The 243,793-nt window shown below is 39.6% G+C and overlaps 3 protein-coding genes across 4 annotated transcripts; all 3 read right to left on the bottom strand.

Annotated features, from left to right (window-relative positions):
- Positions 1-336: 336 nt before the first annotated feature.
- On the bottom strand, positions 337-126,513 carry samd12 (sterile alpha motif domain containing 12). 2 transcript variants are annotated; one of them, XM_065470570.1, is made up of 5 exons: positions 126,357-126,513; positions 100,348-100,556; positions 89,520-89,649; positions 72,792-72,932; positions 337-4,885 (listed from the first exon to the last, which is right to left on the bottom strand). In XM_065470570.1, the coding sequence occupies exons 1-5, from the start codon at positions 126,367-126,369 to the stop codon at positions 4,854-4,856; spliced, it is 525 nt and encodes a 174-aa protein (XP_065326642.1). In that variant the 5' UTR covers positions 126,370-126,513; the 3' UTR covers positions 337-4,853. The 2 variants fall into 2 exon arrangements, with proteins under 2 accessions (XP_065326642.1, XP_065326641.1); XM_065470569.1 differs by lacking the exon at positions 126,357-126,513 and adding an exon at positions 125,582-126,149.
- Positions 126,514-131,994: 5,481 nt separating this feature from the next.
- abrab (actin binding Rho activating protein b) lies at positions 131,995-133,690 on the bottom strand. The gene is made up of 2 exons (XM_065471859.1): positions 132,930-133,690; positions 131,995-132,478 (listed from the first exon to the last, which is right to left on the bottom strand). Exons 1-2 carry the CDS (start codon positions 133,688-133,690, stop codon positions 131,995-131,997), a joined length of 1,245 nt encoding a protein of 414 aa, XP_065327931.1.
- Positions 133,691-147,248: 13,558 nt separating this feature from the next.
- Positions 147,249-204,366, bottom strand: angpt1 (angiopoietin 1). The gene is made up of 9 exons (XM_065470568.1): positions 203,524-204,366; positions 182,120-182,275; positions 181,330-181,451; positions 179,881-180,113; positions 172,660-172,787; positions 170,808-170,909; positions 166,135-166,301; positions 153,277-153,407; positions 147,249-149,145 (listed from the first exon to the last, which is right to left on the bottom strand). Exons 1-9 carry the CDS (start codon positions 203,917-203,919, stop codon positions 148,982-148,984), a joined length of 1,599 nt encoding a protein of 532 aa, XP_065326640.1. The 5' UTR covers positions 203,920-204,366; the 3' UTR covers positions 147,249-148,981.
- Between the last annotated feature and the right edge of the window lie 39,427 nt (positions 204,367-243,793).

Genomic DNA, 243,793 nt, shown 5'->3' with positions numbered 1-243,793 from the left:
CAAGTGAGCAGTGGGGCTATTTTCTCATAAACCTCTGTACAGTTTGACCAGAGGAGTCGCCTCCTGGTGGCCATCACAAAGAATGCAGGTTTAAGAAACTACATTGGTTTCTTTTTTAAGACTTGGAGGCAGTGCTTTTCTTTTATAGCCAATATATAGCAACGTCCCATCAGTCAGCCCACAACAGTAACAAAAGGATCACTAAACCTAAAGCGCATGAGCTGTACACACTCACAAAAACACCCAACCTTGCACAGTGTAAATCAGTTTTTTAGAGGATGTGTAATACAGTAGGCGGAATAAACAGAGAACACATATACATGAAGATTAATCTCTTTATTATGTACACTTATTACGATATCAATTCCATTATCATCCATCATTAGGCACCTTATATGTAGATAGATTTGGGGAAGAGACTTCGCTCATATGCCTGTTACAAAAGCACTCGGAGCAGAATTGAAACATGCTATCAGCTGGGCAGAAAACAAATCTGAGATTTGTCCTCTGTTTAAATTCTGTTTGAGGTGTCATTTGTTTACATGTATTTACGCATGACTAATGTGAAAGATGTCAGCGGCTGTGACTACGCTTCCTGTTAACTGATGTGTGCGCTGCTTGCATTGTCACTCTGTGTATGTGCTTGTGCATTTGTTTACACGCAAAGTCTGTGTCCTTGAATGGATTTTACACGTGTGTCGGCATGTGTGAAAGTGCTTGTGCAATAACTGTGTGTGAGGTTTGCACTGGGGATCTCTTGTGTAAAAGTGCACTGTGTATCAGTGTCTGTGAGTGTGTGCCAAAACTCTTAGGGGCACTAGAAGTCTGTAAGGCCAGTTCAGGCAAGTTCCTAGACACCTTGGTACAGGTGCCACAACTCAAGCTGGTTATACCTGGAATATTAGAGCCAGCAAAAACTGTGGAAACTTTCCCTTCATGCCTCTGGAGTTGAATCTATTCCATTGCTTCCCTCCCTGCAAGTAGGGAACACACCCTCTGGAGAATATCAATACAAAATCAATATTTTACTCCCTACACCCTGGGTTATCATAGTGCTGCAGTCTGGCATATGGATCACTAAGACACAGTGCTACATTTGTTATGCAGTGGAATGCCTGCAAGCAAATTGACCCCATTTTTTTTTTAATTTGGGAAAATTCATTTCAAAGACACTTTGGAAGGAAATATATTTTGATATGAATGCTCTGAATAATCCTTTACAGCCACACTGAAGTGCTGAGCTGAAAGCGAGTTAGAAAGCAGAGTGCTTTCTTTACTGGACTACCATCGAAAATGATGAAATTCTATGCAACTGTTTCATATACTGGAAGATCAGAGAAGTCAGGGTTGATTTCGTTTCCTACTAAATTTTAAGAATGCCTGGACATTTGCCTTGTCAGGTTCTTGTGTGCTTTTGACCATATCCAAACATGCTTTTCCTTTCTTGCCAAGAGTTCTTGCCATTTCCTTCTCCTTTTTCAATTCAGGGCTGCGGGGGGAGCTGGAGCCTATCCCAGCTGTCGTGGCACAAGAAGCAGGGTACACCCTGGATGGGTCACCAGTCTATCGCAGGGATAACACAGAGAGACAGCTAACCATTCACACTCACATTCCCACCTACAACCAGTTTGGAATTACCCAAATGTACATGTCTTTGGACTGTGGGAGGAAGCTGGAGTACTAGGACATGAGTGCTCCCCATGAAAAACTCCACTCAGTGGTTTCAAACCCAGGACCCTCTTGCTGTGATGTGATAGTGCTAACCACCACACCACCGTGCTTCTCCCAGTATGACTCCTATGTCCAATAAAGATTAGCAAACTGGTTGGAAACTGGTACAGCTAGCTTTGGTCTGTGTGAACATAACAAGACCCACCTTCTTTCTCTTTTCTACAGATTTCAAAGTTTTTGAAGTGCTGGTATATAGATTCTGTTGTATGCCAAGCTAAGCTAACAGATTGCTGCATGAAACCTTCTACAGGTAGACATGAGAGTTAAACTGATACAATAGTTTAACTTTTTAAACACAATAAGATATGTTTTTTACAATTTCAAGACTTTATTCTGATCTTATGCTGTCATCTAGTCTTAATCTTATTACAAGAAAACTCCTTAACTTAAAATGTAACCTCTTAGATTGACACCAGTTAGATGTTTAATTGACTGGTACCGCTTTTTTAGTTTTTTTGCTATGCTGAGCTAGAGCTAGATTTGTACATCAATATGTGCTATGACAAAGATATCAGAGATGCCTAGTAACAGGTTTGGTGATGCCCGTTTGATGCTGCTCACAAATGACTAATGATTATAGTATCATGAACACCCAATACTTCTCTAAGCTAACATGCTAGCCCAGAGCCAGTGCTACAAATTAGCCACATGTTTCTAGCTTTCCACTGACACAACAAGACCTTACATGTTGTACAGCTTGTTTTCTTTAGGTCTTCTAATCCCAAAATTGGTGATCTGTTTCAATGAATAACACCTCCATGAATATATCACCCTTCACTGATTCTTTGACACATGGTGGCAGATCTGGACTTTTTAACGCACACCTCTATTCAGCAACTCTTTACCAATTCAAACCATTCCTTCAAGTTTGTTTATGGACATTTTCCAAAGAAAAGGAAATCAAGTAGTAAAGAAATCAAACTTAAAGGAAGCTTCAGCCCTCCTCCTCTTCCCTGCTGTAGCCTTGACAGCCATGGACACAGCACCACCACCCAACCGTGAAATAACCACTTGTGTTTTAGCCTGAACAACTCCATTCCTCTTGACTGTCAGCATCCCCCCCCCCGTGGTTTTTGTAATCCTGGAGGACCAACTGTATGTCCCGAAGAGGTGATCAATACTATTCAATCTGCTTGCAAGTCTGTGCTGCATTAAGCCGCGGCTGCTATACAAACCATGCATGGGTGGACACAGAAGGACCGGTGTGCAAATGGAATTCCACTAAAATGTGATGGCTCTCAGGGGTCGCCCCTGTTTTTGTTTTTTTCCCACCCCGTATTCTCCTCCAACTGCAGCTGCTATTTTTTTTAATGTGCCTTTGATTGACAGATCCCGTCCAGGAAAGAAAAAGATGTTGCCGTGACAACAGCTCCTGCTACACCAGCGTGGATACGAGCTTTTGATAAATATCACTCTGATACACTGAAATCAGCGGCTAACACTGAGAGGTCATTATATTGGCTACAGATTTTTATAATGTCTTTACACTCACAGACATAATGAAGTGCTCCAAGTTACAGCTGTTTTGTTTCATTACAGACAAATGTGCTTTTAAGTGCTGTTAAAACGTCTATAATATCAACAGTGAATGGCCATTATTCACATTGACAGCAGAGATTTGAGTTTCCCATCTGACATAAATAGGATGCGGTGTATGTTCCCAATATGACTGAGAGAAAACATTTCCATGTTGAGCTTTTGCACACAGCACGTCTTCTTACTACACTATTTTCAATATATCTCATCTAAAAATAGTTTCAAGCAGTGAGATGGAAAGCAGACAAAGCAATAAAGAGTTGGTGAAACAGAGGGGAGGAAATGAAAAAGGCTCCTCTTTTGTTATCTCTGATGTATTTTCTTCTTTTTTTCTCTCTCCTCATTAGAGTAAAGAATTTCAAGTCAAAGCCCCTCTTTGTTCAAGGAGCCCTTTTGCTTTGCCTTATTCTTCTTTTTTTCTTTCAGCCAACCCCCCTTTGGGTTGCCAAATTAGTTTACCTACTAGCACCACGCTTTCAGTGACACCGAGGGACTTTCCTCCTTGCAGTTCATCTCCGTTTCAGGCTCTGCTTCATCTCCATTGGATTGCTTTTCGCAACAGTGTCACTCGTTTCAGGGAGCCAACTTAAGCGTACCTAATGTGATGCCAGGTTCAGTCTTTATTCTCCTACTAAATGTTGTTTGTTTTCACAGTGAAATTCTCTCAGGCTTACTGTCTACCCGTAGATATATACAATATAGAGGGCAGAGGGAGACACAATGGACACTTCACCGGGTGTTGTCAAACACTGTTCACAGGATCTATGCATAGAATGAGAAAGAGGAAGGACACTAAAGCACATACATGGTTGTGTGTGTTTTGGTGTTCCCCTCTTATGTTTGAGGAAGTACAATCTGGAAATATGGAGGAAGAAAGGTAAAAAGGGAAGTATAGAGTAGTATAATAGCAGTCCTATGGACAGTCTTTTTTGCTGCTTTTCTGAGAGTCCTCAGCGGGGTAGAACCAGGATTGGTAATACAGCACAAGAGTACGCACGGGAGAAAACACACATTAAAGTGCTACGATGAAGGAGCTAACATGCCACAAACAGTTCAGGACTTGTGTTTGAGTGATTGGAAAGTGGGTTATACTGTAGATGTCACTTTTTACTGTAGGGATAGATGGGCGGCGGTGGCCTTTAAAGAGCCTTAAAAGCACAGACAAAGCAGAAATTATGTCTGTGCTCAAATACTTTTTGGAAACCTTGTTAGGCTAGAGTTTTGGGAGAAGGAGTGAAGAGAGCTATGAGAGAAGTCAATGCGTGAGAGGTCTGGTGAAGGTTTGGCTGCAAAGGTCAGGAATGACTGGGGATGGGGCACCTGCAATGGAAAATATTGGTCAGGCTCCGAGAAGCTGCGAGCAATTGTTTGAACTGCGAGGAAACAGCGAGTCAGAACTTGTGAGAGTTCACAGGAGTGGCTGGGACGAAGGCATGGTTTCTATCCAGATTGGTCTTTGGAGAAATAGAGGTTGGACACTGAAGAGATGGAGAGCTGTGATAGGTCCAGGAAGAAGTGTAGGTGGGTGTCGACAAGGCGATGCGTGTCAGCGTCCTTTTGCGGTTGGGAAGCCCTTCTCCATCAATCTACGGTGAAGATGGAGTGCACTCCAGAGAGGCTGCAGAAAATGAGAAAAAAAAGAACATTGGAAAAAGTTTATGAGAAAAAAAATCTTCAGAAAACACAGTCCCAGCTGAGACGAGGTTGAGAAAAATCAGAAATGGCAAGAAGGAGAAAAATAAGATAAAAACAGAAGAGCAAAAACAGAAACGATGAGGACCATCTCTGGAGGAGCGGGGAGAAGGGTTCAAAACGAAACCAAGCAAAGTGACGTAGATGAGAGAGGAAATTAAGAAGTTGAGATCAAACAGAGAAGAAAAAAAACAGAAAGGGCTGAGATAACAAGCATGGGCACAGTAAGGCATAAAAATGGATCTGGTGGGGTGGTGGCGGTGGGATGGGTGGAATTAGAAAAATAGAAGAGAGAGGCGCGAGATAAGAGAGACAGGATAAAAGAGAGAAAGCAGGAGAGCGAGCGAGGGGGAGGACGAATGAAAAGAGGAGACATAATTATAAAATGGCACGAGAAAATCAATGCAGTGGGCATCATTGTGCTTGCAGGAGCCGTACAAAGGGAGGTGGAGAGCAGCAGTGTGTCCATCAAACAAGTACACACCAGCACATGGTAGTGTCTCTGTCTCACACAGACACACACACAGACACACACACACACACACACACACACACACACACACACACACACACACACACACACACACACACACACACACACACAAGCACTTCAAATGCAGAGTGAAGACAAGGAGGATGAGTCAGGCAGATGAAGCGGAGAGAGACAAGTGACATTTAGAGCTCACTCGGAGCATGTGAAGACAAGGCATAAAGATACATGCCAACCCTGCCTCTGACAACAGCTTTTGTACGTGTCTGTGTGTGTGTGTGTGTGCATGTGTGTGAGAGAGTGTGAGTGTGAATGCAGAGCTTGGTGCAACAGATTTGTGACTTTATACGCTACTCTTTTCAACAGTGACAGCTGAAGCTCAGGGCAAATAGCTAACACAAAGCTGAGATGTATTTTTAAAACTTTTAAAAGTACAGTTCAGCTCTTTAAAGTACAAAAGCCAGTACTTTGATGTACCTTGACAGTACTCCATTACAATTAGAACCCGTGGATTATAATCCACTTTAAACAAATGAAAAAAGCAAAATGTAAGCAAAAGTACTCAATTTTTCACTTCTAACTATAAAATATAATTAGACAGTCGATTATATGTGACTAATCCTTTACTTTAATAAAATATAAGAAGTCTTGTTATTTTGTGATCATTTAAAAACTAAAGATCTTCTGACTTGAGTGTTTTTGGCTTAAAAGAAAAAAAGTTGAATAAATGCTCGGATCAGACTCTTTCCAAAGGTCACCTATTACTTATATTTCTAACTCAATATTTTTTTTAGATGCTTTGCATGATTCACAGGTTAAAATGAATCGAATGATCTGATACTGGCTCTTTGTGCATCCACTAAGTTCATCACTGAGAAACAAGGCAGTGTTTCTCCACTTTGTTCTGATTGGCTGTTCCTCACGCACAGACGGCTGGAGCCGTTTACCTCAGATAACCATATAAAGGAATAGCCTCTGTCTTTGACATCATAAACATCCAAGAATAAAAAAAAACGGTCTTAAACAGAGCAGTCTAAAGCCTGAGCGTTTGGCTCATAAGGAATACTCGTTCATATGCTGACACCAAAAATGTGAAAATCTGGCAATGTGTAATATGAGCATCCATCACTGTAACAGTATGCATAAGGCAGATTTTTTTTAAAAAAGGGAAAAGTATCAAAGATCTGCTTTAAAGAAACAAGATTAACACATCAGCAGACTTCCCAGTGTGCGCTGTTTGACATTTGGATCTCTATTGAGAGTTTTCTTTTCCTTGTTTAATATGTTACTTACAATAGAACACACATCAGATGTTAAAAGTGGTTACAATTTTACCATTTCATGAAAAATTATTAGTTCATATAATATTTGACATTTAATAGCAGCAGCACATCTCAAAAAAGCTGGGAAGTGAGCAACAACAGGCTGGAGAAGTAAGTGGCACTAAAAGGAAACAGCTGGAAAAACATTTTGAAACTAATCAGGTTAATTGGCAGCGGGTCAGAAACATGATTGGGTATAAAAAGAGCATCTGAGAGAGGCAGCGTTACTCAGAAGTAAAGATGGGCACAGGTTCACCAATCTGCAAATAACTATGTCTGTGACAAATTGCGGAAACATTTCAGAGTAATGTTCCTCGGTGTGAAGTTATGAAGACTCTGAATATCTCATCTCTGAGATATTCAGATATATCTCGAATATCTCCAATATCTCGAATCTCTGTGTGCAGGGGACGAGGTCAAAAATCAGTATTGGACGCCCATGATCTTTGGGGCCTAAGGCAGAACTGGACTGGATGTATCAGTGCCTAAAGAATTGTCAGCTTGCACATCTGCAAAGGCGCCATCAGTGCTGAAAGGCATATCCAGGTTTTAAAGTGAAATAAGCTCATCGAGACGGCATCTTTTTTAGGGAAAGCCTTGCATATTTCAGCAAGACAATGTTAAACCTCATACTACTGCTATTACAACAACATGGCTTCAGAGTAGAAGAGTTCAGTTGGTTAACTGGTCTGCCTGGAGTCCACATCTTTTACCATCTGAAAACATTTGTCTGATTATGAAATGAAAACTACAACAAAGAAGATCTAGGACTGTTAAGCAGCTCGAATCAGGCGAGAATGGGACAAAATTCCTCTCCAGCAACTGGTTCCCTTAAGTTCCCAGATGTTTACGGGCTGTATTTAAAAGAAGACGGGATGATACAAAGTGGGGAAACATGGCCCTGTCTTAACTTTTTTAAGATGCGTCTCTGCCAGTGCAACAAAAGCAGAGATGAGATTCTTATCCTTATCACGATGGAGGGGGTAGACTTCCCTAGTGAACTCTGGAGCTATGTTGTCAGGGGCAACATGGCTGCTGGTATTGGCTCTACTGGCTGGGTGACAAGCTAAACTAAGTATATTTCATAAGGCCTCTATGGAAACAACAACAACAACCTTGCTACCTGTATCTGGGTTCCAGGGACCCCACCCAAGATCCAGACCTGGGGGAGGGGTGAACTGCTACTGGTCGGGCATTAGTTCATGAAGTCAGGGTTGGCTCAACTCCAGTGAGCCACATGTGTCGGCCCTACTGCAGACCCACCACCCAAAGGATCATGCAGCTGTGGAAGTTGAAGGCTTTTGCTTCCAATACCTGGTTACTTAAAGTCTTAGGTTCAAAGTTTTTTTTTTCCTTCTCCCACATACTGAGTTTTAACATGCTACTAATCTAACCCTCAGCCATATAAATAAAAGCACTGCAGCGTTAAATACTGTTAGAAATACACTTGAGACTGTCCGGCAATGATTAGCTCGTTTAAGGAGTGTAGGAGTTGAGTGATGCATGCTCAGAAGCATGTATACATCATGTCAGACGGTGCACACACAACTGGGCGCACACTCTTACTCCTTGTTAACTGCATTAGTGCCAGGGCTTATCGGTGCAGCAGGACCACACACCACAAAAGGCTGAAATTCATTACAGTCGTAGGAGGGCCCTGACAAGCTGTCAGCATGTTCAAAATGTTCTTCAAATCCCGCCCTCCCTTTAGAGGTTCGCTCTGTCTTCTGAGGATCGGGAGAGTACTCAGAGCTATCTGTTTACCCACACACACTCACGCATGCACACGCGCACACACACACACACAGACACTCACGCATGCACACGCGCGCACACACACACGTACACGTCTCCTGGTCTACATCTTAATTTCAAGGATAGTTTGCATTGTCACACGCAGAAGCAAACGTCTATATTCACAAAACAAAACGAAAAAAAACCCCTCTTAATTTCATGGGTAGTTTACATTGGCTATCACACACAGAAACACACACACACACACACACACACACACACACACACACACACACACACACGCACACAAATAGAGCACACGGCGTATGCAAACACATTACTGTGACATAGTGCTAAATGGAGAGCAGGCCCAGAGGTGCAGTTCAATGACATACTCTGTATTTCCAATTTATGTTGGTGTCACTGCGTCTCTATTGGCTGCCACCACACACACACACACACACACACACACACACACACACACACACACACACACACACTCATACGCTGCATCTTAGTATAAAGGATAGTTTGCAGTTATGACTAGAAAAACATTTCCCTGAATGCCACAGAGATTACTGTTGCCATAAAACCACGCAAAACAATAAAACCATAACTCCTTGTAGATCCTTTATTTTAATATATTTTCCAATCTACTTGAACCAGTAGATGAGGAACCTTTAGCTAGCACTGTTTCAGTCTTCAAGGACAGAAAAGGGCAAAGTACTTTGAAAAATCTTTTCTTTAACATAATTACTATAATCTGCCAAACCGAAATTAAACTGAGCAGCGTGTGAATGCCTCCCTGACATAAGTGTGGAGCATGTCTGTGTGTGTGTGTGTGTGTGTGCGCACCAGCATCTGACAGAAAATTATGATTTCGGCATGCGTCTGTGGTGTGTAATCGCAAGTGTGTGTGCATGTGTGAGTGAATGAGAGGCAGAGAACAGTTGGTTTGTCTCCAGTTAAACTCACCAATTACAAAACCCACTTTTCATGTTTACGGCCATACGTAGGGAAAACTGATATATTACTAATGTTCAGTTTCACAGTGTAATTCACACGGATTCCATCTCATGCCCATATGTTTGTATGTTCAAACATAAATGCTTGCAGGCCTACAGCACATGCACACAAACTCTCTTGTATCCACAGCGGCTCGCTCTTCTGTGCCACCGGTATGAATGATCAACGTGATTTGCCTCTATTAACACATGAGCAGCTTTATAGAAACAAGGAGTTAAATGTCCAGATCATCAAATTTTCCTCGTCTGTCTTCCTGCCATACTTCACTCACGCTGTCATTGCCGTCTTTTTCTCTCCCCCCCCCTCCTTCGTCTCCTCTGCAGCTCGCACCCATGCATTTGTAATCAGAGCTGTCCTGCTTGTTCAATCAAAGCACACCTCAGTGTGCGGCTTCATCTGCCGGCTCTCTGCTGCGTGCCACGTCTCGATGTGAAAATGTAAACGAGGACGCGGTTGCGCTGATTCTGTCCGCCCTGCTTTGAACTATCTGCTCCATACGGGCTGGATCCTGCACCTGGTGGTGGTGTCCTGCTGCTGGGTCACATTAAGATGAGTTTTCAAAGGATTGCTCTTCATTATCGACAAATCCCACGGAAAGACGAATCCACAGCATCAAGTGTCATCTATGCAGTAAAAGTCTGCCGAGACAGGAGCTCCATTTATGTCCGCAAAAAAAAAAAAAAAAAATACAACTGAGCCATGGCGTTGCACTGACTAACAGGTTCCTTCATTGCAATGAATGTGGGCACTGTAGTTTATTTTGAGCCAGTCCCACACACAGATTATTATTGCAACAAATGTGCATAAATGTGTGGCTGAATGTAGTCCAATGAATACACAAATACGCCAACAAATTTAACTCAGTTTACTCTTGTTGGAGTTATTTTTGCTACAATATAATTAGTGTCATGCACTCTATACCAAACACACAATCATGGTTAACCACATTTAGCTGAACATCTGTCTTCTGTGGCCTTCAACTGAACACCTTTGGGAATCAGATGTTTTAGATGTCCACCGCAAGCAAAGCATCGAGTGAGGGAAAATCATTTGGAAGAATGGTGTTCACTCCCTCCAGCATAATCCGAGAGACTTTTAGATCAATGCTGGGGATATATAAGGAGTTTGGTGGCATCTTACTAAGAGAGTTGATTGTGTTTTGCTTGAATTTATAACTCATTAATTTTTGTGACCTGTTAAAAGTACCAATAGATGATTTTGTTATTTAAGATATGTAGATACTCGAGCCTCCGTCGTGCTCAGATAAGCTTTATGGAGCCTCGTCTTCCAGCATCTGTTTAAAATAGGTCATCTTATTCTGCGAGTCAGAGCAAGCATGCCTGCTTCTCTTCCTGCCCTGATTTCAACAACATAAACAACTGACGGGATGTTTCCCCTTCTCCGTCTCTCCATCTATCTCTATAAAGCAGAGCTCCTCATCAGCGTAACCCAGAGAGGTTAAATAAATAAGTTTATTTTATGCAGAGCGAGCGAGAGGGGAACGGAAGTCCTCAAAGTGCTTGTATTTTGGTTTTCGAACTCGTGTCAAGTTGAATTTGTTTGCTACTGTGCCTTTTCCAGTGCCACCTGCCAACACATACAGTGACACACACTTGCACTTTGCACATGCACAGACCTTGCCTCCATGGTTCGGCTTCCTTTAGTTGCTCAGCAGGGCACTGTCAAACTGAGCTCAGCACTGTGCTGCTCTATCATGCAGGATATCTCTACCGAAACGAAGCTGTCACATCGTCAGGGCTTTAAAAAAAAAAACAGTCATACAAAGAAGCAAAAAGTGAAACAGTAAAAACAAGCTTTTCATTTATTTCAGAACATCTATGCTGACATTTGTTTGTATCTATATTTTTAAGCAGGTCTATGTGGGGAAGTCTGTGTAGATATGCTTTTAGATCACTGACTCCCAAAGTGTGGTCCACAGCCCCCTAGTGAATCATTAAGGCACAGCAGGTGGGCCACGAGATGCCTTTTACAATAAATAATTAAACAGAACCAATGAAACAAAGCAATGGAATTTAAATGTTAAACATTATTCTGGATTTTCTGATATTAAAGAAAGTAGGTTTGGGGATCTCTACAGCACATCATCCACATGGACCCCAGTATGATGGTCCTAATGTTTGGTTTTGTGTATTTTTGCAACCTCTTCAGGCAGGGCTACATCTAAAATTTGCTTGTTTACTTGCTAAAATGAGACTCAAGTAAGAGTAGATCATTATGATAAAAGAAAAATGACATATAACTCTGAATGTTATATTCCAGTTCTTGAAATGGTTTCAATTGACTGAATCAAGGCGGAAACACAACAGCCACTCGACAGTTTGTTACTTCTAGAGCTAAAACAACAATGAGATTAAACAACTGGGTTAACATTTGGTTGTTATGATTAATACCAACTCAGGATGCTTACTGCAAATGGTAAGTAACATTACTTATCTTCAATTTTGCAAATAAAAACATTTGCAAAATTCAAATTTGTCTCAATTAGTGGATGCTGACACGGATCCCTTTCATATCTAAAGTTATTTTTTTGAGCATTGCAGGCTGTGCTGCAAATTAGTGAGCAGATCTTCATTATCTATTAAATTGGATTCAGAAGATTGAAGATGTTGGTACTTATTTTGTACACGAGAAATATTCAAACTGCAGTTTTGTTTTAAAAAAATTGCAAACTTCTTCAGAAATGCAGCTATAGACTGTAACAGAAAATCTCAAGTAACTTTTCAGGGGATTTCATTCACATCTTCATCAGAGTTTTGCAGTTCGATACTTGAGGCTTAGATAACAACTGAACAAATGTCATACATACCAAGGAGGTTTGCCTTTAAAACCTACACATTTTGGTTGAAAGCTGAACAGCTTAAGTCTCTTAGTCTGCCAGTCTGGTCAAACGTGGTTAAACGTTGCTGCTTTTGCTAGTCAGCCCCAGACAGAAGGTACTAGTTGATTATTTTTATTTCATTATTGCACAGTGAGCTTGCTCCCCCTGTGAACAGACGTTGTAAATGAGTAGATTTGGAAATTAAACAACTGTGCTAACTAGCGTTGTTCTGTAATTCTTTCATGTAATGTTAAAAAAAGTCAAGTTTGTCAGAATAAACTGGAACATAACAAGTCAGATGAAGCCAGAGGTAACAATATTCTTCTTGGTGTGTTCATGCTAGCATGGAAGAAACCAAGGCTACTGCTGCTAGCATTGCTAAGGTTAGCCAAACCCTGGAAACTCCCAACACTGTGTTTGCAACATCACGTATAGCACAAACTGCTGCAACATTTAAAGCAGGATTTTATTAATGAGGAATGTGATATAGCACTTAATGTATTTGTTTGCAGGACATTTTCCATCCTATCCATGAATTTGAAAATCATCCCAAACAACATAAAACATACATTTAAGTTTGTATGTTTGTATCATTGTAAATTACACTCGTTCTGAGAAAAAGTGCAAACCTAGTTGCTGAAGACGTGATTTCGTTGATACATGTATCTTGATTGTTATTTTTTTTAAATTAACATACTTCAAAGAACAGTAACTATGCACTGAAAGTTGTGTCCCACAACATATGTACCATGCTGTCATTAAATATATTTAACTTGGAAAAGGAAGGGACAAATCCATGAGATCACACGAACAAAGAGGAAGGGACATAACCGAGCGATATGCTAACACCACAGGTAGACTAAAGATCAGTCCTCTTTGTATTTTTTAAAATTGTTTCTGTCACTCTAACCAACACAACTTTTGACTAACTTTTTACATATAAATGTTTTTGTTAGGTCACAAGGGTTACATCTATTGCCCTTGCAATAGTTTTAATTATTATATGAATAGATTTTAAAATAAATATATAAAATAAATATTTGTGTCTATTGAAAAGTTGGGCAAGTTAGATTTTGAAAATTCTGAAATTGAATTAGTATCCAGTATGATGCTGATTATCTTTAACTTAAATGTCAATGAAACAATATTTTAAACAGAGTTGTGCCAAGCAAAGCACAAAGCAGCTAATATATCTCTCACAAAGTATGCCTTTAATGCCTGAGCTGGGCGAATCTAATGATTTATTATCTGTTTTTCTTAAATACAAAAAATAAAATGAAATACAAAATGACAGATAAAGTATATGGTGACAAATAATTTTATCCATTCTGCGCTCTATTTACACAGTTTGGTATATTTCTGTTTTTCTTAAGTGATTTACTCAAAAGCCGACCCCTGAGGAGAAAGGTAAAGGAAAAAAGAAAGGCTCTAGCGCTGTGGACTAAAAAAGAAAAGCTTAAGACATGTGGGTAGAGTCAATGAGAGAACTATATGAAGTACCCTCAGCTCACAGGTTTCTGCTGACACTGATAAATACCTGAGGAATGGGACACAGTCGAGAGGTTGGCTATGCCGTCATTAACCTTGTAAAACCTCAGCTTGTGCTCATGATTAACGATGCCCCATTATATGCTGCTAAACAGCAGCAGAGGAGGGTTTCTTCCCCCATACCAAAACACCACAATACTGCTTTTCAGGCAAAGTCTTCCTGGGCTTGACAACGTTGTCCTGCAGGGAGCTGAGGGTTTAAAAAAAAGGCCTAGCATTTTAGCATCAGCTAAAAAAGATTAGTTGGCAAGTTACAGAATGACCCACTGTGTCCTAATATCCTCTGACTGCTTCTTCTTTGCGTGCCACTTACATGTTTCCCCTCCCAGTCTTGTTCAAAGGTCTGTTATTGTTTATTACAATAGACCTCAGTGGAGTCCCCATAGAAAGCTCAGTGATAAGCAAAATACTCTGACACAGGAAAGAGGCTTTTACCATATGAAAGGCAGGGAGAAGAAAAAGGAGAGAGAGAAACAGGAAACAGATAAAGTGAGAACAGATAGAGGTGCTGGGATGGGGCGAAAATGTGCGGAGTGAAGGATGCATGTGGGTGAGAGAGTAAAAGAAAGAGGGAAGAGAGTGTGTGGCGGGCGGGATGGGGAAGATAAAGGCAGAGCTGTATTCCCCGATGTGGTTTCTGTGCGTTGCTCTTCGCAGCTCCTGCTCCAAGGATTACTGCATTTACACTTCAACTTAAAAATAGCCCCCGTGATAATTTATTTAGCTTGAGCACGCCATCCAGCATTGTGTTTCCTGAGAATAGACTTTTCCCTATCCGAGTCTCTATGAGATTCTTCCTCACTTTTTTCCCCCCTTTAGTATAGCGATGATATTCTTTTTATCTCCAATTCCCTAAGAAAGTATCTCTCTCTAAAAAACAATATTTAAAAAAAAATCACAAATAAACACACTGGCAAGGGTTTGCCCGCACAAAACTTTAAACTAGCTATACAATACTTTTACATAAACCTTAGATATACTGACTCAGTGCAGTGGATCAATACCTCTTAGCTACACCTTAGCAGGTACCATTCAGCTCTGTGTTTGTGAGTTTGTGGACACATTTTTTTAAATATTATCCCTGCAAAACATGACAACTGATTGATTACAAGAGTCTCGTCACGAGCCACAGACCTTACATTACAATGTCCAATAATAGCGGATGCCACTCATATCACCATCCTTTGAGTCTTCATGCATTTGATCTTGGTGTTACTGGATATACATGTTGTGCAGTGACACGAGACTCCAGACTTTGCACCCAACATGCACCTAACTTTGTTTTTCCCACTTTATTATATTCTTTAAGCAGGAGAGAGACAGAAGTAAGTGAAACAATAGAAACAAACAAGAAAATAGACCGAGCCCAAGATGCCGATTTGGACACAATACAATATAATCACTATTATTACCCATTTTGTTTGCCTGCGTTTATTTTCAAAATTAAAGACATGACAGAGCTGCAAAGGATTAAGATACAAGTAATACAAATTACGCGAGGTCCCAACGTAACACTAGAGCTTTGGTTGACAAAGCGATACATAACCTTTATTACACAATAATTTCTAGCAATTTCAAAATAGATTTGGCTACTTTAGCTCTTCAACCCAAAGTATAAGCAATGAAAGCAGCATAAATAGTTTGTAACCCAAAGAGTAACCCCTGTATGCTTACAAAAGCAAACAAAGAGGCTAAAAAGTGTAATATAATGTAAAACTGTACATTTTTTGATAAATGGGCCTTTGCCTGGCAGATTAAAGATTTCTTTTGAGATAAATTCAGTTTAATAATCTAATGTAATACAATAACCTTTAATATCACTGCATCTTTTAAAACTCTGCTTCTGAGGTGTCCGTGTGTCTTCATTAATAAATATCTGGTTATGGCATCTTTCTAAGGTCAGGTTCTGAGAGGGTTATACATGACTTTATCTCAGCTATTGTAATGGCCTTTTTATTGGTGCAACTGGTCCAGAAAATGCTGCTGCACGCCTCCTTACTGTAACCAGTAAAAGCAAGATCACATCTCCCCTGTTCTGACCTCCCTTCACTGGCTCTTTGCACACTTCAAGATTGATTTTAACATTTTATCGTATGTTTTAAAATTTCTTAATGGGATAACACTGCAATATCTTACCTCTTAACACTTTATGTCCCGTCAAGGTCACAGAGGTCTACAGACCAGTTACCGCTATCATTCTGTTCTTATTGTCTGACCCTTTTATTTTATGAATGTCATTTTGGTTAGCTCTGCCATTTTAAATGTGCTTTATAAATAAAGTTAGACTGCAACAGTATTTTTTACTGAAATTCAGCTGTTATACGTGTGGTTTCCCAATATTGCGGTGTATCCCATGCTTAACTCTCTCAGTCCCACCATGCTATCACAGCTCGATGTGTAGCTATGTGAAAATTCTCCATGGAGTGTAACCAAAGCCAATGGACATGAGAGAAATTAGCGTTACCACAACAATTCTGATTCTAGGACAAGCCCCTAAGCCAATGATATACTGCTCAAGTGAAGAAAGCAATACTATTACCACAGTGCTATCCAATTTGCCCTTGGGGTACGCCTTAAAATGTACTTTGAGAATACTTGAAGGAAATGATCCCACTCAAGCTTCTCAGTTGATGCGGCGCCTATCTAGACTCAAACAGGGCATGTTCAAAGTCAACAGCACTTAAATATAAGATATGGGAGGGGGGCTTCAAATAGCACAGACAAAAAGGCTTGGTTGCTATTTTCGAACGGGGAAAGTGCTTCAGTAGCCGAGGTTAAAGGGGATCATCAGTCTTCGTGGCACAGTGAATCTCATTTTCCACAGAAATTTGATGACTCGACAACAGGGAGGACGGCCATGATGTAGACAGAGGGAGCAGGGAAGTGGTGCTCAAAATAAGGAAAAAACTGCAATGTGTTTCACTCAGCATTTTCTCTTTTCTGTCTGTCTCTCTCTCTCACCTTCTGCCTCTCACTACAGAAACCCTGAGAGCTGTTGGTGAATAATGATGACCTCACATCACCATGGCTCTGAAACACTGGCAACTCTTGTTTCCCTTTGTCACTGGAGTAATGGGATCTTATTTCTCACTATCAGGTCTCTGCTCTTCTACTAACTGTGAACAGTTGTGTTGAAGATGGCACCGCTTGTTGCCTTCTGTTCAAAGTGACCGCCAATGATTGAAAACAAATTAGGCAAAGGAAAACAAAGAGGCATTCGAAATGCTTTAGCTAGCTACATCACCTTGTGGCCCAAATATGAAAAAAAAAAGTAAAACAGACTCGAGAGGTTTGACCATTGTTAGTTATTGTTATGCTGACAGTGTTCCCATTATTGCACGGTACATAAGGCAATCTGTCAATCTGTAAGCTAGAATAATGGCTACTGCTTGTGTTTGAGTTGTGCTAGCTGTGCTATGCTAGCTTGGTCCAAGCATTTTCCTGTGATTGACTTTTAAAGTTATTGACCTGCTTTAAAATGCCACACTTTGAACAAAACTGGAACAAGATGATGATGAAGAAGAGACCTAATAGAAACACAACATTGTTCTTGTACTGCGGTGATGAACTAGGTTTAGCTTGTTAGCCTACATACATACTAAATAGGAGAGAATTCCAATCATTAGAGTTTATGGTAATGGAAAAGCTTTTAGGGTTGGAAGACTACTGCAGCCAAATAATGGTATTTGAAAGGACTAATTCAGTGAGTAGATAGTAGAGGTGGGATGTAACCAAGCACAAATACTAACTGTACTCAAGTGGATTTTAAAAATGTTATTTACTTTTCTTGAGTATTTTTATCTCTACTTTCTACTCAACAGACGTAAGCAGGAGGGAAGAATAACACAAAAAAAGCATGCTTACCTTAAGTAAACCTCTAGTGTGAACTCCATACATCCTACTTTGAGCCAGTTCATAACAGTGAAGTCAATAATCTACAATTTAGGCAACAGCAAATACAGCTTTTTTTCTTTTTATTTCTGTTTGTTTTTCTGTTTTTCTCTGTTTGTGTTCTACATAACAGATGGTCAGGCTGACTCCACTAATTACAGTTATAATTTAAGTTGAAATAACATTTTTATTTCCTTGTATTGTATGTTGTTGTATTGTATGTGGTTTTTCTATGTTAATTTGGCACATGGTTCAGTTTCCTGTGGACCAAAATGCCTGTTACAAACACCCTCCAACAAATTACTTTTTACCTTTTAAAACTTATATTTCAAATATACATTTCAAAGTCTGTATCTTCACTTTTACATAAGACATTAACGTACTTCAGCTTCTACCAAAGTATTTTTTTAAGTGAAGAACATTTGTACTTTAGCCACCTCTGTTTTGATTGGTGTAGATGCTAATAAATATAGCCTTTGTCTTTTTTTTAATTTAAATTATTGTTTTTTAAACAACAATTAATTTTTTACCTTTACCCAAGAAGGGTAAAAAATATCTTAAGAACAAGAGTACAATGAGAACAGTTAGAGTGGCCTTGTCAGGCTCTAGATGTATGAACTAAATGAATGAAGCCTATATCTTGAAATGGCTACATTATGCTAAAAGATGTTATTTTCATGCAAGGCTAAAAAATGCCTGAGAAAATGACTTAATATAATATGAAGTGTATTTTGCGGTGTAATAATGTTTATCTAATGTAATTGCGCATTTTTTATTGTTGCAAGCATTCTGTCAGTTTCATATAACAACAAAATGACTTGCATGAAATTATCATAAGCAAACTGCTGAAAAGCACAACCAAAGACATTTTCTTTGTGTTTTCCTCAATTTCCATTTAATCTGACTCATGCATCCATTTTGTCCCTGAAGGCACCATTTCCACTGATGGGATCATTATCCTCTTTCACGCAGTGACAACGTAAAGAAACAATGTTCAGCATTTGGTTGCAGTTACCAAAGGTGCACTATTGAAAATATACATTCTCTTGTCAATTTAGCCAGTGGAAGAGATACATTAAAGAAGTGATGAAGCTCTCACTATTCTCTTCGGAGAGGTCGCTGTGTATACTCGGTAGATAAATCGGTGTGGTAGCGCAATAAAGCTTTCCTCTCAGCGACATAACCAATCACCATGAAAGAAAATTTCATTTTCCTCTCTACTGAAAACTTTTGGAAGCACTTTAATTCCTCTTGAGTGGCTCTGGGATTTCAAGTTTAAACTAATTTGCCTGTCTTGTAATTAAATAAGAAATCAATTCTACAAACAATTAGTTCCGCTGGCGCATCCAAGCCAGTTGAGTGTACAAATGCTCATGTGTGTGTGCATACAGTAGTGTTCATGCACATTTCTCAGGGTGTTTGCTGTGTGGGCGGAAGAAAATCTTTTTCTGTGAGAGTGATTGCTTTCTTTGCTTTGTGAATCTGAAAAATGCAGGCATACCTTAGCACGTCGTCACGTTAAGAACTCTGTAATTCATCAGTACGAGACATCTGTAACAAACATGAATCCTGCAGACTGCTATCGATGTTGCTGACTACCTAAACGAACTACCCGGTTTAGACTTTACCGCTGCTCTTGCAATATTCTAGCAATAACGCTGAGCACCTGAATCGAGTGTCATCAGGCACACAATTGTGAGGTATTTTATACAAAATAAATTTTGCATAGGCTGCTTTGCTCCCACAATGTATTTGAACAACCTGCAGACAACAGGTATGCATTCAGTTCGAGTGGGAGGAGAGAGCAATACAGATAATGATAGGAACATTATAGCAACTGCTATAAAACAAGTATCTTCAGGCAAAAAGAGGGAGCGCTACTTCCCCTACTAATTTTTGGCTGCATTTCCATGAGACATGTTTACTGTGAGCGGCAAATTAGCATCTGCACTCTCTTGCAGGGTTATCCCTGCACAATTGTTGCACGTCAGCACATAATGCTGAGCGTTCTTTTGCCTTAAAGCTGCACTAATTAATATTTTAAACAAACAAAATCTTCACGCGCAATGTACTCTTTACAATGCCTGCTGAAAAGCTAATGTCAGACACATAATTTTTGCAGATATCTGGAGAGATTTGTATAAGAGTTCTTGTACAAGCATGGAAACGCAAACAACTCAAAATACATGCAAATGTAGCACCTTAGGGCTGTTTGTTGTCGTTCTAATGTTGTGTTTCTGCCACATACGGGCTTTGTTTTACAAATTTCTGATATCCAAATTAGTAATTCAACACAAGCCATAACTGCAATGCAAGCAAACGAGTTAATTTTGTTCTTGTTATACTTTTGATTGATGCAACTAATTACAGCAGAAGACAGCTCAAACCCATTTTTCACTCTTGTAATAACTGATATCAAAATAATGCAAAAACTGCTTCCACTGAGCTCTTAACAGGCCACTGTGGATTTTCCTGTATTGTAAGGCAGTGCTCAGTCTTCATGTGCTGACACCGAAATCTTCCCACCAGTCCCTCACACCCTCCCTGCTTCAAGATAAATCACCTGAAGTAATTGTGTATTCTGGGTACGCCGCCTGCCCCGCCTGACTCTGTAGCATTAAACGTGTATTTACCAGCTAGGGGTCTGAATACGTGACGAAGCTCCTGGTTTCCCAGCGGGGACATACCTGCCACGACTACACCGCATCGCCCTTGAGCGAGACACTTTTAACCTTAGCAGAGCACACAGGCACATCATGTCGAGTAGACTATGTATAAATGGATATAATGTTGGTGTCAGGGTGTGCGGGTCCCAGCGGATACAGAGGGGGCCATCTGCAGGCAATGAAGGAACCATATGATGAATATTAATCATCAAATGTGCAGCATATCTGGGGAGGCTGTTGTAAAGAAATACATCAGGGTGGGAATTGAACATATACATTCATTACCAATCAATAGTGCCGTACCTGCTGTTGCAACGAGGCAGTGTGCTCTAGCATGGCCTCCAGTCAGAGAACTGTAGTTAGAGCTTTATGTGTTTGTGCGCGCCCAAGTGTGTTCAAATTACACGCACATTACACCGCCTGTGACAATGGTGGTCCTACTGTGAAAGGGGCTAGCGCTGCTCTCTGGTGTGTGTCTTTTTTGAGGCACACACATCTCCTGATAACACACTCTCCAGTGTCTACCTGTAGCTTCATAATATGTCTGGGTCAACAGACACTGGTAACGCAGAGGGAGGTTAATGTGAAGCAGACAGTGTATCTGCTTCACTGCTGGCAACCATCAGCATTGTTTGCTAGATGTATTAGACACAGTTGGTGAACAGCGCTAGCAGAGCTGCACCCATTTGGATACAGTTTGAGGAATCTTACAAACTTGAGATGTGATCACCAACACAGAAAAATGCATTACAACAACCCCCTGAGCTTTGAACGTTTGATTTTTGTTGATTTTTTTCAAATGGGCAAGCAGAAAAAAGTGAATATTAAATTATTATTAAGTCTAATTTGTTATTTTTCAGGGTTTTGCATGAGAAATATTATGCATTGGCGTTATGCATGCATGCAACCCCAGACCCCAGACCTCACAATATTACAAAGAAATGCCCCCTACGAGTAAGCACTTGGTGACAGTGGAAAGAAAAAACTCCCTTTTGACAGGAAGAAACCTCCAGCAGAACTTCATGTTTTATTATGTGTGAAACATTGATTCCCCCCCCCCCCCCCCCCCATCCCCCCATTTTTTTTTGCATTGTTTTGTCTGCTGATGGCTTAGAATGTAAAATATTAGAAGATTGTGCCAAAGGGCCCGTTGCATTCTCTCAGAGCCCTCTGTGGCTTCAGAAAAGAATTTGGTTTGCACACGTTTAGCATATTTGAAGGCAGATACTGTATTGCAAAATTAGGAGCGCTAATGAATCAACTGATGGCATAAAGAATACATTTGACCCATCAAATTCACTTTTAAACAGGCTCATTAGAAGACTGTACAAGTTGTCCTCCAAAGATAAAAGCAATACTCAAGTAGGCAGAGGATTACTGCAGGGTATGATGGAGTCTACTATTGTACAAGCGAAACCGACTGCTTATGCTGAAGAACTTAAGTGCAATAGGTGTCCACTGTTTTTTTTTTGTTTTTTTTAAAATTTTTTTTTAAATTTTTTGAAACTGAAACTGGTCTCTTCGGGAAGTGAAAGTGAAAAGAGGGAACATTTGCACAAATGATGACTAATCGCCAAAGCCTTGTTTGCACACGCCCCCCACAAATAAACGTGTCACCTGTTTTCACCGCCTACTTGACACTGAGTAATCACACAGTGAGAGACATCTGCCATGTTACTGGATGGCAGTGTTTCATCCCACATCACTCCTAGCCAGTTTGAAGAGAGAAAATAAGTGCCACAGGAAGCACTGTGGGCTTGGGACTGACCCCTTAACACCAAGGGCCTATATCAAGGCTTTTCTTAGCAGTGTATTAATAGGCAAGCTATAAAGGGTTTTCTTAGAAAGTATTCAAGATATTGGGTGTGAACTCATACAGAAGAATACCTGCTATGGCCAGAAATAATATACTAACTGCTTATACTAAATCTGAAAAAGTAACAGCACAAAAACGGTGTTGCAGATGGAAGCAAAGGAGAAAGGAACAACCTAAAAACATGGAAACTATGGCTGGAACAAAGTACTAAATGAATGTGGCAAAGTGGGAGGTATACAAAGCACTTGAACAAGAGAAGAGTCGGAATAGCTTTTGAAAATGTCTTTGGCTAATATGTGTGGCAGATGGTTAGGGGAGAATTAAAACACAAGCAAAACACCAAACAGTAAAGTGAATCAAAGAAAAGCATTTCATAGTCTAGTTACTGCGTGTCCCTGCGTCTTCTTCTACAATACCTCTACCTAACCACACTATGTAGGTTCAAATAAACACTGAATAATTTAGAAACGCTATTTGACCCTGGTTTGCAGCGACGTAGGCTATATCAATAGGATCAGATGAAATTCAGGTACGCTGGATATGAGCCAGTACTCTAATGAAGGGCTATTACATATCCTTCTGATAACAAGCCTGGCTTTTCTGCTTCTTCAAGTGTAAGGGTAAGACTGGGGAGAAATGACTGAAGTACAGAAAGAAATGCAAATTGGGGTTTTTTTCCTCAAGCATCCACTTTATGATAATCACATCTCTACATGAAATGAGATGATTTGAGAAAACTTGGGGATGCCTAATTACCAACCTGAGAAGAAAGATTAATTTATTTCAGAGGCCATGAGTGTGTGTGTGTCTGTGACACAGGTTACTGGAGACGTGCTATTTTCTTTCATTGAAATACATCTCGACACACTCTCTCGTGTCTTTTGCCATTTGGGGTTGAGCAGTTAACACAACACTGACACAATTATCTTGAGAATTTGATGCGATGAACGTGTCGCCTGTTTATACATTCAGCAGGCACGCAGACGCATTTGCATTTATTTGAGGCTGTGCTTGTAAGAAAAACGTAATTCAAATATTCACCTCACTTTTAGCTGTTTTTTTTGTTTTTTTCTTTTGGTTTCCAGCAATTCCTGAGGGAAATATCAGATTCTAAATGCTGCACTTCACAGACTAGATGCTAAGCTTGTCTACTGTGCTGAAAACTGTTCCATGCTGAGGTGAGACTAATCCAAAACTCTGCCGCAATGCTATTTTGAAATATTCTAACAAACATATCTAAAATACAAAAGTATGTTTCTGCTGTTTCCCCCAAAATTTACTGTATGGTAAGTTACTCAATTTTAATTAAAAAAACAACAGGAAATCACATTCATATAATACAAGATGTGTAAATGGTGCAGTATATTAACAGCTAGTAATCTATATTGGTAATTACTGAGAGTATAACAGTTGAAGCACTTTCCATATAAATAGTGATACCATGTAAATACTGCAATAAAAGTATAATCTGTTTTCAGAAAGAACACCATCACTAGATTCTATCAGTTAGGCCCCACTCACACGGCCCTAGAGACAGGTTGGTAATCAACTGGCAACCACAGGTCACAAGGGGAAAATGTGTACTGTATTCTCCGACTGGTTGTTAGTAATTACTGTAAGTTGCCCTAAAACTGACTGCTAAAGCAGCCCAATTCACACACACCTTTAGACCGATCAGTGATCCCCTGGTAACTGCCCTGAACTGGAGAAAAAAAGTGTATTTTGCAACCAGTTGGCAAGTGGTCATTGGAGGTTGCTGGCAGTCTCTAGCTTGAAAACACAGTGTCGCACCGAAAACCTCCTTGCACGTGTTTGGTTGCTAGCAGTTGAAGCAGCTGCTAGTAGTGATGACTTATCTACCAATCCCTTCTCCAAGATGTTATAAAAGTGTGAAAAAAACAGAATGTTCGCCATCAAAGTAAAAGTTAACCCTTTTAAAATGTGTTGGATTGCACAAGTTTTACTTTACAGGCAAATGATTGGCTATTTCCCATTTGATTGATTGATCATACTTTATTCATCCCGAGGGAAATTGGGTTAAGGCTGCCAGCCGTGCCAGCGCCGTCTTACCCTTCCGACCATACATACATTACACATTTGTGTCCCAAGTTTCACTAGTTTGGGGACAAGTGAAGCCAAATAGGCGTCTTTTGTGCAAACTATGAGGAACCGCAGCAATCTGCAAGTGACCAAAGCAATCACAAGGAGGTTTTTGGTGTAGCTCCCTCTTTATGATACTTTTGTCTGGGAACATTGCGCAGATGCTGTGCTAACTTTTACAATTTTTAAAGTTCTCAACAAAAATGAAACAGCTTACAGGTTTGAGGAGGCACACTCTGTTGACTGATTTGAGAAGAGCAGCCTGGTCCTTAAAACCAACAAGCCCAAAGAGTTAATCTAAGGCTTCAGGAGAACTGGAAGTAACTTCACATACATGGACAAGCAGTTGAGAGTAGAGAAACTACAGTTTCTTGGACACACCTTATCCAACCTCCTGACATAGACCTTCAACACTAGTAAAAAAAAAGAAAAAGCCCACCAGAAGCTGCACACCTGCTGAGCTGAAGGATCAACACCGAATGGTGAAGACTGCACAGTGTGTAGTAGGGCTGGAGCTCCCACGCCTAGAGGATGCCTACAACAACCGTCTGAGGGAGAAGACAGCTTCATTTCAGACATGTCACACCCCGGTCACCCTCTATTTGAACTTTTGCCATCAGACAAATGATACAGACTTACACAATCACACACAAACAGACTGAGGAACAGCTTTTTCCCCAGCGCTGTAGCCTCCATCACCTCTCACCCAACACACATACACTACAATAACTTGCACTGATCTCATTCCATCCTATGTAATGATTGGATTAATACACATTTTATCTGCCTAAATATTGTTATTATAGTCTATTTATTGCTTTTTGTACTATTTGCAGATACCAGTCAAAATTTTGTTGTACTTGAATAATGACAATAAAGATTATTCTATTCTGTTTTTGTGTAGTTAGGCTGTTTTAGTTGCTTTTGCCTCTTATATGGTATATGTAGTTTTTCATGAGCTGGGAACCAGTAACACCCTCCTGAGTAATGGGTCATATTTCAAATAGCAAATAACATGAAGTGCCCAAGACTTCTGGAAAGTGTCCAACATTCATGTAGCTGTCCATGTGGTTTGTGGTATCAAAGTTTGCATGTTTTTGTAAATAAGCACATCAATGTGCACGTGCTCAGACTAGCAGCCATAGGGTAGTGTATCAAAGGCAGCAAGCTAACAATGTATGCTTCAGTGCCTCTTTAAATGAATCATCTGTCTCACTGAGAGAGCACAAGGCACTTCAGAAAAATCTACTTGACCTGCTCTATAAGAGCACGCAGGAGTAAAGACAATTGCGCTAAACCCCACTGCTGCTGAACAAAAGGATTTCATTCTTCATTACCGGCGGAGGAGAAAATTAGTTTGTCTTCATGCACCAGTGGTGGCGAAGCAAGCAGGTAGAGTACAAACCGCCTTGCACCTCAGTTTGACAACCAAATAACCAGAATGGCTTCAGAAACTGAACCAAATAACACAGATCCTACACAACAAAAGGCCATCACTGGCAAGCTAACTGTGATTCAGACAGTTAGTCAGTTGGAGGGAGTTGATAGACAAATAAGCACTGCCGCCCTCGTCTCTTTATCTCCTTGTTCTGTTTAAGACTGCAGTTGTGTGATTGATGGCTGAATGCAGGCCTTAATTTGTAGGAGGTGAAAAGATGGGGATTACAATGCCTGACAAAACAGGAACAAAGGAAGTGGAGATATAGATTGAAGGCAGGAGGAAAATGGAGATGTGAAGATCCATTGTTAATCTTCAGCACAGATAGAGTGACATTTGTTGGCGCAGAAGAACAGCGACGCCTGGTTAAATGCTTAATGTTAAAGCTACGTAAAAAAAAACATTTTCAGCTTGTCACGATCGGCTAATATTTGAGATAGCAAGGCGTATATTAGGGTTGATGCAAATGCTAGTTGCCATGGTAATCAATGCCAAAAATCTGCATTCAAATGCTTCCTTTTATTGTTCAAGATTACGCCCGAGTTGTTTGACGTTTTGCCCTTTACTTTAAGACCCTTGCATTCATGCATCCAGGATGATGACCATAAACAGTACTGTTTATGGTCATCATCCTGGGCGCATGTATATTATGCGCATGTATATTATATATTTACAGCAGAAAGTGCAGAAAAGAAAAGGCTTTCTCCAGTTAAGTTCTATATTCTTCATACTTTTTTTTGAGACATTTAACAGCCTTTTTTCTGTCACAAACGAAGCATACCTCAAAGAGATAAGTCTCATAACTCGGAAAATAGAGAAATGGACTTGTCAGAGGAGACTCATTGTCATCAGTTCCTACCTTCCATTGTAACTCCTCCATCCTCCATTGACTCTAGACTACCTTCAGTTTCTGTTTGCAATTCCCTCTTTCCCCTTCATTAAAGACTTAATTGTTGGCCTTGTTTTAGCCCACATTTCACTAGAACGTCAATAACAGCTGTTTTGTGAAAGCCGCTGGCATCTCACAGATACGTAGAAGGTGTTCTTTGGCGTTTGGCTTTATGGCTGTGATCGTGGCAATGAAATTAGACACACTGGGCGAGCGTAATTCCTCAACGCACTGGATTACTGATTTGAAGTGCCGTACTTCAGTGATCCTCCTCTAAACCTAACCAAGTAGTTTGTAGTACTTTTTTCTCTCTTGGTTAAATATTTTCCCTGCTGATTCATCAATGGAAACTGCTCTTTTCTATGATGGCAATCCCTTCTGATTCTGATTGATAGAATGGCAACTTTTTGATCTCTGCTATAAGAATATACTGTTCCAAACACTATTAAACATTCTCCTCAAGCTTCCCTCCTCCCTTCTTTGCCGTACATTTAAGAGGAGTAGCTGGCAGGTAATTACATTCGCCTAAAGATCTTTATCCTGGTGTAAGTGCGATAGAGTCTCAAGTTAAGGTGGCTGTTTAAAGATCATTTACGACACACTTCTCATGTCACCACCGCAGAATCCGTGAACATAATTTGTTACACAAATGTGTAATTTTTTTCAATTTTTTTTTTTTTGTGCGGACAAGCTCAGTCTTCAACACACGCATAATCACTTGCACTTTGCTTCACCCGACAATTACAGAAACAGCCACTTCAGGCAATTTGAAAGCAGCCACAATAAACGAAGGTGTTTACATCATCAGAACGCTTTTCCCCTTCAGGAGAAAAGAAGAGAGGAAATTAGTGTCGTTCTACACATGTCAAGATTAAAGAGCGCTGACTTGAGTAAACACTGCCTTCTCATGTGATACTGATGGAGACCCTCTTTGGGCTTACTAAGGGCATGTTATCACACGTAAACAAGTTAAGTCAGTGGATACTCGGTAAGTGTGCGTTAAGAAACAAACAGTGGGTTTTGGCTTGTTCGACATGACAGGCCTGCGTAGGGAGAATAAAGGGAAAACTCTGTGCAACAGTGTGGTAAAGCAGACCAGACAAATGGCAAATTACTGCATGTTCGGCTGTATATCACCTGAAACGCAGTACAGACAAACACTGCTGCAGCAAGGGTGTGCTGTTAACTGGCTTCTGTTTAGTTGCAAAGCTTTACACCGAATTTGATTCAACAAAGCTTTGAATTTTTGGCTTGCTTTTCATTTCTCCCAGCACTGAAAAACAAACAGTGTATGCTGCATTGTTCCCGTGTAACACTGGCCTGCCAGCACCCCTGTTTTATTTACAGCTATAAAAAAAACCCCATATGTTCTCCAGAAACCGATAGCAACTGGGACTGGTTTACTTACATTTGAAGATATTAGTGCAAACTACCTTCGTTAGTCATCAGAGTATATTCTTAATCTTCTAAAGAGCAGCTCATATACCTGGCTGTCTAGAAGCTTCCACTCATATCATATACCTAAATGGACTAGTTGGCATAAATTTGTGGACGTTTGGCTCCCACATACTTTTATACCAATGTGGGTAAAATATGCTTGGAAAAAATGGATGTGAACATCGATGCAAAGTGATAGAAAAGAGGTCTGACAATGTTGACAAGAATGAAATGAATATTCAGGTGAGATTGTTTTCTCTTCAACATTTCACACAAACTGAACGCTGACACGTTATCATATTACTATTTAAGATGATATTTAAGATGAGTCTCCACCAACAGCTTAGGGAGATATCTGCCTTTTTAGCTGCTACTTGTTCACTATAATTTTGCTGCTTAAATCACCCATTTCTGAAGCTTTTGGAATATTTGCCATCCACTGACCAAATCTGGCTGTTGGGGTGGATTACTGAGCCATCATCTATAGATCTACCGACTGAAAAGGTGCACTTACATGTAGAGCTGTGAAATAGGGTTTATTTGCAGTAAAAACATCTTATTGTGTATTAACTGCATTAAATACGTTCCAGAGTGCATACCACAAACACGTTTGAGAATGTTTAACTCTTCGACACGGCCTGAACTTTCTTATATAAACCTTTGTCACTCCACAAGACCTGCTGCAACAGATTTTCGGTGCATTGTATCATTTGACATACCTCAGCCTTTTTTGACTTTATCCTTGTCTTTTATCCTGCAAGATCAGCTTCTTGACAGCCACTCTTCCACTGAGATCATTTCGGCCAACACTACGTGGTCCGACTGAAGGGTCACATGCATCTTTCAGGTCCTGTGTCAGCAGTTTGCTCGTTTTTTTTCTTCCTATTTCTTAAGGACATGACAATACTAGCAGTATTTCAGATACCGTTCATCTGCTGTTTATATATTCTTTTCTGTCACCTCTTCTTTTGTCCTCCACTTGCACAGTGTTGGGTCCAAACTCAGACCCCGCTGTCTCCAGGACTTATTCCCATGAAAGAAAAGCAAGGCAAACAGTGTTCGATCGATCGCTTGCGCAAGGGAGGCCTCTCATCTGTGTCCAGCACGACAATGACGCTCGATGATGGCCTCCTCTCGCTGCCTTTTATTGACAAACTTCAAACAATAGTTTACAAAACACCTCCCCTTGCAACCCCATTTGGTTACAAAGACAAGGCACCTCAAAGTAAATGTATATACAAGAGTGTGTGTGTGTGTGTGTGTGTGTGTGTTCCTGCTGATCAAAGGGTCATAAAACCTAAAAGCAGGAGCCAACATCCTTAGTCATAAAGAGGGTAGTCTCTCCCACACCCAATGTATGGTTTACCATAGGTAACACAGTGAAACCATACAAAGGGCAGGAAGTTCTACCACATCAGACCTTCATAAGGATGTTTGCCTGTGATAAAACACTTCAACCTCGCACCCAGAACCTCGAGAATCTGGAGATGGGAGGAAAGAAAGAATTCCTTTCACAGAGTTAAAACAATGGACAAATGGTAAACATAAAGATGACAAATGTTTAACTATTCACTCTAACACACAGATTCCTCAAAATTTTAAGAATGCACTACACACCATGCCATGAAATACCATGCCAAATTTCTGACTAATATCTCTTCAGGAATCACCCTGTTAGTGCACAAATACAATACTGTAAAACCGTTAAATCTTTGGCATTTTTGTATATTCAACTAAAGAAGTGGGAACAAATGATGAGTTTCTGTGACAGGCTGATAGTTACAAAGTGCCTAAAGATACCGTTTTGCTCGTCTCTTACGCGTAGACGCAAGACAGCTTCAGTCCTTGAGTTAGGTGCCTTTTTTCTGCTTGAATGATTCATGGGTGAATGCTAAGTGGCTTGACAAGCAAACAGCAACAAGAAAAAAAAAGAGCATTCTTCTAAAATGGTCAGGTACAAGGACTGAAAGGGAAATGAGTAAAAAGGCATTTAATGTCTAAAGAAAACCTTTGAAAGGCCTTCAGAAACCCTGGAGAACTATTGCTCAAGACCACTTTAAAAAAAACTACAAAAATTCAGGCTCCTTGGACACAAGATATAAAGAAATTAAGGATAGCTCAAGACCTTTCCACAGTATTGTATACCCATGTGGTGCTTGAAGAGGCCACATCCTTTGTCAAGTATAACTTTAAGTCTTAATACAATTGAAACGAGTGAGATCATCATCACAAGTGACCGCTTTCCACTTACAGCCCTTTGGACTACCTGCTGAAAAATGCTTTATTATGTGTGTGAGGAAGCGTCCGTGCTCACTTTGCTGTTCATTATAACGGAATAAAAGTTAGCACGTCTCTCCTCCACTGCTAGTCAGTAAATTTCTATGTAAATCACCTCATTACTTCAGTAAATCCCAAATCCTTTGCTTTAAAGAAACTTGTGCCAAAATATAGCACCACGAGAATTATTACACTTACTTTTGTGTGCTAAACATTAGACTTAGTTTATGACCTCAAGAGAGAAATAGCGTCAGTGCTGATGCCATGCAAGAATCATGCAAACTCTCAGCCTAAGAACATTTGTTCCCTGGGAGATGGTGAACCGATGTCGCACGACAGTGACATTTTGTACACTCTCTGAGGAATAAGCGGGCAAAAATGAGATGCCACTATGATTAATAACCCTAAAAATTTATGCACACAGTAGACTTCAGGTGGCAACAATATGGATTCTATCAAGCGAACAATGACAAAGTTTAGCAATTTTGGCTCCAAGGGTGCAGTCATGCACAACGTGAGGTAGCCAATTTTTATAAAATGTAATTTGCAGCAAATGCATGTATAGGCATTCGACTCCCAGTAATCATGTAGAGCTTCCTTCAAAACAAAACTGCAATCAAAGAGGATTCATAAGTGTGTGCAAGACAGTCATCATTTGTGCGTGTGTGTGTGTTTACTTGCAGACTGATGACTGTGTGTGTTTTTGTGTGTGCGGTACCTGCCTGCCTCCTTCACTATTTTCCATCAGGCTGTGTGCTGTCAAGCTGTGTTGTATAGCGTGGAACCATTCGATCAGTCTCAGGGAATAGAGTGTGTGTCTGCAGCGCGGCGATGGCCACCACTCTTCTCCCAGGAGTCAGTTCACTTTAATTGAAACTCCACTGAAACACAAGCCCGGGCAGTACAGTAGCTCACACAACACTGTTATCTGCAGCATCTCTGTCTCCCCATAGAAATAGAATTAGACTGACAGCCCCTGGCCTGGAGACCTGCTTTGTGACCGGCACACACACAGACAAACACACACACACACACACACTGACAAAAACCACTCTGTCTTGCACCAAAATAAATTCACATACAAAACACAGTAACACAGTAACAAAGACAAAGGTGAAAGTGCACATACACACACACATGCGCACACACCATCATATAAACACACACACAAATACAGTGTGCTGGAGTGGCTGTGGCTCTCTATCAACCAAGAAATCTCATATTGGTCTGCACTATATTGGTCTGAGCTGCCACGGAGGAGAAAAGAGAACACGGAGGAGGAGATGATGGAAAATAGAAGGATGAATTGAAGCAGAGTGAGCGATGGGAATGAGACAAGAGAGCAGAAACAGAGGAGAGAAAGAAGGCGACATTAGAGGAGACCAGAGATGGGAAACGAGTATACAGATGGCGGGTGTGTGGAGAGAAAATGAATAGTTACATTCTTTCTGGGCTTGCTATGCCTCCTTGTTTGAATTGGGTTTAGGCTAAAGTTTAAGAGCTAATGACTGTTTAAGCCTGTTAATGAAACTATGGGATGCAGATTTCTCTCACAATATAAGTAACTGAATGAATAAATGAATAATGTCAGGAAGAACCTTGAACTACCAAGATCTGCCCAGGAAATATGTAATTCATAAATAGATAATTATGTGTATAGGAAATATCTTTGCTGTGTTTTTAACCGTCTCGTAGCAGGAATCTGTATATTATATATGCAGCAACAAGGAACTCATGCTTTGCAAATCTATTCTGTTAATAGAAACCTCTGATAACACTATTTGTTTTGCTTGCAAATAATTGTCACGGTTATTGAGGATAAACTGGTGTCTGCATAAGTTCTGTAGGGATCAACAGTAAAATAAGCATTGTCCTTGGAAATAATTACCAGAATACTACTGCAAACTGTGTTTTTGACTGACCTTTCAAGTTCAAATCAGAATCAGAATATTTTATTAATCCCTAAGGTAATATGTATGTAATTTCAAGATATGATGCACATTAAGAAGTAAGTACTTTAGATTTGGCGTTCAGAAGCTTTTTCATTACATACAACTAGAACTGCCTTAATTCTTTCTGGCATGAATTCAAAAAAGTGCTGGAAACATCTGTCAAATTCTGACCCTACCATTTAAATGTTGCAGCAGACCTAACAAATCATCAGACCAGGCAACGTTTTTCAAGTTTTCTATTGCCCAATTTTGATGAGCCCTTGTGAACTGCAGCTTCAGTTTCCTCTTCTTATCTGACATTAAGGGCGGTCTTCTGTTGCTTCACAATACCACATGTTGTGCATTTAGAGATGCTCTTCCGTAGACCTTGTTCGTAATGAGTGGTTATCTGAGTTGTTGTCGTCATATCACCTTGAAGTGGTCTTGTCTGGCCTCTGAACTGACACTGGATATTTTTTCCTTTCTCAGAGCATTTTGTGCAAACCCTAGAGATGATTGTGGAGGAAAATTCAATCCCAGTAGATCAGCAGTTTCTGTAACACTCCAAACAAAACCATGACACGTTCAAAGTCAGTTTGAGCTGCAGGTCTTCTCGATCATGTCTACATGTCTAGAAGCATTGAGATGATGCTGATTAGAATTCTGTATTAATAAGTAGTAGAACAGGTGTACCTAAGAAAATGGCAGTTGAGTACAGGTGCAAAAATACCCACAAAACACACACAGACACACACAACAGTCAGTGTTGTGATTGCAGTGGAGAATGCACAGTCTCCTCTTCTCCTCAGATGCAGTCCACATGAAATCAGGTTAATGACCACAGAGAGGCCAGAAGAAGTTGACGTCGGACGACCAATTATTAGGACAAAAAAAGTTTTTCAGCTTTCAAATTGTTCTTTGCTGACTAATCTTAAAAGCAGGATGTATTTCCCTTTGCACGTTTATGGACGGGTATACTCTTTTTAAACCCCCGTAATCAATAAATTATGTATTCTGATATTTAAATTAAAAAAAAAATCTACTATGTGGGGCTGTTACATTACTGTAAGATCTCCATCCAGTCACTGCATCAGTTGAAGTGACTGGATGGCTACCTATCTATCTACCTTCATCCCTGCCTATTAGCTTGAACACTCATCATCATCACGGGGGTTTCTTTGTAATCTCGAAACACAGATGTGTGTAGTTTGGCTTGAATGTGCAGACGTACTTTAATCTACTACTGGTAATGTAGCAATGATGTGAGAAGAAAAAGGTGCGTTTCTTGGCCGGCATTTCGCCATAGCTAAAAATTGAATGAAAATTTTCCATAATTTTATTATATTTAGACTGAAAAATTGGTCATGAAACAAAGGCTAAATGCGTATAAATATAATCCTATTAGAATATGTGGGCTGACTTATATCATGATGAATATGTGGATAAACAATGGCTTTTGGTAAATGTTTCCTTTGTTAAAAAGGAAAGCAGAGTTCGCTACATTGTTATCCACTTTTCTAAACAACATGTAGAAATGTTACAGATTTGTGGGCATGTTTTGCTCATGGTAGATCAGCTTTCATTGATTTGTTATGCTTTTTGATTCCTCTGTAAAAAAAAAAAAGCAATACAAAAAAGAAAAAAAGAAGAAGTGAACTATCAAATATTAATTCGCCTCTAAACCCTTTACCAGTTGTCTTGATCCACACCATGATCTGAGCTTCTGCAAGGCAGGGTCGCATGGTACCAAGCAGCAACAACATTTTGAGAGGGTACTTCATCACCCTTCCCCAATTTAAAATTTCACACCGTTTGCTAATGCATCCCCACCATTAAGGACCGCATAATGAGCAGCAGGACACTGTTTAGCATGCAGTAAACACCTGCTTGGCCCCAAATCATATTTCACTCTTTCTCATCGTCAGCAGCTCTTACAGAGATAGTGTAGGAGCTGAGATGTAGAGGACAGGAGGAGCAAGAGGGGCTATTTGTATTCTACTAATCCTCCAGTACAGTGCTGCAGAGGGTAATGGGGGTTAACAGGACTTTCACTTAAACACACGCTGGACTCCCTGCTCTCAGGGAGATTCTTAGGGGCGAGAGGAAGGTGCACCTCCAGATACGAACCCCTCCAGCGACATGCTCACCTGAGGACTGCCTAAACTCTTTGATGGGGTCGTGAAACTAGGTGAATTCGCCCATCGGAGACAGTGGATGGCAAAAGTCAAGACAAGGGGAAATTACAGTGGAAGGGGAAGGGCACATGTGGTCATGGTAAACCATAATTGTGTCATTGGTCTGTTAATGATGCTTTCGTGAAGGCACTAGAGCATAAGCACACACGTAAGCAAATGTTTCCAGCAACACACGCAAATCTAACATTGCTATAGTTCAGTATTTGTGTAATGGGAGTAACTACAAACAGTGAGGTTTCTTGTGTTTTTTGTTGAGTTAAGCACACATTTTAACTACATGTTTAAGTCTTTTTAAATGTATCTCACAGCTATATAATATGTTGGCTACTACATTTTACTACTAATGACACAGTATAAACTGCTCCCTCAGTCACAAGGGGTCACCATAGTAGAAGGAGGTGCAAATTTGATTTGGTTGAGATTTTTTCGCTGGATGCTCTTACTGATCCAACATTTCGTGGGATTTGTGTCTCTTCCCAGTCTCAAATTGGGAATCCCTTGCATGCTAGGTAAATGTGTTAACCACTACACTCTGAGCAGACCATTCTCACTCCCGAAGCGTAATATACCGATGATTTGTCACGTCCCGAGGTGTTCCATGGGAATGCAAAAGTTGACCTTCCGCGTTCCTATGCTACGCAGCGGGTTGTGGATGAAGTCCAGTAGAATGACGGTCCCGCGGTAATAGACGTTCCAGCCATGTATTACCGCCCTAACCCTAACCCTAACCCTAACCTTATACCTAACCTTAACCACCACTTTAATGACGTTGGATCGTGTTTTCCCAAGCGATTTAAGTAAAATAAACATACATGTGTAGATTCATTCCAAACGGTTCTCATGTTTCCTCATTTTTCCAATCTCGTAATATAGGGACGTGTTGGGCCGATTATACTGCGGATTTGTCACCTAGCGTAAAATGTTACGCTTTAGGAGTGAGAACGTGTTGCTCTGAGCCCTCTTCACGATCCCTCTTCTACACGTGTCCAAACAATCTGAGCCTTGTCTCTCGAACTTTTTCTCCAAAACGCTCAACCCGAGCTGTCCCTCTGACGTCTTCATTTTAAATCTCGTCAATTCTGCTCGCTCCCAATAAAGTCTTTGCCTGCCATGTCCAGCTTGGCCTCCTTTTGTCAGTGCCACTGAGTAACATCACCTCCCCAGCTATATGAAGATGCTGCTTAAACATACTGTATATATGTTTGTGTATTTACTTCATCCATTTTTTCAGTCAAAGCAGAATGCTTCTCTTCTTTTTGTTACAGGGTGCTTCTACACTGTGCTTCTACATTTCCCTAACTAAATTTTGAATGTGCCTTCAAACATTGCTCACATGTGGTCCTTGGTGCTTCCCGATCCTGTCTGAGTCTATATACAATATTTACACAGTGAGGTCTTCATCAATTAATCATCAATCCGCTCATCTATTTCATGACTGTTTTTTCATGTTTTGCCTATTCTGCTCATAGCTGCAGGACACTGTCTCAGCATGAACTCTGCCTGGTCGCCAGGCAGAGTTCATGCATACTTAGAGGTATGTTAAGCATTTTCAATTCATCTATTCATTTGTATTATATCTAGTACCTATAGTGAGGGCACTGCATTCATTATATCTTTTATTAAATATAAAGTAATATGAGATGCAAAAGCATGACTGTAGCAGAGACCAAAATCGAGATGAATGCAGAAAAAGCACCTGTTGCTGCACATACATTTGTAAATTACTAATGCTGAATGCATAGGACATTTTCTCTCTAAATCATATATTAGTCTTACATTTGCACATTCCATTTGCAGATCATACAGCAGCTTTACATTCTGAATCCATTGAGTGGAAAAAGATTTGACCTGAGGCTTGCAGTGCATCCATAAGGCTCATAAAGAAAACATTATCTCTAAGAGAACATGAAGTTCCAGTGCTTTAACTGAAAAGATGTGTTCACATGTTAATGCAGTCTGGTTTTTTGAGGCGTTTCAAGGCAGTTATGCTGTAAAATATCATTGTAACCACCAATTATTAATGGATATTATTCAAAAATATTTTCAAAATATATTTTTGCTAGAGTATATCAACTGAAGCTACACATTTCAAACTACACACTTCTTCTTTCTCCTCCATTTTTTGACATCAGCACCTCTTTGTTGTCCAATAAAAGTGGACAGAATCCAGAAAAAAAATACAAGAGGAGGAAAGTGTGTCAATTCCCTTTTAAATCCACTATGTGGGAAGAGAGGTGGCAGAGGGAGCGTGAGTACTATTCTCTAACTGGAGGACAAGAGGTCAGGCCCCATGGTTTGTAAGCATTCACTCTGCTGAAGTGTCCTTGAGCAAAGCAGTTAGCAGCTTATATTCTCTGTGTTACCCTGGACTCTGACAGTGTTGAGTGAAAATGATTTTACTAAAAAATATAAGCCAAAAAAATCTAAAACATTAATGTGCACTAAGCACTTTTATTCACTGACTTCTATTTAAGGTGACTGGACATCTGGCACAAGATATTTCTAACAAATAAACTAATGTTATCTGCTTTGCAAGATCAATGTATTTCGAATAGGTCACTAATCACCACACACAACCTTTAAAGATAATTTCCAACTCCATATTTTTATTCCGGAATCTTGCTTTTTGTGATCTACAAAGTTCAAAGTAATTTTTATTTATGTCCTTTAAGTCAACTTTTTATCTCATTGCCTGCTTCTCTAAACCACATGTGTGTGGGGTTTCTCTGCTCACAGTCAAAGCTGGGTGACTGACATTATATTAGGAAAACCTAATAGGAACAAAATTAGCAGCTCTGACTTGGCCTTTTGATAAAGTTGCACATCACCCCAGTCCGTATTAGCTGAGAGTGTTTCATTTGCCAAACAAAGAGTCTTAACGTTAGATTAACTGGTGATTCTGGTTTGGCTATAGGTGGGTGTTTCTCTCTCTGTTAGCCCTGCAACACACTGGTGAACTGACCATGGTGTATCCTACCTCTCGCCCCATGGGAGCTGGGACCTCATCCTCATCCTAGATGCTGGTTATTTGGTTAGAAGTGAAAACATACTCTTTGAACATATAATAAGTGTGTTAGCTAAAGGTTCAAACAGCTGGGGCTTATGAAAGATGAAACAAGTTTCCTTAATGGGGAAAAAAACACAGGAGCAAATTCTTTATTTTATTAAATTACATGTCTGCTACACTGATCATTAACTGGTGCAGACTTTTTGACAAGACCTCATTTACAAAAGTAACAGTTTTATACAACTGAGCTGTAAATGCCTGCACTTTTCAGCAAACCTTTTATATTCTAATTAGGTAGCTATGCTGTAACTTAGCACTTCTGATAAAATCTCACAGTCTTTGGGCAAGGAGAATTAATTTTGTTAATTAATGGTAATGGAAATTTACTAAAAAAGAAAAAGTTTTTGGTGATAAATCGCATCTGTTATCCCCTCAGACCATCTGTAGTCTGTTATAATGTAAGATGTGCTGTGTTACAAATGTGTTCCAACAGTAAGGAGGGATAGTAGAGTTGCTGAGTATATGACAGAAAGATAAATATAATCTGTGATTTCATGCACATATACTGTATGCTTAGTGTGCCAGTTTTGCACACTGACTTTACTTCATCATTTGAGCAGTTCTTATTGGGAAAAGAACAATAAAGCAGTTACACAAGCAAAGGCTGAACTTTCTTTAACCTTTCTCCACTTGATTGCTTAGACCATAGAAAAATAAAATGAGGACCATAGTGGACTATGCGGCCTCAAAGAGCCCTCAGGAGGGTTTAAGAAACTTTTTAAATTAAACATTGTCTGCGGACATTCATTAAAATGAGAGCAATGTTAAAAGAACAAGGTAACTGATGTGACTGAAAGACTGAAAACGTTGTTTTCAGAGTGTCAGGTTGGCTTCAAAGAGACATACATTTAAAAAACGGTTAGTGAGAAGGTTTAAATGAGAAGAAAAAATATTCTCCTTCCCAAAAATGAAGAACACAAAAAGTATTCCACTTAGAACTATGAACCAACTTCTCAGATAAATGGCACCATAGTTTAAAAATACCGAGCATCCACATGGAGCCTTTTATTCCTACTTTCTGCGACTCAGGATGCCACCGGGGAAAGTATCTGCAGGTATTTTCCTCAATGCTTCATCTTCTTCACTCTCTGTGGTCTGGTGAACCCCTAAGGTGCGCAAAAGTAGTCGTATGTCAGGCAATTTTCCGACAGACTTTGTGAAACCACCAGGTATAAATGAACAACATCTTCTGGAACAACATTTAAACTGAGGTTAAACTGAAAACTCAACTTTCTATTGAACTTTTCTGTTCTCATAGCAAGGAATCATTTGCTTGCATTGTTTCTTTTATTCCTCATCCAATCTTCAAACATACAGGTAATTCTTTATTCTATAAGTTTGTGCCTGTAGATCAGCTGCAAGCTCTGCAGAAGTTCTGCAAAGTAAACGCAAGATACGTACTTTGGCCACCTTCTTCACTTGGGAACGTCAGCATATTCTAATTATGTTAGCCCGCTCTGCCTAGTTGCATGGCCTTGCTTTCCAATAAGTCACTGTTAATCCCATTTTTTGGTACTTAAATATATATATAAAAAAATCTGTCTCTAGCATGCAGCCTGAAAAATAGCAGGGGATCTGCGCTCAATATCTTTGTCCAATAGTATTGTAATTGTGTGGGGCTAAGGTGGCGGGAGCACAGTGCCTTGGTTTGGATATTGCCTGGTTAGATTTCCCTTGAGCCTGATGCAGTGTAAGTAGTCTCTCAAGGTCTCTCTTGCTCACATCTGTCTGTCCCCTCCTCTCTATTTAACTGTCTCTCTGCCTCCGTCTGGCTGTCGCACCCACTACGCTATGGGAGAGAAAAAAAGCATGTCCCACCTCTCTGTCACAAAGCAAAAGGAAGAGAGACAGTAGCACAAAACAAAAAAAGTGTGAAACCATGTGAAGGTAATGATTTGACTTTAGTAATCTGGTTCATGGACAGCTCTGTAACCAGTTTAATCACTCACTTCCCACACCTTGATATCTCCCCTCTTTTTGCCTTTTTGCCACTGGGTTTCTCTTCTTGTCTTGGCCTCTTTACTTTTCTCCCTCTCTGACTCTCTGTTCATTTACACTTGGCAGGAGAGCGAACGGATGGCCCTTAATTCTTCTGCTGCAGCCTGGACGAGCTGGCTAGAGACACGGGGCCATTTTGAGAAATAGGATTAAGGGGGAAAAAGTTCAAAAGTACAAGAGGGGAATAGGACAGCGAGTGACAGCGAGAGGGAGAAAGCCGAGGAAGGGGATTATGAAAAAGAGATGGAATGCGTGGGAAGTCTGACACGTCATCTCGTGTTCTTTCGCAGAAGGTGAAAAATGTTGTGTAAAGATGGGAGAGTGTGACAGACTGGCTTTAAATCCCTGCGCTGCACTGCCTGTGCTGCAAATATGGAGGTGATGAATAAGCCAGCGTTGTTGGCTGCTAGTCAGAATTAAACTATGCAGTTGGAAACTTTAATTTTGACACAGGCCACATATTTGATAAGCCCAACTTTTGATTGGCTAATGCATCTTAATAGCTTTAGAAGTATAAAAGGTTGGGTTATGTTTGTAGTATGAGAAAGACAATGTATATGTGTGTGTGTGTGTGTGTGTGTGTGTGTGTGTGTGTGTGTGTGTGTGTGTGTGTGTGTGTGTATAAATGATGACCTCTTGTCGTAAAATGGTTCACTGCGATGAACTTTGAAGCATCTGTCTGACATTTTCCCAGCGTTCCCATGTGATGGTAAACAAGAATGGATAGCATCCAGGGCTGAACATAATAACAGCAGATGACTGCCATCTTTCTCGGTGGCGTGTGAGAGATGTGCGTTTCCGTTGCTCAATTTGTCAAACGATCGCATTCCCATTCTGGTAAAAATGACTAAAAATAGTTCAGTTCAAGTCATCAATAACATTAAAAACTCAGTGACAAAAAGTGAAAATGAGGAAATATGATTAAAGCCCGACAGCTTCATTAAAACAATCATTCAAGTCTACATCCATCCATCCAGTTGTGCAGACGAATGTACAGAGAGGAGCATCTGTGTTGTTAAATATGTAAACGTTTGAAATGTAGTTACACTGTAAAATGTAATATTGTGTTTAATTAAAAATATTAAATAGGTTGAACTCAATTTTTATCAATTTGTTATTAGAACTCAATTTAAATAACTTACCAGTACTTTTTATGCAAAAACGCTGATAAACTCGATTAATTTGAGTTGTCCTAACTTAGAAAAACTAAGTAAGCTGGAAGTTTTGCTTCTCTGGGCGGAAGGATGAAAGATGTGTTTTGAAAATGCCACGTGACTACCGTCCTCCTCCCTCACGGATCAGTCCGCATGTTCACGGTGCCAGCATTTGTTATGGAATATGTTGAGGAAACCCGGAGAAGCGTCAGCTCAAGAGACTATTGTTGTCATTACTGTGGATCTTTACTGACTTGGTGAGTAAATGTTTACTCTTATTCAAACTGATTTTGTGGCTTCTCTTAGTTTAGCACCAGGTTTAAATCTTGCTAGCTAGTTAGTGTTAGCCTAGCATTGCTGCTGCCGCTGGGCTCATGTTACTTAAAAATTAACACCACAGCCTTAAAAACCTTACATAAAACTATGTCGGTGAAATTTTCTGTTGATCGTTTGAAATAAATAAGTGAGATAAGAGCCCAGACAAAATTCTTTGGGAGGTGCAGCCGTTAGGGGTGGGATAGGTGTGGGGGGTGGATAACAGAGCTCTCCGAAAACGTGGAAGCACTTTTGCAAATATGTGATATTTTGATAAATTAAGTAGATATTTGAGCATTACATAGCTACATTCTCCCCTGAAAATATCTTAAAAGGTTATTTTGTAACCCAGAAAGGGTAGTCTGGGGAAAAGGAGGATCGCATTTGTCGGCCACGGTTGTCGGAGCCTGTGCGTACTTGTAAGCGCGGCAATGGCGGAGGAGCGCGGCTAAAAAACTTATTACTTTTTCTGGGTCACAAAATAAACTTTTAAGATATTTTCAGGCGAGAATGTAGCTGTGTAAATTTCAAATATCTGCTCGATTTATCAAGACATCACATATTTGCAAAAATGCTCCGACGTTTTCAGAGACGTCTATTTTTTTTATGCTTTGTGGCAGCTTTAGAACATCTGTGGCATCTATTAATGCCAAATCTAGCCTTTATTTAACAACATAAGCAAACTCTATGTTACAATGATTGCACAGCCATTAAGGATCAAATCAGCTTCTAAACAATGTTCTGTTTTTTCTCCCTCTGCTTGCTTCTTACTGTCTTTGAGGCTCGGGACCAGCACTCCTGTTGTTGGACAGAAAGACATCAGTAAGTATTTTGGTTTTCCAATATATTAGCAACTGTCAGTGACATTTATATTAATCAGGCTGAACTTTAATCATACTTTAGATCAGCCTGTTTTACTTATTGTTTTGTTTGTGCTTTGGTTTGGAGAAGTTGTTTCTTTACTGATCTTTTCCTGTCTTCTGTTATTAGACTTGAGATATGACTGCACTATGCTGTTGCTGTGACTCCAGTTAATTCTACAAGACATGCTGTGTAAGTAAACAAACAACAACAGTTTGGTCTGCATTTCTTCAAACTTAGTTTAGAGGGTCTACACTGTATATAGTGAAGTATGCAAGTTTTCGAACAGCAAAATTTGTTTTGTGCCCAAATCATTTTGCACATCATTAGAATGAAAGTTATTGCCCATGTTTGCAGAGCCCTTTTTAAAATGATGCTTTCATGACATTATTGTGTGTTGCGTGGTGGTCAGGGCTATCCAGACTGACAATTGGGACATTGAATGTCATCTCTCCTGTGGGGAGGGAGCCTGAGATTGTCTAAATTGGAGTCTGTTTTATACCAAATGCAGAAAAAAATGTTTTAAGAAAGCAATTAAGTTCATGTTCCAAAAATATGATTGTTTGCTTGCAGGACAACAGGAGAGATGAGTCCTCCGTCACAGATGGTGTGGTCAGTGAAGATGGTCGCCTGCAGGTTCAAGCTCATTGCATCTCCAACCCACATCCACTGCCACTGTACTTAAGGGAAGTTAAAGACTTTCTTCTGCACCTACATTTGGATCACCTCGATCCATGATAGTCATTCAGGCAGTAATGCCTGGACTGGAAACAAGCCATCCTTAAAATATTACAACATTCCAGCTCCTGTGTTGGAATGAAAAACAAATGTGTTGTTTAAATTAGAGACTGCACTTGTGACAGAACAACAAATATTTTATTTTGATTATATAAGTAATGTAAGTACAAAACAAACTTGTGGTAGACCTAAACTTATTTTCAGAATAATTACATCTGAGACTTTGTTTCATTGTAAGATTATAACAGTGATGGCAATATAATTTTTTGTTGTTCAGCAGAACAGTGTCCAGTATGTTGGCTGTTGTACTTTGTTGTGTTTGAAAATAAAAGTTGGGCTCATTTTAACATCATTACAAAAATTGTTGTTAATTATTTTTAATCATATTCAGGTTACCACAAATTGTTTTTTCATTTAGTTGAACTTGAAATGTTTGTCAGTAGGTAAACAATTAGTATTGTCAGAAAGTCAGAAATATCAAGTTATTCTTAGTACTGCAGACTTGCAATGTATAAGTTGTCCTAACAGTCATCTTAAGTAAGCTTTACTTAGTTTTTTTGAGGCAACGAGTTTCCATAATTTTTTTGAGTTCTGGGAACTAACAAGGCTGTACAGTGTACTCAAAATGAGTAAGTTGCCCTAACTTGGTCATCTTACGTAAACTTGATCCAATTTTTTTGAGTTCTGGGAACAAATAAGCTTGTACAGAGTACTCAAAATAAATAAGTTGTCCTAACTTAGTCATTTTTAGCTAAGCTTTACTCAATTTTTTTGAGGCAACGAGTTTCCATAATTTTTTTGAGTTCTGGGAACTAATTAGATTTTACAGTGTATTAGAAACAACATCATCCGTCAGTTATTGGTTCAGTGTTTGAAATTCAGTCTTGCACTGATATTACAGAGGATTATTTTTTTTCTTTTTTCTGCTCTTCTCCAGAGCTTTTAACAAGGTGGGAGTAAAGCAAACCACTTTCCTCCACCTCCCACTCTCTTCTCCTACATTACTTTCCTTCCTTTTGAGACAAATAACCAGATTAATATTTCAGAATAAAGAAAATCTAACAATCTCGATATGAAAACTTATTTTATGTTTAATTATTTTGTGACAATAAATCCGTATAGAATTAGCGATGCTTACAGGATGCGTGAGGCGGGTGGGCAATCTTTATCCAAAGACCTTCATCACCTCTCATATTCCAGTGGACCAGCAAATGTGGGTGCAGCTGGGCAATGATAATATCCCATGTAGCCACAATCATTAGATAAGCAATTGCACTTACACAGCACATTTTAATTTTGAATTACAATAAACCCGCCTGTAAGTCTCACCTTTTAATAACCTGGGAAATTATGAGTGAGAGAATCATAACCAGTTTTTCAGTCCAACACCTTAATTACACCAGCCTTGCTTTTCCATCATCTGTCAGAGACACTACCAGAGGGCACACACACACACGCATACGCACACACGCGCGCACACACACACACACACACTCACAGACGATGCAAAATATAATTGTGAGGCACTAGATAGGACTCAGCAGACGTGTTTAAAATGTGTAAGAATAGTATCATGTGGTTGAATGCAGGGTCTCTGTTTATCTGATGTAAATATCATTTAATTTACAGCCAACTGTTAAGAACAGGACAAGTATAAATTTCATGAGCATCACCACTACAGTCTCAAACCAGCACTGCGGCAACAAATTTTGAAGCATGTTACATTTAGAAATGTATGAAACAGAAGATCAGCACGGAGCACAGATAATGTGTTTCAAAGACTGGGAAAGAAAACGTGTATTTTGTTCATGTTTTTCATGAAAATATGACCAAAATAGTTTTTGTGAAAATCTGTGAACAAAAAAATGACAGTGTTATTCTGTAGCAGTTGTTTAAGGAGTTTCCACTTGGTACCAATATTAAGTGCACTGCAGCAGGAACTGTTCAAAGCCATTTTTAAAGCTCACAGGAGGAAGCATATGGATGTCACTTACTTCTTTTACAGCTAAATACCCTTTATGCAAATGTGGAGGTTCTTGCATTAATTTTAGAGAAAACAGGATTAGAGCCAGGCACCACTCCCACACTGACAATCTTGAAGGGCCGCTATCAAATGATAGATTCATTGTTATTATTGTTGTTGTAAATACATGGTTTGCAAAAGAATTTTGGAAATAACATGCAATATGCTTCATTATGGCTGAGGGGTACATAAAACGAGGATTAGCTATGAAATGTAGCCAGTTTTTATTTATTCAGAAAATACAAAACTAAATATAAACTAGACAAAATGTGAAATTGTTATATCCCCACGGAGAGGAAACCAGGTCAGCAGTCTAAGATTAACATTCTTATTCAGAAAAACTGAAAGCCTACTGCTGTGGGTCCACTTCTCCCCCCCACAAAAAAACAGATGCACAGATAAACAATGCACTCAACAAAGCAAACGGTGACTCACTCACACCCACATGTCAGTTACCTTCGCGCAGTTCATGTGACGGGGCGGCATCGTTGCTTCAGAGGAACCTTTTACTCTGCAAGGGTTAGCGAGTGTGATGTAGGTGTAAAAACAGATGATGCTGCACCAGTGAAGTTTGTGTCAAACACTTAGCAAACAGAGCATCTTGTGTGCCAGTCAATATGAAACTTGCACAGGTCAAACTGATGTTGGGAGATATTTATGCGATCTCAGCCTGTGCTGCTAATTCCCATAAAAGCAGGATAGAGCATCTCTTCTGGGTACCAGGAAGCAATGTGTGATGTCTAACAGATGGATAAAAGTCACCATGCCCTTCTTTGTGTTTTTTCCCCCCCATGCAAAAAATTCAAAGTTGCAATGCCCTGTAACTTCTGTCACACTGATGACGCTAAGCCTGTTCTGGTTTAAACAGTAGTCTATTTAATAATGATGATGTCCTCCTTCATGTAGTCAACACAAAAAAAACAGAATGCCCCCGAAAGATCACATAGCAGTTATGGCCTGAGAAAAGCTGCATATTTTCTATTGCAAAGTTTGTTAAAGTTAAATAGACAGTGCTGAAGTTAAAGGAACTTACATGGGAACTACTTTCAAGTTATAATAGTTAATAATAGGCAAAAAAAAGCAAAACCAAGAGTTATTATGAATGTTTTCAGCCTCCAGGGTCAAATCACACTGATGGGGAAAAAAAACGTGCATTTGCCCTAATATTTCAACTGATGATTTAATGTGTGCATAATGAAAAATAATATATCCCCCATAAATATCTTCTGGGTAGATTTGGTGTCATGCGCCCCAAGTGTGCAGTGTATCATGATATTGCCGTGCCAGGGCAGTAAATGGCTGGCATAGCAGAGCATGGCCTGCCTCATTCTGCGTCTTATGGTTTCTCCGCGCCCATTTTATAGTGGCAGCACTTAAAACAGTGACGTGCCATAATTCTGCACTTTCTGCAGCCAAACGCTATAGCGTTTTCTACACAGTGTTATATATAACACTGTGTAGAGAAGGTGGAGGTGGAGATGGGGTTGAGCAAAGCACAGAGGGGAGGAAAACTGTATAAAGAATGAGGGAACGGGCGCAAAGGGTGTGTATGTGTATGCATGCATACACGTGTGCTGTACATTTGTTTTACATCCAAATGCCTTTGTTATAAGCTCACTGCCCGAGGCGGAACAAATTACTGTAAATGGAACTATTAGTGAAACACGGAGGGTGAAAGGAGGAATTCAAATTAAAGTGTTGCTCGCTAGCCACTTGCTTTCCTTCAATCTGCATAATTACGGTTAGGACACCAAGCACTTGTGTATGCGTGTGTGTGTACATTTGTACATTCAACCAGGCATTAGGGGTCACAGAGGTTTCCTTTGATTTGCCAAGGTTATAAACACCAAGCATGTTTCCTTTCATTATCATCACAGGAGCTGTTTTAATTACAAAGGAGGGAAAGCTGATGTGTCTCTGCACATGGAAGCTATTCTTTCATGTTTAGTGCCTTCATCGTGCAGCTGCGCAGATTTACAATCAATATAGAACAATGATGGTATTTAAATTAGAAATTACACCTGTGCTAAAATTAGGGATTTGTATCAGCTCAATAAAAAGAAATCACTACATAAATGCATAAATGTGGATTCAGAGTGCTGTGAAAAAGTATTTTCCCCCTTCCTGATTTCTCTTTTTACTGTTATTATTCTTTTTTTTGGTTGGATTTCCTTAATTAAGGGAGAAAAAGCTGTCCAAACCAAGCCCTATGTGAAAAACCATAAATTAACTGTCATTAATCAAAAGTTTTGGAAAGCTGAGTTTAGTTAGTTCACCCCCGAATGCTGCAGAAATGTGGTCAGGTCATTTTAAATAAATTATTGGAATTAAAGTTAAAATGATGCTGTTTCTTGTTTCAGGAACTCAGTCTGAACTATGATGTCTCACCACTATGTCACAATGTGTCAGAGTAATGGAACAAACTTGAGGTAGGTGGTAAAACCGAATTTCCCAGAGGAACCCACCCGAGGGATTAATAAAGTTTTATCTTATCTTATCTTAAAACATGAAAACAGACACATTTTTTCTATCTGATTTAAATGTTGACTTTCAGCTTTAATTCCAAGGGTTTGACAAAAATATTGAAACTGTTTAGAAATTACAGCCATTATTGTACACACTCCCCTATTTTTAAAGTTTCAAAACTAATTGGATGGTTGACTGACAAGCAGTTTCATGGCTAGTTGAGGCCCGTTTCCTTGTTATTTCATGACAAGTTGGTGTAATAAAACTGTCATCCATATTGATCCTAAGTGTAGAACTTGCATTTGGTAGCTGTTCACTGGAACTCTTAATGAGGTCCAAAGAGATGAGGCCATCATTAGAGTGAAAAACTAAATAAAGTTATCAGAGAAACAACAAAAAATTTAACATTCTAAAAAAGAAGGAACGCACTGACCAACTCATTAAAGCTGAAAGTTCACGGATGACACCTAAAGTGAACAATGACATAATCATTAACATGGTTAAGAAAAAAAACAACAACTCCACAACATCTAACGAAGAAGTAAAAAAACCTCCAAAACAGGCAGGTGTATTATTATCATGGTCTAAAATCAGCAGATGTGTAAATACAATTTACAACAAGGTGCAAACCACTGGTTCCACTCAAGAAGACGGAGGCCAGATTGGATTTAGCCTCTAAAAGAGGCTGCACAGCTCTGAAATAAAATTCTTTGGACAGATGAAACCAAAGTTAACTTGACTGATGGGAGGAGAAAAGCATACCGCATCATCGGTCAAACATGGAAGAGGCAATGTTATGGCATGGGCATGTATGGCTGCCAGGGTCTAGCGTTTATTGACGACATGACTGCTGAAGGAACAGTTATGAAGTCTACACAGTTAAAATGCTCAGATTCAGCCAAATGCTGCAAAACGGGTTTAACTGCACTTCCTAGTGCAAATGGATAATGACCCGAAGCAAACTGCAAAAGTAACCTAACAGTTTCTCAAGGTAAAGAAACAGGATATATAGCCAAGACAGTCACCTGATCTCAACCCAACAGAGCATGCTTTTCGCTTACAAAAGACAGAACTGAAGGCCGAGAGAAGCTGCTGCAACAAAAGTCTGGCAGTCACAGACTATGAAGAATCTTCATCCAAGTATTATGGCCAATCCTTATTTTTAAAATGACGTTAGTTTGTCCAGTTAACTTTGAGACTCTCAAAATGCAGGATTATGTATAGTAATGAGTATAATTCTTAAACCAGTGATGCAATACTTTTTGTACAGGATCAATTTTTTATTGTATAAAAGATGAAATATCCTCTTCTCCCTCGCTTCTCTTTCACCTCAAATACGTGGGGATGATGGCTTACCCCTCCATGAGTCTGGTTCAGCCAGAGGTCTCATCCAGTTAAAAAGGGAGTTTTTCCTCTTCGAGTTACCTAGGGCATCATCTCATCTCCGAGTCTTCTATCTATGTTTTATGCTTTACCTTATAATACTTGCCTTGAGATGACTATCATTGCCATTTCATGGTACATGAAAAACTGAATATAAACTTTTGAACCTGTAAATGTATCACAGTTCTGCAGTGAAGCTACCATTTGTCATCTGATTATTTAGCTTAACTCTGACAAACTTTAGCCATGTATTTTGATCTTCGGAGAGTGACACAGATCTCCGAAGATCTATGTGTTTTAATGCAGAATGAGATGCTGACGTAAAGGCAATTTCCACATGAGAGTTTACGGTATACACCTAGCATGGCGTCACAGCTCGAGTTGTGCTGCTGCTTAGCATTAGCGTGCTTGTCAGTAAGAAACAAAAAGGACAGGTACAGCACTCGCAGAGTAAACTTATTATTTACTGTTTCCTAATGCACAGGAATGCAGCCGCAGGTATGAGATGACTGAAACAATAAATCAAGGTGCCAGCCAGCAGTGGGAAATACTAGGTGTCCCTCATTAACTGAAGCAGTAGCAGCGGCTGGCAGACTAGCTGCACTGGGGCCAGGCCATCCTCGGGTCAGTCTGGACGATAATCAAAAACTATGATTGTATCAGCAATGCCCCTGAAGCACAGTGACTGGCAGGAGGCAAAGGAACACCGAACAGTATCAGGCACAAAATGCAGAAGATTCACTGACAGAAACACTGAGAAAGACAAAAAATACATAAATAGAGAGAAAAAAGGGAATAAAGTAAAGAGAAAACAGCTTTAAGAAATCACAGATCTCCAGAGGGGCAGACAATAAAAGATGTGAAACGCTGATGTGTACACAGAAAGTGTGAAGAGAAAAGAGTGAGAGAAGGAATGAGCGACAAGGAGTTTGGCATTCATAGCTGGTGTATGAAAGAGCGATGGGGGTGAAAGGTTGGGGGGTGGAGGAAGATCAATCATGTGGAATAGCAAAAAGACCTTTCAACAAACTGGCTTTAATCTTCTGACAATGAAACAAACTGGTCTTGATTTGAAACGTCTTCCTGGGGCGCGAGGGCCCCCGCTTCTAATAGCTCCCCTCTGTGAACAAGCTAAATCTTCAGCGGAGGGCAAGTTCAGCCCAGAACTCGTCTCTTGCTGCACGTACATAACACAGCAGAGGCATGGGAAAGCAAGAAGAAAACCCTACCTGTTCCAAAGAGAGCTTAGTGGGAACATGACCATTTATAATCAGGGCACTTAATGCTCATATTACTCATGTAGCACCTAAAACACCAAAGTGAAATCAACATAGAGAAAAAAAGATTACATAATAAGAGAGTTCTAAAAAAGCCTCATTTATATTTCATCCCTTAGGCAGCCTTTCCTCTAAATATTTATTAAGTAATTAAAATAAAAGTTAAAAGCATCTGAAGCTTTAAGTCCTCTGGTGGTGTTGTGGATAAAAAGCTCACTTACAATTAGTTCTTTTGAAAATTCTAAGCTAAAACCAATGCCATCTAAAACATATCTGAGGAGTAAAGTACTCTGAAAAAGGGAGCCAGCTATCATGGGATCAATTAATGCTTTGCTTTAATGCTAATGGTGCCAGTGGCCACCTTCTACCAATATATAATATACATATATACCCAGAATTGTGGCTGGGTTGTAGGGGGACAATTACTTATTACACTCAATGACTCCAAATCAATTCATAACTTTTCTATAATGTGTTTTTGGTTTTTTTGGTGATATTCTGTATTTCATCATTAAAGTGAAATGACCATAAAAATTGAGACTGCCATCTACAATCCAGTTTTTAGATCCCTTCCCAGACGCCTTAATGCCTACTCACATCCTGGACCTTTTGACCTCAGGAAATCACATGATAGGGTGGGGCTAGGTTTCAAAATGAGTTCAACTGAAACCATTGCTACATCCGTTTTCACACCTTGGCTTGTGTGATTAGGTAGAGGATCAATAGGGGGTCCATGTCCCTCTTGGGAGACACTCTTATAGGGCTTGAATCTGGGACTGTCCACCATTTGAGCTTAGAACTGAAGAAGCTTCTCAGATGAGAGGTGAAAGGATTCAAGCAACTTAAAGAAATCCAGACGCTTTTCTTTCCAAGCTCCTTAGACTACAATGACCTGGATAACTGAGAACCTTCACAGAAATGTTCCTTTATAAGTAAGCAAACTTCTAAATTCAGCGAGTGAAATAATTATTATCTCCACTGTACATAAATAAAGTTATCGATAGTTTAGGAGTATCTTTTCTGTTATAAACCTTAATATTGGACAAATTAAGATGTTTAAATGATGATAGGCCCAGATGAAATGCTAAAGGACCCTGCAGGCAACTTTCATGCAACTCATGCCACTTAAAAAAATACATGCACAAACTAACATTAGCATCTCTGTGATGAAATAAAGTTTATATTTTATGCAGTGACACACTCACTGTATGAATAAAATCAGATAATATCCATTTTAGTTGTTTTGTACTTAGTGTTGCTCGTCTGTACCATTTGCTGCAGACCTTATGGGTCTTTTAGGGTCCAAGCAGCAAAGCTATTGTAATGATTATTTTCTTTCCTCTTCTTCTCCTCCCTTATGTTTGCTTTTATGTCCTTACAGTCTTTGTGAGCATGAAACTTAATCACATCGTCCCAAATTGGAATGTGTGATATCTAACACCCAAACTTATCTTTGGTTAGAATAGAAACACTTTGGCTGTTTTAAAGTTGAAAATCAAACTGTGAAAGACACCCCCAAAAATGAACATATGACATCATCGCCTCAGTTTATGAAAAGGTGTGCAGACAGCCAAGCCTCCCTGATAGCGTGGTGAACCACCTTCTCTGGCGATACAAATGATGCAAAGACCCAGGGTTTAAACCTTCTCACTAATAATACAGCAGTTTATGCATGTGGTTTACTTTCAAGCACGCACTAAGATCATCAAATGCTAATAGTTCCAATTCCTGCATTCTGTTGGGATGCTGCTGATTGTTGCCTGTGGCAATTGCTTTCATCATGACCCAAAGTTCAGAAAACGTGCAATGCACAGGATGGTGCATGTGATGATGTGCTCCGCATTTGGAAGTACAGCTTTCTAGACCTTCCATCAACAGGTAAAATGAAAAAAATATATTTTTAAGTTTCAAAGTTTCCACTGAAACGAGTACACAATTACTTTTAATTACTCTGCTCAGAACAAAAAAAAAAAAATGACAAGAGGGAAATAGATAGGCTGACATTTTGGCCCGCAATCAAGCATGAAAAGACTAATGGCACCAATTACAAGTGACGTAGGGTGGGCTGATCACTGTTTCTTACTAAAGCGTTTGATTTAAACTTTTTTTACTGTGCGTTTTAAAGTGGATTACTGTCACTTTTGAGGGGAAAAAGAAGAAGATCAAGTGAAGCACTCTATGGGTGCAACAGCAGTATGCATAAAATCTGTTCCTACAGAAACATATCAGATCACATGCATGCATGCTACGAGGCATTTGTACTGTACATTATGCATACTTTCAAAGAAATTGGTACACCACAATGCACATTTTCTGAGTGCATTTATATTTCAAAGCATGCAAAAAAAAAGAGACCAAAGTCAAGTCGGGCATATTATAAAAGTTTGCTTATTCTTCCACGTGTCCTCCTCCCATTTTAGTAGTAATAGTTTGATAAATGACTGTCTTCTTTTCAGATAATGTCCAATTGCAAACAACACCTTTTTAAAATACTTTTTGTCACTTTTGTGGTAATAACAATTTCAACCCAAAGTCATTAACAGCTTGCCATCAATCATATCTGCCCCCAGAGTGAGAGATGTTACAATAATAATGGATGATCAGTTGTGATGCTGTACTCTTGCTAAGTACGCCGTCATAAATCCTTGATACACTAACCACGATCCTGTACTGGCGTAATATACATCATTTCCTTTTATGTACCTGCTCGTTGCACCCCATTTCCCTCCAAATGTCCTTGGTATCTCGCTTCCTTTTCACTTGACACCATTCTCTCGATCTCCTTTATGCCTGATGATTTTTCTTTGCATGTCTTTCAGTCTCAGTCCTGGCTTTGCTGTCTATAGACGTTTTCATAAATACACCGCAGCTCTGAACTGTTCTAGACATAACCTGACGAAGATGTATGTGGGAATGCAAACGTCAAACATAGCTGGAGCAGACATTAAAAACTCTTTAAGGTCCCAGTCACACAGTGACACACTAGAGACCAGTCAGCAACCATCTGGCAACCACAGTTTCTGACGGAAAAATGTTCATTCCATGACCTGTTGGCGAGCAGTTTCTGGAAGTTACTGCACCAATAACCTCCTTGATTGATGACAAATACTGATTTTTTTCATAGTGACCAGGTGGATGCTGACAGATCTCTTAGCTTTCGTGATTGAGGCCTAACCTGCCAGTTCCTCAGTACAAACACTGTGGGCTGTTTACAGTAGCTGTGCCCTAATGAGAATATCACAGGTAATAGTGCATTGAATTCACAGCAGAGGAGGGGGTGTCATGTATTTCCCCCCACCTCCATGGTCTACTCAGATACTCAGATGTCAAGCTCAGTATTTCCAGAAATAAGTGCATGTCAGAAGTGAACTTTCTGCTGTTGTGTACAATGAAAAACAAAGGACAACCTCAAACAATGTCACCTTCTGATTCTCCCATCATCTTCCAGAGTTTGCATGTTAAAATATTTCGTGTATGCTTGATGCTCAAATACATGGACAGCAATGAGATGCAAGGCAGCAAGCTTTCCAACGATTCCAGCGAATACAACATGAGAACCTCCAACTTTAAAATATTTTAAATGAACATATAAAGCTCTAGATGGTCAGACCCCTGCTTATAGAGCAACTGAGACCTTATCATTGCAACTGACTGTTGTTTGCTTCAGTTTGCATGAATTGACGTGTTGTATGTTAGTATGAATTAGGGCTGCCACGATTACGTTGACTATCAAAATTGTCGACGACTAATTTAATAGTCGACGCGTCGTTTGAAGCTTTGTAAGATACCAAAAGACGCAGGGATAAGAAGTAGGATTTAAGAGTGTAATAACGGACTGAAACAGAAGATGGCAGCACTGCATGTACAAGGATGCCAGCTGCCGTTAAACCCCGAAGGACAAAAAGCAGTGTCCGGTATCGTAGCTGTGTCCAAATTCAGGAACGGCATCCTCCTGTGCCCGCATTTGTAGGCCGATTACGTTGCAGCGACAAGACGAAGACTGTCCAAATTCGAAGACTCCGACAAATGCTGCCGACTAATGCGCCCTTCATTTCCCCAGATTTGAAGGATGGGTCGGGTGTATACTTCGTGGCCCAACCTATCCCAGAATTCATAGCGCGGCCCAGCTCAGATTCCAACAATGGCGGCAGCTAGTTAGTTTTAAGATTACTCTTATTATTCTTTCTGGGTCACAAAATAAATGTTTAACATATTTTCAGGCGAGAATGTAACTGTGTAAACCTCAAATATCTGCTCAGTTTATCAAGACACCACATATTTTCAAAAGCGCCCCAACGTTTTCGGATATGTCTGTTACCCACCAGCTTGATAGCTAGCCAGGGTTCAAGGCTTACTAGAGCCGGTGAGATCGTTTTCAAACCCACCGCCGTCTTTCGATACTCACGTTAAACATGATATATGATTATCAGAAGTGTGAGATGCTCGAGAATATACTCCGGTGTCCTGTTATATTTTAGATAGCAAGGAGCAGACGGCTGCGTTTATTAAACTTCACCGAAACAATCTGCAAATTTCATTAAAATTTAATAAACTATCATCTTGTCTTTGTTTTTAGTTAGCACATACCTTAAACACTTAAAGCTGTAAGCTAATGATAGTTATATAAGAGCAGATGCATGCTGGTGCAATAAGCTGTACGTTTTACGTCCAGTGGATGCATGATCTGATTAGTCGACTAATCGCAAAAATAATCGGTGGCTAGTCAACTATCAAAATAATCGTTTGTGGCAGCCCTAGTATGAATGTCTGACTATATTATTGTATGATTGTGAGTCTGTATGCTAGAACGTGTACACTTATCTTGGCTTTTATTTTCAAACTGTGAAGCATTTTGCAAGTCTCTGTGTTTTGAAAAGTGCTATGCAAATAAAGTTCATATGTTCATACAAATCTCCATATTAGAAACATTTTCAGTATTCCCAATATTTCAGCAGTACTTTGAAAAAGTTACTCTACTACCAGTATAAAGTGCTTAAACCAGAGCACAGGTAAATGGAATAGCCCTTTCCTACCAAGCTGCTGCTAATGGACCCATTAACCCAAACAGCCATTTATGCTACATAATTTTAATTCAAGCATAGTTCTAATGCATTATGCGCTATCCTCTAAGTAGGCTGGAGACTTTCAACACTGCAGATTCATCTTATTAATAAATTATCACAATTAAAGTACCATGGCACAGAAATACATTAACACATTGTGGTGTCTGTTCTTATAATGCATTAACCAATGGGCTTAACACCACACTACCTCAAAGCTGCATAATGGTTGCCTTGACAAACAGTGGGCAAAACAGCTTCTTGAGTGCCATTTTCCTCTTCTCCATTACACATACGCACAGTAAGTCTGGAGCCAGTACTTGGGCATGTTTATGGGTAATGGCTAGTCTCAGAGTAAAGTACGTGTCCTATAGCTATTGATCCAGGTTACTAAGATCATGAGCAAATGCTGGGAAGCTGAAGGCGTGTGCTCAGGAGTCTGGTCTGTCCACGCTGTCTGGGCTCCTGGATGTCCGGAGGTGGTCAGGGAGGCTGGAGGCAGCTGCAGACTAAGTGGAACCAGCCAATGCTGCCAGGCGACCAGTACGATGACTTCCTAATGGCTTCTCATTTTGCTTTAAACTAATGACTGCGGCTGTGCACAGTGAAACCTTACCCGCTACTTCTGGTTTAAAAGGGCATATAAAAGCAAACTATTGAGTGCTTGGGATTCATCATCTGCGGATGTCATTTTTATATAGAGTGCAAGTTGTGATTTCCCACCATCATAGAGTTTACAGAGTACTTTTGCAAGATGCACCAACTTCATTGAGTTTGCGTAACTGCTGGCATCCAGACTCTGACAACATTTGGCCTTTGTGGTGCAAGGCCACATCTATACAAATGATATAATGATGGATTAACTCTCTGTAAATTTTCCCTTACAGCAGTCACGTTACGGGGCAAAAACTACCATAATGCATTCAAGCCTTACTGGACGTTCGGCAGCCCAGGACTCTCTGGAGACTCTGTCAAAAGTGCAGATCATATCATATGATGTCAGTGGACCTGTCAAAGCAATCTGTTTCCCTCTGCCATGGGTCAGATGGCAGGACACTGAGACACAGACAAGTGCACACACCACATTTGACAAGTGCTGATGCTGTTCCTCGGGCTATTCCACCTTTTCCACCCTTTCCCAATGTCTTCCTTTGGTTCTGGGTACATCTTTCTTTATTATCTCTCTTTATTCCTTTTCATTTTCTCTTGGTTTCATCTGTTTCCTCACATAATTTGGAATTCCAGCAGTGCCCTCTTTCCTTCAGCTTCATTAAGAGATCTGCACATGTTGTTCATACTTGGCTGCATCCTGCTCTGGTGTCCTTGTGAGCCGGAGTTGGAGGTAAGAGCGGGCTTGGTGCATTTATGCATCTCTTGCTTCTCCGAGGGTAAAACTAGATGAAATGTGTTTTGCCTAACCTTGATTCTGCTCAGCTATCTGTGCTTTTTTCCTCACCCCCCCAAAAAAGAAGAAAAAAAAGAAAATGGCCGACTACCAGTCCAGTTTGAAGCGCTTCGAGGGAGGTGAAAAGGGAAAGTATGTAATTGGGGCCCTGAAAAGGAAGATTTCACTGCATGCCAAAGAGAATTATAGCTTGAGGTTATAAAAATACTTTGAGGAAAATAGGCTGCACTGGCTGTCTTTTTTGTTTTTTCTTCTTCTTCTTTGCTTTTTCCTATCAAAATACAACTGAGCACTACTTGCTATGAGATCTCTGCTATACCTTGATTACACAACAGCCCGGTTGCTTTTCTAACAGGGGAGGCATTTACTCTCTGAGGTGTATTGCTATACAGTGGATGTCTGCCGCTGGGCTTTGTATCCCTGAGACCAATGGCATTAATGGCCAAGGTTAGGTTGCTGTCTGAATGGTGAAACCATTTGCTTCTAAATGACATTTCCCTTGTATGAGCTCAAAATGGCTTTTAATGTGGAGTCACCCAAGGCATCAAATTAATATTCAGAGAAGAGTAAAAATGAGTCTGCGAGACTTTATTAAGAGCGATATTGCCATACGCTCCATATATCTATATGAAAAAGGAAAAAACATGGCTCACTTTGTCAGACATAGGTATTCACTTTGTCTGCACTTTAATCACATCTTTCAGGCACCGCACCATAGATGGAGTCTCTGAGGGAGGAATCTGGGTGACAGGAAATTAAGGAAAAGAATTAATTTGACCTTCGCTTGTGGCAGGAAAAAGAGAGGGAGAATAGGCAAGCAAGCAAGAGAGAAAGCAAGACAGAAAGAAAGCAAGAAGAAAGAAATGGATGGCATCAAGGGAGGTTTAAGGAGGAAGCGCCTCCACAGAGGGCAGAAGCCTGAGGAGAAAACTTGTATAATGAGAGCTCTCAGCTCTCCACACACTCTTGCAAGACATCTGATTTGCTAAAAAGCCCAAAGGAAGGACAGTAGTCACCCTGAGCTCCTTAACTCTTCAGAGTGAGTGGTTTCAATAAAGGCTTTGGAGCGAGGATATTTTGTTCACTTATGATGGCCAACGGGACACACAGATAACCTATGCTGCTGGCCATCCTTCACCAAAAGCCCTGGATGTGTTGAATTTGGCAGATCAAGGTCGTAGAATAAAGACGTTTTGTTCAGTTTTTAATTAAAATTGTCTACATTTTTACACGGTTTCACCTAAGAAAATGTGCAAAACATCCAGAGTTAAATGCAGCAGACTTTGAAAAGTGCAATTATCATAGAAAGATGGACACTGCTCTGGGACTTTAAGAGTTAAAAGCATAAATGTCAGTTACTGTTTTTCGATGAAAATCTTGTTTTTGGCCCATGGACTTGGAAAAAAAGTTAAAAACTTTTCAGGCCATTTTTATTTAGTTCTATTCGAACATAACTGGCAACAAAAATATGTCCAGACGTTTATAACTGCACTTTTAGAGTTGTTCGTAACTGCATGGTGATGATACAAAGCCTAGACTTCATGTATTAAATATTGAGGTCAGCCCATGTACAAGTAATTCCTGACTTCATTCTACTTGACAGTTTTTGCTGCTCTAATATCGTTATTATTTTATCGTTAACTCAGTTTCCCTGGGTCTTTTCCCGTGTGTTATGAATAAATCTTCTTTTTTTTGGTATTGGTACGGGTTTTATTTTGTTGTATTTATCCGCGACACCTTAAAGGCCGGTCTGTGTCGGACATAAACCGGTCCGTGGCGCAAAAAAGGTTGGGGACCGCTGGTTTAATGTGGTCATCTTAGGCAGATGTCTTGCAAGCGTGTGGAGTTCTTTCCTCTGTACTTAAGCCAAAAATTTATATATTTGTACTTGAGTATTTATTTTTTGGACAACTTTCTACTTTTACTCCCTACATTTTTAAACAAATATAAGTGCTTTCTACTCCTTACATTTTGAAAACGGACTCGTTATTTTTGGTTCATTTAACAGGTCAAGAGGAGGAAGGGTGAAGGGAGTGACTGGTAATTTAAAATTAAATGTTTCTATCAGCTCAACAAACAGCAAGCACACACATGCTGTTGCCAGCTAAAGGTTAAGCTGTCCGGTTAAGTAGTGTCAGTGTTGGGGGAATAAATCATCATTTTTGTGTTCTCGTGTACTAATATCATTTTATTATATTAATACAGCTAAATCTTCAGCTACCTTTGTACAAAAACAGTTAGTAGAATTGTCCTTCAAGGAATTCCTTTTTACTTTGAGTACATTTCTGAGTTTGTACTTTTTCACTTTTACTTTAGTAAAAAAGTTGCTTCAGTAATTTAGGTTTTTTTAAACTCAGGTATTTGTACTTCTACTTTAGTAAAGAAAGTCTGTACTTTTTACCACCTCTGATCTTAGGCTCACAGCACTGGTATTGAGCACAGCAGCCACAACCACCTGCCGAAATCACTGTAAAGGAGGGCAAGAGGACAAAGGGAGCTATAAAGGACAGTATAAGGTAAAGAAGGATTATTTTAAACTGTCACTCACATAGAGAGTCAAGAAAAACGAATGGACCTGGAAATTAGCAGACAGGTCCAGGAGTACAGCTTGGAAGCAAAAAATCTAAAAGATCTCTTAATCTTGTACATGATCACAGTGTCTTACCACTTCTGAGCCAACCTCACAGTGTTCCCACTTTGTGGTTGTAAGCATTAATGTTATTGATTTGACTGCTTGTTATCCCACAATCACTGGACTGTAAAATGATGCAGTAATTTACTAGAGGGGGAATATGTGAAATTTGTTTTATTTATGGTTAGTAAAGTGTCTCTAGTTACTTGGAATCTTCATTTCGGCACAGTGTGCATGTCGAACAAGTTTAAAAAAACATGGAAAAAAAGCTGGAGAGGGGTATCCTGTTACTGAAGAGATTTCCTCTATAAACCCATGAAGCAGGGGGAGATCATTCATTAAGGGGCCTGAAGCAAAGGAAACATAGGTCTACTAAATCACAACAGAAAAACTTTCTTCATTTACTGCCCCCGGGCCATAGTACTTTACAAAAGCTGTCAGACTGGGAAAGGAATAAGAAATTCAGGCCATAGTTTCAGAGATTTAAGCAAAGAAAAGAGACAGTAGCTCTTGTTATCTGGAAGGAATCACAAACAGCACTAACATTAAGGGATGTCTAAGATTTATTTGTTTACTTACTTTTGAATGTTCGCGTGCATATATTATGTCACTGATAAAGTATGGGAGCTGAAACTACATTTAACATCTTTTTAAAAAGTGTTTTATACTGTTGATTCAAGCAAACAAACGTGTCAACAACTGAAGAACAAATGTCACGAATCCAGTGGACAATAACAGGCACAAGTGCACAAAGTGAAAGAAAGTGAAACTGTCAAGCAGCTATGTATAATTTCTTCAAAGTTGTCCTCATCTTCTCTTTTAAATGAGTCTCTGTTACAGTAAATGAAGCATAAGCAGTGAGCCTGTGTCTACATTCACAGATTAGCACTATGTACTCAGAAAACCACTTTCATAGAGCTCTGTCAGCTGTGTAATTCAAGTTTCTTTTAAGAGTGATGATTTCACAAGCCAGTAATAGCATATTTACTGGCATAGGGCTGTTATTGAAAACTCTGAAATGGTTATAAGCATGAAATTGAATACAGAAGAAGAGTAAAATGAGATTTCTTTTTTTAAGAGGAGAAAGACGATGGCTTAACAGCTTCCAATCTTTGTATTTGGAGTTAATTCGTGGAGATTCAGTGCACTCACTAGAGGGTTTTACACACAACTATCTGAATGGCTAAATGGCATTATAAAGAAAACAACCTAATTAATCATAACAATCTCATTCCCTCTTCCATTGTCTCAGAGTTTGACTTTTTAAGGTGTCAGAAGAGTTAATGTGAAGCCATAACTCACTTTAATTTGCTAGAGAAGGGCAGATATTTTTGTTTTTCATCCAGTCCTCCTCACTTTGCCTCAAACAGGGACAGATCTTTTGATTCTCTCTTAATGCCCAAAGTATGTCAGGGGAAAATATCAAGGATTTATACCTTAGATGAAGACATTTACGTTAACATGAATAGATGGGAGTTGTTCGGCTAATTGAATCTGTACCTGTCACAGTTCTGCTGAACATTTACCATCTTTCCAGTGCTTTTTTCTGTTTTTGTGTAGATCCAACACGAACATTTAATAAACCCTCAAATAAAATGTGACACTTAAAAGGAAAAGCAACCTCTGTTAACACAAAAACATATCTGCCCTCTTGGTTGGTAAATCTGGTGCACTGATAAGTGCTTGCAGCTGGACTAGAAACACCCAACTCTGATTACAAACAGTCCTGCAAAGTCAAATCATTTATTCAGTAGGTCTTTCTCAGAAGAACAAAGTTGGCTACAAGGTCTCACCAGAAGAACACAATGCAAGAAATGCAACAGAAATGCATCAAACATGGTAGAGCCAATGTTATGCAATGGGATTGTTTCCCTGCTTTCATGAGCAAAGTTACTTTTGAGCTGCTGAAAATGGGGAACAACAGTGCATCTCTCAGAAGTGGCTGGACTTCCACAAATCCTCCAACAATGTTGCAATAAGTTCTACAGAAAACATCCAAGAAATTGCACCTCAAAGTTTTCATGACTACAACATCTGAAAAATCCCTTTTAAAAAAAGCATCCATGGAAATAGTTGGTAAACCACAAGAAGATAAACGGCATCAAGTCATCACAACTTTTTGGCAAAATGGTGTACAAACTGATAAGTTGAATATTGAACTCTGTGGTAGACAGATAGCGTAAACTGGGCACAACTAAACAGAAAGAACACAATCGAGGCCAGAGCAATTTATAATTATAATTCAGAGTAAATTAATTTATGCTCACTAGTTCTCAAGTAGCAATGTTTTGCTTTTATGAAACAGTGAAAGATGAATGTTACCAAATTATTTTTAACTTAAGCATATCTAGATTTAAAGTGATTTTCATTCATGTATTACAAAACCCCCCCACAGTTACTATATAGTTTTTTTTCTTGCTGCTGTTACAACCAAATTTCCCCTTGTGGGACAATTAAAGGATTATTCTATTCTATTCTATTCTACATGTTTTTAGGCTCTGAACATAATTTGCTGTTAAGTACACAGCACTGACAAAGCAAGTAATATTACTTTCTTAAAGGTTGCAGTATTACCACATATTTACTTCATTTATAATTTAGTGTGAATTGTTATTTACAGTTTATACCTTGTTTAATTTAAGATTAAATTGAGATTACATAACCAAAAAGGGAGGAAAGCCATATGTAGGCCTTTATGTATTTATCTGCAGTTTATATAACCTGTTGTTAATTGTCAGAAATTATAAATCTGGTCGTGGAAGCATATTTATTCAAACATTGCAAGTTATACATTAAATGTGTGTGACAATAGTGACAGCATTAAATATATCATGAAATTAATTTCAGTGAATATTTGCAGGAAAAATATAACCAGAAATATAAATAGAAAACTTCAGAATTACTATTAAATGCATTCGGCATGACAGTTTTTCTGGGTGTCTTGTTCTTACTATCCTGGTGCATCTGGCATCATTTATTTGGCTTCTGAGGGGGGCAGCTCATAAAAATATGAGACAATCAGTGAAAATTTCCCCTCAAGTTACTGATTTGTGTATATATATATATATATAAACACTAAGGAAAGATTTCATTAGCACATATACTTTTTTTCCTTCTGTTTAGGGGAGCAGCTGTTTCACAAGCATCACAAAAGCACTGCCAGGTCTATCACGACAAAGATAGTGTGTGGGAACAATGAAGCCAACACTACTTTCTCTGGTTTTCATGCCAGCCCCACTGAGGCTCACTGTGGGCAAACAAAAACACGTGAAGCCATTTCAAAATGTTTCTACTGGCCACGAATGTCAGTAGACATCGATAACTGGGTGGGTACTCCAAAATAATATAACTGTTTTTTTAAAACGAGGCTAAAAGTCATTTGTTAGAACTTTCTAATTAACAAAGGTGTTCATTTATTAAATTTCAATTAAACCTCAATCGGGATTTTTTACTTAAGTATTTTTATTCATCTTTTTATGCCTAAAGATGAATACAAACACTTGAGAAAAAAATCCTGATTAAGGTTGTCATAATTCATGCATGAAAGGGTTAAAGTATTTTAAGTATCTTAATTTCACCAACATGTTTCATCTGACAGAAGTTAATATTAACGTTTGGGGGTGGTCCAGCTCGAGTCTTGACTTGATGATGATACAGAATCTGTGAAGGCAGGTGAAGGTTTGGGTGATAATAAAAAGGCATATCGAACTTAAAGGTCTTTGAGCTAAAACATGAATCCTCAAATTACTGGGTGAAGGTGACCAGTAGTTATAGGAAGGGCTTAATCATTGCAATGCCATTTTTTCTATTGATTATTGATGACATAAATAATTTTTATTATATTTTGAAAGATGGCTATGTCATCTCCTGTCCAAACAAAGTTTTTGATTTAATGAATATAATTTTTGAATAGAACTGTATATTGCTTTTCAGGTTACAGTTCAACAGAACCATTATCCTGGTATTGATAACTTTGTGTGTGACATTTGTATGACTGGTATATGTTTTAACTCTTACTGTAATGCATTTCTATTTGCACTATGCTTGAAATTTTGTTTTTGTAAAGAGACTAAAACCAGTGCGTTTTATATATTATTGCAGCTCAGCAAAACGGTGTGTGAAATGTTGAATATATATTAGAAAAAAAAAAATCAGTGTTTGCCCCGTCATCTGCAAACAAACGCTGTCAGAGACTTCTTTAAAATTTTCGGTGACCACCCAGGAACATGGGTTGACTATATTGATGCCGTGATATTTGGGGTTCGAACAAAAAAGAAGCAGATGACCACCAAGTACTCACTTTGGCAGGGAGGCTCGTTAACCATCCAAATTTCCCGAACAGTATATGGTTGTTATTTTTATCTTTCTGTCTGTGACAAACTACTCGACAATCAAACACGATGCATCTCAATAAGAATCCAAGCTTCCTGCAGAACTACTTCAATGCGTGCTATAGCACCACCATAACAACACCAACACAAGGAATGTTTTGATGAATAGAAAAGTTGCCTCCTTGTACATTAAATACAATCATAGACACTGATGTTAGTTTCTATATTCTTTTATCTCAAATATGTTTTGTTATATCCAAATTAGAGATTTCTGATTGAAGACAAAAATGCATGGAAAGTCACAGAATATTGCAAAACCTAAACAGCTGTTGGAACTAGTGAAAGAGCACAGGAAAAGACAAAAATCAGAATAAAAAGGACGACAACTAATGTTGCCTTCAAAGTCAGTGACAAGGTTTAAAGAGCCAACATAAGCAGCCAGCAGAGGAAAGGAGGAAAGCAGGAAGCAAATTATTTAGGACCATATGTTGTAACGGCTATCCAGGACAAAAGCGCCGACCTTCAGGTTTGCACTGGGGTTATAATTTCAAAAGTAAACATCGACCATCTGAAGCTAAGTACAGAACCCACACCAAGAGTGCCACAAACATCTGGGGACTATCATCTTCAGCCATGTCACCTCAACCTGAAGACCCATTACCAGCCACAGCCGGCCCACATTTAGTTCCTACACCACAACCACCATTACCTGATGCTGCTCACAATGTGCAAGCAACACCTGGCACATCAAAAGCTCAACGATAGCTGCTGCAGAAAGAAAAGATCAGAAGATCACGAAGTTCATCGTAATTTAAGATTTTAGGGTTCAAGCAGGCGTGGTCAGTGATTATTGGCAAGAAAGACAAGAATGATCAAAATGTGGATTAATCACAATTGATATCATCATCACAATATTCCACAATATTGTAAATCCATGTTTTACTAGCGTTGTGCACCTTTTCTGAGATACAGACTCTATAAATTTTAAATAAGCTACAGTGTAAACCTTTGGTGTGACCACTTTTAGTACTCGGCACAGTCTGACCTCTTGACCACGTTGTTTATCTAATGTGAAGGACACACTGTACACTATGCTGAGAAATGCAAAATTTCATATGAATCAGAATCACTATATAAAAAATACTATCTGTCTGCCAATTTATATAAAATTCATTAGCTAATTAGTTTGTGTTCAGGTTATAAGGTAGTTATTAACATACCACATTAGATCAGGCCAATGGAGTATGATGTCATTGTGGGAATAGTGAACGAACATCATCACTAGACCTTAGTGGCAAATAACAAATTCATTTTAAATATTCATTTAAATCATTTAACCAAGACAAATGCTTGGCATGTGGATACATGGATTTTTAAGGGAAACATTTCTTTAACATTTGAGGTCATACAGCCACAACAAAACAAGTCTCTGTAACTGGATCCATTAGGAGAAACAAAACAGGACATTCAGAGATGTCTAGAAACAACAAGGCAAGGACAACAGCCCAAATGTTATTCTGTTATCCCTTCTTATATGAATACGTATTATAAAAAATATACTTATGTTATTATTATTTTGTTATTATGAAACAATTTATATAATTCTGGCACCACAAAAGTTTCATTTTTTTATAGTTTTTAAAAAAAATAATTTATTGGTATGGGTATTCCTTATAGCTTTTAAAATACCTGTCCCTGTTTCTCTTAGTGTTTATTTCTACCCTTATGTCTGTGTCTGATGATTCTTTCACAAAAGACAATACGGCAGAATCTACACTGTTGTTAAGGTGCAGCAGTAATGCATCACACCATTTTAACTTACCTTTGTTACACCAGTGTGTTTTGCTTTTAGCTCCCTCTCTTTGCTTCTGAAGTGTAATATGTAATATATTGACTTCTATATCACAGATGAGGGCTAGATGTGAGAACCACAAAATTGCAGTGAAAAACTACTAACAACAACAGTGCTTTAGATGTTTAAAAAAGAACCTAATTTGATAATTCACACAGAGATCGAGGAGAACTTTTGTAGATTTTAATGGATTGATTTTGATACATTTGAGTTGACACTGGTACCAGACAAAGATTAAATTACCTAATCTTTTAATTAGAGAGAGAGATAAACCTTTATTCGTTCCACACGTGGGAATTCGTTTTGGTCAATTACAATTGGTTTTCAGGGCATTTGTGTGAAGAAAGGCATGCAACCTCTCCAGGTGGACTTGCGACACAGTGAAACATCCCAAACAAGTGGATGCTACATCGTGTAGAGTTCGCTTTAAGTATGTGTCCTAATCCTCATAACCTTCATATATCTATCTATCCAACCATCCATCTGAAAAGATATGAGTATGAAAAATGCTATTTTTCAATTAATATACCATTTACATTTTGAGTAGAAAATATATATATTTTTTAAAAGGGACAGTATCTTTTCTATTGTCAAAAGAAGCCATTAACAAACACAGGCTGCAAACTGCCACCACTCTCCTTCTTAATACACGTATGTAACACATCACCATTCGAATTTCTGACATTCCTAATATTTCCTTTTTAACTACTGCTGAAATTAACTGTAGTAATAAATATATCTTTGGCTGTGTATGGGGTATTTTTTTGTTTCTTCTACAGATGACCATGTCACTACTGTGGATAGAAAGAGCATAACACTGATGACAGCTGTAAACTTAATCAGAAACACTTGTTGTCAAATGATTACAAGACATCCCCGGAAATTCTAGAAATTCCTCTCTGCATTTAACCCATTCAGTCAGTGAAGCAGTGGGCAGCCACCAATCCAGCGCCCAGGGAGCAGTGGGTAGGGATTTTACCTTGCTCAGGGGTACCTCAGGGTAGTCTTTCAGTGGATTTAAACCCTGACCTTCCGATCATAGGACCACCACTCTACCTACTGAGCTATTTCTGCCTGCACTGAGCTATCCCTGCCCACAGTAATATCCCTGCCCGCAAATGGCAGTAATAGAAAAGTCACACAATGTGTGATGTAGCCCCATAGTTCTTGTGGTGAAGAAAGATGGAGAAAACGGCAGCCATTGCATCCTGCATGCTTCCCAGTGACCAAAAAAGAGGTGAGATGGTTCTTGGGCCAGTTTTTACTGCAATTGCAGTTAATTTTACAAATGCATGATACAAACATATACGTTTCAGTGCATAATATAGTCGGATTCTCTGATCACAACCTGATGTAGGTAAACTGTTATTAATAAGCGTTTTAGTGGGTATAAAAGCGCTTAATATCTGGAAGGTAGGTACCCCAATCATGATGTTCTGTTAGTAATACTCCTGTATCTTTTGCCTGATGGGAGAAGACTGAAGGTGACTAGCTTTCCTGGTGGCATAGTATGATGGTATGGAAGGCGGAATGCAACCAATGATCTTGGAGCCTCTATATACTACTTCGTTCAAGCTTTTGTTTGTTGTGACTGGCTGTTCTAGTCAGGATGGAGAAAATAAGGACTCTCTGTAACAGCTTTGTAAAATTGGGTCATACCTTCCCGACTGACCTGTATTTTCTCAGCTACTGGAAGAAGTCTCTGGTGGGCTTTACTCACTGGTGTTTAATTCCCATGATAGACTGGTGTATAGTGGTGCCTAGGAAGTGCTTGAAGAAGGAGACACTCTCAACAACCTGGCCAACATCATTACTAGAATTCCCACTGCTATAAAATTCAGAGGAAGAACATCATTCTTTAAGTTGAAAACTCAAATGAAGTTATGCAGCAGGACAGCAACCTAGCATAAGACTAAATCTACCTTTGAAAGGAGAAAAAAAACGACTTTGGAGTGGCCTAGTCAACGAACACATCTGAAATGCACTGAAATTGGCTTGGGACATTAAAACAGGAAATAAGGCATGGTGGAAATTCCACCATAGAGATGTTGGAGACTCGCCTCAGGCCACTTTGTAACAGTGGTTACTGCTAAAGCGTGGCACAACTCCGACCTTTGTCATCAATGCATTGGATAAACAGTTTGGTTCAATTTATATAAAAATTCTTACAAAACTTGCATTACAGGTTATTTTGTGTTAAATCTGACACAGCACAAATGCACATAAAAACAGGACAGGTCAAAATGCTAATTCATGCTAGCTTGGCACCAAGAAGTGTGGACATCCTTGAAAAACAGAAAAGCAACTGGTAAAAGTAATGCTGAAATGATGCTTCATCTAGTTGTGACAATATGGTGTACTGAATCACCTTATGATATTCAGTTTTATTGGTTTTCGGTCATGGATTCACCTTAATGTCCTTCCTATTCCATATCTGACCCATTCATATGTTTAGACACTGAGGAAAAGCTGTCATTTGTTGATTTTATCTTTTATTCATTTCCTCCCTGCTGAAGCTGAAATATTAGCAGCTGTATTTGACAGGTGTTCTCAAACTGACAAAAAAAAAAAAAGAAGCCTTATTTATTTATTCATTCATTCATTCATTTTTGAGGTGATATACTGAGGGCTTCCATACTGTTATACTAGTTTAGTAGTAGTTTTACTTCAGCTAAAGGAGGAAAAGTTCTTTTCTCAGCTCTTTCAGCATGCTCACCCTTCAAGCATCAGAAATGAGGGGACTAAAATTTTCAGCAACACAAATTATTCTTTTGTTTACTCTCCACACAAGTGCTGGAATAATCTTGCCAATGTAAAAGACACGAGGTTGCACAACATTAATCAGATTCCTTCAGCTCCAGTGCTGCTCCACATTTCTCAGTCTGAACATACAGTGCACACCCCTGCTTTGCTTTTTTGCTACCACTGGTATCATGCACCACACCACTTTAGATCAGTGTTATTCTGAACCCTGTTCTTATTCCAAAGCGTCTCTACCAGGTTGTACACTCTAAGGCTGCTATTAAAAGGCTGGATATACCACTGGATATCACTTTCCATTTGGAGGACTTCAGCCCATCTCTGATGACTGTAGGGAATAAGTGGTCGTGAGCTTCCGCTGTCCTCGTGGCAAAGAGAGAAAGGGAGAGACAAAGAGAGGGGAGAAATCTAATTATTTCTCTCCCATGGCCCAGCAAGCCTTAAAGGTTAATCACTGTCCGTTGAGCTAATTCTGTCTGGGTACACTGCAGTAATTACAACACCTGTCTCTCGCTCTGCCTCTCCTGCTTCCTCTAATGCCTTATTCTGTCTGTTTGTCTATCTGTGTGTCTGTCTGTGTCTCTGTCTGTGTCAGTATTTAGACAAGGGCATAACTGTTCTAATTTAGCATCTGTACACCACTACAGTGGACTTCAAATTATGCAATTAAGATATGATTAAACCGCAGATGTGTCAAGTTCAAGACAACACTTCTTACTGCACAACAAAAAAAGCTCAGGCAACAGGACAAACAGCCTCAGGTGTTGACCCGGCTTCCAACCTCTTAATATCTCAGTCGAATGAAGTATATATTTGACAGACATAAACCGATAGAGAGCGGCATGGTGGTTAACACAGTTGCTTCCTGAAGGTCCTGGGTCTGAAACCGCTCCCCAGCTGGGGCCTTTCTCTTTGCATTTTGTCACTGGTTTCTTTCCAGGTACTCCGGGCTTCCTCCTGCAGTCCAAATATATACACGGGGTTAGGTTAAATGGTGAGTCTAAATTGACCGTAGGTGTGAATGTGAGCATGAATTGCCTGTCTCTATGTGTTAGTCCTGTGACAGACTGGCGAACTGTCCGGGCTGTATTCCGCCTCGCATGCTATGACAGCTAGGATAAGCTCCAGCCCAACCGTGGCACTGAATTGAAGTGGATAGAGAGATGTGTTTATATAGGTACAGAAGGAGAGATGTATTCATATCTTGCATCACATCTCTAAGTGAGGAGGGTTTCCTTTTCTCACTCCCTCTCTTTCTCACATTCCTCACTCATTCTTTCTTCTCACCGCCTTTTCTCTCTCATCCTACCTTCTCGTCACCTACTGTCTCCCTCCCTCCCCACTACTCTCAACGCTTCTCTTCCTCCTCCTTTCTTCCTCTTCATTATCTCAACAGCACTCAACCACCGTCTCTTTCTCACCTAATTTCTCTCTGTCACTGGCTCGGCTTCTAACTGTGTACAGCTGTATCTCACTTTAGCAACAGCTGAAGGAACTTCACCCAGGGCCTAGAAATACTGCACCATCTCTTCTCCTTCCATTTTTTCCCCTTTTACTACCAAAAGTATGTCCAGAAGCAACAGCTTAAGAGTACCTCTCACTTCCCACCAAAGTTCAGTGATATAAAGTGCCTTAGATGCACCGCCTATGACTGCTGAATAGAAGTTGAAGCATGACCGGTGTTCTTGATATTACTGTGAATAAAAATTGCTTATACATACTTTAGAAAACTTAAAATTTATGCTTAGTAGACCTTAGAAGACCCTATTCTTATTAATTTCTTATCACACTGCCATACACAAAAAGACATTTTCTACATCCCCTATCATCCTCTACTTCTTCTTTCTGTTTCCAAATTTCCTACAGTTATCAAATTAGTATTTTTGGTCGTTCTGTTTTTTCTCCCTGAGGCCCAGATAGGCTTCTCTAACAGGCTGCTCCCTGCTGAGGCCAGTGGCCTGATGCTGCTGCGGCTGGTGGGCTGTCATTTCCCATATCATCAATACAAAACAGAGAAGAATGAGAGAAAGAGTGAAAAAAAGAAGAAGACTGGGGAAGATGAGACACAAATCGTGACAAAGAAGCTAAGAGTAGCCCTTAGCAAAGTGTCATCACTCAGACAATCTCCTTCCCTTCCACTCTGTCTTTATGTTTTCTACGTGCTAAGGGACCAAAACAGAAGCGGGGGATAGTGCCAGCTTTATCACATTCCAAATGTTTTCCAAGAATTTTGCAAAGTGACAAAGATCCCTAGAATTTGTTTCTTGGCCCCTGAGGCGAAGCTCTGCTTGAGAGTCTGTGCAGATGGGTGCTGATGGAAGCAGTGATGATGAGGAGTGCTGCTGGTAGCTGGTGGAGGGAAGCTAGAATTGCTGAGAAAGAGACGAGGGATGCTGAGAATTCACAGGGTGAGGAGGAGAGAGCGAGAGGGGAGAAGATGGAAAACAACAGCACCTGGCTGGCTGTTATGCCTTCGCCAAGGAAAGAGTGGAGGCGGATGTATGTTTCCAGTGATGTTTATTTGTTTCTCTGTATGTTTGTTTGTCTGCAAGATTAAGTCAAAAGTACCGAGCCGAATTTGATTAAACTTGTTAAAAAGGTGGGGTTAGAGCAACAGACAAACCCAATCATTTTGGATCACTTTAGAATGTATTGAAGAATGTATTGTGGAAAGTCAGATGAGGCTGAAGGACAAACTGCATGTATTATTATTGTGCATGAACATAAATGGAGGAAAATGGTGAGCTTTTTGTAAGGCTGTTTGCCACACTTCTCAATTTCTTCAGTCTGTTTCGTGTAATCCCCAGAGACTGTATATGAAAGAAAGCCATAGCCACCATGAAGAGCCACTGGTCTGAGCTTTGATGCTGCAACATTAGCATTTTTGAAGCCAGATGGAGTGCTAAGTAATCAGCAATTAACTGCACAATGAGCTGTATTATTTGTCATATAACTGCATTCAAATTATGCATTTGTGGATGACATGTACCATTATCCACTTCAAGAGTGCATCAACGAGGTCACAGATTAAACCAGAATGACATGTAAAGGACTGCAAGCCTCACTTGTCTCAATTAAAGTCAGAGTTCATGATTCAAGAATAAGATAGACAATGGGCAAAAATGGCATCCACATGAGAGATCCAAGGAGAAAACAGTCCCATTCTGTGGACTGATGGGACAAAACATGGACTTTTTGTGTGCTGTTACATCTGGTGTAAAACTAATACAAGCAGTTCATATAATGAACATCATAGCAACAGTCAAATATAGCGGTGCTAGTGTGATAGTCTGACACTGTTTTGCTGCTTCTGGACCTGAATGACTAGCTATAATTGATGGAACCATGAAATCTGCTTTCTGCGAGAAAATCCTGAAGGAGAACGTCCGGCCATCAGTTTGTGCCCTAAAGCTCAAGCACACTCGGATTATGCAGAGGAACAATGATCTGAAACAGGTCAGGAAGTCCACCTCTGAATGGCTCCAAAAAGAACAAAAAACAAAAACAAATTGAAACTTTTGGAGTAGCCAAAACAAAATCTAAACTTAAATCCCTCTGAGCTGCTTTGGCATGACCTAAATATGGAGTCGTCATTTTTATACCCGCTGTATTGCTCCTACACTGCATATTTCTAAAGTGTGTTTGTTAACAGTACATTTACTGCTACATGCATTTCGAGTAAGCTAATGCAGGTAAAGTAAGACAAAAACAGTTAAACCTTGGCTGTCAAAGTTATTAGAGAAAGCAATATGTTTAGTAGTTAAAACAGTCTAAGTTTATTTAATACTGCAATGTTACTTCTTAAGAACATATTCTGAATTCAGACAGCTCTACAGTATGCAGATAAACTGTCCACTTACAATTAAAATCATTCCTTTTCCTTTAGTGTTAATAAACTCAACATATTGCCCGCAAAACTGAAGGTATTTTGTTCTTCTGTCAGCACACGAGCATTGATCCTATGTCTGTGCTTGCGTTGGAGTGTAGCAGCACCCACACATATTGCTGAGATGAATGTCTGGCATACAGGTAGACTCTTTATAGCTATTCTGAAATGTTTTGTCAAACAACCTAACAGTGTAACCATATAAGTTATCACAGCCTGACCTGTGTAGGCAGGTAAAGTCGTAAATCTTAAAAGGCAGCGACGTCTGTGCGCATCTCTCTTTAGAGCCGTACATGCTGTAAGCGTAGTTAATATATTTTTTAAGATGTAAAGCATATATAACGTTCCAGAGAAGCTTGCAAAAATCACACCGTCTTAAAGGGTTTTACACGCTGATGTTGCATCTGGCCTTAAAGAGATATATACACTTATCATGCTCCACCAGGTAAATGTGGAGCAGGATAGCTCTAAACTACGCCTTTAACATCAACAAGTCATCATGTTTACCACTCTGAGCTTTCTGTGATCACAGTACACCAAAAGATACCAAAAGAAACAATTTGTGCATGACTCTCTCAGTTGCATAATCATTTATGATTCACCACTTCCTGCAGGCTTTAAAAGATGCAGTGATTGCCATGACTACAGATGGCATGTGCATAAATGCTGCACATTAAATGATTTGAATATTTATCAAAATGTGACATGCTGGGTTTATTGAGAAGAATTTTACATTGCTGACAGGCAGATAAAATATGTGCGCTTAAAACCTAGATGCTGATGAAGATTGACAGCATTATGGTCCACTACATACATACATACACCGTGTGCAAAGGGTTCTGCTTAGAAGACCCAGCCACAGGGAGGCCAGTGAAATCCTAGTGCCAGAACCAAGCCTGGATAAAGGGGGCGGGTGGGGTTGAAAGATTCATGGATGTAGTGAAGGAGGATATGCAGAGGGTTGATGCTAGGGATGGAATGAAATACAGGCAGATGAAGAAGAACATGTTCTGCCTAAAAGTTACCTTGTGTGAGAAGCTGAAGAGTCCGGACTTCCTCCCGGACACGAAGCTGCAGGACCTGCTGCAGGATGTGCTGCCTCTGCGCTTCCTGCATGATGCCCATTCTTTCCAGCTTTCTGTCCGTCAATCTCATCAGAGCCCGCCCTGAACAAAACACGCAAAATGAATATGAAGATTAAAGGTCAGACGCCTGGGTGAAATTTAACATGCACAGCTGGAGACACTCCAAAAAGGGCTACCGATAACGTATTCGTGCCTGTGGAAGAGCAGAGTGTAAACGGCATTCAAGTACAAATTCCTAAAGCTGTTCAAGGGCGCAATATTTTCTTTTATAAAAGCATAAAGAGAAACTGTTTTACGACTCGTTCTTTTTTATGCGACCGTCACTTAGCCTGAAATTTCCAATTAAGCCCAGTGCAACTCACTGCAAAGCAGATTCGTCTCTGCATAAATATCAGTACTGTGTATCCCTTGAGCAAGGATCCCTCACAGCTCTTTCCTTAATTGCAAATCCTTGTATAAAAATCCATAATTTAATCATGCAATCAGTTTGTATGAAGGGGATTTAGGCTGCTGATAAAAAGCCATGCAGAATATGGTGTAATTATTAACGCTTGTTATGAGTGCCTTTGTAACATGTGGGATGGTAAGCAGATAGGATAATAATGCAGAGCAATTACTAGGCATTAAAGTTTGTCCCCAGCAGCTCCCTTTCCTCTTTCGCCCTGATGGCTGTCTGGACAAGAAAATCTGATTGGTTTGAGTGCCAAGAGAGTAGCTCGGTCCTGAAAGCCTGATGGATGCTGGTTTCTCATATTCGTCCCCATCTTCTTCTTTTTGTTCTTGTTTCCTCTGTTCCACAACTATTTGTGGTTTGATCAATCAAATGCGAAGCCTCAATGATAAAGATTTAATATAAAAATGTTTGCTTTTATTCAAATTCAGCCTGCCAGCAAAATAAAAGGCAGACTTTACAATTTCATGTCTCTTGACTTTCTTGGACTATCTGTTGTAGATTGTTTGGGCATGCTACCCCATGCTACCACTTAGCTACCACAGCACAAAAGGGAGTTTGCTTGGAAAGCTAAGCACCCTTAAGTGTTATTGGTAAAATGTTGACTGTGTTAGGTCAATTTTCTTCTGCCTTAACAAAAGAAGCTCTTGACTCAGCCCTACGGCCAGATGGGGGTAAAATGCCTAATATAGTTAAGACGCCTCAACTTAGAGTCGCACTGAAAGACTGTAGACATTACAAAAACACTGGGGAACTAAGTAGAGTCATAAAGACTCAGAAGTAAGAGGAGCATATTAAATGGGAAGATGGAAAGACAAAGATTACTGATATGAAAAAAGAGAGTGGAACCGGACGCTGAGAGTGGAAAGTCAGGAAAGAAGAGTGAGACATACAAACTGACAGAATGAAAAAAAAAAGGATGCGCACATAAAGCATGCTGTTATGAGTCTATAAATATTGACCAGCCATCACCTGGCACCTGATCTTGTAACTCAAGATAGATTGGCATGGCAACAGAGGTTCGCTTTTTCTGTGCTTCTGTAAAGTCTACCTTAAACAACAGCAGAAACAACAAAGAAAACACGGCACACTTTAATAATGCATGCTTAGAATCTTGATATGTTATTATTATCATCTTGATACTGTGAATTTGGAAAATTAAAATAAAACTATAGAGCACTTGTGTCAAACTCCAGTCAACTTTTAAATGTGTCCCTGCTGCAACACACCTGAATAAGATTAGTAGGCCATTAGCAAGACTCTATAGACTGCATGCTAAGGTGGCAACCCCTAAGCCTACTCAAGTAAATGTAAATAAATGTAAGTAAATGCAAGTGTTTGGAAAAATGTACTTCTAAAAGTACTTTTGTTGCACCATGTTCATTCGCTTCGCTTCATTGCAACATGAATCAAATTGCTGAATGCCACCTCAGCTTAAAAGTTTCAGGACAGCAATATTGGCAATACTTAAAAAGTAAGTAGCAGTGAAACTAATAAAAACTAAACTACAATGAAACATTTTTCAAACAATAAAAACTGGAAACACTCTGGAAAAAAATTAATTAAAAAAAACAAACTAAAACTAATAAAGAAAAATAGAAGTATAATAACTATGTTCTCCGCAACTCTAGTACCCACCCGTCATTGTTTATTTGCCCACACATTGTGTGATCACCACAGACAGAAGATTAGGATACTTAAAAGAATCAAGGTAAGCTAAACCTCACATATCTTATTTCAGGTCAATAAGTTTAAGGAAGAACTCTGATGGTGAAAGGAGGGCTTCATTATTATTTTCATTCAACCATATGTTCTTACTTTGTAACGTTCCCTTGTTTTCACCTGTTTGTGTGCCAGCTGAGGCTCTTAGTGTACAATCTGAAGGACAGGCTTACAGTCTTTTCCTCTGTTGCCATTATTATGTGCTGAAACTGCTCTCATTGGACCCTGACATTATTTTGTTTGTAGAAGGCTTGTGACTCATATGGCATAGTAAGTGGACCTTGGCATGATGTTTTTAAATGTCTTTTTCCTCTTCTTTCTCTACAATGTCACCATCGCGAATGAATGATTCACCTGCTGAAGCCAGTCCAACATATAAGCTGAACAGTTACGTGATTGGTTTTGATCTGTTCCACCCAGACTTACAGTTTCCCTGTTTGCTTATGCTAAGGACAGCTTCAACCCTTATTTATTTATCTTTACCTTATTTATCTTTACTCCCAGATTTTTTTTTTATTATTATTATCTGATTGTATTTTTAACAGATTTTTATCATGAGGCATGACAACAGCATGCACTGTATTGTATGCAGATATCCCCCCCTCCCGGTTCTTTGCAGAATTCAGAACTTCTAAACTGATTCTACTTTAAAATCTTTGAATATATAAAGTGTTCCAGTTAGAACCCCTGTACACACTGGTAGCGATTTGTGGTGTGTCACTTTGAAGACGATGGCCTGTCACTTGCATATGTCTATTGCTTCGGTTGCCTAGGTAACTCTCTAATGTATTTACTTTCAAGTCACATGTCAATCAGAGGCATCCTGTCCCCTCGTCTGCAGTCACTTCAGTCTCCCACCTTGAGTTTATCTCTGGACCCCCCATTTGGTTAATTCACCCGTAGTCGCTTTAAGTTGCTCCGTGTCTTTAGCTTTCAACTTTGCTGCAAATCACTTCCAATCTGAACATCTTGTTAAATGGAAAATGTGCAGGATTGAACTCCTTTCATTCTAGAAATGTAAAGTTTAAATTCAACCATAAGCTGCACAGTTGCGATTTGAGTAAAAGTCGAGCTTTTTATAATCTCACAAGTCTAGTGGAATATTGTGAATGCCTGCAACATGACAAGCTCTGCAATTATCATGAACAAGCTGCCAGTTCTCAGCGGTGAATGCCAACGCGCCGCTTCTTCCGGTCAGTGAGGCAGCATTAGCGGGGTGGAACAGCTTCTGTAAGGCATCCAGGCTTTCACTCTGCTTTCCTGCAGTTCTGAGCCATTTGCTTTGACAATCCCACCAAGACTCAGCTGGGAGTTTTTCATACCACAATTAATACACTGTGCACTGTAGCGTGGTCGTGAGGAGAGGAAGAAGGGGAGAAGGAGGAGGTGGACAGAAGAGGAAATTGGTCAAGAGGAAATAAATGAGGTAAGGGAAGGAGAAGATTTAAGAAAGGCTGAACGTAAGGAAGCGAAAGAAAAACAGTGAATCAGCAGTAAAAGGCCCCAGAAATGCAGAGGTGAGAAGAAAAATGAGAAAGGGCCTGGGCTGTGTGGACAGTGGTGCGAACGAAATATTATGTCGGACTGGTGTTCTGCTGCTTGGCAAAGACAGTTATAGCACTATGATATAGCATGGCCTAAGTTCATTTAACAGGCCAACGCATAAAGATCATGGCAAAAAGACAACATGACAGAAAACCATTAAGTCATCATTTACTTAAAACATATAGTTTACACACTCACACTGTGACACTGTCATCCTTTCCTAAAAGCGGAACGTTTGGTCATGAATCTAGTTCTCAACATGTGCATAATGACTGTCCTGTTACTGTAGGCAAGAAAGAAAAATGCTGGCTGTGATCCAGTTGCCACAGCTCGTTCTCTTTCAGAATATTGATTAGACAAGAAATTTCATCCATCTCTGAAAACCGAAAGGGTTTACCCTCTTTCTTTTTTTCACTATCATTCTTTTCCATTCATTCCCCCTTCTCGCTCATTCCATTTAAATGCTACTTCAGAGTTTTTATTTATGAAATTTAGGCAAAGATGACAACCCTTCGACTTTCCAATTTTGGCCGTTGAGGTGTTAAAGCTCTAGTCTATTTTCCTGTCCTCATTAATCAAACAGCAAAAACTGATGAATTGTGGCAAGTCATTGTTGCAGACGCGCCGTTGGTGTTTATCCAGTTAATTCATTTGTAGGCTGTGGCGATAAAGTGGACACATGAACCACCCATCTGGACAAAACTGGGGACATCACACACACCCCTGTTTCAACTATGAGTGTTGGACATTTACCATATTTTTCGGACCATAAGGCGCACCGTGTTATAAGGCGCATTAAGTGAAACAAATCAGTCAGGTAAGTCAAACTTTACTCAACTCATTCTTCTTGCTTCCTCCACTTCCGTACCATTGATTCATTAATGTTGAATTCTATCACAGCTGCTCTATTCCCGTGTTGTTGCAGTATATTAATGACTAACCTCGTATTGTTGATGGATTATTTAAGTTGTTCTCCTGACTGAAATTTGGTCCGTTTACAGCATCCTGCCATGCGATCGCATTTATCCCTAACAGTGTTGCCAACTCCTCAGTAAGGAAAATCACTATTGGCTGTCCTAAAAGTCGCTAGAAGTCGCTAAATGACGTCATGGCCTAATTTGCATAATTGGTCATGCTAATGTAATTGTAACCTACGAGAGAGAAATAACATCGTGGAACAGACATAAAGAAGAGACTTATTTATGACGTCAAAAAGTTGTCATAAATAAGTCTCCAATAACACCAGAAAAAGTCGCCAGATTTGTCGCTAGTCGCTTTTTAGAAAAAAAGTCGCTAAGGGGGTCTGAAAACTCGATAAATATAGCGACAAAGTCGCTGAGTTGACAACACTGGTCCCTAAACATCGGGAACTCTCACGTTAACTTTTATTGAGTGGAAAAAAGTTAGCATTCATCCTCCAGCTTCACTGTTTGTTATGCTAACATAGCTGTGTCGCTGTAACGTAGCACATCATTATATACCAGCTAGTCCAACTTCTGTAACCCTACAAAAGTCACTGCTGTTTAGTTTTCTGTCGTCATTTATGTTGGAAGTGATAGCAGAGCTGTACGTTTTAATTTTTTCAGAAATCTCTCAGTCAGAACATGCTATACCATGTTTAGGTGGAAACTAGCGAGCTAACGCCTGCTAACTTCTAACTCCATTAAAGTTAAAAAATTCTGTTTTCATGGATGCCTGGATGTTAAACTTAATTGTTACACCTGGTAAAGCAGCAACGCTGATCAGTTTAAAGGTGAAAGAATTTAGACAGTTTTGAACTCTCAGTGATGCTGCAGTTTGTTTGACTTTGGGACCTCACTTTGGGTCCGCGAGGCTCCCGACTACAGTAGCCGTAATGCTCCGACAATCCATCAAGCAGTGCGGCTTGGTAGCTTACCAAAGTCGTACCAAAACATTTTTGACAGATTTTTCAGCGCCGTGTACCATATAAAATCAGTTAGAGGTCAATAATCACAACTAGAATTCATACATAAGGTGCACCGGATTATAAGGCACACTGTCCATTTTTGAGAAAATTAAAGGATTTTAATTGCGCCTTATAGTGAGGAAAATACGGTAATCTACTTTAAGTGTCCAATAAGAAAGTCATGGATCTGAAACAGAAATTCAGAAGCTGCTCCACAAATAGCAGTTAAGTTGCAGCGGGAGGGCGATTTAACTGAAAAAGGACAAAGGCCCTTGGCAACTTTGCTTTTATATAGGAATATAACAAAAAAAACAACCAATTGTTACCGACAAGGATTGCAAAGTGTTGGCAATCAGCTGTCTGCAATTAGAAATTTGCCTCATCTGTCTGGGAGTGAATGCAGTGAGTGTGAGACAGACTGCATTTATTTGGAGACAGGCTGTCTCCCATCAGGCAACCTGTGGGCAATGACCTGGTTGCTGTAAATCACCAGGCAACTAGAGGTTGCCATCTTATTTTTACTTTGGTGTAACTAAGCCATTAAACTAGTCGCCTGAGGCCTATAAGGAGAGACCCAACCCACCACCATCCAAAAAAATAAATACAAATATAAACAACCACCCAACTCATTCAGGTCAACCATGTAGTGAATTAAATGTTGAGAGGATTGAGATGATACCCTTGTCACTGAACTATTTTCCACAGAAACAGAGTTTGTTCTACTCTGGTGTTTTTACACACAATTTGAAAATGCATCTATCAGTCGTGTCTGTAGGATGTTAAAAGGAAACATGAGGGTGTATATGTGCTGCTGCACATGTTCTACCTGCAACACAAATGTCTGAATTTCAAGTATTTTACAGCAGGGAGATGAGGTGCTCTATTTTCATTATACTCTGTGTATTTTAACACACAAACCAAATATGGGTACACATGTTGTGCACACATACTTCCTAGAAACACACTGACGTACACACAAACACATTGTCCCTGGGAATTAGATTAATGAGTGGTGGGTGAGCAGCAGTGTTGGGCTGAAGCAGATTAATCTGCAGCTATAGCGTGGCATAGTCAGTGATGAATGGGAGCTTAAAGTGCATCTGTACACACGCACGCACAAACACAAATACATATACAGACAAAGCACTCACACCCAGACACTGATCCTGCAGGAGCCCACTTCATTTTGCAGGTGGAGCTAAAACGCCATACTAATTATGGCTGTGTGTGAGGCAGCCATGTGTAAGGACAGGAGTACAAAGGCAGCAAATTAACAGTCCTCTGCCTCCAATTTCCAAAATGGCACTTTTCAGCCCTGACAATTTTTGGCAGCTGTGCTCAAAGCTTTCGATACGGAGCAGCAATGTAAGACTTTTCCTCAGGTAAGTCTTCCATACCAGTCACTCATCTCAAATCTCCTTCTCAGCTGTGCCCATATGGGTGTCCTCTGGGGATGAATGTCACCGAGCTGCATCTGGAAAACTGCACTCCAAACCCGCACGACACTCTGTCAAGCGCAGAATAACAAGCCATGCAAGTGTTGAACGCTGGATATCCAGTACACTTCTTGCTGCCATATGTGATAGGATGCCCCTCAAGAATAAAACCAAGATAACAGAATTGGATTCAACTAGCGTGCAGTGACAAAACTGTGGAGGCGCTGGGCATATCCTTCACTGGTATTCACTGTGATGTGGCGCAGCTTGAAGTCCTTAAAGTCAATGGCAACTGATTGTCTCAGTCACGCAGCTGCCTGTAGCCCTGGAGCTAAAAGGCTACTAGAGCTACCGAGCACCTGTGATCCAATGCTAATGCTAATGCAGAGTGTAGGAGAAAAGCCCAGTTATAATCCTAGAGAGAACAAGGTTCAGTCTAAGTAATGAAGACAGTCCCACCAGAGATGGAGAGACACACAATTACACACACCCAGACAGATAATAAGCCGCCTCAATCCTCGACTTGTCACATCAGTAGTAGCCTCATGCTGATTTCACCATTACTGATGTATTCTAAGTTTGCTGATCATTATACTGCAACTCTGTTGGGTAGCCACAGCTAACAACATGCAGACAGCTCACTTGGACTCTAACACTGTGGAATCCATCTAAATTACTGAGATGACTTTAAGTTTGCCGTTGCAATAACTAGCCGTCTTTCGATGGTCATTATGGAAGGACGATCGCTTGTCATTTTAGATAACTATCATTCTGCGAGATGAAGTAGATTGCTGGACTTGTTGTGAGCCAGAGGGGTTGTGATGACTCAGGTGAAACCTGCTTTGAATCTGTCATACCAACCATGAATTCACCTACACTATCAAGTTACCTATTGCTGTAGTAGGAAGAAGAAAGATATTATTCTAGCAACCTAGCAGAATTATATTTGGGTAATATTTACTTTTTTGGTGGAATACTGTAGATTTTCTGGGCCTCTGATGTTTCTATATTGCATTTATTTATATGTGGAGCATGGTCATGCTGCACTTAAAATGCACTGTGAAGTCGTAGTTCCTAAAATAACATTTTAGGTATTAAAAATGTGGCAAGCAAAATATGTAAACACATATACAGTCCTATGTGCATGGCGTTGAGGAAACCTTGTGAGACTAGTTTTACTGATGCAGGAAACGTTTAGGAGAATCAGATGTCTTACACAAAAATATTTATTGCAGAGAGCTTGGCCCTGCTGAATAGATCACAGCAATACAGGCTGACACGCAAAAAAAGCCACCATCCACTTAAGTGGCCATTATGATAACAGCCCATATTTACCTACACAAAAATAAACCATTCACAAGTATTGCACATTCCTCTCCATACACCACTTTGTGAACGAGATATTATATATGGGCAGGCGTTACTTGGAAGGGAAAACATGTAAACTATTCAAGGCGTTTCTAGTGAAGCCATAAAGATGGAGGACGGTAGGAAGGTGTGATTGGTTAGTTGGTCTGCTGAACTACCTATGAGAGACCCCATCTTTTTTCTCTGGCATACCTCAGCCTCTTCTTCCTGAATGGCTTCAGATAGCCTGGAGGACTATTTCTTAAGACCACTTCGAAATATTACAAGAAAGTCTAGCTCCTCTGAAGTAGAATGTAAAGAAAAACGGGGTATCACAAGAGTTTTGTACAGTTGTGGAACATAAAGATTAAATACGGTATCACGGATTCATGGGTAGCGCGTTTTCACGGGCAACGCGTTTTCACGGGTAGCGCGGTTTAACGGGTAGCGCGGTTTCACGGGTAGCGCGGTTTCACAGGTACTGCAGTTTCACATGTAGTGTGGTTTGTCACACCTGTCACACTGTGCTGCTTGACGTAACTATGCACTGTCTATGAGTGGGTATGTTGTTCGTGTGAACTGACCATGTGAGATGGTCCGCCAGATGTACAGATAGGAAACGGAAGCTGTTCACTCTTTCCACAGCAGCGCCGTTGATGGTGATGGGGGTATGTGCTCTTCTACACCTCCAGTAGTCCATTATCATCTCTTCTGTCTTTGTGACATTGAGAGTGAGATGGTTCTCTTAGCAATAAAGTTTAAAGGCACTGAGATCCTCCTTGTAACCGTCACCAACCACTGTTGTGTCATCCTCAAACTTCACAATGAAACAGGAGATACTAGTGGCCGTGCAGTCGCAGGTGTAGAGTGAGGACAGGAGAGAGCTCAGTATACAACCCTGACGTAACACCACGCTGCCCTCTGCGAAGGCTGCGTGACTTCACACCGCGCAGCCGTCACACCAGTCGCACCGTGCTGCCATCACATCCGAGTATCACCTTTGATGATAAGACACACCACTGTTGTATCGTCCGCAAACCCCACAATGAAATTGGAGATACCAGTGGCCGTGCAGTCGAAGGTGTAGAGTGAGTACAGGAGAGAGCTCAGTATACACCCCTGGCATAACACCGCGCTGCCTTCTGCACATGCTGCATGACATAACAACGCGCTGCCGTCATGAAAGGCTGCATAACGTCACACCAGTGACATCGGATACATAGGTCACACCGCGCTGCCGTCACACCGGTCACGCCCGGTATCACCTTTGGTGATAAGACCGACCACTGTTGAATTGTCCATAAAGTTCACAATGAAATTGGAGATTCTAGTGGACGTGCAGTCGAAGGTGTTGAGTGAGGACAGGAGAGAGCTCATTATACACCCCTGACGTAACACCGACCTGCTGTCTGCGATGGCTGTATGACGTCACTCAAGAAGAGATGATAGTGGACTTCTGGAGTTGTAGAAGAGCACATACCCCCATCACCATCAACGGCGCTGCTGTGGAAAGAGTGAACAGCTTCTTCCGTTTCCTAGGTGTACATCTGGCGGACCATCTCACATGGTCAGTTCACACAAACAGCATACACCTTCATAGACAGCACAGTGTTACGTCATGCAGCGCGGTGTGACCGGTGTCACAGCAGCACGGTGTCACGGGTGTGACAGCAGCGTGGTGTGGCCGGTGTGACATCACCCAGCCTTTGCAGAGGGCACCGCATTGTTACGACATGCAGCATTTGCAGAAGGCAGCGCGGTATTACATCAGGGGTGTATACTGAGCTCTCTCCTGTCCTCACGCAACACCTTCGACTGCGCGGCCACTAGTATCTCCAATTTCATTGTGAAGTTTGAGGACCATACAACAATGGCGGGTCTTATCACCAAAGGTGAAACCCGGGTGACCGGTGTGATGCAGCGCGGTGTGACCTGTGTATCCGACATGGCTGGCATGAAGTTATGCAGCCTTTCATGACGGCACTGCATTGTTACGACATGCAGCATTCGCAGAAGGCAGCGCGGTGTTATGTCAGGGGTGTATACTGAGCTCTCTCCTGTCCTCACTCTACACCTACAACTGCACAGTCACTAGCATCTCCAATTTCATTGTGAAGTTTGCGGACGACACAACAGTGGTGGGTCTTATACCCGGGTGTGACAGCAGTGCGGTGTGACCTGTGTATCCAATGTCACTTCTGTGACATTACACAGACTTTGCAGACAGCAGCTCGTTGTTACATCATGCAGCCTTTGCAGACGGCAGCGTGGTGTTATGTCAGGGGTGTATATTGAACTCTCATGTACTCACTCTACACCTACAACTGCACGGCCACTAGCATCTCCAATTTCATTGTGAAGTTTGAGGATGACACAACAGTGGTTGGTGACGGTTACAAGGAGGATCTCAGTGCCTTTAAAATTTATTGCTAAGAGAGCAATCTCACCCTCAATGTCACAAAAACAGAAGAGATGATAGTGGACTTCTAGAGGTGTAGTAAAGCACATACCCCGATCACCATCAACGGCGCTGCTGTGGAAAGAGTGAACAGCTTCCGTTTCCTATCTGTACATCTGGCGGAGGATTTCAAATAGTCAGTTCACACTAACAACATAACCATTCATAGACAGCGCAGTGTGACGGGAGTGACAAACCTCGCTACCCGTGAAACCGCGCTACCCGTGAAACCGCGCTACCCGTGAAACCGCGTTGCCAGTTAAACCTCGCAGCCAGCATGGTGTGACGGCAGCGCATTTCTAATCTGTGTGACTCATGTGATGTCATACAACCTTCGCAGACAGCCGCAAGGTGCGACTGGTGTGACTGGTGTGGCGTGGTGTAACGTCATGCAGACGGCAGCGTGGTGTTACGTCAGGGGTGTATACTGAACTTGTATACGTCCCGCAGCATGCTTCACAATGAAATTGGAGATGCTAGTGGCCGTGCAGTTGTAGGTGTAGAGTGAGTACATGAGAGTTCAATATACACCCCTGACATAACACCACGCTGCCGTCTGCAACGGCTGAATGACGTAACAACGAGCTGCTGTCTGCAAAGTCTGTGTAACGTCACAGAAGTGACATTGGATACACAGGTCACACCGCACTGCTGTCACACCGGTCACACCCTGGTATAAGACCCACCACTGTTGTGTCGTCCGCAAACTTCACAATGAAATTGGAGATGCTAGTGACTGTGCAGTTGTAGGTGTAGAGTGAGGACAGGAGAAAGCTCAGTATACACCCCTGACATAACACCGCGCTGCCTTCTGCGAATGCTGCATGTCGTAACAACGCGGTGCCGTCATGAAAGGCTGCGTAACGTCACGCCAGCCACATCGGATACACAGGTCACACCGCGCTGCCATCACACCGGTCACATCCGGTATCACCTTTGGTGATAAGACCCACCATTGTTGTATGGTAGGCAAACTTCACAATGAAATTGGAGATAATAGTGGCCGTGCAGTCGAAGGTGTTGAGTGAGGACAGGAGAGAGCTCAGTATACAACGCTGACGTAACACCACGCTGCCGTCTGTGAATGCTGCGTGACTTCACACTGGTCACACCGTGCTGCCGTCACACCACTCTGCGTGACGTAACAAGGCGCTGCTGTCTGCGAAGGTTGCATGAAGTCACATCGGTCATACAGATTAGAAACGCGCTGCCGTCACAACCGTCACACTGCCCATCACACCGTGCTGCCTGCGCAGTTTGACTGGCAACACAGTTTAAGGCCAGTGTTCCAGCAATTCTATTAATAAAACTAATAACAGGTATAGATTCAACTTCACTGTTAAACAATCAAACTATTTTAACTTTAAAACTCTGCTCTGTAAGATGGGCGCTCTGTACTTTTGTCTAAAAACCCAAGTTAACATTATTCAAGAGAAGTAAATTGATATGAATTCCAATCACGTTGCCTACTCCTCATCATAACTCACAGGTAGGCTAAAGCAGTGGAAGCAATTTGGAACCAGGGTTCTTAATTCGTGTATATAATTAATGCATGTCATTTAAAAAAAAGGACAAAAATTGAAGAAAAAATTAAAATAAAATAAGAACATTTGAAAAAATTAAAAAAGCATGCACATGCCTTCAGGCTTCTCTAAGGCACTGCCTGCTTTCAGTCTTTGCTTCCATTGCTGAATCATACTAGTAAAATACTTAGGAGACATAAGCAGAACAGTGTGACACGATTACTGTGCTTGAGACTGTAATCATATGAACACACAGTGGCAATGAGATAAGTTGCCTTTGAATAAATGTCCCATTTTAACAAAATCGTTACAAAAGCCTCACTGGTACACGAGCTGCAATCACTTGGATATCTGCGCTTCTCTTTTGGGCCGAGACATTATTTTTTTTCTCTTTTCATCAATAAACGGATATCTCTTTTCAGTTTATTATTACATCAATATTTAATGACAAGTCATTCACAGTCTCTACAGATTAATTTTTAATTCTCTATATGAAGAAAATTAAGAACACCATTTTCTAAACATGCAATTGGCAGGACAGTAATTAATTACATGTAACACACTGACATGTAATCGCCTTGCTAATGGTTTCATTAACCATGATTCCTTCTGCCTGTGGATCAGATTGTCCCCCTAAGAGCTCATCAGCAGTGAGCTGTGCAATTTCCCTTTTGGAAATTGCACAAAACAACAACCACCGATGGATCTTTTATGTGGCTCGCCACTTGATTTGGAGCCATGTTAGTCCCTTTGACTCATTTGCTGTGTGCATTCTCATCCATTACCTGGAAGCAGTCTCTAGAAATCACTGCATTCATGAAACAAATGCTCTTTAGCTTATGAGTTACATTTATATGATGTTTTTTTTTTGTCCTGATGACGATTCAAAGTGCTTTTCACTGCAAGATACATTCACATTTTTTAAAAGTATCAAACTATAACTATAAATAGATGGTAACTTTTTTTTTAAGTGCATAATCATGATATTTTGATATTTTGCTGGTTTAGTCCTCTGCCTCCTCGAGAATTAAAAAAAAGCACCCTGTGAGTAACCCTGAGGCACACAAACACCACCACAAATACCCTGGCATATGCTGGTGTGACAGCGACCGGTTGGAAATTTTTACCATCTCATCCAATCCTAACTTGAAAACTGTTGTATAAATGTGGTTGATCCTAAAAAAACTGCACTCAAATCTGGATCCCCATCTTCGACAGTTTTCTAAAAGCAGCCCCTGCAGCCAGCCTCCACAGCTGCTTCTAATTCAGTCACTGTATGCCCTTAGAGACGTTCTGAATTTCCACACTGTGATGTAATGGTCTCCTCTGACAGAAAATATAAGTTAATAGCGACTCGCCCATTTTTCCTCCTTCATCCTCTTTGCTTCTGATTACCTATGTCATCGCACCTTTTATGCTGATAACATCTAAAGTATCGGAAACGGTGTGTTTAACTAATTTACCATGCCAAGCTATTCTCTCAACCAAAAGAGCTTTGTCTTTGTAATTACAACGGATTAGGGACTAATATCTAATTATGCCTTAATATGCTTTAATGCATTTTTAATGGCAGCTGGGTGTTAAAGTCAAATTTGCTGCCGTCTCTGTTGGGGGTGGGAGGTGAAGATTGAGGAAGGGAAAGGGTTTCTTGGCAGCAGAGGCTGGAGGGAGGATAGGAAACATTGATTTCTTTGGCAGAGGTTAGAGGAGCCTAGAAGGAAGCCAGCTGCTGCATACTGAAGTCGCTCAACGTTAAAATGTTGCACCAGTCCTGATCCGCAGTAAAATGCATTTCCCTCGCCGCTGTTTTATGTCAGGAGCGGGAGGACACAAATGCCTGTTTGAATTATGATCTGAAATAGAGACCGTTTATTGATTTGCTACTTTATGAAGGGACGACTACGTTGCCAAGACAAGTGAGATTGAGTACCGCTGGCAGCCAAAAAGAGGGCTGACTTTTCTGTCAGAAAATACAGTCAAGAATTGCTACGGTCTGGAGACTCCGATGCTAAAAAGCCAAAAATCTATTCATGCACACACACGTGTGCGCGCACACACACACACACACACACACACACACACACACACACACACACACACACACACACACACACGCATGGTTCTGATTTTCAAGGGTCACAGCTCATGGCTGACAAGCACACTGAACAAATAGATATTCTCAGACGCACGCCTGCATGCTCTTATAAATGTATTCATACTCACTGTTTGTTTGTCTACGCATGATTGTTTTCCACAACAATATTCCATCATTTGTTTCCCCCTTGTTTATTCTAATAGAGTGTAGGAACAGAAAAATATCTGCATAATATTTCAAAGATTGATTGGGATGCAAATTGCCTCGTGAGCCCAATTGGTGTGGCTTGGCCTGTTTTAATTGGGCTCTGTTAATTAATGCTCAATGTGAAGACAAACTGAATTACTTGCAGGTTTTGCGCATGTCATTATCTCCTAATTGTGCCAGCGTGAATGCGTATGAATGTGTGTGTGTGCGTGTGTACAATATGCGCATGAGTTTTCATTTGGTTAACCCTTTCCACACCTGGTAGAGCCCGCAAACATTATTACACCTTAATAACAAACACAGGTCATTAAGTTAATACACTATTAGGAAGCTAGGTTCCAGGGTTTTATTAACTGGGAGACTAAAAGTGTAATTAATTTACAGACTAACTGGATGCACTAGAATTGTTAGGCACACAGAGGTGTTTAATCTTAAAGTTAGATTAATTTTTCCGTATTCAGATATGGACCTCATGAGAAATTTCAAATGAGTGGATGGATAAGCGCTCTAACTGCGTGATTAAGAGTGTTTTCAGAGGCAAGCCCTTTAAATCGTCCTTTTATATTTGCCTTGTAAGTCATCTGAATCTGCAAATATTTTATTTAGCACACGAGCTCCGAATCAGTCCACAGAAACCAGAAGCTAATGTTTCACAAGTGACTCGTCAATACATCACTTTTAGCTTTTACCTTGAGTGAAAAGAAAACAAAATAAAATCTGCTGAAATGCCTTCGCTTGAAAACGGATTAAAAAAAACAACAACGCAGCAGTGGTTCAGCAAGCGTGCAATGAACTGTGGATCTCTCAGACCTCTATGCTAGTGATGAGATATATCTGCAACTTGAGCTGCAAAGCGGCGAGATTCATATTTTCAGACCATTAAACAGAAGATGCTAAATCTCAAAATCCTCTATGCAGACGTATAACAGAACAAATGCATCAACGGGTGAAATGGGAGCATGAGTCATTACACCACTCATCATGACCACCAAGTGATTTATCCTGCCAGCCAGTCACTGAGTCGAGGAGGTCCTCGACAGCAACAAATAAACATATTAATGCGATCATTCGTGCTCTGAGAGGTAGAGTGCGCGGCAATTAGCGCTCGTCTGTTGCCACGCGGGCTGGAGTGTCGTTAGCGTCAGAGTGACCTTGAGTAGCCTCGTTAGGATGATGATTGACATGGCCGGCTGTTTTCGGCGGGAATGCTGAAAGTGGGAAGCGAGGGATGTAGGCCGGGTGGCAGGTGGCAGACAGTGGGTGCAAAGACGGCAGAGAGCACCTGGGATGTTATGAATGAGATCTGGTTTTGTCAAGAGCAGATGTGATAAATGTACCAGTTTCATGAACTTGACTCCAAACCTCATTTAAAGAGAGATATTCAGTGATTTAACGTTGTGATATTTGTTGCATCGTGGTCAATATCATGTTACTTGCACTTTAGCACTTTTTCAGGAGCAAAACAGATATGCTTTGTTTTTTCTTACTTTCTTTAATTAGTTAGCACAGGTCTGACAAAGGTGGCTGCAAATATATCTAAACTATTCACACATGCATGTCGCACCTTTTCTAAATAAGCCGGTAATAAAAAATTGGAGTTTACCAGGCAGGAAATGCTAAATCTTTAAATTCTACAGTTAGCTTAACCTCTGTGATTGCACAGAGCTCTCAGGAAGTGAGTATCTCAGAAGTGCACTTATTTAATTACTGATATCATATAGAAACATGTTTGTAATGTTATGTTAAAAGCCTCCACTATGAGTTCTTCTAAACTGTCAATATGTCGATATAGCAGTTCAGTATCTATACATCCATTTCGTCTTATCCTATTGATCATGAATGTGAATGGAAAAAAAAATCAACCAGGTTTTAAAATAGCGACAAGCTACTAGAAACCCATGGATAATAAACCATAAACCTTCTCAAATGAAGCCACTGTACAGGTGCCAAAAACTACCTGTGATGTCGTGCTGTTTGAATGAATCGCTGTAGATCTGGTGCTGATTGGGACAGTGTTTCTTCAGCCATTTGCACACGTCCTGTTGGGTCCACAGGGCCACTGGCTTAGACAGCTTCACATATCCTGTCTGTATAAGATGCAAACATAATAATAAAAAATAAGAACTCCTTCTTTTAAAAGCTTTTTACACAGTCATCATTTATAACAATTAATAAATCCTGTTCATGACGTTTATGGACTACCACTTACTTTTTTTGGTCAAATCGTTTGATCTCGAAGATGCAGGTAAAATAATGTTATGTGTCAGTGTTTTCCGTTATTTTGACCTGGTGGGATCATGCCACTTTCACTTCTTAACTGTATTTTAGTGTATCTGAATCTTTACAGGCTGCTTTGTGACATTTTCCCTTCTGCATCAGTGATCAATGACTAATAAGTGATTTTTTACACTATAACTCCAGAAAAATGTTTAAAAAGACAGTCATGCAATCTACAGCTGGGAGCTCAGCACAAAGTAAAATATTTAATCTTGAATTACACACACTGTTATGTATGAATTAAACATATGTTCTCAACATATGTTCACATTGTACAGCTCAGAGAAACGTATTGCTTGCGTTAAAGTTAAACACTAAATGGCTCATTTTTCCTCAACAACAAAAAAAATCTGTACCTAAACAAACAAGAAAAAAATGGTGACTAATTGAGAAAGGTGGTGTTAATTTGTGCAAATCAAATCTGTGAGGGGAAAAATGAGAAGCACAAAGGGATCAAAAACATGGACTCGAAATAAGCAGATAGAAGATGAACACCTTGTGATGTCGTCTCTTTACATGTGCGGAGATTTGGCCCCTGAATTATAACAGGAAGCTTAGAGGATAACTTTAAGTTTTCTATTTTGATTATTTGCTTTAACGCCTGATAAGCACGTTAATCAAAATTACAGATGTCAAGAATGCATGCAAGCTCTGAGCGCTGCAAATGCACCAAACCAGTATAAGAATATTTCCACACAAGCGGTAGACCAGCCAACATCAACACCACCAAATGTCTCTGCACATATTGAACATATGTTATTCTGTGTATATCTTATTATTTATTGTGATTTGCTAGGCTTTCTTTTAGCGCCGATGTGGGACAGTACCACACTTTCATTGTACTACGTGTAATGGCAATGCAGAGTTAAACTATTAGTGCACTTTTGAGGGAAATTAAAAGTATGCCCCTTCAATTTTCCTGTTAGTTTTCTTGTTGACTGACTTTTGCTGTATGCTGGGAAGTCTTTTATTTTTCCTGTATGGGCATCTGAAATAAAAAAGAATAAACTAGACCATAAGAAAGACAGATATCATACTGTAAAAGCACAAGAGGACCAACGCTTACTGCTCTCCAGGGCCAATAGTAGCCAAAACCTATAATATTGTAGCTGCAGCTAGCTTTGATAGAGAACTATGAACGAGTGCATGCATACACTTCTCTGTTTTGCATTGCAGTCTTGCTGCAAGACACCCTTCTTATTTAAATGCACTACTTCAACAGCGGGCCATGCAGTAGACTGCCAGCGGATTGTTCTTGAAAGTGCTGGCAATGGATTTGATTTTGATTGAGGGGGCTACTAAAATTACAAACACAGAGAGGTGATTAAAATTTCACATCCACTCCCCTCCACTTCAGCCTGCTCTCTGGCTGCCGTGTGGTGCGGCATAGCAATGGAAGCCCCCTCTTTCCTCCACCCAAAGAAAGCAGAACAGCAGGTACTGGCAGCATTTCTCCCGGCTTGTGCCTTCTCGCTCCTTCCTTCTATCCCGTCTCATCTCTCCCCCACGTTCAATCTCACGCAGGCCCTGTCAGATCTATCGCGTTGTCTTTCTCACTTCTTCTCCCCGCATATTGTAGCCCTCGTCTCTCCCATCGCCCTTCTCTCACCTGTTTCTTATTATATGGTGCTACCTCACTCTTGCCTTTTCGGTGTCTTTTCACCGTTCCTTCCCACTCATCACGCGGCTTCCCAGAGAGAAAGAGAAATTGAGGGATGTGTACATGCTGATTTGGGCATATGGTCTGTATCCCCTGTAGGTAGGCGAAGTGACAGACAGCCAAAGAAAGCAGGTATGCATGTACGCAGAAAGGCGAGGCCGCCTCTCTTAATACGATTGCTTGGCAGCCTGCAAAGGATAGGTGTAGAAACTGCAGAGAGGGGAGGGTGTGGCATTACAGGAAGAAACCACATTAACCATTAAACACAGCTCAACTCAATGCTAATTAACCCCGACTATAAGCCTGAGGCGACAAAAGAGAGAGGGAGGCCAGGATGTCGTAAGAGTGAAAGATGGAGAAGAAAAGAAGAGAAAGAGGGAGGAGTGTGTTTGAGTGTGTTGAAAGCATGTGAGAAAGTAGAGTGTAGAAAAGGAGGAAAAAGAAAAAAGAGAGGAGGCTGGGAGTGTGAAGGATGGCCGGACTGACAGATGATCCAGAGGAATGAAAAGCAAAAAGCCTGGTGCTCCATGGTAGACTCAGCAGAGTTTGACACAGGAGACTCTCTCATTTTCCATGAACCCATTTGTGAGTCAATGGCCATCTGTGTTTTACATTCTGCACTGATTTAGCCCATAGCTGTGTTCCCTGGGCCTGTACAATAGGTGAGCCGGTGCCTTTCTGCCTGCCAGCCAGCCTGCAGAGCCAAAGGGCGGGGAGAAAACAGAACAGAGAAGAAAACAAGAGTACAATCATGCTCAAAGAGCCGTGTTCAAGAGACTCCAGGCCAATTAGAGTTTTGAGTGACAGCACAGGGGTGAGAGAGGAAGCCCGCTTTATTTCTAAGTGGAATACGTCTGGGAACGAGCACACAAAGACGCACGCATTTATCCACATGTGCAGCCCGTTCGCACAAACGCGTTCACACTGGAAGGAATGCGCATAAATGCAATGCATACGCGCGCACGCAGCACATTTATATGACCGCCATCTGTGCCGACATGCGTACAGTGTTGTGCTGTCCTTGGATTTAATTGATATCTGAAAGCCCAGTAGAGCTCCCAGTATTCTTCACGTTACCTTAGCAACAGAGCAAGGACAACCTCAAAAATTAAAAGACGAGGAATAAAGCCTTTTTTTGGGGGGGGGAGAGAGACGACACGTACAACCCTAACATGAACCAGAGTCTGCGATAAACATACATTTCCAATCACACTGGAAAAAAAACCAACTATTACATACATAATGAAGCATGTAATCCCACTAACACTGATAAGCATTTAAAGATCCAATATGAATGCACTCAGCTAAATTAATCAAGAGGCAATCACATGGCCCCTTTGTGAGGACAGTATTGGAATACAAAAAAGAGCTGGGAATTAAAAAGCGCTGAAAAGCATTCCAGAGACAAACACCATGTGACTGAGAGAGTGAATTTGGCAGTGGTGTTGTACGCCAATAATTGTTTCTGAGGAGAACTGCAAACCCCCCTCCTCTCCGTGCCGCGGTTTTCATTTTGCCTCCAAGATTGTCGGGCTGATTGCAGGGTCAAATGGCTTTTCACTCAATTAAAAATGTTAACTACAGCAGCAATTAGCTCATGTAAGGACATTGTCTTGTCAATAATTTGAATTTAGTGCTAAACTGACCACAAGGAGCTTATAAAGTGAAACAGATTTATTAGTTCGTCTGAGTTTTGCTTACTTACCAGAAATAACTCAAATTCAACCTCGGCTCTATATTGTCCAGGGAAATATCCAAAGTGGCAGAGTTCATTTATTGAGCAAATGCATACAAGGGCAGAACAAATACTCAATAGCTATTTGATAGCAAAGTGCTGTTCCTTTTATTTAAAACCGTTATAGTTGTCTAGTAGCCTTCATTAGGCGCAGCGGTGTTTGTTGAATAAATCGTGGCTGATTCCTTTTTGTCCTAAACAGGTATGAAAAAAAGTGGAAGTAATGTTCACACAGTACCAAAAGTTGCGTGTAAAAGTCAGCGTTTCTTAATATTTTGCTTCTAAACAACCAGACTTTGTTGTAATTTTTGTTGTCTTTAGGCTTTCTGAAGGTCTTTCAAAGTATTTTTTTGGACATTGGCTGCTTTTGCACTGATTTTCCAGCCTTTGTACTTGATCATTTTTAAAGGAATGGTTTTCTCTTTTCTTTGCTAAGCCACTTAACAGCACTGACCTATGAATCACTCAAGCATAAAAATGGCACTTTACTCAAGGGATGAACCAGTGTTGACACAAAACAGATAAGACAACTAAGCAAAAACACAATTTTAACTATTGTAACAGCAGACAAAAAACCAAAAAACCAAAACATAATTTCTGACAGGCATATTGAATTCATGATAACAATTCCCAAAGAGCTATTGGGTTTTTTTTCTATGTGAAGTGACTGGCCTAGGTAAACAGTATCTGAAAGTCGTGTCCTTTTGCACATTACTATAAATGTAGGACACAAAATCAGAATCATGTAATTTTAGAGAGTTTTTCAGTTGTTTTGTTTTGTATAAATGCTTATTTAATGTGCTAGCAATTCACATCAAATAAATAATTAGGAAGACTAGAAGATTGAAAAAAAAATCCCACACTGGCTCATACACTTTTATAGACAATACAAGGTCCTGACAGCCAATCTGAACTTATTTTCATAAAATTATGGACGCCTCTAGTAGAAAGAAGAGAGCCTGTTATCAGTGCTCATTTCAAAAGTCACCAACACACCACAGTCACACATTCATTCATACAGAGGTTTATTCTATGTCTTTAAGAGCTTTCTAACTATTATACACAGACACACAAACTCTGATGTTTGATTGCACAGTATCAGCAAAATACTCAGTTTAGTATTCAGTATTTTGCCCAAGGACATGCAACATGCAGACTGGAGGAGCTAGAGAATGATCTTTCAATTGGTGGATGATCCACTTTAACTCCTGAACCATTCATGGTGGTGCATGAGTGCACACGGAAACCTTGAACTACTGTGAAAACACCATTAATGCTATCCAGACATCTTTTTTTTCAGGAAAAGGCTTTGCTTATTTTAGCAAGATGATGGAAACCTACGACAACTGGGATAGGATACCCTACAACCCACAGCTGGACAATAGATGGGTGGATGAATTAAGCTAAATATATGATAAACTAGGTCCTAAAATGTTAAACAGTGCTGATTGTACATCAGTAAAAGGACGGGAAAATGTATCATTTGAAAATATAATTATCAAAACTACTGAAATGCTTAAAGTGTTAAAAATGGATCAGGATGCAAGACAGTGGTTCTCTTAAATGTGCTGCTGACATAAAATTCAACGTGAGTGTAAACAAGTCAACATTAAAACCACTGTCTATAATACTGTGTGCAGTATTTCTTTTTAAAACGGCCCTGCTGGGGGTAGTTTGCATCTCAGCAACAACAGGTGGTCCGAGTAAAAACTAAATGAATGCCAGGAATTGAATTTCCCAAGCAGAAAATTGCATTGTAATAAAATTATTGGTGTTATTCACATGGCTAATCAGTGTATATTAAAAAAAAACTCATTAGTTTCAACATTTCGATTGTTTTTTTATTTTTACTTTCAATTAAATCTAGAGATTAAATCAACTGCAAACTTGCAAAATTGTATTTTGGTTTTTATTCTAGACAGCATTACAGCTTATTTGGAAACACTGTTATAGCTAAATATACCAATATACTCACAGCTTCTCAAAAATGCAATCCTGTTTTTACAGCACTTTGTTTTAAGGTCTTAAAACAAAGTGCTACCACATTATATCTCATTCTTTATACAAGTTATAATTTTAGATCCAACTTCTCAGTAGTCAAATTTGAATCTAATCCTGATTTTACCTTTTAATTCCATCCCTCAGTTCTCAACAGCAGCGGGGAAACTGAAAGGTTGTATTAGACGCTTCCTTCTTCCTCCATCCTGAACTTCCTTATGTTACACGAGTCACATTCCCTGTTATATACTACCCTCTAGTGTCACCACTAAACACTGCCTCCACGTTTAACTGCAGACTGACGGAGAAGCACTAAGAAGAGCAAGGCAGCTGCCATTAATGTCATGTTGACTGAGTGAATGGGTGTCTGAGACACGGAGCCCTGTGTCGCCTGCCCTATCTCCACTGCACAGCTAATTAACAGCTCTGGCATGTTCTCTCTCGCTTTCTTTTCTTTCTGCCTCGCTCCATTTCTCTCGGCAAGAGCTGGCAGGAGATGAAAATTCCCTGTATTAATTAATCTGTTACATACAGGAATTGGGATGAAACCGTGATACGGGTGCGTGTATGTGTGCGTGGACAGGGTAGAGAGGAGTCCAGAGAGCTGTGGATAGCTGACAGAATAACACGCTGTGCTGGAAAAATTAATAAGCCTTAATAAGGAGCCTCTGTTTGAAATTGGATTTACAGGCGATGCCAACTTTACTCAGGCACATCAAAGAAAGTACACCAGATCCCTTCAGAGCACCTGACCTTGGGATTCAGCGGGGTCCATAAAGCATAGCAGGGCGTGTTAACACCAAACAAGATATATTCACCTTGGGCTTCATATTGATTACGACTGAGATGAGGTTATTTGCTATGGATGTTATAGCTATCCACAGAGTCTAAATGGCTGTTTTATGCTTCATGTTTAATCTATGGCTGAGCCTTGACTCGATTATAAATCCGAGCAGGCGCATGATTCAACTTTAATCCAATATTTAAAAATTAACGCCGCTGATGTGATGAACTGAAATGACCTGCTGTATGCTGTTCCACAGAATGGCACAAAGGTCTGGATTTATTATGTCTTCACATTTATTCAGCGCTAATTGATGGATCATTAAAACAGGTACTTACACTCCACATGAAAAATGAGACAAATGAGCCCTAGCATCAAACTCTCCCTCTTAGTCAGCAATCCTGACAAAATGTTTCTCACCTGAAAAGCCAATGAAGCTTGGTAACGTTTCTCTTCTATCAACTGAAATGTGTCTTTAGGGCTGAAAAAGCACTCGAATGTGGCACCAGGAAGTTTCAGTTAAACAGGATTTAGATTTCTCGGGGCGAGGTATCAATCACGAGTACTGTGTTGACTCTAGAATTAATACAGATTCTCAGTTTCATCTGCGTGGCTGCTGTTATTTAACAGCCAACAACATTTGATTAGAATTTCTATTTGCAAGATATATAGTCCCTGGACTCATATGCATATACACGGACAAGCCAAAACATTAAGACTGCTCACAGATGTAGTGAATAACATTGATTATACAATGATGCATTTCAAGGTCTGGGATTAATTAGACTATAACTGAACATTTGGCTGTTAAAGCTGCACAAATGGGCAGCAGTAAAGAACTAAGTGACTGGCAAGGGTGAAGTAGTTGCAGCCAGATGACTGGATGGGAACATATCTGAAAGAGCAACACTTATCAAGTGGCCCCGTTTGGCACTGTTGAGTACAAACTCGCAGCGGTCTGAGGAGAGATAAGGCATGAACTGATGGCAAGATGTTTTAACTGTTCCCAGTTAAACTTGAGAGGCTTGATGCACCCCGGGCAGCAACATTTGTTGGTGCAACACTCCACACGGCACCTTCAAAGGTCGTGCCTTGATGGGTCCATTGATTTGGCACCACACAAAGACCAACAAGCAAATGAGTTGAGACATTGTAATGAAGGGACATGACAATCAGGGGAAAATGCTGTAACAGAGGAGCCAAGGAGCCAATCAACAGTGTAACCTGGGAACATATGAGCCACTGACGCCTGCACACAGCACAAATGTTGTTGTTAAGATTGTTGTAAAGATGTAGGAAAGTGTACTCTTCTTGGCTTTTCACCCATAATATTATTAATTATAGCATTAGTAAAACACTCTGGTGGGATCAGCTAAAGACATTGATGCTAAGGTGCTCAAACCTTATTTTGCAGCAAATAAACATCAAACTTTTTAAGTATCACAGTACAGGATTTGGCTGCAGTTGCAGTTTCTATGCTCTGTGCTTTTAAGATGATCACCTACTGCACATATAACTGCCAGGAGGCATTCCCTAGATGACAGCCGAGTGGTGAGAGTTGCACTTATGAGGACTTTGATACGAGGGAACGGGAGGTTTTGAAGCATCACCGTGATTTAGACTTGGTAGTGCACGCATATTTATGAAATCAAAAGTAATATGCCGAGCCATACAGAATGTGAAAGAATGTAGTCATATAATAGCACACATATGTAATATTAATTGAAGTTGAACACCATTTAATTAACCTCAAATCCTGTAAGTACTAATAAATACTATCTGTCCTGTGTCTTCAAAGCTTGATAGTACAGATTACTATGAGACATAATTAAACTCTTTATAGACTAGTCTACTTAGATTTTTCCAAAGATAGGAGATATTAAATCCAGCGCACAGGGACATGTGACATTGAGGCTGAAAGTTGTCAAATAATTTCTGCAACTTTCTGTTTGCACTAATTCAACCAGGCCAGGCTGCAGGTCTGGTATTTCAAAGAGGTTTACACAGAAGCTGTCTGACTCAAAGTACTTTAATCTTCTTTCATTGTCGTAACTGATGATCAGCAAAGTAAAAGAGCATATGGCAGTTTGCATACGTTGGAAGTAAACACTACTCTCCCAATCCGTCTATTTCTGGAGAGGAAACAACTTATGAGTCTTCACTGCTGTTGATGGGTCCTTTCATCTATTATCAGGGACACCAAGGAAAACAACAGCTTGTCTGTCACTGCTTATTCCACATTAAAGTTATTGTTGGTGCTTACAAGGTGGACAGAAACATAAGGGGTTAATTTATTTACATGACTGGCATACTATTTTGTGCGTGGAAAGCAAAAGGATGTGTGCCTTCCACATAATGTGACAGCAAATACAATCAATGTAGCATCAAATAAGAGTAATAAGTGCAGTTATATCGCCACAGTGCAGTTAAGCATGCTATGCGAATTCCTTGTGAGATCTGAGAACTTGTGCTACAGTGTTTAGAGTGCTATAATTTTGTTTAGATACAGTGGAGCATTTCATTAACTTGGTTTAGCCTGTTAGCATTCCAGCATTTGCTAATTAGCACTTAAGAAAACACAGTAATTACGCTTTTATCCAAAACAAAGCAGCTAATTAGAGGGGTCACAAGTGTAAATCTAATACTAAGACTTTCATCATTTCAGTTATTAGTGCGCTCGAGGTGGCCTATATTTATTTTGGGCAAAAACAAAAGAATTCATTCAACTATTTGGACACAGACCAAGTTATTAATTTTTAAAGCAAATTGGACAACCTGAAGCTTGCTGTCAAGCCAGAATGTAGAAGAAACATGTTTGCAGCTAATCAGCCATAAAGCAATAAAAACTGAAATAACAGTCACCCCCAAAGCAGGTTTTATTTCCAGGTTTATTGTTTATTTTACTGTAGATTTGATTGATTTACAACATTATGCTGAAAGGAAAAAAGATCAGAAAATAGCAGCTGAGACCATAACTAAGCAAAATGTTTAAGTTTTAGTCAAATGAGGGTTAGGGTCCTTTTTCTCATAGACTTCTATACAATCACACTTTTTGCAACCAGAAGAGTTGGCCCATGCTGGCTTTTAAAATGAATATATATTTATGACACACTGAGAGCTTATATCCAACTTTTATGCACAATCTGTGGGCTTGATGGATTTTTCAAAGGCATTAAAAACCTTTTGAAAATTTCACAGTTAAAGATCAAACTACAACTCCCTCGACAAATGCAAAGAGACATTCTTTTTTAAAATGCACCTAGCAGCCCCGAATTTTTCAAAACACTACGCATCAAAAGACATTAAACCGTCTTTACCCCCCAAATAACATAAAAGATTATACATGTAACAGTTCAGTGTATTTAGTATTTACTAGCAACTGGTCATTCAGCATGCTGCCACCTGCAATACTCACACAGCACCGTCACCCAAATCATTCCAGTAGTGAGAACACACTCCCCCTCACTATTTCAATTCTAAACTCATGTGTCACAGACTTAATGGACATACATGTAATATAAATATTAGCCATTAGTCACCTGTTTTCATTTTTTTTTATCCAAGCTTCTCTTACAGTTACCATGAGTCTGAAAATTGCTGACTCTGGCGCCCCTTAGCTGCAGTTTAATAGAAAACACTATGAAGACACTACAGCAGCGGTCCCCAACCCCCGGGACACGGACTGGTACCAGTCTGTGAGTCGTTTGGTTCCGGGCCGCGACAGTTGAGGCTCAGGTGTGAAATTTATGGTTTTCAGGGGTTTTTTTTATCGTTAACTCGGTTTCCCTGGGTCTTTTCCCGTGTTGTAGTTGTATGTCTTATTTTCAAAGAAATATTTACACGTTACCATAGTGACCAGAGAGCATTAAGGGACAGAGAGGAGGATGTTACTCTCAATTTGTTGGTCATTGTAAGAGGATGCTGCCAATAAAGTCAGGCAATTACGCAGTGAATTCGCATTTATTATTACATTTGAAAAATACCCCAGTTTTTGTCTTGCTGGTATCATTTTATTTTGTTGTATTTATCCGCGCCGCCTTAAAGGCAGGTCTGTGAAAATATTGTCTGACATTAAACCGGTCGGTGGCGCAAAAAAGGTTGGGGACCGCTGCCCTATGGCACTATGGCAACACAGAGAGTACAGATTTGCAAAGAAAAAGAGGAGTTGGAGTTGTTATATGCTTGAAATAACAGGAGATTAAATAATTAATAATTGGAAAATTAAAAATTGAAAAACAAAACCAATACGCCAATGCTCTCTGGATTAAAAGAAAAATACTTCTGTTGTGTTGACTACTGTGCTGTGATAGATGTGGCAGAACAACTCTTACCCGGGTCAGCTCAGACTCGGAGACAGATCGGTGTGGCGGGGAGCGCCGCTGGTACCTAGGAGGGCTGACATCCTGATAGCTTGGGCTGTCGTCATCCAGCAGGACAGACCCCACGTCCACAGACTCTTCCTCCTCCTCCAGCTGTGACGTCATATTCTCCTGGCACATCTGGTGGTCGATGCCATTCTGGCTCAGGTTGCAGTGAACAGCTGAGTGTGTCAGAGGGCAAACATTTCCAAGTGATTAGCAAAGGGTAACAGCAGACATTTGTCATAAATAGGACGAAAGTGTAGTATTGCAATTTTAACTGGAGGTGCTTTACATTACATTTGTATCACTTAGGTTCAGGTATGTACTCTAGTTAATAAATTAAGATTGCAGTTTTCTATAAATGGGCCTTTCAATGCTTGTGTAGTACACAAGAGTGCTACATCATTTATGTAATAGTATAACATCTTTTTTAAATTGTCTCTTTTTACAGTGCTCTTAAATGTTAGATTATTAGACTTCCTGGTGAAATTCCAAACTGTGAGCAACACATGTTGAATAACCCAGTCCTCACACACTGAACGCTACACTTCAGAAATTCCACAAGATGGCAGCAGAGAGTGACTTATGGTGAGTAAGCCAGTGAAAGTCTCAGTAGTTCATTGTAATGCAACCTGTCTCCTACTACCAGACAGTTCTTAATACAGTGGACTGTTTGCAGACAGTTATCCAAAATCTGTATTAGAACATAAATGATAACAGCAAAGTTTCAGGAAAAAGCTAAGTGTTATCTATTATTCACTAACATTAGAGAGACAAGTCCCAGAATGATTCTACATGATGAGAACAACCCAAATGTAAGTCACAAAAATATCTTCTGCAAACAAGAAGATGAGCATGTTAAACAGGAGATGATATGCCCCCACAGAGATAATCTGGAATTTACATAAACAGGCAGACATCCACAGAAGAACCATGGCAAGTTCTCCAAAAAGACAACTTACTGAAAACTGTGGAAAAGCACAACAGCAAAGGAGTTGTCTCATACATCAGCAATTTAGTTTTTCTATCCATAATGTAATGACCCTTCTATGAATCTCATACTCTTAAAAGTAAAGAAGACAAAGAGAATTTTGTTAGTGTGGAACTACCAGCAAAGCCAGCGTTCAGGCATCCATAAGTTGAAAATTCCAACAAGTTCAGGCAGGCTACAAAGTCGAGCTCAGCTGCCGGCCTGGCAGATCAGATGATATCAGTGCCAGCACAGATCAGCTAGTCTCTCAGCAAACTGGCACATCTCATTACGTGTGTGCTATTGAATCTTCTGTAGCCTGCCAACAGTTTCTGTAACAACTGCAAGCCACTCAGCAACCCACCTGACTTCATCTCGACTCTGTTGCCACTGATGCCTGCTGTGCTAGATCATTTTGTTGCCATGCCACGAAATATAAATTACTCCAGACGGAAAGAAAAATTTTCTTTGGACTTCAGTGGACCATACTAAATTTTCTACGTGTTACACTTGCCTAGGACTTTCAGTTTTTATGGAAAAATATTGCATTGTAAATTGCCGACATTCTCAAGACTGGCTGAGCACTACAGCAGGAGAGTTTATCTTTAGCCAGAAAAGCCTTTTTTCTTCTGTTTTTTTCCCCTCAAACATCCTGCACAGTCGATTGCCTTGATAAGAAAACAACTGGGAATCTGTGTAAAAACTTGTGTTATGACTGCCACAAATTGGCATTCAAGGACATGTCTCAGGCAGATGACTTAAAAAAGAAAACAGAAAAAGCAATTCCTGTGAATCAATTTGCATGCATGTAAGAGATGAATGATAATAGTCACATATTGGCAGAAGGCTTGTATTACTCTGGGTAAAACCGTATCGTACTACTCTGTCATTTCCTCCATGAAGGGCTTATTTTTAGTTGTGTTTTTCAGGAGGTGTCAGACTCGAACACTATTTTAGTCTCATCAGGCAGTGATGCAGGAGCAGAAGTGACAGCTAGCAGTGAGTTGTTAGGTGTCACTAAAATAGGCCATTTGTCATCATAAAACCTGGGCACTTGTTCTAAAAACACCAGCGTCTCATTCATGTGGAATAGAAGTCAAAAACCCTTTTCATCACACCTGAAGTCTGCTTGGATAAAAGGTCAAAAAACATGTTTTTCGAAAGCCGCACATTCGGCTTTACTTAAAGGTCTAAAAAGAGTAACAGAATGAACTTGAAAAAAGAAGAGGAAAAAAAAAGCACAACCATGCAATGTGTCTCATATAATTGCCTGCAATAAATACATATTTGAATGTCCTTGATATCTCGGATAGACACATAGGCTTTGGGGAGGGTATAAAAGGATGACAGCTATGTACTGGCCAAACAAAAATGCCAGTCTGCTTGTTGGCAGACAAGCACGGCCAGGAAAATTGCCAATTAGCGACTTATTTGAGACCACTGTCAGAGAGCAATTACAAGTCTGACACAGTTCAGACTGGACTGAAACAAAACAGCAACAATATCCGTGCTGCCATTCAACATACCAGCGGGGCCACCTACAGTAGATTTCACTACTATAGTTCCTGCTCATACTGTAACATGCTATACATCTGGGAAATAGAGTGTGAACACATTTAAAATCAGGGAGAAAATGCACTAAGTTTGTTCAAATATCTGACCTAGAATCACACCCTCAGTGAAAAATTTATTAAGAAGATACTCCTTTTTACAGGGGGACAGATTTGTTTTATACATATATATATATATATTACTAATATATATTTTGTAATATATCTATATCATGGCTAAAGCACTTCTGGATGGATGCAAACTGCATTTCGTTGCCTTGCACTTGTGACATGTGCAATGACAATAAAGTCTATTCTATTCTATTCTATATAGTCACAGAGCACTTGAGCTAATACAAAAGTTGCCTGAATGTCTCAGATTTTGTTCAGATTACTGTTACACTGTCCAAATGCCAGAATACAAAGACCACTTAGTGCTTTACTTGCTTTTAAAATATTACAATCTTTTTGAGGACCTATGAAGTCACAATAAGATTCTTATTAATAATTTAAGTAACTTATATTTGGCAGTATAGCTCTCTTTATGTGCAACAGAAGAAAAGTTAGAGCCAGAGAACAAAGCTGACACCACAGCTAACAACAGATCCAATATTTATTGAGCTGTACACAGAATGGAAAGAAAAAACTGGGGCAGGGGTGGTTTGCAAAGCAGCTTACAGATGATTATGCTCAATACATTGAATGCATGATATAGCTGTTGTGATGAGCCTGATGATAATTTGTTGTAATGTTAAAATAAAGGGTGCCACGCTGGAGGCATTACTTCTAAAAAGTTAATATATTCAATATTCAATAATAGATTCAGTAATTCCACAGGTTACATAAGTCATTTAGATAATATCAAATTAAAAACGTAAAAGCAGAGCTGTTCATATCGTATTTCACCCCCAATAATATCAGTACAAATTTGTACACAATATAAAAGTGTCCTATCATGATACTGATGATATATATAATATGCATTTATGTTCGCTAGTGCACAAATCCAGACTGCTAGAAAGCTGTTACAGCTAAAGGTGGGAAAAAAACAACTTGAGGCAAAACCATCAGTACAAAGAGGAGACAAGGCGGTTGAAGTGAAACCAAAAAGTAATCAAATGACTCAACCGAGCATCTCACTAGTTAGACTCTACATGACAGGAGGACTAAGTGGTGGATGGAAATTTGTGATGCAGTTACATGGCTTTAATCAACTGCTTAAAAGGTCTGAGCCAAGATATAACATCTCAGGTGGAAGATATTAATCAATTCAAGTTCTATTATTTGATAGTAATGTGCAGGCTCTATAAGAGTTTCAAGGTTACATCACTTTACTTGTTAATATTATTGTTATTTTTGTTGTTATTATTATTTATTTAAATGTTTGACATTTGGAAAACACTGACTAAGCTGCTTTTGGATTTGCCTTTGATGTATTGCAGTATAATGCTGCTGCACCTTGTGGTAATGGATTCACACTGTGAATTAGGTAGTCTGTCATCAGTGACACTAGTTCATTGGAAAAGAAGGAAAAGGAAAAAGGTCGCTCATGTTGTTTGCACCAATAAGTAAATGCTCCTGCCTGCAAGCTGCAATGTCTGACTGAATGTTATTTAGTATTTGTTTTTCCTTATATTGACAGAAAAATAATTATTGGAGATTTTCTTGAAATGTTGTGATATCATTTTGCTTTATCAACCACCTGTAATTAAAATAATTAAAATCTTTCATTTGTGATTTAACCCCTACATTAGGAATCATTGGAGTGAGTTACCTATTCTAAAGCAAGATGAACCATGCCTTAAATAGCCTTAAAATAATACGCATGCTGTGATACGTCACCGTTAACTACCTCTGCTACTTTTATGATTTAAATTTTGTTTAAGCAAAGCTTTTAATATATAACTATATATGAACTATTCCTCTCCCACATGCGTCTTTTCTTAGTTGTGTTTTTTGATACCTGTACTCAAAGTGTGAGGCAGTCTACTGATTGTTTAAGGATCACTCTACACTTGATTAACACTGACTGACTCTTTGTGTGACATCTTTAACCAGCTTTCTTCGTTTTCTAATAGGACAAAAGGCAAGTTGCTCTAAAATATGCCACATTAACTAACAAGGCTTACTTATAGATGGATGGACTACAAACGCTGATCAGGTTTAATATTATGACACCTGCCCAATATTCTGTTGGTCTCCTTTTCGGTGCGAAAACGGCCCGGACCCACTGAGGCACGGACTCCACTTGACCACTTGAAGCTGTGCTGTGGAATCTGGTACCAAATTGTCACCAACAGATCCTTGAAGTCTTGTAAGTTCCGAGGTGGGGCCTCCATGGATCAGACTTGTTTGTCCAGCACATCCCACACATGCTGAGCGTATGAACCACGTGCATCGGTGAGCCTTGGCCACCCGTGACACTATCACTGGTTCACCACTCTTTCTGACTTCGACCACCTTCGATAGATTCTAATCACTGCAGACTGGGAACACCCTACAAGAGCTGCAGTGTTGGAGATGCTCTGAAACAGTCATCTAGGCATCACAGTTTAGTCCTTATTAAACCCACTCAAATCCTTACAATTGTCCATTTCTCTGACTTTAAACACATCAATATTGAGGACAAAACGTTCACTTGCTCCCTAATATATCCCACCCATTAACAGGTGCCATGATGAAGAGATAATCAGTGTTATTCACCTGTCAGCGGTTATTATGTTATGCCTGATCGGTGTATTACTACTTTAAAGAAAAATGTCAAACATGACACAGCTATAGTCTTGCTGTTTGATTCCTGATTAAAGAACAGAGCCCCGTGAAGCCCCATTTAAACCATACAAAGATCATACATGAGCGGGCCATGTTTTAAACAAAGCCAAATTGAGATGCGTGGCACGATGCATTGCTCCCTCTCACTGCCTCTTTATTCTTTCCTCCCAGCTCACTCCTTCCCCTTCCCCTCCTCACCCTGACTAAATTCATGACTGGTGTGCAACCACTCTGGAGGAGAAATGAATTATACATCCTCTGCTAAGAGCATCTGAACAATGGTACAAGTAGACTAAATGGATGGACGGGTGAGAAGATGGTGAGAGGAGTTAGGCAAAGGGGGAGGACCACAGCAAAAAGAGAAAGGACAGCCGCACTGGCTTGTCATCGTTTCTGTGGAAGAAGGGTGAGTGGATAGAGGGCTAAAAGATAGAAAAAAAAAGAAAAGAAAATCTTTCTTTTTTTTAAATAGCAACAGTTGCTATAAATAGCACCATTACATTCTTCCCTCTCTCCTCGCTGACATGCGCCGTGAAAGCTTCGCGAGGGAAGAGAGATAGATGAGGGAGGATATCCGCCTCCATTCTCCCACTCCTTTCTTTTTCTATCAATGGAACTCGGTGTAACGGGTTGGGAAATAAGGAGAGAAAATGAATGGAGCACACTTACGTAGAATTGTTACCGAAAACTGCCATCGCTTCAAAGCCAAATGCATTTCTATTTTCTAGAGGAGGATAAAGTAAGAATTAGATTAGTCTTACGTAACTCTGGTTCTCTTAATTACTGTATATGACTTTTAAACGAGCAGCCATTATCAATTGAATCTGAAAAGGACCAACCAGCAGGAATCTGTTTGTATGCCTGCCATGAAAAATTGTAGGCACACTGAATATACTGACTGCTATAATAAGAATTTTAAGGGTTTTGGACCTGACAAGTTCATGCCGACAAAAAATATATACAGTGATTCAGATCATCAAACAAAGATTAGACACAGATAACCTGATAAGCACAAAATGCACTGATTTCATTTTTTAAGGGAAAGAACATTCAAACTCTTCTGGCCCTATGTGAGAAAGTAATTGCTCACTAAACCTAATAACTGCTTGTGTACAGTTGGCAGCAAGAACTGCAATCGAGCGCTGGCAATGAGTCTTTCACATCACTGTGGAGCAACCTTGGCCCACTCTTCCTTGCGGAACTGTTTTAATTTAGCCACATTGGAGGGTTTATGAGCATGAACGGCCCATTTAAGGTCATGCCAAAGCATCCCAATCAGAGGTCTTTGACTTTGACTAGGCTGCTTTGAGCCATTTGAGTGGACTTGCTGGTGTCCAAGCACTTGAGCTTCAGAGCACAAACTTATGGCTGAACAGTCTCCTTTAGGATTTTCTGGTGAAAGCAAAATTCATGGTTCCATTAAATATGGCAAGTCATCCAGGCCCTGAAGCAGTAAAGCATCCCCAGACTATCACACTACCACCGCCATGTTTGACTGTTGGTATGATGTTCTCTTTATGAAATGTTGTTGTAGTTTTACAACAGATCTAATGGGACTCAAAACCTTCAAAAAGCTAAACTTTTTCTCATCATTTCACAAAATGTTGTGGATATTCAAGATGTTTTTTGTCAAATGTGACACAGGACTTTGTATCCTTTTTGGTCACCAGTGGTTTTCTTATTGGAACTCTCCCATTTGGGCCCAGTCATTTTATTTTTGTTGAATACTGAACACTGACTTTGTGAGGCCTGCAGTTCTTTAGATGTTGTTCTGGGGTCTTTTGTGACCTCCTGGATTAATCATCAGTGCAGTCTTGGAGTCATTATATTCCTGAGAAGGTTTAAAAATGGCTTAGAAATGTCTTTGCAATCATTTCCTCACTGATATATGTCAATGATTTTGTTTCACTTCACGCTTTTGAGATTATTTACCCTGCTTCACTTTGTCAGACAGCTTCTATTTAAGTGATTTCTTGATTCATCAGGTCTGCCAGTAATCAGGCCAAGGCGTGGCTAGCAAAGCTAAACTCGTCAAACTCATCAAAAAAAATATGCATATGGAGTTTTGTATGCATTTCTTTTCCTTAACATTTATTTAGTCTAGAAGGCTTTTCGGGGCTGTTTGCAGAGAAGCCCAGTCATGTCATATTTGACCAGAGATAGTCAGGATCTTTGTATTCTCAGACTGTGCACTCTTGAAGAGACAGGCAGCTGTGTCTTATCTTTGCCAGAAACTGAAGTCCAACTTCTGTGACCGCAGGGTAACCCCCTCTCAGGCAGAAGTTCACAGACGTTGAAAAACTGGAATTCATAATTGTGATGTGAGCTGTTAGGTTTAAGAAACGACAACTGCAACAGCTGCAGCTTTTGTTCCATTTTAAATTTGGATGACTGTTTTCAGTGTAATAGCAAAAAAAAAAAGAAAAAAAAAGTCAAACAGTCTTTTTAAGTTTAATAAGTACTTTACATCAATGTGGAGTCCTGTTCACGTCCCCTCATTCTTAAAAAAAGCATCTTGGTGACACTGCTGATACGTTGGCCATGAACTGGCTCCTCTGCAGCACTATAGTGGTAAAGGTGCAACAAGCCAAATTTAGAACTACTCAATATTGCATCAGAGTACCAGTGAACACTGAGATTTGACACACCTCTTGAAATTTTACAGTAGAGCATCAGGGCTGCAGTCCATGACTTCAAAGTTAGGTGATGTAACAAGACAGTAACCCAGACTACACCAGTAAATCAACAAGAAGTCATTCAGAATTCCCAGCGCTTTCCTTAACATTACTGAGATCCCATGGTATGACCTAAATCAGGACATCCTACAAATATCAACGAACTGAAACAGTAATGTCAGGTCCAAAAATAGCTTCTTATTTGAGTAAAGTCCCTGAGGCTGCTATAAAATGTCTAATGGAAGTTTTTGCTGCTAGAGCTGGTACAAAGAGTTACTAAATTCACATATTAACTTTCCTTTTTCAGCATTGTGAGTCATTACTAGGTGTGTTCAATAAAGACAGAAATGACTAAAGTTAGTGTTTTGTTAGCTCAAATAATGTTTGAATAGTCTACAACTATGAATAAGATAAAGATCAGAATATTTTTTTACCTTCTTGAAAATATATTTTGTGTGTATAAAAAGAGTTAAAGTAAGCACAGTGTGGAAAACCAGTTTAAATAAAAAGCACTCAAGAAATTATTTACAGATGGTTGCAAATGTCAACAACTGCAGTTTAAAACAGAGTATTGGAGATCTCATGGAAGATTAGGTATATCTAATGGGTAAGTTTGAATGTATTTATTAAATGAATATTTAATATTTTACGTGATTGGACAGTTATTGGGTAAGATTTTAATTGATTAGTGTGATGCTTAATAGATAGGGACATTGTCTGTAGCTGTAATACAATCTGAAATGGTGTAATATTACATACAGTACTTTGCAAAAGAGCAATAGTTATTCAGGCTTTTATCTTTCACATTTTTTCTTTGGATGTTGTCCCTTTTCACTCATTTTTAGTCGAATCCTTATACCGGTCCATTTTCAGAGATATATTTTTGGTTTCTTAAGCCACTTAACTCTGACCATTCAAATATAAAAAGGGCACGTAACTCAAGGGACGTACCAGACAATTTAGCAAATAACCCATTTTGAATTATATCATTAGACACTTTGTTGCAAGAAGCCTAACGCAAAAACACAATTTGTTCCCATTTCTTTAGGTGAATCTATGAAAACTTCTAAAGACAGCAAAATATAACAAAAATACAGTAACACTGTGATTCCCAGGAAGCTATTGGCCCAAAAGTTGGCATATCATGGCATGCTGTACAGTCTGCTATAAAAGTTTTAGGAAAATGGACAAGTGGAGGAAAAAATAAGATGTGGCAGACCTTAAAAACTATCTACAGCAGATAAACAGTATCTGGAGGTCATGTCCTTAACAAATGGGGAAAAAGGTACAGCGAAGACCAGACAGAACCTGAGAGACACATGTGATGCATCATCAGTTCATTAATATACTGTTCACTGAAGCTCAAAAGAAGTGGAAGGTTGGGAAAGGAAATGGCGAGAAAAGACTGAGATATGCCAAATTACACAAGAACTAGACTGAAAATCTGGGACAACACATCTTATGGAGTCATTAATCCAACTTAGAAATTTGTGGTGTAGACCATCATGGTCAGAGGTCAGGCGAGATGTACAATAATGACTCTCTACAGCCATCTGTAAAATATGCTGTTATGGTTTGGGGCTGGATTCCAGCCTGTGGTGTTGGGGATCTTTTCAAAACTGATAGAATGATGAACACAGAAAACTATTCAATTCAATTCAGTCTTACTTACAGTATAAAGCACCAAAACACAGCAACAGTCGCTTCAAGGCACTTTAAATTGTAAGGTAAAGACTTTACAGTAATACACAGAAACCCCAACAATCAGACGACCACTTATAATCCAGCACTTGGTGACAGTGGGAAGGAAAAACTCCCTTTTAACAAGGGGCCGTTATCTTTTACAGCAGGTTGGGAGTGAGGGGAGAAAGACAAAAAGACACATGTCTAAATACTGACTTCCATTAGAAACATTATGCTGTATTTCCATTTATGTTTGCATCATTCAGTAAAACACCGTATTTCCATTGTCCTACCAATTTATAAAAAAACGAGCGGTAGCTTAAGACTTGGACAGGACTGTATGTTGCATATTTACCCACTTAAACAACTGTGTAAATGGCATTTTTGTGCACTTAACGTTCAGACTCTTCCAGGGGTTTGGGTATTTTATGTTCAGAATTAAATTGGAGATATTTAAATATAAATGCAGTCCCCCAGCCCACTGCATCAGCTGTACAACATGGTTGTAGCCTGACATTTATGGTTTCTCTTCAGCAATAAAAGCTTTCAATAAATCTAATGACTGAATGACCAAGTGAATTCCTATAATTGAACACTTAACTGAGCTAACAGAGGGTGAGATGATTTAAAAGTATGTACCGAGGCTGACGTGTTTCCCTATCTCCCCATAAAACAACAACCATACAAGAAACCCAGTTGAAAGAAAAAGCACATTTCCAAGAGGGGAAATGGGAGAAGCCAGACAGCAAATTTCTGCACTAACTTTAGAGCCAGTGTTTCACAGCACGAGCTGGTTCAAAGTGAAACCAGTAGTGGGTCCATAATCAAAAGTGATGTTTGCTCTGTGTGGGCGCTCAGGCTCATAGTGATCTCTTTGGCTGACTCCCAGGGTGTAGCAGAATGAAATGTTTGTGAATAGAATCAACTGTTATGACCCAGAAACAAAGCCTAGAGAAAGAGGCCAGGGCGAGCCAGATGACTGGAGACTGTACAAACTGCACTGCTGCTTTGAGACCTTGAGTTTGTTTTTTTCCTGCTTCCAGAACTTTTAGTGAAACAAGTTAATATGTAATAAGCTAACAGGCATGTACACAGGACAGGAAGGACGTGGGTGCCTTCATTCCAGAGCAATTGCGCCAGCAGACACTCTAGGGGAATTTGAAGAGGTTTTCTGGCACCCAAACTGACAGGATGTAGAGAACATGGCATTTCAGTCAACTGCGCAGCTGTTACTCTTTTTATATGTTAACAGTAGCTTAGAGCTGAATCAGAAATCAGTCTCTGTCACATGGCTGGAAACATGCAAAACTCTACATCTAAAATAACTAAGGCATTTGGGAGTAAATGTGCGGATTTGCACATATTTTTCAAGCACATCATCAGTTGCCCCCATCTGTTATCTCTCTCCTGTTAGCTCCCACACGTTCATGTGTGCCCAGGCGAACACTGCATGCATTCAGAGTGATGTGCAGACGTTACACAACCCTGCATGTATATATGCAGACAAAGATGTACGCACAAGCTGTGAAGACACCTTCCAAACACTGTGCGCGTTTGTAATTCTCGCCCAGTCTGCTCGGAGGAAGTGAGCAAACCTAGCAAATCTACTTGTGGTGTCCATCCTCTGCTTTCCAAATTAGAAAAGAAAATGTGAGAAGAGTGTGTGAACGTGTGAGAGGAGTGTGTCTGCTCAGTTGTCTGCCCCCGAGGACCTTGGAAAGAGCATCTCCATCAGTCAGGGACAGCAGACAGTTATATCCTTGTTACATGCTAACTAAAGTACTAATTAGAATGTATCTGAAAACTAGAAGGCGACAGGAAATGAAGCTCATGGCCTCCAGTATCGGATGTTCTGGACAGGAGCCTGTAGGATAAGCTCGCTGCCCAGAGAGACAAAAAAAGTTACATGTACGTGATCGCTTTACTTATTCTTTTGCAAAGCTCTTTAAGATTAAAAAGCATTTCAAAGGCTCTTCTATCAGAATTAAACAAGATAAAGATATTCTTTGAGTTTGACAACCATATGTACAATTTAAGCATTTTCTACTCAGTAACAAAATTTAATTGGCAGTGTTTAATAAGAGACTGCAGCAAGTTTTTTCAAAGTATTTAAAGTGCCTTACAGAAGAGGTGCTGCTGCTTTGAGTAGAAGGAGAACACATGGTTATGTAAACCATTTGCTCTGTGGTATTTGACTTCAAGCTGTGCATAGTTTAGGTTTTTATGCTTCTGAACACTGAAAAAGTAGGGCACCCTTCTTTTACACTAACTGATCCATGAGTTATTAATACACCTACTGTTAAAGCCTTCTCCGGCTACATTAACATTCATGAGCTGGCTCTGCAATCTGGGACTCAGGTGAGCTCAGGTAACAGTCACAGAACATGACGTTCAGTGGGTCAGCTCTGTTGTTGTCATTACCAGATTTGAAGTCAAACATGCCCCTTTTCTGCACACTTGAAATCGAATCAGCTCACTTAAGTTTGTGTGGCAGAAGAAACAAAAAAACTAGTGGAGTGGTCTACAATATTTGAGGAGTCCAAATATAAATGCTCACTTTAATTTTTATTTCACGAAAAGACAAAAATGTGATGATAAAGTCAAAACTGTGCCCATGCCACAAACAACTACCCACTATCTCTATCGGAAGATCAGCTCTTTCTGCAAGCATCATGACAATATGCTTAACTCTGTTACACACAATAATGCACAACCCTGGACCCCGGTTGATGTTAATGCTGAGTGCATGCCGACCAACAACAAGCCGCCAGAGCCTGACCTTCAACAGGTAACAAATTCAATGATCAGCAGTTAGGCCTGCAGCATCCAAAAGGATCGCTGTGCGCACGAGATTTTTCTGTAAAGTGCTGCGATGTGTTTTTGCCAACTTTTTGTCAGTTTGTTAATACTCCTGTGCCTTCATTAGAACAGAGATTTGTGCCAGTGTGTACACAGGTGGCCTAAGGCTCATATTGTTAAATCTCAAATATGCAACAGTGCATCAGAAGCACAGTATTGCAAAAGTAATGCAAAAGTAATATGCCCCATGGTGCAATAAATTTTACATTTTACATACATACATGTTTGTTTGTTTTTCCTGTTTGTGAGCAGGTAGGTGCGCCAAGGATTAAGATCAGGCTGACTGTGCATGGAAACCCGAGCACGGAATGTTATATTTAGGTTCGGTGGCTTCAGTGATTCGGTTAAGCAGTAAAAAGTTATAATATGTAAGATTTCCACATTTATATGTCAGTGATTTTTTTTTAGTTAGCAACAGTGCTGTCCCCAAGAAGCTATCAGGTTTTGGGCTCCTTTCACAAAATACTGGTTTCAGGAGGAGGGCCGGTTACAGGCTATGAAAAAGTTGGTAAATCCTGCAATAAAGTCATTAAATTGGACACGGTAACCAGAGTGGAGAATGAGCTTCCAAGCTTAAATTGTAGCTACATATGCCCACATTTTATAAAAGAATATCAGAATATTCTGATATGAAAAATTGAACATCCATGCAACAAAAAAATTGATTTCCTAATAGGAATCAATATTTTCATTAGTAATCTGTGGCTGTTTAATTAGACTGAAATGGCACAATATGAATACATCTTAAACAATTACAGCACAATAATTAAGGATTTTTAAGATTGATGCAGATATTTTCATCCGTACATCCATTTTCTCTCACATATCCAATTCAGGATTGTGGTGGCGCTGGAACTTATCCCAGGGTAAAAGGCGTGGTAGACCCTGGACAGGTTGCCATTCTGTCGGCGGGATAACTTAGACACACACAAAATCCACACAGAAAGGCACCAGCCAGGTGGTGGATTCAAATTCTTCTTGCTGTGAGGCAACAGTGCTAACCACTGTTCCACGGTGCTGCTCCAATACGGATTTTATTTTTTCCCTTTCAGACACACGAAACATTGGTGAGTAAGGAGTTATTTAAGAGTTCTTACTGGGGAAAATATGACAATGGAGTTCAAAAATGAACTTACAAGTCATGAATTACTTGTTTACGCTCTAAACATTAACACTAATTACAGTTGCAGAGTGCCCTCTGTTGGACAAACTATGTAATATCAACACTCCTAACATGGTTGAAGGGTGTTTCTCATATCTATTCCTTATTTCTTAAATTTATCAGTCATTTTAATGCAAATATATTGAAAATATTGTCTTATTTTCTGGGGGAGCCCAGAGATCAATTAACAGACCTCCATAAGCAGCGGTGAGGTCAACAACTACGCTACTTCTTGATTTCATTTCAATATGCTTTTGGTTATTTTTGTGATTAAGAGAGCCCCTTGCAGCTTAATTTATAAACTGTGCATTTAATACGTAGAAAGCAAAGAGAGAATCTCACTACTCTGAAATGATTAGATGGAATTTTAAACAGGATACTCAGATGACTAAGTCAGCCTTAAAAGAAGCTTTTTGGAATCATTGCCATTAATTTTGCTCATGCACACTCATAAGGCTGTGGTTATGTTCATATGTCAGCTGCTGAGACAATGAGGATTGACTGCATGACTAACTATCAAAGTGAAACCATGTAATGAGTTAGCCAGCCAGCTAGACTCTACGGGCTCTTAATTCACCCTGACATCCCATCAAAAGTTAACTGCATTCAAACTTCATAGACTGCCCTCTACAACCCCAGGGCTCCATCAGCCATGGCTGCTTGGGACTGTGTCAAGCAGGCGCAGATGTGCTCAGCTTTGAATATTTCTTAGGTGCAGAGTGTGAGGGAGGATAAAAAGAGAGAGAGAATGATGGATTGAGAGACGGTGGAAAAAAAAAAAAAAGTTGGATGGAGACTTAAAGTAAAAATCCGAAAGACAGACACAATGAGTCAGTGAGACAGAGCTGGAAAGAAAAAGACAGACAGAAATGACCCACTTTGCAAATACATATGAGCTAAATATAACTGCTTTTCACTTTGGCTTGCTGTGATGCTGCTTTATGCCTGTATCCCAGGCATAAAGCTGTTAGCATGCTCTGCTTCAAAGGCAGACAGTAAAAGAGTGAAAAAAATAGAGTGTCTTAATTTAGAACTGAGTAACAACTATTAATATTTAATGAAACTCAAACTTCCTCCATTTGCCCAAAACAACAGAAAATATTACATATTAATAGCAAAAGTTTTTGACTGGATCAAATCTCATCAGTTACCCGGTACGGTATACAAGACATGCTTTGAACCTTTCACTTGTTTTATTTGAAGAAGTTTGAAGCTGCTTTACCAATATAGCAATCCTAGACACCGTATATGTTTATATGTGTAATATATTTCAATATCAACTAGCTTTTACTGCCTTAAGATACACATAGTGCTTACAATGCAGAGTCATGATTCGGCCAAAATATCACACTGTCACTCATGATGATTAAAAAAGCAGAATTCATATTGAGACACAAACTGTTTACATTCTTCTGCTTTAAGGAGGGACCGGCTGATTAAACAGCCATCGGGCATGATGTGACCAATGCAATTTCTCCATTAGTTCCAGTCATATTCGATCAAGCCATGGTTGGTCAACCAACATGGTAATGAAAGAAACCCAACACTACAGCTCTGTGTGGCCATATGTTAACTTGGAAAAAAGAATGACTGTATGTAAGCCTCACGCGGCACTCATACAGTTTACTATGCAGATATTAAAGACAACCCACTAGATAGAAGATTTAAATACTGGAAAGGCGCTTGAAGAGAAAAAGTCTGTCCTTCTATTTCTATGGTGCAACACCACCTCTACCCACCTTTGCCAAACACTTTGCCTGACTTTCATATCTACTTCCCAATCTGTCCCTAAAAGATATACAGTAAACCAACCCCTGCCTGTCTGTTTTAGAAAAACATGTTGACTTCTGAATCATTAATTTTAGTCCTCCATCCATCCATCCAGTCGCCTATCCTTTTTCAGGGTTGAGGGATAGCTGGAGCCTATCCCAGCTGGGCACACCCTGGACAGGTCGCCAGTCTGTCGCAGGGCTAACACATAGGCAATTTAGCGTTTCCAATTAACCTACTAACCCCACTAACTGCATGTCTTTGGACTGTGGGAGGAAGCCGTAGTACCCGGGGAGAACCCACGCAAACACGGGGAGAACATGCAAACTCCACACAGAAAGACCCCGGCCTGATGGTGGAACTGAACTCAGGACTTTCTTGCTACGAGGCAACAGTGCTAACCACTGGATTTTAGTCCTTTAATTGATAATTATAGGATATTATATCTAACCTATTTTAAAAAAACCAAAAAAAACCCAAATTGAATTTCCCACTGTAAGGCACATCTAAAAGTGCTCCCCTGATGTTTTCAGCAATGGAGTCTCTCTGAGCTCATTGTACCCCAGCACACTGCTGTTCTTCAACGGCCTGATTAAATTAGTAGTGTTCTAATTAGCTCTGTTGCCACCTCCCTGCAAAACACTTCAACTGAATTACAATTAACATTTTGTCCATTTTTGGCCTTCACTGTGGAGTACTGCTGTAAGTTTCTGTTACCATCTGCCTTTGTTCATATTGTTTATCAGAGTACTTCTGAAAGTACAACTACTAGAAAAGTTGCATTTTAAAAATGTAATTTTACAGTTATCCATCTTGTTATGGGCCAGATTCACACACACTTCCTAACTGAACCAAAGCTCCTGTTTATTCCACCTTAAGAGAACTTAAAAGAATCAGCTTCACAGCACTGCTAAAAATGCCACATAACGATTGTCTTCACCTGACAATGACTCTCCATCTGTGCCCACTATATCATCAGTGACACCCAAACTCTCAGATCAGCAGCTTCAATCAGTCAGCAGAATGGAACACAGATGACTTCATGGTCACCAGGGACTGAAGCTGACACAAAGCCAAGTTTTTGCACTTGACACACCGGGGTGCCAAATATTCACAAAAAGCATAAAGGGCATCCTTTTGGAAAGAGACAAGAAGTGCACAAAGGCCCGGGAGCGCTTTGCAAGGGTGAAATAAGCAAAGAATGACTGGAACATTCAGCAAAATTTGTCTCCTCCCCTGGGCTTAATTTCCCTGATGCTCACACTTCATAAAGGTCGATAAAGTTACTGTATACAGTAAATTTTTGTTCTGCCCTGTTTTGCGGTACAGACAAGAACCCATGCAATCAGCCAGGTATTTTTACAATGCATTTTTAAGAAGGCCTTCACAGAAGTTAGACAGAAGCTATCTGCATAAAACAACATTATTGTCTTCATTAATTTGCATATTCATCACTTCTAAATGTGGAAAATTGACACTTTTTCTCCCTCTCATCGCTATAATTCTGAGAACAAAATTAGCATATGGCTCGTGATTCAAGTTGATTGAGCTGTACCACGAAGCATCCCGAGGCTACAGATGACACTTTAAACACAATGAGTGGGAAGTATTAATGCAGGTGTGATAGGAATAGAGATATGAATAGAACAAAAACTACAATTTGTAATGGCGCTTTTAAATTAGAGAGCTGGTTAATGGTTACATCATTTTTTTCAAATGCTAAGGATGTAGTTTTGTAGAACGAGTTTCATTATTCTTGAATCATCTGTACATAAATTGTGTTAAACAATGTAGTTTGAAAAGTGACACTGGGCATGCAAAAAAATCTTTTTGAAAGGTGAAATGATTATTTTTTTTATGTATTTATTAAGTACAATTAGGATATTTTGTTTTGGATCTATGGTACTGATGTACCCTTTAAACTTCTAAAGCAAATCATGTTGTTCCTGCAACAAGAAACAATATTGACACACATCCTAAATTTTCCTCATAAGATGCAGGCTTAATATCTTAACTAATATAGTATTTCTACCAAGTGAAAATAGGCTCATTTGTTATTAATATACTTAACTGAAAGATGCCAGTTGTACCTTTTGATGTAAAGTGAACCAAACAATACCTAGTTAATGCTTGCCATTCTCAAACTCATGCTATGGAAGTCACCAGAATCAATATTTTCAATTTATGTACTCTAGGCACAGTATGCTGCTCATGTACAAATGCTGCAGTTCTTCCAGAACTACCAGGGGCATCATATGCCTCCAAGTGTTTTAGTCTGCTGAAGAAAAGAAGAGGAAAAAGAGGACATCCAGAAGCAGCTAGCGCAGCTGCTCTGACTATATGATAAGAATAGCATAGTTGGGTATGGTACTTTGGCTTCAGGTGGATTGCCAAGGGGTGATGACTGATTTATTAAGCGCAATATGCAAACAATGCTCTCTGGCTTATTTCAGACCAAGCGAGAGAATACTTCCAATTTAGCAAAGCACCTAAAAGACCAGCATCCAGAACTTAATAAAGAATTCAAGGTGAATGAGTTTCAATTTGACATCAATTCAAAGTATTATCCTTCTTATGTTACCATTTTTTAGACAGATGGTCTTGTATTGTGAAATTCATTATGTCCCTGTAGGCCAAAATGTTTGCAATGGTTTACATGAATTAGCGTTAATATTGGTTATGCAAAATATAATGTTGACATTTCAAATAAACAGTCTGTCACCAACATTTAGGTACATGGAATATTCACTTTGTAGGAATAGAAAATTGTGTAATTTTGCTGGTACTGGTGCCAACTACTACATTTCATGGTATCGCTGCATCCCTAGCTCACACGTTAGTGTCACTTTGGTTTGGTTTGTTGTGCACCTCTTGATTTTGTAACATGGTCAGGTGGAAGACATGAGTGTTTGAGTGTGTCTATACTCAGTACAGGAGCTCAAAGATTCCCAGAGGACTGAGAGCAAGATGCTGCAATAGTCTTTAAACATGAGAAAAAAACTCTACAAGCACACCCAGTCACACCCATGCAACAACAGTAAGCCAAACTTTAATCCACTTTCCCTACTAAATCAGTCTTTTTCTTTAGGTTGAATACGTCTACATATCTTGATTTGGCACACATTTTTACACCAGATACCCTTTCTGATACCCTCTCGGGCATTTATGTCTCCCCCTGGTCTCAAACAAGTGGCTTTTAGATGTTAGCTGAATTTATCAACCACTATACTGTGGAGGTACTATCAAGAAATCAAAATAAGAAAAGGCATTAAGAAAACATACCATATTTTATTAGTTTAACATTAAAGTCATTGCCTGTTTTTCTGTGTGTGTTTTTTTTTTAAATTGGTCCTTTTACTTGTACAGAACACGTTCTAGTAAAACTGAGGGAATATAAACTAGTGCTGTGGAAAAAGAAAGTGTCCAGACCAGACACACTTGGCCTTTCCTTCTCCTGGATTTCTTTCTCTCAAGCTGACAGTCAGAGACAGCAATGCAAGCTGAGCCAGCTAAAGCACTCAGACCAGGGACAGGTCCAATAGAATTGTAATGAATAACCCATTGACATTTGTTAGACAGACTCTTTCAGGTACTTGCCCTTTACATCAATCCATGGAAGTAGTGGAAATCTCTGCAAGTCTGTTAATGAGAAAGTCTCATTTGTGCAAGTTGCTTGAGGGCAAGTTTGTGCCTACCAATACTTTAATTTTCTATTTTTAATTTTGCTTATCTCTTATGCTAAAACTCCAGGCAGCAGAACTTTAGTATGGTACATCAAACATGGCTGTAGGCCTACCTAAAGGAGGACGATTGCACAACACTGCTCTCCCTCGACATTTGCTGCATCTTCTGTCATCTTAATCCTATTCCTGCTGAGTAAGGTTTGAAAGATCCTCGTCCGACGTAGTAGCTCCTTATTAAATTGACTAAGATGTAATCCCATTCCACTGACTCAAATAAACATGTTTATTCTCCTAATTCTATTCCTGGGCTAGATCCGGGGGAAGGATTTGAAATGAGTTTTCTGAATGGGTGCACAGACAGGCAGAGCAGGGCAGGGCAGATCAAGGAGACTGGATGCATAGAGGCAAATGGAAAGAAGGGAAATGAACAACCTCAGCCACAGGGGTAAACACTACTGCGACTAGACTTGGGGTCTAGCTCTTGGCGCTTTCTATATGTGTGTACGTACACACGTCCACATAATTCACGGTCCTGACACATGTTAGCCTTTTAGTAGCCTGCCTGTTAATATTATAATGACGTAAGCACTGGAAAAATGTAGAGCCTCTGTCATGCTGATAAAAACAATGAATGCTGGTGGCTGGATGATTAAGACGTTTACTATGTGGTGTTCTCACCATGATTGTGCTACCAGATCGCTACCAGATATAATCAAATTCTGTAGGAGACACTGCTATGTTGTCCTATAAAAATTAAAATCTACCCAAGATTATCTTAAAACTGAGTTATCTTATAAAACTGTTTCAGCATGGGCAAGTTGCAAGTGAGGGAATAAAACATCACCTAGCAGGTATGAAGGGTTAATTAGATACACTGGAAAGTTATCACAGCTACACTGACTCGCTGCTCTGAACAGATGCTTGCAAACAACAGATTTTAAAAAATACTGTAACATAAATAAAACAAGCTAATCTACTTGAGCTTATTCAATTTAGTTGTGTTAGGGTCTGTGGAAAATGTTAAGCAAGATTTAATTTGCTTAACAACCCTGTTATTTTTTTGGTCTGCAAGAGTCCTCCTGCATTGGCGACTGCCTGTGCCAACACTTTCAGTTTGACACTATTCTATTTTTGGTCCCAACATGGCCTTAAGGCACCAATGTCTTCTATCAGAACTGCTGTTCAGAAGTGCTCACACCTTTCTGATGTGGGTGCGTGTGACCATTTCTGTAAAGTTCCCAAACCAACAATCCAACATTAACACCCACTCATCTAATCCCTCGTACTTCATACCCAAAGTGAGCCAGCATTTGAACTTCTCTCTCCGTGTCTCTTCTTTCATTTGAAACATAATTTCTGTCACATAAATAAATGAGTCAGACACTAATACACTATTATACTCATATTTTAACAGTACTGCGTCCCTACCCTCCATACGATGGTTAGCTTCACACTCAGTCATTGTACCAGTACATTTATGATACAACCTTTAGTCAGCAGAAGGCTAAAATAAATTTCCCCCATTAAGTCATGACTTTGTTTACATAAGCTGTTATGAAGCAAGGTCACTTGATGTCTCCATCTGTGCTAAGGGCCCCAGGGAAAATTATCTTAAGCTACGTCACTAAGGATCCTGTGTCAAGTTTCTGGAGTATAACCTCAGCTCCTATCAAATTAACTACGTGTCAGAATAGACATCCTGGAGAATCAGAATCAGAATACTTTATTGATCCCTAGGGGAAATTATTTCTAAATACAAGTCAGAAAAAAAAAAGAATACGTAAGAAAACAGAGCTAAACTAAGAGAAAAAGCAAGAGCGACTGTAACAGGCTGCACGCTGGTTGGCGCATGCGCACTGATCAACCAGCCAGGTGCCAGAATCTGGTCCAGAATCTGACAATTTCCAGCAGTCTTGGCTCTGACCAGTGACCGGTCAGTTAGCCTCATGTATGTCAGATGAGATGGTTCGTTTCATGCAATAGCAAGCAAATAGTCATGCACATACTTACTGCCATGCTATAAGCAGCATGCATGACGGCTGTGGCCAGTATTCAGTCTGAGTGTAGAATACACAAAGTTTGCCAAAGTAAAGCAAGGGGGAACCCTAAGTATGAAAATCTTCCTAAAAACAAACCTAAGCTGAACATGTCCAGTTTGAAGAAGCTAACAAAGCCAAAGTGGCTAAAGCTAAAGCTATTCAGACGCAAAGCTAGCCACAAGCTAGCAGCCTCAATATGAGCGAACGATCAAAGCGAAAAAGAGAAACGGGTCAATGTTTTGTTACCTGGTGAAGTTATACTGCAAAATGGAGTAAGTACCTGTGATTAGTTTTGTTATATGACTGCTGCATGGGCTTATTTTCTTAAGGTAAAATATAGGTTCATCTTATAGGTAAAGGTATCTTGCAGGTAAAGGTTCATCTTCAGTTAAGGTCTAAGAAAGAAAAATATGAATTGTTAAAAGGATAAACATCATCGGAAGATCACTCAGAAAAAAATTACTGGAAATTGGAATGGGACAAGAAAATTGCAATCAGTACACATGTACATCAATCTCCAAGTTGTTCTGAGCAATCAACACACCCTCACTTACTCAGAATCTAATATGTGTCAAAGAGGGTATCAGAAACATGCTTGTGATGGTCAACTATATGACCATCTTCTTTCTCAGTTTTCACTTTTTTCAACTAGACTGTAAACCAAAACGCAGAGAATATTTATCTTAAAAAAAAAAAAAAGCAGTGCTTGTACGAGAAAACAGTGGCCTCTAAACAGATCATTTAAAAGGAGCTATAATCAAATTTCACACCATTTAAAGACCCTAATTAAACCTTCCTCTCGAGTGTAAACTAAACTATTTGCCGGCTTATCATTAAAGAGCATTGCAAACATTTGTGCTTCCTTTGTTATTTTGTGTAAACTGAATCGGCTAAGCACAGCTAATCAAAAGTGCCTTTCAAAGTAAAGCTCAGTGGGGTCCTGGGGTGGCAGTCTCCAAAGCCCTGATTTCCCAAAGAGCTTTTTTGTCTTCTCATAGCTTATAAATTATTAAATATCTGACCTATATTCTCTGTCTTGGAAGGGTTGGTGGAGAACTGGAACAGAACACAGTGACACAGCAGAGTTGTTGTGATGTTTTTTTGTTTTTTCATCACATCTTAAATTAAAAGTGATGATGCTGCCGCAAGCTTTGTCCCACCCGCGGGGACAGTTTAGCAATAACTGCAGAGAAAACAACGGTTTTAATAAGATCTGATCTAAAAAAAAAGAAAAAGAGAGGCATTTTTAGCCAACTGTGGCAAATTTAGAAGTAGAGATCAGTGAGCATAAGAAACCAAAACAGGAAGGAGAAATAACAAAAGCAGGACATATAATTTAATATACCTGCACTGTATGCAAACCTTACTTTTATTTTCAATTCATCTGTTTGATCGTTTAATACAGCGGTCCCCAACCCACGGTCCGTGAGTCGTTTGGTACCGGGCTACGAGAGTTGAGGCTCGGGTGTCAAATTGATGGTTTTCAGGGGGTTTTATTGGTTTTTATCGTTATTTTTTTAAGCGTTTTTATTGTTAACTCGGTTTCCCTGGGTCTTTTCCTGTGTGTTATGAATCAATTTTATTTATTTATTTTTTTTGGTACTAGTACTGGTTTTGTTTTGTTGTATTTATCCGCGACACCTTAAAAGCAGGTGCATGAAAATATTGTCGGACATAAACCGGTCCATGGCCAAAAAAGGTTGGGGACCGCTGGTTTAATATATAAAATGCTCAAATAGAACCCTGACCAATATAGCTTTTCTGTTTTAAGAATAACAAAACACAAAAAAATCATGGAAAATCTCTTGTATTCAAAAAAAAAAGAAAAAAAAAAAAGCCAAATAGTCACTGATTAATTTTGCAACAATAAACTATTTCATTTGACAAGTAATTTGACTATAGAGAGCTCGGACTCAAAAAAGGTTTTGTGCCCTTTGCTTAGCAAATATAACACAACAACAAATAAAAATATACTATGTCATAAAAACATCTACAAAGTCTTACTTAATTAAAAGTTTAGAATCACGTTGAGAAAACTGAGCTAAAAGCATCGAAATTAAAACTACTCAACTGCAAAAATACATCCTTGTGAGTGATATTAAAAACAGGAAGTGGCGCTCGTTTATGTGTCCTTACAGATTAAACATTTAATCGTTAGTTATTATTCATCCCTGGCTCTCTTCCACAGCAGGTCTTTTGTCCTGTCTCCCTCCCCCTCACTCCATGGCCGCCCCTCTCTGAGCCTGGTTCTGCTAGAGGTTTCTAATTGTTAAAATTGAGTTTTTCCTCCCCCCTGTCGCCAAAAGCTTGCTCATAGGTGATCATGTGATTGTTGAGTGTGACTCTCTCTTAATGTAGGGTCTTTACCTAACAATATAAAGCACCTTGAGGCGAGTATTGTTGTAATTTGGTGCGATATAAATGACACTGAACTGAATTCAATTATAACTATAGAGTTGAAGTGTGTGCCTCTGTGGTTACTCACATAAATATGTGGGATGATTAATCAGGTAATCCAAGCAAATCTGCAGTCATGTTTTGATGTTGGACTGAATCTTTGCTTTACTGTCAGGTGTTGAACTATTTTACTTCTTTGGGTCTTGAAATGAAGTGTGAATTTAATTTTAGGATGATGCGACTTCTAGATAACTGAAACATTACAAGACGCTCTAACCAAACCCGAAGCTGTAACCCACTAAGGTATCACAAACCCATTGGCTCCTAAGTTCAATTTAAGATCCCTTTTCTATGTCTTTTGCAATGTGAAAAATACAGCTGTCAGATGAAAGTAAACATTTCCCTCTTAAATTTAAGGAAAAAGTGAATCAGTAAGAGAATACCATATTACTTCCTTCTACTCTGAGTCACAGTATTTCTGTGAGCATCAGTACATTTTACCTTCAGCATAAGGCTCCGTAGGATTTTTCTGACAGTTTTGGAAAAGTTTGTGCGAGCTTGGTTTGTGTGTGCGTGTGATTTTCTTTCAGATTGTGGCTGTTGCAGCTTCAGTGAATAGGGACGTGACTCATAATTCATCTCTGTGAGTGACACAAGTAAATGAGTCATGTTTGAATGCAAAGAGTTATTCCATAGCTGCATGAACTGCTCAAGCTTTAAGTGGTGACATTTTGTTAGACTATCTCCTATAGAGGTGCCAATCCTGTAAGATTATTTTCGGAGCATTAAATCATTTGATGGGAAAAATGAAGTGATGTCATGACTTTTAGCTGTGGTGTGGTTAAGGACGTGATGCTATTGCTACTTGAAGAAATGGATGAAACTGGACAACAGACAAACTATGCAGCTTTGGAACAAAGAGTGCATCTGCAGACAGCCTTGCTCTTATAGCTTTGAATGATGAATCTCAAGATGTGCATGAATGAAACTATACAGTGGAATATTCTGGAAGGTTGTATCTAAGATGCTTTGAAACAGATGACGTCTCTATACGTGTTGTTCAGCTATCTGGCCTATTAAGATGCAATATCATCGGAGCAGTAAAGACACAACTTCGTGGCTGCAACATATTTCTCGACTGGGGGCCAAACACCAGCGACAGAGCTTGAGAAGGTTTAAAGTGGCCTTGAACCTTAAAATAGGTTTAACCAATGAGGGGAGAAGTATGATCAACGGCTCTAGAGGCAAGCACAAATGCTTCACTAAAATCTTAAACAGGACCTTAACATGAGAGAAAATGAAGGGAACAGCAGTCAGACAGCATTTATCTCATCTCGCTGTTTAATCTGTGCTATCAATGCCACTACACACACATCCTGGACAAAACAAAAAAAACCTGTATCCTCACTAAGATGACTTAAACCAAAGAAAACAGGAGAGACGGGTTCAGGTCAGACAATACACAGACATGGCTGTGCATACAAACGTCCCACATAAAAAACCTGATCTTTGCTATGCAAGCACGTCGAAATGTCATACCAAACATACCTGCGTGGGGAAATACACAAACAAAGGACTGGAGAAGCCCTCTCAAGCGAGAGAGCTGGCTGCACTCAATGCGCGGAAAGCATGCCCCTGACATACCTCTCATTGGATTCTGGATCCACAGGATGCCTCCGATAAGGTGAGGAGACTGGCCGAGCATTGTGACTCACTGACTGTCACTTCCCTCACCTCAAACGTCCGGAGCGAGCACCTTAACTAACTGTGTATTGACACTCACGGGGAGAGGCAGGTGACCACCCCTGTCCACATGCCACACCACCTGCTGACAGGCGAGCAGCCTCTAAGAGACTGTTCTTGTGGAACAGGTTGAGCGCTCACACGGCGCGCTGTTGCATCACGAAACAGACCCGTGAATAAATCCTAGCAAAGATAGGTTTATCTTAATGTTCTCTCATAAAAGTGATTCAGGATCCTCCAGAGAAAATGCCGAGGCAACCGTGTAAAAGGACTTCGGCGATCCTCGGTCGCAGACCTGTTAACCGGGGCTCCAATCGCAGAGCAACGTCGAGGCGCACAAGCAGCCACAATGTAAATACAGAAAGAGGCTGCGCGTTAACACGAGGCTTTATGGTGTGTGATCATGGATCAGCACTCTGAATACCAGCCGTACATTGATTCAATTGTACAGCGTAATAATAGGCTCGGAGAAGATGACCAAAACGGCGCATCTAACGCTGACAGAGCAGAGGCTACAACATCACCCAATCACAGCCTTTCACAGCTGACCCGACTGTGTCTTGGCTGAGCCGTGTAAATCCTTTCATATGATAACTGTAACTATTGTATGCAATATTAGAAAGGACACAAAAAGCCTGACACGCCGGTGTGGACAGCGCATTGTGAGGCGCCTTACCTTCCACGGCCATGGTGCTACTCCACAGATTTGGGCATCACTCGCAAAGGGGAGCAGACGAAATGTAAAAGTCAACGCTCGCTCATTGTACCTTGTTTGGTGTGTTATCACCACTTTGCTGCGGGCAAGCCGGAGCGCACAGCTGCTGCCGCGCCTTAAAGGATTCTGGGAAGTGTAGGCTCAGCGCTTACTGGAGGGAAGAGGAAGTTTCCTGGGTTTTGCAGAGAAAGCAGTTTTAGCCGTAGCTGGAAACAGCGAGGCAAATGTCTGTGTACGCAGCACATTTCAACGCAATAAAATCAAAGTCTGCAGGACAGAACAAACACACACACACGCACGCACGCACACACACACACAAAGTAAAAAAAAAAAAAAAGCTTAAGTATTATGTGAGAGAAAGCATGCCCACTGGATCTAGATTTTAAGCTTGGTACAATTACACAATGGAAGCCAGGAGCTGACATATAAGATAAATCCTGTTGTCTACGCAGGAGAAATAATTTGCTTCCTCCTTTTAACTAATCAGGTCTTCGGTCAGTAGTTCATGAGCCAAATGTTTGAACACAATCCCACCACTTTGTTACTGTAGGAGGTAGAGAACAATCCACAGTTAATTTCACTGATAATTACATTGTAGCTCTTTGTCTATCTTACTGGATCCTGATAGAACAGTGGAGCTCTCACACAGTGGGACCTGATGACTGGAAGTTGCACCTCCTTTGTCACCTTCCAAATCTGATTCAAGTCCATTGTTACATCAGATGCTTTTGTTGTTGTTGTTGTTGTTGTTGTTGTTGTTGGTATTATCATCATCATTATTATTATAACCTAAGCTCAGTCTGTCACTATCCAGGTGGTCTGTGCTGGCACCATATCTCTTGAGTGAATGATATATCTATGACAGATGTTAGATTGACATGCTAGACAGTGCTTGACCAACATCGTCAAAGCACCAAATTAGGGATCTTAGAAATTAATATAAACCCTACACTGCCTACAGTGACTACAGTCCAATGATGACTATAGTCATCACAAAACTAAAGAAACCCTTTCTAATCAGAGTATAGCATCAAGTCAGTCACATTTCTGGGATATTGATCTAGTCAGTTAGGTAGCAGAGGGGGTTTAATCAGGTTCAGCTACTACTAACAGGTGGATTATTAAGGCAACAATACAGGTAGAGGCCACCAGACATAGTAGTGGTGGACAAGCAGAGGAAGGTGGCCGTAGTGCTTGAAGTAACTATACCAAGTGATCGCAATATTAAGAAGAAGGAACATAAGAAACTTGAGAAATAACAAGGGCTGAGAAAGGAGCTCGAGAAGATGTGGAGGTGAAGGAAACAGTGGTCCTCATGGTAACTGGAGCCAAGCTCGAAGGATAAAGACAGCCCCATGGGGAGAGTGGGGAATTAATATATATGTTACTGTTACTAGTACTAATTAGGACAGTACAAGCATTTTCCAGAGAATTATGTCTTCATTACTTAGGAATGCTGCTCCCCTGTTGAGCTACTTCTTGTAGCGACACAATATTATACGTCTTAAACACAAGATGGCGCCAGAGCCTTTGCAACGTCAGTTTTCATTCAATAAATCCAGACTTTCATTCAATATAATCTGACTTTCATCAAATATATTCGAGTTTCATTCAATATATTCAGATTTTTATTTTAACTGAATATTTTCCTGTTCGCTTAGTCTTCAGCCAGGCTGTTTCCCATAATGTGTCTCGCGGCTCTACTCTAGTAAAAGTGGAACGTTTTGTTCAAAGAAGATCTATGTATCATTAAGTAGATGTTTATTGCTTTCTTATTTAAAGATACAGGAATTCAACTCCATCAAGCCAGCAAATTAAATAGACTAATTTCCAGTTTACATGTAGTTGTGTTTTTGTTGGATACAATACCATTCCCGTATCATGTGGTGGACGGTGAATAATGGCATTAAAAGTACACAGTGAGTAATAGAAAGATGACAGATTGTCAAAAGAAAACAATTACAGTTATCAACACCCGTTTTCTCGATCACTGATGTGTGCAATTAGGCAAAAGCAGTAGGTTAACTACTTTATAAGGATAAGAGGAAAAAATAGTAATTATAACTTATTTTCATGTAGATACTTTATCATTTTAGATACTTATGAAAATACCCCTAAAGAATATTGTGCAAAGTGCAATTCCTGCCTTTAGTTTTTGTCCAAAAACTGAACAGATGATGACAATCAACCCCTCTGCTACTGTCCTCAGTGTGCAGTGTTGTTGTAGTTTGGCTCGAAAACAGCCATAGCGGAACTGAATGCTGATAAATAAATGAGACACAGACAAAGACAATGTAAGATAATTGCTGGTGGTTAATATACTGCATTCTCATGACCAATAGACCAATAGACCTATCTCTTTTGTGCTAATTTTGAATGAAAGCAGTAAGTACAGATATATAAGCAGGAAACAGATACATTTTAGTCTCCCATTATCAAATCATCCCTAGGTGCTGCTCGGCAGTGATATTGCGTGCTACCTTCAAAACTATATGCAGATTTGTCCTAATTAGTTAAATGGACTGATTCTTATATAGCTGCTTGGATTCTACTAGCAAAGTTTGAAACTTTACAAAATCACTCCATGATATCTGTTAAGAAAACGTCCTTGAAAGCAGTCCTTGAGTGGGATTTAAGTCTGTATGTGAGTTTCAAGAAGACTGTGTGAGTACACTATCCAGTTTACAGTAAGAAACTGGCTACCATGTGTACATTTATAGTGCCTCACATTTGAATTAGGAGATAAAAGGTTTCACTGGTCTGTTGCATAAGTATATGCAGTAGCTGGCATTCAAATATATAAAGTATGTCAGCTAGGCATGTTTCTCATTGTTAGCATGTTAGTAATCTGAACATGACTGAAAATCCTGCAGAACCAGATTATTAGTTGTTCTTGATTTTACTAACCACCACTTTACTTAACCACCACTCGGCCTTGTTTGGCAGTGATATTGTCTGAAACCTCCAAAACCTTGTGCAGACTTTTCCTATTCACTTGGGGTTCAGCCACTCTGCAATGAACTAATGAATATCTGGTTAAGAACGCTTCCTTGAACAACAATTACTATTTAGAATTTAAAAAATATCATTTTAGTTAAAGAGCTTTTTTCATAATGGGAGTTTATGTTATCAGCTCTTACATGGTGTCTCATTGTGATCCTGTGTTCTTGACAGACATGTCAGGGTGTTCATATCAGTTCCAGTCAGAATACAATGTTCTATTTGATAGATATGGAAAGCCTATCTGCACAGTTTTCATCATACAGGGAAGAGGAAGACATGGAGCCCAAGCAAAGACTAAAATAAAACCTGAAAGAGGACTACATGACCTTAGCAGCCGTCGATCACTATTGCACATTTTATTTGTTCATTTTTTGTGCTACTTTGTCATCCATCATTGTTTCTTGTGGTTTTTGGTTCATTTACTATTTATGAACATATTTAAATTCAACTTTTACAACAGAATGGAAAGGTGTAATGGACTTTTTCTGATGAGAGTAGCAAAAGGGCATGTCTGCCTTCTCAAACCTAGATTAGAGAATGTTGACATTAAAAAAATGTAACTACGGCGTTACAGTCGGAATCAACCATAACACTAATAAGCAACTGTGTAGTAAAAATACTTTGTTTGGACACTTTTGTGATAAAACTGATCAAAAAGATACCTTTGTGATAAGGTATCTACAAAAAATTGGACCTGGCTGATGTTTCAGTTCATCATTTAACCATATGCAGCTTAACCCATTTCACACTCACCACGATATTAGTCTCGTTTATAGCAGGCAACTAAGAGGTGCTACTACTAGGGGTGGGGTGGAATGAGACAATACTTCAAGCAAAGACGTCCTTTCAGGCTAACTCTACCTGCTCTTTAGGACTTCAAAATATATAATACAGATGATCAAACTGTCACAACCAGAACAATTAACTATTAATCTTAATACTGTAATATCAATAGTGGAACAGTAGTTAGGGCCCAGACACAGCTAATGACGTCAGACTTAAAGACTGGATTAGTGTTTTAGGTGGTGTTTTTGACTGTCTGATTGAGGTGTCTAACATTACCTGGTTTACATTACCTGCCTAAGCGAGAGGGAGGGTGGTGGGGCTTCTTATGTGTGTGTCTTTTGTGTGCATCACCTGTGCGATGGAGGGAGACTGCAAAAGGAAAGTGCACAGTCTGTCTCTGAGAGAGTCGCTTGTAATCCTCAGACCCTGCTCAGTCTGTAATTTGCTTGCTGATGAAGCTGAATGTTCACTGCAGCCCAAAACGACCCTCAGGCAATCAGACAATGTCCAGGTGCTCCCAGAGGCCAGTCCAGCCCTCAGCTTAGTAAGTGATTAACTGGTAAACATATCCAGGCATTTATTTTTATCATTTATTTTTTATTTTTAATCCCATGACAAAAAGCATCACAAAACACAGAATACAGCAAGTCATCATAGGCTACTGTATGATTAGGAATCCAGCCTATAACTATAATTTCGTTCATTACAGCACTTTAATTTTGACTTATTCACACTTTACTGCTGTGCACTCCTGTAAAGCCACTGACAGTTGAAGCGATTAACACTGATTATCCTGTTCTAATGTGATCTTGTACCAGCACATCCTCTAATAGTAAGAGTACACCACAGCAAAAACACCTCAAGCAACACACTAAAAGAGGACAAAGTGCTGACCAGGCCTCAGAACTCCCCAGATTGTAGAATGATCCCAAGCAACAGCCTGATCAAAGTAGACCCTTTGCTGCAACCCACAGGAGGTTTTCTGCCATGTCTTAGTGCAAAAAACCCCACAGGGCAGCCACAGCTGCCTTGTGGAAATGACTTAAAGACTATTAGCTGTCACTGAGGACCTACACAGTATTGGCCAGGTGGTTTTCATGAAGTGGATTTCTCCAATTTAATGAGTTTTCCCATTGTCCCTTGCAGTCTTGGTCAACCTTCGATACCATTTCAAAGAGCTGTGGTCTAAAAGGCCACGGTGTTTTAAAGTACTGTGGCGTTCCACTGCATTGTGTCTGGTGTAGCGCAATGAAAGCTGAGCTGCATGTATTCAGGCAGCGAAACCCAACCCATGTTTGAATTAGTGTACAGAATACTGCAAAGCTGCTGATTATTTGGTACGTTAACACATGCTCAAGTATCTCATTAACATAAACCATGAAGTGAAAAAGAGACACTTGTGATAATCTGCAAGCTACTCTGAATGGATTTTAAGGAACCAAAACCCCAACACTTTATCTCTTCAGCGCTTGTGATTTAAAGCTTTTAAGTCTCTGCAGATTTCTCAAAACACTGAGCAAGACAGCTACAGCTCAAACACTGACAGAAAGAGTCGTCAAGTATCCACCAAAATAGCAGCAAAAGTATTCTTTGGATAATCTGTAGAGAGACACATCCGCCGAGCTCAGCTTGTATCCTTTTGATATTGTTCTGGAAGTGTCCACCTAGTAGTCCTGAGTCAAACTGCATTTTAAATCCTCCTCTTAGCGCTGTCTGACAATGACGGGGGTTATTTCAGGTTCAAATTCCAGTGTGCAAGCAAAGAAGCTGTAAGAGGATTTCAAGAACAACTTTGACCCAGGTGTTAATATCACACCAGAAGAGTAATAATAACTTCATCATCCTGGCCTTGCCACAGCATCTCGCCCTCAAACTCCACTTTCCCATGTTTCCTGGCTCTCATCAGAATCCCCACCACCTTGTCAGAGATCCGAACATATCTGTCAAACAGTTCTCCAAATGTGATCCGGGTCTTTCCATCTGGGTCCGGATCGGCCATAGTCCTGATCACATAGCACATGTCGTCTATTTCACGGTGGATATGTTTCTCCGCGCGTTTGGCCCTTTCTGCCGTCTTACTACCCTCCTTTGGACGTCCGTAACCCTCCTGACCTTTCTGGAGGCGGAGGGACATGGAATAGTCATAATCAAAGTATTCACTGAAGGGGTTGAGTTTCTGATTAACTGTGTGCTCAGAGGCCCAATTCTGCCAGCGGCTCTTGAGATTTCCCACGGTGCTGTATTTCTTGGACAACGTGTTGATCTTGTTGGCATCCTCAGCTTCTTTTTTGTAGCTGTGAAGCATGTCAAGTGACACAACAAGTCAATACAAAATGAACAAGACACTCAGTACTGGTTTTTATTGTTATATTGGTTATCATTTCTGCTTCTCTCTTGGTCAGATCTGACTTGAAAAAGAAATGTGTAATCTTAATGAGAACGTTACCTGTATAACTAAACAGTGTTTCAGTAATCAACAGAAAGAACTTGCGGTTTTACTTGCTTTTAAATGTAATTGTTGGAGACAAAAATGATAAATGTGCACAAGTTTTTGTGTGGTGTAATGAAAACATCCAGTCTGTCAGCTCAATTCTCTATTTCTTAAATATTGAAAAGAAGTAAAGAGTTTTTGAGTTTTTAGAATTTGTTGGATGGAAGTTGATGAACATTTTATACTCCCTCTTAACATTTTCTTTTTGAAAACTTAACTCTGAATGCAAAATGAAGCCCAGTGACACTACTTACATTGGAACTGAGGATCTTTTTATTCTCACTGCTGTCTCAGAGTCTTCTTCACAGTTGTTTTCCTCTGCTTCTTCTGAAAAGCTTGTTCTGCGTGTTTTATCTTCCTCTACTTCCAGTCCCTCTACATCTGCCTCGAGGGACCCACTGTCCTCTTTACGTCCACAGGTGAATCCCTCTCTTGGATCTCCTCCTTCTTTAACAAGCTTCTGCTCATTCTCCACCTGCTTCCAGCTTTTGGTCAGCGATGACACCATGTTGGAGCACTTCCTCCGACGGGTGGGTGAGCTTTTCTTCTTTAGCAGTCTGTCAATCTCCTCATTTGATGGGTGATGCTCCCTCTTGATTTTTTCTGTCAGGAGCCCAATACCTGCACTCTTCTCCTGAGCGCTGCTGGTCACTGTCTTCACCACTTGCTTAGTCTTGATAAAAGACGCCGCTGGTGGCTCATCCGATGTCTTAACCTCACCAGTCTTTGATGTTGTTGTTTGTGGAGCTGCGAGACCTTTAGAAGCTTCTGTTTGCTGCGTTCGAATGGGTGGAGGCTTCTTGGGAACCCATTTCTTTTTGGGTTCCTCTGGTCCACCCAGTGAAGACGGAGCCCAGCCGCTTGGCTCGCTGGCCTGCTTGTTCTCATTCTCTGTCACCCATTGCTGCCAGCTGCTTGCCAGGTTGCACACCATGCTAATAGTGCGGAGCTTCTTGATGTTCTTGTTGCTGAATGGTTTCCTTTGGGAAGGTTGTCCATTGTGTTTGTCTGACATAATTGTCTCTATTAGTCTGTAAATACAGGCACAATTAATCCTCACAAGTAAGCTGTAAGATTTGCTAAAATGAACTCATATCCTCTGCCTGACTCGCTGTACCTTTGTTGCCTCTGTTTCCCTGCTCCCACACACAGCTACAAACTGGGGAGCGTAAACCCTAATGGTGGAAAGTATTCGAGTCATCCCAGGCTACCAACGTGATCGTCTTTCTCTGACACTGGTCACCCCCATGCACTCATGTTTCATCACAGATTAAGGCGCTTGTAACTAGAGGTGAACAGGGCAGTAGACCAGAAGTTTCTGAATTAAAACAAGTGCTGTTGAACAGAATGACAAAAAACTTACCATTTTATATGCATTCAACATGTTCAGCTTCATAGATATTAATGATGATGATGTATACTAGGAGATATCTGCAACCATTACACAATATTCTACTTCGCTTTGCTAGCTTTTGCTAACCTTTTGCTTAAAGTACTTGTGACTCTTGATAAAAAGTATAAACCTGTTTTACAAAGAATACATTGAACTCATAAGCAGTTAAACCCACTTTTAATAGTATCATCTTTACTGCCACAACCTGACATTTTTGGTGTCAACACAAGGTTATGGTGGCTAATGTTAGCCAGTGTTATGAAACTTTAGAGTTGCTAAGCCCATTTGCTGATTTCCTTGCTACTATAAAGCTTTCCGTTTTACCCTTTAACTGTCTGAATATATTTTGTGGTCAAGGGGCTGCAGTATTCACTGCATATAGTGGGGATTTAAGGGAACGTTTCAGATTAACCCTCTGAAGACAACAGTGATGCATGAAGTAAAGAAATGTAACAGTACATTAGCATAATGACTGAAACTAGAACCACTGAAGGAACAATGGGCTGGGAGGTCAGTTCCTTCATCATAATTATGCAAATTCTCATGACCATGAAAACAGAAATATTCAATTTAAAGTACAAATGCAGCACCTTAATTGTTTACTCGACTAGCTTTTAACTATAGCTAGTTAAGAAACTGGTTATAAAGAAAAATAACAAGTATAACAAAAGGAAACTCTGGGGAGTTTCAACCAGGAAAGAATATGATACCTGCAGAAGACTGGGATGTCTTGCTTACGCATGCAGTGGTTTAGTCTTCCAATGCAGAGGTAAGGAAATCTCATCTCAGTCACTGGAGAGCGGCATGTATTCTGACATTAGCAATATCATCAAAACATACTGCAAGCCTTAAGGGGTGTTTAGTCCTGTTTTAAGAGCTGCGTTTTATTTGAAGATGTTTTATGTGTGTTGATTTTACATATGCATGTCTGATGAGGAAGGGGCCTGTTTATAAATAGGACTTGGAACACACACATGCACACAGGCATTAAGTTGCATCTGTTGGCAGTCTGTCATGGAGGGTGGAAGTGACTCAGAGAGCATCAGCAGAGGACATGTTCTCAAACCAACTCAGCGTGTTAATATATACAGTTTCAAACTGTGCTGAGAGGAAGGCTAGTGCTCCTCCACAAGGACAAACGGGCTCACTATGCTTTCAAGTCTGGGGTTAAAATAAAATCTGTGCTTACAAATGCTTTGAAAATGCAAACAAAATATTAATTTTAATCCAAAATAACAAAAAAATGCATTATTTTTAATGCTTTTAATGAACAGACTGTATTTCATTGACAAAACATGCAGCACTTCCTTATCTAGAAACTGCCAATGAGTTTGTTTTCAAACAATACATGTTATTTTTAGGTACAAAAAATCACCCCGAGACAATTTAGCTCACAGGGCTTCTTTGTTTTTATATGACACACTGCCACTACTCGAAATTTAAAAGAGAACTGACCTCAGATAAAAGCTATGAATGTCTGGCTGAAACTAAATTTGGGTTTAAATTTAGGAGAAATATGAGGTGAAAATAAGAAACAGGGCACTTCTGCCCAGTAAAGAATGTGATATTTGCACAAGATGAGAATGCCCTGCTTACTCAGTAAGTGGTTTGGTCTTGCAGGCAGACAGGAAATTCAAGCTCTCCATGCCAGCACGCATCAGCTGATGTCTGCATGTTCTGTACCCTGCATTGTGTCAGTGCTGCTTTCCCTGCCTCTGTTTGGCTTCATGTATTTACATACAAAGGTGAACAGTTCCCAGAACATAGCCATACTGCAAAATATAAAGTACTGCATATGAAAATAACAATTCTATTCAACATGGTCTTGCCTTTTTTTGACTGATACTTTTATTTTATTTTATTTTATTTTATTATACATGTAATTGCATTCTATTTTGTGTTAATTGTATTTTCTTGTAGGGAGTCCAATATGCTAAAACATTAAAGTTTGTCACAATCAAGGCAATGCTCATTTTGGTTTTTAAGAGTTTAAAGTTTAATTTTGGAGAAGGAGTTTTTAGTTTGGTTGTCTACCACTGGAGGTCACTATGACTTCATTGTTGGAGCAGTACACAAAGCATCAGGCTACAAATAGCTTACCTATGTGTTTAGTATTTTCACACGGAGCAAAAGGGCCTTTCTACTAATAAGGAGACAGCCAGTTCCACTGCATATTGAATTTAATCCATATAATTTGCATTATTTATCACAATAAAACTCCAATTCCAAAAAAGTTGAGATGCTCTGTAAAACGCAAATAAACGATTTGTAAATCTCTTGAATCCACATTTTATTCACGATAAAACATTTTACTTCTATGACAAATATTAGCTCATTTTGAATTTGATGATAATAGCGCTTCTTAAAAAGTTGGGCAACAAAAGACAAAAAAAAGTAACTGTTTTTTTTAATTAATTAGGTTAACTGGCAACAAGTCAGCAACATGAATGGGTATAAAAGGGTATCACAGACAGGCAGAGTCAGAGTAAACATGGGCAGAGCTTCACCAATCTGCAGAAAACTGTTTGCAAATTCTGGAACAATTTCAGAATAATGGTCCTCAACATAAATGTGTGAAGACGCTGAGAATCTCATTATCTGCAGTTCGAAATATCGTCAAAAGTTTCAGAGAACCAAGGAAAATCAGTGTGGGATGCTTGTGATCTTCGGGCCCTCAGGTAGCCCTGCATTAAAAACATAGAAATCCCTGCATGGGCTCAGGACCACTTCTAGAAATCACTGTGAATGCAGTTTGCTGTGTCATCCACAAATGCAGATTGCAATTACAAAGAAGAAGCCGTATCTGAACATCAGAATCAGAATACTTTATCAATCCCTAAGAAAATTATGTGGGTTACAGTTGCTCCAAGACAGCAACAGTAACAGACTAAACTATTTAAATAATACAATATGTTACAGAGTTTACAGATTTAAGAAATAGCGCTAATATATAAATCGCTCAATTATGCACATTAAAAATGTTACAGAGGTGATTACAAATATCAAGAATATTGACAAATGCTCCAGAAATGCTGCCATCTTCTCTGGACTGAGGTGAGGTGGAAAATTGCTCTGTGTTCAAATTAATTCTAATTTAAAACTCTCTTTGGAAAACATGGATATCACATCCTCTGGACTAATTGGGAAATTATCCTTGAGCCGTGGTAGCGTGTTCGCAGACAGCCTCTGTTGGGGGCAGTGCCAAAATATATGGTACATCCACTCTGTGGGATACGCATGACTGTGATGTTGTTGGTCAGTCAGTCAGAAATGGAGCAGATCAAAGTGATAACAAAGAAACCGAGTGTTATCCTCTCACTGTACTTACTTTTTTACCACTTGGATGGACTACAACTTTACATGTGCACCATGAACACGTCACAGAGTTGAAAAAAAGGGCTAGGACAGGAAATTAAAAAAATAAAAAACATCCTGGATTCATGGGGGTAATTATTTTAGGGTCTTTACCATATAATAAAAAAAAATTCGCCTTGAGCCGACTGTCGTTGCCATGTGTTGGTGCTCCATAAATAAAAATGAAGGGAAAATGGCTCCGTGAACAAATCCTGACCAAAGTTACACTTCAGTCATAACCATACTTTATAAATGGAATGATGCTTATATAGCACTTTTCTACTCGTGGGCTCAAAGTGCTTTATATAACACACACGCACTTTTTTCTATGTTTTTTCTACCTAAGTGCTTTCTATTTAATATTCACACTCCGAAGAGCAACTCAGGGCCAAGGATCTTGCCCAAGTAAACTTTGGCATACAGACTGCAGCAGCAGGGGCTCAAACCACCAAACCTTTGATTTGCAGATGATCTGCTGTTCCTCCAGAGCCACATTCACACTATCATTTATATGTTGTGATGTTGATTTGATCATTGCAGCAACACTCAAAGTGTGATGAAGAGGATAAAGACAAGCACAGACAGAGCACAGAGCACTTCAGACCAGTCTGCATTCTGAGCAAGACATCCCAGTCTTCTGCATGTACAGCATCACATCTATTACTGAGAAAGTATCTCTGTGCTATCTCTGGAAGCAACAGGCTGCAGCAAGCAAAAATGAACTCATTTGACAGTAATAACCATTAACCTGCCCATCAGATGTAATCAGAGGTTACAGCTGGGTAGAATGATCCAGAACGACTCAGTGTTCTGGGACCCTCTGTAAATGAACAATTACATCTGATAGGCAGGTTAATGCATTTTGACATTTCTTTGGGCAAGATACTCAACCCCAAGTTGCCCCAATGTGTCCACAAGAGTGTGTGTGTGTCGCATGTATGGATTCGAGTGAATAAAACATGTAGTAGAAAGAGCTTGAGTAGAAAGGCATTGTATAAAGACCAGTCTGTTTGCCATACACCTCAAGAGTGGTAGATATCAGTTTGATGATGATGCTGATTAGATTCACTCATCGAATTCTACCCCTTTATAGCGTCCAGAGGTTGGAAAATCAGCCATGCAGCTCATGAAACATCTACTTATACATTGCTGTTATTATCAGATAGCTAAACCCACAAAGAGCAGTGAAGTTATTATGTATCTTATTTCTCAACGCTGCACAGCTAAACCCGATCTTTCACTGTATAATGAAAAATTAATGACACAGAATCCATGGAGCTAAAAGTGACAAAGATGCTTCAGGTGAGGAGAAAGAACGTTCCTCTAGACTCAATGAGTGCAGAGGAAGTCTGAAAGGGGAGACACTGCACCTGTGCTTCCTGGTGCTTATCAACATGTGCAGTGTTACTGCTGTTTTGTTTACCCTGCACTGCTTATACTGAATTTGTTTTATTTGGCTGCAGATATTAATGCGCCTCAGTTGTACAGGAATGCATTTGTTAGGGGCTCTCAAGCTGTTACTCTGACCTTTGCCTGTGTTCCTAGATTTGTGTTGTGCTTGCTGTTATCCTTTGATCATACTTAGAGTGCTGCTAAAATGATCAAATCAACTTTCCAACGTGCAGATGAAACAGATGTGATTGAAAAAGTAACTTTGGTCAGGGTTTGTTTGCAGGGCCAGTGTAAAATGACAAGATGGAACAGCTGTAACTGGGATGTTTCTTTTTTCCTGTCTGTAGACCTTCACTGATTTGTTGCCTCTTCATTTTCAGGCCAATAAACAATATCTATAACTGTCTAACTGCTCTTGACAAATAATTGGAATTACCTACACAAAACTGCAGTTTTAACGCAGCTGTATTGAGCTCTTGAAATGCTACAATGCTGACCCTGACAAAGAAGTCAGCCGTACAAATCTGTCTTGGCACAGGAAAAGTAAACCACTATAAAATCCACTAATACTTCCTTCCGAAGAGGATAGATGTTATTGTTTGACTGTGTGATTTGTCCTTTATAAATAAAGATGGGAAAGACAGTAAATTAGCGCTAGCTCAAAGCAGGGGTCAGTGAGGCAAAGAAGAGACCTCGTCCCCTGCGGAGGGATGGACAGGATGACAGAGTGCACTGTTGGAACCAGACAAGTTGATTAGCTGAAGGCCGAGGGAGAGTTTAAAGGTCCCTGGTTTGGATTTATGCGCTGTGTTTGATGACAGTGTTTTACACAGCGAAGAGCCTGGAAGAAGACGAGGAAGAAAAATAACAGACAAAACAGGAGCATAGTGGCAGTGTTTACATTTATATGATCTATTAGTAGTGCTGTTTAATGTTACAGATTTTTTTTTATGTGTAACTGATAACTGCTAAGGCTTTATAAAGGATTAAATGGTCTCCTTGAGGGGCTTTGAGGCTCTCCTTATGCACACACAGCACTGACTTCTGACAAATCTAGACGAATGACGCTAACACTCACAGTTACAATGCTAACATGATAACATTTATAACTTTGAATATTTATAATGTGTTATCGAGCTTAAATTTTCAACTTTGTGATGTAAAACAGTCTGCACAGTGTTTTGGGTGTTCTCAGATGCTTGTGGGTGGCATTTCTCACTTATAGTTCAGTTACACAACAGTGAACCTCTAGGAAAAACACTGGCTGCCCAGTGATTCCACTGAATGTCTTTGCTGTTGGAGAACAATCACAAGCAGTTGGTGCTGCAACCAAATGGTTGCCCACAGTTTGTGCATGCAACACCTTCAACCTCTGGGCGATCACACAGGTTGCCTAGTGAAAGGCAACCTATTTTCCTCTGACTGCAGTCACTCTCAGAAAGATTGGCAAAGGTTTGCAAAATGATTTATCACGGCTGATCGCTGTGTTATCAACAGATTGCACGAAATTGCCAAATTGATCTTACTCAGTCACAAACTAATAGCAGATTTCTAGGAGATTAACTTTGTTTTAGCTATTTTATTGACATGTTGATGCTTTGAAGACAGCAGTTGGCTGCAAGTAGTCACAGATGCTGTTGCCATTTTCAAAGAACCCAAGTTACAAGTGTATTACACACAGTCACAGTTATTTTGGTGACCACAGTGTGCAGCTACTCTTTTGTCTTGTGTTTGCAGAGTTGGGCATTTATAGTATAAAACCAGCAAAGATTTATATGCATAATCTACATGTCCCCTGCAGAAAATGATGATTTTCCGTTGCTATAAAAAATAAGACCACTTTATATAATGCACTTCACAAAAACAAATATTTATTTTACCCAGATAAAGCACTTTCTCTCATTAAATATCATAATGAATAAGAAAAAATGATAAAAGACAGGTACTTTAGTGGTAATTGGCATTGTAGCACCATTGTTTCATTGCTTCACAGCAAGATGGAGCTGGGTTCAAATCCACCAGTGGGGAGTTGGTTTATTTTTTTCCCTCTGGGTGCTCTGGCCTTCTCTTACTGAGATAAAGTAGTTTTCTGAAAAGTATATCCCTGTGTTTTATAATTTCAAGATTTTAAAAATGACACTTTTTAATATCTTAATCTAATTTAAAAAAAAAAAAGTATTTACACTAATGTAACTTGTATTATTCTCAACTATCTGTTTTGGCATTTTATTCTTTTACATTCCTGTTTTGTCTCTTGCACGTACGCCACTTTGATGCATGCTGGCTTTTGTCACAGCTGCTAACAGCAGCTCTGTGTTAAATTTGTGGCTCGCAAACAAGGAACATATCAAAGTGTTCTGACATAAAGACTCAGACTTGCCAAGTGCAGATTGTGATAAAAGGTTTATTGAAGATTAGGACAAATCAGGCTGCTTTTCAAAGTATTCTTGATCATTTGCACGCCTGCGCCTCTGCATTTTAGACGCATTGAATATGTTAGTAAAACACATGCTGTTTGTTTTGTGACATGCTCTCGTTACCAGATATCTTACAAAAACATGTTGCTTTTGGCTGGCATAGCGTCACTCAGCTCTCACACTTCATTACTTCTAACCGCAGCAGCCTCTGGAGCAATAATTGACCACACACTTCTCACTTGTTACATCATCTTTTATGGAAAGTGAGTTCCAAATTAAAACGGCTAAAATACGGCCCTCATATTCTTTATCCACTACTTCCTGACATGCAAACCAACTTCCCGTGCTTTTTTGCAGATTTTCCAGCGTAATTAAACAAACAAGTATATACTATGTTCCCATAACTTCAGGATGTTTAACAATCATCTAAATCCATTTGGATAATTTGTCCTTTGCTTAAATTGGTGAACAAATCAACATTTACAGCTGAAAGCTTTCAAGCCCTTCAGTAACCACGCAAGTACAAAGCCTTGGTGTTATTATCAGTTTGAATGGTCCCTTCCGTTGCCTTCAGCCTTTCTTTGCTTCACACCCTCTGTGTACACTAACTGTCATTCTTACTCCCACAGACCATCAATCACGTCAGGCTCTTTTTGAGTTTTTCTGCATGAGAGAGTCCCGCACCTCAACATACGTTTACTTTTCTATTCTTCTCCATTTATTTTGTTAAACTGCAGGACTTTTCACTCAAGACCAGCATATACAATTCAAGCTGCTTTATAATTGACAATTTGAAAAAGTAAATCATGACGATACCAGATAAAAATTGGTCTTTGGTGGTCTTGAGACATCAGAGATTAATAAATTGTTAATGTACATTTGGACAAACTCCGAAATGTAACATTTTAACTGAAAAAATACTGAATAAAGTATCATTCCATTTGATAAGCTACAGAGTACTAGAGTGAGAAAGGGAATGATTTGAGTTACATACCTCAAATATGAGGAATATCAGACCTCATTCAATCTGATGAATTCGAGAGGTGACTACACCAAGGCTGTTTCAATATCATGCTTTGTGCTGTTGTATCTTTTTAAATGGCTTGCTTTACTGGTAGTTGATTCTGTCTATTGTTGCTAGTCTTGGAGCTTCCTCCTCATGACTGAAAGCGTATAAGACCCATTTAAACCTCAGCAAAATGTTGTCATAGGAATAAAAAGATAAAATAACATGTGGCTAAACACTAAATACACGTCCACCCTAAAAATGATGGAAGGAGCCTTTTCTTGGTCGCAAATCTAACACATGGATTTTAGTTTTAGCCTGCATCCAAAAATACTGCGTTTGTAATTTGAAACTTTAGTTTGGTTGTCACAACACTTTTTATGGAATGTAAATCAAACACTACATTATTCCTGCTGAGATAAGAGCTTGATAAAGGTGGGTGTTTTTCTCTAAACCTTTCAGCGAGGTTTTTGAGTTCACAATGCTTTGTCTGCCAGATGAAGACGTACTCAAATTTAATCTACACACGTGGCTTAACAACCTGATGTGGCTTTGCTTGCATCATGAGCTTCCAAACCAGACCCTAAATGGATATTTATGCCTCGGGTCTAATATGTGCAACAAGGCTGATTATGTACTGAATCTAAACTCTAAAATATGACTGTGTGAGAATCATCGACAGTATATAAACAATCTGTTTTTAGAGCATCGTCTGTTGTGTGTAGGCACAAGCCAAGAAGTGTAGCCGCTGCTGCTATACTAACCTGCTGCTCAGCTTATAGCTTGCATTCTGTTTTCCTGCAAATGTGCATATTTGTCTTACTTAAATGTTTCAGATCAAACTAATTTTTATATTCGACAAAGATAACCCGAGTAAATATTAAATGCAGATCTTAAAAATGATGATTTCATTAGTTAAGGGAAAAAAGCTATCCAAACCTACCTGGCCATTTTTTTTTTTTTTTTTTTGCACCACATTCGACGGCAAGAACTGCAATCAAGTGTTTGCAATAACTAAAAGTACTTTGTCTCACTCGTCTTTGCAGAAATAATCTTCAATTATTTTTTCAATAGTGAAGTATTACAGTTATAGTAACAATACTAGTATATGCAACACCTCCAGTTGCATGTTTTTGGCATCTTGATGCAAATATTTACTTTGCAGAGTTACGACCAGCGATGGGAAGTTATTTGAAAATAGACGTAAGAGCAACTCAGTGCCGCTGAGTCTTTGTGTTTTACTTGCATCTATCTGAAAGAGCGAGTGTAAACACAAAAAATTATTTTATTTTATATGCTGGAAAATGTAGACAATAGGTTTGAAAGTTAAACCAATTTCTTCCAGTCAAAGACTGTAACATATAATTTTATTTTTGCTTGATGCAATGTGCATGAAATTAAAAGATTAAAATTAATAAAAATAAGTTTTAAAAAGAGACTATTTCATTTGATCCAATTTTATATGATAGATTATGCAGAAAAAATAGAACTGGGATGAAAGGTCCATTGCTTTAATACGTATTCAGGTTGTGTATTACCTTTTTAAAAAGTAACTAACTAATAAAGCAACTAATTACTTTTGAAAATAAGTAATCACTAAAATAACAGGATTATTTTCATGGATAAGTAATCAGTAATTAGTAATTGCTGATTTCAAGTAACTTGACCAACACTGGTTACAACTGTAGATGACCACTATGAGCAAGGTAAATAGTAAATGCTAAATAAGTGATGTTTGGAGACCTTTTGTATTATTTTTTCACATGTAGAACAGAACGACATTGAATAGAATGTATTTTTATTGTCATTACAATACATATATTATACAATGCAATATATATATAAAATTAACAATAATCATGCAACAGTGCAGCATATAAACAAGATATGCCCACTAATGATATTGTTGCTTTTTCCTACATCACTTCAAGGTATTTCAGGTTCCCCATAAACGAACCAGACGTTCGTTTGTGGAAATGTAGGAATTTTTTCCTTTTCAGGGGCAGCAACTGCAACACAAAGGCCCACTGACCACTGGTTCCAAGATAAACACATTCAACGCACCAAATGCCACTGATGAACAAACAGAGGGCTTTAGAGCTGCAACACTACACATGCACACACAGATTCTCAAAGAGTCATGAATGTACTTCTGGTAGCTGTCATGGCTTTATTATAGTCACTGCCTTTTTAGAAGAGCAACTGAGATTCCAGTGGACAGGAGGTCCTGCCATGAACAGTGATTTTTTTAGCAGAACTTTAGGATGTAGTTACCAATTTAGGGTTAAGACTCCACTGAGTACTTACAGTTCTATATGCTTTATAGTAGGCTGATTTGTGGTCTCCGCTAAACGCAAATCTACAAAGACATATACTTTTTTTCTGCTTTTAGTCCAAGGGCAGACTCAACATACATTCATGTGACAAACTTTGTTAAATTTTGGATTCAACCAATTCTCATTAGGGCCTCTTCAGTCTGGAGATGAGTGTGTTTTGTTGCTTGTTCCACAGACAGCTACATTTTGCACAAAAGCAATTCCAGTGATAAACATCTGCTTTTGATAAAACAAATTTATTTCGCTGACACAATACAGTTGCAATAATGGATATAGCTACAAAAATACAACTGCTTCTTCTTCAGCATATTTGTCAATAATGATCTTTACTGTTCTAATATATAAAGACAATTTTAAGTGTATTCAGTGTTAATCTCTTAAGACCTGAACTCTTTCATGGCATGCATTGTTAATTTCTCTTTGCTATTTGGGCTGATTGGGACCAGATGAATGGAAAAACAAAGATTACCTGATTTTTGTTTCTGAGAGAAATGAGATCCACATATGAGGACATTTGTTTTAAATTTCGATAGAAGAGTGGCAGGCCCTTGTAGAGCAAAATTTAGTATTTTGGTCTAGACAACTGTTATGTTCCCCAAAAAAGGTCCAGGGATGAGGGGAAGTAACAAAATGTGTCCGGGTTGAAAAAAGGAGACAGGGAGGCAAAATGGTTAAATTAAAGAGGTTTTTTTACTGCTTCTATTAATAACCGAATTAAAAGAGACGGACAAGCCGCTATCACCATTTAAAGAAACAAAACAAAACTCAAGCATTGGTCAGTAAACTGAAAAGTAAGTAAAAAGGGATTAGTTACCAAACACACTCCTCTCCACCGAGTAGGAGCCAACAGTCACAAAACACAGCTCACTGGCTGCAACCACTAACATGGCTCTCTGGCACTAGAGCTCACCTTTCTCTGGCCTTAAATACTTCTAACTGCTGATGGGACTCCGCTGTACAGAAAAACGGTGGCACCTAAGGCAGGAGAGACAGCAGGACACACCCACCCAAGTGCAACCTCAGGAGGCGGCCCTGTTAGGGCCGTAACAACAACTCAAAATGTGATGTTCACATATGTGGACGCCCCCATTCCTAGGAGGTTAAAGGTCACTCCTTTTTGCTAATGCCTAACATTCAGCCTATTCATCCTTTTTCTTTTTAATCTGGACTGTTTTTACTTGCTTTACTTTACTGCTTGTCAGCACTTTAAGACTTATGATACTAATATTTTGCACTTTTTAAATCGCGTCCATTTCAAAGCCTTACTGTGTGGTTCCAGGTGCATCATGACAGGCCTGAGTGTTTTCCACCACCCCTGGAGCTGGCTTTGCTACCCATGCTGCAACAGTTGGCTGTCATCTTGGAAAGATGGCATGCTGCTGCAGTTGGTAGTGATATTCTAGCCACAGATGTAAATGTGAGTGTGAGCGGTTGTGTGTGTCTTGGTGTTAGCCCTTTGATCGACTGTCGACCCTGCCTTTCGCCCTATGTTAGCTCAGATATGCTCCAGCCCATCCACGACCCTTAAATAGATAAGTGGTTAATAAAAAGGACAGAGGGATGCATTTCAATTACAATAATCTTTCTTAAGAAATATGAAAATTAAATCCGATATAATTGAATTAACAGATGGCAGCTACACTTATGTTTTTAGTTTCACTTTTCTTCTCTCTGAATCCTCATTGCTTGTATTTGTTTTAGTTGAGCAGGTGGTCTCTTCAGGGGGTTTCAAAGGCTTGCAGTATGACTGTTCATACTGCAGGCACTGTATTGTGTTATATCTGATTTGGTTGTGCTCCAGTGCCGTCTGTCCTCACCTCCTTCTGGGAGTCCTCGTTGACCCTTAGCTTTTTCTGACTTAACAGGAAAGGATCCATTTTCAGCGCGGTAATCTGTCTGTCAGTGTAAGAAGCTGGTGGCGTGTGTGTACGTGCGTATATGGAGATTACAAGAGGAACACCACTTTGCTCAACATCCCTAAGCCATCACTGGAGACAAAACTTCCCAGTCTTTAGTACCTCCTGTCCTCACACCAACAAAGGACAATGCTTAGGACCACAAAGGTGTTTGCCAGGTTTTTGTGGACCCTCTTCACACTCCACTGCCTCTAAAGAACACATTCCAGTGAGGGTGTTGGGTCAGCGAAGGCGGTGAAGGACACTCTGTGGTCTGCAGGCTGCAGTAATTTGTTTATTCTGATTAGGCCCAGGAATGTCAACTATGAAGAGACACTACAAGTCATGACAGCTTCGTTTGACACTTTTGGCAATCTGTCATTGACACTAGTGAGCAAGGAAAGCGAGCCACCACTCAGCACAATGCCACTCCACTGTGTGGACAGGGAGAGAGTTTTAATCTCTGCAGCATCTGGTTGGGTTCTTCAAAAAAAGAGGAAGATGAAAGCACGTCTGTTTATCTACGTGATTTATCTCGTGTCTTTCTGCACCAACACATTCACTTTGCCCGGCCTACAGTACAGCATTTGTATATGAAGATTTACACTCCTGTTAAAGATCTTATCGTAAAAGGAGGCTTGTTGAAGCAAAGGCGGAAAAAAAGGGAGATGTAATGAGGGCTAAATTCTGAAGCCCCTTGTTTAAACCTTTGTCTATCATCACATCATTTTTGGATGACAAAGTCCAGCCTAAACGCACATTGAAAACATTAGTGCATCACATGCGCTTTTATTTAATCTTAGCAACACAACACTGACCACATGTTACAAAAGATGTTTAAATAAATCTGCAAATCTAGAAGTTAACGAGGTAAAAGCAAAGTTATCAAAGGCACATTTTTTCAGGGTTATTATTTTAACTTCTATGTTTTATGCTCAGTTTCAAAAAAACACCACTGTACCTCTGGCAGAGTGAAAACTGCAAAAAAAAGAAAAGGAAAAAGCAGGAATGCTGCTTTACATGCACACCCATTAAATTCTACAATTTTAGTATGCTAATAAACATGTCAATTGTCATTTTACAAGTTCCAGATACACTTCATCTTCTCGCCGCGTGTACCTTTAGTAAATACACCACAGTAGATTCTGTTTTTATAAGCTGGAAGTTATGAAATACATGTTCACACGGATCAGTTGGTGGAATCATTAATTTCATGCTTCATATCCAACCCAGACTCCTTCTTTTTCTCTTAAGCCGAATTGATGAGAAACAGAAACTGGCTGGATTCTGTGGCTGTGTCATGTTGATGTCTGTGGAAAATATTTTGGATGTAACTCGTCCTAATGATCTGCTCTTTGTCGAAAGTTTAGAGGTCGGAATTCGATGAAAGCTATTGGACAAAAAAAAACAACCCCTTTTACCTCAACTCGCTCGAGACGCTAGCTTAATATAAGCATTTACACCTTTGTGAATATGAACGAATTGCTTTGTGGTATTATATACTGAATGCTATGTACAGTATATTTAGTGTAAATCTGTAAGAATCACTTGTAGCAAGTGTGCAAATGTGAATGTTTTTCCCTCAGCTGTTAAGAGTCGCATATGCATTGGGATTAATGTCCTTGAATGATATTTGTCTTGTTTTTTTACAGTCAGCAAAGGTAAGGTGATCACTCATATCGTGAACTTTGGCATGTATTAGTTGCTTCTCGGCCAAAAACACAAGGCAAATACATCTCAGTCCAGAATCTAATCCAATAATAACCTCACACGGTGAACTCTAAAAATAATCACACTCTGTCAAAAACACAAGTGCATAATTGCCAGCGAATAACTGCAAGCGACCTTCCTAATTATTACCAACTGTATATCACCACTGGAATTTCAAGGTCATCTTAAAAGTTCTTACAGTATCCATAATGCAGACAGGAAGTCAGTATACACTGTACAAAAGATAGTTTCATGAGTACAGTTAGGATAACAAAAAATAATACTAAAAACACAATATGTAACACAACCGTGATACTGATGGACTGTGTTCTGTTAGCAACATTTTAATTACAAATTACAAAAAAAGTCACAATGCTGTCCTGCAGTTTTAGAGTCTGTGCAGCTCTGTGGTAGCTGCTTTCTATTCAAACAAAAAAAAAAAAGTTCAAGTCCTCGACATTATTGCAACACAGGTCCAGGAAAATAAATTGAAGTGCGACATTTTGTGTGAATATTCCCTACAAGCTGACACATTTACAACATCTTCCTCATTTGTAACATCAAGCTTGTGAAATCGCTTGGGAACAGAAAAGCAGTTCTGGTGCGTCGCGCCTTGATCTGCGCTCCTCCTCCTCGCGCCGGCTTTTTCAGCTCAGTGTCGGGAAAGGTTACGAAGCAACAGCGGCGCAGGCTGAAGAAAAGATTCACTGGGTGACTCCCCTGTCCAAAATGAGATGAGACGAGAGTAGGAAATAGGAAATGTCCCTCTAATGTGTGGAAGTTGAGTTCACAAGTTCAAAAGACTAGGAGAAGTCCAGTGGGCGGATCATCATGGTTGTTGCTCGAAGTGAGTAGCTGGGGCCCTTAAAGTAGTGCCACTTGATACCGTTCAGCTTCCCTATGTGTTGTCCTTGGTTAAAGTACATACCATTAAGGTTTGAAGGGCCACAGGCATCAAACCACCAACCTGGGAAAAAGACAAAAACATATAGGTATTATTAACATATAATACAGACCAGAGAATTATTCCTGTATTGTTGCAGCAGTGATAAAGTTACTTCAACCGCAGGCTTTGTGCTTTGTGAAGGTTGAAAGGTTCCCATGTCCTCACCCGCAAAGGCTTGGCATAAGTTCAGACACCGTTTCCTGCTATCTGCTGAATGTGTTGCTGTCAGTGGGTTCATCAGCATGCCAGTACCTGTTGCTGAACACTTTTGGGACCTTCTTCTATTTAAAGCAGTGCATGTATGTGCTTCAGTGGGACATCAGAGCAGTGAGAGGCATGGGAAACTTTTATTCCACCCACAAGGTGACACATTTTATAATTTCTCTGAACTATATCGGTTAGATGAAGAAGGGGCCAAAACTCAGGCACCAAACTCAGGCATGTTGAGTTTTTAAGAGGGCCTCTTTTATAGTTTTATCCAGTTTCTCAAGTACATGGGAATAGCTTTCCATTTCTTCTTAAAGGCTAAAACTGGAACAACTGGCAAATGTCTGCCGAGGAACTTGAATCCTATTAGTAATCTTTCAGAAGTACTTTTAATCTTTAGTCATATATTTAATGTCCACCTTTTAACTCATTTATTTGAATGATACATGATATTTCCCACTCTGTGACAGCGCTGGTGATTTCCACCCGAAAGAGACTGTCTGTGCCAAGAAGTTAGTACCAGCAGAACACTACAAAATGGATGTGCCTAATGTTGGAACAGCCGGTGTCAGTGGTTGCTGGAACAGCTACAGCAAAAACACAAAGACATAAAAAACAAAACAATGATTTGTTGACACAGCTCACGGATTTTGAATCCCATGATTTTCTGCCAATAAAAATGACAATGGAATCACTTTCAAAACTAATGATATGTAACGTTCTCAAATCTGCCAGAACGTGAGCTGTTTTGTGAAAATGCACTAGCACGAGCATCATGCTGGTGGGAAATTAAAATCAAATTTTGCCTGTTAAAGATTTGGAAACTGCAGATCATGCTTTACTTTCCTCTCATTTCCACTGCTCTAACTTATTTTCTATGCAGGAATAACGCAGTTAGACCCTTATAGCCCTGGTCTCTCTTCTCCTACAAGTGAATACAGAACTGAATATTAATTGATTATTAATTCTCCGTGTCACCTGTGCAGTGGGCGGAGAGTTTGAAGAGAAGGGGAGGCAAAACCTGGTATGGTGGAAATGTTTGGCACTACCAGTAGATCTTTAAACTCCTTCTACTTTTTCAAAAACAAATTGGAAATAAAATTAAAAGCATCTTGAAAACTTTATCTTATACTCCTAGCTGACATCATTAAAACAAATCTGGGTAAAAGGTCTTTTTTATTTAGACACAAATTCCTTCGGGCTTGTGTCACGAAGGGCACAAATCAAACACGCGGAGCTACTGCATGTTTGATTTGTGAATTAAGGTAAGAGCTGTAGCTTTCTATTTTATTTGATGATGATATAAAATGCTGTTTATGTTATACTTTCATCCACAGAGTCTGCATTCTTAATAATTCACACACTTGTTTCTGTGTGTTTCACATCGATTTAATTTTGCGATTCTGAAAAACAGGAATTCATGAATTTCTGGTTTATGTCATCCTATCTGCCACTGATCAGTTCTTATATCTGAATCACTGAACACACACGGGAACACAGTCAGATATAGATCGTATGGAGGAACGGAATGTGTCAGTCACATGGTGACAAATGGCACTTCTCCCTTCTGGCGGTCCTGAATACCACAGTGCACAACAGCATGATATTTCACTGAGACCTGTCAGTAATCAGGAGCAGAGTTTTGCCCTTGTTGCTGGCACACATCACACAGATATAAGTTTCACATTGATTGCTGCTTCATCCTAGGACAAATGGCTAACCTGGCATGGAAACCAGTGCACGCCTCTTTATATTTCCACTGCTGCGTATCATTTCAGGTGCAAGTGCCAGTGGGAAGTGAAATTGCTCTTGTGGTGGTGCAAATTCACTTCCCACAAGAAATTCAGTGAAGAGAAGGTTAAAGCCGGCTATTTTCTGAGCTCAAGAATAAAAAGTATAATTAATGAAAGGGGTTGCTTAAAGTGGCAGGAAACTCATCAAGCATCTCAGCAGTTCTAACAATGCAATGTCCAAAATCCCCATGTAGACTACCTGTACCGCACCAAACAAGAGCTAAGCAGTTAGAAAACAGCTTGTCCTTCAGCACTGAACGTGAGCATTTAGCAAGTAGGAGAGAGATATTTTCAACCCAGCACTTGGTGGAGAACAAAACAGAGCTGTGAAGACCAAGAAAGACTATAAAAATCCCTCCCACACACACACACACACACACACACACACACACACACACACACAAAGCGAAATGAAAAAGCCAGTGTTTTTAATTTTGTTTACACTTAATATATCAGGACTAAACGTACTATATAAATAACAACTGAGACAAAATTATTCTTTAAACTGAAAAACCTATTTTTTTGCAACGCGTTCTGTTGAGTCTGCTTTATTTTATTGAGATTGCATTCTTTCCTCCCGTAAAGCAAATGTGGACCACTTGCCATCTTTTACAGTACTTGCTGATATACTGCAGACCACACAACCGCTGCCATACACATAAACATTTAGTGTGCACATCTCAATCCTTTGGGATTAATGATTAGTGGCCTCCTGGTTTCCAGCCCACAGCTTTTTACGAACTTGTAAAATATTTGAGGATGTTTTCCTTTGAAAAACTCTCAAGCACTGCAGTTTGTTCTCATGATGAAAGATGTCCTCCTTACTCCCGATGTCTGAGAATCATCCCTACTGTACGCTCTGGAGCTGGGTAAATATATATATTATGTGTGTCCGTACTGTATCCTCCTCTGTATTCTTAGCACGGCACGCTGTGGTTGTCCTCATAAAGGTAACAGAGACATATTTTCCCCTTGTATATTCAAGGTACTGACGTCATTTGATGTCAGACTTGCTCTTATAAATGCAGGGAATAAATCAAATGATATACCGCATACAGTACCACTAACTCAGCGCTGGGTTCAGCTCAGCCTCGAATCAGGCTACATGTTGTCATGCTTCTCATTTGCAGCTGGCCATAGGCGGGCCATGAATCAAGCAGAGTGGGGTGTTGATCATTGATCAATTCCAAGTTCCCTGTAACCCACTGCATTTAAAATGACCTAAGAGGTAATTCTGATCTTAAATTTGCATTTAGAAAATCCTTGATTGGTACCAGGTCAGGAATCCACAGCAACAGAGCTTCTACGAGGTGACATCAAGGGTCAGCGGGCTCCACTTACACAGCATGAGAAGCAGAGACGTTTTAAATCTCTCTGACACTTGGTGCCGCGCCCAGGGATTTTTATATTGTGCTTGTTTCCAACCTCAGTGTTACACATGTGGGAGTGGATGCAGAATATAGACTAATAGGTACAGATAGATCTTTAATTGGCCACATTTGCAGAACGAGGAGGTTCGTGATCACAGTGACCCGAGCTTATGACTGTGCAGTGAAGGTTGTGGTTATGGAATAGTTATAGTTCTGCATCACGTCCTCATAAAAGTGCATTGTGTCCTGAGCGCTGCGTAAGAAAAGCGATACTTCTACCTCTTCTACGTTGTCCTTTGGGGTCTTTTTGTAATTGTTGAAATTGCGGTCATGGTAACGTTGACATTTACAAAGCAATCTGGTGAGACGGGGAATGTGACAACATTACGAAGAACAAAGTCAGACGGAGCAAGAAACCCAAAATGATAACACAAGAGTTTTAAACAAACCCTTAGGGAAGCCAAACAATTTTGGTTATGAAAAAACAAACAACTTTGATAGTGTGTGCCCAAACTGACCAGGACCCAGCTGTACACAAACATCGCAGACCCATTCAGCAATTAACGAGTCAGTCATTTCTCCCAGGAGGGCCCAAAAATGAGCCGAGACACACGCGGAGCAAAGACCGGACTCATATTTTCCAGGTGACTTCAAATGAATATGTTTAAACTAGCAGCATTTTTGAGACATTAGCGATTTGATTATCTGATCGCTCTTCTTTCTGCGCTTGTCAGACTACATGTGTAACTACAACGTTACAACCACTGCGTGAATGCACTTACCACCAGTTAGCATGAGGGCGCATTTGCACATGCAGTTGTCATTGTCCATGTCCTTGGTACTGAAGTCTGCTCCGTGGATTACTAGACTGCTCTGTCTGCCTGCAGTCCCACTGTGGCTTTTCAGGAACAGCCTGAAAGACATCAGGAGGAGGAAAAGGAGTGAGTCAGGACTCAAAAACATGTATGTGGGAGGAAGTGGGGGAGAGAAGTACGGTGAACACTGAAGGCAATAAAAGCACCAAGAAGACATAACGTGGTGCAGGAAATATCTCCTGAGAGATATTTATTTTTCTGTTGTGAGTGAGTATATGCGGAACACCTGGAACAACATTAAGAACAGGGTAGAGAGAATCTAAAATAAAGAATGAAAGGCAGAGTGTATGAAAGAATTACAGACGAAAGTGTGAGTGAGACAGAATGTCTGGGAATCGCATGTCAGCCTGTAGAGCCAGTGAACGCTGATTTACACCGCAACAACAGGCTAAATCATTAAATGCAGACCTGTAACAGCTACCTGCAGTAAAAGAGGAATAAATAACCTGCTTAACAAATCATTTATCCATAGCTGGACACACAGGGAACAGTCTCAATACAATATTTCTTCCCTGGCTTCTTGTGTCAGGTACATAGTCCTTGGACTTCTTCTGTTCATGATGTATACGATACATTTTTGTCATGAAACCAAACATGCCTGTCAATTTTCCTACCAAGTCCAGGAAGATTTTGCACCAGGAGTGCAGTTTTCTCATGTTATCTGTGATTTATCGCGTAAGTTCTCTTGGATTGTTTGGATACTGTGCACATGCTACTATTAGTAATATTCTTTCTGCAGGTAAAGGTCTAAGAATTTTTTTCAAGACTGAAAATGAGAAGATGGTTCAGTACTACCAGAATGAAATAAGAACGAAGTATTTCGCCTATAAGTACACTAGATTGGGTGGCATTGTGGAGTGGTGGTTAGCACCTCCTTGCCACAGCAATAAGGCCTTTCTGTGTGGAGTTTGCATGTTCTCTCTGTGCCTGTGTGGGTTCTATCTGAGTACTCTGGCTTCTTCCCACAATCCAAAAATATGCATGGGGTTACATCGAATGGCGATTCTAAATTGGCGAGAGGTGTGAATGTCAGTGCAAATGCTTGTCCGTCTCTCTGCATTAACCCTGTGACAGACCGTCGTGTACAGATTGCAGCCCACCTCTTGCTCTGTGTCAGCTGGGACGGACTCCAGCACCCCTACATGACCCTGATTTGGATAAGTAGAAATAAATGGATGTACAGATAACACTTACCTGAAAACAACATTTTAGTTGTGGAATTCTTGCACAGAATTTTTAACAATAGCTACATAAAACTAGTAACTGATAATCATCAATGTGCTTCTGAACCAATTTAGTGATTTACTTTCAGTAGTACTACGATTCGTAAACATCCATCTACTCATATGATGACTACTTTTCTAGTTTATTCTGAATTAACTCCAGATAGCACATAAAGAAGGTATGATGCTACCTTTCTTGCTTTATCCCTGTAAACACAGCCGTAAATGTTTTTTAATTAGCTTTTTTTTTCTCTTAATTACCTCATTAAGTCTAATTTTAGCAAAGTAATAGATGTGCAAGTTTACTAACTTCTAGTTAAGAGAAAAAAAATCAACAGAGCTTTTTCAAAACAGGCTGAGTTAATTTAGGTGCATCTATTTACTTTTTCACTAACTTTCGTCTTCCCTTGCAGTGCATGAAATCCAAAGTGCATTATTTTCACTGGCGTTTAAAGCGTCTGCAATCATAAGCTTACTTAACCTTAAAAGCTTCTGTTTAAACTTATCTAAATGTATTTTAGGGATACTTTCTTGAGGCCTCTAGAGCAGAGCTTGGTAAATATTCTTTCAATTTAAGAGATGCTATTGAAATAGCATGTTGGAAACAGCACGTTTAGGGGACTGATGAGCTATCACTAAGATGAATTCCTTCACACACTCAATGCACAGAGCACAAGCTGAAAACTAATATAAAGGTTGGAAGCAGATTTCTCCTGGGTGTGGCCCACTGTGAATTCAATCCTGGTGTGAGTGATATGTGCTGCATGGGGATATGACAATTCCTGCACCCTTTGGACAGAACACGCCTTCTCTTATCCTGCCATATCGCAGATTTACTTTTTTCTCCATGGATACCTTTGTTTTTCTCACGCTCTCAGTTTCACTTTCTCCCAGCAGAAGGAATTGCACATCCAAAGATCAGGATCGCATCACCAAGCCAGTGAGGTCTCCATTATTATTATTATTGTTATTAAGTACGGTTCACTCCCAAACAAAGTAATTGCTTGAGATTATTTTATCGACAACAGGGGAGCGTGGGCGTGTTGTGAACCTTCCATCCACTTTGAGTTTTCCGATGAGAAAGTAATAAATGCAAAATGCGGTAATTTATGTTTTAAGTAAACTCACCCAAAACCTTTTTGAGGCTTGTAGCTCTGAGGCATCAGGTTGTGCATCTCAAAGAACCAGAATGATAGGCTTCCCAGGAAAGAAAGTCATTCAACGTGAAAGACTCCTGTATTTGGACAGCTGTGTAAACGGCCGATTTGTGCACCAGGGTAAAAAGTATGTCTGCTAGTCACAGAGGGGAATTCGCTAAGCCACTAAACCAGAAGACACAATCCTACGACATAAGGGTGAGTCATGTTTCTAATCAGTGGCAGCAATGACCGCTGGACATGGCAAGTTTTAATAAGGGCCAGTTACAATTATGCAAGCAGTAAAGTGTCTAAATGTGCTGGTTCCTGTATGGGTGTCCAAAACTTAATCAGTGACACATTGGAGTATTATCTGGTGTCTAAAAGGCAACAGATGTTTCTGGAGCTATTTTCCAGCTCAAAGTAAACTCATCCCAAACCGCTGCCTCACTTACATGTAGAATGACTTCCATCAGCTAATTTCTGATCCCGACAAATACAGCATTCAATGTCGAGGATGTGGTCTGCTAACGCTCTGATAAAGAACAGACTGTGCTTCACATTTACTCTCTCTGTTTTCTTTAGCTCTTTACGATCTGTGTTTGCCTGATGAATCGCCAAAGCAGATCTTCAAGTACTCTTTTCGACATGATGCTTTGACAAACTGCTTGGAGTATTCTGTGGCTGTGCTTACCAGCTATGCTGCATATTTAAAAGACCGAAAACCCCTAATAAGACTGACATCTGCAGTTTTTCCTGTCAGATTCCATTAAGCACTCAAATGGTAAGTGGGATAATCCAAAGAGGGGCCAAGTTATGAATACAAGAAGAACAGATGCCTTTCCCGAAGCCTGTTTAGAATTAGACAAAGAAAAAGACCTTGGCAGATATGGCATCTTCCTGTTAATGAAATGTATCAAAGGACAGACATCTGCTCAGTCAGACTGGAAACTAAAAAGGCAATACATGCTAATCTGATCTGGCGTTAAAGAAACTTAGTAATGCAATTCGTCAAGGTACATTAGTGAAAAAATAATTTTGGAATTATTTGGTTGTCTTAGTGACAGGGAAAGGAGTTAAGTGTCATCTCAGGTCTCTAACATCCACTGGAAATGCTGGGTGTTTCTGATGCTCTAAAGTTACAGTGTGTAAAATGCTGCTAGATGTCAATAGATTGCAGATTGCAGTCAACTTAATTTTGCTTTCTTACCCCTCCTAATTGAAGTGCATAATCATAGCTATGGTAACAACTTTGGCTGCCAATCATCTGTAGTGAGTGTAGATTGTTAGTTCACTACTTACCTCAGCAATGTGTTGTGTGTCCTGTCTATTTACTCTACAGCGTGTGGCTGTAAAATCTTCTCACTTGTAACCAGTGACAGCAACACTGAGGTGAATACTGAGCTGTTGAGGAATCCTGTCAGTAAGCGCTGCTGTTAGCCACTGTTAGCCTCTATTAGCCTCTGTTAGCCACTGTTAGCCTCTATTAGCCAGCGTAATAAAACTTTCTTTGAAGTGGATCAAACATAGTTCGACTTGGTAACTTAGAAAATAAGGCCTTACACAATGTGAGAATGTAATCAAAATGTTTATCTGGGGGGAAAAGTTTACTTTTAGGACACTTAAGGTTAATATTAGCTGGCATAATGTTTGCTTTTAACAGACTGTTGTTGGAGACGGGAGGGTCACACACAAAATCCTGTGTTATCTGCTGACAATAAGTTGAAAGAGTGGAAGAGGATGACATTTGGTGAAGGAGACCCCTTCTCAGATCATAAATGAACTTTCATATCTTGAGTCTGAAGGTGCCAAAATGAAGTTCTGCTAAATAACTGCTCATCGATAACATTAACCAGCTGGCCTAAGCTTAGTTTGAGATTATGTAAAATATAATCTGTTTGAAATGTGATCACTTTAGGCCAAATCCACTTTTTAAACTTAAAAAAGGAAAAATGAAAAACTGACAGAAATGTGAAAACAGAAACTGTAATAAGAGTTTCTGAAAAAGACAGAAATATCCATGTTCGGTGTCACAAGAAAGTGCACTAAGCCGTATTATATTAGGGGAAAATGCTAATGTTTCAGAAAGACACATCAAGGAACAAATAAACCTGCATAAGCAAACACAACTAAGATAAAATGAGTTTTTATGTGTGTTATTTGGTTGAGCTGAACCCTTAAACCCTTAGATACAGATTCGGTTTCAGTCATAATGAGTCAACGCTCTAGAGTATTACAGCTGCAAACTGTGTACGTGGGAAATCATTTGTAGCACTGTAAGGTGAGCTATCCGATGACACTAATATGTTTATCTGAGACTACTTCCAAGTGAAACTAGGTTACAGTGATTGACATTTTATCAGACTGTAACCTAAAACACAGTCATTAACATTATTAAGAAGAACAATTAAGGCCGTGCACGTTTTAGTTTTTTTTTCAAGTTTAGGCTAAAATTTAGCACAAAGGCTGCATTAATTAACATAAACTCAACTTTATATGTGTAGAAATCTGTTTCATTTAAAGTAGTAAAGTGTTCATAAATGACCCCTTAAAGCTGTTTTTTCCCAGACTTAGCGGATTACAGCTGAGTAAGTGGGATTCATGTGGGGTCCTAGATCTGCGAACATGTTGCCTCTTTGAACTCTTTTTTTTTTTAGCTGACATGTTCTATTTCTCAACACTCTGTGTTACCCTGAACTGGGAGAACATTTCTGTCATATTGTAACTTCATAGAAGAATTATTCTGGGAAGGTTTGGGTCAAGTCCTGAAGCAATACTTCTAATGGAATGTATGGCACACTAAAGTTCAGGGTGCTCTTTGAAGAAAATGCCAGAGATAAAGTACGGATGGTGGCTAAGCATGCTTGTTTTTTTCCCATCTACTTATAGGCGACTACCCTGTCAGCTGAGAGTCCTGCATTAGCCTCTGCACCTTAAGCCACTGCAGAGGTTAATCACTCTGACTGAGGGCTAGCTTCCTACCACAGAGCCACAGAGGTATCTGGCTGGCTACTCTCTTGCCAATGGGTGTCATATAGCTCCACTGAGAAAATCATTCAGCCATGCATTTGTCATAGTGCTTATAATTTGGCAATATACTTTATAATTTACATTGTTACGTTGAGTAAGGCCACTGCCATATCCATCTTATTCATGCCTGTTAAAATATGCAGACCTATCATGCTTACTGTCACACATACTGACCCTGGATTTTCTCCATCTGACCCAGAAAATTCTTAGCATTGATGGACAAAAGTACAATCAGTTTTATGTTGCATATCTGAAAGCTGTGAACCCTCGAGAATCAGAATCTATCTAACTTGAAATTTGCAGGGATGGGATTCAATTAGCTCCAATTTAAGGTATCTCTAATAATCTCAGAGTGAGTCTTGGATAAAGAAGAAGGTAATCATATTTTGCAACTCAAATCTCTGCCAATTTCTTTTCTAAATCTCCAAATGAAAAACATCTAAACGAGATCTGATTCTACAGGGACCTTATTCATTACCGTATGGAGAAATCACTGAATTTTAGGAATTTGGCTTTCTCAATGGGGAATCTGAATAAAGATGTAATGGCTCGTTAAAAAATAAACATACTGCATAAGTCTTCTAGCTGGGAGATTTTGAACACGCATACTAAAGATTTTTTCATGTAAACTTTAATTTGTGTCTGTGCATATACTGAACTGCTGTAAATCTTTCTATATCAGACAATTTTGGAAACGATTGCTTTGCTTGGTGCCCAAAGTACATCTCTGGATCTTCAGATGTGCATTATTATTTTAGGATGCATTAAATTCAGTGACCCACGTTGCTTTCCCTGTGCTTAATGAAATAATTACATGAAACTAAAGATTACAGAGACTCACTCAGGCTATGAAAAAGTACTAAAGTACTGCACAAACATTTTGAACCACGTCTCATTGCTTTGATCTTCTAGCAAAATGGGAAATTGGTGTCGTTACTGAAACATATCCAAACCTAAATATAAATATAATCTAAGTAGAAGAAAGAATCAAAGTTTGTATAATTCTCAAAAAGGTTGAAAGTCAGTTAATGTCTTACACAGCCTGAACTCTCTTATGTAAGCTTTATTAAAATTTCTTCAAGTAGTCTTCAGGAATAGCTCTCCGGGTTTCTTGAAGGACATTCAAAGCTCTGTTTTGGATGTTGGCTGCCTTCACTCTTTCAACATCCCACACTGCTTCATTAATGTTAGGCTCAGGCTTTGGGGAGGCCAGTGCAGGAATGATAGCGTTCCTTCGTATGTTTTTCTATCAAGGTATGCTTTTACTGCACTGGCAGTGTTTTTGGGACCAGGGTAAAAATAAAGCTGTTGCCAATCAGATGTTTTCCAGATATTATTGAATGCTGGATCAAAATCTGATGGTAATTCTTTGCATTCATAATTCCATCAGTTTCGGCAAGATTCCCAACAGCACAGATGAAAATGCAACCCCAAACCATGACAGAGCCGCCACCATGTTTTACAGAAGACCTCACTGGTGTACTCTCCTGACCTCCTCTGTGCTTACTGACAATGATTTGAGCCAAAGGTTTCAAAATTTCATCACTCCATAAGAAATGTTGCCACTGATTTTCAGTGTAGTTTTTTTTTTTAATTTGGCATACATCAGGCTTTTCTCTTTATTTCCTCTTGCCTTAAGAATGGCTGTTTAAAAGCTCTCATTTAAGGCAATCTCCTGGGACAACTATGATCTTTATTTAGTTCAGTGAAACTATAACCCTCCAAGAATCAGTCTGACAAAAAAACATATACTTATACCCATTGTGAAAATATGATTGTGGGCTATTATTGTGAGTGTCCAGTGCAGTTTACTTTCTGTGTATATCCTGTATTTGTCAGTTTTCTGTGTTATTCCTTTGTTCCTGCTAATTGTGTTCACAGCTCTCCTGCAACTTTTTCAACCTTCTTATTTATACTCTTGGATACCACTTTCAGGTGTGTCTCCGTTTTCTTTTGCTGGCTAGGATTCATGATAATAATGGTGATTTATTAATTTACAAAGAAAAACTTTTATAAAAGCATCATAAAACAACAGCAAACGTCATTCTGTAGATCCCCCCCCCCCCCCCCCCCCCCCCACCTTTAAATCTCTGTTGTTTTTGTTGATTACATTTACATTTTACAGTTAGTCATTTTTAATTCTTTTTTGCATTACTTTGCTATTTTACTTTCAGTTTCATACTGAACAACCATGTTTTCTGGTCTGTTCTATTAATATTGACAATGCAGAGCCATTCTATGAAACAACAAAACTTTGACAAATGACAGTAATTAGCTGATTGTGTTCATCTGATGGCTATAGTTAGAACAATATTTGGAGGTCATGAAATGATTTGACTATTTTCTTTTCTGCAACCTATGCTGTGGCACCGCAAGCAGATTAGATATGATGATAGGGAACTTTTTTCAGTTGTTTATAAGGAAAGTAACCTCTGCAATTAGGGTGACTTGAGTCACAATGAAGCAAAAAACCAAAATAGACCTATAGAGTTTTCCACTGAACCACAAATCAAGCTTATACGATTGTGAAATGAGCTCACTTTACAATTGTGTAACTTTTTGTGGTTCAGCGGCAAACTCTATAGGTCTAGTGAAATTAAATGCCTGTCAAAGTGTTAAGATGTGTTCATTCATGATTAAAACAACCTTGCTGATGTCAGCTTTCTCCCTGCAGATACTGTGTAGATTTCTGTCTTTTTTCATCAGCTGTTTCTGCATTGATGCAGCTCTCCTGCTCTCGCCATATTATCACTTGTGATTTATGGGAGAAACAACGTTTTGAGGGCATGACTGCTTAATATGGCCTTTAGTGCACTCATCTACCATCTTATTAGGTACACCTTGCTATTACCGGATTGGACCTCGTTTCTTCCTCAGAAGTGCCTCAGTTCTTCATGGCGTAGCTTCAACAAGGTGCTGGGAACACTCAGAGATTTCCACATGATAGCATCACACAGTTGCTGCAGATTTCTCAGCTAAATATCTATAATATGAATCGTCTGTTCCAAAACATTCCAGTTTGCACTACTGGACTGAGACCTAATGAACTAAGTACATTTATTGTCAAATTCAAGAAACCAGTTTGAGATGATCAACTTTGTGACATGGGATGATATTCTTCTGGAAGCAGTACACTGCAGCCATAAAGGGATGGACATGGTCAGCAACAAGACTTAGATAGGCTATGGTGTTTAAACGATGTGCACTTGGCACTACTTGCCAAGAAAACAACACATAGTCACATGACCACCACCAGCCTGAACCGCTGGTACAAGGCAGAGTGGATAGATGCTTCCAGGTCATTTACCCAGTCAATCTGAACATCTGAATCCTTAGACCAATTTTGGTGAGCCCATGTGAACTGTAGCCTCAGTTTACTGTTCTTAGCAGACAGAATTGGCATCCGGTGTGATCTTCTGCTGCTGTAGCCCATCTGCTTCAAGGTTCAATGTGTTGTGGTTCCAGGGATGTCTTTTTGCATACTTTGGCTGTAACAAATGACTTTTTGAGTTTCTGCTGCCTTCCTACCAGCTTGATGCAGTCTGGCCATTCTCCTCTGACCTCTGACATCAACATGGAATATTTTGTCATTTTTAAACCATTCTCTGTAAACCCTAGAGATGGTTGTGTGGGAAAATTCCAGTAGATGAGTAAGGATGAGTGAATAGACCAGCCTGTCTGGCACCAACTACCATGCCACGTTCAAAGTCATTTTAATCACCTTTCTTCTCTGTTCTGATACTCGGTTTGAACTTCAGTAGGTTGTCTTGACAATGCCTGCATGCATAAATACTTTGAGCAGCTGTCATATGATTGGCTGATTTGAAAAAAACAAAATCATGTCAGTTTAAAGGTAAATACTTTGAGTCTGTGTTTTAACGTCCAGTACCAGCATTTGACATTTGACAAATCAATTACCCAAATTATCTGAATCATCTGACTATTACTAATGCTCTGTTTTAACAGTTTTATTGTAGTGGGCAAACCCCACAAGAATCCGATGACCGAGTAAAGATAAATAGCAGGTCCAAATTTTTACAGCACTTGTAATAAATGTGACATTTATGCTGTGTACATGATTTCATCTGCAAAGGATTAGGACCCAATATTTCACAAAGAAATAATTGCACACCTCCCTCCCTCTCAACAAGTTGAGTGGTTTGTGCTTCACAGTATACGTAGATGAAACGAGACGCTGGCAGCAGGACAAGCATTTTCTGGCGAGCAATTCTCAGTATTGTTTATGATAAATGGTGAGTCGTGCGCAATGGTGGACCTAGATTATAATTCTGCCTTCTTTCCAAGTGGTGCTTGTGTTCACAGCCTTGCTTTCTTTAGTGCATGCTCGTGAAAGAAAGAAAGCAAGAAACACGCTGACTGACTGTACAGTATAAGGTCTTTATAAATGTTTGTCTGACTAGTGCTGGCGCAGTCAGTATTCCAGTAAATTGCCTCAGATGAAAGAAAATATTTTAAAACCAGCAAGAACACAGGCCCTATCACTTGGTATCGCTTTTAAAGTTTTAAAGCAACATAAATGCAGTCTGGCGAACTTTCTGGCGAACTTGCAGATTCTTCTACATTTAAGAGGAAGTAGGTGCCAAAGCAGAAGAAAAAAAGCCCAAAACAGAATGTGGCAATACCGGTTTGTTTGGGACTGGCCATCTGGTTTGTTTTGGCCCGTGTTTCAGAGCAGCAATGAGTGATTATCATACCACAACTATTTTTCAAGAACATATCTATTTATAGAGATCTGCATGTCTCCTTAGCAGTATGAAACTGAGTTTAAAACAGCCTGGATTGGCCGGGGATGCCCTTTGCCTGCTGCTGTGTGACAAAAACAACAGTTTTTATATAAAAATGTAAGAAATCACTGTTAAAATATGTGTGAAAAAAAGCAAAGGGAATTAGGGCGTTAAAAAAAATAAATGCGTTTGTTTGTGTAAAAATGAGTGTGAATGAAATGCATGTAAATGTGTAGGATGGTGTTTAGCTTTTGAACACTTTCATAAAGTTCTTACTTTTACAATAAAGTACATATTGATCAATACGTTTGGCCTGCACTTCACATATCTGTGAACCACAGCCAAGAAATAAAGACCGAAAGCAACAAGAGATGGAGTTTCATTCGGTCCTCACATTTTGAGTGCTCAAAACTTCAACTCATAACACAAAAAAGACAACTTGATCTCTTCCGCCTAAATGAAATCCATTCTCCAGCCCCTTGGAGAAAACACACAGCCCACTCCAGGTACAAGCTTCTCAACACAGAAAATTTGTAAAGTGAAACCCCTGTCGTCGCAGGACTATTCTAAAAATTAGATATGGCAAAAGGCCTACCGGCCTTGCTGCTGCAGGGAAACACTTGAGGCCTGTATTCTTTGATGGAGCTCTGGATGGATTGTGGTAAAGGCTTTTAACCACAGAATCTTGTTCCTTAGTTCATCATTCAAAGATGAACAAAAGTCACTTTGAAACTAAAAGGACTTCTTATCACAGAGAACCAGCCATCCAGTGAATTGGAGATGTCAGACCTTCGCCTCTGAAGCCAGCAATTGCTTGGAGCTCTGGAATTTGCATCAGTTTTCCACATCTAAGTGGGCCAAGCATCTGCCATAGTTTGAGGCCTGTTATCATTAACCCCCTCAAAAGAAAACAGAAACCTTTGCCCTGCAACACGCAAGGACAAAGCATTCATCAAATCAAAGTACAGTTTGCAATGAGGAGACGATGACAAGCAATACATTTGGGCTGGAAGGAATTTGCTACGAGACAAACCTCACCACAGACTTATATAACAGGAAAGACATGATTGAGGTGTCTGGAAAGCTCGGTTACAATTCATGGTTATAATCTTAACACTTTTGAACATTTTTTTCTTACCACTAAAGTATTATTTTCCGGTGTAATTTATTTTTTTTCCTTGCTTCATTTCAGATATATACTATAGATACAGTCTCACAATGTCCAGATGTGCAATGATGTAGGCACGGAAAGGTGAAGAGAAGACCAAATCTTTGTCCGCACCCTGAGAAGTCCGTGGCTCAGGAGGCAGGTTGATCCCTGGCTTCTTCAGCCTGCAAGTCTAAGTGCCCTTGGGCAAAATCCCGAACGCACATTAAACACCCCATTGTGTTGTGTGATAGTTGAGTTCTGAAAGCACTTTACTGTTTACACAACAGCCGTTTCAATCATTCATTTCACGGCTGTCTGATGGAACAAATATACTTCGCTCTTAATCAATTCTGTCCACACAGGCTGTGTAATAGCTTTCATTTGACTCACTCTGTGTATGTAACTGTGACTCAAAACATATTTTTATGCTTTAAGACTGTTTGCTTCCATATTACGTGAATAATTTTGATTGTTTGTTGGGCTTTGAACACTGCCAAAACTTGACTGACACTCTGCTGTGTTTGGACTGAACTGTGTCAACATTGTGTAAAAGCCTAGGACTATGGCAGTGGCTTTGAAGCTGTAATGAGACACAGCAGTGCATTGGGCAAAGCACTAGTGACATCATGCTAACAAGTGAACAGTGACAAAGCTAACAGGCTAATCTTCACCATGCTGGCATACTAATATTTGCTAATTGCTACTAAACACGAAGTACGAGCGTTTGGAAAAGCATTGTTTCTGGTGGTATTTGTTCTAAGCTAAAGAGTTGGCCTGAGAGCGTTGCCACACTCAAGGTGAAGTGTGTGTGAAGAGAGATTTTAATGTTGAACTGCCTTTTAGCTGACAGTCACGCTAATAAGGCCGGGCCGCTAATCATGCGCAGTTCTAACATGACTTGGGCTTCATTCACTAGCTTTGCGTTCTTTGTGTAGCATTCTCCCTTTAAATAAACTACATTTGATGTCAAGGCCACAAGACATCAAGACAAAATGTTCCCTTTTGCCTTGATGTCTATAAACACTTTAGTGACCAGTTTATGTCCTCAGTCACTCGTTTTGTGTCATATTCAGTAAAACATGAAGTCTATTTTGCAAATTGTAGTCATACCATGCGATTCAAAGTCAAACAACCCTCCTTGTCTCATGCGTTTGTTTGCAACCAAGATGGCAATTGCAGAAACTTTCAACTTGAGTCTTCAACATGGGACTACAGAAACCAGTAGGTAACCTCACAGAAGCTTCGACCATCTTTTAAAGTGCTTATGGTGCAGATGTTAGCACAGACTGAGTGTTATAGTAGAATACAGTTGTTTCTGTTTTGGATGCAATTTGCACATTACCATCATGCTATGTTCTTTTGTGCAATAAAATATGACTACGATAATGTGTTACTTTGTAGCTGGCTACACCCAACACTGGTAACATGGCAATAATAAGCAAATACTGGCCTGAAAACACAATAATCAGGTACACTATTACCTGTAGTTTTGCTTCTCACTGCCTATTTGGAAGCGATCGTACAGTGAAAAGGCTTGGAGCCCGTCCCAGTCGGTCAGCTCTACACGGAGGGCATACTGCCTCTGGTTCGTCAGCTGGTAAACGTACTCATTTCCCAACCAATGCTCTGCAGACAGGATCCCAAAACCCTGCAATGAAAAATAAAAATTCAATAATCAGCATGTAAATACCACTGACAATGCTTTTTGTAAAGCATAAACTTCAGAACTTGAGATCATCCCTTGGATGATAACATCTTCACACTAGAGGATTATGGCATGAATGGGAAGGAATTTTCTAATTTACTTTTTCTTTTTTGCCAATCAGCAATTAGATCAGAACAAACCGTCTCTGATAATAAATACTGTGGTTGTTTATCCACCAGCAGAAATGCTCTTGTACTGCTGTAGCGTCCTACCCCAAATAGATAAGACTTCGACTATATATCAGACATATTTTATTCATGTTTCTTGAGCATGCTTTTGGCTTAGTCTTTAACTTGGATGGACTTACCTATGTATAAAAGTACAAAAATCGATACCAGCTGAATTAGAAGCACACCTTTTTTCCATTTCTGTCTTCCACTAAAGTCACACATGTTTAAGTCATTATTACTTAAAGAATTCGTTCCCAAAACATACACCGCATGCACGGACACTCCTTCAAACAAACTCCAAAGTTTGTATTTGATCACAGTGGCTCCCGGTCACAGGCAAAGTGCTTCTGACAGCAGCGAGAGCAGTGGATTACAGAGGGGGGAATATCACTAAGGGAGATGACATTACAGGTCTGACAGGACAGTCAAGGCTGCTCTGTTAAAGATTGTAAAACAGAGGGGCTGAAATTGTCAAAGCGGTAAAGTCAGAAAGAATTTGTGTTTGTGCTCTGTGTGTTTAGGGACGAAGAATAGCAACGAAGGAACACAAATACGGGGCATTCCTATGGCCTTAGCCATGTCCTGCTGAGTGGGTGGAAGAGTAAAAGGCTGGGGCCCATTACCACTTTCTCTCTTTTTCTCTCTGTCGCTACAATTGATCTTGCTCCTGATGAGATGTTCCCATCTAAAGGGCTTTCAGTTTGATCCAATGCCTCCTACTGTGACCACAGTTTATCTCAAGAATTCTTGCTTGGAAGAGGCTGCATGTGGGGATCTTTTGACAGTTTTCCCTCATATACTTCTGAAGCTTTGTGATTCCTCACACGCAAACCTGATCTACATCACTCAGCCCACAAAAAGATGAGGAGATGGTTAGTCATATTGTTGGACTGAGCGCTCGGTTTGCATGTCAGTTACACTTTCAAAATGTCCTGATAAAAAGGAAATGTGAATGTTGAGCACTCATATCTCATATGTAGATCTCATATCTCTTACTGACTTATTTGTTCCCAACCTTTGTTTTTTTTGGTTGTCAGGGGAGCTTTAGTAACTTATTAGCACCACCCATCCTATCACTTATAGGATGGGTGGTGACAGCCAAAAAAAAAAAAGTTACACACACTAATATTTTATTGGGCCGCCTTTAGCTTTGATGACGGCACCATGGCGATCCTTCGATAAGCTTATACAAATTCATTTTTTCGCCCAGATCTTGTCCTGATGATGGGAGGGTTGAACATCCAAATGAAGTCTTCTCCAGCACATCCCAAAGATTCTCAGTGGGGTTAAAATCTGGACTGTGGTGGCCAATCCATGTGTGACAATGATGTCTCATGCTCCTTGAGCCATACTTTCACCCTTTGATCCTGATGAAGCGTGGCGTTGTCATGTTGGAATAAGCCGGTGCCATCAACGGAAGAAAGAAAAATCAGCTGATGGGAAAACCTGGTCATTCAGTATATTCAAGTAGACAGCTGACTGTATTCTCTGGGAACATAACATTTATGAACCTAGACCCGGCCAAATAAAGAAACCGCAGATCGCAACACTGCCTCTGCAGGATCGTATTGTAGGCACCAACATTTATCTGCCGCTCTTCTTAACCTGTTCCAGCCATCACTTTGGAATGAGTAAATCTAGACTCTCCGAAAGTTGATTCTACTCATCAGACTTTTTTTCTCTCGTTAACTAGAACACAATAACCTCTAACCCTTTTACAAGCATCAACCAAATGGCGTTTGAAGCCCAAACATAAAAAACATCAAAGTAAAAGAATGATTTAGCTATTGGTGGCGAAAATTTGGCAAATCATGTAAATGTTGATATGAATGTTGAGTACAAAGAGTTCTCCACAAAGTTGATTATGTTCATCTGGACTTAGCGTTTTGTGGGAGAAACGTTTCATCACTCATCCAAGTGACTTCTTCAGTCTCAGCTGACTGCAGGTTTCCCCAATCTTATAAACCGTACATTTGCATAAGATTATAAGATTATAAATTTGGGGAAACCTGCAGTCATCTAAGACTGAAGAACTTACCTGGATGATTGAGCATGCATCAAGATATAAATCTAGACTCAGACCATATGACCTTTTTCCATTGCTCCAGAGTCAAATCTTTATGCCTTCTAGTAACTTAAAGCCTTTTTTTTATTAGCCTCACAGATAAGTGATATTCCTAAGGTTACATAGTTTTTTTGTTCCAATTCCTTGAGTTCTCTTCACATCGTCTGTGTGGAAATGCTTCCAGTTTCACTGCTAAACATACTGTTGATTATTTTACTATTTGATTTCACCACACTTTTAAATGATCTCCTTTCATACAAGACTTTTTTTCCAACTACATTTCTTTCTCATTCCAGATTTGAATAACATGTTGGGCAGTTCCAAACCCGATTTGCTTCAATAATCTCCTCAGTTGTTTTCGTTGATTGAAGCAGGCCAATAACTTGATCCTTCTGAAATGGCCTTTTGCATCAGTTAGGATTAAATAATCTGTTGCCAGCCAAAACAATTAATATCTGAAGTTATTGTGCAATAGGAAGGCTCTTAACTATTTGCTTAGTTAAATCCAGGGTTTTTTAAAGTCATGTAGTGTATGCACATTGATGGGTATTTTTTAAAGTTCTTTTTGTTTCAAATGTTTATCTACAGCTTTTAGCTATATTATTAAAAAAAAAAAAAAACTACTTAAACTCAATAATTCAACTGTTTTTGCATTAGCTGAAGGTCCAAGGAGTCAGTTTTCAAGTACTATCTAGTACTACAACAAACACATTTTAATTGCTTGCTTTCTTGCTGACATTAATCCCTCTTAAACACATGGCATGATGTTAATACATTAGAAGTGACTCAGGCTGATGGGCAGCTGAGCAGTTACTGTAAATAAAGGTGTCACCTGATAATGCACTTACATGCATGATCTTCAGATCATATTTTAATGCACACGCCACATTCCTCTGTGGTCTCACAAAGAAACTGAGTCTGAGGTTTGGCTGAAATATTAACAGATCCTCTAAATACAATAAATGTGTAAGTACAAGACCTGGGAGACCAAGAATGTGAAAATTAATAACACAATTAAACACTTATTGATGACTTCTAAACTTTTCAAGGAGACTCTAAGCTGTTAGTTAGCAGCGTAAATGTCAGCCAAGTCCTGCGAATGCACGCTCTTGCACTGAGCACTCCGTGCACTCCCTCTGTGCACCTGTTCAAGGCAGGAAGGTTTTGACAGTTTTTTTTCTTTTCTTTTTTATCTTTTTATATCTTTCTGTTACCTTTTACGCTGCTGACCTTTCACCTTTTTCATTTACCTCAAAAGAGTGAGATTGAGGTCACTTTGAATGAGAGACTTCTGCCCTATTCCAATATTGCTTTTGTTGGTGTTTGTTCAGGCTCTTTCAATAAAAACGCCAACATGAAGATTTCTCATTGAAAAACTGCTGTGGGTTTATATCTGGTCCAGTGTGCAAGTTCTCTGCTTTGTAATTCCCCAAATGGCTTTATCTTTTTCCACTTACTGATAAATTGTACAACAAGAGCAGCTGAGAGATGAGGTAAAAACTCAAGTAGAAACTGATTATACGGGGAAAGAGGAAACATTAACTGAAAGCAAGTGCAAGGTATACACAGGCAGCTACTATAGCAAACGCTAGCAATTCAACAGGCAGAAAAAATAAATCCAAGTTACCATCTAAACACAGCCTAGGTAGGAAATGTTAACACCCTCAATGCAAATATGCACAGCTTTATCCTTGATGACAAACACCTGGCCCAGCTCAACTGAGACTAAACAAATGCTTTGTTTTCAGATTTAGGTAGTAATTTCCTGTTGGAGAAGAGGAAGAATAACAGCAGTGAAGCCTCGGCTAAGGAGCAGTGCAAGTCTCAGATACCCTAGACAATTTTGCTAATACAAAAACGACAGGGGAGATATTGCCGAAGAGGAATGACATCTGGCCGAAGTGTTCCAAATGGTCTTGGATCAGTGCATCCCGACTCTCATGTTTTCAACATGTTCAGTAAAGGCCAAAGTGTGCACGATATTTTTCATCATCACACAGTGGAAGCGTATTTTTTTTGAAACAGGAGGTCTCGCTCATCGTACAGTTTCGTAATTTATGCTTAATGGATACAGATGAGCGCGCTCACTCAGTTTCTGGGTGTGTATTCACTTACTGTCTCGTGTTTAAAGAACAAACATTATCCTCTCGTTTTTAATGGATATGAATGAGTGCATGGATGGAGAAGTGCGTGCACATATTTGTCTTGTCTCACCATCTTGTACTCCTTCCACGTTCTCTGGAAGTCCACGCTGCCATCTTCTCTGCGCTGGATGACTGTCCATCCGCCGCCGGCTGTTTCCATTCTGCAGTAGACCTATGCAATGTTAAAAGGACAGAAAGGGAGGGTTGGAAAATACTGTGTCTGAAGGTGATGGAACACTGATGACACCCATAGGTCTTTGCATAGTCAGAAGATGTAACGTAACTACCAAACTAATGAATTCAACATTCAACATTTCAACTCTCAGTGGCATTTACAAACAGAGCAGGGTCACTTGGACAATTATTTGGTTCTAGACACTCCTTTCCCTTGCTTTCTCGATGAATCATCTTTGGGAATGCAATGTATCTAGGTCCTCTTCAAACTCAATCAGCGTCTCCTTATCCCTCAACAGCTCCCTTGAGATGTTCCTCATCAGTGGTCCTTGTTTCTGCAAAATCAAAGCGGAGGTCCAGGATGGACACATACCAGCAGACACCTGGGTGTAATGTGGCCCTTAACCTTGGACCTCAGCGTGTGTAAGCCGATAATGCAGTACTGGCACTCTATCTGCAGTGTTACTCTTTGTTTTGAGGCGGATACCCCGGGGTTTAGCGGAGAAGGTCTCTCACCTCAGCCAGACCACACAGCTGAACACACACGAACAAAGCCTGGGTATAATTAAAGCGGTAGCCCAGACAGAACCCTTCTTTTTAAGACTAGCTCTTCATTCATGCCAAACACACACACACAGGCTATGGCCATCGACTTTACAACCATCGCCAAAAGTATAGAATAATGGGGTTTTTTTTAATTAACTTAATGTTTTTCGATCTTTTATGCATAGCAAGTAACACACAAAATAACTTTCAGTGCTGATATGAACAACCCAGGCTAAAGACAGGTAGGCTAGCTATATTTCCTCAGCAGCTAGTATTCCTATATAGCTAATTCTAAAAAGACAACTGTCTCGCCCTGTGGCAGCTGGGATAAGATCCAGCCCCGCTGCGACCCTGAACTGGATAAGCGGAAGGAAATGGATTGATAGATGTAAAAAAACAGACTTTTCAAACTTGGTTTGTTTGAACAAAATTGGCAGATCTCTCAGTAATACACCATGGAAGTCGACAGGACATCTCCCAGCCAAAAAGACGTCAGACGCTTCTATGGGAGCTATCCACCCAGAGGCTTGAAGCTTAGATAGCCTACTGTTTAACAAATATCCTCCAAAGTTTCCTCATCTTTCGTGGAGACTGGAATAATAAACAACAGCTCAAGTAACATTATACATTAAAATGCTGTGTGAATTTAAATTTCAAAAGGAGATTAGCCAAACAGCAATGAACAGAAATTCGCACACAAACTGCCTAAGTCATGAAATCATCGCTCTCATCAATCAGAGAACATAGCCAAGTTGGCCAAGGGCTCGCTCAAAGGGAAAAGCTGGGTTTCTCTCTTAGATTAGTTATATTTGGTGCCATAACAGGTAAATACATTTCAGTTAAATTCAATAGCGTAGATGTGAAATACATACACACACATACCTTTGTCACCATGCTCAGCAGTGTGGTGTCCTGTTTCGCACCTAACCTCCCTGCTAAACTCCTGAACTCTCAGAGCTGCCAAATGTATTTTTAGCTTTCAATATTTCCGCAGCAGCTAGCACTCATCATTCACACTCATCATTGGCTAATATCCCACGGGTTGGTTTTAGCTCATGCAGAGAAAGCGGAGTCCAATATTTTTTAAAAAACCAAGTCAAACCCTGTAAATCCACTATAAAAACGCTCCTCAGAGGTGATGAAAGCTGAGATATTTTCACATTACAGAGAAATGCTGGCTGCATGATATCATGGCTTCCCACCTTTTTGGTCTCCTGTGCATTAATGTGGATGGTGTAGACGCCATTCTTATGGAAACCAGCCTGGTACAGGTCGGCACAGTCCCGAAACTTCTTCTCTTCTTCCGTGACCTTTGTACTGTTAGGAACAACTGCAGATACACAAGAAATTCGTCATGTTTTTGTCTGCATAACCTCAATGAGTGAAAATTCTCTGGAAAACACTAGGTTACGTTAAAGGAATTCCTAAGCTTTTTGGGATTTGCTGGGTTGGATGAAAAGATTATTATGTTTCTTTTTATTATATTTGACTGAAGTTTACAATTAAAGCCATTTGTTTAACATATGTGGTGTAAAAAAAAGGGAGCGGGGGGACCGTTCAAAAGGTGAAAAATAAAGCCTCAAAATCTCCAAAACTCGACAATTCTCTCACTTACTTAATGAGCAAAACAAAGAAATTTGGAAATGACAGGACTGCTGGATGTGAAAAATGAACGACTTCCTGCCTGGTTGTGTGACAAGTTAAGGAAGTCTTATATGAGCTGTGGAGTGAGCTTGGACAGTTGTTTCCACATGCTTCCCGTTTTTACACTGAGCTCACTCCAGCTCCATAAAAATGCACAAACATGAGTTTACTTATCTTCTAATCTCACTCCATGCAGTAAAAAAATGATTAAATAATCCTTCTTGAAGTTTCAAACAATTAAAGCACTTTTTTTTTTAAAATCACTTGAATGCCACAAAATGTGCAACCTCTTGTATCTTAAAAGTAGAGTTTAAAAAGAATCACAAATTGGCACCAAACCCATAGCTGATCAATGTGCAATATTTCAGATCAACATATTTCACAGGGGGAAGAAAAAAGATAATAAAATTCTCACTGCGAGCGTAACCACCATATCAACTTTTAGAGCAACTAATTCATTTGCAGCACAGAGGTGATCATTGCTGGATATTTTCACACTCTGAGAGAAGGCTTTAGACTGTGACAGACCAGCTGCATCCATTTCCATCTGCTGATAATTATGGCAGCGTTATTTTGAAACCAAGCAAGGGGGTAAGGACAAAATACTACAAGCTATAAATTTCAAGTTCCTGTTATAACAAGTGGTTTTTATTTACTTTCCAAGCCCATGTTATATTGGTGGAAATACCTTCCGATTCTCTCTCCTCCCTGTCCCTGCCTTTCGCCTCTCATAGAAGGGGGTTGGTCTCAGTTTTCACACCACTGTTTTTTATTGTTGAAACGGTTGAGTCAAAGAAAATGTCAGGGAAAAGTGAAATGTGTCAGCGATCCTTTGATCCGCCCCACCCCCTCTCCTGGATGCAGAACTTCTCAGCAGAAGCAGGCTGCTTAGTTGGGCGTAGTATTGGAGCATTTTGACAAGGTATTGAGTGTCGGCAACAAGAATCCCCCGCTGTGACAGGTTGACGGAGTGGACCCTTGCTCTGCAGACTCTAATACAACAAAGAACGGCCCTGTCGGGCGGTAATTGACCCCAAGCTGGCAGACAGCGGGACACATTTTAGAGGCCTGAAAGATCACTGTCAGAGGGGAACTTTCTGGTATTCGATCTGTAACAGCGTGGACAATTATTTCACAATTGCCTCTGACATCTACCCTGGTGGAAGAAGACTGTCTGCCGAGGGGACCGGACCCTCCAGCTTCATAGCGGCTCCCTTGAGCAGCTTGCTGCCCAGCTTTACAAATATTATTTATGTCCCAATATTTATTTACCAAAAAATATTTTGTGGTTCAGCGGGGACTCGTATTCAGCTGGGGGTTCATGTGAAAAGACCAGCAGGGCTTGGGTGTTTGCATAAATCAGGATTCTTGCCAAATGAGCCCAAATACTTGAACTAGGAAGGTTGAATAAAGGAGCTAAATGGACTACCATAGAAATCCCTGCTCCCATGCGACTATAATCAGTCCTCAGTGCCATTGAGAGTTAAAGTGATTGCACTAGAGAGCAAGCGAATTTCTATATTTTGTGTACTTGCAGATCAAGCATGAAACACACGAAAAACAATGCCAAGTCCTTCCCACAACGCATTTACCGTAATGCAGTGATGATTAATAATTGCCCTTGTGATTTATTACAACATGATTTACTTTTGTCCTATTTTTGGATCTCAGAAATCGCATAGCAAAGTATTAAAATCCTATCCCTTCCCTTTGCCAGATACTGCACTTGTCAAGTTGATGAACACGATGCTATTTATATTCAAGGTCAACTAGACCCCAGCTGGGCCTCTAATGAACAAATGCAAGTAACAGAAATCTTAACAGACTTCAAAGAGAAATTGGAAGCGAGGTACTGTATAAAAATACTAGAGCATGTGCGCCCAGGACAGTGTAGAAAAATCATTTAAAATAAATCATTAAATATAAAAAAAGAATTGACAATGTAACGGGGTAAAACGGTCTACAGAATGTCAAACAGGGAATTGAGGGTAATATATAAGGAGGGTCACTGGTATCGTGAAAATGTTTTGGGTTCTCTCACTTTTATATCAACTATATCTCTTGAAGAAGTACACATAACACGTACACGTGATTTGTTTTTGGATATACCTTCCATAGGAGGTATACCATATGCAAACCATGTTTTAGCGATACTCAACTCTTTATACTCAACATTCCTATCAACATTTACATGATTTGCCAAATTTTCGCCACCAATAGCTAAATCATTCTTTTACTTTGATGTTTTTTATGTTTGGGCTTCATTTGGTTGATGCTTGTAAAAGGGTTAGAGGTTATTGTGTTCTAGTTAACGAGAGAAAAAAAAGTCTGACTTCTAAACTAAAACCATTCTCCCTTCTCTAACCTGAACCAAGTGTTACCGCAACCTAAATCATTGGAGGAAAACGACACAAACCCAAGTCTCTGGTGCCAAACAAAGTTCATGGACTGGAAAGCGGCTTTGTTTTGAAATATTTACCGTGTACCAAATACTTTTCTTTTCATGACACAATTCTTTATGCAAGGCCTCTAGTGGGGACATGTGCCGTCTATGTAATCTTTTTAGTTTTATTATGTAGAACAGTTTAGAATGCTCGCTAATTGTAATTTGTAGCTTAAATGTATAAAATTGCAAACTTTAGCTTAATAAATATCAGAATAAAATATGCAGTTTTACCCTTATACGTACAACAACAGCACGTTTGATCGCTACAAAGAAATTAAATATTTCGGTTGCACCCTTATAAAATGCAGCAGAGTTATCCCTACTTTTGGATAGGTTATTCAGGTGGATGGAAATAACTGCATACACTTTACAACCAGCCAGTGAAGCATGAAAACAATCGCGTGCAGCAAATTTGGTCTGGAGCGTCTAATGAAGTGGTTTACCATGCTTTTTTTTTTAGGGCATTACACAGAGAAAAGGCCATGTTTTTTAGGCATTGCATGGAACCTTAAAATAATTATATTCTGACTAAGCAGTTGTAAAAATGATGAATGTCATTCATTTAGTTGGATAATAGAACACTGTAAAACAAAATCACATTTAGCAGCCAGATTTTTTTTTAGCACAGTGTTCCAAAGCTGAGGTCAGGTATTGTTCATAACAATGTGTGGCTCACTGCTCTCTAATGAGGTTCGAGTAATGATTGCAACCTAAATAAGAACTCCAGTGCAGCATCTGGTCATACTGAAAATATCTCCCCGGCCTCACTTTGCATAGCAACAGCTGAAACACACACTGGAAACTTCAATTTTAGGAAAAGCAATCGATGGACAGCTGGTGGGAAAGTGTCTTTTTTAAAATTTAGGGCTTTTTGTAAGCATCTGTCAGTTTCCCCGCACTCAAAGATGATTTGAGTCCACGCTTTAAAGGAAGCGCTCAGGCTCCGTTTTCCAAACAAGAAGTTATTAACGCAAGCAGACGCCCCCCGATGGCATAAAATGCTAAATCTTCACTCGAATGAAAACACTCATTTGTTTCCCAAACAAACTAAAGCCCCCCCCCCCCCCCCCCCCCCCCCCCCCCCCCCCCGTGAACATAGAAAAACAAAGCTCTGCTTCTTCTGTGCTTTAAATGCTGCAGAAAAACAGGGGCGGTGAATCAGATGACCAGTGAGCTCTACCAACTCCTTCACCTTCTTCAGACAGGGCTTCCCCCAGGAGCTATTACAGTTTGACTTATCTGGGCTGGGGTGAGGAAAGGGCAGACCTCTGACCTGCATGCCCGCCCCAACCTTCAACACCCCCTTGGAAGAGGAAAGGACCAACCACAGAGCAGCAGTGGCCACGTTCCATTTCTATCCCCTCTTATTAGGGTAGCCACCAATCATGGGCTGGGGGATGGGCTGGGATACCCTGCTCACCTAACCAACTCTAAAAATGCCACACATGGTACTGAGTTATACGCTATAAAATAATGATTACCAGAGAATTTAATCAATGTTGTTAAATTACAACAACAACAGCAAAACTGAGATCTACAAGTCTCACATCAAGACACGCATCTTAATATAAGGAATGTGCAGATGATCCATATGGCCCAGGCAGGCCAAAAGGGTCCCAAAAGACCTCTGGTAATTAAATGTAATATATACAAATCCAGACTAAGCATAGAGGCAGTCCGTGACCTTTTTCTGCATGGAACATTAAAATTACAAAAGGCAGCAGCATGATAAATACAAAGCATGTGTTAATCATGTGCAGCAGCTATCCGCTCATGACTCCTTCATCCTTTCAAGCCCTTGTTGTTTCCTGTCTGATGGGAAACGTCGAGAAGCACTGTGGGGTCTCGAGGCGTCTCTGCAGGAAATCCACAAATGGAAATGAGGTTGCAACCATCCCCCCTGACACGGACATGCATGTCAAATCTCCTGTGACCAAAGGGATTTTGGGCAAATGTTAGGATCAAGTAGGTTTTAATGTTTAAATGCCTGAGAAGGGGGTAAATGAGTTCACTGTGTTTGACCGAACAAGAAAGGTTGCATTGCTGTCGGGTCAAACATTAGGCCAAAAGGGAAATCCCTAGTCTCGTATTAACAGTGAGGGACCCAGAGGAATGAAATAAGCCAATTACTTCATGGACAGAGTCGTGTGTAACATCTCGCTGAAGCCGTGTACACGGACTTTATAAAATTAAAGCGTGAAAAGCGATTGTTGTGAAAAGTGCACCACGCTGGTTTACGAGAGCCACTAAATTGCTTTAACGGGAGCACATCGGGTTACAATAAGAAGCATGTTTCTTTCTTCATGCTGCTCTCAATGGTGCTCGGCATTATAGCTAGTGCATCCCTGTGTCTCTCTGCATGGGGTAAGGTTTGTAGAACTGGTTTCATCATAATATCGCAAGGATTGTCAAATCAAAGCTATTGTAACAGAAAGATCTGACCAGAGGAACTAAGTAATCCAAAACAGCTTGCTGCCTCACGGGTCAAACTTAACATAGCCAATCCACAAACTTTGCTTTTCACATTGTGGTCTGGCAAAGGTCAATAGGCATCTTCTTGCGTTAGGGTCATCGGTGATGGGGGTAGAAAACATTTAGAGCAGTGCACGTCCGACCAATGGATGATTGACAAGTCTTAAAGAAACATAAATATAAACCTTTCTTCCCCATTATAGTCCAAGCCGGTGAATTCTGGACGGTCTAGATTTTTGATTTAGGGTGAAACAAAAGTAAGAATTTAAAGTTAAGCAAGTGTCTATTTGAGGCTGTATTTACACACAGCAGTGGGTTGCCAGTCACAGGATCTCCCTGTACAACTCCTCCATCTTATTCACAGTACACAGTGCAATACTTACACCCTTTTGCACATTCTCTACTGTGAAAACAAATAACAAAGTTTACAGTTTAGAGTAAAATGTCAATCATATATATTTAATCTCTGTAATATTCTGGATATTTATAGTTGAGCTGTTTGTATATATGTTAGAGCTATTTCTTACATTTTGTAACTTTGTAATATATTGTATTGTTTGATTTAATTCAGTTTGTTGCTGTCCTTATTGTCTTATTACAGGCGCTTTTAAGACCCTCAAGGTCACCTTACAATAGCACAGAACAGTAGCAACAATACAATATAATTAAACAAAGCAAAATAAAATTTAAACATAAGGTAAATAAAAAAAAAACAAGCATGAAGATATAAAATCAAGTATAAAAGCTGAGCACGGTAAAAATGGACTAAGACAGATCAGGCGTATGGAATTCTGAATAGATGGGTTTTGAGACGTGATTTCAAAGTGGTGAGAGAGTTTGTGGTCCAGAGATCTGGTGGAAGTTCCATCCAAAGTCTTGGGGCAGAACAACTAAAGGATCTGAGTCCCATGGTAGTCAGGCGAACAGGTGGAACAGACAGAAGGGAAGCTGAAGAAGAGCGAAGTGTACGAGGGGGTGAGTATGTATGGAGAAGATCAGATGAATATGGAGGAGCGAGGTTATGAAGCGCTTTGAAAGTAAGAAGCAGGATCTTGAAATTGGCACGGAGGTGAACTGGAAGCCAATGAAGCTGTTTAAGAACAGGTGTTATATGTTCAGTGGATCTAATTCTGGATACAATATGAGCAGCTGTATTTTGAACTAACTGCAATTTATGGAGAGATTTATGAGGTACACCGTAAAGAAGAGAATTACAGTAATCTAAACGAGATGTGACAACAGCATTGACAAGTATGGTAGTACTGTTAGGAGTGAGTGAAGGACGCAGGCGGTTAATATTAAGGAGACAAAAATAGGAAGACCGAGTGATATTATTTATATGTGCTGTGAAGGAAAGAGTGCTATCGAGGATGACAGCAAGACTCTTAACCTGAGGGGAGGGTGTGACAACAGAGTTATCAATGGATAGTGATAGACTTCTGGTTGGGACTTTAGTCAGTTTTGATTTGGTGCCTGTTAAAATGAATTCTGTTTTATTGCTATTAGGTTTAAGAAGTTGGAGCAACTGTAACCACATAATTTGCTTAGGGTTGAATAAAAAGTATTTCTCAAAGCTTTTTGCTCTCAGAATTCTTGACTTGTCTTCATCTACTTCTTTGGCACCACAGACCTCTCCTGTGTTGTCTGTTGTATCTTATATATGTAGCACCATGGTTATGGAGGAACGCTGTCTCGTTTCACTGTGTACAGTACCACTGCACATGCTTGAAATGACAATAAAGCCGCTTGACTTCACTAGACTTCAAAAGATATACTTTTCCAAGATGGCCATTGTGTAAAACAATATTTACGCTTTCAAACATTCCAAACTTTTACACATTTACGACTCCAGTTTGCTTACCTCCATCTTTAGAGCAGAGGTTGAGCAGGTTGTGGACAGTGTCCATCATCTCCTGCTGCTGTCTCTGCAGTGCCGTGCTGTTTCCTGTGGCCCGGCTCAGCTGGGCTTCCAGCTCTCTGATAACTCCGCTCTGCCTTCCCACGAGGTTTTGGAGACTTCCCTTTTCCTGCTTCAGTGTCTCTAACTCCTCACGGTGTCTCATCTCCATCTCTAACATCTTCTGCTCTAGGAAGCTGAGGGGAAAAGCAAAACGAAAGAGTTTATTATGGAACATGGTGAAGTTGTTAATTATTATTTCCTTCCAGGTCATCCAACGCCTCTGGAATTACATTTGTTTTCACAGGATTTAAACTGATCCACAGTTGTTTGGCAGTTTATGCTTTAATCCTGCCTCTGATTTACTAGTTATGCAATACATATCTGTTTCATTTATTTGCAATTATGAGTAGGGATCAGGTGATTAAAACATATTTATTTAAATTTCTTCATATTTGACTTTTGGTTCCCACTGCGTCGCCTATGACAGACACCCAAAGTAATTATAATCAACATGTGGCAATACTCCCCTCACTATCTCCCATGAGGTGATTAGAGAACTCCAATTCAGGAACTTTCCCTGACTAAAATACAAACAATGATGTCTGTAGGCTTAGTTGCCATGTTTTCCTCACACAGTATAAACATGTGCTTCATTGTTCACTTTGCAGGCCCATCTGAGGTAAGTGAATACGCTATTACGGCATCGGAGCTTTACAATCTAATACCTCAAAGATGATAGAAGCTGACATCAAATTCATAATCATATCCTTCCCGCAGTTATAAGATCGGTAAAGGAAATACATATGAGATTGAATAATGTTATAATTGCTTAAGCTTAGGAAAATTGCTCTCGGAAATCTATGTCCATAAGCTTCAAGCATAACTGAAGTCTGATTCACCAGAAACTATGCTTTCAAATGGCGATCTTTTTTTTCTTAAGTGATTGTCTCAGTCTCTGCGGATATCGCAGTGAGACCTATGGACTGAAAAACTACATCATGTAACACAATCCCACAGGTCTAATCACTGTAAAGAACATGGTTTAGAGTCATGAAAACGTATCCAAAAGCAATATTTTAATTGCTTGATTTTGCAACAAATACAAAGTGGTCCAAAACGGAAAGCGAGGCTTCGTGGGGTTTAGTGGGATCTACTGAGCACGAAGAGAGTATGAGCTTCTTATCATTGCTGGTATTTACATAACTAAATATTATTTTGGAAAATCTGCTAACAATGTCAGAGAGCGCTGGTAGTAAGCTTTTGATTTTGTTTATGCAATCATGCAGCAAACAGCAGCAGCGAGTGAAAAATGTTTAGTAAATTTGCTGGCCTTTCGCCCATCGATACATCATCTTTATTACCTCCGGTTTATCTTCGGTTGCCAGTCTGTATTGTGTATTGTGTGTTTACCTGTTCTTGTCATGCAGCTTGCTGATCTCATTGGTCTGGACCATTAATTGCTTCTCCAACTTGTTGGTTGAAAGAGAATTTTCCAGCAGCTGGATCTCAAGCCTTGATGTTTGATTCAGAACCTGCCACGGCAAAAAAATACAGAATACAAAAAAATCAATATTATACTTTGTTAGTCCCAGTAATCATAAATCAGCAACAATGTAACAAAATGTAAGATAAACCAAAAGCACTTGAGAAAAAAAAAGATAAAACAAAAAACAAAACACTGTACATTCAAGCCACACATAAATCCCCAGCTTTGTTTTCATTTTGTCAAGCCTACACCTAGAACATGGGAATATGTAGAACATATTTATCTCTACTATGTTTATACTTTAAAAAAAAATTGTGAGCAGTTATCGTTTTAGTGCTTTAGTAACCGCAGTATCAATGACGTACACAATCTATTGCCCATAAAACAATAGAAATGAGCACAGCTTGGGTGAAAACCCATTAGGTGATTCAGTACTTTGAATAAATTAGCTAAAAATGACCCGTGCACTTACTTTTCATCACCGTTTACTCAAAGGTCAACTTTACGCAACTTTCAGTACTCAAAGTACTGAAAGCAATCGATAGGCATTCATACACCATCGTTATTGTCTTTGGCCAGTTTGCTTTTTCTTTTTAAGAAAAAATGTGCAAAATAGTTAGTGAAGCACAGGATATACCTACACAGTGTTATTATAACAATTCACTCAAATATGTAGGCATTTGAAAACATTCGAAAGCATTTTTTAAGTGTTACCTGAGTCTCAACATCAGTGAGCTTGCGTGTTTGTTCAGCAGTCTGAGAGAGGAGGTTGGTTCCCATTTCCAACATGGCTGCAGTGTGGTTGTGAACAGCACTCTGCTGCAGCTGAGCCATCTCTGTTTTCATACTCTCTTTGATGTAGTTCTCAATCTACAGAAAAAAAACAAGGAGGAAGAAGCAACAGATTTACACCCAAAAAAGAAGACAGTGGCATACTGACACTAGTGATTACTGACGAACATCCAGAATATACCATCCACAGTGTATGTGAAGATATTGGCCCATTAATATATAAATGAAAAAAAAACCATCTTCACCATCCAGGTTTCTTAAGTTTATCTAGAAAAATACAACACATACTTTTTATTTCATATTATTTGAAAGGAACTCCATTGAAGAATGACCTTAGTCCATACAGGTGCACAAACATGCTGGTGGTTAGCTGGGGCCTGAACAGATGAATAGATATTATCCGGAGCTTGTCTGGATAGAAGTCTTTCCTTCTTAACTCCAAACTAGTCTGTGCTCCATAGCCAAACAAATGACAATACGGCGGTAAAGGTTTAGGTTCTCCTATAGATTAATTACATAGATCACCTGGATTAAATATAAACTCTGAATTATGTTATAATCAGGACATTTCAAGTTTTCCTTTTGGTTTTTTAAACAGTGGAGAATATAAAGGTATGTATACAGGGTATGGGAATAATAGCAGGTAGCCAGAAATCCACCAAGAAACTTGTGTCCAACTGCGGCCATGCACAACTGGCTAAAATCTACGCACTTGGCTAAAAATCTGTCAGATACAAACAAGGAGAAATTATGCTACATGCTACAATGCACATACTTCACATACAGTTTATATTGGTGGGCATAACATTTTCAGAAGTGACAGAAATATCTTTTTTATCTGTTTGTATAATTTAATAGAAAACATTTATCCTGCAACTATTTCCAGTAAATGATTTGTATGCAGATAAAAAAAATAGACTTTTTTGCTTTCATAGCAAATAAATGAACTGCAATATTTTAATCAATCCAAGACTGATGGATAATAAAAGAGAACCGAGGCGGATCCCTGTTGCTCTTCAGCAGACACTGCCAGTTCTCAGCCATTGGTGTGGCTCTGCCAAGTTGAATTAAGCGTACAATGCAATATCCTCTGTTGGCGACAATATAGAAGTAAAATTAAACATTTTTGCAGGCTGGATTTCAGACATAATATGGCTTCATCTAGCTGTGAACTACACAAGACTGATATAAGTGTCACTTTTCATATAACCTCCAATGGTCTGGCATCAAGACATGGAAAGAAAACAAGGAGTCTGGAATTTGCAAAGTTCTAATAATGATGGATTATTCTGGCTGATAATGAACCACAGACTACGACTGAGAAAAGGTGATCGGTAAATCTGGAACTCTATGGTTCGTGTGATGATTTCATACATTCATAGACCCCGAGTCTCAGGGCAGTGAGAGGTTTGGCACAGCTTAAGTCATCTCGAAAAAAAAAAAGGGTATTGAAGAGACAAATGACAGAAACCTAAGCCCAGCTATCACTTCACGGTTTGTCTCAGTGTGGCTGAATCATGGCTGGACCTTGCGAGGGTCATAAGTGGAAAGTACCAAGGAGAAAAGAGATTATACAAACACGCCCATTCATGTAAAATCAGCACTTTGGAAGCTGTAAAATAGGTCTATGTGGGTGTTGGGTTATTTAGATGGTTTCTAACCTCGACTCCAGTTAAATGCAGTGTTTTTTCTGTTACTGACTACCAGCAGAAACTATTGTCGGCAGTAAAAGCAAATAGTTTTTTCCACTGCCAGAGCTGAATTTGTGTCACTCAGCAGGAGGATTGGGATAGTGAAAAATGGGTGTATAACGAAAATGCAAAGGTTTTATTCTGCTAAGATAGAAAAAAAAACAGGGAATTAAAAAAAAATTAATATTCAGCACCAATAATTTTGTTTAAGCCTTCACTCAGTGCTTATTGCTGTTTTAAATGTTCATTCAGTAGTAATGAGTAGTCACAAAGGCCTAGAAAGTGGTCAGTGATTCCATGCAACCACCGTTTACTAGGGAAAAATATGTATTCCCCGATGAGTTGGTAAGTAGTTGCTCGAAGTTGCTGGCTTTCACTGGATGAAATCAACCACGAAGAAGGTGCTTAGCATTTACTCTCCAAACGACAGTGAAATTTGAAAAAGTGTAAGTAAAACTGGAAACGGTGACCGTTTGCCTTCAAAGTCAAAGCTGTGCCTTACCACTGCAACCAACACATTCCAAAAGGCCCAACTTTTACTTTGAAGACAACGGTCACTTTTTTCAGTTTGTTTGCACTTCTCTCACTACTGCTTGATGAGTACTTTGTGAGTGTTTGCAGACAAGTTGGCGTCTTCCAAGCAAACTACTGGCGAACATGGCAACCAGCCAGCAACCAAGTCAATTGCAAGGACGTTTTTGGTGCAGCATCCTATACCTTTTTATCAACTTCCAATAACCTCCATCAACCACTCAGCATCTTCCTGCACTTCTCCCTAGTGGCTGGTGATTGGCAGAGGTCTCTCAGCCTGTGTGAATGAGGCTTAGCAACTGGTTTCAAAGGAACTGCCACCAACCACTCACCAACCATTTAGCTGATACTCATTTTACCCTCACAACCAGTGGTTGCAAGATGGTCATCAACTGGTCTCTGTGCCTTTATGAGTGGGGCCTAAGATCTGATATACAGAGTTATCTAAAGAAACCATATTAACATTAAAGTGATTATATTAGCAGGGGCCTTTAAAGTTTTATATACTTTCAAGTGAAAAATATTACTTAAAGCTATGTACCCTTTATAACAGTAACATAGGCAGACTATAGACAAACTTGTTAGCCACATTAAGGTACAGGTCATCTCAGGTCAAAAAGGTTAGTAGGTCATATTTGTCACTCACCAAAAATAATTAGTCTACTTTCATAACTATGACTTTAAGTCACTTCTAATTTCTAATAGTTTAATACTATTAGAGCCTTCTTAATTTCTTTAGAAATGGCTAAATCTATCATCTCTTTTCAGATAATCATTGTTTGCTAAGTGAGAGTCTCATAAACACAAGTTTATGTTTTCCTAAGTGCTACTTTACAGAAGTATTAAGGTTTTATGGTGGTGTGTTTGGCACAAGCTGACTTCATGTGGCCTGCCTGTGACTTTACTAATTATGCTCCGCTCCGTGACATTCATCCTTCAGTGCCTTAAGTGCACCCTGTACCCTTTGCATGCACAGACTGGTCAGAGTAAACAGTTTATGAGGCACAACTGGATGTTAATCACCAAACAGGCTGTTTTGGGCCCTTTAGAATGTAAATGACAGGATAGAGACTTTAAAAGCAACTGTTGCTGATTGAAATGTGCTGAGCAAGCACATTTTCATACCAAGCATAACACGCAAAAAGGTTGGAATGGCATCATGTCAGACATCCAACATAAGGATCCTGCAAATAATTATGGCAGATCTACTGAAATACCAATGCTTGAGAGCCAGGCACAGGATAATCCCTTTAAATGATACTCTCTGTTACGATTACTATTTAAAATAACTTCTGATCTTCTTCTAAACAATTGCAGTAGCAGTGCAAAGAGACACTGTGAAAGTAAGAAAACTGCAGGCCTGGACTTTTTAAAATACTTTCCAGTGGAGCTTTGTCACATCTCTGCTTATCTCCAGCTCTTTGCGTGTGCAGGGAGGTGATGGTAATGGTGTTACTGGGGCAGCCTGGCTTCTGGGATACATCCCTTTCACTCATGCCTGGATGCATTGCAGGCCACTTTAACGGAGAGGATAGGGGTTATTACTTACCATGATCTACCCCCCGCATCAGCCCCTCCCAATGTATCACAGGCCACCTTAGACCCAAAGCCAGCAAATAGGCTCCACTTATGCTCTCTTATCGTTCACTGACAGCGGAAGGTGAATTTGACACCACTCTTTAAAATCCGGGTCTATAATTCACTCTAGTAGGGCTTTAGAAGGTGCTACCCTGACTTACTGCAGGCCACTTTCTGCAGCTGTATAAAATAGGAGAAACCTCTGCCTGTCATACCTCAAAAACTGTCTAACTCGGTCACTCGATTGTTTGTTTTCAAAGCCACCTTTAAATGGTTTTAGGACCGCTGTCTTAAAGTCTGTCAAGATTAGATGAGTAACAACTCAGACTGAACTCGTAGCTGATCTCTGTGACCTTTGCTCCAGTGGCCAGCATCCAGAGATTTACTCAATTGCTGCCACATTTTTTTGTCCTCTAACAGGATGTCGTGTGAGTGAGAAAGACTGACATAAAATAAATAAGAAACAAACAGAGGCCCGGCATGTCAAAGTAGACAGTTTCATCAGGCAGTTTTAAAAGAGCTGTTTGCTACACCACACCTGTAAACCACTGGATTACTGAATAATATCCAGGCTTCCATGCAGTGTTCTGTGACATAATTTTCTGCTGCAGCAAACTTTATTTTAACAAAGTTATAGTTTCTGAGGACTGCTGTGAACTTGCATGAAGAATCTACAACTACAACAAAAAACTACAGCTGGAAACTCAACAACACTGTAGTTTGATCCTATTTAGTTCAACTAGTAGATAAGCGCTCTAACAATATAATGAAAGTTAACAACTTCATGAGTGCTCACTCCTCTACTTCCTGACAGACATATCAGCTAGCTGCAACCACACAAACCCATCCATTGCATGAGTTGTCATGTTTACTGAGTGAATGCTTGGGGTATAAGGTAAATCTTATTAACTTTTTGAATCAAAGTTTTTTGCTTGCAGAGAGCTGGAAGTTTCTGCGTGTTGCTTGTGTGGTTCGTACTTGCGTTGGTGTAGCGAGTCACTAACTGAGTCATTAACTGTGTCACTCCCTCTGCTCTGGCTCACACAGACTATTTAGGTCTTGCAGTCACGTACCCGCTAACTATGTGATGTCAACTTGTCTGCCATTTTGAACGTGTGGCAACATTGGATCAAGTGAATAAGGCTCCAGTCAGACAGGATGAGAGACCGGCCCAATATCATATTGCAACAACCAGTCAAGTCAATGTGTATTCTGACCAGTTGGTGATTGCTGGAGGTCGATGCAGTCATTCTGATATTCATTCCAGAAGCAACAGTCACACAGGCCTATAGATTGGTCAGTGACCCCGTAGGAATTTTGGGTCTTGAGAGAAAATACTTCCCGTTAATATCCCAATGAAACCTCCTTGATATAGTCACTAGCAGGCTGCTACAGACACCGGTATTTCAAACTGAATATGCTGATTTTTCTACAAATACTTGCTGACCACTAGCTGAACATTTGTGAAACTGTGCAAGAAATGGAGACCCTTTGCCTTGAAAGTAAACATTGCGTCATTTGAAACATGCAGATTGCAGTGCTGACGCACAACTTTCACTTTAAAGGCAAGCATTCACTACTTTGGGTTTGTGTTGCAATTTTTCATGTTTCACTTTTTCTCAGTTAGTTAGCACAGTTAGAGTGTTAGCAGACAAGGTATCATCTTACATGCAAACTACTGGCAACTAATGCAATCTGCTAACAACCAAAACAACCACAAGGAGATTTTTTTGCACCACATCCTCTTTGTGACTGATTTCGCTCAATGACAGCCAGCAACCACCAGAAACCTCTCGATAATCCATCTGGGAATATGCATTTTTCCTTCAAGACTGGTGATTCTATCATGTTCAATATGGTAGACAGCTCTTGAGCACTGTGTGTGAACCTCTATAGTTGATGAATAAAGCAACTTTCAAGGCACATGTCCTGATAGCATGGATATTAACAGCAGAACCTCTAGAGGATTGCTGCATTGGTTGGCACCTTGAGTGCATTCACTCAAGTACCTAAACGAAGCGCAGGTAAGGTTGGGGAAACTTGCAGTGAGTCGAGACTGAAGAAATCACTTGGATAAGGGATTAAATGCTTCTTCCACTGAAAATGCTCCATCCAGACTACAGAATCAACTTTCTGGTATTCCCTCACCTGGAATATTGAGCATCGATCAAGGCATTATATTTTCTACTCCACAGAGTAGAAAGTAGAAAGCTTGAAAAGAGGGGCAGGGGGACTTCCCATTTCAAAAACTGTGGAAGTGCCCTTGGTGCACAAGGATTTTATAGGTCAGTATAGACTTCCTGCAAGGAGGTAGTTCCCACAGAATGTATTATTTGTGAAAGTCACGCCACTACATTGGAGAAGGTCTGTAAGCAATACAAGAAAGCAAGTAAACATGCTGATGGTGGATCATTTAGAATAGGAATAGGAGTGCGCAATGAATTGGGTTGTCCAAACCCTCTCTCAGCTCTCTTGATCTGTGTGAATTTGGCCATCTGAAAAACAACCAAGTGCCTGCCAGCACCTGCTTGATCCAACACTGCCTTTTCTTCCCCCTTTATATCTTTCTTGCTTGTTTTCTTCCCGTTTGTCAACCTGTCAAGATAGTATTGATGCTAATCTTGTTGTGGTTTTGTATTTCCAAGGACATAATGAAACATGTGTACACAACTTTAAGTAAACCAAGCTCTTTATGAATGATTAGGTCAATTATAGTGCGTAGTTTGAGGTACCCAAAATTGCTTGGCAGGTTCAGACGCACGCCATTTTTCAACCTTCAAAGGTTTACTGTCATGATGGTTTGTCAACAGGGCAGCCAATAAAAGAAAGTGAGATTTTCTGGCTGGTATATTCAAGGCTGGGTGATATTTCTTAGGAAAAACAAATCAGAACTTCTAACCAGAGTGCAAAAGTTTTAAGCCAAATTGAAGTTCATATTTTCCACATTTTGTCAGATATTCTTAAACTATACGACTTTGCATATCATTACTCAGTGTTAACAATTCAAATAAATCACAAACACAGAAGGGGGAATATACATAATACCTTTTGATGTGGGGATTTTTTTTCCCAAACAACTGATGAGATCTGTGTGTAGATAATTTAAATGCCTCAATTGAAATGAGGCTTGATTTTCAAGAAGGTCTGGGTAAAATTCTGATGCTCTTAATCATGATTTCGAAACACAAACCCGAGTCAAATTTAGATTTAATACTTTTTTTGATTATGTTAAATTTGCAAAAACATTAAAACCCAAGAAAGAAGAAAACCTGCTTGTGTTGCTCTTGTTGCTTTTAGTCTGTTTTTTTTTTGTCAGTTTCTTTGAGACATAAATTTTGTGTAATCTATATTATGCTTTCTCTTATGTGAATGGTCAAACTTGGAAGGACCTTTTAAATCAAAGTCTGACAGTGTTATGTCTGTAACACATACATTCAGTGATAAACTACTAGAATATACAACAAAGAAAGTCTTTTATTTGTCAGAATGACAGATTGAGATATAAAAATTGCAATGTTGGCATTGTGTTATGAAAAGCACAGATGGACCAACACGGTCTTTTGACATAAAATAGAGAGACGGACATTTTAAAGCCTTGAACTTGAGTTTTGTAGCACTTGTGTGAGAACATCCAAGAGCAATGTTTGCTTTTCATTTACTGATTTTGATATGGTTATACAGACACTGCTTGTTTTCATGAGGAAAATTTATTCTGGAAAAGAATTTTCAGACTTGCTCTGCTCGGTGCTTCTTTAGGACTAAATTCCACTGAAACTACACATAACTCAAATCACTGCAAAGTGTTAGACAAGAAACATAAAAATATCATAATATCTACAGGCTACAACTCCTATAAAACCGAGAGAACAAGCCCATCTCATAAAATCTACGGTAGGAACAAGTTTTTATTATTGTTATTATTATAAATTTTAAATTGTATCTTTAGGTCCTTTGTTACTGGCAGTCTGTCACAAAAACACATTTTCTTCTCATTTCTTTAGCTGAATCTATGAACAATGCCAAGATAGCACTGCTTGACAGTGATATAATAGTATTTTTGCACCAACAAGGCAATTCCCAAAAAGCTATTAGCCAAAAACTTGGCGTATCTGAGCATGGTGTGTAGTGTGTCCTTAAAAAAGCTGAGGGCACTTGACAAGTTCAGATCAGTTGATCCATCTATTGTTCGAAGCCTCATCAGAAATGGCATCAGTGGAAGGGTGGCTATCAAGAAGCCATTCTTAAGGAAGGGAAACAGGAAGAAAATGCTGAGGTATGCCAAATTAAGTAAAAACCAGTCCCCACTGAAAATCAATGGCAACCAGTCTTGCGAAGATCAGGAGAGAGGTACAACAGGGAGTATCTACAGCCTTATGCAGAATGCGGCAGCGGGTCTGAAATGGTTTAGAGCTGCATTTCAGCCAGTGGTGTGAGGATATTGTCAAAGAGAATGGAATTATGCACACAGACAAGTATCAGCAGATTTTGATCCATGATGCAATACCATCTGGAAAGCATCTGATGACAATTCAGTAAAAGCATCCCAGAGTAGAAAGACAAGAAGAAAGACAAAAGAACACCATCAGTCATGTACTGACTTTCTCAGAGCCCAAACCTCACCATGATTGAAGCAGTATGGGATCACCTTGATAGACAACTGGGGAGCTACTCCTGCAGAGTACTTAAAGAAATTGCATGCGTAAGACAGTTCTAACATGGGAATTCTTTTATGCCTAAGAGCCCTTATTTACTGCATGATGGACATGATTCAATAAATCACTGTATCTAAAGAAATGAGGGGTGGTTCAAGACAAGATTTAATGTATGATTCCTAAGTCGAGCAGATGTAACAGTCGCTATTAGAGACAAAGCATGGTTTCTTTCAATGACAAATGCAAACAAATACAGTGAAGGAAAACGTGCATATGAATGTATATTTTCATAAATACTCCAGTTACATTGGTGCTATCTAATGTCAAAATTGGTCCAAAAATTACTCCAATTAATTTTGCTTATCTAGCCTTATGGGAGAGGAAGTTCTTGCAGTCATCCAAGACATGGGAATGCATAACGAAAAACAAATAAGCAAACAAAGCTGGACCTGCTACCATTTCATCCAGATGTCTTAAACAGGGAGCACCAGCAGAGGGACAGTCCTGAGATACTGTGGCTCGCTTAGTCATCCAACATGAGAAGTTTTCCTCAGGGACACATCTGGACAGGAATGCACCCTTTTTTTTAAAAGTCTTTTTTTTGTGTCTATGCTGCTGGCCATGTCAGTCTGCCCCTTTACTTAAGCACACAGGGATCGCAAACCCACCATCCCATGGAGGAGTCTATTACGTCCAAATATTTGAGATAGCATTCCAGTATACCCTCAAAACATCCCAGCAGGAGATTCCTCTGCCAGAAAGTTGTAGAAATATATGAAAGGGGGCATGTTTTGTTTTAATTTCAACCATGACAGAAACCTTACTACATACAGCGTTGTATGTTAAACCTCCTAGTCAGGCAAAACCTCAGGGAAAAACGGTTCCAGTAGTTTGTGTGCCAGCCCCACTACCTACCAAGCTGGGTGTCTTTTTAAATCAAAACGAATGAGCCTTTAATGACAAGGGTTGTTTCCTTCAATGTCACATTCATGTTTATCTTTCATCCTAACATCCCATTAAGCATAGACTCCGGAGTTTATAAACCGTTCCTATAGTTAATCACCACAGTGCGAGCTGAGCACGGCCTCCTTCACTTTCTCTTTATGCCTCCCTCCCTCCCTCCCATATCTGCCCATCTACACGTGCTTGCATTTCCCTGTCTTTCTTACAATCTTTGCTTTGCTTTGATTCTAATACCAAAGACACAGAGACACTATCGCACCAGGTCCAGATTATGTTACTTTTTAGTCATTTTGCACGCTTCCACTGTTGCTAACACGCACTGTCAGTGGCTGCACGAGGCACTTCTAAGTAAGTGAGGCCGAAGTAGACCAGCTAACATGCACACATGAAACAGCTTTGACCTGAAGTTTACCACATATGTTGAAAAGGAAGTGGACGCTGCTCTTATTGACGATGTGCAGCTAATGAGCAGTTTGATCTTTGGCTTCGGTTGACATGTTGCATGTTTGCGCATCTTAATCATTAGCTGCTCATGTGTTTGATGTTCTTCATAGAAAAACTGCAGTACGAGTACATTTGTACACACATTGAAAAGTTCTTGACATAGCATGTCATTGGAATTACATCACATCTTTTTCTGTTGTGCAAGGTTGCTAAAGAAAACAGAAGTAGAGAAAAGGATCATTTAGAGAAGCGCACACTGTGTGCATTACCTGTCTAATCCCTGGGTTTATGTGTTCAGTTTCTGTTTGTTTTTGAATTTCATAGGCAGCGGCACTCAAGACATGTCTATAAACAAAAGCAAAAGCAAAGGATGGATCAAATGATTTCAACCAGTGCAACTAAACATAAATGGTCATGCTCAAACAACAAAACATCTTATCCATTTTTTGTGATTAGTTTGAGGGCTTAAAGGTTCCAGGTACTAAATGGACTGTAAAGCAATAACACTGTGGGAAAAAAAAAGAGAAGAGGCTTTGTTTTCTTTTTGAAAGCTGCCATCTCTGAGGACGTGAATGAACTTTAAACCTTAACTGTTAAGCCAACATGACAAGTACCACAACGCTCAGAAAAACTGAAATTTGAACATCTAATCTTGGAACCGAACTCCATCTGGTGCTGTTGTAGGACTGAAAACCATGAGAAATTCATGAATCTTAGTTGTATCATGGCAAACACAATGATAATTACTCCATACAAGGTAGATTTTAGGAAAACAGTGACGTCACCCATTCTTTTTTGCAATCTGTAACTGTTAAAAATTATATCTTCATCCTTCCCTTAGACGAGACATCATAGACATCATGTATCACTGACGTGTATACATTTACATGGATAATGTGAGTGCTGTTTGACAGCATGTGTCAGCTTCTGTTCCAGTTTCTGCACCTTGTGACTGCACATGCCCAGAGAAGTAACATCTCATGTGATCCTTCTCAGACTATCGGTTAAGCTCAAGGTCATCTCATCCAAACACAGGCGAAAAAACAGGCTCGTGCAGATAAAACAGCGTCGTGCACAAACCCGCATGCAGAAACGGAGACGAACGTGACACACTCACGCGTGCAGATTTACAAACGTCCATGTACAGGCCTCTGGAGTATTAACCTTTCCACCTCAGAACCACAGCAAACATGTCAACTTAAATAAACCTCTGGAACTATTTGTAACCATTTGTATTTTCGTTGTAAACTCAGACCAACAAGCACATCCATCTTTTCAATCAACAACAGATTTCTAAGTTAGTTCCTGTTAGGTCACCGTGCAGCAGCGCAATTTAGAGGTAGTCTGTCACTGCACCATTACTGCTGACGGGAAATACATGAAGAAAAATGTTACGTTACTTTTTTTCCATCCCTAAATGTGTGCAAAGTGCTTTCTCTACCAGTAATCACAACACTGATTGCTAAAATCCACCTGTACTAATCATCACAGCCAACTGTTTGCCTAAACCAAAAACAGCTTGATGCTTCAGGCTGACACCAAATACAGCAGTGTTTTTACAAGGTTCTTCCCCGTAACACGCACTCGAATAACAATGTAGCAATAATAAACAGAGTCCTATAATGTTTCAATTAACATTTCTCTAAGGTCTAAATTGAAGAAGGTTCTTGACTTCTATAACAATGTGCACATCTGATGTGTCTGATGTGTGCATGGGGCTACATATTTCTGATATCACTGACAATAAAAGATGTTAAAAGATGTAAAAATGTTGCCTAATTTGATGAGCCTAGATTTCTATAAAGGTCAGAATTTGGTGTAAACAACATGAAAGCATGGATTCATCCTGTATTATATCAGTGATATAGGCGTGCTGCTGGTTGTGTAATGCTGTGGGGGACACACTTTGAGGTTCTTAGTACCAATTGAGCATCTTTTAAATGCCACAGCCTATCTGAGTACTGTTGCTGACCATGTCCATCCCTTTATGACCACAGCGTACCCGTCTTCTGATGGCTCCATCCACCAGTATAAATCTCCATGTCACAAAAGCTCAAATGATCTTAAACTGCTTTCTGGAGCATAACAATGAGTTCACAGCTCTCAAATAGCTTCCACGCCAACCAGATCTTTGGGCTGTTGTGGAACGTGAGATTCGCAGCAGCAGTCCACAAATCTGCAGACAAAAAAGGGTCCAACTCGCAATGGTGTAACTGAAGAAGTGGCCAGTGAGTATATATATCAACATGTTTGTATGGGTTTTGCATTGTGAGCACAGAGAAAAAAATATGTAGGACTAGATAAATTCAGTATAGACTGATTTTTACAACATTTATCATTTAAAGTGTATTTATGAATTATATAAAAGAGCTATTTCCATGTCAATTTGGGTGTTCTTTTTGGTGGGAGTGTGATTAGCTCTAGTTTGGTGTAATGCAACAAAGCAAGTTCTAATGAAAACCCAAATCAGTATCTGCTTATATGTAATGTTGAACTTTTTAGAGCCTTTACTACTAAGAAAAAATCCCATCCACAGCTTGCTTGCCTAAAAGATTATTCTTTAGAGCCTCTCGTTAACGTACTTGATTGAATACTTTGATTGTGTGTACTTATTTTGTGTTTTAAAAACAAACGAATTACGCGTTTGAGGCGTGTGAATTGCATACTTGGTGCAATTCATCACCAAATTCTGTCGTGCAGCAGGTGTTCCTTATCAGCTAATCGACAGCTCTGATAGCAGTGTGACCGAAAGTACAAACAGCTAAAACGACCAAAGAAAAGAAACATACTGAAACAGTCGACGGAGTCAAGGATTTTATGAAGACTCTTGAGTTGCACTGTACGATGTTTTGAGGGTGTTATTGTTTAACAGCAGGGAACATAAGAAATGTCACAGGGTAACCCACTTTACTGACTTTCCTCTACACGTCTGCAGTGAGTGTGCCAGCTCCAGCTGTGGTATTCTGTGAAATATGAGAAGTCTGGCTCAGGTCCCCGCTAACGCAAACACAACTCTGTACAGGGTTACGAGTGTCTTTGCTTTCAAAACAAATATTAAGATTTGTGGGTGCAAATGTGTCTGCATGTGCGTCTATATCTTTTCGTGCGTGTGCGTATTGCCACTAGCAGGCTGAACGAAGTGTCACACCAATCACAGCATTTAAAGCGATAAACCGAGACCCGACTCACTTCATGTGCCCAAAGCACCCAAAGAAAACAGAGGCAGGTTATAAACAGCCTGCCCTTCTGAATTGCTCCAGACTGAATTCCATCAAGATGTGTGGGTCTGAAGATGTAATTCAATACGTTGCACAATACTCACAGACCAGCTCGCCTCCCTCACTCGCACCACAAGACAATAAACGATTAAATAAATACGTGAAGTAATGCTCAGATGTGACACGAAGGCCTTAAGAACAAGTGGCTCACATCCTACCACCATAAGAACGCAACAAAAACAATGGAGACAACTATTACTCATTTGAAGATCTATGTAGGCCACAGTGCGAGGGAATGTTGCTGTTTATGTTTTCTTTCCTACTATCCCCGAGTCTGTCCCAATCTTCTTCTGTCTTCTTTTCACCATTATGCGCTTCCTGTCAACAGTTTTCTACAACTTGGCCTGACTCTACGGCCTTTTCTCCTCATATTTGAGCATCTGACCTTGATTCTTGTGTTTCTTCGTTTTAGAATCCGAGAAACATATAATCTGCAAGGCTGACTCCAAGCAAGGTGAAACGGCGCTGCCCTCTGGAACCTCTGGAAGGCTCCCCAGCGCTGACAAACAAAGACATCCACTCAGAATGCAACATCTGTCAGGGAGAGTCAAAGAGACACTGGAGGGAGAGCCGGCCTCAAAGGCAGCATCTAAGGCGGCTTCAGGAATTTTTCCTCCACTTCACAGAAATATCTACGGGATCGAAAATTATCATAAACGAAGATCAAACAACACAACTTAGAATGAACTTCCAAATTGGATGAACATAAACTGAAGCATGTAGCGAGAGCATTCAAATTCCCAGCGTATCCTCATTTTTCATTCTGCGGCACATTGCCAGAATCAGCAATAGAAGAAATTGATATTTTATCAGTTATCTTTTCCTGGAAACAAACCAGTTGTTGGGAAAAAAAAGAGAGCATCTGACAGATTACTGCAAATTCAAACCGAGTTAGACGTCTTGGGGTATTCTCTGCAAGCAGCTCAAATATCAAATATCCAAACAGAGCTTTGTTTTTAATGCCATATCAGTTCCTTTGACCTTAATCAAACTTTGATTTACAGCGCACGACCTGCATGAACCGAAGTCTGGAGGAAAACAAATAGCAGATATGGGTGAGTAATATTATCATCTGCTCTGTTTATCAAGAGTCATTATAAAACAAAAATACAAAAAAGATAACAGGCAGCTCTGTGACCGAAGTAAGTTTAAACACACTTGTGATTTGCTGCAGGCTAAAATAACAGCACATTGCATTGCTAACTGTGCACTTACATCGACCATAATGTCTAATGTTCCACTCTATCTAAGTTGTTATTATCTCATATTTGGCTCATAATCACTCAACCTTAGCAGTGGCAAAGATGCAGACAAGAACCTTTTTGCTTTTGGCAACTCTTCTGACAACAACTTCCACTCTAGTACTAATGGCTTTCACTTGTCTGCCCAGAATAATATTATGTATGGTTGTTCTGTTGGGGAGGCAAAAAAACAAAAAACCTCTTATTTCAGTAATTTTTGTAAGAAAATATTTAAATGCCACACTAGAATAAAACCTATACACATACACTTACCTTAAAGCTGCTATAATCTGTATTGCTGTATAAACAATGGCTCTGTGATGGTCTGTCAACCTTTCCAGGTTGTACCCCATGACAGCTGGGATAGGCTCCAGCACCTTTCACCCTAAGTTGAATGGATGGATGGACGGATGACCACATATGTGTCAAAGCTCTTTTCCAAAACCAGAATTTGTTATCAGGCAAGTAAGCAAGCAGAGTGCATTAGTATTGTAAATAATGCAACCATAGGGTAAAGCTTTTTCATTGCTGTATTATATAATGGTTCTCTCCCTGTTTATTTAGATAAAGTCTTGGTGTTATTACCTGTAAATAATTTCCCAGAGCATTTACAAGTATTGAGATATAAATAAGTAAGGAAGTAAAGTTTATTTCTAAAGTGCTTTTTACAGATATATCTTCACAAAGCAATCCAAAAAATAAAATATAGGAATTAAGGAAAACAGCTAACTAAAAACAGGTACTATCAACAAGAATCTCAACAAAAGGCCTCCTTGACTAAAATGTTTTTAACTGTTTCTTAAAGGCGTCCACAGAGTCAGCTAAACAAAGTTGGACTTGGAGACTATTTCAAAGTCTCAGTGCCGGAATTGCTTCTGACTTCATTGTTTGGTCTGTTTCTCTTATGACTCTTTTGGTCCTGGCAAACTCCTGTTTAAGTAAAAAAAAAAAAAGATCTAGTTAAACCACTTTATTCTTAATGTCAACTAAAAAGCAGACTTGCAAAGTTAGCAAAGGTGAACATAATGGAGCGTTTAGCAGCTGAAAAGTCAGATATGTCCCTCTGAAGTTGGTGGTGACCAGATTAGAGCTAAAAGGAATCTGAATACAACCTCTCATCAATCAGATGGCCTGGGGCTAGACTTCAGACTACCTCCATTTTTTTTTTTTAATGATGATTAAAAGTAATAATACAGTATAACATATGTGCAACTTTTTTCACTGTGTCCAAGTGGCCAAATCACAAGAGTACCTACATTCGTAATACCTCCAACGACCAAATGAAGAAAAATTAGCACCATTAGAAGAGTGAGAGCGCACGGAAACATGAGCCTATAAGAGGAAACTCTCAATTTATTTTACAGATGCATCAGCGGGTGCCAAGCTACAAGCTATAGCTACAGTGTTTTCAGTGGGGATATCATAAATCCTGCAAGCATTTAGCCAAATGTATAACCTTGTAATTAAAGCAAAATAAATCCTCCATAAAGTACCCACCTGAGAGTAATTCACTAAAATGAATGATGGAAAAAGAAACCAAATGGTAACTTTGTATCGCTGCACTAAAGGAAACTAGACAAATTCAAGATGGACTGTCACATTACCTAGAAATGTACTGCTTCATTCATTTGACTTTAAAGAGACATAGGTGTACAATACCTGCCTGGTCAGTATCAAAGCTGCCATCATGTTCACAGCCACCGGTTAATTGAAATACGACCTCTGGAAAAAAACGGGTGAGTCTGAAAACAAAGCGGTATGGCTTATTGAGCATGACAAAACCGCTAAATGCCCCCTTTCCCTGAAAATCAGAAACATTAACAGTGTTGAACCCCATTTTCATGTCCGTGTGGAACTACTGCGGCATTGTTGTAATGTTTTTTCCTGCTCCCACGACACACAGAAGCAGAAAGTTCTCTTTCCTTTTCACTTACAGTCAGAGCACAAGTGCAACCAAGAAAACCCTTCTGGAAGCTGTTATTGGAGCGCCCTTCTGTAATTTCTATGGTTTCCTTTTTGCAAGTTTAGAGGTCCAGAAGGACAAGATTTTTCATTCCTTGGAACATTTGCCCGTCTTTATGTATCATCCGATTGTTAGCTTTGGACAACATTACGAGTGAAAATAAACTCTTATAGAGGAAGTCACTACTAAAATAGATAGGTTTCCCCTTGGATCCCCAGGCACACTGTGTGGCCTTCTGACAGCATTAAGTAGAGAAACATATTCACTCTTTCTCAAATGAACTCCCAATATGGAAGGGAAACAAGCTGCTGCCCACATGTTGGTATATCCTCTAAAGCACTGTTTATGCAACGCAGTCAAGTTCGTCAAGAGGCAGAAAATGGGAATTTCACAGGGATAAGACACCCAGGATGGTCATTTCCCCTTCCATGTTCAACAGCTTAGTTTGGCAAAGGCTTCTCCAGAAACTTTCTGCAGTTTCCACAAGAGGGGGAAATGAGAAGATCTTGTTACACTTCAGTGCACCAAAGAACACCATCTCTTGTTAAACTGCACTAAAAAACACCAGTTTCATCTTTTTACTTGTCAATAAAGCTGAGTTTTGGTATTGATCTAAGTATGTCGCAACACTAAATATTGGAAATTGTCGAACATCAAAATCTTATTAGCTCAGTCAACATTTTTGGTCATTTCAGGTTGTATATCAGTTATGAAAACTTGCCTGTATCCACACTCTATCGAACAACCAAAAAAGGGGGGAAAAAACTCCAAACACAATTCAAAAGTAGATGCTGATAAAATGTAGCTTTTAAAAATGTTTCCACTACCAACAAAACTCCTTTTATGCAATTAAGTGCACATTTAAATCTGGCTCCTGGTTACATTTGCAATCTTCTGGCTTCTTTATTCCACGATGGCTGCTAACATTTAGTCGAGGTGAAATTGTCCTGTTGTTCCGATAGCTTTAAGATTTTGGGACAGCCTGCTTGAAGAAAACACTTTAATAGGAGATTTTTAGAACATTATGGCCTGTATACGCACATAAACGGTAGGAGACCTTATGGCGAGATGACACTGGGAATCCTTTTTGTGCCCTAAATTGCACAAAGTTATAAGCACGAAATATTTTAAATCCCAAGAAGACCAACTCATACTTAGTTATTTCAAAAATAAGGTGCATTGACCAGACAGTTTATTTTATAAAAGCTTCAGAAATGGAAACGTTAGCTTGCTACTGTTTGATGCTAAATGATTATGTTTGATGTTTGTAGACACTGGGGTTGAGATTTATATATATTCAAAGTTTCACTGTGGAATTTTACAGGCATACACTGTTGGATTTGGATTGAAAATGGACAATTTTTTTATGCACTTTGACGTCTACCAAAGGTGACATATGTTTGAAATAAATAAATAAATAAATAAATAAATAAATAAAGCTGACTTGCCAGCATGAGATAACAAAATCTCTTCTAAGCTGTAACCGTATTGCATTCCAGCAAGGAACTAGCTCTAAATAGCAAAAATGCCTGCTTATGAGATATGGAGAAAATTGGAGAATACTTGTACTTTACCTTCCTGCTGCATATTGAGTATCTACTTTAGCATTTTGCTAGCTTCAGTACTCTGTATCGCTCCGTTTTGTACTAAGATTGACTGGTTTGTAACAGATAGGTGAGTTGCTGCAGCAGGTGCATTGTGGGAATTGAATCCTGTGAAATGTCTGATGTACTGTCCCAGTTTTATAGCCTGTCCGATAAAGGATTTTTAATACCGATCTATACTTATGTTTGGTTCTTCTTTGTTGGCAAACACCTGTTGCCAGCAAGTAAGTTGCAGAGCACCCTCAGGCAGACAGACTATGCAACATCAACACTCATAACATCACTGAAGGGTGTTTCTTCTCTATTTTTTTACATTTTCAGCTACTGCCCAATATAAACACCATTAAAGTACAAATCAGTAAATAATTAATATCACTGTGGACAATATATTTGGTAAGAATAGAAAAAAGTATTATAGATAAATTTATCAAAAATAAAAACACATTTGCATACCAAACTCAGTCACCTACCTGTTGTCTTTTATTTTCTCTCCATTTCTTGTTTTTTGTGTTTTTTTCTGCCCGTGTGTTCCTTTTATGACATATAATTCTGTGAAATTCTGGTAAGAAAGCTTATCCATGGCTCTTCACCTTGCAGACAGGAAAAAGAAGTAATCCTTGAGCAAACACGAGCCACCTTTGACTGGTTAGGAATGTTATCAGGGTCCATATACTTTACCCTGGGTTGACAAAGGTAAGATCTCAGGCTTAAAACACTTCCCCAACAGCTGTTTGCTACATCACTCTTAACTGTCTACCCCCCAAACTGGACTGAAAGCACAGGCACAGGGTTGCTATCTATAATAATCTTCTCTGTCCGTCTCTTTCATCAGGGCTGGTTGGAGCAACATCAGGGTGAGCTTTCTTTTAGACAAGCAGTAAAAAGACCGGCGTGATTAAGATAGATAGACCGACTGAGACGCTTAATCTTCTGTCCAATGAAAAATGTTAACTGCATCCTGATGTTCTCCCCCCCATGTAGTGCAATTAGCGTGAATTACCACTGTGTTTTTAAACTTCCCTTATGAAATGACCAAGAGGTAATTCCTCTTTATTTCTGATATACCTACTTGTGTTTTTCTGCTGTTGTATTTAAATTTACAGTATTTAGAAGATACATCAGAAAATTCATGATAAGATTGTCTTTGGTCCTGCACGATAAACTCCTAGGTGTCAGGAGAGAAGCACAATGGCAGTAGTGGTGCTCCCTTCCTTACATCTGAGGAGAAAGTTATTCTAGAGGTCCCATTAGTCAAACCTTCAGTGCACGAATGCTGCCGTTGTGTTTTCACAGGGTCCCTTGTACTGTCATAGACGGATGAGGTTCACTGAGCAAAGATAGAGCTGGTATTATTATAAACCATGGCCTTTCTCTGCACTTAAGACACAGACAGAAACACATACACAAGTTTTCAGACGTTTGACTACTAAAAGTCTTTTCTCATTTTTCCTCCCTTTAATGGTGACTCTACATAAACAACTTTGTAAGATTTTTCTGAACAGCCCTTATGAAACTGGGTTGTTTTGGGTTGAACTGTGACACACAGAATGCTAAATGTAGATAAAGTCAGTAGTAGTGACAAAATCCCTCTTGTGCTATACCCAAGTTGGTTTGAGACGCATTTCTAAGTTCTGTAGTTTCGTAAGATATTCTGAATTTGCTGGAGGGTGGAGTAGCCCCCAACACTACCTTCCTTAATTATGAACTCAGTCAACATCTCGCTCTAGCAGACGGCTGCCACTGCCTGGTTAATTGATGAGAAATGACTATTTCCTCCAACTCGAGGAGTGAAAATTACTTTCTGTGAGAAAACGAAAAGCAGACTCAGCGTAGCTCTGAGAGCTTTCGAAGGACATGTTCATTGCGTACAAACAGATTAATTGGCGAAATTCAGCTTGATAAATTCCCTGTTACACTGTGATCCATGAAATCCATCAGTTGTTAGCTGTGCGCGTGTTTGACTTACAAACTGCGGAAAATAAAACAAGCCATCAGCTTTTAGGTGTTGATGGCAGATTGGACATGCTAATCTTATTTGGGAGCAACAACACTGTAGAAAGAGCAGGAGCAGGAGATCCTGTGATGCCAAATTTGGAAGTTTGTTTGTTTGAATCGTGTATTCATTTCAGAGAGACGGTCTTGGTCTTTTCGGAGACACAAAGTCTCAAAGCCTGAAAAAGCAGAGTGCCTGCCAAGCAGTATCAGATATGGCTTCAGAATTCGCGTCTTATTAACATCACACAAGAACCATATTTGAACATAGCACCTCACAGATCTTCAACTTCCCTTTAAAAGGATTTAATTTAGGAGTTATTTAACCAATAAATTATTCCAATAAAAATGTTCACATAAAACTTCTTTTATATGAATCTGGATTTTCAGGCTAAACTCACACTTGAACAAAAATAAAGAGAGCATTCTCCTTCCTTGTCTTTTCCTTCTCTTTGAGTCTCTTGGGGCTCCCTCTGACTTCCTGCCATTAAAGAGACAGCCCACTGGAGAGCAGAGGGTGACTGACATATAGCTACCTTTGCTGTATGACCATCTGTGGAATTTTGCGGTTAACACAGAGAAAAGTAGGAAGACGTCAGGAAAACAGAGATGTGTTAGACAGAGACGCAGCAGTACGAGATGTCTGCGTGAAAACCGGACAGCTGTGTGACATCCAGAACGAAACGTTCAGTGCAGTCAATGTACACAGTTACGTAACCAAATACCCCAGTCTGTCCTCTTTTGTGTGTTATCAAAAAAACATATTTTGTTAACTAATAAAAGTCTGTTTGTCAACTCAGAAGCAAAGAAGATTAGTGCCACTATGAGACCAGGCTGCTTTCTCAACAACTGAAGGAGTTATGAGGTGTAAGTCAGCCAGTTGACAGCCGTGCATTTTAACATTTTAGATGTTGTCAGTGTTTTGTGTGGTAATCTCTGGAATTTTATTTTGAAAGTGGCCACACAGCATCACCCTTTGTGGGGGGGGATACGGGTAAAATAAAGCTGCACTTTTCCTAGGCACATAAACTCTCCTACTGACAAGCACTTTGACAAACTACGTGTCGACTACATGAAAACAGCAAACACTGCGTGGTTTTAGTCTGGCAGCCTCGTCCACAAACCAAAACAAGGTATCTAGTGAAGCTACAAACAGACGCTCCGGGGAGACCACACACCCAAGCAGACACAAATATCTCAACAAATAACACACAGCAGCCACTTCAAAAGAAAAAACTCATGCAGATGCAATGCTAAGATTTTCAGCGTGGTTCTAATTAAAACAGGAAAATTCCACTGCGTTCTTATTTCAGTTTATCATTAAGCCAAGATCATGTTTAAAAGAAAAGAGATGTAGCACCTGATGCTCCACATAAAGTTCCTCCTTACCTTCTGTAGCCACTGGGTGTAATTCTCCATAACGTTCTCCAGCTGCTGGATCTTCTGGCTGGGAAAGTCTGGCTCAGGTGGTGGAGCGTCCCTCTGGAGAGAGTTGGCGTTGTACTGCGAGCTACTGGCCTTCGCTTCCTTGCAGGAGCCTCCTCCAGCTCCCTCTCCCTCAGGTAGGATGAAGGTGTAGGTGCACTGGCCATGCTGGATCTTATGAAAACGTCTGTTATTGGAATTACTACTGCTGCTGCTGCTACTACTACTAGTACTCCCTCCATTACTGCTACTGCTGCTGCCGTCCGTCCCTCTCCGTTGCTCACCTCCTCCGCAGCTCACAATAACCAGAAGCGCCGCCAGCGACAGCAGGTGACGGCTGTAGTGGTACCACAGCATCATATCAGCCTGGAAGCGCTGTTGAGGGTGATTAAATTTCTTGTGTCTCTTGTTTCTCCTTCTATGCTTTACTAGATGTTCTCTTAAGGGCTGAATCAGAAAACGTTAGCCTGAAACATGTATCCTCCATCCTTAAGTTGGACCTCCAGCAGTCAGAGTTCATGCAGACTTTTTTGCCATGGACGGGACACACATGCTATGTTTCCGAACCTCCTCTTAAGCTTTTGTCCTGGCAGGGAAAGTTGCACACATGTCTTGGAGTGTGACAGCTCGGTTATATTTCTTGGTGTTCCTCCAGTAAATCAGAGCCTGCCTGCGTTTATCAGAGTGTGCATTTAAAGTAGGTGCTGGGTATGCTGGGATAGTGTCGTCAGACCTCCCCTGGTCTCTCTGCCGTCCTTTCCTCCTCTGCTCGCAAACTTAACGACTGGGGGTAGAGAGTGAGAGAGGGAGGGAGAGAGGGGGAGACGCTCACTCTGAAGAGCAGTTCCAAGCTTCCAGCACACTCTGCGCCTGCCCCTCGCAGAGCCTGCAGAGGAATGTGACTCTGTGCATGGACGCATTTGTGTGTGTGTGTGTGTGTGTGTGTGTGTGTGAGCCAGTGATCCTGGCAGAAAGAGACCTCAGCACAGAGGACATGCTTAGACTGTGGGGATCAGTTTTCAAGCCAGTTTATGTAGTTGACCTGCTCCCTTGCCTGTGTAAAATAATAATAATAATAATATTAGTAATAATAATTTGAACGCACGCATTTAATTTATCTCTTCTTTTCTCCCTGTGCAGCTAATAACAGGTGCTACGAACCTGTCACCTGTGCTCGGGGTAGCTTTATATGCTCCTCTGCTTATCTATTGAAAGTACAAATCCACAGTCAGGACAGCATTTTTAAATAAACTGCAGCACCTAGATGGAAGTAGCCATTGGATCAAACTGCAAACTTACGTAGTGGCTAGTGGACAGCAAACCATACGCCTGAGCTACACTTACCACAATATATTAAGTATGTTTCATTCCATAGAATTTGTTGCAGAAAATTTAAAATACTATTAGAGAGCACTCAAACACCAAAAATGCCCGCCATTCTATCATTTTGCTAATGTTTGCTAAGTCTGTTTGACACTATATATACTATAAGTAGTATATACATATATGTACATACAAATATTTAATATGTACTATAGAGTAAAAATTCAGCACACAGTCACAAAGCACCTGTGGTTGGACAAAACCTACTGTCATGGGCTAAGTTTACTAATGGCAAACGTAAGTCAGCAACCTCCTTATGACTAATAAAAACCATGTTTTTACAGTGATTTCATTGTATTGCATTGCATTTAGCAACCAATTGCAAGCAGTTGCTGTGACCAACTGGTTGCTCAGAGACTGGGTGTGCAACATCCTCAACCTCTGGGTGACCACTTTTGATTGCACAGGTCACCTCCTGGGTAACCTGTCTCCAAACAACTGCAGTCTGACTCAGACAGACTACAATCACTCAGAGAAAGTTTGCAAATACTCACTGTCTAGTTTATAAATGCAGACAGATTGCCAACGCACTGCATCAGTCTGAGTCAGTCTGCGCCGGTGAGCACAACTTGTCTCCAATACTTCTTTATGCAGTAGAAGACCTGACACATCTGGTTGAAAAATGGTTGTATGGAGCCTGACCTATGGAAGCTCTTGTCCACTGAATTTGTACAGTAACAAATTATTAAACTGTAATTATTATGGCTTTTTCTAGACTTAAAATCATATGGCTTTTTAGGTGTCATTTTGCTTGGTATCTTAACTACAAGAGTTTACATATGCACAAGTATATCACATGCCTTCCAGTGTCACGTTTTCATGAAAACAAAAGTGAAATCCCAGAATGAGCAGGGGATAGATGGAATGCCTCTTTATCATTAAGCCAGAACAAGGGGCAGAGTGAGGAAACACAGCACTGAAAGACCCTGGGTTAAAGGTCAAGTCCTTGTTATGGCCAGCCTATTAAAATCTCTGATTCCGGGAGACACAGCTGTCTGATTTCTGGCTGAATTTCAACATTCCTCGTCAATTCAAGACATTCAAATTTGTGTACGTGCTTGAGTGTGTCTGTTTTTCTGTTTGTGTGTGTGATGTATGTGCAAATACTGTATCCAGCGTATGTTTATGTGTATCCTTCTGCTTAGGCATACTTACAGTACATGTCACAGTATTCTGCATAATCCTGTGTGGGTTTGACATCTTGTGTATCCAGTGATATCAGAGGGCTGCAAAAAGTTGGGTCTTGTGTGTGGGAGCAGAGGGGCGGTGTGAACGAATGCATGAAGGAGACCCAAGATAACAAACCCTCTGAATAACCCAGACTGGCCAATACACAAAGCATGTTTGCTCTTGGAATGCTTTTCTTAGGTTGACGTACTTTGCTGGTGTCCTAAAAGTGAGGCGCCTTTTCCTGTGTCCAAAGGAAACTAAGGAGGAGATAATTGTAAGAACTGGAGCTTGTAAATTAAAACAGCACATGACTTTGATGCACAGCTATACATGAAAATATCTAAACAAATTTAGGAATTATGACTTAGTACTCCTTTAAAGCTACAGTATAGATATTTTCACATGCATCATGCAGGAAGAACAATGTCAGTTATTTATTTTTTAGCCTTTAATAAAACAGACACACAGAAAACCAGAGGTATTAAAATAGAACATTAAATAAATGTGTTTTTTCTGTTTGAAGCTGCTACGGTTAGAGGGCATTTTGCTTTCTGTAGCCTTATATGGTTGGGTCACTGCAAATCCGTTCAAAGTTGCTCTTAGTAATCACTTTTATCCTGTGAGGAAGCATCTTATTGAGATTAAAGCGTGTGTCCACGTGCTTTTCGTTGAAGAAAGTGCATAAAATATTTTTGGAACACAAAATGCTTAATTTTCAGCCATCTGACATCCAGCAGTGGCTTGTTTTGCAAAGGAAAACACACAAGCTGTTTATATTTATGAGTTAGTAACTGAGTGCTATAATCTCAGATCTGAAATCTTACTGGAATGTAAACTTATTGAGAAAACAAACAGTTTACAGAGCAACGAGAGAAAAATGATTCACTAACTCTTGGCATCCCATTCTGCCTGCTCCACATGTGCATCCAATACATACCCAGTTTAGTAAAATACAAAAATCTACATGTGTATATATATATATATATATGTATATATGTATATATATATATATATATACATAAATGGAAGTAAGGTAACATATAGCTTGCTCAGGCTAGCTAGCTGGCAGGACGGTTAGCTAGGTTTAACAAATCCAGGAAGTGGCTTTTCTTTGTGGAGGTTGAATGCTCTTTCTGGGTTGTCTGAGTCAGGACAGATTCATTTGTGCTTCTAAACTGACCGTAGTACAAAATGACAAAAACACAGAAAACTCAAAACGCTGGGTCAAATGACCCAGGACCATGACAGAATGGTTATCTGTCTCTATATGTTAGCCCTGTAAATGTAGTGCTGCAGAACATGTATACGTGCTTCTATACTTGATTCTAACCTAATGCCTAATGCTAAGTCTCTTTTACACTGCTGGAACTGTAACTATTAGAACACAGAATACACACCAAAAAATACCTCTTCTGTCAAAAGAATTATTTTCACTTTGATCTGCCAACAAACTAAAGCAATTTCCATTTATTAGGCAACAGGACAGAAATCTTTAATCTTTAAATGCATGCAGGATAAAATTTTACAGCTCTAATCAGCAGCCCCACTTTAGAAATAAACAACAACATATGGATTTATAGATTTTTAATTCCCATTTGATCATCATATGACCATGTGTGATTGATGCCGGGGTCACTCATAGGGATCATTTTGTGGTCACATGACTTCTAAAATGCCACTTTTTACGTGACACAAAACACCAATCCCAGGTAAACAGAAAAAGCAACATGTTAACTATTAACTATATTTTCTGTATTGGATGGAGGTATGATACCAAAAAAATTTCAAAAGCTGCCAATGACCAAGTTACATGTTTATTTTTATTTAACTTTTATTTGATATTAACCACTTGAGATAACAACTGTTGTAGGTCTAAAAATGTGATAACTAATTGAAACATGTTATTTGATAGGTTAAGATAAAAATAAAGCAGTTAAATGTTGACAAAAGTTTTATTGTTTAGATAAAGTTATTCTGCAACCAAGTCGATCACCAATGACGACTAAAAATAGTTTAAAAAAAGTTTGTGTTTATTTATTGGAAATTCATTATCAACTCAAAATTCATGGTAAAAAATATTTTTACTCAGTGGCATATTGGTCCACTATTAAGATGTGAGGGTCTTTGATCTTCTATGGCTGGCTAGAACCCCGCCCCCCCAATGTGGGGCATAAAGGGTGTTGTCACTGGATATAAAAGGCACAAGCGTTCCGTTTGACTCCAGTGACAAACCTAAGCAACTCATTCAGAAATGCTTGAATAGCTTCAGCTCGATTTGAATTTGATGAAATGGTTGTATAACCCAGCCTAACACTGATGGAACCATTTCTTTTGGTCCTGAGCTTAACTGTTTGTCATGGTGACGGTGACTGAAGGGGACACAAATATGCGCTTAAACATGAATGTCAAGGCAGTGGTGAACTAGTGCCAGCCTCCATGCTACTGACATATCAGTGGCAGGATCTGCTTGCAAGTGCAAATGTGGGTCATTTTCATATTATTCTCCTGTTCTGAGTTCAGTTCTGATGTGTGATATCCTGAGATCCTTTCTGAAAGATCCACGGTCTGGTCTGCTGGGGCCTCAAAGGAGCGTTAATCTCACACACAATAGCCTCGTTAGCATTTGACCATTGATGACATCACTTCATGCTAGATGGCTGAGAGGTGATAGTTAAAGAGTTATGCATTTGTGGGTGCTTTGAGTGGTTGTGGTTTTTGTGAAAGACTGAATGGATGCACTGAAGTGCATGTGCAGGGAGTAAAGAGTTACACCAGTGGCTCTGCAGGCACTTCATCTACTTTGCAGTAAGTCTATAGAGTAATAAGCTCGTGTTTTCAAGTCTGCTTACTTAAATCCTGTGGGAAAATAATAACGGGGCTTAACGTCCAGTGTTTTTTTTTTTTTTTTTCCGTAGAGAGACAAACATAAAGGATTAAGAAAAAAAAGCAGACATTCAGCTGAGTAGAAATAAATCGAGGCCTAAAACGAACACGCCTTTTGCTTCGCAATTTCCTGTTGAGAGTAGAATTAAAATGTAATTCTTAAATTCCTTGCAGACCAACCTCAAATGTAGTGGACCATCCTGAAACACTATTCCTTGGTTCAACAAGCATGCTAGCATGCTAGAACAGAGTGCAACAATGGTTGCACACTTTAAGGGCTCTGATTCCAAAATTTAATTTCCCATTCATTTTCTCCATTGAAATTTCAGAAAATCCTCATATACAGAGTTTTAATCCTTGAAACATACCAACCAAATTCTTGGTGACTAATGACCATAAAAAGATTTGATTGGGAAAATGAAGTAAAACTAAATAAAATCCAACATAGACCGTGTGACGGCTCAGGAACTACTCGTCCCGTAATCCATTGCAAATCCCAGATTCCACAGCAAACATGTCCAATTTTCTTGAATTTAATTATATTTATTATTGTAGTGTTTATTTAGTTAATAATATTTCTATAGTTTGTGTTGTGTTTTGTGTGTGTGTAATAAAGTATAGCCTAGTTATTGTTATGGCACAGAGGTTCATTCTGACAGTTTTGAAATTTCATGCTCTCTAAACAATCGTAACGTTCGTGGGTTTAAAATTTTCCATGGTAGCAGTGAACTCCACCAATCAGAGACATTGCTGTTTCAGTTTGGGATTGTGGTGAGTGAGTACTTTTCCGCAACATTACCAATAAAACACATTTTTGCTAAAATAAGGTTGATATCATACAGACTTGTGGTTTCCACAGGAGCACATGCCATTGTTTCACAATGTCACTCATAATGAATCGGCTTTGGATGGTTAAAACATTGTGGCACATAGTCAAAATCCCTACGGAGAATATGAATGATACTTTTACTTCAGGAACCTCACTGTTGAGCTCAAAGTTTTGACTTTCCTGTTAAATATACATCTGCTTTGCAGATGCCATAAAATGCAGATTTTTCAACACACTAGCTTGACTGCCATTAAATATGATACAGATGTGTATGACAGTCAGACAGTAAATCCTCAAAGGTTGCAATCCTGTGATTTTTTTATTTTATTTTCTTCCTTTGCTTGTTTTCTTTGACCATTTACTACTCTACCATCATGTTGGATAGATTCATAAAACATTGCTTTCAGTTTTTCCTCAGGCTGACTTGGAATCACGTTAATGGGTCTGTGCCAGCACAAGACTCCTCTTTTGATGCTACTGCTGGGATTTACTAAAGAGTTGCCATGTTAATTTCACAACTGAAAAGCGTGGACGCAGGTATTTTAGTTGTTGGCCTTATTGCAGAGTGCAAAAGGAGAATATTTAAATGAATTAGACAAACATGATTTATTAGGTGAGCGACATGCACTTTACCCAACATTGTGAAAAATTTATTGCCAATTTCTGGGTCTGATGTAGCTGTAATCAAAGCCGCTAGGAGAGAACATTTATTTGAAACGAGAGCAGGAGATGCTGCCAGAATTACATGTGGTTCATGGCTTGACATATCTGTCACAATGCAGAAATAAATGGGACTGTGTTACTGTTTTAAAGTTTGAATTTTGCAATATGCAATACTGACTTTGATAAATACATAAAGATCACACTACTACCTTGAGGCCACTGTTATGATTTGTATAAATAAATTGAGCTACTTGCAAAAATACAAGAGTGATGTGAGATTTCAGGTTCACATGGAAGAATAGTTTCTGTTAACATCTCTGCTGTTGTAATCCTGCTGTCCACCTATTATCGGTGTTATTAGGGCATGTATTGTTTGCTCTCTCAAGCCTTAATTATGCTAGGCTAGGTTGCAGACATGGACACAGACAACTGAAGAAACAATGGCTGAGGAGTCACTCCTGTTACTTCTATGAAGTCCACCCTAGCACTCATGCACAGTTGGTGCACAAGTAAAGTCACCAAAAATGGGCAGGCACATCCACATGGACCTACACATTTAACAGCCAATGACACTTGGACTGAAGTGGACCCTAGCATAAATCTCGCCTAGGGTCGCTTGTGCTGTCATTTTGATTGGTTGACTGGCAAATTTCCTGTCAGCCTCAGCTGCACTTGCATTTGGAGCTATTTGTAATATAGTTTAATTCCAAATGTTCTAAACTTAAACATTTTGACAGTGGCTATGATAACATACTTGCACAATGTTCAGTTTGTAGCATTGTGTTGACTAGAACAGTATGTGACTATACATAACAACAGTCTTGTTATCTGCTCTTTTGTCAGAAAGATCCTGATTAAGATCGACAATAGCGAAGCGTATTACTTTTTGCTGAACCAGCATTGGATTTGATGGATTTTGTAAACAACCAATTCTGACATGTGCCTGCCGGAGCAATGATGTCATCAGGGCGAACCACTGGAAAAGTGACAGTGGGAAGCCATTAGCACAAGGTGGCTGTCAGTCTTCCTTTTCCCCTTGGGATCCACAGGTCGATATGTACTCCACAGGCATGGCCTCCATCTCCTGTCAAAGCATGCCATATCCCTATCCAACCTCAATTCCACCCATCCTTGATACATGAGACAAAGTTCAGGCCGAGGTGAATGGAAAAGTAGAAAGGTTTCTGTCTGTCAGTATGGTATTAAATCTTATGTTGCTCCTCAGAAGAAGAGATGTTTTCTTTAACTCATTTTTTCTTTTTTCTTATCTCAACAGAAACAGAAATAGGAAAGTTAGGAAAAAGGGGGCACCCACGGTCAAGTTAACTGCACTGTTGGTGGTCCCGCAGTTGGGTCTGGTACCATGGTAAAACTCTAAAATGAATGACAAAGCATCAGTAAACAATAGAAACAGACAAAAAAACATAAATAAATGAAAAAGAAATATGGGTGCTTTGTGCCCACTTGCAAAAGCTTTTGTGGTTCGGACCTCGTGTTTGTTTTTCCTCTATGCTTCAGCAATTTATCATTATAGCAAAGTCAATTTCAAATTCAAGTTGATATGTGTATTCCTTAAGACGTTCTGTTTATTTTTGTGTACTTCATGTCACCAGTCCCATCTGATGTTTCCTTTTCCAACTCCTCACCCTCATTCCTGCCTCACTACAGACTGCCACAAATTTGCATGCTTTAGTTTACTTTGTGTCTCTCGCGTGTATTATAAAATTTTCATCAAATCACAGAGATCAGATTTGACACAGTCAAGTTTACATGATATCACTATGCGTTCAATTTGCAATCATAAGGTTAACCAACGCCACATGGAAGCAAATGCAAAAACAAAATATGACCTTTGCTGCTGCAATATTTGGTTGGTGCAAAGGTCAGAAGAGTGTTTGGCTAGACCCCGGGAATGTGTTATGTGGCTCTAGATATGTTACCCTCTGTTCTGTCTCTATTTTAGAGAGCAGTAACTCTGCAAAGCAGAAGACTGGAACACACAAACACAGATACAGACCAAGAAAGCACAACTGAAAACAACATACAAGTTACATTTATAGACTGACACACAATATATTTAAAAAAAACCTAAAAAAAAAAAAGGAATTGTTTACTAAATCTCATAATTCAAAAGTTTTTCTTACTTTCTTTCTTACTTTTCCACTGTGCACAACCCTTTGTCCTTTTGTTGTACTATCTATGCCTGTACTATTCGTGGACAGTTGTAAACCACAAAAAGCTGCATACATCGAAATATACCAACAATTACTGAGTAGAGTCATTGGAATTCAAATGAAATAAGTCCTGTGATGTGGTTGGCTACAGAGCTGAGCTACTCTCAACTTTAAGGAAAGTGACACAAGTGGCTACTAATGGCAATGACTAGTACTTGTGGCTGACATATATTATGCAATATAAAGTGTTACCAGAGCTAAAGTGTCAGCTCCAAAGTGATGGGCACTGAGTATATACACTCACCATCCACTTCAGGTACACCTGCTGGACTGCTCATTAATCCAAATATCTGTGGCAGCTACTCAATACATTGAATTATGTCAACATGATTAAGACGACATGTTCAAGTGCAACCCCAGCGTAAGAGTAGGGAAGACAGGTGATTTACTGTAAGTGACTTTAAATGTTTGTTGGAGCCAGATGAGGAGAGGGGGTTTTCCAGCACAACCTAGGGTTTACATAGAATAAAAAAGAGAAAATAAATACCTTAAATTTTAAGGTAGAATTTAACATCTCTATCATGGTCGGAAAAAAAAAAGAAATATCTACTTGTTGAAGTCAGAGGAGAATGACTAAACTGCTTTGACCACACGTTACAACCAAGAAGACCATATCTGAACACACAACACATCAGTAAAATAATAATGTGGCAGTAATAAGTAAAGTCCTAAAGCTGCAGAAAACCACATTGGGTACCATTTCTGTAATTGTACAAGCATGTTATGCTGAACAACACATCAAACCTTGGACTAGATTGGATGCGGTAGCAGAAGATCACGCTGGGTACCATTTCTGTCAGCGAAGAAAAAGTAACTATGAATTCCATCAAAATATCTGATCAAATTGGACAATTGGGAAAAGGTTTCCTGATCTGATGAATCTTGATTTCTGCTGCAATATTCAGATGGAAGGGTCACAATTTGATATAAACAACATGAATGGATCCATCCTGGTCAGTATCAGTAAAACAGGTTAGTAGTGGTAGTGTAATGGTGTAGGGGCACACTTGGGGTGTGTTATTACAAATTGACATCACATTTCCAACCCTTTATTATCACACTGTACTAATTTTTTGATCACTGCTTCCAACAGGATAACGGGATGTCACGAAGCTGAAATCATGGACCAAAATCTTTGAGGAATGTTTCTAGCACCTTGTTGAATCTATGGTAAATGCAAGGTGTACTTAAATAAAATAGGGACTGTGTATTAGAGTCATTGGTCATTCACCATGTAAATATAGGCTTAAAACAAAGTCTGATACATCAGGCACACCACAACTACTGAGCCTGTTGTATAGTTATAATGTGGGTGTGCCAGAGATGGAATAATTCACTCTGTTTAATTGTTAATTGCTATATGCAGTGACAATTTAATGCTTATTTTAATCTTTTAGCATCTCTTAGATGTGCCTCATTAATTTTTCCATAAAACTCTGCTGTCTCCATGAAGACTAAACAAACTCCATTTGAGTAAAAGTGAAATGTACTGTAGTGAGACGCAAGCTGAACGTTATTACCATAAAACAGCTTTACAGATGATAATGAAAAAGAAAAAAAAAAACGAAAGGAAAAATTGCTGTTGCTTATTTCGCTGCCTTGCAATACAGCTGCCATCATCGTTTTTGAGTTGTCCTGATCAGTTGCCTAGTTGTCAGTATGTTGCCTTCTAATTGTCAAGGCTAAGAAAAAACAGTCACCGTCCAAGTACATTTCTTTGAATCCAGTGGCTGGTTCGACAGCTTGCATTCAAAATCTATTCCAAACTTTAAGACCTTCACCCATCGCATTCCTTAGTCTTTAGATAATATTCTTCATGTACATTTCCCATCCTGTCCTGCCATATCAGATAAAATTAAGTCCTGTGCAACAGCAAGCTGACACCTGATACAAGCTGATGAATGCTGATATTGCCATGTTTTCTTCACATTAACTCACACAATCAGATTTTGGACATAAACAGAAACATGCCTTTGTGTCAGTCTGAGCAAACCACTCAGGCTGGTTAAAGCGCAGCGTTTTCACTTTGATGCTTGTCAGCACTCCATAACGATATTAGGCTTTGGAAACTGATATCAGACAGCAATGCAACTTTAATTAGCAATAACTAATTTAGCTTGACTACTTGGACCACCGTTTGACATCAATTACTATAGAGTTCTTTTATTGTTGGCCTCAGATAAGGGTGTATTGTTCAGCGGACATACATCAGAAAAGACAAAGTAAGCCGAGCTCTATCTTCTTACTTACTTTGTTAATTTCACTGCTGGCAAGTGCTGTTTGCTCGCTCCATCTTAATGTGATTCCAGCTCGCTGCCATTTGTCTCGTAGTATTTTCTTCTTCAGTAATGGGGCCAGTTGGTCCTCCTAACTTTGGAAAAGAGTATGACATCAGCAGATGGTTATTTTCTGGACTTAACCTGCTGGTGGAATCAAAAACACAGTGAGTCAGTGTGTAGGTGTGTGCAACATGAGATCATATGTGACAGAGCAATAAATAAGTCCAGCTAATGCTATGCTTTTGGTCTGTTTTCTGCATGCTGGTTGGCAACAAAGCACTGTTAAAGTTGAATGTCACACACAATCTGACATACATTCACATCTTGGATTGCATGCTCCTTCGTGTCTCTTTAGTTTTTGGCTAATGTAGGACAATCTAACAGGTGGACAGGTGGAGAATAAGCCTAAATCTTTAACATCATACATTTACCCCTAACCCTTAAAAAATGGCGAGGAAGGAATCTGATAAGAAGTCTTGTGAACAAGAATTTATGTTCTTCTGTCCACCCTACATACACCTTCTCACAGCTCTGTTTGTGAAAATTATGAAGTATGATATAGCCAACAGGAGACACAGCAGGTTTTTGTCAGCTCTGTCATAGTGGTAATCCTTTAATGGACAGAAGGTTAGTCTCCCGAGAGCTCGAGAATGTACACAAAGACTTTACCGTGTCAGGTGCTGTATACTATAGAGGCTCTTGAGAGAACATCTATTTTAAAAACATGCGTTATCTACAAGCGATGAAGAAGTGAAAATGGAAAGGAGAATACTGGCTCTTTTAAAATGTGTTAATAAACGGTACTAGTGGGCTGCTAAATCAGTCACCAACTGTTTAAAAACATGTAAAAGATAAGATAAAAGAACACAAAGTTTAAAAAAAATCCTGTGAATAGTGACACAAAGATGAATTTTATGAACGGTTCTTACAGTTTATAAAGAGATCATCAGATCAGAGCATCATTTATGCATCTTTAGTATTTTTAGAGGAATGACATGGCATGTTAGCTTAACAAAGAAGATAGTGGCCTGGTCACATTGCACAGAGTATTTAGCAATAAGTTAAAGAGTTTATCTGAGAGCTTTAAACACATATTTCTAACATTCAGTCACTTTTAATAATAGATGATTATTATTCAATTCAATTCAATTTTACTTATATAGCACCAAATCACTACACCTCAAGGCGCTATATATTGTAAGGTAGACCCAACAATAACACATACACAGAAAAACCCAACAATCCTATGACCCCCTATGAGCAAGGATTTTGGTGACAGTGGGAAGGAAAAACTCCCTTTTAACAGGAATAAACCTCCGGCAGAACCAGGCTCAGGGAGGGGCGGCCATCTGCTGCAGCCGGCTGGGGAGAAAGAATGAAGACAGGATAAAGACATGCTGTGGAAGAGAGCCAGAGATTAATAACAAGTGTGATTCAATGCAGAGATGTCTATTAATACACAGTGAGTGAAAAAGGTAACCGACGAAGAAATACTCAATGCATCATGGGAATGAATCCCCCAGCAGCCTATGCGTATTGCAGCATAACTAACAGAGGATTCAGGGTGACTTGATCCAGCCCTAACTATATGCTCTAGCAAAAATGAACATTTTAAGCCTAATCTTAAAAGTAGAAATAGTGTCTGTCTCCCGAATCCAAACTGGAAACTGCAAAGTTATACATTCGTTAATTTTTTATGCAATTTAAACAGGTTTGAAGAAAAATCAAATCATTATTTAAACTCCTACAGATCATCAACCACGATGAAAGTCCAAGATTGTAGACAACTGCTAAAGGCCAGATTTAAATAAGGAAAAGACCTGATATGCTGTTATTCTATTAGTACAGAAGGTCCATGCTACACTTTTTCTACTGCTAGGTTTACAATTAAAGGGGAACAGCTAAGGAATGACCAGGCGTGCTCAGTATCTTAATTTTGCTCTATTTTCTGTTTTGCATTTTCATAAGTAATATTGCATTATGTTTTCTACTTGTGTTGCGCTGCTGCTTGTTGGACATCATTTTTGCAAATGTTTTCATTCATTTTTCATTCATTTGTTTGAAATAAAGTACTTTTCAACCGTGAGTTAGAAAGATGCACAACAAATGCTCAAAAAATGTGTTTAGAATTATGAATAGGATTTGATTGAGCGTTTAAAGAATTGTCTGGATATAATGGAACTTAATATGAAAACGCGTTTCTTTAAATTGATGCATTTCTGTGTTTCTCAGATTCTCCCAAACTCTTTTTCGCTCCGTGTATGGTCTTTTTCCAGTTTTTAATCACCTGTTGACAGCACACGATGACTCTTTATTTTTCTGTCTCTGTAACTCTGACATTAATCAGCCACTTGCTCCTTGATGATGGTAATGATATAGCTCCATGTTGCAAGCTTAGTTTATCTTCCAACTGGTTCATCATTTAACTTGATTGAATACACAGTCACTTTATTGGTCTTGTGTCTACCCACTAATTCATTTTAGGCTTTGTTGCCAACAAATAGAATATAAAGGCTTGTTTTTGTTAATATCAACCAAGTAAAGAATAATTTTTTCATGAAGAATATTTGTCATCACCTGCCCAGGTGAATGCTGCACAATGTGCTGTCGCCACCTCAGAGTCATTGGCTTTGCCTGTGTTCCAGTATGTTCCACGACAGCAATGCAATATGAAAATATTTTTGTATGAAAAGTGCATTTCCATATTTCATATGTGGCAGCCTCATCATGTTTCTGTGTTTGCACTGGTTCACATAATGAAGAAATGTCACCACATATAAGGAGGCTGGACCAAACATGGACTGGGTTAAAAAAACACTGTGTTGTCAGCTGGTTTGCCCTTTTCCTCATTTTCACATCACATGCGCTCCCACAGGAATCGAAAGGAATTAGGGTGTTCTGCTTTTGTTTTCTCGTTGCCTTTCACCACATCGATAATCACTCCATATAACATAAAGTTTTCCAGAGTTTTCCTTTTTTGTTTCCAGTCTGTGTTGTGACGATGACACAACCTTACTGCAGATAAACTGAACAAAAAAATCCAATATGTGATTCACATCTTTTGACATATCTCAACTAAATCTTAGGTCATCACATCAACTGGGATTTAAAAGGGCAACATTTTTATGTCTACCGTCAAATTCAATGTAGTTTGAAAAGCACAAGTCACATAATGACTTTCTAATGTGCCTGTAAAAGGATGCTTTTGCAAGCTCTTGATTAAAGTCAACCAAAACATGAGCGCAGAAACACTGGAACATTACTTGTTTTTACCATGTAGGGCGACTGTGTAATTTTTGCAGAGATATTACTTGGTGATCACACATACAATATAAGTGGCGATAGCACAGCACTGATTTTCTGCTGTGTGCTGCCAAACTCGCTACTGTGCCAAGATTTGATTTATAGCACTCTGAAAGGATATGTTTTGTAAAGGATATGCTTTCAATATTATATTTTATAACAGCCATTTGGAAAACAGGACTCAACAGATACAGTACTATGCAAAAGTCTTATCTTTATGTTTTGATAGGAAAATTGTAAATAGGTGCAGGCATTGATTGAAAGATGTGCAACATATATATGTAAATATAGTTTATAAGGCAAAAGCAAAAAAAATTCTAAATACCTTCATTCCACAACACAGCCTGAACTTTTTTGACCAAGCTTTCTTGTAATTTTTTCAAGTAGTTCTTCAAGCTACCTAAAGCACATCACAAAGCTCATCTTTGGATGCTGGCTGCCACTTACTCTGTTCGCTGTCAGGATGATCCCACACTGCTTCAATAATGTTGAGGTCCGAGCTCTGTGGAGGCTAATCCATGACTGATAATATTCCATTGTGTGCTTTTCTTCTATCTAGAGATGCTTTTACTGGACTTTTGCTGTGTTTGGGATCATTTTCAAAAAATTTAAGCTCCCACTTTGGTGGATCAAAATCTGATGGTACTTTTTCTACAGCCCCAAACCATAACAGAGCGTCCGCTGCGTTCTCGCTGTTGTATTTCTCTCCTGACATTCTCAGAACATATTGCCAATGATTTGAATCAGGAATTTCAAATTTGGATTAATCACGCTACTGATTTTCCATCCAGTTTGTGTGCAATTTATCATTCTTCAGCCTGTTTACCTTTGACCAGAAAATCATTCAAATCAAGGGCCAGATTCATCTCTCGGGGTTCTGTATCAGGTCTTCAGAGGATTTTTTCCCCTTTTCTTAAAGTTCATACATCTTCTTAAAGTTTTTCCGAAGTTGTCTGTTGTGAGGACACTGGTTCCTTGAGTTAGACGCCGTTTTTATGCTTAAATGATTCATAATTCAAGTAAGTGTTAAAGGGCTTAACAAAAACAAAACAAACAAAAAAAGTATTGTGTGACCACAACACTATGCACACTCATAAAGTCAAATGCTGTTGAGCCAAAGTTCAAATGCCTGTTGCCAAAGTCAATCATGTGCACTAGAATGAGTTTAGAAAGAGTCAAATAACACATTAAACTATTGCTGACAGTATCTCTTGCCCCTCATAAGTGGAGGCATCACATTTTTTACTACAAAGTCAGGGAGAAAACTGAAAAGAAAACATACAATATAATGCCAAAGTTAAATCAGTATTTCCACCTTGAGACATAGATATGGTTTTCAACAGCTTTTCTGCATATGGAAACAACCTATGAGGCGTAAGTGTCTGGTGACGCTTGCATCAACCTCTAGAAACACAATGAGGTCAGGGGAGTGAGTGACACGGCGTAGCATGGACCCTCAATACCTCCCAGAAAGCAGTCCTATTAGTTGCCTATTAAAACTCAAATAGCAGCAGAGCGTGTCTAACATGTCTGGCAGAGAACGGGCAATCATTCACCTGGTGATCTGGACGGGTATGTTTCAGTGATATGTCAGAAACACTGAGTGTGCTACAAAAACCAGATCTTCACGCCCCTCTTCACACTTTACGCGCTGAAACACTTGAGGTGCTTCTCAGTGGTGATTTTCATGGCTGCTGATCAGAAATAAATGTCTCATTAAACTGTCAGAATTGATGAATTGATTTCCTCAAACCCGAGTGATTTGTGCTCACGTAAGTGATAACTTAACTTTATCAGTTTCATGTCACGAAGTCAGTTGGAAGGTGGGGAATGGCATAAACTTGCTCTTGCTGTGTATATGTTTACAAGAGATATGTCACATTAAATAAAGCCAGAAGTGAAACAAAGGTTTACATCATGTCACATTGTTGTATGGGTCAAAGGGCCAGCACTAAACACAATCAATGACTGCCTCGCCTCCAGGACACACGACAGAGGTCCTTAGTGGTTATTTGAGTATTTGTCTATGAACTTGTCACGCACTAAAGCCGCTATTACCAAGTGAAAATAAATGGAAACTAATTTAGCAAATGGGAAGCAAAAGCTCTACCACATGGTACTTGACCTCCGCGACACACTGGTTTGACCAACTTACCGATCCTTCTGGTTCTGTTTGTTGCTTCTAGTGTTTTAACAGTTGACAGAGCAGGGGCTTGGAGGTGCACAGCACTTTCCACTTCTCACAGATGGCTAGGCAGCTCCGGCACATTGCCTGCCATGCCTACCATGTCCCAGTGAGAGCCACCCACCGCTCTGCAGTACAAGTTCAGTTAAACAGACAGCTGACTGAGCCAGCTCCTCTGCATTTTAGCACTAGTACTGAACTATTTTTTATATTCTTAAAGAAGATTGGATTTAATTATATTACTGCATTATGATTGTATAATTCAGTGATACGTTTACACAGAATGCTGTGTAAATGCAGTTATCCCATACTGCATAGCCTCTGTTGCTGGAAAGTTGGTGGGTGTCTGGGTGAAATCTGCTGCAAAGAGGGTTTGCCAAAAACCTCCATGTGATATTTTTGGGTCACTAGGGGATTGCTGCGGTCAGCTGTAGTTTGCACGGAGGACGCCAACTCTCCTGCAAGCACTCATTAACTAACCACAAAGTGGTAGTAAAACTGTGAAAATTGTACTGAAACTGAGTACATTCACATTCAAGTAAAGGTTTTACGTCACCACTGAAATCAACACTTTTAAAAAGACCAACTTTTACTCTCAAGGCAGACATTCTTGCGGTTTGTGTATATGCACCTAATTTCTTGTAGCAGCAGCCACCAAACTCCTGCAACCACTTGCCAACCTGTTGCAGTGACCAGTGGTTGGCAGACTATTACCAAGCAGTCTCAAGGCTTGCAACACTGGGGCATTAGCAATCAATTTCACAGCTACAGCAAGCAGCCTAAAGCAACCATTCCCCAAAGGTCAGCGAATACTCATATTTCCCTGGTGGTCGGTTGTTGCCTGGCAGTTGCCAACTGGTCTCTTGCCTGTGTGACTGGGCCCCATGCTCACATATGTACACTGACCAAATGTAGTGGGGGCCAGACAGCTTAGCTTAGATCGCTGTTAGTATTCGCTGATCTTTCAAATGTGAAAAATCACACGGCACACGACCAAACAAATATGTCACAAAAAACATATTAATAATTTTTCCCAGCATACTAGATATAGCAGAATTGGAGTCGTCTCACAGCATGACTATTACGTAATTTCTTCTTTGTCTTCTTCTGTTTTACTGGCAGTTGGCAACCCATTTAATTAGAGCAGGTAGTTTTACTGCCCTCTAGTGGAAGAGAATGTAATTGTTCTGCCTGTTACTCACGCCGATCACTTAGAGTACTAACCAGGTGGAACCAGATAATTTTCCACAGCACACCTGATAATTTCTCACGACACACCTATGGCCACGGCACAGTGGTTGGGAAACACTGGCTTAGACAGTAAGCTTAGCACAAATACACAAGGAAAACGGTTAAACAGTCAGTTTAGGTTTATTCCACTGTTCAAAAATTGGTGTGAGCAGTCCATTTTTTTCTACTAACTATATCCATCAATCATGTAAAGCAAGAATAAAGCTAACATTACGGCTCACTTGAGGGGAGATATTGTAAATGTTTACATTCTGTTACACTGCTGTGAGCCTCTCGACTCAAACACTTTGTCCTGTAGAGCGATCCAGCTGGTGGGTGTAGTTCACTAAAAGAGAAAATGCTCCCTTTAAAATGCTCAGGTGTTTTTATTTTGTGCTTTGGGCAATACTAGTCAAGAACCGTTTAGTTCCATTATAGTCATGAAATACCAGATATCACCAAACCAGAATAATCTGGGTGGATAAACAGCCCCACAGCCCAAAGGCAAAGTACAGAAATGTTATTTTGGGGTAAATTCTTTCTTTAACAATCAGACATCTTGACTGGCCTCACTTGGAGGCTTATATGTTGAGCTATTTCATGACTGGATGGAAGAAACTCTTAAAAGGTAAACAGGTAAAGTGTATTACCAAAAATGTTTAACTGCTATTTTGAGTTATTTTTATTCGATGGATTTGTGATGGCGTGGTCTGTCCCAGCTCTGACTTTTGATCATTTCTGTGAAATACATATGCTCGGCAATGACAGATTGATGCGAAGCATATTGTTGTCTGTAGAAAGATCACAGTTGAGCTCACGAGGAATTGAAGACGTAACCATCAAAATGTTGTTTTGATGATGTTTTATTGAAAACCAATGAACCACACCCAGTTTCTTGGGTGTGGATGGGAATAGTGTTTTCTTTCACTGCCATACTAACGTACTAAGAGTCGTCTAGTATAAAGTAACATTTTTGGAAAAAGTGAGCACCAATTGATCATTGTAATTTATTTCTTTTTGTGTGTTTCCCTCCAAAACTCAAATAGATAAAACATCTCTAAAGGTCTTTTCTAGCCAGCTTTAGTCTTAACCCATTTGAAGTCTACATTTAGAAGCAGAGTTGTATTTATTTGAGGCAAAAGTAAAAGTTAGTTTGCCTGCCGCTAACAAAGGCTTGTGAAAAGCTTTTGGATTGTTGTACTTTTTCAACACAAGAGTGCATTTTCAATTCCTGACCTTTCACACGTAAATTGTAATCACATTTGGGCATACAGCATTCGCCATACGTCTTCTTAATGATGCCAGATTTTATGATTTCTATATCTGACAACACAGAATACATATGCATCAATCAGGACCCACCAAGCAGATAATCAACTACAAATGTGTGGGGTGGAACATTTTATGTCATCCGTATCTCGCCTATCACACAACACCACACGGGACACTGGAAACGAGCCAGCCTTTCAACACTACATCAAGTGGTTGCTACACATAACATGCTAGTCCTATTAATTCTCCTGCCACGGTGAGGAAGACATTTTGTACTAAATACCTTCATATGCTGTGTTCTGCTTGCCAAAAAAGCTCTTCATGTATGGAGATTGGCCTCTTTAAGGGCTATTAAATAGTCAGATTTGGCCTGTCAGTGCCATTTTTCAGGTTCGACAAAGACCATTCCATGCTGGATCTCCAACAGAAGAGGAGGAAGGAGATAGGTATAAATCCCAGAGTTACTAGTGACGTAACTACAATCCTCTATGCATGCCTTAGCAGGGCTGGCCAACTTGAGAAGGTGATGACCAGCCACTTGGCAAAGGCGCCACAGGAACTTATCTGAAGATCATAAATCTGTCGTGGTTCCTACCTTTGATACGGAATATGTTTTTGATTTCAGGAATAAAATTTACATCTGGAGATTTCAAAATGAAATGACACAGTTTTAAGAAAGGATTGTAAAGAATGAATCACTGTCTTGTCACTGTGCCCTTTTGATGGATGTTGATCAGCTCAAAGAAAAAGAGAGAAGATATGGTTACAATAGAGGTCTTGACCTCCGATAAATTATGTGGTCATCAGTGTGATTTAAAAGGAGCAAAACCATAAATTGGTGGAAAGCAAAAAGACAAAAGCCTAGCAAATCCTAGTTCTCTCCATTTTTGGCTTCTCAAGCACAGAATGCAGCTTTTCTGTCAAGTTATTTTGTGGGAAATTGGCTTGCTTCAGTTATTATTGTGCAAGTTTAAAAAAACCCGTCTACAATGACTAAAGGCTAAACATTTATTTCACAGAAAGGGGTGAAAAGCTAAGGACATTGTGTAAAACTTGACTTCCAAGGAAATTCTCCTCAGAGGGTTTGTGTGCAAATGAAGTGTTCCTCATTTTTATTCTGAGGTTGTTATATTTTATAACAGCAGTCATAACCAATACTGACTGCTCACCTTTCCCTGTGACTTCTCATAGAGTCCAACTTTCAGCCCGATTTGATTCTACTGAAAATCTTTAGTCTTTGTATCTAAAATAATTTATGGTTATATTTACATGGCCATTGTCATTACTCCCCGTTATGTTTGAATAAAGCATTTTATTCATTCGGGTCAAGTCCTTGGTATTACAAAATGGGTTTCTTTAATTGTGCCATGAATACACACTATGAAAAAGAAATGAGAGCCCACAATGTTTTCCTCCTAGACCTCCGACTGATGCTTAATTAATTATATACGATGCTTGAATCATTCCATGTAAACATATTGTTTCTTTTGCAGCTATGATAAAGGTTTATTGAAAACAAATCTCACATGTGACAGGATGTTTAACAGGAAAACATCCCCGCCTTTGATTAATTTTGGGGCATCCTGTTATTATAACTACTGCTGGTGACAAGCGTCATCCTAAAAAAGAGCTAGCAAGGAATCTGTTACACTTATAGCAACCCTTGCAAACAAGACTTTCCATGAACTTGTAATGTTTTTTTAAGCCCACAAAAATGGCAACGACATAAAGACTAAAACGAGAAAAATGTTGGACACCAATTGTGACTCATTAACTCTTCCCCCGGGCAAGACATTGGCAGGACAGAGCAGAAAATGGGATTATATTAATGTTCGGGTTGCATTTTTATATCAACCCACCCATCTCCGACTTACCACACAAACATAAATAAATAAGCACACATGGCACTGCAGCAGGGAACTGGTGACAAGAGAAAGAGAGAGAGATTGTGCTGGTGCATCATGCAAGATTTCCGAATGTAACACCATTCAATACAGGAAATAAGTGTTAAAAAGAAGATGGGAAGTTCAGTTCACTCCAGTGCAGAGTTCCTATGCAAATTTAAATTCCAATCTTATGCAACAGCCAAATAATATTATTTCAACCCAAATAACATCTCTACTAGGAAAATGTAACAAATTCTCAGTAATGCATGTAGTTAAAAAAGACCTCAAATGGCCCCGAAGAAGCTGGCATCAAGCTGCTTCCAGATGTTAAACTGACAAGGTTCCTGCCAAAGACAAAGTCTAATGCTGACTCATTAAGAAGTAGGAGTAGATCTTTATCCTCGCTCCACTTAAACCCAATGGTTTGGATTTCAGGACAAAATAGTTAAAAGCCGCTGATTAATAATTGCAAGGTAACAGTTATTCATCAAGTCGAGGACAGTTAAATCTTGGGTCATCACCGAAGGAGTCATTCACAAAGTTGGATAGTGAAAGGAGCTTAAATAGTTTCCGTTTTGATAGTTTTATACTTTCTGTTTTGTGATGAATGAGCCACAAACTGGCACATCTGGCTCCAACAAGCAATTAATTGGAATTAAGTTCACAGCTAAGTTTTCTGGGTAACGGGGTTAAAAAATATACAAAGAGATTGGCCACTGGGTTTTAGCATTTAAAAATGGTCTCCTGCAGCCAACTCTGTGGTCAACCTAGATTGTATTTAAGACAAGCTTAAGAAAAGTACAGGGGCACCCTGTTGACATTGGTGAGGAAAATGCAGTTGCAAGCCCACAAGTTATTAATGTATGGAAATGAGATAATTTGACTGTGGCCAGAAAGTAATATGGCATGAGATTGTGATTAAAAAGTTTACTGACCACAATGGGCAAGGTTCCATTATTTGTTTTTATTTTGGTATGAATTATTTTGTTTTCGTTCAATATTCGTGGTAGTCAGACAATGCTAGCCATTCAGCTGGTAGGTTTTAATTTGAGTCCCACTGTAGGAAGTGCAGGAAAATCTGCTCTACAATGAGAGAACAATAATGCTTTTAAGACTAAGCATGTTTGTCATTACAATTTAACAACCACAGCATTCACAGTAATAAAATCTGCATGAGGAGTTGCAGCCATTTACAGCTTTACTCTAGACAGTGCTGACAGGAAGTGCTTTTATTCTGAGTTCAGCTTGCCCTAAACCCTACCCTGCTTAATTGTCCTTCCGTATAACAATGAGGACAAAATACACATCATGCTGTTTTACATTAAATACTTTAAAACTAGTCACTGAGACCATAAACTAACCAGGAAAGTGTTTAGAGGTAATAAATCAAGGGTTATTGCCTGGTGACTGCACAGACTTTTTTTTCACCAATTACAAGTGGTTGCAGTGACCAACTGATTGCCTCATCTTAACCTCCTGGCAATCTGTCTCCAAACGACTGCTGCCCACTAACTGCAATCACTCTCCGACCCAGTATCACAGCAATAACTTTAAATGCAACTATAAATTGTCAATTTTAAAATCCTATGCACAAGTTTACTTTTACCCTTTTTTTAAATAACCATTTCAAACTATTTACAGAACAATCAGCTGTTCTGCATTCAATAAGATGCCACACAAATTATTTGTGCCACTCCAAATATTTCTGTCCACTATAAAGGAGAACATCACAGCCTGATACCTGCAGGTCTGACAGCAGCAGGTGTATCACTCCTGTTTCTACCTGGAGACAGCAGTCGCCTCATTGTTCTGATACACAACACAAAACTATCCACAACACTACACACTAACTACACAAGACAACACATTAACTACACACTCCAAACACGCTAAACGTCACAAATCTCTCACATCTCAAAACTCGCTCTCTCTCTTTTTCTGCTCTCTCTCTCTCTCGCCGTCACTCCTAAAACTTCCGCTGTTTTTTTTTTTTGTTTTGGTCATAAGCAGAGAGTCTTGCTAGCACTGTCCTTAGACAGTAAACGTGACGAAACTATTGAGGAAAAAACGCCACATATATATTGTTTATCATGACTCTGGTTTTACGTGGCCTATCAACATAATTTATAAACTGGTATATGTCACCCTGTTGCTTTGTCTTTAAGTGGTCATGTGATTGGCTTACCACGACTACTTTATTCTTCCTCAGTCAAACAGCAGCACTCATGCGATTGTTTTGCCCCTTAGCTCCAGGTGTTGTGCTAGACAGTGATCGTGATTTTCGCGTCCGCGGGAGCGCGCAGCTGCTTAAAGCTGTAGCTACTTCCGTGCAGCTGATATAAGATGCGGTAAGCTGAACACAGCTTCAACCGTCTGTTTGTTGAAAAATAGTAACGGACCGCGTTTCCTTGTTAGTAACTGTAACGGCGTTGTAACGATAGGAATAGTAATTAGTTAGATTACTCGTTACTGAAAAAAGTAACGCCGTTACTTGTAACGCCGTTATTCCCATCACTGCTAATGAGCGCAACTCGACTGCAACAAATCTCTTTGCAATAGCAGAGATAACTCAACTGTTATATTCTGTTTATATTTCTATATAAAAGCAAGGTTGTATGTTTTGCAGTTAAATCATGATACGGCAGCAGCTACATCACAATTTCTGAACAGACTTCTGAATTTACGTTTCAGATCTATGAGGTTCCGGCTTGAGTCTGAAAATACATAGTTTATTTTGAATTTCGGTGTTTACATAGACAGATTTGCAATTTTCATTACTTTAATCACAGTTAGTTGCTGGTTTATTACAAACAGATTACATGTAGCATGTAGATTGCAAGCTAACACAATTAAATTGCAAACTGAGTGCAGATTGCAGACTGATTCTATCTTATTGCCATTTTATTGACACACCAAAGTCACTTTGAAGACACCAACTGACTGCAAGTTGTCACAGACGTCATCCCTGTCTTCAAAGCAACTGTTTTGAAAGTGAAATAATTGCAAGTTGATTGTGACACAACAATTGTGACTGCAGCATTGTGTGTGATTATACCACTACGGAGCACATCACACAGTCTTTACTGATATACATTATGTCATTTGTTGAGGAGAAAATGATGTACCAGCTGTAAATCAACAACGAAATCAACAACCCATTGACGGCTGGGTAAGGCTAAGATTGCTCAAGTGTTTCCTTCATTTTTATATTCAAACAGCTGAATGCTAATTCTTTAATGCATAGAAAATAATAATAAAAATGTAAACTAGTTTTTGACTGCTATTTAAAAAAGTGGATTTAAATTGGTTTCTGTGTGTTTCTCTGCCTTTGCGTGCTCCTTGATGCTGTGTATGCTTACTAGCACCCTCTTGTGTCATCACTGCAGCCTTTTTGTCACCTTAAAGCTGTTTAATGGCCGGATAAAATCCAACTTCTGCTTGGAAACTAAGAACCACACGCCAATGCTAGCACTCGCTGCCAAGCTATTTGGTCTTTAGTCTGTTGATAATAGGCAGTCTCAGTGGCGCTGTGGGTGAACTTTGTGATTATACAGAAAGCTATCTCAAAAACATAATAAATGTCTCAGATATGGACCTTTCAGTGTGACTAACAGTTTCAAATGTGTTCTGATATATCCTAGTTACAAGGATTCATATCCTTTGCTCTGGCAAAAGCAACACTAAACTGTTAAAAACAAAATATTCCATGACTCGAAAATGTCCCACATAAACATGTATGCAGCACTTTGGTGTAGCCAGCTAAAACGAAGCTCCTTGTAACTATATAATTCACCATTTTACAAAGTGGACTTAATTAAATTAAAATGTCGCATTTCATAGTCACATATGCGGTTTGTATGTAAATATTGAATATTGAATGAATTTGACTATTCATGGAAACATCCATTTTAAAACCATTTTCTTACATAACACTTTCAAAATGCTCCTTTTACATCAATCACTCAGTCCTGATGTATTGAAGGTGCCTTCTTATTTCCGAGTCCTAACACCAACACCTTCCCTGTTTAACACAGGTAGAAAAAGAAAATAAGACATTAAGAGCACAATAAGCTCACAGGTGGAGTTTAGCATTTAGCCAGTATGCTATGGGGGCTATTTAATCAATACAGCCATCTCGCTAAGCAACATCAGAAGTAAAGGGGAAACATGTAAATCAGACAACTTCAGAGAGACAGTTCTCCTCTTTAGTTGTGATTTGAATTGCATCAACTTTACATCAAAAAAACCCTTCAGATCTTTTAACATAGTTTAGCTTTTTTAGAGGCATTTATATTTTAGAGTATCACTTGATACTCTTCGCTTGGATAACCAGATGCCATTTATGTGCAGGTTCTCAGTCGTGTGCATGTGTGTCAGGCGCTGGTGCTTATGTGCGTGTTCGATATGATAAAATAATTCAAAGTATCTGGAGGGGCTTTGGTTTATTCCACTCCCTAGTGCCTGGTGTTGTTGACGTGTTTGAAGATAATGTGCACACACTTTGACTTCCTTCTAAGTGTAGGGACGAAGTGCTCAATTAATTGTGTTTCATATCTGCTGAAAGGTCTCAGGATATCAGCAGCATGAACACCTTTTTCTTCTCTTACACCCTCTATTTTTACCGACCACTGACAGCCATACCGCACAGCTGATTTGGGTAGAGGCACCACATGGTATCCATTCCGACAGTTCGAGACCAACTGGATGCCTGACGCCTGTGCGCTCTGATCCCACTGGTGCAGATTAAATGATTCTCAAATATTGATGCAGTCCTGGTTTTATGCCTCGTGCAAAACCGACACCAGCGGACCACCTCTGCAACATCCTCATCGGTTTGAATTGCACCTTTGGGATGTAAGAACTCATTTCTCAGTGGTTACAGTCAAAGTAAAGTAAATATATAACACAACACTGGCCATCACGTTTCATTATAGAGGCTTGCATTTTATTTCCTAAACAATTCACTTCAATGGCCAATTTGTCCTAATCTATCTAGGAAGTCGTGCTGTGTTAACAAACTGCCCTTCAGAGCGCGCTGCTTTGGGAGAACCAGAGTGTGAGATGTCTTAGTTTATCTGCAATTATGCAATCACTTTCACAGCTGCTCGAGATTATGCTCAATTTGCAGCACAAACCTTGATATGAGCCCGCTGCACTGTGGCACACTCCACCTACGTAATGATGTATTTCATTTGGCATTAGGATGCACACAACTGTCTGCTTGACATCTCTAATGTGACAAGAATCGCTGAACGCGCGCCACGGGCTCCGTCGGGGTCGGCGCGATCGATGAAGAGAGGTTCAGGAGAAGATTTGTGCTGTAACTGCAGACCGGTCCCTTGACTCTGCCAGCATGTGTGGTGTGTGTCTGCACATGTAACCACGAGTAAATGTGATTAATCTGAAAACCGACACGTTCCCTTGAGTGGCCCTTAATAAATCTGATCTCAATTTAGCGGTTTAGTCCAGAGAGTTGCTTCATTTCATCTCAGTGTTGTGTTTTGCTCCCTTTTTCTCTCGACCACACATACCTGAGTTGTGTATGTCTGCGAGCTGCCAAAAGGTTTCCACGCTTGTTACAGCCACAGGCTCTTTCGCGTGTCCTGTATGTGACTTGGAGGGGTGGCATCTGCGTTGAAAGGATACTTCTGCCGTGGCAGCTGAATAGGCTCTTTGTGCGACCAGCTCAGACCTGCGCTCTGCAGAGTGTTATGAAAACTTCGACTCACGACCTTATCTGAAAACTGACAGAAATGAGTTCCAGACTTCTGCGGCACATTTGGAGGTAAAAGAGGAAAAAGCGTGCTATCTTAGATCTTCTAGGTGATTTGTCATTCCCCCTTTGAAGGCTGTTTTTAAATTCTGGCATCATGTTTTAAAATATTGTCATTGTGAGTCACACTGTAAGTGCTGAGGAGAGTTGCAAATTACATTTTCATTTGGGTTGAATTTGTTGGAAATCAGATGACTTGCAGTGATAGAGGCAAAAGTAATTTTTCCGTAATTCAAAGCTGGTGGAGCGGGTCACTTTAAGGGCCTCTCGAGTACACATAGCATTCAACTTTACAATTTGTTGGGTTATTTTGCATTTGGAATTTGTGCTTTCATCAAGGGCATAAACCTTTATAATCCTGTCTTTTGGCAGCCAATTTGAAACAGTTTTTCCTCCACTTGCACATCAGAACTTTCATTAAAGCCTCTAAATAATGAGAACATATTGGTCCTGAAAAATGTTTAAGAACTAATTTTAGAGTGTTAGACTGCAAGGTACTTAAGATAAATAAAATCAAACCTTCAAAGTGCTTCATTCTGCAGAGCTGTTTACATAAAACTCTTGAGTGTTGCTGCATATCTACTAGGAAAATTGCCAACCATATATGGGAATTATTACCTAATTAGTTACTTTTCCTTCAATCACTTCTTCAATTCAATTGAATTTTATTTATACAGCACCAAAGCAAAGCAACAGTTGCATTAAGGCACTTTAGATTGTAAGGTAAAGACCCTACGGCAGGGGTGTCCAACTCCAGTCCTCGAGAGCTACTGTCCTGCAGCTTTTAGATGCATCCCTACTCCATCACAGCTGAATCAAATGGTTGGATTACCTCATCAGCATGCCATCAAGTTTGGAAATGTCTGATAACACGCCATTCATTTGATTCAGGTGTGTCAGAACAAGGATGCGTCTAAAAGCTGCAGGACAGTGGCTCTCGAGGACTGGAGTTGGACACTCCTGTCCTACGGTAATAGACAAAACCCCAATAATCAGCAAGCACTTGGTGACAGTGGGAAGGCAAAACTCCCTTTTAACAAGAAGAAATCTCAGACAGGCTCAGGGAGGGGCAGCCGCCACCAGTTGGGGATGGAGGGAAGGAGACAGAACAAAAGGCACAATGTGGAGACCAGAGATTAAAAATAACTAATGATTAAATGTATAGTGGTGTAAAAACACAAGGTGCGGTCTGCTATACTCCGTCTGCTTCAGGGCTTGAGGTGTTGTGCTTTCAGGGATGCTATCCTGTATGCCATGGCTGCATGCAGCTCCAAGCAGCCTGGCAAATCTTCTCTGATCTTTAGTATCAACAGGGCATCTTTTTTGCTGACAACTGGAGCTCACTGGATATATTTTCTCCTTTTTTGGCCCAACACTAGCTACCACGCTACATTCAAAGTCACTTAAAGTTTGAACTTGGGGAGGTCACCTTTGCTAAATCGACTGTTTACTTGTGACAGGCTGATTCACATTAACAAACAGTTGAGCAGGCATACCTAATAAAGTGGCCAGTAAATTCATACGTCAACTGTTGTCTTGCAGTGGTCCATTTTATTTATTTAATAATATTACTGTTAATTTCATTTTCTATTAGCAATAACCAACCATAGTTATTTTAGGTATAAAAATGATTTGCTTCATTAATTCAGAATCTATCTCTTCTATATAACAGTGATCCCAATGGGGAACAAATGCTTTAGCATGGCATTTTCAATCTGTTCAACTGGAATCAGATGTTCCAGGTTCATTTGTGCTTCACAAAATCAAAAAGCCAGACAAATATGAAATACAAACTCTGCTTGATATGTTACCCTATACCAGGGGTGGCCAACTCCAGGCCTCGAGAGCCGGTGTCCTGCAGGTTTTAGATAACACCCTGGTTCAACACACCTGAATCAAATGATTAGTTCATTACCAGGCCTCTGGAGAACTTCAAGAAATGTTGAGGAGGTAATTTAGCCATTTGAATCAGCTGTGTTGGATCAAGGACACATCTAAAACCTGCAGGACACCGGCCCTCGAGGCCTGGAGTTGGCCACCCCTGCCCTATACTGTCATTCATGACCATGAACCATTTGACCTTATAGGGAGTAAATGCAGTCATTATTAAAAAAAAGTGACTAAGAAAGATAGTTATCACGGTTAGCTCAGGAGGCCAAAAGTGTGCCCTAGAAGCTGTATCAGGGGAATTTAAATAAAATTAAAACAATTACATTTTTGTGTTATACCAGTCGACCTGTAACATTTTAATTTATATATTATAGATAATTGGATAATTCAATAAAGTCATATGAATTAATAATCAAGGTTTTATAATTATTATAAAAAGTTTCATTAAGGCATCAGTCCCCTGGCCTTGGGCACCCTTTGGATGTGCGGTTGTATGAAATAATAGAATGATTTTTAAAAAAATCCACACAGGAACAGGATTTCAGTGTCCACAGTTTTAGTTTCCTTCACATTCATCTACTCTTGTCTTTCCACTGGCGATACAGGCAGTCATTACTAAAATCTGCCTTTAGGACATCTTGAGCTTTATAAAATAACTTATAAATCGTTACAAATAGAAGAACTCACACACTGCATCGAAGTCCCACCACTGACAACGCTAAACTTCACTTTGAACTCATGTTACCAAAGTGCTGATACAGATAATGGGATGAATGATGGGCTTCAAATGAGTTCTGCACCCACTTTACATGATCAAATCTCTAAAATCTCCTTCTACTCAGCAGCACAATGTTGCTTACTGCACTTTAAATGTAGTTAACATGAAAACTTCACAGAGTCAAAGTTAAGCTGCGGATAAATACCTTGGTTTATATGGCTGAATAATTTCAACAGCAACAAGCTGATAATGATAGTTAGTTTCAGTAACGTGTGAGATGGTCAGCACACAGCAGACGTCTTTGCACTAACAACTGTTGATTGCAGAGCTACGATGGATTTAAGCAGCTGTTCAGAACTAGCAGCCATGCTAAATGAACTCTAAAGGCTCTGAGCTAACAAACTCTGGCACATTGCTGAGTTTTAACACTTGTGTTGAATTAACATTGACAATTTATTTGTGCTTTTGTGCACGAATTTGAGAGAGAGGTGAAACCGAGAGAAGTTTTCATGCTTGTTTAATCACTGACTCCACATCTGTCATCACTGATACAAAAATAGCAGCTATAAAACACAACATTCAAAAAGACCATCACCACCAGCCTAAATTCTGGAGGTTGAATGCAAATGTTAAATATGCTTGTTTGCGTGCAATATTCCATTTTTTAAGTTTATATAAAAGGCACAATGCAGGTTAACATAATTCCAATATGGAGCACAATGCGCTGTACCTATTGCTAATCAAACCTTTGTCCCTTGTCGGGCTTTTACATTCACAATGCGCAAACAAAATTTCCAACAGTCAATTAAATAAAACCATAATACACTATAAATAAAATGCTATAATAAATACATAAAGTTTAAAATATAGTGTAAGAAAGACAGAAGGATAGTGAGATAGAGAAATTAAAATTATTTCCAAAAGTACGGATAATTGTAAAATTATAATATAATCAATTAAAATGACTACAGCTCTTTAACCAACCTTTGACCTTTACTTTGAAAGATTTAACTGGATTTCACTTGCAAGTGTGTTCTATAGATGACAAGCTTGTTTGGAGAATGCCGACGGTCCAAGCTTATATCTGCAACGTCATATTTTACACTTGTCATTCACCACGGTCCTAGTAATGTGATTACTGTCTTCTCCTTGAATGTACCTCAATTTTTACCTGAATTCATGTCTCCGTTTATCTGATTTTATATTTAACACAAATATATTTTATGAGCTTCTTATATTTTGGTTTTCAAATCTTACTCAGAGCAAAGTAAGAAAATGTATTTCCCAAATTTTTTACCTGTCTTAGGTTTGCTTAAGTAGAAATCTCTTCATTAGTTTGCATATTTCCTTTTGAACATCCTCAGTGGGAAACATTTCCAAACTAAATGAGACTTGGGAGCCTCGAGTGGTCAAGCAACATGAGTCCGAAACTACAAGTTTGAACATGAAAGATGTCTAAGGGTTCAAAAGTCTTAACTTCAAAAGAAATAATAAAAGCACCTCTTCACAGCCAAGTGGGGACAACATTCATTTAAATGAGTGCTTTAAAAAAAAACACTTTTCAGAAAAAAAGATGTGTGACTTGAGGAGAGCAGTGCTTTATAGCGGTAGTAGCTGAACCATAGAAGGCAGTTATACTGGGTCAAAGCTATATGTTGTACAACCATGAAGCAAAGTCTGATTAGGAACGCTCCCTACAGAGATGACTGATTGGCGAATTCTATTTCAAATGATGTAATGGTTGCAGGGCCAAGCCATCACCTTTATTTTCTTCACTGCTATATTTTTGTGTGTGTTTGTGTCACTTTGGATGCGGTTGGTTGGTGGGTGTGCATACACATTAGTGCCACTCAATGTAGACGTCAGAACAGAGTGAGCTTAAGCCTGCAGGATCCGGAGCCTCAAATGTATTGCTTGGAGGCACGCAGCTGAATCGGGGTCAGAGGTGTGTGTGTGTGTGTGTGTGTCAGATGAGATTGTCTGGGATGATGACCAGACAACTGATAGTGCTGTGCAACAAACCACGGTTTACTGGAGAGACACAGGGCCAACTGAGACAAACTGCCTAATTGTCATCCTTGAGTTAAACCCATTGAGGATGTTTGATCGTTAGTTTGAACACATTGCTGTGCTCTTGTTGTCCAGGTTTAACTTTACTTTGCTGATGAGAATCTCTTTTCCCTGTTTTCCCTCAGGGATTTTTTTTCTTGCTAGAATTTAATGGGGTTAAATGAGCTGACATTTCAGAAACATGCATCTTCACTTTCTGGAGTTCTGTTTGATGCCATTTAAACCAAAATCCATAATTTGCTCAGTTTTGTCTATCGTAAAACCTAGCTTCATGTTTTGGATGAAGATAATGCGATTAGTCTCTTTAACAATCTTATCTGGCCTTGCTTTGAGCACGATGTGAATTTATGTACATAAGTATCGTGGAATGAAATAGAAATCAGTCAGGGAAATTACCATGACTCTCCCAAGTTAGAGTAAAAACAAAACAAATTATTAAACAAAAAAGCTATTAGACATGTTAAGAACCAGGGTTCTGAACAATGCCTCGATTTCTGCAGTTACTCTGCAGGCACATTTCTGGTTTCCCGTTGAGTCACAGCCTGTTCTGTAAATGACTGAATCTAATCTGGAGGTAACAGCCTCCGAGTGCTCAGTGGCAGAGATCAAAGGAGTGTGTGTCTTGCAGCTTCGGTCCGACATGCCCCTGGGGCAGATGGGTCATAAAGACCTCTGATAACCACTGGTCCAGGAGTGGGGGAAAAAAGAGGAGAGTTGAAAGTATTTATTAGGCCTGCATTATCTACTCAGATAGACAAAAAGTACCGCTAATAACAAGGAGATGGAGAAAAGAGAGAGAAAACTGAACTGGGTTACGATGGTCATTCCGCAGCTGGCCCACCTACACTACATGAGCCCGTAAAAGAACTTAAGCCAATAAATCATCTGCAGAACATATCTTTCCCCCGCCTCCTTTCTCCATCTGTCTCTATCTCTATTTGGAAATTCTGTATCTACCAAAAGAAAAGGGATTGAAGGGCTGTATTGTAAATCCTTGCTGTGGGAATAGAGTCAGTAAAAGGCAACAACGGAGACAAGGTTCTGATTTATTGATTTATCTGAGCTGTGGAAGAGATTACAGATAGGATATGGAGTAGCGCAGGGGAATATTTCGCATCAGTCACCGCAGCTGTCATTTGTTGGGAATCCTTTATGTATCTGAAACGTTGTTGTTTTACAGTATACGCTTAGGTTCTACGTGACATTAAAGGGAGTTTGTAAGCATAGAAGAACATGTGGTCAAATGCCAAGAGAAATGCTGAATAGTAATAAGAATTAAAATCTAATATGAAAATAAAACTCTAGTTTGAGTTTTCCTTTAACTGGTTTATTCACAAAGCTTCAAATGTGGGTCAAGTGTTTCATGGAGGAAAAGAAACAGAGAAGCACAGTGAAGCATTGCCACCACCTGCTGGCCAGAAAAGGTAATGCCAAACAAAGCTGAAATCACTTTAAAAATACTTTTCTATGCACAGCGATGCAGTTTCGTTTGCTATCTCAGTAAACACACTCGACTCTCCTACACAAACCCTGTCAGACTGACACAAGTAAACTGAAAACATAATAATTGTTTCATCTGGGCAAGTTCAGTAAAATATTACAAAAATACAAAATATTTTGAATGACAGCGTAATGGCTGAAGTGAACTCTGCATGCTTGTGAGATGAAGTGGGTTCATGACGACTTCACACACACGCACACACACAGCTGTGAACTATGTCACTGCTTAGGGAGTTAAGTCCCAGACATGCTGTCTAGAAGAGGGCTCATCACTCAGCAGCCTCGGGGGCTCTGCTGCTAGGCGTGTGTTGTAAATACGGGGTTATTAGGGGTTTTAACCTTTTGTCTGTGTGTGTGTGTGTGTGCAGTATTAATGTGAATATATGTATAAAAAATCCTTGCCATTCTCAGCCTCAATATGTTAGCCGCTGTTTGAACTTTGCTGCATTGTTCAGGGACTTAGGGGCGAATAAAAAAATTTCTTTCTATTCATGTGAACGAATGCATGACAAACAAGGCTTATAGCATATATGAAATACTATCTATTCTTGCATGTGTATGGTAATAATCAGCATGTCTGCAGGCCAGGAAATTTCTGCTTATGTTATTTGTTTGAGGAAGTGGCTGCATTACTGAGGGATTTACCACTGCTTCCCAAATATCCTTACTTACTTTCTCGTATCCCATAAGTATTACTACAGTTTGTTCTGGCTCTGCACCTCAGCATATTATATTGGAAATGAACAAAATGACTTGTACTTACTCTCGGGTTCGATCGCAGGGTGATTACATCCACACTCAGTAAACTGTGTTGACTGTAGTCATGTTTATACATCCATTAAGGGAATTTTCATTATTGTCCACCCAGTAGGAATTTAAACAATTCTATATATGACACAGAAAAATAGAATTAACAACTGCAAACAGGTACAAATATATATATGCACATTTACTCATTCAGCTGGAAATATGCTTCTGGTCAGTCCTAAATGGACTGTCTTCTCTAAAAAAGGAAAAAAAATGCTTCATGTTTTAAAGTGAAGAACTTTTTTTTGAGTGTTTAAAGTCTGACTTTTTTTCTTGATTCAACTAGGAGATCGGGGATATCTTTTAAAAGGGTAAAAGCAGAAAATATAGATTTATTACATTGTTACTGTTGTGATTTGTGTGTGTGTGTGTGTGTGTGTGTGTGTAATCAGTTCTAATATGTCAGTTCAGTTTAAAGCTTTCTGATTACCTTTGCCATTATTCATTGCTCGTTTATTGTTCATTATTTTCCCCTGTGAGTTTCTTCTTCTTTACTGAAGCTGGTTAACTTTGGCTCACTTTACCCTCATTTTATTTGATGAACACCAGCACAAAGAGTCATAAAGTAGCAGCTTTGGTAAGTCAAACACACAAGGCAAACTTTTCAGCGTGCCTGTGTATTTTAATCAAACCACCGATACCTGACACCACTGTATAAATAGTTGTATCACGAGAGGAAGCATTATGATAAACTGTGAGATATTTCCACCCACAGTATGAAATATTTGGCTTTTAAGCTGCAAAATGCTTCATCGCCAGTGAAGCTTTCTTGAGATTAAACTGACACAGCAATGCTACACTTCCATTATGACTCACGTACCCTTAAAATCTATATTTTTTAAAAGGTTTCACATTTTTAAGTGTAGCACATGATCCAAGGTCAACGCTAACAGACTATTAAATGCAGTGTTTGTGGATCTAAAGAGATTCTGCTGGGTCAGGGTCACAGTGGAGGCAGAGGATTAGATTGTCACTGTTAAGTACAATAATGAGTTATCTTCTGGGCAGTAGTAGTGCAACCTTCCACTTTTGCACACACTCAGATACACACACACGTACCTATTTCATTTCATGTCCCAGTAGGATTGAAGGAAACGGTTTTTCATTTCACCCCAAGGGAGCAAGAGGTGGTGGTGTTTAGTTTGCCTGTGTCCTGTCTAACCTTCCATAAGAGGGCAGCTTGGGCCCAAAAGATCCCAAAGTATCCCTTCGTGGATTGCTGGACAGAAACCAGACTGCGTGACTAGGAAAAACCGGAGAGGACAGAAAGGTTTTTGTGTGCCAGTGTTCGTTTGTGTCTCCAGAAGCGATTTTAACAGCTACAGCTCACAACCACTAGATGGCACTACAGCACTGAGTTGCAAAAAAGACGTACTCTCATACATAGTCACACATACACAGAGGACATATAGCACAGTAAGCTCAAGATGCTTATGGCATATGTAAAGTCTGCTGCTTATTTATATTGTTTCATAAAATATGCTGTCGATCAGATGGATTGGAATTTGCATTCAGTTTTTAGGGAAGCAAATATACATGGTATTAAAATGCAGAACGTAGCAAAAGTATCTGCATATGAAAGCGTTCTTGCGTGTTTGATGTTGTTAAGGGTGGGAAGTGAGTGGGTGAATTTTTTTTTTACCTGTTTCTATGGTACAACAGGCGAGAGAGTAAATCCACCCTTCAGCAATTTGACTGTGAATAAAACGAGCTGTTTTACTGTTTTGGAGGAGAAGGAACACAATAGTCTAATGTTTCGTCCCTGTAAGTCTGCTGTACAGAGGCACTGGCCTGCTGCGTTACACATGCCAATCCTGAAACATGATATCTTAATAGTTGAGTGAAAGTGAATGTAAACACCATTCTGAGGGCCTAATAGCTCGGTAGTGGACGTAAAGCACTCACGGAGCGCTCAGTTAGGTGACCGTGGTGAATTTATGTTTTATGCATTATTGTGTGAGCTTTGAGAAATAAAAGAGCAACTATTAAAAAGCACAAGTTCCTAATCTGTACAGATATATTGTTGTGCATATCTACTGATTTATATATATTTAAAAAAAGATGGAAAAAATAATTCTTATTGCGTCAGAGGGCCTTACCAGGGCACCATTTAAGTTGTTTTAGATGCCTTTAGTTACAGAAACTACACAAGCAGATACACTGAAAAGCTTTACCTCTAAACCTGCTTAATGTTTTTTTTTTTTTTTTTTTTATCATATAAGCATTTGTTGGTATGGAAAGTTGGAAGAAAATTCCTTGATTCCAGTCCAGAAATGAATGGCATAACATGTATCTCACTTGTCTTTGCAACTGTCTGGCATTCCACTAACAATGATTTACATTAAACTTTATGACTCTACAGAAAATCTACAGAAAAAAAACAATCTGGTTACTCACAACTGTAGCTGTTGTTTTTTATTATACTAACATGATAAACGTGCAGTAGAGAACACTGGAGTGCAGGTAATTGTTGCTAAAAATGAGCATATGTAGATAATATACTTGTAATCATTTATTAGATTAAAAAAATATGCAAAAAAAAATTATTGAAAGGAAGCTTAACCAAATGAAGACATATGCATTTACTTCAAGTTAAAAGCTGATATGGAAGCTACTGGTTTCTGCTTTTCTGCTAAACTTCCTTTACTTATTATTTTGCAGTCAAGTGCCCGTTAATCATGTGACATTGCCTTGCTCATCTTTTTGGATGTGTGACAAGCACATATGGATAAAGCTCCAGTCTTCGACCATCACCAGCAACAGGGGAAAAATGTGTATCCCCCGACTTGCTGGCAAAATCCTGCATGCTATTCCTTTTGTCACTACCAGATTCTTGCAGTTGTTGGTAGTTTGAATGCAACATGCTGAGCTGTCAAACGCTAGCCAGCTTCAACAGACCATTTGGCTTCAAAGTAAAAGTTGCACCTTTTGAAACAAGTTGCCACAACTTTTATTTTGAAGCCAAATTACCTCCGTTTCCAGCTTATGTTACAGTTTTCACAGTTTCACTACCACATGATGGACAAGTCTGTTTCTGCCTTGCAAACTATGGATGATAGTGGCAATTTGCTAACAACCAAAGCAACAACCTTACAATGAGGCTGTTGGTTTAACACCCTCTCTATGACTAGTTTCACCAAGCAACCTCTCGGCACCACGGTACACTTTTTTCCGTCATGACTGGTTGTTGTATCATCTCGAATATGGTGGACAACTCCTCCAAGAAATGTACTCCTGGTATCGCTGCAAGATTTTGCTTTTGTAAAACGAACTGTTTTAAAATCATGAAAACCTAACAGAATTGCAATTATGTACTCAAGTGCAGTAACTCTGGTAGACTTCATACAGTCCAAAATCTTCCTTAATATTAAACTTTGTCAAGTTTGAATTGGGGGGGTGGGGGAGGCTACTGAAGATACCTGTGCATAAACATCCGTGATGTACATACTGAACATTCAGGGCCCTTCTACAACCACCTTCCAAGCCTTCTACACTGCCCAAAAAATGTTGTTTTGGACGCAGGATCCTGTGTTGCTCTGCCAGTGGCACACAGGCCACAGAGCACTGCTCAAATATTTGAGCTCAAATGCAGCCAAGTAGACTTAGCTTGGAGCTCGGCGTTCCCAGAGCTTTGATGAGACGCCTCGTCCCGAGCATGGGCTTTTAGGCAGGCTGCACTGCTCGTCTCAGTTGCCCCACTCTACTTTGCGTCTGGTGGGTTTCAAAACAGACAGGCTGGGGCTGAGGGGCAGACAGCCACATGAGAGAGGACTGAGGTTTCCCCACCATCAGACACAGACGCAGACACGGGACTTCAGATGCAGTGTTGTTAGCTGGTAAAGATCAAAGTTTTGGTTTCACATTTTCAGAGGATGTCAGAGAAGGTAGGTTGCTATTTCCTGTCTCTATTTTCAAGAACTGATGTGGTAAATTACATCCCAATACAGCGGTCTAGTTCTTAAGCCTCCACGTGGCTGGGGAATTTTTTATATTGTGCGTTTATCCTGCATTTGTCTGGCCATTCTTTAACACCATAATACCGGAACACTTGGAGAGATTATGATCAGGGGTTAAAGTGGGATTTAACAGAAGGGGGAAATCTTGAGATCTTGTGTAGCGTGGCGAAAAAATTGGTTTGAAATACACCATGTAAAAATTTTGTTTTATGAAGTCCAGCAGAAATGCAGCAACTGTACATTATAGTGACACAGTTTGGGACAAACTCTCCAGAGAAAGTTTGTTAAGCTTTTAAACAAGTTTCATTACCTGGAACTTCAACAATATTTCTGTCATGACTTTGCAATTTCCTGACCCGAGGAGCAGACTCAGACAGCCAATAAAAGGTTTTAAAGATTTATTTACAGAATGAATGGAATTAATGACCGGCAGGTGAGCAACTAGGCTGGAACTATTTCCATTAGGATTACTCAAGAAAGGTTTGTTAGCACTGGAATTGATGCACAGGAGGGGTAACCAGTAGACAGGTTGGGGTCCAGAGAGGACAGAAGAAGTTCATTGGAGAGCAGGCATACAGATGAGTAGCAGGTAAGTGACAAGTGAAAGAGAAAAATGGCTGGCTGGCCATGATCTTTCGATACATCATAGGAACACAGGTGAGTTCTCCAGAGAACCAACACTTAACTCCAGGCAGGAAACTAAAAAACAGAAATGGTGGAAGCAACAATCTGGTAGAGAATAAAAGCCCATCCTTAAATGCTCAGCCTTGACATGGCAATGCACTGCAAATGCATCAGTGCAGTATGAAAAGGCACAGGTAAGCTTGACTCTACACCCAAGAGAGTGAAAGAGGGAGAGTGGCCAAAAAGAAGAGAGAGCAAAAGCCTGCCAAGGCTTACAATTACTCACCTAAGCTTACTCATCTTCTGCAGCTAGCTAGCTTAGCTTAAGTACAGCGACTGCAACTTTATGTCTGCACCATGAACGCATCACAGGGAGCTGAGGCTGTAAGTGGATCATGTTATTATTTGGTTATTATTGAGAAAGTATCTCCATGCCATCAGTGGAAGTAATGCCAAGCTGCAGCACATCAAAAAGGAACTAATTCAAAAGTAATATGCATAAACCTGCCAATCAGATTTATTAACCCCAAATCATACTTCACCCTTCACCTCAACATGAAATACTGGTGTTTGTATATTTGATTACATTTTCCTTTTTTCACTTCTTTGCATAAGGATTTTTTCTTTCTCTCTTTGCCAAGCATGAGAACACATCTAAGAAACATTACTGTTTTTATTCTCACAGCAAGGCTTATTTTATACCAATTCCTACATTACAAATCCGAAATGCTGCAATCTGAACAGAAAATGACATCATCCATCGACAGCAGCCCTGCAATTATTGGGCAAAATGGAAACTTAAAACTGCAACATCACTGGTTGGCAGATGTATTCAGCCACAAGGCTGTAATTTTACTTTCCAAACTAATGACCTTTCCAAGCCTTTTTACAATGACTAGCTCTGATGATCGCTTAGATTCACACATTTCACGAAGACGCCTTTGTACAGTTTCTTTACATTTATTTTTTTGCATTATATCAACTAAACAGCAGTACTGCAATGCATTTCCCTTTTGCTGAATGGATTTTGAAGACTTCGAGGTTATTCTGAAAGACATCTGACATAAATTTGAGCTGACTCAAATTGAGTTCCCTTCAATACTGCTCAGCGTCTAGTAGTTTAAAAAATCCATCAGTGTGATTCCCTTAACAGCAATTACTCAATGAGTTCAAATCAGTTGCACAGACTAAAAACACTCCTTTGACATCCTGAGGGGGGATATGGAGTACTTATTCAATATGTAAGGCCACAGTGAAAGCTTTGCCTCAGGCAGATAGGCAGATTCTACCTCCCAGTGGTAATCTTGTCAATTATTTTCGTGTCAGAAAATTGTTGAGGCACATTTCTGAGTTTGTTAAACCTCTAAAGTGGATCCTCATGTTGTTTTTCTTCCCGTACGGTCTAAGATTTAATGTTATGGTGTGTTGCATGCTGAACTGACAGGCCTCCTTTGTGCTTTAAAACTTTCATGAACAATTTTAATATCAAGAGAAGAGACAAATCACAGTTAAATGATTAAGTATTTGAAATACAATGATGTTTTCTCCCACCCGGTTTCCAGAAAGCAGTGGGAAAAAA

This window comes from Pelmatolapia mariae, linkage group LG22 (genome assembly GCF_036321145.2).
Source record: "Pelmatolapia mariae isolate MD_Pm_ZW linkage group LG22, Pm_UMD_F_2, whole genome shotgun sequence".
Taxonomy (NCBI): Eukaryota; Metazoa; Chordata; class Actinopteri; order Cichliformes; family Cichlidae; genus Pelmatolapia; species Pelmatolapia mariae.
The sequence above is the reverse complement of the archived record's forward strand: the minus strand, read 5'-3'. Positions and strand labels throughout refer to the sequence as shown.

Excerpts from the sequence above, each read along its gene's own strand:
- abrab (XM_065471859.1), bottom strand. The coding sequence starts at position 133,690 with ATGTCAGACAAACACAATGGACAACCTTCCCAAAGGAAACCATTCAGC. Across the intron at positions 132,479-132,929 it reads AAAAGATCCTCAGTTCCAAT|CTACAAAAAAGAAGCTGAGG; the intron begins GTAAGTAGTGTC and ends CATGCTTCACAG.
- angpt1 (XM_065470568.1), bottom strand. The coding sequence starts at position 203,919 with ATGATGCTGTGGTACCACTACAGCCGTCACCTGCTGTCGCTGGCGGCG. Across the intron at positions 181,452-182,119 it reads TCACTGATGTTGAGACTCAG|GTTCTGAATCAAACATCAAG; the intron begins GTAACACTTAAA and ends TTGCCGTGGCAG. Across the intron at positions 153,408-166,134 it reads AGTGAGAAGCAAAACTACAG|GCTGTTCCTGAAAAGCCACA; the intron begins GTAATAGTGTAC and ends GATGTCTTTCAG.
- samd12 (XM_065470569.1), bottom strand. The coding sequence starts at position 125,642 with ATGCTCGGCCAGTCTCCTCACCTTATCGGAGGCATCCTGTGGATCCAG. Across the intron at positions 72,933-89,519 it reads CAAACAGCACGACATCACAG|GGCGGGCTCTGATGAGATTG; the intron begins GTAGTTTTTGGC and ends TGTTTTGTTCAG. Across the intron at positions 4,886-72,791 it reads TCTTCAGCTTCTCACACAAG|CCTCTCTGGAGTGCACTCCA; the intron begins GTAACTTTTAGG and ends CATTTTCTGCAG.